This window comes from Asterias rubens, chromosome 18 (genome assembly GCF_902459465.1).
Source record: "Asterias rubens chromosome 18, eAstRub1.3, whole genome shotgun sequence".
Lineage (NCBI taxonomy): Eukaryota > Metazoa > Echinodermata > Asteroidea > Forcipulatida > Asteriidae > Asterias > Asterias rubens.
This window is the reverse complement of record NC_047079.1, coordinates 10,149,997-10,407,088: the sequence shown is the minus strand read 5'-3', so window position 1 is coordinate 10,407,088 and position 257,092 is coordinate 10,149,997. Positions and strand designations below refer to the sequence as shown.

At 39.5% G+C, this 257,092-nt stretch overlaps 14 protein-coding genes across 20 annotated transcripts in view; 10 read left to right on the top strand and 4 right to left on the bottom strand.

The window, feature by feature from the left end:
- The window catches only part of LOC117302496 (neuronal acetylcholine receptor subunit alpha-10-like), a 22,811-nt gene extending 9,483 nt beyond the window's left edge, over positions 1-13,328 (top strand). The window contains exons 2-5 of the mRNA XM_033786456.1: positions 8,944-8,988; positions 9,349-9,458; positions 10,990-11,537; positions 12,161-13,328. Of these exons, the coding sequence (XP_033642347.1) occupies positions 8,944-8,988; positions 9,349-9,458; positions 10,990-11,537; positions 12,161-12,825 (1,368 nt within the window). The 3' untranslated portion in view covers positions 12,826-13,328. The remainder of the gene's footprint in view (positions 1-8,943; positions 8,989-9,348; positions 9,459-10,989; positions 11,538-12,160) is intronic.
- Positions 13,329-19,505: 6,177 nt separating this feature from the next.
- Positions 19,506-25,217, top strand: LOC117302123 (mitochondrial division protein 1-like). The gene is made up of 10 exons (XM_033785923.1): positions 19,506-19,628; positions 20,379-20,946; positions 21,358-21,499; positions 21,670-21,791; positions 22,309-22,485; positions 23,044-23,132; positions 23,491-23,713; positions 24,048-24,170; positions 24,339-24,501; positions 24,894-25,217. The coding sequence occupies exons 1-10, from the start codon at positions 19,506-19,508 to the stop codon at positions 25,087-25,089; spliced, it is 1,926 nt and encodes a 641-aa protein (XP_033641814.1). The 3' UTR covers positions 25,090-25,217.
- A 1,225-nt stretch (positions 25,218-26,442) lies between these two features.
- Positions 26,443-32,812, bottom strand: LOC117302234 (COP9 signalosome complex subunit 7b-like). 2 transcript variants are annotated; one of them, XM_033786077.1, is made up of 8 exons: positions 32,745-32,811; positions 31,445-31,638; positions 31,086-31,161; positions 30,443-30,591; positions 29,757-29,899; positions 29,324-29,429; positions 28,443-28,576; positions 26,443-27,762 (listed from the first exon to the last, which is right to left on the bottom strand). In XM_033786077.1, exons 2-8 carry the CDS (start codon positions 31,622-31,624, stop codon positions 27,723-27,725), a joined length of 828 nt encoding a protein of 275 aa, XP_033641968.1. In that variant the 5' UTR covers positions 31,625-31,638; positions 32,745-32,811; the 3' UTR covers positions 26,443-27,722. The 2 variants fall into 2 exon arrangements, with proteins under 2 accessions (XP_033641968.1, XP_033641969.1); XM_033786078.1 differs by lacking the exon at positions 26,443-27,762 and having other exon boundaries at positions 28,490-28,576; positions 29,212-29,429; positions 32,745-32,812.
- A 577-nt stretch (positions 32,813-33,389) lies between these two features.
- LOC117302660 (lymphocyte-specific helicase-like) lies at positions 33,390-47,248 on the top strand. The gene is made up of 17 exons (XM_033786643.1): positions 33,390-33,459; positions 34,334-34,526; positions 34,941-35,221; positions 35,687-35,926; positions 36,543-36,630; positions 37,478-37,563; positions 38,335-38,493; positions 38,592-38,744; positions 39,553-39,735; positions 40,483-40,697; positions 41,391-41,516; positions 41,861-42,292; positions 43,187-43,415; positions 43,577-43,696; positions 44,218-44,334; positions 45,938-46,097; positions 46,588-47,248. Exons 2-17 carry the CDS (start codon positions 34,421-34,423, stop codon positions 46,881-46,883), a joined length of 2,991 nt encoding a protein of 996 aa, XP_033642534.1. The 5' UTR covers positions 33,390-33,459; positions 34,334-34,420; the 3' UTR covers positions 46,884-47,248.
- A 3,040-nt stretch (positions 47,249-50,288) lies between these two features.
- LOC117302764 (solute carrier family 25 member 35-like) lies at positions 50,289-53,889 on the bottom strand. Of its 2 annotated transcripts, none has more exons than XM_033786784.1 (4): positions 53,813-53,889; positions 52,847-53,307; positions 51,632-51,850; positions 50,289-50,717 (listed from the first exon to the last, which is right to left on the bottom strand). In XM_033786784.1, exons 2-4 carry the CDS (start codon positions 53,237-53,239, stop codon positions 50,403-50,405), a joined length of 927 nt encoding a protein of 308 aa, XP_033642675.1. In that variant the 5' UTR covers positions 53,240-53,307; positions 53,813-53,889; the 3' UTR covers positions 50,289-50,402. The 2 variants fall into 2 exon arrangements, with proteins under 2 accessions (XP_033642675.1, XP_033642676.1); XM_033786785.1 differs by lacking the exon at positions 53,813-53,889 and adding an exon at positions 53,731-53,799.
- A 5,845-nt stretch (positions 53,890-59,734) lies between these two features.
- On the top strand, positions 59,735-60,784 carry LOC117302659 (allatostatin-A receptor-like). The gene has a single exon (XM_033786642.1). The coding sequence runs from the start codon at positions 59,735-59,737 to the stop codon at positions 60,782-60,784; it is 1,050 nt and encodes a 349-aa protein (XP_033642533.1).
- Positions 60,785-67,979: 7,195 nt separating this feature from the next.
- On the top strand, positions 67,980-69,169 carry LOC117302658 (galanin receptor type 1-like). Its single transcript, XM_033786641.1, has one exon. It carries the CDS (start codon positions 67,980-67,982, stop codon positions 69,045-69,047), a length of 1,068 nt encoding a protein of 355 aa, XP_033642532.1. The 3' UTR covers positions 69,048-69,169.
- Positions 69,170-72,326: 3,157 nt separating this feature from the next.
- On the top strand, positions 72,327-76,728 carry LOC117302191. Its single transcript, XM_033786008.1, has 3 exons — positions 72,327-72,443; positions 73,169-75,196; positions 75,897-76,728. The coding sequence occupies exons 2-3, from the start codon at positions 73,175-73,177 to the stop codon at positions 75,933-75,935; spliced, it is 2,061 nt and encodes a 686-aa protein (XP_033641899.1). The 5' UTR covers positions 72,327-72,443; positions 73,169-73,174; the 3' UTR covers positions 75,936-76,728.
- A 1,095-nt stretch (positions 76,729-77,823) lies between these two features.
- LOC117302190 lies at positions 77,824-82,133 on the top strand. The gene is made up of 3 exons (XM_033786007.1): positions 77,824-78,157; positions 78,876-80,872; positions 81,967-82,133. Exons 1-3 carry the CDS (start codon positions 77,938-77,940, stop codon positions 81,973-81,975), a joined length of 2,226 nt encoding a protein of 741 aa, XP_033641898.1. The 5' UTR covers positions 77,824-77,937; the 3' UTR covers positions 81,976-82,133.
- Positions 82,134-84,037: 1,904 nt separating this feature from the next.
- LOC117302189 (mucin-17-like) lies at positions 84,038-94,654 on the top strand. Its single transcript, XM_033786006.1, has 3 exons — positions 84,038-84,300; positions 89,005-91,810; positions 92,578-94,654. Exons 2-3 carry the CDS (start codon positions 89,030-89,032, stop codon positions 93,196-93,198), a joined length of 3,402 nt encoding a protein of 1,133 aa, XP_033641897.1. The 5' UTR covers positions 84,038-84,300; positions 89,005-89,029; the 3' UTR covers positions 93,199-94,654.
- A 2,967-nt stretch (positions 94,655-97,621) lies between these two features.
- LOC117302276 (major facilitator superfamily domain-containing protein 8-like) lies at positions 97,622-108,545 on the bottom strand. 2 transcript variants are annotated; one of them, XM_033786140.1, is made up of 11 exons: positions 108,194-108,545; positions 105,877-106,062; positions 104,544-104,606; positions 104,012-104,211; positions 102,766-103,132; positions 101,341-101,414; positions 100,802-100,885; positions 100,575-100,707; positions 100,055-100,174; positions 98,813-98,943; positions 97,622-98,013 (listed from the first exon to the last, which is right to left on the bottom strand). In XM_033786140.1, exons 1-11 carry the CDS (start codon positions 108,270-108,272, stop codon positions 97,870-97,872), a joined length of 1,581 nt encoding a protein of 526 aa, XP_033642031.1. In that variant the 5' UTR covers positions 108,273-108,545; the 3' UTR covers positions 97,622-97,869. The 2 variants fall into 2 exon arrangements, with proteins under 2 accessions (XP_033642031.1, XP_033642032.1); XM_033786141.1 differs by having other exon boundaries at positions 102,982-103,132.
- Positions 108,546-108,734: 189 nt separating this feature from the next.
- Positions 108,735-114,517, top strand: LOC117302275 (tRNA pseudouridine synthase-like 1). The gene is made up of 7 exons (XM_033786139.1): positions 108,735-108,891; positions 109,567-109,636; positions 110,150-110,340; positions 111,248-111,394; positions 111,969-112,203; positions 112,856-113,018; positions 114,167-114,517. The coding sequence occupies exons 1-7, from the start codon at positions 108,845-108,847 to the stop codon at positions 114,229-114,231; spliced, it is 918 nt and encodes a 305-aa protein (XP_033642030.1). The 5' UTR covers positions 108,735-108,844; the 3' UTR covers positions 114,232-114,517.
- A 4-nt stretch (positions 114,518-114,521) lies between these two features.
- On the bottom strand, positions 114,522-117,911 carry LOC117302274 (kelch-like protein 13). The gene is made up of 2 exons (XM_033786138.1): positions 117,796-117,911; positions 114,522-116,972 (listed from the first exon to the last, which is right to left on the bottom strand). The coding sequence occupies exons 1-2, from the start codon at positions 117,796-117,798 to the stop codon at positions 115,002-115,004; spliced, it is 1,974 nt and encodes a 657-aa protein (XP_033642029.1). The 5' UTR covers positions 117,799-117,911; the 3' UTR covers positions 114,522-115,001.
- Positions 117,912-121,849: 3,938 nt separating this feature from the next.
- On the top strand, positions 121,850-244,040 carry LOC117302294 (basement membrane-specific heparan sulfate proteoglycan core protein-like). Of its 4 annotated transcripts, XM_033786170.1 has the most exons (74): positions 121,850-122,393; positions 150,668-150,938; positions 151,436-151,551; positions 152,183-152,241; positions 153,671-153,831; positions 161,355-161,651; positions 170,361-170,615; positions 175,982-176,239; positions 176,796-177,050; positions 185,579-185,743; positions 186,411-186,527; positions 186,855-186,992; positions 187,958-188,103; positions 190,066-190,207; positions 190,737-190,861; positions 191,228-191,431; positions 192,062-192,247; positions 192,856-192,983; positions 193,831-193,942; positions 194,242-194,477; positions 194,778-194,982; positions 195,431-195,571; positions 195,718-195,900; positions 196,493-196,588; positions 197,167-197,250; positions 197,665-197,783; positions 198,452-198,563; positions 199,217-199,330; positions 200,004-200,131; positions 201,457-201,543; positions 202,066-202,124; positions 202,430-202,500; positions 203,001-203,141; positions 204,131-204,319; positions 204,775-204,867; positions 205,229-205,309; positions 205,794-205,941; positions 206,529-206,611; positions 206,923-207,036; positions 207,784-207,911; positions 208,433-208,519; positions 208,774-208,838; positions 209,482-209,654; positions 210,052-210,148; positions 211,094-211,185; positions 214,435-214,609; positions 214,865-215,137; positions 215,473-215,748; positions 216,498-216,649; positions 217,172-217,289; positions 217,817-217,977; positions 218,507-218,624; positions 219,639-219,944; positions 221,025-221,126; positions 221,640-221,834; positions 222,367-222,479; positions 223,078-223,225; positions 223,589-223,751; positions 224,187-224,284; positions 224,784-225,050; positions 226,680-226,940; positions 227,453-227,566; positions 228,860-229,195; positions 229,616-229,831; positions 230,631-230,726; positions 232,103-232,162; positions 236,780-237,001; positions 237,446-237,690; positions 238,099-238,267; positions 239,258-239,395; positions 240,010-240,170; positions 240,955-241,025; positions 241,822-242,006; positions 243,399-244,040. In XM_033786170.1, the coding sequence occupies exons 1-74, from the start codon at positions 122,274-122,276 to the stop codon at positions 243,563-243,565; spliced, it is 11,487 nt and encodes a 3,828-aa protein (XP_033642061.1). In that variant the 5' UTR covers positions 121,850-122,273; the 3' UTR covers positions 243,566-244,040. The 4 variants fall into 4 exon arrangements, with proteins under 4 accessions (XP_033642061.1, XP_033642063.1, XP_033642062.1 ...); XM_033786172.1 differs by lacking the exon at positions 170,361-170,615; XM_033786171.1 differs by lacking the exon at positions 232,103-232,162.
- The last annotated feature ends 13,052 nt before the right edge of the window (positions 244,041-257,092 follow it).

Below are 257,092 nucleotides of genomic sequence, written 5' to 3'. Positions count from 1 at the left end.
CGTTTAGATGAGAGCCGCTGTTGGTGCATGACTCGAACAAACTCCAAAATGATATGTCGTTTCTAAAAAATATGTCCATTTATCAATGAGGAAAACGATGGCTGTTTTGACTTTTAAAACTTGATAAATTAATATCTTAATTAATCAGAGACTTATCACTAAGCTCATCGTAATACTTATTTGAAGAAACTAGAAAAAAATCCACCAAAAAGATATTCCGTAGAGTTGCTAACTCAGTATTATTTTATACCCTCTAAAATATCTTGCCATTTTCAATTTCTGCTCTTTGAGGAGCAACTCTTAAAATGCGATAAATTTAAAGAGGGAACTTAAAGAGGATTTTGAAGATGCAACCCTCCAAAGACGCTCTATCTTAAAGACTTTCAGCTGAGCCTCACACTTTAAGATGCCATAATGTATATAGGCGCCATAAATCAGCTTTCTTTAATTATCTATGTGCCCTCAGTATACGCACAAGATTTCATTTTAGACGATCCAGCCCCGAGGCAGAAATCCGAGTCTATAAACTTTATATACTCTCAAGGAATACACAAGAGATGATGACGCGGACACACAAACTATTATTGTAATACACACACAGGAGTTGATGACGTATACACTTCCATTTCATTTCCATGTAGGCCTACGAATCTTCAAGATACTGTCACAATGTGCACATGGTGACAGATAACACTCAGACAATATAGGTTGAGAATTAGGTTGAGAATTAGGTTGATTTAAAATAAGGAAAACTGTTTTTGCAGACAGTCACGATATGCTAGTGAGATTTATTTTACTTCCTGTGTATTCTTGCATTAAGAGGGATATCCGCCTTAAGCCTTGGCTTACCTGCCGGGCCCTGTAACACTGGATACCGATTGGAGACCCTCTTTCGTGTATCTTCTAACAATATTATATGAAAACCAATGCCGATGGTCCTCTTTAAATGAATCCAAATTTTGTGTTAGCCACCGTGATATCAAAATCATATTGATTTGATGAAATTATTACCATATTTAATATATAACAAGATTGGTTTCCTTGCGAGTACGTGTGTGGAGTCACCCTCCCATCCTTCCCCGCACCCCTTCCATCTCTAATACCACCATGTTGCGTTTCCATCTCATGTTTTCAAACCCATACATCCGTTTGAAGAAATACCTTAGCCGTACCCGTCTAGAAACTTAAAACCACAAAACAAGATTTCTTGGCAAATCCACGTGTCACGCATAGTGTCCTCCTGGGTTTGCAGTAACCCACTTTGCATCGTTTATCTTCGTCGTCTTATGTCTGTGAGGACACTCATTGACAACCGTCAGAGTGCTGAGTGTATCGAACTGTTCGCTCCTCAGACGTATCGTATTCTTTAAAGATACAGTACTGGATATGTAATGTCGGTAGATCGTATAACAAGCTTACTGTCGATGAATCAAGATAAGGCACAAACAATAATAACGCTGCTCTATTTTGGCGTCAAGACAATATACACAGGGCTAGCTCGTTGGTGCTCTAGCAATGCAATGGTCGTAGGTTCGAATCCCACCAGAGTAATATGCCTGTGATTTGTGTTTACAGACTCGTAAAAGTATTGAGTATACACATCGGTGTGAGTGTAAAACCATAATTTCTTTATCCCCGATGCAAATTTAACATCTTTTAAAAAGGATATGTAGTTTATATAGAACATAACTGTAGTTGAATCAAGATAAGGTACAAACAATAGTAACGCTGCTCTATTTTGCTGTCTCGTTGAACCAATTTGATAATTGTATAGGTTCAAATCCCACCTGAGTGATTTGCACGTTGAATTTTCAACACGTAACTTGGAAAAGTAATGAGTGTGTACGGTAAAATTTTGTATGTATGCTATACTTTCTTTCGTAACACAAACTATGCTATCTTTCTTGAGCAAGGTCTAAAATACGCAGTTTAATTTCTGCTTCTAAGTTTTAGCCCGTTTTCAACTATACACACTACACACAATAGTAAGAGCCATTTTTTTCAAAGATGACCAATGCAATGATATCTTTAAAGGAAATATATATTTTGGCGGGAAGATGAGTAGATCTAAGTCTGGCTTATTCGATAAAGTGGATAGAGTATCCAAATGATTTTAGAAAGCTGACCGCCAAACGTTGGAGTCATGTGTCTGTCTTAAAAGGGGTTTGGGTCTCTCTCGCCACAGGCCATCAATTTGAAAAAAATTTAAAAGCCGTGTTCGTCAATATAATTGGCTTAGCCGTTAATCCAGGATTTGTTGTAGTGACCAGATCGGACCGCTGGCCATTCCGCTGCCCTATAGTATACCGTTTCGGATCGAAGACATTGTCGGGCGCGACTGAAAGGCTGAAGGAAGTCTAGGGTGACAAAGTACAAACGTAACAGCTTAAAATGATGATACTTCTTATACACGGACGTTAGGTATCCTTTTTTCGCCTGTAATTATCGCTCCATGTTAGTTTTTTCCCTTTATGTTTTTGTTACTAGTGAACTTTTTTACCTTTTAGATCACAGGTTGGGAATAACCCTGATGGTTATTATATAACTTATGCAAAAATAGTTCATGACCTGATGTTTCCAGACCCTATATATTTATATAATTTAGTGGATCTGGTGACGGACTTATCTGGTATGTTTTGAATATAATATGGTGTATCTTTGCTCTAGAAGGCGTAGCAATCTGATTTGCAGAATAGCTACATAGTTAATTCATGGTCTTTTTGGTGATAACAATTTCACCCCCTTGTGATTATCTCTTAATAATATGACCGACGGTGTGTACAGATCATTTAAAGCTAGTTATACAGCCGTACAACATCCTCAACTGAAATGATATTTATATGAAGTACCTGGGGCTACCTGTTTACGTGCACTTGCTTTAATCGCTTCGGTCGTCTTTGAGTCCACGGCCCCTAGGGTTTCATATCCCAACCACGGTCTAAAACATCAACGGTTGGGAAACCTTGGGTGACCCCATCGTTGCTAATGACACTAAATTTAATTAATGGTTTAAGCTTGTATTAATTCATGAATTCAGACATTAACAGCAGATGACAGAGGCTAGACAGCTAGTTAATATGCTCTGGGAGGGGTGGTATACACGGGTCAAGGTTTCACTGTGTTTTGTGGAACAGTGAATAAATTTGTTGCCATGATATAAATACATTCATTGAATTTCTGCATAGTCACACTAATGCGCATGCTTTGTCTTGAGTCGCATCGAAATAAACAATGTGTGCATGAATAATTTTTCTGCACATTTTATAATGCATAAATAATTTCTCATGATAGTTGTTAGATGCATGCTTACAAAGATTTAAAATTGTTGCGTTTTTTTTCTTCTTCACTATTATTAGTTTATTAATGGATAACCTATAAACAACAAACCGCAATTATGCAGTTTTTTCATGGGAAAACCATATTATTCGGAAACGGTTGTTTGGGGTTAAACAAATTTTATATTTAAACAATTTTATCATAGAGAAGAGTGTCAAATAATGGTACATGCTTCATCTTAAGCAGATTCCCACGTTATTTTACAGTTATTATACTAAAAGTAATAAAGAAAGACCATTCTGATTTTGAATGGGCAGCTTTGATGTCATGTTTGTACGAAAAGAAAAACCCATCTAAGATTTAATTGCTTGCTGATTTGTTATTTCGTTTTGTCAAATCTTCTTCAATTCCATTTATAACGATTTTAATTGCACTTCCTTAAGTGTAATGCAAAACAATTTCATGGATATAATGCCATATGTCATTGATCATTTAGATATCAAAATAACTGATTCAATGCAATGTAGCCTTGGACTTCTATAAAAACATAAAGGTTATTAATAAAACCGTTTTAATGTCATGTATGTTTGCTTGCATCGTCTGTCCTTGAACAGATAACACAAATCATTTAAAGGCAGCCGGCACTTAAGAAATTATAATGTATGTCAAGCTAAGTGCATTTCTTTTTAAAGAACTATAATAGATGTGAATTAAAGTTAAGAAAGTAAAATTTTGGTCAACCTCAAATGCATTTATTTCCAATGAACTAATGGATTTGAATTAAAGAAACCTGACATACATTTCAGTATCGTAGGTCTGTTGTTCTCTTCTTTCAAATCATGACATAAATGTTGTTGCCTGCTGTTAGGGACATGTTTTTAGTAACCGAATAGAACAGTTGAATCACATTTGGATATTTCAAGTTTGTGATATTGAATATCAACCCAGTGGCTCGTTCAACTTCCTCTATATTTTTGTCTGCGCTCTTTTGCATTTTCGGAAACAAATGATTTTGTATGACTGAGTATTCGATGCCGATAGATGGCGCTGTTTTCAGTGCTAAACATTAATTTTTTGGGGGTTTTATTTCAGCAATAAAACGTGTGCGTATAAGAAATAAACGGCTATAGCTGTGGCTGCTGAGCGGTTGAAACGATCAACTTTTTCAGTAGTGGTTAGCCTCTATAGCCACAGCCGAAGCAATACCGATTGATTTTTGAAGCAATCTGAGACTGTCTTGAAATTAAGCAAAGTTGTCGCTATGGTTAATTGCGATCTCCTGCTTGAGTTTTTGTTTTGTCCCATAAATTATCTCGTTTTTGTCAGGAAGATGAAGTCATAAATCAAAACTCCTGTTACTTGAACTTCTGTCTAGAAATGAACCTTAGAATTTGACGTTCCTTGGAACAGCTGTTTGACAACAAATGTTCATCAAATTGTTTAGATATTCACTTTGTATAAACATAATATGAATGCGATGTTCAATATCCAATATCGATGTACGAATACATTCACGGTATAAACCTATAGTTATGACCAGTAACCAATATCGATGTACGAGGTCGACTTTCACTGACAGACCTAATTGAGTTACCAATATCGAAAAAAATCAACATTGACATTCGCTGTAAAATCGTATGTATGAGAGTGTACAATATCCATTGACTGTCACTGTTCAGTTAACTGTTCGTATAGGTTTTTGATGGGTGTCATGCGTCCAGATGTTCACAAGACAAGTCGTAAAGTATCCGTTTTCACATCAAAATGATACACAGGTCTGATGGAAATAGAAACTGTTTTATAATCACCAGCGCTGGTTTTGGATATCCCCAATTACACAATGGTTTAATTTCAAATAGAACTACATTTTCCAGACGTGGGACACTGGTTGCTTTAGATTACAGCCAATTTCCTGATATTCGGTAACTATACACTGTTTGTTCTTCATCACAGTAGGTCAAACTCATCCACTACGTTAAACCATGATGTATCAACAAAGATCCGCTGAAGATGTGTGTACCGAATACAAACAGTGCATACATCATTTTCTTGGGAACACAGTTGGAGAAATTGCGTAGAGATCTTGTTACCGTGGAGGGGGAAAAACGAAAACGGTTTGAATGGCCAGTCAACTCCGTTCAAATCAAGATAACTTTCTTATATTTGTAATTTTGCCTACGGTTTTATCTTTTTTCCAACGAAGGGTACGTTTATTCATTACAGAAGGGCAAGTTTCTTTTCTCTTCTTTTTTCCTATCGGTGGAAATGCCTCAAAAATTGTTTACACCGAGGTTAAGTATTTAGGGCATCCCTGTGTTGGAACAGGCACGACTAATGCGTTTCATTAATGTATAAGATATGTGACATTTAAAATAAAACTATGCCTGCCACTTTCGTTGTCCCAGGAGAAACATATCACCATACATTGAACGGAAAACACACACATTTATTACCATCGTGATGAGCTCATAACGGAAAAGTAATATGCCAACCTGGCTAAGGAAACATACAGGAAACCAACTACACGGCGGTTCAAATGAACAAACATCTTGCTTCGTCAGATTTTGTTTGAGTTGAAAAGGTGGTTTCTCTGTCTAACCGATCCCCTGCTCATAAGTTGTCACTTTAAAGGGAGGGTTTGGTAATGACTCCAAAAGATAATGACCACAATAGTACTTGGTGTGAGGCACGCGCTGTTCATAATGTGTTTTTTGTACAATTCCCTTCATAAAGCAATGTGTCTTTTTGACTGTGCCATCATAATAATAAAATGTTTATTTAATTGAATCTGATTTAATTCAAACACTTTTCAGTCTGAGAAGCGTTTCTCAGATATTCATAATACTTTACGGATTCTTCTTCCTGCGTGGACATGAATGCTCCAGATTTTCGGGGGGGAAAAAAGACAAATAAATATCACTATTTACAGGTTAGTTTTATTGTATTTTTATATGAATAAAACAATCGAACGGTTCCACAACCAAAGGATACTTTGCCTTTCAAAGCCATCTTTTGAATCCGTTTTACATAATGTGGCATGTCAGCTTCACCACACCACTTCAACCCCAGCTTTTGTTTAAAAGGACGGTGAACGACTATCCCGTTATAAACCCCTTGGTGATTGATATCCCGTATTGAATTAAACCAACGGTATCGCGAATTCCCCCTGCTTCGGCTCAGGCGACAAATTACTTTTTTCTTTCTGTAATATCATTTCACCCGTGGGTGCAGGGGTCTTTAGTGGCTCTGGAATTTCAGACGAAGGGATAAAATCAAAATTATAAATCCCGGGTGAGACGGGATTTTCGCATTGTGAGAATGATGCTGGAAAAACGAGCAGTGAACTTTGGATACCTTTTCTACCGCGGTTTTCCCTTGTTGCTTGGTGATTATGAAGCCTTATGTGAATTGGGAGGAAGTTACTACCTTTTCATGTTTTATAGTGTACCGAAGTACCTGCGCTCCTTCCGCGGAAGAAATCTTTTTTTCTCGACGAGATTTAAGTGCGCATTTTAGCTAAGCGAAACTTGCTCAAAACAGTTCAGGTTATTATGAAAATGGCTCAACGGGGAAAAGTTTTTTGTGGTCACAAAATAGTCTCATCTTTTGGTCTGTTTTCACACGGCTACATGTATGATTTCGCTTTTCCCCTACACACAGTAGCTGATGGGAATCAAGTCGATTATCGTTTGGGATAGTTGAATCTACTATTTTAGAATGATAGGATACAAAAATTATAGATGAGGCCTAGCCCTAAACACTACATTGTCAGTGTCAAATTTTATATATTACATAATGCTATAGAAACTATATCATCACAACGTAATTTTGGTTATAAAATAGGAATGGTGGCAGCTTGGACTAACTGCACGTCCTTGTTACATAATGCGTTATTTTGTTACTTTATGTTGATAAAAGCTAAGGCAGAACCTTCCCCTCTATAACTGTGCCATTCACTACAAAATGCCTAACTGATTCTTCACTATAGAAAACACATGATGCCATTATCGCTGTTTGCCGCAGTATCACTCATGTGTTTCCCCCGACGTATAGCATTGTAAAACGGCAACACTCGTCCTACTCCCTCTGGTCCAAACCTCAAGCAGTTTCGTCGGTGCCCAAGTGCCGAGCCTTGTTTTGTACAAGTGTCATCATCGATCGTGTATGGCGATCACTGAACATGTTCCTGTTTTTAGTCAAGTATCCATTATCAGATTCTAAAGGAGGTTGAAAGGCACCTGACTTTAGAGTTTGTAAAGAGCAAAATCTTCACATCTGTTTGTTTTCTGTTTTCCTATATTGACTTGTTTGCATCCCTCGCTGGCTGCAGCAAATCACTTTCCCGAAAACGGGGATTTCCAGATGACTGGAACTTCAGACGACTCCCCAATTTATGGGACATGTTGATAATGTAAACATGATATACAAATTACATGCTTTAAAGCAAAAGGTGCGTTTGTGCTCATCGAACGTCTGTACAAGTAAACCACAACCATGGTGTTACCCCAAGGACCTAATACTATCTTAATGGAGGGCTTGCTAAAACGCCCGTATACATTAGCTTTTAATACAGATCTGTCTGAAACACCTGATCCTCAAAAACGTATCGTTTACCTCCTCTCCTACAAGTCCGGGATGTAGCTGACCAATTCAAACGCATTTTACTTCTGTGGGTCCGTGCCTCCGGGCCTCTGACCCAAAGGATGCCAAATGAGAAAGTTCCCCTCCTCCACTTTGGGGTGTTCCTCCCATTATTTCTAAAACTTAACAAAAATATTGTTTGTCTTGTTTCCTATTCATCTTGTGAATCGCGCTTGCGCTGTTGAATGTGTATAATATAGGAAGCAGCTTATACGATAGAGTCATGGTCACTTGTGTAGCAGAGCATTTCAATGAGTTGTTGTTACATATTGAAAACCACTTGCTGTTAAAGCAGGTGCGTTGGCCATATGAATAGGGCACTACTCCATCAGCACTCCGGAATAAAGTCAATAATCCAATACTTAACCAACTTTAATCTGAGAATCCCATCCAGAACATCATGAATATTTATAACTCCCGAATCTTCCCAGTTCCTAAACATCCGTGACGTCAATTGCCTAATGAAATCCCACGCCTTTCGATTTACACACTGGTTCCAGTTATGGTTGCCACCTACGTTGGCTGGTAAGAGGAATAAAGCAGTTCAACGTCAAAAGCTTCCAGTATGTTTCGGTTAATATTGTATCTAGGGGCGGGGTGGGCAGTGTATAATGCCACCGGCTCTTTAAAATTGGTACATGTATTGCCGTAAGGCTGTGACCTAATCGTGTTTCATGGTCACTTGATGCTTGGTGCTGGTGGGGGGGGGGGGGGGTAATTGCCAGGCACAAGTGGAACATGGGTTTAAACCCTAGATGTAGAAAATGGTATCTTCATAGAAATAAAATGAGTCATGGTTTACGTTCTCCCCTGACCCACCTCAAACTATTGGTGGCGTTCTGCTTTAATTTGAGTCTCCCGACACTACAAGATGACCCAACTGGTTCTCAATCTTAACTGTTCCATGTAAGTTTAAGATGTTTACGCGGGATCGTCTCATTCAATACACAGCCAAAGCATGCAGTTTAACTAAATCATTTTTTGCGAATTTGTTTATTTACTCTTTACGTTTTGTGTGTTTTGCAGGATGAGCGAAATCAGATTCTGACGACCAACGTTTGGATAGAGCAGGTGAGTTCAATAACAAGTACAGAAGTTTCGTTTTCTCAGCGAAAATATCGCTTTTTTTTTTTACTGGAAACAAGCAATTGAGCAAGCACCTTTCGTCGAAAGAGTATCACAGAAAATGAGAAGTAAATCACAACAGTGATCATACAACAGCCTATCAAGTATTATCTGGAATCAACGAAGGGGCGTCCATGCCCCTGGTCATTGCCTTGGTGCCATTGAAATGTTCTAGTAGAAATTTACAAGTCCCCATAGGATGCCCTTTACCATAGGAGAACATGCCTTAGTGCCCTTGCTCTTTCAAAAAACAAGGCATACAGAGGCCTGTAACGGTGTGTGACTCTTTCTTGCTTATATTTACAGCATTGGTACGACGAGAAGATGAGTTGGGACCCAGACGATTATGGTGGAATCGAAATCATCAGAATACCTGCCACTGAGCTTTGGGTACCTGATATTACTCTCTATGACAAGTGAGTGTTCATGTAAATTATACTAGCTACTAGCTGACTATTGAAATGGCAATGAGGGGCTTTTGGAACGCTAGGTGGCAGCAAAATTACCAGATAAATCAATTGTTCTCAGAAAATAATTATGCGCATACTCATCTACGTTAACAATATCACCTGGTAAGTCTGCTGCCACCTATCGTTCTAAAGTCTCCAGGTACTCTAACCAGAAATTTTGTGTATGATAAGCGCCTAACAAATACTACAGGTTTTCAATGGGGGTACCGGTCACTTCGGCACCTTGCAAACTCGGCACCTGCAAACTCGGCACCTTGCAAACTCGGCACCTGCAAACTCGGCACCTTGCAAACTCGGCACCCACAACCTCGGCACCTTGCAAACTCGGCACCCACAACCTCGGCACCTTGCAAACTCGGCACCCACAACCTCGGCACCTTGCAAACTCGGCACCCACAACCTCGGCACCTTGCAAACTCGGCACCCACAACCTCGGCACATGTACAAATACAAACTCGGCACTCTGTTGAAAAAGTTCGATTTTCACACTGCGTGGTGTTTTATCACTATCAGTCCCACTATCATAGTCCCATAAAAAGCTTGATTCTGTTATAAAGTTATTAGTTAAAACATTGCAAATATTATTGGAATATGATTATCGTAAAAACAAACACACACAAATTGCACTGGAAGGAGTGTGCACACCACTAACGATCAGGTGTGTGCGTGCCGTCTATATCACGCACAAAACGGAGCCCTCGGGAAATTATCCGGCCAGTGCCTTTCGGCAAATCACGCTCTGTTGTTAAGAAGCAAAAATCCAATGAAAATTATTAACCTAACTAAAACAAATCCTAATTAAAAAATTTCAGAGCCAAAATCATAAGAAAATGGCACCGCACTTTCACCGACATGCAGCCTACTTGTTGACTAAACCATGCACGGCTTATGCGGGCCGGACGGTAAACTTCCGGGGCCCAAAAAATGTTCTCGAAAGTTCATCACCCATAGAATTAGTGATTTAACATAGTTTAAAAAGCTACTATTAAAACTACCAAACAATTTTTTATTATGTAAGTATACGCACGTTACTTTACTGGTAACCACTTGACTCTCGAGGTGATATTAATTTTTCGCTTGGTGCCGAGTTTGTTAGTCAAAAAAAGACCGGTGCCGAGTTTGTTTGGTGCCGACATTCTTGGTGCCGAGTGGGTGCCGAGTGGGTGCCGAGTGTGCAAGGTGCCGAGTTTGCAAGGTGCCGACTTTGCCGGTGCCGACTTTGCCGGTGCCGACTTTGCAAGGTGCCGAAGTGTCCGGTATTCTTAATTGTCTTTCATAGCCCATTAGCTTGGTAAGAGTTTAATGTAGCCCAATCATAACTTACAATCACACAAATGTTTACCTAAATCTTCCTGCATACATCCCTGAACGTAAACCGATTTGTCATACTCTTTAAAGCATAGAAGCATAAAGTGTTGGTTACGACGAATAATAATTGTTCCAATATACTTCTTTTGTTCTTGTTTTCCCCTTAAAGTGCCGATTCGAATGACTACGTATCAACTAGCAGAACCTCGAACGCTTTGGTCAACCACAACACACAAGTCGATCTCTGGTCGAAGCCTTGCCTCCTCAAAAGCACATGCAAGATAGATGTCAAATACTTCCCATTCGATTACCAGGAGTGTACCATGAAGTTTGGATCGTGGACATACAACAGCTTCCAGATGAGCTTGGACAAGGTCATCAGCGACGCAGACCTGTCTGGTTATATACCCAACGAACAGTGGAACTTGACATACGCCGTGGTGCGACGTCATCGTATTAAATACCCCTGCTGTCCAGAAGAGTACCATGACGTAACTTTCTATTTTGGACTGCAAAGAAAACCATTGTACTACATCTATAACCTTATCATGCCGTGTATATTACTGTCTTCGTTGGCCATGTTGGGATTTTTCATGCCGTATGACGTAGGAGTGGTGAAGGTATCGCTTAGCATAACACTCATCCTGTCTTTGACGGTGTTTCTTCTGCTTGTGGCTGAAATGATGCCGAGAACATCTGAGGAGGTTCCTCTTATTGGTAAGATTGCACAATCCACCCATTCCAATTCACCTATTCCAATCCACCCATTCCGATCCACCCATTCCGATCCACCCATTCCGATCCACCCATTCGATTCCAATCCACCCATTCCAATCCACCCATTCCAACCCACCCATTCCAGTAATGATCACAATGACATCAATTCACGTAGGGCAGGGGCAACAAGGGCATGCCTGAAACTTCACGGAGGCCACGAAGGCGATTGCCCCCATGCTCCCTGGTCATTGCATGCCTTGGTGGTGCCCTTCGAATTGCTCCAGCCAAAATTTACAATTCCTCATAGGGTGCCCTTTACCGAATAGAAAATGCCTTTGAGCCCTAGCTTTTTCAAATACGAGGCTTACAGGCCTACAAGGTGTACATTAGGAAACCACAATGTCACTCACTGGTTTTGTTTCTTCTTTATGTATTAATGTGTTTGAATAACGTGGCTGATGGCGAAGCCTTAGCAAAATGCACACACAAATTCGTAGTTTCGAGTGGACCCAATGATGGGTTTCTCACTCTAGTGTCGAAGATAATTCAATCAGGTTATCCGGAAAACTTATACCAAGCATCACCCTTTTAACCTTCTTAACAATTGTTTCTTTTCATTTCAGGCCAGTATTACGCCGCCACTATGTTTTTGATTTCAATATCAACTGCCATGAACGTTTTCGTTCTGAATGTGAACGAAAGAGGAGGTATGAACGGTCGGGAAGTACCTCGCCTCCTCCGCAGGATAACATTTGATTATCTGGCAGGGATTTGTCTAGTGGGGCCGTGCCCAAACAAAAAGAAGGCAAAGACTACTCAGGAGTCTCACGAGCTCAAGTATAAGATGGTGAACTCAGCCACGCATGGCTCCAATGTAGTAAACCATCAGCCGCCAAGTTCCAACGGCGGACGCAACGTCAGGTTCAGTGCCAACCTTCACACTTCCTACCCAGAGCACGAGATTCTCATGGATGAGTCGATGGATCAGCACGTGGGGCGTAGCGGCGAGTACGACGGCAGTGAAAGGCGGCTGTTGAAGCTCGAGCGGAGTGTTGACGCCATTTTAAAGCACATGAAGAACTTACAGAAGAGGAAGGAGAAACAGCAACAGCTGAAATCGGACTGGGCCAAGGTTGCCCAGGTCATGGACCGGGTCCTCCTCATTATCTTTGTCATGTGCACGACGGCCACTGCATTAATTCTTCTTTTACAAAGATCTCCAGATAAAGTGCCACCGCTTGACGAAAGCGAACTTAAAATGGGTGCTGAGGTAAATACTGAAGCGTGATCTGATGTCGACCGTTGAGGGCGGAAGACCACTCTTCCTCGTGTATGAGAACTTATAATTATCATCATCAAGGGAATTTTAACATACTTATTGTAGTGTGTGGTATTATATGGAAAGACGTAGACAAAATGAAATGGCCTGTTGGCCGTTGACAAAGACAGACTTGGAGGTTAACTAACAACAACCAATCACGGTGGTGCTCAGCGTATCTGACCATGTAATCACCCCATGTTTGTTAAACACCAGCTAAAAATCAGAAAATCAGAGCAATCGAATGCGACCAACTGACAAACTGGACTCTACGTATACAGTCTGTGACATTTTCACACGGCCGGACTCTGTGATAAAGCTGTTCAATTAGTGAAAGTGTGGAATGGTGTATTTTGTACATTAAAGAAAAAACGTACACGAGAAAATGACATAAATAACTATATAGACCTTATGCACATGACGTCATTTCAGTAGGGCGCCCTCACCTAGAGGTCAAAAGGAGGTTGTTCATTGGCCAATCCTGTGCGCCGCGCGTATAAATCTGTGCGATTCGATTGTTTCGTCACCGTTTTTCCACTAAGATGGCCGCTGGATGACGTCAATGCATAAGGTATATTATGGTGCGCTGATCATAAAGATGTTTAGGGTAATCTAATTATGCAAAACTCCCTGACAACTGGAGGCTACTTAATATGTGAATATGAATACTAATGTTGCTCCACTACACTCAAATATTCACTGTAACATCTGATGCTACAAAATAATGTTATTTCGTGTCAGTGAAAATTCACGGACTTGCTCGTTGTACGCATGTGCGCATACACGATACGCAAGGGCTAAAGCTTGCAGAACCTTTCAAAACAGTTATTTTTCAAACTAAACGGTTAAATTTAGGGTGATAAAGTTTGTGAAAGGTGATCAGGCTTTGGAAGATGATATCACTGCCTGTCGTTGTAATGCCGACGGAAAAGCCCGCAATACATTGGGAATATTGAGTTTGAAGAACTTCACTCACAATATTAGTACACTTTAGCAAAGCTATACTCAACACATCCACAGCGCGCACGCATGCAATCGTCGTTCGTCGTGGTAACGAACAGAGCGGGTCGCCTGTCAGAGTACACAGGGGTAATGCGTCCATTTTTACAATATTTCCCAACTGCCATCTTTGCTTGGATAACAATAAATCAAATCAATGTATCGATTCCAAAGTAAGGAACACATGGACATACTTCGTACACATACTAAGCTCATTTTGTGATGTTGGCATAGAGGGCAGTATCTCCTGCCTGCCACACCAAATGTCTTTACTGAGCATAATAGGTATTAACATAATGTTCCTGAACGGATTGTGCATTTTTTCTTACCATTTCCTCCCGAGTCCAATCCCAAAAAAGCATCGCACTGTATTAAGCTGCATGTTTCAACCTTTTTCCAGGGATGATATCTCCATGCCTTCTTCGTAATCCACTTAGTACAGGTGCAACAAAAGTCAGATCCATAGAAACCAGCACACATTGTAGACGACGTATCAACTCACTGTCATTTTGATATAGCGCCCTCTGTCTGTAATTTGTATCTGGTAATCATAATGGCGAAAAATAATGTCAACAAAAAGTATCAGTATACAATTAAACTTGTTTATGTTTGACGTAAGGAACACACAAGAAAAATGTGAAGGTTTAAATCGACCCCACGGCGGGTGAGGCTCGAAAAGAAGTTTGATTTGAGTACGGTATTGTGACAAAAGGGTCATGTGGAGGAATGGTTGATGGTCAATCCCGTATGGCACTTTGAGACACGCTGAAGGAAAATGAGCAATTTCTCTTTGAGAGAGACCTTCATAATCTGAAGAGAAATGCGCAATTTCATTCATACCACTGTAGTTAACTTAATCTAACACTATTTAATCAGGTCAATCTTTGCAAGTTACAAGGGATTAACATTTCTGAGAGTAATTGTTTGCTTGAAGTATATTAAAACTGTTTTAAAAAGTCTAGTACAAAGTAAATCGGTATTTTCTCGTGATGACTCAAAAAAACACTTTCAGTTTGTCTACTAACTGTTGAGTGAAACGGTGTTTCAATTAAAATTATGCAAGCGCTTTTTGTGTTTCATGTAATCTCACAATACAAATACTTAAAAGTCGATGACAACTTTAGTTTAATGTACAAAATATTACTTTAAAAATAAATAAAGGTGTGGCCAATTTTGTGTACTCATCACTACTCACTCGTCCATGAAAAGTGAAAATCTGTTTGAGAAGTTAACCAGAGATTTTTAAGTTTATCGATTAAAATGCAATTATTGAAAAACGGTATCTCTATATAGGTTTTTGCCTTGAAACTTGTTATGAATACACCACGCAGGAAACCAATTATTAAGTTTGATCACTATCTAGACCAGCATGCACCCCATTCAACAGTTTGCGCTTGCGCAATGGATATTTGCGACAAGGTCTGTGTCGTCAAAGTCCAAACAGCGCCCTCACCGAGGTCAAAGGAAGACAATCCAATTTTATTTGAAATGTGATCGAATGTTTTTTGGCCTCTGGCCAAAATTGCATGAATGGTTTATCAAACGTAGTTAAATTTACACATTAGTTTAACATGAGACTTTTAATTTTCCCACTTTATACTCGTCGTAAGGACTCTATCTATTGGAAAATGAGTGGATCACAAAACTTAATTTTGACTTTGGAGCCCCCTCTTCAAGTATCTATTGTAAGCATTGTGTTAGCGACATTCTCGTACGCTAAACTGATACAAGAACCAAAGTTTTGCTCCCGAAGACCAAGTTTACGTACCCTATGCACAGAGTAGAATTTATCTCAAGACTTGACTTTAAAAATAAAGAGACTAAAGTCAGATAAGCAACAAAAGAGAGGGTAGATATATATCGATAGGTATTACAATAATATTATGCAGTGCATTGAACCGAATCTAGAACTTCAATTGGAATAGCCATACAAGTAGTGTATCACCACCGTTTTTAATCAAGAACCATTTTAATAACTAAATACTGACGTGATTTGGTTTGCGGTAACACCATGTGTGTATCTACTTGCCAGGTAGAGTTGTTCTTAGGGAACTGTCTTGCTTTATTCTACTGCCGTGGAGTAGATAATCGGAGGTTCGGGAGACTTCTCAGTTCTGAAAAGAACTGTCCTGTTTTTTAACTATTACCAGGGCGGATGGTATAGAAATTAGACTGGACTACTACTTTAGCTTATAGGATCGTAATTAACTGTACTGCCGCGGAGTCAGTTTGAAATTGGTCTCAACGTTTCGACTAGCTTGCTCTAGTCATCGTCAGGAGACTCCTGACGTGTTTTAATATCGTTCATTGACGGGTGTAGGCCTTAAATGGCACAGAGAGTTTTAATAATGAAAATAAGACAGGACTGACAGAATGCGTTGCAAAATTATGCGTGTATGTTCTTTGTGTGCACGAAATGGTATAATTCAGTTTTATTAATCTACCTCCTCTATAAGCTGTAGAGTCACAGCATGCAGCATTAATTTTCTGGAAGTTACATACCAGATACCCCAATGTCCAAAATTAAGAGAACTGCAAATTTTATTTAAAAGCAGTGGACACTATTGGTAATTAGTCAAATTAATTATTAGCATAAAACCTTACTTGATAACGAGTATTATGGGGAGAGGTTGGTAGTATAAAACATTGTGAGAAACGGCTCCCTCTGAAGTGGAGCAGTTTTCGAGAAAGAAGTAATTTTTCACGAATTTGATTTCGAGACCTCAAGTTTAGAATTTGAGGTCCCGAAATCAAGCATCTGAAAGCACACAACTTCGTGTGACAAGGGTGTTTTGTTCTTTCATAGTTATCTCGCAACTCCGACGACCAATCAAGCTCAAATTTTCACAGGTTTCTCATTTTATGCAAATGTTGAGATACAGCAAGTGAGAAGCATGGTCTTTGACAACTACCAACAGTGTCCACTGGCTTTAACAATCAATGATAAGTCTATGGAGTATTGTACATCACATTTCGTTTTGATATAATTGAACTTTTGCATACTAAAAACAACTTCCATAAAAAGCAATGTAAAACCGTGTAAATTAAATTCATTGCATGTCAAAGGAAGGATGTAGACTAATATAATGTCAAAGTGTCTGAAACTTCGCCAATTAAATTACTCACAGTGGATTTCATTTGGGACACCGTACCTCGTTTCTGTTTCTCCTTTGAAAAAACGATTGGTACAGTTGGATTTACGTTATTAACATATAATCATAAAACTTAATTTATATCCATTTAATCAAGTAGATTATTAATTTGAGTTGCTTTTGTTTTCTTCTTTTGTATCTAGATCTACTAAAATTGGGATGAGCTAAACCATATTTACTGATAAACCTTGTTGATTGTGACATATGTATTGTATACAAGGCGTGCTCATTTCGCTATGCCATAAATTTATTATATTATTAAGAGCAATAAAAGTATTTCTTTTTGATAATAATCAATCGGTGTCCCTGCCTGTTTGTTTTCATATAGGATCTGTCCATACAAAATAGTGCATTTATCTCTTTGATGAAATTATATCAAGCATGGTTCATCTTTGGCCGATCATAACAAAGGAGAACTACGCCACTATTATGGTAGTACTGTAGTAGGTGGATGTTTAGCACGCACACTATCAAAATGAACAGTGCAAAACGGGAAGATAAGTCTATGCGACCACAAGAGGGCGCTAGACTGAACTGGCGCTGTAGTTTAAAAGTGAACATGAGATAGGGTTCAAACAAACGAACTGATAATAACAACTTCTTACAACAATCAAACCATTTTTAAAAGTATTCCCATTCCAAACTAGAAAAATTAGTTGGCAGCAATTGATAAATAGAAAATGCACCATTACTTCAAAAAATAGTTCCGGGGGGGGGGTAGAAAATGAATCAGAATCAGGAGTACTATTTTTAAAATTTTTACATATAAAAATACATGATTTTACCTTCTTAATTCGGATTTAAGTGCCTTCTGACCTAAGAATTTTATAAAGTTTGTAATTTCACTGCCTCGGAAAGTGTATCAAGACAACTGTAAAAATTACTAAAGGTTTGCAGTGTTTGAGTCAAGACCCCAGCAAAAGATTTTAAAAAAGTATGTGTAGCTGAAGGTGGACCTCAGCATAGTAAAAAGTGAATTAATTATCTAGTCACCATGTTCACTGTTTTAAATCATATACGTCGGCAATAGTTTGAGTCCCCCATGTGAAACTCGTGGCTAGAGAGCTAAAGGTATGGGCCCGATTTCATAATCATTATTTATAAAATCTAGACCTGATTAAGCCTCGGAGGTCTTTTCTTGGTGCCCTCCTCTTATCAACCTTTTGTACCTTTTGCTTGTACATTTCATGATTATTTATTGTGAAATTTGGAAATAAACAAACAAACCCTGAAAATGTACTAAGCACCAAACAATGCTTAGTGCAAAGTTATCAGAAAAATGTTGTATTGTATGACCTCGCCACTAATTCTGGCCAATTTGTTTTGTTGTTTACACCTATGAAAATAAGGATGTGTTTCCTCTCTCTTTTCTCTGGATGTTCCATGTATAATTATATTAATAGCGGTAACCCTTCTTCTCCGGTAAGAAAAAAAACAGTGGAATTTGAGTTAATTTAGGGCGGATAAATTGGTGGCGAGGTGCGGCGGCCCCCTGCCCTACCCCTTAGTCAAAAGACTACCTTGAGTTGAGTTTGACATTTGAAACGTCATTTATTTTCATAAAATAAATAAATTCTCATGTCTAGTAAATATTATCTTTCAGTTTTAGTTTCTCCTGTTCGGGAAAGTTCCAAAAATATGACAGCTTTAGCTTCTATAAATTGCAAGAGAGCTTCAGAGTTCACAGTTCAATTCCCCCATACTACCATTGCACACTCTGCGCACATGGTCAGGGAAGACGGTGGGTTTACGCACTGCACATTCAACATTGCTCGCGCCTGGCTCGCCCTCTGCTGGCTCAAAAAGTTCAACCACACAGAAATTAACAAAAACTTTCGTTTCAATGAAAACATATTTACACAAATACCCCCACCTCTGCTACTGGTTAATTCCCTAAACTTACCTTGATAATGTCTTCTTTGTATGAAAAATGTCCATAGATATTCACCTTTTCCAACACGTTTCACGATAAACTAGAGAGCGTTGTTTTGACACGTGTGTTCGCGCAGACGACGTTTTGTAAAAGTGTCAAAACAACAACAGAATCCAAGATGGCGTCTGCATTTGATGAAAATAAATGATTTATCTAGCTTTCTGTGACCAAAAGCGCTGTTATTTTTCAGCAAAAATTTGTATTAAACTGTACTTTACAAGCTTTTGATAATTTTATGTTCATTGGAATTAAACTTTTCCCGTAAAAAAATGAAAAGCAAAAATTATGGAGATTCATCGCGCATGCGTTGAAGGGTTTATGAATATTTATGAGGTTACGACACACAGAAAATTATTTGTCTTTGTTTTTTGTCAATTGTTAATGGAAAGAATAGTTATGAAAAGTTGTTTCCGGTTCCTTATTTTTAATAAAACTAATTTTAAATGTGATTCTGAGCTACTTTTCTGCGTTCTCAGTAAGTTCCAGAATTTAGGGACTTTGCATAAAAAACTTGAAAAGTTTTTGGAGAAGTGTGGACGTGTACACCAACAAACAACCAATTCAAGATGGCGTCCTCCATTGAAACGAAAGGTTTATCACTTGAAATCCGCAAACTAAGGAAGAAGTTACGACAGATTGACAATTTGAATCGCCTCGACCGACCACTACTAGAGGAAGAAGAAGATAAGGTAGTGTAATCCTGAAGAATATGTGCGAAACAATTGTTAAATTTGTCTTTTATTTACACTGCCGTCCGTTGGTTATTGATTGAGTTGACGTTGGTTGGAATTAGATTTGTTTGTTGGAATTGAATTGGCTTGCATGCCATTGCATGTATGGTCCTTGTATCTTGTTGGAACTTGGATGAATCATTGAGGAAGGTCTTCTCTTGGAACAATTATATAATCATGGCAGTGGTAATCCATCCATCCAAACAATGCATACATAATAATGTCAATCGAATCAGTTAATTCATAGTTTCTAACTAGCTAGAGTCGTATAAGTTAAACTTAATATAAGTAACATTTTTAACAATGCCAATGGACAATATGGATGGAGGGGAGAAAGTTTCCGTATCACTATATATAGGGGATTATTAGTTTATTATCCTCACGCCACCACTTTTTCATTTGATATGAAAATAGTATCAAATGAAATCATGGACAGGATCAAACAATTCAACTGTTGGAAGAACATGAAGAAATGAATGCCATTTTAGTTTTTAGTTTTTAGTACAGCAGTTAATTAAAACAAGCCTTTTTGTTAAAAAAGTTTCAGGTTTTTAATAGACTTGTTTAGTTAAAAAATCTTCTGAATCAGAGCACTCTCTAAAAACTATGTACCTGACTTCAGGCTTATTCAAACTACTGCTAGTTTAGGTTAGAAAATATACAAAATTTCTTTGATGAAAAATGTTTATTTTTATTATTTTACTTAAGATTTTAAAGACTCCCAGCATCCGCTCGCAACTGAAGAAAAAACTCAAGCAGCTTGCAGTCCTAGAGAAGCAGTTTGTTGACACACAAAGTCATAACGAAGCAGTGAGCGAGGTACCTCCAGAACAGAATCCCTATGGTGAGGACAGCCAGGAGAATTCAAATACCATCTACGATGTGAGCTACAAAGACTCCCTTGAGATGAAACGACCTTATGAGGAGGAGGGAGAGGTAAGGGAGGAGGAGGATTTTGCTGGAGGGGATTCGATATTTGAGAGCCGAGATGGACAAGAAGATGAGATAACACCTCCAAAGATTCCAAGACGGGAGTCGGAAGAGGAAGCTCTTCCTAAGCAGCAAGGAAAAGAAAAAGACAAGGGAACTTCTCAAGAGATTCCAGTGCAAGAGAGCATTAAAAGAACCACTCCAACCAAAGCTCCTGAAATTCCTCCCTCGAGAAAAGAAAGAGGTGATGAGGCGGCAGCTCCAAAGGTCTCGAGAAAAGAGAAAGATTCAGGAGAAGGCACACGGCAGGGGGCGACCACAAAGTCAAGTCAAGAAAAATCACAAGGTGCCAAACTGGGGTTAAAGGGTTTTCTAATGTAATTGCTATTTCAGCCATTTTTCTGTCACACACGTTTCTTATTGTTACTCATGTTGGAGGCATCTTGAAATTCAAAAATCTACTTTTTTCAATCTTATCTCAATTTTAGTCAGTGCTTTTCATACCATGTTATAAAATACCCATACACCGATGCATGCACCGACATGAGTAAAGCACTGCATACTCAGTACTTTCCAAAGTCTTGTGGGAAAATCTAGAGGCATAATTACTCGGATGAGATTCAAACCAACAACCTCTACCAGAGCAAATGTCTTACCTAAAATTTCAGCAGCAGGTATATACCCATAAACTTTATGTGTTACTACTCAAACTGCATGTGCACATTTTTCTAGCCTGTCTATTTTGTTTGTTTTACAGTAAAGACCAAAAGCAAAGCCAAACGACCTGCAGATGATGGTGATAGTTGGGCCAAAGCAAAGTTCACCGTCCTGGACCTGGAAGGCCACAATGACATTGTATGTGCTGTGTCATGCAGTGGTACCAGACTACTGACTGGAAGGTATGAGACTCCGTGGTGACACATTTTTTTCAAAAAAGATAACAATCTTAAAAGTACTTCATAAAACGAGCGGTATAGCTCTCAATATACCCCTCAATTTCTGGTCACTTTGAACCATTAAGTCTGTGTAACACACTCTTATGTTTGGTCGTATTTTTACATTTTATTAGCCGTGACACTATGGTGAAGTATTGGGATCTCAACACTGGCACAGAACTCCGAAGCTTAGGGGGTCATTCAGGGACTGTCACCTCGGTTATTTTACTGTCTTCCGATGAAAGTGCTGAATTAGGTGAGAATCTTAGAAAGAAGTATACACATTATTGACTCCTAATTCAAAATTGAACAAATTTCGTCAGAGGAGTGACAACTGTACATAAACAAGATGGATTTTCTCCTCGGGCTGCTTTAATCTGATTTCTGACTTTTTTTTACCTCAGAAAATCGGCAACATTTTTATTAAATAGTCAGAAAAGTGTGTAGGTAAGTCCTTCACCAGTTTTACCCTGTCAGCCCTTGTACTCAATAAAATGTTCCTACTTTTTCCCAAGGACCCAATATCTTCCATGCATAGATGAAACTTCTCTCATTCTGCAAATTTGTTCAATAAAAAGTAAAATATATATTTGGATTGCGGTAACACCATTTGTGTATCTGCTTGCCAGGTACACACATGGTGTTACCGCAAATCAAATATATATTGATACCTCACCATCGATGCCTCAAATCCTATATAACAAGTAAAATCAAATGTTCTATTATGAATTGGATACATTACATTTATTTCCTCCCTCTTTCTTATTTGATAGTTTCTGATTATGATCTATCAGTGGAGAATGACCGTATAGCCATTACCGGATCCAAGGATTGTACAATCAAGATATGGTCATTGGAGACTGGCCAAGCCGTACACTCCATCTATACCTACAACCCTGTGGAATGTCTTGGATATATTGCTGAGAGAGGTCTCGTAGTCTCTGGCTCAGGTGAGGACTCTTTCTTTAACCGTTCATCATCATTCCGCAAAGACTTGCGTCCCTGGCCGCCTCATCCTCAAATCGTAATGGGGGCGCACTCCTTGAGTCTCCGCCATCACCTGTTCTCTTTCAATCCCTGCTCTTCTCAGCTCTCCTACCCTTCTACTACTCCACTTTGTGACATTGTCTATCCTGCGCAGCTTAGTGCAGCCTCTGCCTTAAATTGTACCTGTAGGCAGACCATCTATAACTGCGCCGGGTAGGCCTCCCTGTCTCATCACGCTCTAACACCTCGTCACTTGTGAGACATCACCGTCCACGCTTGAGAAGTTTGGAAAGGTATATATTGAGTTTTACACATGCGATTGAAATGCAAAATCATTTGTGCAGACTGCCGACATAGGGCTAGATAGCTCAGTTGGTAAAGCGCCAGTACATTAATCCAGCGGTCGTTGGTTCAAGTTTGGCTCCAGCCACTTTTTCTTTGTTTAAACCAAAATTACATACAAAATAATAAAGAAAATAATTATCTAAGGATTTCTATGTACTGTCTTCTTTTGTTTTCAGATGGAGGAAAAGTAGAGTTGTGGGATATTAAGGAAGGAACCAATGTTTTTTCAACCATTGGTCATGATGACGCAATCACCTGTGTTCAGGTAAATTTGATTTTTTTTTTTTTACAGATTGTAAGCAGTTGAATTGAGATATTGCTGTGGGTATTAAGGAAATAACAATTGGAGATAAGTCACTTGCAAGTATTGGACGGATATTTTGCCAAAACATTTTGTCCTTGTTTTTACATAATAAACTTGTATTTAATGGATGTTATTAAACTTGAATTTGTTAGTGTGGTAGGTTATCAAAGTGTTCTTCTCTTAGCAAACACTAATACTAAATAGCAAAAGTGAGCTATAGGTGTTTCATTACAATATTGGATGATGTATTTGATGAATTGTCTTTTATTTAGTTTCCATTTTATTATCCAACGCTATTTATCCACATTCTCATCAACAGACTAGTAAGACCAATGTCTACACAAGTTCCAGTGATGGGATTATCAAGCTGTGGCAGCTTCGCGATAAATCACTTCATGCGACATTCGTATCCGAAAACATCTCCAGTAAATCCTCTACCCACCTGCTGATGAGGAGGCATATTCGATCCCTTGCAGTCTCTGGAGAGACTATCTACTATGGGGATGACGGTTTGAATGTCAAGGCATTGGATTGGAAGAGGGGTAAGCGTTGTTCCTCCTTAAAGTCACTGGACACCTTTGGTAATTGTCGACAAAGACCGGTCTTCTCACTTGGTGCATCTCAACATATGCATAAAATAACAAACCTGTGAAAATTTGAGCTCAATTGGTTATCGAAGCTGCGAGAGAATAATGGAAGAAAAAACACCCTTGCTCGCACAAGTTGTGTGTCTTCACATGCTTGATTTCAAAATATATGCAAACAATTTTTTGATCTTCTTATTGCACTAACACCCTACCAGGGCTACCATCTTCTAAGAAAGATGGAGACCCAATATTGTCGAATAACAATTTATTCATTGTCATGTTCTTAAAGGGTTAGTCCACAAGTTGAAGAACCATACTGGTGACTTTGGCAGCACAGACGCCATGTGTTCAACTAAAGATCTAATAGTCTGCGCTGGATATGATCTGGACGACGGATCTGGCTACCTTAATTGTAAGATTTCTTGATAAGTTTGTAAAAAAAAATTAAGTGAATGAGAGTCAACACTTTCAAATTTTTCCCAGCACAGTTGTATGCATCATTTATTTCCCTGATTGATACTTAATGTTTAAAAATTCCACAACCTTAACACTACATTGTACATACTCTTTGTCCTAATAGTTTGGAGTGTTCCAGATGAAGCATATCTCAGTACCCTTGGGGATCAAGAAACAAGCCGCATCATTGCCATCGACTGCACGCAGACTCGGGAGGGCGCTCTCCGTATTGTCACAGGGGGACAAGAGCTGAGGGTGTGGGACAGGGTTCCCAGAAAGCAATACAGGTAAAAATGCAGAGGTGTTTTCCCTCATAAGTAGAATACAAGTTCATGTGAAGCTCATGAAACGTCAAACATACAAACATAATGGTCAGATACAAGATGCACATTTGCTTGTTTTTACACAATGTAATCATAATTCATGAGGGTGTACGACAGAGCATGGAGGGCCTCCGTGGACAGACACAAAAGTTTTTGTTCAAGTTTTTGTGTTTACTTTGGAGTTCTTATCTAGGTCTAAAATGCCTTCCAAAATTTAAACGGGTGGTCGGCCATTTTCGTTTATCTGGAGTTTGTCTGCCTTTGAGTGTGCCTAAAGTAGCATAATCTCTTTGTTTTGTTTTAATGATCTGATCCGGAAGTATCAATATTTTTTTTTACTTTTCTTCTTTCATCAGTCCCCAGGACTCTGTACCTACAGAATACAATCGAGCCTTTGCCATCAAGGCGAATGATTCAGACTTTGACTCGGACATGGCAGATATGAGCGAGAGCGACGAGGCTGACGGACATCCAAGACAGAGGCGAAGGGTCTCCCAAAGTAGCGATACGTCAGCTAAATCCTCATGGTCGTCCTGGTGCTCCATAGTTTAGCAAACATAAAAAGGTATTCTTGTAGCTCCGTCCCTTTGACAATTTGAAAAATAGTATTAACCCATTTCACCTGACGTCATCATCAGAAAAATCTTGAATGCGCCATACTAGTGGGCAATTTCACTGTGCGTTTTCATATATAACTCTATGCATAGAGTATGCTGTGCGTTATGCAGTGAATTGCGCATTATAGGCGACGCAGCGTTTATACACGTAAACCTAACTGCCCACCAACATGGTGGCATCAGTCGTCGCGTGTGACGCGCGTGCAAGGGGTCAATAGCTGTTGCAAAGTGCTCACCAACTAAAAATACCTAAGGTATAAATGCAAAACATTTTGTTTTAGTGGCCTGACAGTTCAACCCTAGCAGAGTCTTTATCTTGGACAATTTCATGTACAGCCGACTCTGGTTAAAGGTCGATGAGACTGGCAGAATTTCCTCTTTATACATGAACATTGTTATAAGAGGACAGCAAAACCAAGAAACACAACGCAGAATTGAGTTTTGGAACTTCAGAATGTACTCTTTATATGAAGCATAACCTCTTTATAACAGTGCTTTTTATATAACATAGCTTGCCTGTAATTTTTATTTGATTGTTTAGTGGGGGGGGGTCTTCAATAAATTTCAATTTATGGAGGTAGCCCGTACCAGATTGTGTGGCAACCAAGCTCAGTTTAAGGACACATCCGTTCTAGATGGTTAGTGTCTAAATAAACATGTAATCAAATCAAATTACATGTGCGATGTATTTTATTGAACATAAATTTTGTAAAATTACATCAAATCAGCAACTCGAATGCCTTTATAAAGAACTCTTATGTAGAAATAGCAGTGCTTTGTAATTGATTGCTAAGACAAGAGCTTGAGAAACATGTTTCAAAGAAAATTCTGGATGGCTGGTATTTTTTACATGCAAATAAAGCATTGTAATTAGGTCAATCAAATACATGTAATAAACCACACGAGCAACTGACTGGGTGCTAGTTTGGGTGGAAAAGGGAAAAGTTTACTTAAGCTGCAAACTTGAACCTGCGTCCTAGGGATTAAAGACGGTGGACACGTTTGGTAATTGTCAAAAGCCAGTCTTCTCACTTCGTGTATCTCAACACATGCATAAAATAACAAACCTGTGAAAATTTTAGCTCGATTGGCGAGATAACTATGAAAGAAGAAAACACCCTTGTCACACGAAGTTGTGTACTTTTTGATGCTTGATTTCAAGACCTCAAATTCTAAACTAGAGGTCTCGAAATCAAATTCATGGAAAATTACTTCTTTCTCAAAAACTACGTCACTTCAGAGGGAGCCGTTTCTCACAATGTTTTATATTATCAACCTCTCCCCATTGCTCTTTTCCGAGTAAGGTTTTATGCTAATAATTATTTTGAGTAATTACCAATAGTGTCCACTGCCTTTAACCATGCCAGCGCTATACCACCTTCCAAGGTTGTATTGTAAACTTGAACTTGATCATTTAGGTATACAGCAGTTACAGGTTGAATGGCTTATGACTGGCACCTCCAAACAAAGATATTGACAAAATAGGGAGACCGCTTACATTAGGGCTAGATAGCTCAGTAGTTACATTTATCCGGAGGTGGCATGTTAAAGTTCAACTCTTAGTCTATTTTCTTTGTTCAACCCAAAATCAATTTACTTAATGTGTAATGATTTTTAATGTATATAAATGTAGTAAAATTAAATCAAATCAGCACCTCTAATGCCTTTATGAACAACTCTTGGTGAAACAGTGTTTTTTATTTGTAGACTGTGCAAGTCTCGCGCATATTCAACCCTTAGAGCGTGCAACTTTATTTCCTACACACTTTAAAACGATGTACTTGGACTAAAGTGGTCCAAAAGATATTTGATAATGCAAAGATTTTTTAATTGATGTGCAGAACCTGTCGTTTACTATACATCCACTCAACTGGTGATCATAAACTGGTACCCTGGCTGTTGGTTAAACATCAACGTCGAGGGAGTTGCCTAGCCATAGAACCCCATGTTATCTTTCGCCAGACAAAGTAGGATCATGTATTTACAATAACAATATGAGTACATCATGCACTTTCCACACTGAGACGTCAATTGGTTGTAATGGCCATTATAGTCTGAATAAAGTCTAGTGTCGGCCTCTCATCAAAACAGAAAATATCATTGTCTGAGCCACACAGTAATGCAGTGGCAGTTCAATCAAGGGCTGAATTTCTTTGCTGTCACCATCCACAAGAACAAATCTAATAGCCTGTAACACTCTCTTCACTGCAGTAGTGGTTGCGCCTCCTACCGGTACAGGCTAATAGCCTGTAACACTCTCTTCACTGCAGTAGTGGTTGCGCCTCCTACCGGTACAGGCTAATAGCCTGTAACACTCACTTCACTGCAGTAGTGGTTGCGCCTCCTACAGATACAGGCTAATAGCCTGTAACACTCTCTTCACTGCAGTAGTGGTTGCCCCTCCTACCGGTACAGGCTAATAGCCTGTGACACTCTCTTCACTGCAGTAGTGGTTGCGCCTCCTACCGGTACAGGCTATCTTGTACAACATGAAGGCATGCGTATTGACAGGCTGAGCTCAGGGATTTGGAGATACAGAGCTTCTGCCGTGAAATCGTTGTGCGATGATCAGTTTGATTTTGTCCACAGCTTTCCACTGCCCCTTAACCTGAATGAGAAGAAAGAGCAATTACAATTTTGTTTCCGTATCAGTGTTGAGTTAGACTCATGTGGTTTATAGTTGCAGCAAGTAGTGGCCGAACAGTCAAGTGCACTGGCCTCGAGCTCTGGGGTTTCTGATCAGCTAAGTGTAGATTCGAGTTTCGGTCTGGACACTTAAGTAAGACACTTAACCAATAATGCTTGGTCCCTTGGATGGGACGTAAAGCCTGTATGTAGGCCCTGTTCGTTGTGAAATGCATGTAAAGGAACCCCAGGGTGGGTTTCACAAAGAGTTAGGACTAGTCTTATCTCGAGTTAGGACCAGTTACTCGTCCTAACTTAGGACTATCCATGCAATTTGTATATCTTCTAGGACTAGTCCTAAGTTAGGACTAGTCCTAACTCGTTGTGAAATCGACCCCAGGGTAAATGAAACAGGAAAATATTTTCAAAATCTGCACAATTGTGTTTAACGACAGTAGAAAAAAAACCTTTCCCTGCTTCCACCTGTAGGACCTCGGGTTCGAATCCCACTGGGGGCACTATGTGTATTGGTTTTTCAGTCCCTTCCCGACTGCATGAAAATTCGCTAGAAAAAATTGCTGAGGTTTTTCTTCCACATCTAAAACTGAAACTTCCTGCCTTCACAACCAGAAAAGTAAACTAACTATAAACAGAAGACCCTACCCTTTAATCTTGGAAGACTTCTTGACGGGTTTGATGGCTTGTACCTCCATCTCCCTGGTATCTGCTTGCATGTGTTGGTCATCGATATCTTGTGATGATGAGGAAGCCTTAATGGCCTTCTTTATATTTAAAACCTGTAGCGGAGAGAGGACAAAAAGTATCGAATCTCAACTCATTTTAAGGGTACAGTAAATCATAGTTAAAGGTACTGGACACCTGGTAATTGTGAAGACTAGTCTTCTCACTTGGTGTACAAATTTGAACTCAATTGGTCGTCGAAATTGGGAGAAAATAATGGAAGAAAAAACACCCTTGTCGCACAAGTTGTGTGCTTTCAGATGCTTGAATTCGAGACCTCAGCTGAGGTCGCTCATTCAGTTCAAATATTTTAGTGAGAAATTACTTCTTTCTCAAAAACTAAGTTACTTCAGAGGGAGCCGTTTCTCACAATGTTTTATACTATCAATTTGTCTCCAATGCTCGTTACCAAGTAAGATTTTATGCTAACAATTATTTTGTCGTAATTACCAATAGTGTCCAGTGCCTTTAAGACCACTTTTCATACAGTTCCTGCAGGGGTTTTATCAGATATCTGTTTGTCTATTTGTCATTCTGCATGTTTGTATTGTGATGATTTGTTGTGCAAGACTTGTACTAATTGACTTGTTATAAAAGTTGTTTTTAAAATGCTGGTAAATGTTTTTTTGTCAGTCATTCTGTCTGGCTGTTTGCTTTTAATGTCTGTTGTTTTTTTTGTCGGCAAGATTACCTCTTATTTAATCTGTTGTTTCCCCTTGAAGCTGTGCTTGTTGGGATTTCAAAACCTTGTCTGTCCACCTGACTGTTTGTTTGTAGGTCTGTTGATCTGTCAGTAAGATTACCTCTTGTTCGATCTGTTGCTTTGTCTTGACGCAGTGTTCCTTGTGCTTGTTGGCTCTCACAATCTGGTCCTCGATGTTACTAAGTACGGCCTCGCATCCGTCACACCTGAAACCCAGGCAAATTATACAATAAATTGAACAATCTTTGAGAGGGCAAGGCCATTTGCATTTTGCAAAGTGCCCCCGGGGAAAACAATTTACGGGGTTACCCTAGTTAAATAAGTCTTCTTGTTTTCATTCTTTTAAATAAACACTTCCACTGCGGACTACACGTATATATGGGAAATTTTTGAAGGGGCACTAAGTCCAAGAACAGGGGCAAGAACAGGGGCAACAGACGTGTGCCATCCATGCAATTCCAGGCCAGTATTGCTTTCAGGAATTTGTTGACTTGAGAAACAAAAAATACTCAATAAAAATGCAGCGAACTAACCATTCTTGTAAGACGTTGACGATATCTGACACTACTTCTGGTTTTGTGTCTCTACCGATGGCATAGTCTACTTCCAACTCTTGGTTTTTCTGATCCAACTTGCCACGAATTACGTCCGCATAGATCGTCTCGATTATTAAGTCCTACGAAAGCAAACAGTTATAAGAGTATATTTAATATCACCAGTAATCTCTTGAAATAGTTGTTGGCTTCATATCACATCCTGTCATACCAACTTTCATCTGGCGAGGTTCATTTCAACATTACAGAATCTAATATTTTTGGTTTTTACCCATACACCGATGTGTGTTAGCACTGTATACTTGGTACTTTCCCCGAGTCCTGTGAATAAAAAAAGATTACAGAATCTACTTGTGCAAGGTTCTTTGATAACCACATCGGCCATTTTGTTCAGAAAATATTGAATTATTTCAACATCCTGCCTTAGAATTACAAAGACTACCACAAAACAAATTATATAAGGGCAGGAACTGTCCTATATCTCGGTGTTTTTCCCAGAGAAAAGGAAATCAAATCAGTTAAAAAAACTCAAAATGTATACTGCCAAATTTTGAAGGGGCACAAAGGCAAAGAAAAGGACAACATAAATCCCATTGGATTTTGGCGGGTCTAGTGTGGCAAGGGTCTAGGGTGGGGCGGGTCACAAATTTATATGTAAATCTTACCTCTAATTCTCGTAGGTTTTTCATGTGAAGTTCCTTGAGGAGCACTGAGTATGGGATGTGTTTGGACTTGGCTGCTAGCGTCACAACTGTCAGATGTCTCAGCTTAGTAAGAGCAACCTGAGAGAGGTCTGGGAAGTGTGAGATGTTTTCTGAAATAAGAAAAGAAGTGAAGTTGTTTCACTTTGTCCATACTTGTCCTTATGTTATGTATAGGTTTCCTTCCTGTAAAGTGCAGCCTCACATGCGAGGATAAGATGCACTGCAGGTTTGCGCATGCATCCAAGAAAAAAAAGTAGGACATGCTGTCGAGTGCGGAAATATGTACACATAGTGCAAGTAAAAAGTGATTTCTCAGTATTTTACATGATTTCAGAATTTTCAAAAAAATCGCCCTGAGCCATCAAATCTTCTTTAAAACGGTACAGCACGGGAGAGAGAAATAGTCCATGTTGTGTTCAAAGGTTTACCTTTGTTTTTTTGGTGATGCATTTGGAGTATGGGTTTTATTCTGTTTGTACAGCTGACACTAGTACCACAGACTGCCACAAAGTACCGTACCTTCCAGGCTAGCAAGTGGTGGCAAGAGCCAGTTGGGCAGGAGAGTGCACTGTAGTGTAAAGTAAAACCAAATTACTGAACTTACCTTCATATTCTTGATATGTTCCATACGCAAACAGGTTCAGTGCAGAAACATATGACTTATTGGGACCAGTAGAAAGCTGAAACAAAAATAAAGTCGTTTATCATTAAATTACAAAGATGAAAGTCAAGGCCTGCACTTTCTCTGTCATAAAAATCTATTGGAAATTAAACAAAAAAAACATCGGAAATCCAGTGCAAGTTTCCTAACTAGAGAAATCTGTCCCTCGTCCATCATTATGGGAAATCACCGCGAGCTGGAGAGGGATGATTCAAAAGAGGGCGCTATCAGAAGAAGTTTGTACAAAATCGGGGAACAGAATCTCCAGGGGAACAGAATCTCCTGCGACACAGGCAACTCACCTCTTGAACATTTGGCATTTCTAAGAGCTCTCCAAACACATAGACTCCAGGCGCTTCAATGACCTGTTTAATGAGTCCCACTACAGCAGCACCCTTCGTTGATTTAGCCAGCAGCAGGAATTGTTCCAGCGGCTGATGGGTCGCACTCACTTGAGTGGCGGCGGGGGTAGGGAGCTCCATTCTGTTTAAGTTTGCTGTTGAAAAAAACAAATTTATAAATAAGATGGTTAAAATAAATAAGTAGTTGTACTTTTGTAAATGTAATTCACTAATTATAATTGACAGTTCTGTAAGGGATAACTTTCCCTATGGCGCCACCACTTTTTCACTCATTTTTACAAAAAGGTATATCTCATTGAGGTCAATTAGATACTGTATTATTTCATATCGAATGAAAAAATGGTGGCGCCATATGGAAAACTTTTCCTCTGTAAGTAAGACTAAGCTAAGTGTATAATTCATTGATCGAGCTTACGATGTATGAGGTAGCCCTGGCTAGGACGACAGTCAGTGCCACTGCATGCAACGGAGGAGTCCAACCTGGGCTATATGTATATAAAACTTATAACTATGGGGCAACTTTCACCATGAGGGATTAGTACCGGAGATGACAAGCATTCTACAGTTACCATTGAGCTATAAAAAAAAAAGATAGCTCCATGGTATTACCATAAGCACACCCGACACATGACAAACCACACATTAACAAAATGGAATGAATTATTGATTGAAAATGAAATGAATGAACAAATAAAATATTATTTTGTTTTTAAATTAACTAAGTTTAATTCAATTAAATTGTTTAGAAAAAGTGCAATTGCAAATGTTTAGCTGAACTTGAGGATAACTTTCCGTATGGCGCCACCACTTTTTCACTAATTTTTACAAAAAGGGATATCTCATTTTGAGGTAAATTAGATACTATATTATTTCATTTCGAATGAAAAAGTGGTGGCGCCATACGGAAACTTTTCCGAACTTGAAATTACATCAGTAAAACTGTTAACAGAATCAAGTCGATGATAAATTATGATCACATGCCAAACTGCAAACAAACATGCCAAAACAAATTTATCATGAAATAGATGCAGTGTCAGCTATGCAGTAATTGTGTTGATTGCGTCTCCATTTTGCATTGTCACGCTTGCCTTTGTTGACCTTTTCGACACAAAAAACATTCTGCTTTAATAACACCGTGTAATTAAATGTTTGAACGATTCTTTAGATCACAATTTACTTCCTCAAGTTTAGTAAAAAATAACGATTGAACCTTCATTTTACCATAAACAAAACACCATACCTTTTTGAAGACCAAGGACGTTTCTGCCTTTTTGACCCTAAACACCCTGGCACTTAGTGATCTAATGAGGGCGCTATTCATGATTAGCGGTGAACAAAAAAAGTTTTGGTGTGGTGTTATAGGATCCAACCAACCCACTCCCCCCCCCCCCCCCCTCAAATTATTATTTTTTGTATAATTTTTGAAGACACAATGATTTGCCTCTTTCGTAATGAATAAACCTGACTTCAAAGTACTTCTTGAAAAATACTATGCACACACATTTATAGTATTTTCTTTCTAAAACAGGTCCTCACCTACTACCTCAGCAAACTTTAATGCATCATCTATCATGCATCAGCTGCTGCGATACAAATTTACTTAAAAATCATTATTTTGAAAGTCTGATATTTGAAAAAATACAAAGTGTTCATGAACTTATGCCAATTTTTAACAATCATACTAAAATTGTGGTAATTCTTAAGACTTTATCTCAAATAGTTACTACTCAATGCCCCTTGTTGTTTAGCTTGCCCTTTAAAAAATTAAATTACAGAATGCTAAAAATATAATAGTGTCTGGCCGCTGCCTCTTTTGAATGAGCTGTACCTATCGAGGAATTGATTGTGTACCAGACTCTCATATGCCAAGCACGAGGGTTGGTTATGAAACACATGAATGAAAATCCGCGCGAAACGCTGTCGTGCATTTTAATGTAGCTGGAAACATAGGCAAGGTAAGTGAGAAGGTTTTGTGGGAATATTTTTGCTAATTTAGCTGAAATTTAAACAAACTTTCTGGAATTTGTCATTGCTTATTAGTTTACTTTATAAAGTAAGTTTTTAAAGTGGAATGACATGTGATTTCTACTGTAAAATACAGCGTTTTAGGCCGACTAAAATCTTCTTGTGAACATGGCCAAGTGAAGTTGTGTGTTGTCGTCTGCGCTGCCAGAACTCGGCATGGTCAACATGGTCAATTATACTTATTTGTTTTGACATAAATTTAGTTTGCTACTAAAAGTTGCAGTAGTTAGCGACTAAAAGTAGACTGCCACTATTTTAAACTATTATCATGACAGAGGAAAAGAAAGTCCAATATAAAAAAAAAACAGATTTTTGAAATATAAAACTGTACTGAAAATTGCTTAATCTCTGGACTGCAGCCGTTTTTGTGGGAGACTATTTGTATTTCTAGCTACCTCCACTCCATTCCTATTTCTTCTTTGCATCTTCCACTATGATTGAAGGGGCACCAAGTCAAAGGTCAAGACCAGGGCAAAAGAGGTCACAGATTCCATGCCTGGTATGGTGGTCTGTTTTTACGTAAGAAAGTTATTTGTTTGTATTCAGGTCTTAAGATAAAAGCATGTTCTCTCTTTGAATTGTTGAAGCGGCACAGAACAGCAGTTTTTCCTCTTTATAATTAGTAGGAAAGCACTCCTACTAAAGGGGAAAATGTATTTAGTTTTTATTGTAATTTTGCAAAGCCAAAGGGCACAACAGCAAAAGCACAGGGCACTACGACATTTGCTGCAACAAGTGCCATGGGTTATTTCGAGCTGAAGTGAAATTAATAATGAGTGATTTGTTTAATTTTGTTTTTCACAGTTTGAGTATCGAGACTCAACTATTGCACCCTAGAATCCTAGCTGAGCACGGATCCTGCTACCTGACCAACCATACCTGACCAATCAGATGGCAGCAGTAGCGTTGCCTCCAACCGATGTCTCCCCAAACAAACCAATTCAAGAGGCAGACCATCCTGAAGACGTTGCCCTGGAACAGAGATCCAAAATAACAGGTCTTTATTCCATTCCTATTATTTGCCATCAACTTGCCAACAACATGTCCAACATGCAGATGGCAGGGAATTAGTCTTGACACAGACGTCAGCGATCAATTTACAAGAAGCACAGTACATTATACACTACACAGTGCCGATCATTGATGTCTTGGGCCAAGACTAAATTCCATATGCAGGAAAGCACCCTCTGTTGTCCATGTTGTTCAAGCTCTGTGAAAAAAGCAAGATGGTGGCCAACGGCTTTACTGCTGAGAGGTCACTTTGATAACCAAAATGTAACTTATAATTTATACAAATTCTCTTTTAGCTAAAACCTTACCTTTTTGTTATTGACTCCCTAAATTCAAAACAACTTACAGAGCTATGAAGAAAGTTGAATGAATCTGTGTATTATATTTTGGTACAATACAGATACAATTCCTCATAAATCGACCCCAAGCACCGACACTGAGATGGCAGCCACAGGCAGCGAGGGTGCTGGTCCCAGTAGCAGAGTCCCAGACAGTCCTAACATTACAGACAAAGCCGTCGACGGCAGAGCGCCAGATAGTCCTGACACTACAGACGAATCGGACACCGCTAACGATCTAGGCTGTGTGCCTCTTGATGGCTTGATTACTGAGAGCATGCTGGATGAAGAAAAGGAACTTAATCGCAAGAGCAAAGAGGATGAGAAGAGATTGCAAAAAGAGGTATGTGACGTGGAGGATAGGTTTGATATAGCCTCACTTACATGTAGGTGGGCAATTCCAAGCAAACATGAACTTGACACCGAATAATAACATTTTTTTCACAACTTTCTTTACTTTTAGAAGTTATAGCTTACATTGTAAATCAATTGGATTAAGTTGTTGACAAGGTATGAACCCAATTGGTGCCAAATATGACCTCAACTTGGGCTCCATGTAGGCTTGGCTTAATTGACAGGAAAAGCTGTACTGCGGCTGACCATGGTTTTGCCAAGTGCATACCTCAAAGTTCAAGTTGCTAGCCATGCAAAGTTTCTATTTCAGAAACAATTGGTGGCTATGAACCAATAGCAGTTAAGTGGTGAGTACAAAGGAGGGTCGGTGTGAAAGGATGGATTCTGGACAATAGATTTGATACTTTTTAAAGGAAGTTTAAATAATAATACGATGGTGTTTATGAACGGACAGGCGATCTCAGCATGGCAAAAGGAGCAAGACGAACACAGATACAGTCGGCTTCAGCATCTCCTTGAGAAGAGCAGCATCTACTCCCGCTTCCTCCTGAACAAGATGGAGGAACAGCAAATGAAAGAGAAACTGAGGCAGGAGAAGAGAACCAAAAAGAACAAACAGGAAACCGACGTCAAGAAAAAGAGCGGGTCTAGCGGCAAGAACAAGAAAGAAGAAAAGGAAAATAAAGAAACCAAGGTATGAAACCACGACTACCTATAAATTTAAATGCCATTTTGTTTGAAGCTAAACCCTCCATTGAAATTGGGCTGATGGTATGCGCGCAATTCTTGTTTTGCGTAGTATTGGTTAATAAGTGATGTTAAATGTCACGTTAAGTTATGTTAAGTGTCGTGGCCGAGCGGTTAAGAGCACCGAATTTAAACTCTGATGTTTCTGATTAGCAGAGTGTGGGTTCGAATCCCAAACCGCGACACTGTGTCCTTAAGCAAGACACTCAACCATTGCTTCGTCCTTCGGATGGGACGTAAAGCCGTTGGTCCTATGTGTTGTGTAAACACATGTAAAAGAACCCAGTGCACTTATCGTAAAGAGAAGGGGTTTGCCCCGGTGTTCCTGGCTGGATTGGCAGCATATTGCGCCACAGCACCTTGTAAACCATTACATGGTGCTAAGGATTAGGTCTTATATCTCAAACTTCGTCCCACTCCATGCAGTAATAATACCTGGTGCTTTGTGTCCTTTGGCAAAAGGAGCGTTATAAATGCGGTTATTACATTAAACTGGAGGTCGTTGATCGTTTCAGTAAATTTTTCTTGGTTAAACCCAAACTCATTAAATATTTGACTTACAGATGACATGTAGAAGTCCAGAGAGTGGACCAACAACTCGGAGAAGTGGCCGTCACAAGAAACAGGAGACAACAAGCCAAGAAGCGCCAGGTAGGAAAATAAATTTTGGGCTGACGAGCCTGATACTTCATGGAGGCAACGCAGGTGATTGCCTCCGTTGCCCCTAGTCATTGCCTCAGTGCCCTTCAAATGCTCCAGTAGAAGTTTACAATTTCCTCCGTAGGGTGTCCCTTACCAACAAGAAAATGCCTTGGTGCCCTTGAAATGCTCCAGTAGAAATTTAAAATTTTCTCATAGGGTGTCCTCTAACCGAGGAGAAAATGCCTTGGTGCCCTTGCTCTTTCAAAAACAAAGCATACAGGCCGCTGTATTTGACCAAGAAAACTTTAGAAAATGAAGGCCATTGTATTTGCAAAGACGGACTATTTTTTTTTTTTTTGAAGGAGTGTTAAGGTAAATCCATTCTTCCGCACTTCTTAAAGGAAACACATTGCCTCTAGATTGGGCCTTTGAAATGAAAATATATGGTTGGAAAGATGTTTTGAAGAAGGAGATATTGATCCACACCACCCTCAAAATTGTGTAGTTTTCCTTTTACTTCAGAGTGGTAGGGCAAGCAGGTCTAGGAGTCTCAATCCTGAGATGAAAAAATACACAAGAAGAGCCAATGCCTGGTTCAGGCTCTTCGGAATCAAAGCTGCAAGTCCCAGGCTGGTGATTTCAGTGTTGGACCAGTGGTCTTGAGTTTTTCAACTATATGATGACAAAAGCGATTGGCCTGTAGTGCTTTTTCAATTTATGGTCAAAACTGTGTAGAAATACTTTCTAGAATTCCGATCCAGTAGATATTTTGAGCTGCAACTTTTGTGGTGCTATGGATTTTCCCCCAAATTCAGGTCCTGAAAACTCATAGTTTGTAACTTTTTTTTCACTTTAGAAAATACTGAAGAGCAACCGAAAAGCAAAGGCCGCAAAAGAAGAAGGGAAGAAACCTACAGCATAGCGGACTACATCGACAAATCGGTAAGTGTAGAGTAGCACTCTGTTCTAATGCTTAAAAATACAAGCTCAGTAGCAGGATTTCAGCCAGCGTGTCGGAACTCATGCGTACATGTGTCCAAGCTTTGTGATTGCTCATGTGTACTGGATGATATTTTTGCATCAGGATTACAGAATATAATTTGTTTTAGCCCTAAAGCTGATATGTGTCAAAGGCAGTGGACACTATTGGTAATTACTCAAAATAATTATTAGCATAAAACCTTTCTTGGTGACGAGTAATGGGGAGAGGTTGATGGTATAAAAAATTGTGAGAAACGGCTCCCTCTGAAGTGCTATAGTTTTCGAGAAAGAATAATTTTCCACGAATTTGATTTCGAGACCTCAGATTTAGAACTTGAGGTCTTGAAATCAACCATCTAAACGCACTCAACTTCGTGTGACAAGGGTGTTTTTTTTCTTTCATTATTATCTCGCAAGTTCGATGACCGATTGAGCTCAAATTTTCACAGGTTTGTTATTTTATGCATATGTTGAGATACACAAACTGTGAAGGCTAGTCTTTGACAATTACCAATAGTGTACACTGCCTTTAAGCGCTGCATACTCGGTACTTTCCCGAGTTTACTGTAACCAAGGAATCAGCGCTTATGGAAGCGCTTAGCTACATACAATTTTAATCCGGTGACTTTCCCCTGCCTTGTTTAATAGTGAGTAAATGACATTATAAATGTTGAAGTTGCACATGTTAATGATGTCATTTATCGTTGACGTTCTATCACAACCACTTTTCAGACTTTGACTTCCAAGAAAGTTAAACAGGAACTGGAGGAAGTAGAAAAGAAGAAGAGCAAGGACGAGAGTTCATCCACGATGAAAGAGAAAAACTCTCAGGATTCGAGCAGCGAAGCATCTCAAGAAAGTTTGTCATCTGACGAGGGCAAACCACAAGAGGTGAGATGACGAGGCTGGTATTATTAAATTGTTATTATACAGTTCTGGTAAGGATGATGATGTTGTATGCTGATCTCGTTTTATCTTTGCATTGAAAGGCCGCCACCTTGCCATCAACAGCCAAAACAGAGGAGTTTATGGACACGTTCAGTCGAACCATTAATGGGGAGAAAATCTCTGATTTACAGCCGGATCTCTTCACTGGCGGCAGACTCAGGAAATACCAAGTGGAAGGTATTGAGTGGCTCAAGGTAAGGCACAATTTATTCTGTCTCAAATCTTTCTCAAAAACACCAGTGAAGAAGGGTATCAAAAATGATTGTATTTTTACATCAACAATTTCAGCAATGATCACTTGTTGTTTCTGTTCAGTATGTCTTTAAAGGCTTTCTGTTTCTGCTTCTTGTATTTGTCAGTTTTTATGGTTAATATTTTATTGTGAACTTTGTAAATGCTTTATGGTACCTAAGTTGCATTGTTTTGACAGTATTCTGGTGTTCATGCGCCTATTTTATCATAAAGCTTTGAGTTCTATTTTGCTTATTTTTTACTAGTGGACTTTTTCTTAAACTGTTTCTGTGTCATTTTTCTAATGCCATTTTTACTTCCCTCGGACAGGCTGGTTCTAGAGAGAGCACAATAGACCATGAGCGCCTGCATTGGCGGATACAGGCGCTATACAAGACTTTGTTGTTTATTATTATTATTATTATTATTATTATTATTATTATTATTATTATTATTATTATTATTATTATTATTATTATTATTATTATTATTATTATTATTATTATTATTATTATTATTATTATTATTATTATTATTATTATTATTATTATTATTATTATTATTATTATTATTATTATTATTATTATTTTCGCAAATAACATTGCGCACGCGCAAACTGTTGAATGAGGTGTATGTGGGATAGCTGTAGACAGAATTTGATCGCCAGCTAGACCACAATTTGCACCTAATTCCAAGCTTTACGCGCACGCCCGAGTATTTGCGAAAAGGTCTATAGATAAATTTGTATTATTTTTTTGTATATCCTGCCAGGTGTTGTATGAGAATGGCGTGAATGGTATCCTTGGTGATGAGATGGGTCTAGGGAAGACGGTTCAGTGTATCGGTCTGTTTGCCCACATCATCAAGATGGGGGTGCCTGGTCCGTTCCTCGTGGTTGCCCCACTCTCAACACTCTCCAACTGGATGTCAGAGTTTGAACGGTTTACACCATCGGTAAGGTGGGAAGCGCTGAAACTCAAGAGACCAAATAGATTTTACATCAGGGATATGTATATGTTGAAAACTCACTTGTTCAAATCTTTGTAGTTACCCCATTCTGTAGCTTAATATTTTCTGTTAATTGTGTTTATTTCTCATGTTTATTTCTGCTTTGTAATGCTTTTTTTTTTCTTTCTTAATTTTATTTTTATTTTTTACATGTATTTTTTTTTTTTTACATGTATGTATTTTTTTTTTTACTTTATATTTGGTGCTGTTGCCCTGGTTTATTATAGTCTTCACCAGGACACCAGCGCCATGCGCTTACAAACGCAGTATTAAGCGCAGTATAAATTTGTATTATTATTATTATTATTATTATTATTATTTAGGGTTTGGTTGTTGGTTTTTTGCCCTCCACTGATGTGTGTAAAGCACTTAAGACTCTGTTCCAATGTAAACTAAACATTGCTTGAAAGAAAGAGACATTTTTCATTATACTTATTGTGACAAACTCTACTGAGAGTGGGGTGTGCCATGAAGTTTTAATTAATTAATTGCGCATGTGATAGACTTTAAATTAAAAGGAAGGTCTCAATTATGTTTTTTTTTACTGTCCCCTGCGTTTAAACTGTAAGGAATTTGTAAAACACGATTTAAAAATTTGGTCAACATCCCAAATCTTTTCTTTTTTTTTGCGAGCAGGTAACCAAAGTTCACAACCTTGTTCTCATGCTGCAGTTTCACTTTTCCTTGTCACAGATTAAGGTGATTCTATACCATGGTCATCCCGATGAAAGAGAAAAGAAGCGACGCCAGATTCGGAAGCATTTTGGAGAATTCAAGACCCAGCCGGTAGTCGTGACGTCGTATGAGATCGTCATGATCGACAGAAAACATCTCGCCAATCATCTCTGGAAGTACATCATCGTTGATGAGGGACACAGGATTAAGAATCTCAATTGCAGACTCATCAGGTCTGTCCACAAAACCTTGTTTGAGTTAGGCGTGACATCCTTTTAGACCCGGTTCCCAAAGAAGCTTGATGTTTGTCCGATACGGAATTCCCCCAATTGTGTCCTTAAGTTGCTTCGGTCACTGACGCATACCGCTTATATAAGGCCAGTGGTTTCTGGCTCTGGGGTCACACAAAAGACAGCTTAAGCCCTGACTACTGTACAGTTTAGAAAACATTGTAAAGACCGATTTAGCAACCGGGCTTGAAAAAAGGGGTCCTAAAAGGATGTCACGCCTTAGGGACTTTTGGGAACCGGGTCTGAAATTAGTCCAGGACAACAAGCTGATAAGTACCGTCAAGGACAAAGGTTTTTCACCTGGGACTCGAACCCACACTTTGCCGTTATAATAATAATATAATAATATTCTGTTTTTATATAGTGCTTTATAGACCATGTCTCAAAGCGCTTCCAACATTATTACCCTGATCACTGGGCCATTTCATTCCTTAAACCATCTCAGCTCCCTGGGAGTATACAGCCTGTGCCGCCAAATATGTAGCGCACTAAGCTAAACCAACCACAGGAACCATCTCTGCCCTCACAGGTACCCATTTACCCCTCAGTGGAGAGAAGCAATTACAGTAAAGTGTCTTGCCCGGGATTCGAACCCACACTTTGTTCAATAAATTTCCTCTACTAACTATCTTGCAGAGAACTCAAGATGTACCACTCAGCAAACCGACTTCTACTCACAGGAACCCCACTACAGAACAATCTCGCTGAGCTGTGGTCGATGCTTAACTTCCTTCTTCCAGAGGTCTTTGATGATCTCAAGACGTAAGTTTTTATGTACTTACGTAGCCTTTTTAGAGTATATCATACAAAATGGCTTTTATTTTAGGGTTGAACAATAAAAACAAATTGACGAGAGCTGAACTTTAACCTGTGACCCGTGTACTGGTGCTCTACCCACTGAGCTATCTAGGTTGGCGGTCTCCCTATTTTGTCAACTTGCCAGTCAGAAACCATACAACCATTAACTGCCATCAACTTTCGTTACAAGATTGGTTTACTTTGTTGAGGATAAAGTTATCCTTTGAAATTAAGCTATCGATGCCAAAGATCGAGAACAGCACATCAAATTTCATTGTCTGTCTTGGATTTTTTCTTTCTCCATGCAGTTTTGAGTCGTGGTTTGATTTCTCAACGCTGGCCAAGGAAGGCGGAGACGAAGCCATCGTTGCCCAAGAACGAGAACAGCACATCGTCTCCATGCTCCACCAGATCCTCACCCCATTCCTCCTGCGTCGACTCAAATCGGACGTTGAGCTCAACATCCCTCCCAAGAAAGAAATCCTCGTCCAGGCTCCGTTGACGCCCCTCCAGGAGGAACTCTACAAATCCCTGGTGGATAAGACCATCTTGAAGAAGATGAAGGAGAAACACCAACAGGGGGAGGCTGAGAAAGAGGAGGAGGTTGGGACGAGCGGGAGGGTCGTAAGAAAGTCTCGAGGAGAGGTGAACTACGCCCTGATGGGAGAGGCTGGATCAGATGATAGTGATATTGAAGATTGGGTTCAGAAACTCTCTGATAACGCTGATCGCTGCCAAAAGTAAGCCACTCAACAAATATACTTTAAAGACACTGGACACTATTGGTAATTGTCAAAGACCAGTCTCCTCACTTGGTGTTACTCAACATGTGCATAAAATAACAAACCTGTGAAAATTTGAGCTCAACTGGTTGTTGAAGTTGCGAGATAACTATGAAAGAAAAAACACCCTTGTCACACGAAGTTGTGTGCTTTCAGATCAGTGGTGTTTCAGATGCTTGATTTCGAGATCTCAATATCTAATTCTGAGGTCTTGAAATCAAATTCATGGATAGATGGTTCTTTCTTGAAAACTACGTTACTTCAGAGGGAGCCGTTTCTCACAATGTTTTATACTATCGACATCTCTCCTTTACTCGTTACCAAGTTAGGTTTTTTGCTAATAATTATTTTGAGTAATTACCAAAAGTGTCCAGCAGCCGATTTCACAAAACGTTTGGATTAATCCTATCTCGAGTTGGGACGAGTTACTCGTCCTAACTTAGAATGGGTTCAATGCATCCTACGCCTTTGGACACGGAACTTAACTCGTTCTAAAGTCCTAAGATTAATCTCAAGTTAGGAAGAGTTTGGTGAACGCTCAAAGCAGTCGGATGACACTCACCACCACCCATTAGTCCATGCTCCAGCAAGGCCCCGACTGAAGTCCAGGAGAAATTTCTGCTCCCCCCAGCATGCCCCCCAGAGACACTGCAGTGACAACCAGGGCTACTCAGGGCTACCAAAGAGCTAAGACCCTGCTGAAGAAAATTTTTGAAGCAAGCATAAAATTGCAGATGCCTGGTTTCTGAGGGTGACCAAAGGTGTAACTATCTCAGCTCACAACGGCATTGCTCTCAAAGAAATGGCCGATAAATTAAGAGTATTAAAGTTATTTCCTCCTGTACATTGTAGAGCTGCAAAGAAAGCCCCAAAGGAGGCCCCCAAAGACGTCGAGCTGAACATCAAGATCGACAATATCATGAGTCAATTACGCAAATGCTGCAATCATCCGTACCTCTTGGAGTATCCACTGGACCCTGCGACCCAGGAGTTCCGTGTCGATGAAGAAGTAGTCTCCTCATCGGGGAAGTTCCTGGTCCTAGACAGGCTGCTACCCGCCCTGAAGAAACGGGGTCATAAGGTAAACCAAAATTTGATTCTGAAGTTTCTATAAAGGGGCTTCCATGTCAAATTCAGTTTTGTGATGCACTCATTTTCTAACCGATATAGTCCACAAGAAAAGGGGAAATTTTTACAAATCGCATTAAAATAGGCCTCTTTTTTTTCTTTTTTCTCCAAAAGGTCTTGCTGTTTTCACAGATGACTCGTATGTTAGACATTTTAGAAGATTATTGCTACCTACGCAGTTATAACTACTGCAGACTAGATGGCACAACAAAACTTACTGACAGACAAGAACAGGTGAGTGTTACACAAGGAATACTTTGACATTGTATATTTATGTCCTAGGAACAGTTTCTGAATGTTCCGTAATTTCTCAAAGAGAACATTTTGTTGTCTTTACGTTTAGTTGCGCCATTTCGTGGCCTAGCAGTCTTTAGTTTCCCTCAAGCTCAGAAGCAAAGTGTGGGTTCAGATCCTGGTCATGACGCTTGTGCCCTAGAGAAAGGCACTTACCCATAATTGCTTCATGAAAAATTGAAACGGTAGTGCATTCTGCCTTTTACAATAAAGGCTCCTGGTTGTACCCAAGCCTTCATCCTTACAGACTTTGAAGGGGTGACCAGTTTCAGCCCAAGGTCACAGTTGGTTTGGGTCGATAGCCCAAGTGGGCGTCTGTGGCCTTTTGACAGTGGGAAATCTCTCATAACAATTTTTTTTTTTTTTCAAAGTCGGGGGTGTCATCAGAATTTGTTAACACTTTCTTATTGATTTTAAAAACTAAATTGTGGACTGATTGATGTTATTTTGTGTTTCTGTAGATCGGTGAGTTCAACAAAAACGAAGATGTGTTTCTATTCTTGCTGAGTACAAGGGCTGGAGGCCTTGGCATCAATCTCACATCAGCCGACACTGTTATCATCTTTGACAGTGATTGGGTAAGTGTTAAGGATTGTATTGCTGCCACTTGATCCCTAACCATTGCAGTGACTTGACCTTATAGCCTGTATGCATGTCCAAAGGTGCAATAGGCGAGAAAGAACACATGTTTTTTTTTTCAAATTCTCTTTAATTTGTGGGGAGCGTGGCTCTTACCATGCTCCTAATAATAGCAATCTGGGGGGAAATTTTTAACAGAACCCCCTAGGAATATCATTTTGGTTATTACCACACCATTTTGTTTGAGAGATTTGACTTTTAGAGTTTATATGAATTGTTTTACTGTGATATGGATGTATAGTAGCGTAGAGCCAGACATTTTGACCTCTGACCTTCCAATTCTAATGTATTTTACTGTGCTGTGCTATTGTATTGTGTACTACTGTGTTTTAAGAAGTGACTTACTTGCAGAAGATGTATCTTTTATAGTCTTGTCTTATGTAAGCCGTCAACTTCATTGCACCTTCGTTGAATGACTTACCTATTCATATATTTGCCAAGCTGACTCTGTTATGATTTTCGGGTGAATTTTTATGCCTCACTTGTTTGGATGTACATTTTTGTAACAAAATACCTCATATATTTCATTGTTTTATGTTTTGTGTTGCACATAGAGGCTCCTGCATCCTGAACTATATAAATGTCTTGTTTGATTATTATTGTTATATATTTGAGAGTTGAGATATCACATTATAAATGCATGTTGTTGTGTTTTGGTGAGTGCTTGTCCTTTTACAGTTGAGGGCCTTTCCTCCCCACCTATGATTGGGGGGGGGGGGGGCAATGGCTTCATTGTTGTGACCAAAATGAAGTTTTGGAAGTCAGTTTTACTTGGTGTATGCTTTGACTGAAGGCATTGTTTCCAGGGATGAGATTGTTCAGACTTTTGGCTGAATTCAGACTTTTTATGTTGGCCTGGTTAAGAAAATTAGACAATATTTGTTTTGAGCAATCAAAGAAATCCTGCTCCTTGGTCTACTTCTCTAGTGCTTTGGATACTGTTTCCAAAAGCTCCTTGGAATCTGTAAACCCAGGGGTTACCAAACGGTAGAAATGCCATCATTTCAACATACCTTCGAATTTGTATCCAAGTTTCAGACTTTTTCGTTACTAACGACTCTCACCCCTGTGTTTCTCACATTGTTATTTGCAAACATTTGTGTTATTTACAAGGTAGTAATTTACATCTTAAAATACATGATGTTTAGTTAGCTTAGAAACGCAAGTAATAAGATAATATCTAAGCAAGGGGAATAGTCACCCTTATTCATATTTCTAATGACCTAAATACAATTTGAATATTGACCAGTTTGTTTGACATACCTGTGTAAACCTTTAAAAATATCTAAGCATGGCGGAATAGTCACCCTTATTCATATTTCTAAAGATCTAAATAGAATTTGTATATTGTAATTTTATATATGTATTTATACATAGTTTTATCTGTTTTTAATTATACCTGTAAATGGCGGCTATTCATTGTTGGATATCAATAAATAAATACAAAATAAAAATATTGACAAGTTTGTATGACGAACCTTTCAAAACAAAACAAAAAACTTTAAATAGCATTCTTTCAACTGGAATCCTCTCCACCTATAGAACCCTCAGAGTGACCTCCAAGCCCAGGACCGCTGTCATCGTATCGGTCAGACCAAGCCAGTGGTCATCTATCGCCTGGTCACCTCTAACACCATCGACCAGAAGATTGTGGAAAGGGCGGCCGCTAAACGTCGTCTGGAGAAGATGGTCATCCATCAAGGTTAGTCAAAGGACGAGAATTGTCAGACTATTATCGAAAATCAGACTTGTAATTTGTGTAAATTTGATGTAAAGGCCGAAATGAATTTCTCATCGGGGGAATAATAAAGTGAATTTGAATTGATTTTAATTAAATAGTGCTGAGGACACTGTTCCTCAAAGCTCTGTGAAATCTAAACCCCCAAGCTTGCCATCATTTCAACATACAGGTATCTCCTAAAGTTTAGATCCAAGTTTCAGACTCGACCCTGTTAAGCCCTATTCATGCTTCCTGCGAATGCTTTATGCTAAGCGAGTTTCCTTGCGTCACAATTGGAATAACAGCGTGTACCGGTTATTGCGTGACCAAGATTCGCTTAGCATTCGCAGGAAGTATGAACCGGGCTTTAGGCTGAAGTGGCCACTCATTGCATGGGTGTAGTTCAAACCCTGGAAACCGACGATCAGATATGAGATCCCAGATATTGATCAGGCCTTTTCTTCTCCCGCAGGAAAATTCAAAGGTGGCAAGATGAACTTAGCCAAAGATTCAAAGTCGCTTATCAACCCCAAAGAGCTCCTTGAGCTTCTACGTTCCTGCGATCACAGCGGCTTCGTCAAGAACTGCAACCAGGACGTCATCAGCGACAAGGATCTGAAGCTCTTACTAGACCGCAGTGAACTCCTGGCCAAGTTCCAGGGGAAGAAAGTACCGGCCAAGAAGGGAAGGAAGGAGGTTGCGGACTCGAGCGTCTTCAAAGTCTTGGAAGATGATGTCGATGATGACAAGAAGTTGAGGATACTTTGATGAGGGATGGGGCTAGATGCCAAATCATTGGACACTGTCAACAAAGATATTGACAAAATTGGGAGACCATAAACAGTAGGGCTTGATAGCTCAGTTGCTAGAGCGCCGGTACGTCAACCCAGAGGTTGTTCATTCAAGTCCCGCTCTAGTCAATTTGTCGTTTGTTCATAATCAAACTATGCAAAACTTACCAAATCAGTTTCCCTTGTGGTTTGTTTCTTGATTAATATTAAAAAGTTGCATCCCCTTACGGTGATCCCCTGGCACGCCTGAAATTTCACGGAGCCCGTGGCCTCTGTTGCCCTGGTCTTGGCCTTGGTGCCCCTTCAAAAGTTTCCCATAGACTTTAAGGTTTTCCAATGGAAGTGCCCTTTGCAAAATGAGAATGGCTTTGCCCTTTCAAAGATGGAATTCCCAGATTGTATCGTAAACTTGGGTGTAATCCCTGGCTACACGACAGTTAATTCTGACTGGCACTCTCAAATAAAGATATTGACTGACAACATAAAAGCTAGAAAGGATTCTGTGTAGTGTCGCTACCAAAGAGCACCACAGAAAAAATTATTCCTTCCCTAAACCCAAAATGTGCTTTCGATATTAAATGCTTCCTTTCTTACTACCTTAAAATAATATATAACAATGTTGTGCTAAAACAAATAAACAGTCAAACAACTTTGTATTTGCAAAATACATTTGCCAAAAACACAAGTTTGTGCTGTTTTTCCTTTTCGCTATTAACACAAAAAAAAAACTATTTAAAAAGAGTTACCTTTTTAGCCGAGTAGTTAGTCGTTGAAAGAAAAAACACTTGATTTATGCTTATTCGTTTATTTGTGTATTTATTTCCTTACAGATAGTATGTAAAGTATTATAAAAGATAAAGTTTATTACATTTTTTTTAAGGATGGGAGTGGAAAGTCAGATTTGAGTTGTATTCATTAACAAAATGTTAAAGGAACAGGTTCCCTTGGATCGGTCGAGTTGGTCTTTGAAAAGCATTTGAAATTGTTTGTTATAAAAAACATATGGGTAGAAAGATGCTGTAAAAGTAGAATACAATGATCCACACAAACATGCCTCGAAATTGCACGGTTTTCCTTTTACACGGTCAGTCATTTATGCGAGTCAAATTTTTTACCACCATAAATGGCTGACCGTATTAGTTCACAAAGGAAAACCACACAATTTCGAGGCAAACGTTGTATTCTACTTTTAAAACATCTTTCCAGCCATATGCATTTATAACAAACGGTTACAAACGCTTTTTATAGACCAACTCGTCCGATCCAAGGCAACATGTTCCTTTAACTTTGCATATGAGCTAATAAATATTGTTTAGTCTTACCCTTCCACTGATGTGTGATGCATATTCAGTACTTTAACTGAGGTCCTTTGAAAAATTCCACGGGCATGTTACTCAGGTTGCATTCAAATCCATAAGCCTTTTTGAGGTATGGCGGACGTGATACGCGCGCGTCACACGCCGCGACTGATGTCACGCTCACCATGTTGGTGGTCATTAGGTTTACGTGTAAACGCCGCGTCACCTAAAATGCGCACTTCACTGAATAACATACGTTCTATTTCTATGGTCAATACGCACACATTTATCACAACTTTACAGTTGTAGCATTGTGTCCGCCCTACCTCAAAAAGGCTTATGGCATTTGCCGTTTTTGTTTGTTCTTTTGCCAATCTGCAATGAATGTATTCTTACTCTATGCTGTAGACATAATAAGTATATTTATATGAACAAATTCCTGACCTATTGACATAAAGAGGCAACTTTGGAAGAAGATAAAAAATGTGGCCATCCACCTTGGGGGGAAAAAATAATAATAATATTAATTTTGGTTTTTACCCATACACCGATGTGTGTTAGCACTGTATACTCAGTACTTTCCCCGAGTCCTGTGAAAAAATATCGCAGGCATGTTACTCGGGTGGGATTCGAACCCACGACCCTTGCAATTCTAGAGCAGTGTCTTTCCAACTAGACTACCGAGGTTGCCCGGTAGCTAGAGGCAGTTCGAATCCTATGTTTTGGCAGCGGGTACCGCAACGATATAATAGATGTTAAATTTGCATCGGGGATAAAGAATATTAATTTTGGTTTTTACCCATACACCGATGTGTGTTAGCACTGTATACTCAGTACTTTCCCGAGTCCTGTGAAAAAATATCACAGGCATGTTACTCGGGTGGGATTCGAACCCACGACCCTTGCAATTCTATAACATCCCTGTCAATTTGTTAAACACTTTCAGGCTTGGACTACACTACACAGTGACCATAACCTCAATTGCCCTTGTCTTGGCCTTGGTGCCCCTCAAAAGTTGCCCCAATGTTTTCCCAATGGCCCTGCCCTCAAAAGAAAGAAAATCTAGACCTTTCCTATGCAAACACCTTTGAGGTCTACTTAAATGTCTGAGTAGTTTGTCTAAAATGTATTTATTCATCTTTTGTTAATATAATGTGTTATCTTTGGGGCAGCACTGCAAGTTCATTCCATCCATCTTTCCACATTTTTCTTAAAGTATATTTGTAATGTTAAATAAAGTGGTGTTTGATAACTTAACAGTTTGATAATTACTAAAGAGAAAACATTTGATTGGTTCTTGTGGTTTGAAAAGTTTTTCATTTGCTGTGTAATATTGCTTTAATTTAATCTTGCTTCGTTAAAACCTCAAAAATAGTTCAATGGCCAGTCATACTCCACATTTGCAACTTGGGAAATACTCGGTTATTTTTTTTCAAAAATGTAAATAATCAAACAAGGACAAATTCAAACTCAGAGTATAACAATAAAATGTTCTTTATTTTGTCTGCAGAAAAAGAAAAAAAAAACAATACATCAATGTTGATCATACATTTATACTTCAATGGACTACCTTCAAAAGTTGCAGACTTTATCAATTTAATGTTGGGAGAAAGAATACTTTGCATGCTGGGCACACACCATCAAACGTATTGTTGGTTTTTTATAACAACAATTTGTTGTTTCATTGGTGCTATCGTAAAGTTGATTGTACTCCCTGGCTACACAGTAGCTAATAGCTGTATGGCTTCTGACTGGCAGTCCGACAAACAGAAACATCAACAAATTAGGGAGGTGCCCAACATATGGGGTAGAAAGCTCAGTTGATAGAGCACCGGCATGTTAATCTGGTGGTCATTGGTTCAAATCCTGCTCTAGCTAACTTCTCATTCAACCCCAAATTATTTTTTTAAAATAACAATTGTAAACTGGACCCTTAGGCCTATATGGGAAAAAACAAGTGCGTGCGAGTCGACAGAAAACAGTTATATACATGGTGCCTCAGGCCTGTATGCTTTGTTTTTGAAAGGGCAAGGGCACCACGGCATTTTCTTCTAGGTAAAGGGCACCCTGTGAGGAAATTGTAAATTTCTACTCCAGCATTTTAAGGGCACCAAGGCAATGGCCAGGGGGCATGGAGGCAATCGCCTTTGTTGCCTCTTTGAAGAATCGGGCCTGATGTCTCTGCAAACCTGACTAGATCATTTAGCCCCTTTGAGTTTTTTATATAACTTTCTCCCCTCGTCCCAGAATAGAAGACTTAGAACGGTGTGAGGAGCTGTCCGGAACCAAGACGCCGACCACCCTTTATAAAAACCAAGCAGTCCTTCATTGCGTAGAATCTTCCATAGACAATCCATGAAGCCGCTATAGTACAGCCCTTTTCCATGTGGGTCGAGTCCCTGATTGTAGAGTCGTGTGCTGATGACGTCAAATGGCGTCATGATGCAGACCACTGCTACGCCGCTAACCATACTGGCACAGAATGGAATGGCAATGCTCTGTGGCTTGAAGAACTGTGAATGGGATACAAAATGAAACTGGTGTGAATAGTGTGCACATACAAAAGTGTGTTGGTCACTGTGGTCGAGTGGTTAGACTGCAGGACATGCAGTAACAAAGTTGTGGGTTCGAAGCTAACCGCTGATTTCACGATGAGTACAATAAATATTGTCGTTTAGTTGTTGAATCGCATTTCTTGTTGTGTGCAATTTATAGTAATAGACATTGAACCAACTTAAGTGTTTGAGACAGGTTGCCAACTTGGCGATTATGAGGAAGTTCGCGTGTGCACATTAATCCACCAGTGGTCGACCACAGACTAGCAACGCACATGCGCAGTGAAGTACTCACCCGAACGACTCGTTGGTAGTCTAGTCAACCTTCCACCTTTTCGCTAAAGTGTCACTGGTTCCCTTCTGCGCTTAACACATGTTAGAACGGAACATGCTGTTGGGACCAGTGAAGAAACCATGGTCTCGAGGCTGGTTCCAAATGGTCGACCACAGTAGTCAACCAATGGTCGACCAGCCTGGGTTCGAGTCAAAATGGTCAACCTTTAGTTAACCATTGTGCACACTCTAACTTGCTCATAATCCCCTTATGGGAGTTTGCAGGGCTCCCTTGACAGTAAGACCATCTAAACAAACAACACTGCAATCAGGGGGGGGGGGGGTACCTCCTATTGTCCTTCATTTGTCTGTACTAATCTTTTGGCATCAATTTGCACTACAGGTGTACAAGCTATCCATCTAGGGACCTCAATCAACCAGGCACCCTATTGTCCTCTTTTGTTATCTTCTTATAACTCATTAAAAAAAAAATCAAAAGCTTTCTTTAGAAGTAATTTTTTTTGCTGAAGAGCCTTGAGTATGGATACATGCACTGTAGACCCAAATACCCAAGTTTGCTATGATTACCATAAACTTACTTCAGTATTTATAACCATCTCCTTAGCTGTAGAGAATGTTGATAGTTGTGCTGCAGAGCCGAACGAAACCCGTACAACTGCCGCTGTGGCTCCCCTCCACAAACCAAAAAAGCCTCTTTCTCTGAAGGTCTGGCGTAGCGCCATTGTCATGCCGGTGTGCGTGTGTTGGTAACCGACAGCTATTACCTGATGTGATTGGGCTTGAAGATGAGTTTTTATCTGCGATCAAGCAACAGAAGACATCAATAAAACAATCTTATTGTGAAAGCAAAGTTGCACAGCCACAATCATATGTACACTTTCTTTATCCCCCGATGCAAATTTAACATCTATTAAATCGTTTGCAGTACCCGCTGCTGAAAACATAGGATTCGAACTGCCTCTAGCTACCGGGCAATCTCGGTGGTCTAGTTGGTATGACACTGCTCTAGAATTGCAAGGGTCGTGGGTTCCGAATCCCACCCGAGTAAAATGCCTGTGATTTTTTTCACAGGACTCTGGAAAGTACTGAGTGTACAATGCTATACACATCGGTGTATATGGGTAAAAACCAAAAATTAATACACCAAATGAACAACAGATACATCTTGAGTAACTTTTTGCAGATCTTGTTAGTTTTGTATTGTACAATAATTTATTGTGTAATAGTGGTGCACAGCTTGTGCAAGTGGACTTAAGTGCATGTTGCGTAAAGTTTTGTGAAATCTGTGGCCTATTCCATAAAACAGGATCACTGTAACACTAACTCATTTTGCAGTAAAACTACTATTAACTAGGGGAGTGCAGTCCTCAAACCATCAGACTCAAAATAAAAATATGCAGTTTGATTTTGAAGCTTTTTGAGACAATGGAGCGTTATTATAGACCATGTGAACTTCATTACAAATACAATAGTGTGACCTTGCGCATTCTGTGGGTATTCTGGCAGGCAAGATACTACACAGGTCCTACACAGGAATTTGGTGTCATAATTTCCACACGAATCCAAGATTTATGAAAGTAAAGAGTTGGGCAAGTTTTGAGATGTGCACCTTTTCATCATACATGTCATATCAAAAGTTGATAGGAATTGGACGGTGCAATCTCCATAAAATATAAGATTTTATGTTTTATTTCGTTAGGCTGTGTACAAATCGTGCCTGCAGGAAATCCAGGCTCTGTGGCTCTTTTGTAAACATGTGATGTCACAGGTCACATCGTCTATACTAGACTTACCATATAAAAGGGACTGCTTACTAAGGCACCAGTGGCCCCCGCTAATGCTCCTGCCGGTACGCTTCTCAGTACACTAACTTCACCCTTAGAATTCTTAGTCAATCCTAGATCAAAGAAACACTGATAGCTCCCTAAACGGCAACCGTTCATAAAAAGTTGGTACCACAAAGCGGGTCCGAGCCCCTTCTGTAATGCCAAGAGTCCGTCCACTCGGCCGATGGTGAAGAAAGCGTGGAAGACATTCCTGTAGTGTCTGTGATAGCTCCCTCGTGCTTTGAGTTCGCCTTGAAGTTGCATGCGCGTTTTAACCACTTCCAGGGGGTTGCTGAAAAGGCAAGCTCCGCAAGCAGCCACACCCCCCAGGAAGAATTCTGAGATGCTGACGTCTGGCATAGTTGATTTTAAACCATACTCAAGTTTTAGGGTTGAAGATGATGCTTGACATCCAGCACAGCCTACATCTATTTTATATAAAGAATAGAGAAAAAATTATACTTTTTAGTTAGTGTTCAATTTCACCAAGAGAAGAGGCAAGTTGGTGGTGCTGTCTTTACCCACCGTCCCAAAGTCACAAATATGTTGTAAAATGTATTGTTAAAATAATATCTGCTTCAGTATAACAAAATTGGCTGCTTATAATCTTAGTTAGACCATGGAGGATAGACCCAGTACTGGGGCTCTGCTCTGTAAACAAATAACACATTTTGCATATGCAAATAAATGGGGGGAAAAGAATTCAATTTAGTGCAGAGCCAATGCAGTTACTGCCTGTGTCTTCTTGTTTTTTAAAAACCTTTTTACAACCTTCCTTCAGTCACCCGCTAATCTTGCACTACAGACTAAATTTCGGTGTTGAAAATCATTGAAAAGAGTACTTTATTTACCTTACGTTGTTCTGTTCTTTTGTACAACAAAATTTACATTGAAAGATAGTATTTTCACCTAAAAACAACTAAGCAAACTTACTTTATTACAGTTTTGGGAGCCCTCTCTCTCTGCGGTGGTTTTAAAGAGCGCCCTCATTTTGGTCATATTAATTAGCGTCAAATGACCGTCAACACGAACGGTAACGTCATTCACCGTCAAAACCATCATTATTAAACACAAAAAAAAAAACTGTAAAGTGTATGGGCTTGCAGGTTACATTCATGTATAAAAATGTATAATATAAGCATGGTCAATGACCGCCATTACTATTTCACAGAGCTTGCTCTGTAACAACATGATCGACAGAGGGCGTTACCTTGCTGGTAAAGATTAGTCTTGAACCATGAACAGAGACGGCAAGATTTAAAAAGTGATTTATATCTTAATCTGTCTTTAGCTTCTTTAGGGGGCCACTTTTTGCTTCGTGGCTCCCGGGGCTGAATATTCAGCTTAAACTCTCTTGTGATATATTTTACCTGCACCGAAATTTGGTAAGTGGGTATTTTCGGTGCGACGTTGAAGTCATGGTTTGCAGAATTCGGACGTGAAATAAACGTTTTAAAGTAATTATTCACTTTATGCAAATCTTTACAAAAGTGACGTTCACTCAATATTTGCATGACGTGAATAATCAATTTAAAACGTTTATTTCACGTCCGACTTTTGCAAACCATGACTTCAACTACGTACCTAAAATACCACTTCACAAAATTTCGTAACTTCTTTACATTATAATTATATACCAACGCCCAAAATGAGAACCCCGGGAGCCATGAAGCATTAAGTGGCTCCCTAAAGAAGCTAAAGATAGGTGAAATGGCTCTGAAGTCAAAAACAAATTTCTTATTATACAATTCCAAGCAAGAAATAATCATTAAGTGAGTGCCGCCCTCTCACAGAATAATTACATATCACCCTCTATAGATGCATGCAATATTGATGCCCACTCTGTCACCCCGCTGAACGTGGATTGATTCGACGTTCATTATGAAAACGTCCATAAATCGCGATCAATAAGTCTGGGGTCCAAGATTCTAAAATCGTAGCGTTATTGGAAACAAAGCAACAAATAATTCAACAAAGCAAAGCTGTTTACTTCCTTCCTTTTCCAGTCGGATAAACTCTGATATTGGCTGAGACTATTCAAGCCTTTTTAGTCGGATATCTCCTCTGCTATTTAGTACCGATGATTATTGTTGAGGAGGATATTATACCAGCCCTGTTACGAGCCTTTGGTCGAGTAGCTCGGCGCGGCTATTGACGGTGACTATGGGTTTGTTCGTGGAGGTACCTGATTTGTTGAGAAGGGAACCACAATACCACTAATGCCAAATTCATCAGGTTATAAAAAAAAAATTGTCTGATTTGCTCTTTGACAAAGACCTCCTGATTGGTAGGCAATGTGGAGACACTATTATCCGCGAGCACGTGAATTATATGCGCTCAGTACAATACAATAAGTGTGCATAGCAGTGCGTTACTATTTTAGTCGACTAGGTAATTACCATTACATTCGGCTTAGCGGGGAAATACTTGTGCAGTTGGGTTAACAAAATTACTACAATAACAATAACAGAGCCGATTGAATTAAAACTATGCTCAAAAGTCGGGGACAAAATAATCCACATTGCGGATAATAAGTTTACTTTGTATTCATCCAGGATAGATTGACATGGTCTCATACGCCTCTTTATGTTTATTATCCTTTATATTATAATGTACTTCATATTTCAACCTTTAGCATAATAATATCCAAAAAGGTAAATACACAAATGAACAACTTTCTTGTGACAACCGATTACATCCTAACACTACCATTTTTCTTACACTAATCAACAATTTACAAAAAGAACGAAATGAAGAGACAACAAAAATAATTTTTAAAATAATATGGGCCTACAACACTACATCCACAACTAAACTTTAACATCGATACCAAGAAACATACATTATATCAATAATTCTCTCCCTTATGGGGAATTACCAAACTACACCAAAACATCAACAAACAAACAAGGAAATAGTTACACCTAAAAGAAGTTTAAAGGGCATGGACAAAAAGAAACAATTAATGGCAAAACACAGATATACAAAAAAAAGGAGACACAAATAAAAGGAGAAAAAAACCAAATAAAGACTCAAAGAAAAAACAATCCAAATAATAAAAGTATAGAATCTTATAAATGTTATGAATCTTTGGAGCTTAAGATCCTCATTCATTTTAAATACAATTCCCAATCCAACTATACAAAGTGACTATAACCTCTGTCTCTGTGCCCGTAAACGGAGCTATGGGCGCAGCCACTGCAAGTAGTGGCGGACGTGCGCCATAGCCGATCATTTTGGGGTAGAATTATAATGTCATGCATAAATATTAAGAGAGGCGTATGACACCCACATTACATTTCAAAACATTTGCTAGTATACCTTAAGCATTGACGTTCAGCCGCCATCTTAGAGGGTAGACGGTTTTTTTACCTCCAGGTGAGGACGCCCTATACTGATATGACATATCGTATATACAGGGTCTATTACATCTAAGAACAGAACAATCTGTCACCCTATCTTTAAGTAGATCAAATCTTCAGGAGCCTAACAACTAAAGTTCGGTGTTTGTTCATCACTTCAGATGAGTTGTTGAACCTTTTATTTCGTAACACGTTGTAATCCATTGAACTACAACTCCAGTTGAGTTTGCACTTCAAGTCAATTTATTGTGTTACAACAACCTTTATTGGAAATAATATGTCAATACTTTTTATTGGGGCACCCCACTCAATCAACTCCCATAGCATACATACAGTGCAGAATGATACATAACTCAAAAAAATACAATAACATTTATTTGAAGTCCGGCAGCTTTTTAAAGTAAAAGGAAAGTTATCCATTAACTCTTGAATTGTTACACTGTAAACAAATTGGGTAAAAAACGCCCAACTTTTTACCCAATTAAGGGCGAATAGTGAACTCCTCCAACTTTTGGGCAAAATATTACCCATCAAATTTAGGCACTCTGATTGCCAAATAATTGGGTAATATTTCCTCATCAATAGTTGGGTATATTTTGGTAACCAACGGTTGGGTAATTTTTTGTTTACCCATTTTCTGGTATTTAATCCATTATCAATAACCCACTAATCGGGCGATGATTTAATTAATGATTTAACCCTTTTCGGTGTTATCCAACAAATGGTGAATGTATTTAACCCTTTGATTTACAGTTTCTTCTGTGATACGTCATACAAGCAGGCGTAGAAAATATATTTTCCAAGATGGCAAACGGTGGTGAGCTGTGACCTTCCAAGGCCTTGGCATCTCTCTCAAAATCGAGAGGGTGCTCAAAGGAAACAAACTGTATTTTTAACTAGTGGTTCGTAGATGCTTTGGAGGGTTAGTTTTTAACTATAAAATACAGTTTGTTTCCTGTTCAGGTTGTTGTACACAGTCGTGACAGTTGCAGCGCAAGCACACGCATACATGCCACAACCGGCGTTGCACATAATGGCATGATAAAACTGAAACTAAAAACTGAAACTAATTCAACAGTAGTGTCACTTTGTTGCTCCCTCTGCAACTGTCACGACTATGTACGACTTAATAGAAAACACAACTTCATATTTAGTTAAAAATTAACCTTCAAATTTGATCTATATCTACTGGAAAACCCAGCTCGTCACAGCCACTCCTCCACTCGCCATGTTGGAAAATATCGTTATGTTTTTTCATACCTTGCCCAACTTTTGGGCAACTCTTTGATCGTAGTGCGCATGATCGGATGATTTTGACCAACTTATGTACATCATTTTAACCAACGATCGAAATTAACTAAAGTTACCAAAAAAGTTGCTCCAATAAATTCAATTCAATTCAATTCAATTCAATTTTTATTTGTCCCACCATGTAGGAAACTCTGTATGAATACATGCAATACAGAAAGAAAAACAAATAACACACAATCATAAATAAACTACTGGAAATATTAATTAATCAGAAAACTACATTACTAATAAACCACAAATTAATTATACTGAAAACTACATCTAAGCAGAAAGTAAACAAAGTAGTTAAACACGGTTGAGGAGACGGACGGAGTATGGGATGAAGGAGTTGAGGTACCTGTTTGTTTTGCACCTAAGTGACTGCCATCTCCTACCACTTCTAAGTTTGATGAAGAATTTGTTTAATGGATGGTTGGTGTTACATACAACAGCCTCTGCTTTAGCTAGAACCTTATTTTTGCAAGTTTCATCAAGATCGATGTCTATCCCTAGGATTTTTGATGCTTGTTTCACAACCCGTTTCATTTTACCAGTATCTTGTTTTCTTGCTCCATTGTACCAAACCACACAATCATGAGTAATAGCACTTTCAATAACAGATGAGTAAAACAGAATCATAATTTCCTTGTCTACATGAAAATAGTTCAATTTACGCAAAAAATACATTAACCGACAGCCCTTTGTGATGAGCGCTGAGCAATGGTTACTCCAATTCAATTGATTGTCGATTATTGTACCCAGGTATTTGTAATTTTGCACAATGTCAATATCCTGTCCAATGAGGGTAATACTATTTGCTGAAGGTTCACCTCTCTTAATATGCCTGAAATCAAACACAATCTCTTTTGTTTTTTGAGGATTCAGTATGAGAAAGTTATCATTACACCACTGGCTAAAGCTCTGTATCGCTTTCCTATATTCCCCCTCCTGCTGGTTGTTTATGAGTCCAAGAATCACTGTGTCATCGGCATATTTGAAAATTTTCACTGAACTGAGGTTGGATGTACATTCATTTGTACAAATAAACAAATAAACAAATAAACAAAAGTGTAACCAACAGTTATGATACATTCAGATTACGAATACTTTGCCCAACACTTGCCCAAATTTTGTTCCGCTTTTTAAACAAAAATTTGGCAAACAAAACGTTTGTCCAACACCAATTGGTTTTGTTGGGCAACTATCGACCAATAATTGTTGAAGTTACTTTGCCCAACAAATGATTTGATCAACGTTTTTGCAGTGACCCTCAGCTTAAGAGTCCCGAGCCCCAGTGAGTTGTATACAATTTAGCAACAAAACATCCCTACACCTTTTCTCGGCAAATAGGACACATTTTTAGGGTTCATGTCATCCACAAAATAAGTTGTAAAGTCAACTTTACACTGATGTATAGATTTTATGGGGCTCTTAAATCTTTAACTATAGAATATGAGGGCGTGCAAAACATTTTATTTTATTTTATTTTATTTTTGTTTATTTTAATTCTTCGGACAAAACACTAAAATAAGCACAGGCCGTCCAGGGAAGGGAAAAAGTCAAAAAACTTACATCAAAAAAGATGTGCCCTCCCAGACCTAGCTCATAAAAATTTCACATTTATATACTACAAGCAACGATGCCGACTCTCCTCCCTTTAAGATGAACTGGAGGTTCGATGTCCAAGAGCCTCTGAATAAGTATCCGTTGTATATTTCTTGCTCTGGATTTGATAGTTTGAGAGGGTCACGTGTGGTTGTTCAGACATGCGCTGTTTTGTAAAGAATACGGTAGTACAGAGGACACTCATGAAGATAGACTTGACTCAAGTCCCAATCCCGTGCCATCGCCAGAAAACTATTGTTTTGTGATGCTCTGCAATACCCAACCTGTTCCGCACGGGACCACCACATAATTGACGGCGAGCGCGCACTGCTAAACGAGTTGTTTGCTGGTGGTTGGCGCGATATGCGACCTCTCACACACATGAGAACGGGACTTGAACCAAGTCTACCACGTAAAGAGCCCACGCATATTGCAACCTTTGAGTAAAAAGTGAGGAGTGGGCTTTGTTTTTACATATCTGCCCCAGAACACGGTGGGTGGGTGTGATTTCCCCCCGAAGCGCTTTGACTGTAATCTTTGTACAATTGTGTTTCATCTATTGAAAATTAAAGTGCTACTAAAGCAAAACTCGAACACCATGATGGAAGGTTTTACAACATCTCCAAGTGATGTTGACACATTGGTTGCTGTGGCTCTCAGCTGGCAATGGTTTACCATCATTCAACTCGTCTTAGCACTCTTCGGTATCCTTGGTAACAGTCTAGTCATCATTGTGTACGTTAAGAAACTCCGTAATCGAAGCAACTCCAACAAACTCATCGTGATGTTAGCCGTTGCTGATCTCATCACATCCGTCGCTATAATCCCCATACCGTCTCTAACCTACGTACCCAACTCAGCAGTTGGTAGAGTCTATTGCATCTTTACATATTCTGCCGTCATAATGTGGATTTCTATCGTGGCTTCAATCTTCACTCTCACCTTATTGTCACTCGAGCGATACTTCGCTATTGTACGTCCCATCAAACACAGAACAGTCTTTAGCACCCACCGAACGAAGTACTACATTACAGCTATCTGGATCTCCGCACTTGGTGTTAACTCCATACACTTTCACATCACACGAGTCGATGACACGATGAACAAGTGCGTGCTCATTTGGCCCAGTCCTGCCTTACAGGTCTTCCACGGGGTGTGTATTTTCCTGGTGGAGTTTGCCGTCCCGGTTACTGTGATGGTGGTATCCCATTACTGCGCCATTAGAAAGTTACAAGAGCAGGCCACTGTACTTCTTAAGAGGAACGAATCGACTTCATCCCCTGCCTTCTCCTTGCTGCGATGCCGTGCTTACGTCATCCGAATGGTCCTCATGGTCGTCATAATATTCATCATCTGCTGGTCTCCCGATCAAGTCGCTTATTTCCTACTCAACCTAAACGCCCTACCGACTGGCTACTTTGGGAGTAAAGTGTACCGCTTGTTTGCAGTCCTAGCCTTCATAAACTCTTGCGTAAATCCTTTGATTTATATTTGTTTGAACAAGAACTTTAGAGTTGCTCTAATGCAGCTGGTGCCCTGCAAGTGGAAGATTGGGCTGGCAACGGGGAGTGAGTTAGATACCTTATCAAGACGTCTTGGTTCTGTACGTGAAACGAAAGTGAACCAACCAACCGTCCATTTCTGTTAAAAAGTTTCTTTGGCCTTTTCAAATCCACGGCTTCGGCTAGGCTCCATATTCGGCTCAGGCTAGCCTGGCCCCGCGGTTGCTTGAAAATATTGCGCATGCTTTGCGCACGTGTTGCACAGGGCTTCAGGCGAGAGGGGACAGAGCCTGAAGCCGAAGCCGTGGTTTCGAAAAGGGCATAAGACAACTCAACTTATCAGAAAGTGACGAACCTTAAACAAACGAAGAAGTAACTATAAATTTATGGAAACAACCAAGTGTAAATCTCTTTTTTTGGGGGGGGGGGGGGGTGCCACTGACTCACACACATACTAGGATCGAGGATTCCTAGAGTGACCTTTCCCAGTGTCTGATCAAGTTTATACGTCTGATAATCAACTAATAATCAACTTTAAGAGTCACTAATCAACAAATGCAACAATGTTTTCCCCAATAAATCCATCTATTTCACACTTTATACTACGTAGATTGCATGGTAGATTGTATGAATAGCTAAGTAATTCAGATGAATTCGTTTGGGCCTAATGTTCCGCTCCAGTGTGACATCGCACTTTGATTCAAAGATTCACACAGTTTCAATTTTGACGAGCTTTTCTCTAAAACGGACTTTAATCTTGAACATAAGAATCCATTATTCCAGAAGTTTTTCATTCGTCAATCATCTATAGAGAACTGTGTTCAAACCCTAGACCGTGAAATTGATCACAGCCTTTGATCATTAAATCTTGACAAAATACTTTCCGTGGTGTAAACAGTGTCTCTATATTTTTTTTATGATATCGAAAGCCATCCGGAAGATTTTAGTCTCACATAATTTCGTTAATAATTCTTTAGATAACACCGTTTGTTTTCGAAGGTAGTCATGGTAAACATTGCTAGTTTAAAAACACACGGATACACGACTTGATTAATCGACGGTAATTAAAATAATGTTATCGTTTACCAGCGTGGAGCCCATGTTTGTTCTCGTGTATTAAAGGCAGTGGACACTATTGGTAATTACTCAAAATAATTATTAGCATAAAACCTTATCCTGGTAACGAGTAATGGGAAGCTGTTGATAGTATAAAACATTGTGACAAACGGCTCTCTCTGAAGTAAAGTAGTTTTCGAGAAAGCAGTAATTTCCAATTTGAGGTCTCGAAATCAAGCATTTGAAAGCAAACAAGTTCGTGTGGCAATAGTGTTTTTTCTTTCATTATTATCTCGCAACTTCGACGACCAATCGAGCTCAAATTTTCACCGGTTTGTTATTTTGTGCATAATTATCTTGAGATACCTCAAGTGAGCAGACTGGTGTTTGACAATTACCAACAGTGTCCACTGTCTTTATAGGCATGGTATAGACAGAGATGTGAGATACACGGCTCTAGCTGGGTATGAGGTTATTCGCTCGACCCCTCGGGTCTCATCCAAGACCACTATAGCTAGTCTAGCCTGAACACTGACGTCAAACTTCGAGGCTAGTGAATAACGCCAGAGAGTGGTCTCGTAGCCTAAGTCAATCCACTTCCATCTTCACCTTTCACCTACATTCATATTCGGCTGCCAAACGTTACCTCGGACCAATCAAAACACAGATATAGAAAGCTTACGTCACGTACATTATTATCCAATGAAAATATTCGAATCAAATCACTGGTTCTAAAAAGTAAGTGCCTTGATAAAGACAGGGGACCAGTCTATACGCGGCATTTATCATGCTGCATCCATCTTGGTCATGTTCCTTGTATGGAATAACACTAATGAAGGCCATTAATCATTTTGCAAATAGAAACCAGACTATTTTGTTCTTCCAGTCTCGGTTTGATAACATTGGTACTAAGGGGAGAAATTCAAGTTGGCTGCACCATTATAAAGGTATATAGCTAGTCTTCATGGGCGATCCAGTGTTTGTATTAATCACTGGTAGTGGTAGAGGGCGTAGAACCAACGGAGCGACTTGAACAGGAGACCACGCGTTCTCCCGTTCCAGTCGCTTGTGATCGTGGATCCAGTAGCCATGGAGGTCTTGACAAACGGCTAGCCCAAATCGTGTATCCTCTTTCAAAAACTAATATCCATTGTTCGGTTTTGTAATAATTCACGAAAAAAATTAAACAGTCAGCAATCATTTCTCCAAGCGATTCGTTCGTGCTTTAATAACTTTTTACAGAAATTCCCCCTTAAGAGGGGAGCTCAAAGGTCTATGTTAAAAGTTACCCAAAGAGGGGTTATTAATATAAGTTACTTGCGTTTGTCACGAAATCAATAATAAGCACGAGTGTTTCATGACATTGGCGACAGTTGCAATTGACATTCTAATGGTTCATTAGTCACGCGTGAGAGATTGGCTAGCAGAGGTATAAGTTTAGATGGCTGTCGAGTAAAGTGGATTTAAACTGTCTTTTCAAAGCTCGGCAGAGTTGGACTTTTAGCTGTCGTTTCACTCCAGTAGAATTTGACCTTTAATCTGTAGATTTCTTGGCGAATAAAAGGCGCATTCAAAATTGGGTTGCATCTTTTGTTCAGCTGACATTCTTAAATTTCCCATTAAGAATTGCCAGGATTCAACAGATATAACAAGATCTTTACCTGTTGAAGACATTATACAGACGTCAGTACCGGTGTCAGATGCAATTGTGTCCGCCATGCAATACTGTCCGCTTCGGACACTTTGCATATGCAATCGTGTCCGGGGTTATGCAAAAACCGTCCGGCGGACAATCCCCATGTACATGACTGTACATGTATGTGCGCACGTAACCGAGCGTGCATGCACTGAACCTACGTATATGCAGCATGAATATTCAGGTATTTTATGATTGCAGGGAATACCCAACGGCCGAACATTTCCCATGTCATTCACGACATGCACTTAGCTTGTAAAAAATGGCGAACGTGTTCCGTCGACCAATGGCGTTTAATTTACTGCAAGGGCGGTTTCGGACCCAATTGCATTATGCAGCAGCGTCCGGGCGGACACAATTGCATATGCAAAACCGTCCGGCGGACATTATTGTATATGCAAAACCGTCCGGCGGACATTATTGCATATGCAATAATGTCCTCCGGATAGTATTGCATAGAGGACATAATTGCATGCGACAGTGTTTGGCCTCAAAACAGAATGATCATAAACGGGAAGCAACCAGCAGAGGACGCTAGCCATGCAACTCAGAGCAAAATTAATGATTACGTCATACAAAAAGAATTGTGTGGAGTTCGCATTGTATCTAGACGTGACATATAATAGCTGACTGTTCCCATTGGGTGCGTTTGTTTAGCTGCCCTGGGTCGACCCCGGTGTGTGGCGGTTTTGTTTTCCAGGACGAACGTGGGTAATTATCTGCACACGTTCGTCCTGGAAAGAAAAAACGCCACACGACGGGGTCGACCCAGGGAAGCTAAACGAACGCACCCACTGGTTGCAGAACCATTCTGAATTCTTGCATTTCCCGTTGTACTCGCCCCTATATTTCAGTTCCCACATTACAATTTTGTGACTGCCCCACTAAATTTTTGCTTAGCAAAGAAATTCATTTATCTAACAGTATTTTCTGCTTTAACAACTTTATGAAATCGGGCCCTATAATATGTGCAGCACGGAAGCCTCTTAGCGAACTTCAAGGTTGCAATAGCAGCCCCTGCTAATGGGTTCTCTCCCTCGAATTTAATTCTAAGTGGCAAAGTAGGGCTCTACATTGGAATAGAACAAAAATTAACCGCCATTGTTATTTATTATGTTCATTCTCAAAGATGTTTTTGAGAGTCCTGCATGGCGAACCTTTTAACAAAGACTCTCAATTAGCTTGTGTCATTTCTAAGTGGGTTCATTGCAGACTAAGAATGTACTTTGATCATGGACACGCGTTCAACACAAGAGATGCCGATTCTCTTGTTATTTATTGTTCTCCAAAAGCCTACTGTGTGGATTGATTTAAAGGCAAGTTTGGTGTAATCAAAATAATTGTTAGCATACACGAGCACTGGAGAGCTATTGATAGTATAAAACATTGTGAGAAACGGCTCCCTCTGTAGTTTTTGAGAAAGGGGTAATATTTCACTAAATTACCAAAAGACTGCAGGCTTTTATTAGGCATCTGAAAGCATATTCCTTTGCAACTTCGGTGACCATTGAGTCAAAATGTTTACAGATTTTGTATTATTATGTTGGGATAAACCAAGCGAGAATACTGGTCTTTGACAATCCAAAGGCGGGTGTCCAATGCCAATCTTTGAATCAGTCTGGTGCTGTTGTATTATTTACCATTCCGTCATTGTTTTTTAAAACAATGGTTTTAAAAACATAAATTGATGTTTTGTCACGATCCCTTCTTTCTACTTCGCGTTCACGTTCAGTATTTGTTGTGGAGTCCAGTCGATTGTGTTCCACAAAATGGCGGACCTCAAGAAGAAAGAAGAAAAACACACACAAAATTCGAGGGATGTTTGTGTGTATCATTTTTAAGTCTACTTTTAAAACATCTTTCCAACCATGTTCATTTAATACAAGCGCTTTGTATAGCCAAAAGCGCCCAATCCGAATGCAATGTGCCCCTTTAATCATTCTTTCATATTAATATTTACTTTAATCATGGAGGTATATAGAATGAAGTTTTAAATTACTGTATATTCGATTGTGTATAGCGCACTGGGATTTTACTTTGCCCCTCTTCAGCAATTTCGTTGTAGCTGTTTTGTGTTTGAGTTATTTGATATTGTATTATAAAATTGCTTCACCATTTGTCTCTCATAATTATTAAATTATAAAAAATATCATAAAACTACGGGCACAGGAAAATTCATTTTCCTGACTGAGAAATACAATAATAGCCGACTCATTGCTTTATAGTATGGAGTTTTTAAAATGGGTTTCGTTATTTAGAAAGATGACAAAATATCATGAAGCATATATAGAATCCTGTTGATCAATCCTGTTGAAATATAATTATTTTCCTCTCTTTGAAATAATGTTTTGTGATCGAGACTAATATTTAAGAACCCATTCCGCGGTAGTGCAGTTAAAGCCATTTGACCCTTTCGGTACAGAAAAAAAAAGTTCACAGATCTACAAATTACTTACAGGGTTTACAGAAGGTAGTGGTGAAATACTTCTCGTGAAATATTATTCCATGAAAGGCTTAAATTTTTGAGAAAACAGTAAAACAATATCAATTCTCGTTAACGAGAATTACGGATTTATTTTGAACACATGTCATGACACGGCGAAACGCGCGGATACAAGGGTGGGTTTTCCCGTTATTTTCTCCCGACTCCGATGACCGATTGAGCCTAAATTTTCACAGGTTTGTTATTTTATATAGAAGTTGTGATACACGAAGTGTGGGCCTTGGACAATACTGTTTACCGAAAAGGTCCAATGGCTTTAACAACGATCCTATGTAGGCTAAAGAAGTAGTCCCAGCCGATTTTCAATATCTTTCGTCTAGGTAGTAAATTTTAGTTAAAGACATGGACACTATTGGTAATTGTCAAACACCAGTTTTCTCACTTGGTGTATCTCAACATATGCATAAAATAACAAACCTGTGAAAATTTGAGCTCAATTGGTGATCGAAGTTGCGAGATAATAATGGAAGAAAAAGTACGCCCTTGTCACACCAAGTTGTGTGCTTTCAGATGCTTGTTTCGAGACCCCAAATTCTATAATCTGAGGTCTCGAAATCAAATTCGTGGAAAATTTCTTCTTTCTCGAAAACTACGTCACTTCAGAGGGAGCCGTTTCTTACAATGTTTCTCACAAATATCTCGTTCGTAACTGTTTACATCAGATACACGCAGTTTGTGATATTTCTTATTTGATATATAAGAAGAGAGTGCTCTCTTCTTATATATCAAATAAGAAATATCACAAACTGCGTGCACAATCGAATAAATTTCCCCTAGGTGACAAATACAATAATAGTTTTGCTCATTTTTTGAGTGTATGCGGAAAATTATTCAACCATACGTGGAGTAACTTCATTAGCTCTATACATAATACGTTCGAGTCTATAGTTCCAGTCTCTGGTAAACAACAAATGTAGGTCGAGTCTTTATACCGTTCGCTTACAATACAGCTGAAAAGTTCAATTGTTTCGTGAAATCAATAATAACGCATAGTGCACAGTTCCGATATTGGAGCAGTAATTAAATTAGCAAGACGCGTTCAATTTCTCTCAGGTGGTGGCTTGACTAAATATAATCTCGTTTCCAAAATCAGAAGTTATTTTAGATTGATTTTGAGTGGCTGTTTTGTGTTTAAAGTGTGTATTATTGGATTGGATACGAAAGTCATATTAATGGTGGGCTGGTCTGATGCTAAGAAAAGTTCAAATTTATGCTAGAATGGTTTCTTTAATTCATGAAATGCTATTTTACACAGATAATTATGTTTCAAAATTAATCTGCAAACTTACGTTTTCATACACTATAATTACTTCCCTAAAACAATCAATTACATTATTTCCAACGTTACATATAATAAATAAAAAATGCAAGTTAAAAACCCCGATTATTTTTATACAATGTTATTTTTGGCCTATTGTACAACTTTTTCATCCGTTACTTCATTGTTTACTTTTAATTTTGGGAAATATAAAATGGATCGAGGCTATATAAGTTTAGTCTTTCGTTGTCTGTATATACACAAGGCAGAACTAGCACAAAGTAAACATTGCATGACTTATACCCATCTTGCCTATCGGCTTCTACATTTACATACTAGAAAGGATTTCTGATTCGTCGAGATAGACTTCGGGGAGTAAACGCAAACAATATTTAGCATGGCTCGCCAACCTTCACTCCGAAGTATTGAAATTGCGTCCTTTGATTATCTCTTCGATGTCTCGTTTTACTCTGTTCGGGTGTTTGACTATAGGCCGTAAGCCAGGCATCGGATAATTGCATATCGACTGTTGGGGTCTCAGACAATATTTTTCACAAAGTTCGTACCCGAAGGCAGAGCTTTTAGCAAAGGCAGAGCTTTTAAAGGCAGTCGCCAATATTAATGCTGAGAGCAACCTATTTATTGACAATGCTAGTCAGTCACCAGATCATGCTTGTTTATTGTACGTGGTGTTACATACTTCGTCTGCGGTCTACAGAGTATCAATTTTTAGTATTTAGACTTTGAATCACTTGACTGTTCGATCGGATCTTATCAGCCTACCGTTCACTTCGCGGTATTTACGGCACTGATTTGTGGGATGCAGACATGACAAGTATGGATTTCGTTTTGAATGCCACCGATTGGGATCCTACTTCTACCACAAGGGATATCTACGGTGTCGCTTCTATAACTTGGGATTGGTTCTTCATTGTGCAGCTCATCCTGGCACTCTTCGGTATCTTTGGTAACATTCTAGTCATCGTTGTGTATGTTAAGAAACTCCGTAATCGAAGCAACTCCAACAAACTCATCGTGATGTTAGCCGTTGCTGATCTCATTACATCTGTAGCTATAATCCCCCTACCGTCTCTAACCTACGTACCCAACTCAGCAGTGGGTAGAGTCTACTGTATCTTTACATATTCTGCCGTCATAATGTGGATGTCAATCGTGGCTTCAATCTTCATCCTGACTTTGCTGTCTCTTGAACGCTATTTCGCTGTGGTACACCCTCTAAAGCACAAGCTCATATTCAGCAAGAACCGCATCAAGTGTTTTATTGCAGCAATTTGGACCGCTGCAATTGTTATGAACAGTGGAAGTTTTTTCGTCACCAGAGTTAGCGAGGGTAACAACTGCGAACTGACATGGCCGAGCAGTGCTTTCCAAATGGCCCACGGTTGTATGATATTCACTGTAGAGTTTGTCATTCCCGTTACTCTGATGGTGGTGTCTCACTTTCGCGCCATAAGAGAACTTCAGATGCAAGCGAGGTCCCTTCTGAAGCGGAACGAATCCACATCTTCACCAGCGTTTTCCTTACTCAGATGTCGACGTAGAGTGATTAAGATGGTCCTCATCGTGGTCCTCACCTTCATCATTTGCTGGCTACCAGACCAAATGGGGTTCTTATTGTTTAACTTCGGCGTACTGTCACCAGACTATTTCCGGAGCACCATCTACCGAGCATTTACAATCTTGGCGTTTATCAACTCTTGTGCAAATCCCATTATTTATGTCTGGCTGAACAAAAACTTCAGGGCGGCAGTGGCCCAACTCATACCTTTTATCCGACTGAACGTTAGGTCTAACTCTGCCGAAGAAGGGACGATGGCAATGTCAGTGGCTGAAGCTAGATACACCGGTCCGGTTGCGTTTACAAATAACGCATAGTGATTATTAACAGTGAAACCACACTGCACTTTAAACATTATTTGCAGATCAGAACTTGACCCGGATCCGAGTTTGATCCATTTCTAGATCAGTAGACCCGGAATCTGAGGCCCTTTTCGATTGTGTCCGCCCGGACACATTTGCATATGCAGTTGTGTCCGCCCCCGTGCAAAACCGTCTTTGCAGTAAATTAAACGCCCTTGGTCGACGGAACACGTTCGCCATTTTGTTTACAAGCTAAGTGCATGTCATAATTGACATGGGAAATGTTCGGCCGTTGGGTGTTCGCTGCAATCATAAAATACGTGAATATTCATGCTGCATCAGGTTCAGTGCTGGCACGCTCACTTACGCTCGCACATACATGTCCGCCGGACGGTTTTTGCATAGCCCCGGACACAATTGCATATGCAAAAGTGTCCAGAGCGGACAGTTATGCATGGCGGACACAATTGCATCTGACAAGGGCCCATAACAAATCCACTGAACTTTGTTATTTGAGTTAAGAACCCGTTGTTTAAGCACTCTTTTCTAGATGGTGGCAGGTGGAGCAAAGACACGGTATGGCGGTTTCAACTTTCCGCCGTGTTCAGTTTTCCGAATGACCAAATACGGTAACATTACGTCATGCGATGCCTGCGCACAGCAAGCAAAAGTAGTCAATTTTTAGTGCTGTATTGAGTCATCCGTGTTACTCTCCGGTAGCTGTCATGGCGGCGTCCACGAGTACAACGAGCGGCGAACGCGTGGATCGTATGAGAGAATTTGGTGTGGCACAAGCAGTGTGACCTGCTTACAGTTGTACGCATGAATACGTGTAAAGATGGGGCAAGAGAATGTGACTTAACAGAAAAGAATCGTAATAATAAACAATTTGGGGTCACTGAGAGAACTACAGTACTCGCCAGGGTACTCGCGGCTGTATTTTTGTCTGGCTACGTCACCCGGAAAACTGAACACGCCGGAAAGCTTAAACCGTTCCAACAACGTGGTGAAATGTCCGGCTACGTCACCCGGAAAACTGAACACGGCGGAAGACTGAAACCGCCACAACGGGACTATTTAATGTATACTCATCGTTTTAGTGTGTGCATTTTTGTTTCGATCTCTGTAGTGAATATTCAGGGGACAGGACTCTGATCGCCCCTATCCTTATCGAACGTACCGGGGGCAGATCGGGGGGTCGGCCCGGGGAAGCTAATCGAACGCACCCATTCTCTCAGTCGGTTTACAATATTATTGATAAACTCTAGACTGCTGCCATGTTTTGTGGGGAAAATGTGGGTCAAATGTTTTTCTTTACAAGCATTTCGACAGCATTTCCCCCAGGGTGGGGACATTACTTGGTCTTACTGCCCCACCCTCCCATTTTAAGTATACACAAATGTTATAGGCCTTGCCCTATATCTCAGAAGGGAACTGGTGACCCAATTCTTGCTTTCATCAAGAAGATACAAAAACATGAAACAAAAATTGCGCTATTATTTCAAAATACCAAAGGTCGGTTTTCAAAAGGGATTATACTATTATTTTGCAGGCAAATATCACTGACGTCTATGTGCATGCTTTGTAGTTTATTTCATGGTTGACAATATTACTCGTCGTTCACAAAATAGTAGCTTAGAAAGCACAAAGTAAACACATTTTATTCCTGCATCAGAATTCAGCGAAGGGCAAGACAACACTATGGTTACCATCTTTTTGACCATGATTAAAAATAACAGTCTCTGCCTTCGGGCAGATGGCCGAATCATTGTATCTTCGCACGACTCTGTCTGGCTTAGCATTGAGCGAAACATTGTATAGACAACTTTCTTTGGCTGTTATTATAAGAGGTCTACTTTACCTCGTCTTGGTGAATTGGGATCAATAAGTATTCTGTGCTATGCTCATGTGACATAGTAAACATTGTCCCTGTTTCATATTCAACGGGAATGCTCATCCAAACGCAATGTTTCTTGGGTTGTTGTGTGTATTTTTCGGTTTCCTTGAACCTTTTTTTTTGCGGCGGGGGCAATTCAACGGTAAAGGAGGGGAGTATTTTAAATCTAATTAGCAAACTGCGGTAAATCAAAAAAATACACACAAAAACAACCCACGTACAATAATAATTATTTCAATAATATTATTTTAATTCAATTTTAGTGAGTAGGTATGCGTTTTATTGGAAAGGGAAATGGCAAGTTGGAATACTCGTTTATTTAAGAAGAAGTATTTAATTTCGTCAATATTATTGTCAAAGTGTAAATAAATGTTGCTATGTTTCAGCTGTAAATAATTGCAACTAAAATGTGTCTGATTTGGAGAAAATGTAGCCTTGTCATATAAGGCTCTTTATGCAAGCACCGGCCCGCTCTGACTTCACGAAATGCATAGATGCTATACCGCACGGCACAAAACAGTACCTAATACCGCGGGGTCGAAGCATTTCGAAGTATCAACGAGGTTACAAAACGATGATCTGACCCGGTGTCGCATGCAATTATGTCCTCTATGCAATACTATGCGGAGGACATTATTGCGTATGCAATAATGTCCGCCGGACGGTTTTGCATAATTATGCAATCGTGTCTGCCCGGACGCTACTGCATAGTGCAATTGTGTCCGCCCAGACACATTTGCATATGCAGTAATGTGTCCGCGCCTCCGTCCTCGCAGTAAATTAAACGCCCTTGGTCGACGGAACACGTTCGCCATTTTTTACAAGCTAAGTGCATGTCGTGAATGACATGGGAAATGTTCGGCCGTTGGGTATTCGCTGCAATCATAAAATACCTGATGAATATTCATGCTGCATATAAATTATACGTCGTCACTTTAGTGCATGCACGCTCGCTTACGCGCGCACATACGTGTACATGTCCGCCGGACGGTTTTTGCATAGCCCCGGACACGATTGCACATGCAAAAGTGTCCGGAGTGGACATTATTGCATGGCGGACACAATTGCATCTGACACCGGCATCGTTTTGTAACCTCGTTGAGACCTCGAAAAGCCATGCTTCGACTCCGACTTAGAGGCAAGAGTGGCGCGCAAAGGTTGGGTTTTACTAGGGGAGGAGAAGCCCCCCCCCCCCCCAACATCATCTATGCATGTAGGTTTTTGTTTGTGGGAGTCAGAAAAGAAAACACCAGAACTTCCTCCCCGGGTTTAATTGCCCTTCTTTTATCGACTTGCTGGCTGTGGTGTCACTTCAATCTTTGGTACGGTATTAGAAAAGAAAAATAATAATGCCAGACGCGAGAGGGCGGTGTTCAGTGCCGAGCTGAGGTAAAAATATTCACGGCAGTCGAAGTTCGTCGTCGATCTACTAGTACTACGTCCGTATTTTTAGTTGAAAGAAACGTTTCGACGATGAATTGTAAAATGTTTTGACGATAATCTGTTATCAAGAGGTACGTTTCTTATTTCGTTATGAATTATTAGTGTAATTGCATGGTATTTGTTACTGTCCCATTCTTTTTTGGGGGCTGTATTTTTTTCACGAAACTGGTGAAGCATGTTGAGTTTTAGTTAGATAGGTCGGCAATGGAATGAGCAATGTACTGTCATGACTGTTGACTGTGTAGCCCTCTGTTCTGCTTGTAGTGGTAGGCCGTCAGTCAGTGCCACCGTGCACTGGGCTAGATAGCAGTGCAATTTGAAAAGTTTCCGTATGGCGCCACCACTTTTTCATTCAATATGAATGAAATATTTATATATTTATAAATAGTATCTGATTGAATCTAATTTAACCTTCCTTTTTTGTAGTTTGTTTGAATCTTGATGAGAAAAGAGATATCCCTTTTTCGATTTTTTTTAAATGAGTGAAAAAGTGGTGGCACATACGGAAAGTTATCCGTGTAAATCACACACAGCAAACTGACAATAAATTATGTACACATTGCTCTGTCATTCTGTAGCCTGAATGGAACAGTGAATGTCAAATTAATTCTGTGCATAGCGTTAGCATAGGCCCTATCGTCCGCACATAAAACATGAGTTAATTAACTAGACACAGACCCAGTGTGCAGTGTCACTGTCGGTGACTGCTGGGGCGTAATCATAATTACTGTAAATATTCAAATTAGTCTAAATACATGTAAATTAAATCTTACAAAAATCTCAATCCAATTTTCAGATCAAGATGGCAAGAAAAGCACAAAGTAATCAAAGAAAAGCCAGTCTCAAGTCTTCACGTCTGAAAACGAAGCAAAAGCAACCCACCCAGAAGGGTAGAGTCGTCAAAGCACGTGATAAAAGAAAGACCAAGTCAACAACAACATCAAGTAAAGCAGCAACTAATGAAGGCAGAAGGTTTAAACGAGAGGCAGATCAACAAATCAAGATCAAGATATCTAAGGAAGTCATTCATAAGAAGGGGAGAGGTCAGAAGCGTAAGAAGTACAAAAGCACGGATTATAAACGAGTCGGACTTGATCATCCAACGTCCTCCCCGGCCATTGCAAAAATGACTGAGAATGACCGAATCAAAGGCGCAATGAAAGACCTCGCCCTAGGGAAGTTTAAGTTTGTCTCGAAAGCAGCGGCATATTGGAGAGTTCACGCAGCAAAACTTTATCGACGTCACAACGGGGAGGTACCCCTTGATGCCAAGCGCGGACCCCGCAAAGTTTTACTTGAACAAGATGAGGAGGACCTGGTCAATTGGGTGGTAACGATGGGGAAAAGAGGCTTCCCAGTTGCACCTGGAATGGTGTGTGATGCCGTTAAGACATTCTTCAAGAAAGACGGTAACCCATTTACAAACGACAGACCGTCCCATACTTGGTATCATAAGTTCGTTCGACGCCATCCCAAACTTATGAAGGGACTGAAAATGTCCAAGATGACATCGATTTGTCGAGCAGAGCTGACAAATTCTGTGCTTGATGAATGGTTTAATGAGCTTCAGTGTTTTCTAACGGATTTGTGTGTTGCTGATAAACCCCGGCAAATCTGGAGTTACGGAGAAACTGGATTTGAGATGAACAAGAGGACAGAGAGAATCGTCATGAATGTCTTAAAGCCGAAAGGAAAAGCTCAAGATGATGAGCATCACCGTAGAGAAATCAAAATTTGCATCTGCGCAAATGCAGGAGGCGACCTCCTCCCGCCGTTCATCATCTGCAAAGGTTTGAAGAATTCTCACAAGGAGTTTGATTTCCTTAACGGTGCTCCAAAAGGTGCAGAAGAATTACTCCTAGAAAGATCCCATCCCAACCGAGACATCTTTGGGTACTGGATCAACAACTTCTTTGTTCACAAGGTGGAAGAGAATGTTCCAGTTGTTTTGCTTGTTGATTTAAACGAGAGCGACATCACCTACGGGGCCTATGCCATCGCCTCGGAACACAACATTCACTTCTTCAGAGTCCCGCCTAAAGCTGCCGCTCTTGTCCAACCGGTCAATATAGGGGAAGACGGACCTTTCAAATCTAACTGGCTAATGAAATGGGTGAAGAGCAACAGACATGTGTCTGTGAACGTCAGGAATGTTGGAAGTGTGGTCGGGGATGCTTGGCAGGAAGCGGAGCAAGGAGAACTCATCCGAGGCTGTTTCTTACAGGCGGGTGTGTATCCCTTAGATCGTGAAATGGTTGACGATGAACATCTCCCATCCGGGACACTGAAATTCCTCTCCACCGTCGACCAGTCCCAAGTCGACTTTGACAACGACCAAGCTTTAAATGATGACTCTGAGTCTGAGGTGGACATTCCCGAGAGTGATCAACCAATCGCTGCGTTGCTCCTCTTCCAGAAACTCGACGATACATTAGATAAATCGAAACGAGAACTCTATCGCACATGCATCGAGAATAATCTCGACATCGCAGACTCACCCCTCTTTCCAGTCTGGAGGAAACTCTACCTCGAAGCCTTCAAGAATGACCCCAACGTTCCCATGACGTCTGTAGAAGTCGTTGTGACAACCACAGACCAGGAAAAGTTGACCACTCAGGACGCGGAGGAACCGAGCCTTGAGGCCGCCGCTAGTGACGATAAGACGATCTGTCCAGTCTGCAGCGAGAAGTTTGGTGGAGATGAAGAAGAGTGGATTGGGTGTGACGGTGAATGCCAGCAGTGGTTTCACGTCAACTGTCTTCCTCCGGAGCTTGTCACGCCGGTCTTGCTGGAGGACAAGGAAATGTTCTGCCCACAGTGTACTGTAAGTTTAAAGGTTTTTGGGGGTTGAACAAAGAACAATTTACGAGAGTGGGTCTTGAAACATAAACCTCCAGATTAACGTGCCGGCACTCTTCCAACTGAGCTAACTAGCTCATGCTGGCGGTTTCCTTACTTTGTCAATATCTTTGTTCAGGGGTGCCAAGCTTTAAAGTGGCACGTTTATTTATTTTGTTTTAAGCGCGAAAAACTTTTCAAAGTCAATATAAACAAAGTGACATCATAGATAAATAGTTGGACGCTAATTTAAAGCCATTAGACACTTTTGGTAAACAGTATTGTTCAAGGCCCACACTTCGTGTATCACTCACAACTTATATATAAAATAACAAACCTGTGAAAATTTAGTCTCAATCAGTCATCGGAGTTGGGAGAAACTAGCGGGAAAACCCACCCTTGTTTACGCACGTTTCGCCGTGTCATGACATGTGTTTAAAATAAATCTCGATGTCGAGAATTGATATTGTTTTAATGTTTTCTCAAAAAGTGAAGCATTTCATGGAATAATATTTCAAGGGAAGTCTTTCACCATTACCTTCTGTAAACCCTGTAAGTTATTTGTAAATCATGTGAACTTTTATTATTTTTTCTGTTCCGAAAGGGTCCAATGGCTTTAAGTTCAGTATTTTTTTCTTGTGTCATTTATTTATTTTCCCCCTTCTCTCTTTTTCATTTTCTTCCAGAAATCAAGAAAACCTTCTGTGGATTCGATTCAGCATTAACTATTGCCTTGCTGTATATAGGGCACAGTCTCATAGAGCTGCTTAAACAGAAAATACTGCTTAACAAATAGGACACACAGACATGGTAGTTTGGCTAGTGGTAAGCACAATTTTGTTGTTCTTAACTACTTAAGCTGCTTAAGCACACAAAGTAGCTAAGCACAGCAATGTTATGATTACCAGAATGAGTTTACCAGCCAAACTGCCTTGCCACATGACACTTTGTGATTGGTGTCACCTCTTTGGTCCCTGGTTTCGAATCCAATTTAAAGGGACATGTTGCCTTGGATGGGTCGAGTTTGTCCATGAAACCGTTTGTTATAGTGAAAATATTATTAAAGAGGGGCTCCAAGGTTTCATGATGCACTCATTTTCTAACCGATAGAGTCCTTAAATATGAGAGAGATTTTTATTTCAACAACTTGGGAATTTGTGTAGCTTTCTTTATCAATGAGACAAAACAAACAATTCTTGACAGAAATACATACATATGTCTACACCTTTCAACAAAGACGGAATTGTGAGTTGTACATAGGTGTTTTTGTGATAATGTAAAAAAATACCTCTTTAAATAAAAGTTTCACAAAATAAAAAATAATAATTTGTATGGTCTCCTTTTCTGCTTGTTGGGTTCTGAAGTTTGGTCCGAGACTTTGGATTGCTAGGTGGCAGCAGACTTACCAAGTCTATTGTTTGTATAGTTCTAAGCATGCGCATATTCCTGAGAAAAACGGATTTACCTGGTAAGTCTGCTGCCACCTTGTGTTCCCAAAAGTCACCAATTGAAATGATTAAAGGGACACGCTGCCTTGGATTGGACGAGTTGGTTTTTTATAAAATGCATATGGTTAGAAAGATGTTTTAAAACTAGAATACAATGATCCACACAAATTTGCCTCGACATTGCGTGGTTTTCCTTTTACTTTGTAAACTAACACGGTCGGCCATTTATGGGAGTCAAAATTCGACTCCCATAAATGGCCGCCGTGTTAGTCGATGAGGTAAAAGGAAAACCGTGCAATTTTGAGGCAGTTTGTGTGGATCATTGTATTCTACTTTTACAACATCTTTCTACCCATATGCATTTTATAACAAACGGTTGCAAACACTTTTCAAAGACCATCTTGACCGGTCCTTGGCAACGTGTTCCTTTAAAGGTAAATCAAATGATAACCCATAAGGGAAATTGACTGGGTAATATTGGGGTTGAACAATGAAAAATTGGTTCTAGATGGACTTGAACCTGCAACCTCCATATTGATGTGCTGGTGGTGTACACACTAGGCTATCTAGCATGTGTTGGTGGTCTCCCTAGAGATTTATCTATATTAGTAGATCCAGTTAAAAAAAGTTGTATTTACCACTTGGGCTGATGTTGGGGCAGGAGTGATCTTGGAAAGTAAGAATGTATGAATTGACTAAGATTTTTGAACCTGTGGTAGTTTCATTTAAAAGTTCAACTTGTGAGTATACGTGCATCAACAGGTTATGTGAAGTAATAGACTAAGGTTAGATGGGGGAAAGTAATTATATATTTTGTTGATTTGTAACATACCCCCCCCCCCCCTTCTAGAAAATGACAAATTAAACAAATAAAGTAAATAAATAAAAGTCAATGCAATTACTAATAAACAAATAAAGTGGTTAAGCTTGACCAAATGATAGAGGAACAAATACTAATTTAGTTCTTTGAATACGATTTAAAGGGGCAGCAAACTTTTGGAGACCTCCCCATCCCTTACCACGCCCACACCCTAGCAAAAAAAAAATTGAATTTAACAGGTGGCGCTCTTTATGCTTTGACAGACTGGTCCCATAGTTGTGAATCGATTTCGCAAGTGAAAGGTTCGGGCAACACGGGGTACCACACACCAGTTTTTGGCCTGTATTATGCAGTAAACAAACCAAGCACTGTCAACTGTGCAGTTGTTTTTGCGTCTTTTCTAAGAGTAAACAAACCTTCTTTGTATTTATTAGGCATGCGTGACTATTATCTATAAACATGTCTGAGGTTTTTGAGATTTTTGAGCCAGGCCTAGTTGTCAAAATAGGTGAAAGAGAAGAAATCGTTCCGGAGTCCCAAGTCGAATTCGAAGTCGTCGAAATCGAAGAGGACATCACGGTGCCTCATCATCATCACCATGAGGAAAGGCCCACTGGTGATGGTGATGGTACAAATGAGATAATCATCATTGAAGAAACGGCGGCCGCATCAATAATTGGTAAGATTTCAAGTGGATTTCAATGGGTTACGTTATCCTTGGATAATTTTGTGTAGTAAACTAGTACGTATTTCAAATTCTACTGTACTATCTTGTGTTCTTTTTACTTCGGTTTATCTTAAAATCTTATTATTCTTCATTGGTTTCTTCTGTTGTTGTGTATATACTTTTGGCATGTTCTTGCTGTATTTTTATCCGAATAAATTCAATCAATCAATACTTAATCCCATACCTTAAACATGTAAACCCCTCCTCAATTATTTGTATTGATTGGATGAAGGGTGCTGGTTTTATTTAACACTATTTACTATAATTAGTTTGATTTGTCAAATGTCAATCATACCCTAGGTAGGTAGATACACGTACATCAGTGATCACAGGGTGTGATGATTGACACTCAAATTTGTTGCCTCAATTTTCCCCAGAGTTGGCACTTGTGACTTAATATACCATTGCCTTAGTTTGGAGAGTGGATCAAGAACCCAGAACATTGCGGAAGAACGGGGTTAAGTTAACCATGTTTACTGGTGTTTTTGGTTCACATGCACACATGTATACAGGTTTCATCAGGCTTGCGAGCCACAGTGATTAAGTTCACAGATGAGGTATCTGTGGTTTCATAAGATATTAAGCCTATTTGTTATGTATTTTTTTTATTTTTTTATACATTTTTATGCATACTAAATCTCACTTGGCGATTTTCACCTACTACTTCTAGATATTGAAACGACATCCGATTCAAGCCCAAGTCCAACACCAGAGAATCAAGAAGATTCCAAGCAGTTTTCAACAAAATCAAGACCAGCCAAACACAGAGGAGATAAGAGGGTAAAATCACGGACAAAGCAAATCAGAGCAGAAAATGTATCAAAAAGGAAAAGTAAAAGGACCAAGACAACCCCCTTGCCGGTTGTTAAGGAAAAAGTCACAAGGAAGATGCGCCAGTCAGCGAAAGCGAAACTAAAGAAGGAGAAAACTCGAAAAGCCAATTTGTACCTTCGTAAGGGTTTGGATAATCCCACTTCTGCACCTAGTGTTGCTGACATTCCAGAGGCACAAAGAATCAAGTGTGGACTTGAAGAATTCCAGTCGGGGAAGTTTAAGACGGTGACAGCCGCTGCAGCCTATTGGAGAGTCCATGCTGGTAAGCTGTATCGCCGTTCCAAAGCAGAGGTTCCCATGACTACTCAACATGGACCAGCCCCAGTCTTGACAGAAGAGGAAGAGCAAGACCTTGCTAACTGGGTCTTAACCATGTCCGAGGGAGGTTTCCAGGTCCCTGCAGTTTTGCTTCGAGATGCAGTGCAGAGCTTCTTCAAGCGAGACAATAGCCCTTTTATAAATGGCAGACCATCTTACCGCTGGTATTATAGTTTCTTACGGCGTCACCCTAAATTGAAAGAAATGAAAACCTCCAACTTAGCTCTGCTTTGCGATGCTGCTCCTACAAAGAGAGGTTTAGATGAGTGGTTCAGAGAACTGAAATCCCTCCTCATAAAACTTGACATAGTAGATAAACCTAGCCAAATTTTCAATTATGCGGAAACCACATTTGAGATTGACAAGAAAACAAGCAAAATTGTGGTGTTTGCAGAGCCGTTTGTGTGCCTTGCTGTCGGACGCAGAAGAGCAACAGTCGGGATGTGTGCGAGTGCAGACGGGCATCTTCTTCCACCCTTCATTATTTATCGCTATCGGGGAATGTGTCACAAGACCAACCAGTGGGATCCCCTTGATGGGGCATCCAAGGGATCGGGAGTGATCATTCTTGAGAGAGATGGAAAGAAGCAAGATGCATTCAGCTCGTGGTTAGAGTGGCACTTCGTTAAGAATCTCGGAAATGCACGCCCTGTTGTTCTTCTTCTGAGTTGCCAACACAATTCCATACCTTATGAGGCATACGTCACAGCGCGTAAAAATGATGTGTACTTGTTTCGAGTACCAACCAAAGCGATGTCACTAGTTCAACCCCTTGACATTGGAGAGGATGGCCCCTTCAGAATGGCATGGCTCACAAAATGGACAACGCAAAACCAGTGGTTACCCGTAAGAACTGACAATGTAGCTCATGTAATCAGCTCTGCATGGAAAGAGGCTGACAACTCAGAGGCCATCCGTAGTTGCTTCATTCAGTCAGGAGTTTATCCTCTCGATCGAGAGATGGTCGATGATGCTCATCTGCCAGATAAAATCCTAAACTCTCCGGAAAGAAACCCACCAAAGTATAAAGAACCCGTTCAGGGAGATGATGACCAGGAAAAACACCTCTCCACTTCTGCAACATCTTCAAATGTAGCTGAAATTGTCTTCAAGAAACTGGATGATAAACTCGACAAAACAACAAGAGAAACTTACAGAACTTGTATTGAAAGCGGGCTGGATCTTGAGGAGACACCATTGTTTTCAGTTTGGAAGAAACTCTATAAGGAAGCTTACCACACAGAATCGAAAAGCACCTGGAAGTTTTCCAAATCTGGGAAGAGTTCTAGGAGACGAGGGAGGAAGCAGTCACCACGACGAAGGAAAAGAAGCAGCAAGCACTCGAAGGATGAGGTTTACTGCCCAGTTTGTGAGGAAGAATATTGGGAAGATGGTGAGGACTGGATAGGTTGTGATGGACAGTGTCAGTCGTGGTACCACATCAACTGCCTTCCTCCTGAGGTGGTGACGCCTGCATTACTAGAAGACAAGGAAATGGTCTGCCCAAAATGTGTGGTGAGTCACTCCCCTTAGAACTAGTATGGGATGGGACGTAAAGCCGTTGGTCCCATGTGTTGTGTAACGCATGTAAAATAACCCAGTGCACTTGTCGAAAAAAGAAGGGGTTCGCCCCGGTGTTCCTGGTTGTGGCTGCTTAATGCGCCGTAGCACCTTGTAAACCCTTATAGGGTGCTAAATTATTGGGTCTCAGAATTCATCACTGCAATAACCTATCTTTCTGAATGTTTGTATATACTCAGCGCCTTGAGTACCTTGTTTGGTAGATACGTGCGCTATTAAGACTTCGATATTATTATTATTATTATTATCATTTGAAATAAAGCCAAGGGGGAACGAGGTTGGACCCCATAGGGATAGGCAGCTATTATGAGTTTCTTAAGCGCGAATGGAAAATGGAAGCAACGCATGTGACAATCAGCATTTTATGCAAGCGCGCCACTTTTGAATTAACATCAACTTCTTATAAGCTGTCTTTTTTGTGATCAGTTCAATTACTTTGTGCTGCATCAAGCAAATGGCGTCAAGCAACCATGTGACCAAAGACGACTGGTTCCTCTGTGTTGCAACTCTCTCAATACACATCCCTGGGAAAACCAAATAATATTCTTTAATCTCAATGCAAAATTAAAGGCACTGGACACCTTTTTGAAATTGTCAAAGATGAGTCTTCTCACTTAGTGTATCTCAACGTTATTATGCACAAAATAACAAACCTGTGAAAACTTTAACTCAATTGGTCGTCGAAGTTGCGAGAGAATAATGGAGAAAAAACATCCCTGTCATACGAAGTTGCATGCTTTCAGATGTTTGATTTTGAGACCTCGGGTGAGGTCTCGAAATCAATTTAAATATTTGAGTGAGAAATTACTTCTTTCTCAAAAAACTCCATATTATCTTCAGAGGGAGTAGTTTCTCACAATGTTTTACACTATCAACATCTCTCCATTGCTCGTTACCAAGTAAGGTGTTATGCTAACAGTTATTTTGAGTAATTACCAATAGTGTCCAGTGCCTTTAACATCTATTGCACATTGTTTTAAACTCGCATCAAAATCAACTTGTCAATATTCTTGTTTTATCTTCAACAGCATTCCTGAGGAGGCTTCTAGAGGTTGAAGGACTGTCTTCAAGTCTAGTATTTCTTAGCTGCTACTGATGAGCTGCTTCAGTGGCATTTGGGGTTTGCGTTTTTGTTAATGATAGTAGAAAGCTTACCTTAAAATGTTACTTGCTGAAGAGCTGTAGTTTTTGAGAAATGAGTAAAATGTGCTAAAATAGTTTTCTCACTGAGACGAAAATTATTTGTGTGACTTGTTTAACTCCTTTTCTCAAAAACTACAGCATCTCAGGAAGTAATATTTTAAGGGAAGCTTTTTACCATGAATATCTTCAAACAGCTTAAAGACAGTGGACACTATTGGTAATTGTCAAAGACCAGTCTTCTCACTTGGTGTATCTCAACATATGCATAAAACAATCAACCTGTGAAAATATGAGTTCGATTGGTCGTCGAAGTTGCGAGATAATTATGAAGAAAAAAAACACCCTTGTCACACGAAGTTGTGTGCTTTCAGATGGTTGATTTCGAGACCTCAAATTCTAAACTTGAGGTCTCGAAATCAAATTCATGGAAAATTACTTCTTTCTCACAATGTTTTATACTATCAACCTCTCCCCATCAAGTTGCTCCCCATTACTCGTTATAAAGTGAGGTTTTATGCTGATAATTTTTTCGAGTACTTACCAATAGTATCCACTGCCTTTAAGTTTAACTTAAATCTGTAAACATTGTGTTTTGTGTCGTATAAAAAGTACCCAGGCCCTTTAAATACAATTAATACATGTTTTGCATTCTTGCAATGGAGAAATTTTCATTCAACTCGCCCTCGCCTCAATGAAAGTAACAATTGGGAAAATATTATCACATTGCACGCATGCATCATTTTTCCCCGCTAAATATCAATGGAATTGGAAGCCAAACATAGGCTGGAAATACCATGTCCACAACTTGGCAGAGGGTACCCCCCCCCCCCCCCCAAATGTTCCTGTACTTTAACACACTATGTTCCTGGTTAGAAGTCCCCTCCCTAAAAAGACCTGTTAAGAATACTTGAGATTCCAATCACTACACAAAAAGGGGAGGCAGACAATGCCTTATTAAGCATTAAATCTGACAGGCTATTCCCTCCTCCATGCATTGGGAGAGTTAATGAGAGAGCCATAGTCAAAATGATCTTCATTCCCATAGCCATAATGTAAGCACATTCTTTGCTTGGTAGCTTGATATGTGGCATGGTATGTACCCCCCCCCCCCACTCTTTTTTGTCTTCATTGTGTTCAGGGAATCTCAGGAAGTCTTTAGTCCTCTTGTACAAAAAAACTCTATCACAGGTTTTTAGGGGAGGTACTTCTGATGAGCTTGGAGGTAGACACTGAGCAAGAGGTAATTTAGAGTGTCTTAAAGTATAGAAACATGTGTGAGATATGGGGTATGTTTGAGGGGGGGGGGGCACACCCTCCCCATTCCCAAACATATAGGGCATGGTGCACGTAGGTACTACCAGTAGCCTTTTGTTATATTTCTACAGATGGGTGACCATGTTGGGATCTGCGAACAAAATTTACTTGTAAAACGCCAGGCAAACTGTTTTTTTTTTCTTTATGGTATAAGTATTTGTGTGGCCATTGATTTAAGAAGAAAAAATACAAGCCATCAAAGTAAAGATGAAACTGTATTCGTGATGCAAGGAACTTGTCAGTTGAAAGTGCCTAATGTGATAAAACATTGTTTTACTTCACTCATTGTTACTCATGGTCACTTGCAAAAATTTTGTATGCAAAATACTATCGGGGTGGCAATAAACTGATAGTGATATTGTTATTCTTAAATGCTAAGTTTGTCTATGTTTGATTTTTTTCTTCTTCATTAACAACATTTTTGTTGTAACTGTTTTTTAATGTTCAATCTTTGGCAAGCGTTTCGATTAATATGGCCCCAAATAAATTGATATGATATGGACTCCACCCAACCTTTAAACTCAGAAAAGCCCCCCCCCCCAAACACTCCACAAAAAGCTACATTCTTTGCATTCCGTTCCCGATACTTAAGATTAAGACCACACTATAAAGCCTTGTATTGTTAAATCTTGAAGGAACTGATGAGGGTTTTTAAACAAAATGAAGGGGGCGGGGACATTTAAAAATCATAGGGGCTTGGTGATCCAAACCACGAGAGGGCGCTGTTTTGACAACTGTCACTAAATTACAACACGTGGGTAAAGTTTGGCATAGGCCGAAGATAAGAGCGCGCGCACCCACTAGCCAGTTGTGTACGTTTGCTGTAGCTAAAATACCAAGCACAAACTTCTGTTAGAATACACATTTCGTGAGTATTTGGCTTTTGTAAACTGGGAGATATTTAGGTAAGTTTATGTGGCGTTCAATTCAAGTAAAAATAGTTGTTATTTGGGACCCCAAAGACGAAAGAGTGGAGCGAAACAGGATGACTTTTGAAACTCGGTCCCTCTCCTTCCATGGTCCCAGGGTTCGTACGGTGACCGTGGTCTGTGCGGGTGGTAAAGTGGGCAAGCCACCGACGACCACTACGATTCGTGTACCCACTTTGACGGCGCTCGTAGTGGTGCTTAGAACATGGAATCAGTATGGAGGAAGGACGTTTCTTTCCTCCATGGAATCAGGAATTCTTGAGAGGAAGTTTTCTTGAACAACTTAGCCCCTTTTTAATTTAGCGCTCTTTCAGCACTCGAGACTGAGTGTAAAAACGAATGCATTGTCTGTGTGGAAAATAGGTTTAAAAACATAATAAAATTATTGACATTATCACATGCCTTTTTTAAATTGTAACTATTATAGCTAAAAATGCTAAATATAGGGTTGGATATGAATGAATGAGTATTTAATGCCAATGGAGGTAGAAACACAGGTTGTCATTATTTAATTATAAAAGTGAATTGAATTGAATGTTGTAAAACCATGACAGTTTTAATGTTTTTTCTATTGGTCTACAACATGATTAATGGGTGTTCTCCTATGTTTTATGAAAACTACCTAAAATATAACAACAAAAGTTTGACCATGATTGACGATGCTGTAAATGGACCCTTATAAAAAAAAAAACAGGAAAATTATATTTAGGCAACGAATTACACAAGAGAATCATAGTCAATTTGCATACATCACCCTACTTCTAGAAACTGTAAGGCTCCCCCATGACCTTATGACCCCATACAGAAATAAATTGAGAAATGTTAATTAAGCTTGGGCGATATCGATTTATTTTATTCACGATATATCGCAGACAATATATCGCGATATTCGATATAATCGCGATTAATGAAATTTGACATCATCAGTCTTAAAACTCCAAGTGAAAGTTGTAGAAGAGACAGTCCTAGTATATAATAAGAGAGGTGTTCTAATGACCTATTCTTCTGGCGATATATCGCGATATATCGATATTTCGATTAAAACCAAATCCATCCGATATCGAAATCGTGTCCAAATTAATATCGCGATATTCGATAATATCGTGATATCGCCCAAGCTTAATGTTAATAATGTAAAAAAAACTACATAAAATAGTTATTTGTTTTTCTATGTTACAATAAATCCAAAGTCACCCCTGTTCATAAAACAACAGTACTCCCTTTAAAGCTGATAACTATTCAGGGTCCCAAGAGAGACCATGAATATTTCCTTCTTCTTCCACTTCAGCCTTTACTGGTGGTTGGGACCAGTGACCTTGCAATGGGGGGGGGGGGGCTTGTGTAGCCAGTGAATTGGAGATTTGAAACTGATAGCCTTTAGACCATGCTGAGTTGAGCCATTGGGTGTTTATCTTGAGCCAACCAAACTGAAACTCCCAAGCTCAAAGAATTGAAATCCATTTTGGGAGACATATTTATGTATTTTATTGTTTTTCCCAATTGCATTGCCCAGAACAAGTTTATTGTCCATGGTATTGTAGACTAGACCGTTCCACATCAAAGGAAGGGGAGCCAGTTCCCATGTTTTGGGGGATGGGCTGGGGCAACACAACAACACCCATATTACAAAATCTTAGCATCTTAAACCTATCTTAGATCTACCCCTCTGATAAAGTGGAACCATTCCAGCCATCTTTTTATTGCATCAGGTGGTGTCAGTATGTCTGGCAGGTCTTTAAGCACCTCTGTGCCCCCCTATCCCTTAAATTAAAAGTTAAATCAGTTAAATTAAAAGATTAAAAGGATAACTCTACACAGATTGAATTCATCCATAGTTGTCTACTGTGTAGGGACAGACCATGACCATGTATCAGACCATATCAGACCATGGACAAAAGCCAGGTACAGGCCGGGCAAAGAGCTGGTAAAATTTCTCCCTTTTTTTATCAGTGGTCCGCTGACCAAATGACAGGACAAGTCAGAATTCTGCCCAACTAGTATTGCTTCCTATACAACTGTTAAGGACATGGCGTACCTGCTGTCTAGTGACTGAAAAAGTTGTAGTAATGTTTTTGTTTTATTTTATAAACGACTCTAGAGGGGAAAGCCCAGAGGGGTTATTGGGTATATGTGGGGTAATCACTCTTAAAACTAATAGCAACATGAGAGGTAGAATTATAAATAACAGCAGACTGATTGAGAAACCATTTCACTTTTAAAGGATATTCACTGGTCCCCCAAGTTACATCTCAACAGGTGGCCATACTCTCCCATTGCTCAGCACACATTCCTAGGCTCTGACCTCGACTGAGTTAACAGAAACTCCCCTGTTGACCATTGCCAAATAACCTTATTCTAGGAAATGATGTCACTACATGTTAGAGGGAAGGTACACCTTTGGTATTGTCAAAGACTAGTCTTCTCACTTGGTGTATCCCATCATGTGCATTAAATAACAAAAATGTGAAAATTTGGGCTCAATCGGTCAGTGAAGTTGCGAGAAAATGATGAAAGAAAAAACACCCTTGTTGGGCGAATTTGTGTGCTTTCAGATAGGAATTAAAGACTTCTAGCTAGAAGTCTTTTATTATTTTAGTCAGAAATTACCTCTTTTTCGAAAACTACATTACTTCAGAATCAGAGGGAGTCATTTCCCACAATGTTTTATACTATCAACAGCTCTCCAATGCTCGTTACCAAGTCAGTTTATAAGTTAATATTTGTTTTGAGTAATTAGCAAACGTGTACCTTCCCTTTAAATGATATTTCTCTTGTGACATCATTTCTAAGATTTCCCCCACTTTCCACAATTTTGCCTTTGGATTATTGTTCTTTTTGACGTGTCATCTAATGATTTGTGGGTCTGTACATGTGTATGAGACTTTTAGTTACTTTTTGTAACACAAAGCACAATTTCAAAATATTTACCAAAATAGTAATATTAGTTCTTGTTTGTAATGCATTAGAGCGAGACCTGGATGGGTACAGATGCCAATCCTAAAGGTTGGTGGGGGGGGGTCACACTTTCTTTTCTTCTTAGAAAACATTGATAGTTTGACCACTCATCCTTGAAGCACACCTTCTCAACACAATGTGAAGCTATAGAATTATTTCAAAGGTATATTTTACAATCTCTTTTATTACCCAGACGTTGAAAATCAAAGGACACTAAAAGGTGTTTTTTTTTTTTTACTATGGGGTGCCTTTTGGGGTTTCAAAAAAGTTGATGTTAAAGGCAGTGGACCCTATTGGTAATTGTCAAAGACTGGCATTCACAGTTGGTGTATCTCAACATATGCATAAAATATCAAACCTGTAAAAATATGAGCTCAATCAGTCATCGAAGTTGCAAGATAATAATGAAAGAAAAATAACCCTTGTCACACGAAGTTGTGTGCGTTAAGATGGTTGATTTTGAGACCTCAAGTTCTAAATCTGAGGTCTTAAAATCCAATTCGTGGAAAATTACTTCTTTCTCGAAAACTATGGCAGAGGGAGCCGTTTCTCACAATGTTTTATACCATCAACCTCTCCCCATTACTCGTCACCAAGAAAGGTTTTATGCCAATTATTATTTCGAGTAATTACCAATAGTGTCCACTGCCTTTAAATAAAAAATTGTGAATTGGTGAAAACTTGTTGTCAAAATTTGACCTTTATATTTTAAAATAAGTATACATGTGTAGGGCCTATAATTAGTAAACAAAAAGAAGAGAAGAAATAATACCCAAGATCATTCCTGACTAATCTACAAAGTCATTCAAATGTCTAAGCCAATGAAAATGACTGTTGGAGACGTTTGGTCTAAAATGTATGGTTGAGGCATTACTTTATTCTTCACAGTGTATAGACGATGTGACCTCTGACGTCACTCGAAAAACATAACATGATTCGCGCGCATACCGCCGGGCAAAACCTTTGTGTTTTGGCAGCCAGCTAGAAAAAGATGCAATGTTACCCTGACTGCGCATCTTTTTGCCCGGCAAAACGTGACCTGTACAGTGTTTTGTCAACAGAGGGCGGTTTGAACGTAGGTAACATCGTCTATAGAGTATTGGTAAATCTATTTTAAAATTGACTAAGTACTCTGAAAGTCCCTTTAAAGGGTCCAGGTGCATTTTGAAGGACACAAAACACAATGTCAACAGATTTAGATTAAAGTCGCACAGTGTGAAGATAGTGATGGTAGGTAGAAGGCTTCCCTTAAAATATTACTTGCTGAGGTGATGTAGTTTTCGTAAAATTAGTAAAACAAAAACTACAGCACCTGAGCAGGTAATATTTTAAGGGGTTTGCTTCCTACTCATTACATTCAAAGGGTGGTGTAATGTAAATCTGTGGACTTTGTGTTTCAAAAAGTACCTAAATCCTTTCAGCCTTATGATTACTTTTTTTGAGTTAATTATTTTTTGATGCCCAGTAGGTTTCTGTTGTGGTGATTTTCGAAGTACAATTCAAATGTACTGGTTGTGCGCAATCAACCAAAACACACTCAAGTTTCTCAATTTTTGTAGTTTTCTGTATGAGGCTTCGACTCAAAGGACCCTAAAAGGTGCTACCCAAGGTTCAGTGCTAAACTAGTTTTGGGAAAGGGATACAAGAAGATGACAATAAAATGTCCACTTAAGGTCAGTTACCATGTGTCCTAAGCTTTTGTTCTTTTTTTTTTCTTCAAAACAGATGTCAACTCAATTTATTTGCTGAAATGAGAAGCCATCCGGATGAAAAGGTTCCAAGGTTCTCAAGTGCAGGAGCACGTTTTCAGCACAGTGGCGGAAGTATCCAACTGCGAAAAAGACGCACAAGTATGACAGTGAGAGAGATGATGGCTTTAAACGAAGCCAACTGGGTGGACACTGCACTAAATATTCCTGTCACCTCAGTTCCTGGCACCCAAGTTCCTGTCACCCAAGTTCCTGTCACCCAAGTTCTTGTCACCCAAGTTCTTGTCACCCCGGTCCCTGTCACTGCAGTTCCTGTCACCCCAGTTCCTGTCACCGCAGTTTCTGTCACCGCAGTTTCTGTCACCCAAGCTCCTGTCACTCCAGTTCCTGTCAGTCTTTTTAGAGCCGATCCCACTCCTGCCACTATAACTGATGACTCAACAGTTTCTTCAGGGGACAACATTGATTCATCATTTTTCATGAAGTTACAACCGTGCATTCTTAGATGTACATCTGACTTTACTCAGGAAGCACTGACGTGGGAGTTGCAGGGAAGAGATCCCGTTCACGATGCTTTCTATTATCAAGCCTCAGAAATTGTGGCCGATGCAAAGTCGCTTGGGGCAGAAGTTGTCAGAGAGTCTCATATTCTGGGTCATGATGACGCACCTCTGCAAATGTCTTGCTCTACGATTCCATATGAAATGTCTGATGGAGCTACCTCGGACCTCTCTCAACCATCCAAGAAAACAGGTGCAACAATAGATCATTCAACCCAGGAATCACTTACTTTTGGTCTGACATCAAACTTAACTGAAGATGAAGCACTTTCACCCAATACACGTCAGAATATTGTCAACATGTCTGTTCAAAATGTGATAAAAGATTCCCTTGAAAAATCGTTTAAGGATGTCATCAAGACTAAAATACTAAAGAATCTGCTGAATGAAACAACACAGCAGGGCATCCCATCAGCACCACAGACCCGAACATTTCCTGATGAGTTACAGGTCCGAAGAGATATGACAGCTTATGATGGGAACCATCTCAAGGTTTCTGCCACTGATAGCGATGTTGACACACCTTTGATACAGGTTGTCAAACAAACAGCTCAGCAATCTATGTCTGAAAATGAGACAACTACCTCAGCTTCTAAAGAGGTATTCCCAGTATGGCAGACAAATGAGATTGTCACCATGTCTGTGGAAGATATGACAGAGTCCACAGAAACCACTGCAGAGTGTATTCAATCCGTGTCAGTGGAAACCTCGGAATCACCTGATGGGGAGGTCTCGAAGCAGTCAAACCCAGAGTCTGATCAAACCACAATGGTTATGGTCGCCCTACCTCTGGAGAAGTCATTGCATTGGCAAACACCGGAAACGATGGAGTGCATCTCGAAGGAAGTCGAAGAAGTTTTGCCAGTTCTCACAGCTTTTCATCCCAAGACCCTTTCCCCGACTCAAGAGACTCGTGTGCCTGAGGAGAATATAAACTCTTGCACTAATCAAGCTGTAGATATGCCAATTCTCACAGCTTATCCTCCCATGCCCCAGTTGCCAACTCCAGAGACTTGTTTGCCTAAGAAGAATGTGATCTCTTGCACCAACGAAGCTGTAATCAAGGAGGTGATTGCTGTATCACAAAGAGCTGGCTACCTCACACCTGAACTGCCCCATACTAAGTTCTCCCAAGAGCATTCCAGGTTCTCCCAAGAACCTACCTGGTCCTCCCAAGAAGCTATTTTGACTACCTCAATCTCCCCATCCCACCAGACTTGTTCTGAAACGTTCGTCTCAAAGGCAGCGTCTAATCCCTTCTTTACAGACAAAAGGAAACTCCTTGATAAAAACAACAACTTCGGAGAACCACCACCAAAACAGTTCCGCCTGAATAGCAGAGTAGCAGGCAGTTCACCAAGCCACCCTGTGTTGCTGCAGAAGTTGACTTCGCCCAAGCCACCACCGCTATTGCAAGGACAACCACAGGGTGCAACACCACCTATTTTACCTCAATTTGTCCAACAGGAGGACACTTTGCCAGTTTTGAGAAGCAAACTACAACCCGGGGACGGTTTTTCAAATACTGTTTCTAGCCCACCTAGTTACCATGCCGCCTGTGCATCGTGGTTAAACGCCTCCAATCCCAATATGAGTTTTCCTAGGGTGCCAATTTCACAATGTCAGCCTCCGGAAGCTTATCGTCCGTTATCAGACCGGCAAAGCCATCAAGTAAATAACTCTGCTTATACTTTGCCGAAGTACCCTTCCTGGACAAGACATACACCTATCATGTCTACTTATCCCCAGATCCCAGGAGAGTCTTCAGTATTCCCCGATCTTGCCAACAGAGCCGTGGGATCCCAGCCAGGCAATCCACAAGTCATGACAAACACTCAACGTTTGATCTCCACAGGTAGTTTACGCTACACAGATATGCATTTGCCACCTTACAACTTCAGTGTACCTTCGAATGTGTATCCTCAACAGAGGCCCACTTTACCTCCGCCTTCCTACTATTCGAGCTTGAGACCTCCCATCAAGGAGTTGCAATATCCTGCATCTAACAGCAGCAGCAATTACCACCCGGATAAGTTTGGGACTTCTGTCGATCGGGATGAAATTCTAAAGTGTATCCGTCGACCTCCTCCTTATCAAGCCAGACAAGTCCACCCTACTCGCAAAGATCCACACACCATCACAAACTTGCCCCGAAGAGCTCCAACTGACTTAGACCCCCGGAGGACAGACAGAGTTCAACAACTGTCACCCCATGCAGCCTTAATACCGGCACCTAACAGAGAAACTATTCTGGATAAGAGGGTAAGCTAATACTTTCTAAATTTGTATTTATTTTTTTTTTTTTAAAGAAGCTCAATACGGGACTTGAAGTGTTTTTTAACTTTACCTGTGTTCACATGTTTGCTTTCTTCAGTTTTCTTGAAGAGAAAACCCCCACAATTTCACAAAGCTATTCATCAGAAAAAAAACTTGCTAAACAAATTAGTTTTGTCTGGTTGTGCACGTGTGTCGTGGCTCAGCGGTTAAGAGCACTGGACACAAGATCTGGTGTTTCTAATAAATTAACCCAGTGTGTGATAGAGTCCCAGTCAAGTCACTAGTGTTCTAAAGCAAAATGTAAAAGAACCCATCCAGGAAGAGTAGGGGTCAACCCTAGTTTTTTTTCTTCTTCACATAATAAGTAAGCAAGCACCCTTGTTTACAGTTTTCCTCAGGTTTGCAAGCTTCAGTGATTACGTTCACTTATGAGGCATCTTTGGTTTAATAACCGGGCCTGTATTTGCTTCGTTTTTGAAAAGGCAAGGGCACCAAGGCATTTTCTCTCTGGTAAAAGGCACCCTATGAGGAAATTGTCAATTTCTACTGGAGCATTTCAAGGGCACCAAGGCAATGAGCAGGGGGCATGGAGGCAATTGCTTTTTCTAAGGAAGATTTCTGTTTATTTCTATTAAAGCCTATTTTGCATGCCTTTACTGAAAGAGATCACTCAGTGATAGTTTACATTGTGTGATGTTTTTATTTTTTTACACCATGTTATTATTACACTTTCATTTTCATTACCTTTTCAGCAAGCCAATTCGCTTGAAAACTACAAGAAAGTGAGCTGCCTCAACTGCGATGTAACTATTCCGCCCGATGACTGGAACCGCGTCTTGATGTCTGATGTTGTCGCTGTCATCGAGAATGCAATAGACTTGTCGCTGCCTCAGACTGCCGGGAAACCTCCCATCATCCTATGCAAGTTCTGCGAAAACGTCATGCATAAAATTTGTAGCAGTCGTCAAGCTTTATTTCGGGCCAAGACGAAATTCAGCAGTTACACAAGTCCCGAAGGCTTTCTCTACACAAAGAAGATGTGTTCCACAATCGAGCATTTCTTCTGTGTGAATTGCGTGAACTGCAACGTGCTGGTAACCGTCACGCCCAAGAAGAGGCTGCTTTTCAGTAAGAATAGCGAACAATGGGTCGTGGCAAACATCATCCAGGAGGAGTTTAACATTGCGTTGGCGCCTGACAAGCAAAACAGGAAGCTGTATCTGTGCCTTGGCTGTTATAAAAGGGTCAAGCAGGTTAGGTCCGCACAAGTGTCGATGGCCTTGGCCATGAAGGACTTCAATCTACGCATGTCGCCTACGAGTGACATGTTCAAGTTTAACCAGCGCTTTGAGAGAGCTGGTAGTTTGACTTAAGACCAAGTCACACTTAAGCCTGGTTCTTACTCTTATCTGCGAATGCTGATAAATATTTACGCCACAGCTCCGTTTTCGCTGCGAATATTTTGTTGAACACAGCTCATCTCTTCGAATTTGTGATGTCAAAATTTGTGTCGCATTCGCAGGAAGTATGAACGGGGCTTTATATGAGGTTCATTTGTTGCTTGATATGTAGCTTGGTGTAAGCCCCGACCCCCTGTTCTCAGTGTGTTCATTGTGTTCTGGAAATCTCAGGAATTCTTTGAAGAATTTTAAAATTAAGGTTGGGGTATTTCTTTTGTCAAAATTCGTATATAACACATTTGCAGGAAGTGTTAACCGGTCTTTACAAGGTACATTTGTTGTTTGATATGTGGCATGGTGCCCCCCCCCCCCCTTAACAAAAAAAGAAAGAAAACTCTGCAAACATTCTCATTACAAATAAGAACAGGTGGTGCATTTTCTCCATACAAGCAATCATGAAAATATCCAATTTGTTTTACACTCTGTAAAAGAATATATTTTATCAGAGCATATATCCATATTTAAAAATATATGTCTTTCATTTTGTTTTCTCTTCATCATCATGCAAAACAAAAAATATTTATTTTATTCATATGTTTATTCATGAGTTTATATTATTATCAGTACAAACCTTTCTTTGATTTGTAGTTTTTACACACACAAAATCAAGTGTGTGGAAAAAAAGAGTATTATCAGCGAGTTACAAAAATTATGGTGATAAATTCTGTTATATATTTAAACATTTTTATTTTAGTTACAAAGTTTTTTAATGTTGAGTATGCAGCAGCTCTATCCCACACACGTAGCCATTTTGGAAGTGGGCAAAAGGGAAGGCAAAGAATTTGAGTGAATGTAATTTCATGGTTATAAGATTTTAAAAAGATGATAAGCAATTAATTCCTTCTGTGCTCGCTTTTTGTCATCCTAAAACGCCCCAGCTTTTGGAGGCTTTCAAAATTCTGTTGAACAGATTAACAAATAAGTTTTTCTAAACAAACAAAAATGTATCTTGCTGATTGGTGTTCATTTCCTCACATGAACATTCACATGTACTTTTACTGTAGAAAAATTGTCAACTTATGTCGACCCCCCCATGGGCCCCCCAGTCTTAATGGTCTACTGCAGAAACATGGAGCGTATAGTCTGCAACCAGTGTGCTCATTCATATGAGAGCTACGTGTATTCATAAACTACTGGTTGACTATAATAGAAACCCGCCCTTGTGGTATGACCTAGAACTGTGCACCTATCCCATTTTGAGCTCAGTTGGTGGCATGGTGTTCCCCCCCCCCTCCCATTCTATGCAGGGTTTGTCCTTAATTTTTACAGTGACTAGCAAGCATGACCAGTTAGCTTTTCATTGTTAAGGCCAAGTCACACTGCAACGAAAACGATAACGACGCAAAGAGAACGCATTCAAATTGGTTGAATTGCTCCACGCAGAATACGCCCATGCTCATTCAACCATTTGAGGGCGTGCATTGTTAACATTATCGTTTTTGTTCTTGTTATCGAGGCCTGTGTGCCTGGGCCTTTAGACTGTTCAATTGTCCACCAGCTTTTACAGTATTCAATATTTAAGAAGCTCTATGAAATTTGGCCCAAGAGACGAGTGTGTTAAAGTATGGGAGCATAGGGGGGGGGGGCCACCCTCTGCCACTATCTCGCACGGTTGAACCTATCCCGTAGTGAATGGTTGGCTCTTGCTAGACATTTCGGTGCGAGTCATGACACTGGACTGATACCTCCCAAACAAGTTTGTATTTCTGACCTGTTCATATCAGACTTTCACCTCGTAAAGGTGCACTCGGGTTATAACTGACCCCTGTTTACCGTTGCATATCTTGAGATGGAGCAATGTACAATTGATAGTATCAATCTTTGGAAGTTGTTATCGATAATTATTCACAGTCTTCATTTTGTTGTTTTGATTTTCATTTTAAACGTAGGGTCATAGATTGCTTTTTTTGTCAGCGTAATTCTTGTTACTAGACAAAATCATAAGGAAAGATTCAATAAAAGTCACATGTGTCTCAGCTGAATACATGTGTCTCAGCTGAATACAGTGTCCACTTGCTGAGAAAAACAGCAACAAATTGTCACAGCATTTTTACACGAATCCATTCACATTTAGTGAAGTGACAGCGGTACAGTAGCCTTTCGCGAACAGACGCCATCCCTCAGAAATCTTAGAAACGATTACCAGATTTTAAAAAAAAAAAGTTGGGGGGGGGTGAAAAAATTATCAAAACCAAATATCTTTGAAGGGAATCTTTTCTCAAAATTTGTTATACTATCAACAGCTGCAGTTTTTATGGTCTTTAATTTGTGGAGTGTTTACCAATCTATGACCCTACCTTTAAATACTTAGTTTTACATTGTTTAAGTTTTGGTAGTTTATAGTTATTTATATTTTATAGTTTGTACCATCAAATGGAGAACATTAAAACAAATGATGTTGCCCGACTGCCATTTCAACAAAGTTACCAATTTATGCTTTAATTGCCAAAAAGTAGTTAATGAACCTACATTTTGACCCTTGTAGATTCTTTCCCAAAGGCTTTAAAAATATATAGCACATTTTACAACGTATATCAATGCGCTTTACATAAGTGCCCTGGTCGTTAGGCCAATAACCTTCCTGTAATTTCCCTGGGAAGTTTACAGCCCGGGCTGCCCCACTGGCTTTCTCATACACGCTACAAGCCTGGAATTACAGGCAGGCCACGGAGTTTATGCCCTCTGTTGCCCCTGGTCTTGGCCTTGGTGCCCCTTCAAAAGTTTCCCATTGACTTTAATATTTCCATTGGAAGTGGCCTTTGCAAAATAAAAATGGCCTTGCCCTTTCAAAGATGAAATTCCAGGCCTGACACTATCAACCTCTACCCTCGCAGGTACCCATTTATACCCTGGGCCGAAGAGAAGCAATTATAGCAGGCATCTTGCACAAGTGTCGCTGCTGGGATTCAAACCCACACCCGAAGACTTTATCGCCAAAACTTGAATTTGATGCTCTTAACCGCTCGGCCATGACACTCTACTCATTGTCACTCATCATCAAAAATAAGTCTAAGAAATTGGCATTACATAAAAATGTGTACTTCTTTATTATTGTTACTATAATCAGTTCCAACATTTGAAGATAGAATACTGTATCGTTAATGGATACAATCTGATACAAAATAAAGCAGTATTAAATTTGATAGCTTCAACTTTCACAAAATTAAATGTTCTTTGCTCGGTAGAGTCCAACATAGGACTGGTATGATTTGTACACTAAGCAATTCCAAAAAATGTACTGTTTTCAAAAAATATCTTGCATATTTAAAAAAATATTTATTTATCAAGTTTAAAACTTAGTTCACACAATAAACCTTATGCATTTGATGTCATTTTGGTACAGGGTCCTCAACCAGAGATCGAAAGGAGGTTGTTCATTGGTTAATCCTGTGCATTGCGCATTTAAATCTGCGTGTTTCTCTTGTTTCAGCATCGGTTTTACCTCTAAGATGGCAGCTGGATGACGTCAATGCATAAGGTCTATTTATTTATAATTTATAATAATAGAAAATAAGAACAATATTTTTATTGCACCATGTCTGTCATAAATGACACTGATGGGCTCGATTTCACAAAGATTTTATCTGAAAAGGTCTGGGTACTTTTTGTAGGACACAAAACTAATCCACAGATCTTGACACATTTCTTCCCGAGGTGCTGAAGTTTTTGAGAAATGAGTAAAACCATGTCACATAAATAATGTAAACGCATTTTTACATGCTAAAATAATGTTTTGCACACTACAATGTACCCGCCTTCAGCTCGTATATTCTTTCCACAAATCTACACTTTCTCGTCCATTCTCCTTTACTTAACACACGATTTCCCTGATTGCAAGATGCAAATATGGCAGCTTTGTGCTCCGATCAATCTAAGCTTTTAAGTGAAACTGGCTCGCTGGCTCCAAATCATCAAATCTGGTGCAGTAAAAATAATTTTGTGAGACGAAGCAGCCACTCCTTGAAATGGACACAAGGTGAATTGACAATTTAACCAAAATCATTTTAGGCGATTTGGTTTTCAGTAGATTTGTCCAGATGAAGAAACAAAATGTTGGATCCAAAACACAGAAGACAAAGTGTTTACAGAGAGGCTTTGATGTAAAATTCAGTTTTGTGACGCAATCTTTTCCAATTAAGTACAGTGAGTCCTCAAGAAGGTGGGAACAAATTACAATTCTCTAACCTCAAGTTAAAATGGTGTTGAAATGTCGTTTTATTTATTCCCCAAACACAAAATTACGTTGACCTTTGTAACAGTGTGGCCATCTTGATTTTACTCCATTCCAACTCATTGTAACCAAACTGAGGCTGGACGAAATAATAGTCTGGTGCCTTGTTTGCACAATGAATGTTAGCATTCCTTATTGTTATTAGACACATGGAACATGACCAAGATGGTGACAGCGTGGTTAATGTCAATTAAATCAGTTATTGATGGAAGTTTTCCAGCCATGTTATTCCTCAGAGGTTAGGACAAACTGACTACCCCTCATTTTTCATTTCACAAATTTCTCAAAACAACTGGCGTATCTTTTTTTCAGCAGAACGTACCCGCACAGCAAGTCTTGCACCCCACCTTCCATCAGGCGACCCCATAGTCTTTGACATCACCATTGAGCAATGGTTTGGTCTCTTCTTTCGAATCTTCTTTGCAGCTTGCTTGACTTGTCTCGGCTGCGACTTCTGAGTGTGGCCTAAGAAGTTTCCATGACATCAGCGACATCATCTGAAGAAGGTAATGTTGATTTTAGTTTGACGCAACATTGATGTATGACTAATGATTTGTTTGGTTCATGTGTAATTCTGTTCATGAAACCTAGGATGCCTCCTAAGTGAACTTGATCAGTGTAGCTCGCAAGCCTGAGAAAACCTGTAAACAAGGGTGCTTGCTGTGTGAACGAGAAACGCCAGGGTTCAATTTCATGGAGCTTCTTAGTCGAACAAATTGGTCAAGCACGAAAATAGCTTGCTTATTTTACACATGTTACTGGCCAAAATTTCATGCCGTTATACATTGCTTGTGACTGGTATTGAGCTATTGTTTACTTAGCATAACAATTGAGTGGAGTCTTAGCCCGTGTTCTGATTTGACTAAGCATGGATTATTTTGCTTTAACAGAATTTTGTGCTGAAGCAGCTCTTTGAAATTTGGCCCAGGGTTAACCACTACTCTTCCATGCTGAGTGTTCTGGGTTCTTTTACATGCATTACCAATCCAAGCACACAGGACCTATGGTTATTTTGTCTGAAGGACAAAGCAATGGGAGACTTTCTGGGACGATAGAGGGCAGCAGACTTACCGGGTAAATCCATTGTTCTCAGAATTATGCGCATGTTCAGAACTACGTAAACAATGGAAATTTACCCGGTATGTCTGCTGCCACCTAGCGTTGGAAAGTCTCCTATTATGGTAACGCGTCTCGTTCAAGGACACTGTAGTGCCATGGCTGATTAGAAACACCAGGAGCTTGAGTCAAACTCTCTTAACCGCTGGGCAACAACAAAACGGTTGATATTTAACTTACCCAAACTAGGAGGAAAAGGGCCATCATGATTGCTAAAGTCTCAAATGGTATATTCTGCATGCCGCCCGCCCATAAAGGACCCATGATGGTCCCGATTCCACCAACGGCTCGGCGAACACCTTGGGCAAAACCTGTGAAGTACAATTCAAACCCCATCATTAGGCCACATAAAAAAAAATTGTTGATCGTCCCGGCCTGACCGTTCAAAACCCCCCAACCCATTTTTTTTTTTTTTTTTTTTTTTTTTTTTTTTTAAGATGTTTAAAGAAGGTTTTTATTCATGTTGGCAAAGCAAGAACAATTCTTCAAATATTTACTTGGGCTACACTGTGCTTAGATGTTTGAAAAAGTTTACAGACAATGTCATCTAGGAGTTAAATTTGTTTGACAAAACTATTGAAAACATCAAAAACACACAAACCCTCTGTTTTATAGTGGTTGTGATGATTTCTTTATTCTTGATTTCATATTTGGCATGTCAAAAAAAAAAAAAAAAAATCCCTCCCTCCCCCATCCGCAAAAAAAAAGGACGATCAACAACTTTTTTTTTTATATGGCCTTATCAAGATTTGTAAGATTTGAAACTTTGTATGGTGGGAATGTTATTAGGCGAGGTTTGCGGTAGCACCATGTGTAAATCTCTTTTTGAGTAGTGTTGGTTTTAAAAAGAACAACTCAACTTTTTCGATCAGTATTCTCCTGAAGATGATCAGAGCATACCGAGTTGCCAACCCAAGGTTCTTTTCACAACCAACACTACTCCTTGGTACAACCGAAAAACTCATTGTTCTATTCTTACTGGTACCAAGAAATTGACCTGTGTCAAAAACCTCAAAATTTGGCAAATTGGTTTTTGTACAAATTATACTGATTACTATTGATGTTTCCAGCTAGTCCTGATTGGCGATTTTCATTTTGTAAACAAAAGTCACCGAATAACTGTCCGCAACATAAATTACTGGAGAAGAAATAGTATCAAACAAACAAATGGCTGAAAACAATCCAGGTTTCTAGACTTGCCCAGTCGCTCCGAGTCAGCATCCCAAACAGTTTATGTTGCGCCCTCTACTGGTGACTAATATAAAAAAAAACAGCATAGCCAATCGAGACTAAGCTCCAGCTGACCTGTTTATCCAGAGTTTATTTTCTTTACACTGTTTACAGACAAGTCACCAATTACAATGTGCATATACTTTCCATGTAGATTGAACTTTGACCTGAGGTCACAATCTTTGACCTTACCTTGCATTTCTGGAGGAGTGACCTTTGAGAAGAGTGATACGATGGAGATTAGCAGGAAGCCGAGCCCAGAAACCTGGATGATGAAAAGAATTGAAAACCACCACAGATTCTGGGACCTCCCTGCAAGGAAAAATCAGGTAGAATTCAAGTTTTTTTACATTTTATTTGAGAAAATAGAATGAGCTGTTGCAAACTGCTTACTAAACAAAAGGACCTATGGTACACATGCTAAAAAAATGCAAACGGAAACTACAATTGTAGTTGGGCAGAGTTGTCCTCTAGAAAGAAAAAAAAACGGTGCTTCCCTAAAATGTTACTCTAGCTTCGGCACTGACTGATGAAGGCTTCGGCACTGGCTTATGAAGATTATACAGAAAGGCAACACTTATGTTTGTTAAAGGAGGTGTCAGAAACACTGAAATGAGTGGAGTTCCTCGGAAATTCCTGGGAAATTCCTGAGTAATTGGTCTAGTGTGAAAGGGCCTCGTAATTTTCAAGTAATCATCAAACAATATTTTACCTGGTGTTGCATGTGGATAGAAAATCATCAGCATAATGTAAGGTACTAACTCAAGTGTCACTGAAGCAAATAACATCGTCCGGTCGGAGATAAATTTACTGATGCATTTGATGATGATGAAGCTAGCAAGAAGCTGAAAAAAAAAAAAATCATGACTTATCATTTTAGGGATCAAAACAGTTATGATAAGTCGAATGAGAATTAAAATGTATACTTTGATTTCTTACCTCAAACCCAGCTACAGCAAACAAGATGCTGTTTTCAATTCCTCCGAAATCCAGAAGGTTTTTTGTCATAACTGTGACTGCAGTCTGCGGGGTTACAATAAAAAAAAGGTTTTAAATACCTATTAGGATAGCTGTTCACTATAAAACCTAGAAAATATAAACATTGTGGTGTGTCATAACTGAGTAGTTAAGGGCACTGGTTAACTCAGAACAAAGCTTTGGTGTTTCTGATCAGCCGAGTGGGGTTTTCTTCTGTGTTTCTGGCAGAAATATAGGACTCCTATATTACATGTCTCATGTTTAGTGTAATGCACGTAAAAGATTCAAGTTACACTTATCACTAAGAGAAGGGGTTTTCTTCTGTGTTTCTAGCAGAAATATAGGACTCCTATATTACATTTTGATAAGTGTTCCACCAATCAAATGTAAATGCGATATTAATATCAAACTCTTCTTGCTATGGATCCATCGACCAATCAGAATTAGGGATACAAGTTTGCTTGAATAAATGAATAAATAACGTAGTGGGTCTACTTTACCTCTAAACATGTCTGATTGAACATGAAGACAAACTGCGCCGTCAACAAAACTAGCACCTCCTCTTTAAGAAAAACTGCCAATTAAAGGTAGCGAGAAAAATCCAGAAACATATTCCGTTGTTAATCAAAAAAATATCGACAGATGAAAGTAAGATGCCAGATTGTACAATCTAAAAAAAATTTGTTTAAACCTGGTAAGCTTAATTTTTGTTTTTTATCTTGACACACTATGTTGTCTGGAGAAATAGTTCACGCGTGAATCGTTTCTCAGATTCAAATGTTCTTTGGGTGACAAAAATTCGATTAGCTTCCTGGGTCGACCCCGATTTGCCCCGGTACGTTTAAATAGCTCTCCAGGGGCTCACCCGTGTCAGCTCCAAGTGCCCTGCTCGTGGAACGGGTCACTTTGAGCTAGCCTGTGGTGCATGACGTCACCACGAGAGGGTGAGCGATCGTTCGATTAGCTCGTCAGGGGCTCACCCGAATGAGCACCGCGGGGTCGACACAGGGAAGCTAAACAACCAACCCAGTATGGAAACCCTATTGCTTCAAAGGGAATCCTTTCTCAAAATGGTTTATACTATCCACAGCTTCATTGCTTTTCCTATGGTCATAATTGTTTTGGAGAGTTTTCCAATTTATTACCCATACCTTTAACAAGATGTTTATGGAAAAAAATGAGGAAAGAATAAACTAAAGGTATAATTCCCGGCATACCATGCAAGCATGAACTTATTTCAACAGAAGAATTGAAAAACAAAGTGAATGGTCCCAAGTTATAACTACTTTGGTATAACGTAATAGAGCTGCTTAAACATAAAAAGTAGCTAAGCACAACAGAATTAAGCCCAAAAGAATAAGATTAAGAGCTAAAGTACCAGGTCACATGAACAATCTGTGACTGGTATCCTGGTCATTTCTGCTAAGCTGAAACTTTTTAAGCGATGAAATTAAGCCCCTTTCGGCAGAAAAATTGCTTTAATAGAAAGATCGCTGTCTAGCCAAAGTGAAGTATGCAGAATGCATAGTCAAGCAGTTCTGCTAATGTAGAAGATGATTTTCCAGCCTTTTTTACCTTCCTTTTTCATGAAGCCTTGTGGCCCAATATCATTAATAAGATGTGTCACATTAATGGAAAGTAATAAAAAGAAAGTTTTATGAGCTTATGCTCCAAGCTAAAGAAATTTAAGCAGTCCTTTAAATTCATCCCGGTTTCTAAAGGCCGAGTCACACTGCAGCGATAACGAAAACGATAACTATCACGACGCAAAGAGAACGCATTCTATTGGTTGAATTGCTCCACGCAGAATTTGCACACGCTCATTCAACCAATAGGATGCGTTCTCTTTGCGTCGTGATCGTTTTTGTTATTGCTGCAGTGTGACTTGGCTTTAACAGTTTTATTAATAATGCTTTCACATGTACCATCAAGCAGTGAAATCTTGTGAATCTTGTCGTCGTTTCTTTCCTCGTAGCTGTCCTCGCTGCTGTCATTGTTGCACATGTCCCGCTGGTAGTCTTCCACACGTCCGCTATTCAAGTGCCGCAAGCCGTTAGTAGCCGAGCTGTTAGCATTATCTAGCAGGTCACTCATGCCATCCGCATTGATTGAATACAGACTTTTTTCAAGGCCATCCTTACCGTCAACGATTGCGACGTTTCCGCTCGGGGGAGAAAGTGCGGAATTCTCCTCTGCGGCAAGAATGATATCTTGCTTGTCGAGAGGTGGTATGTCATAGAATAGGAATAACACCACAAACTCGAGAACTACATACAAGATACACATAAGAATCTGTGGAGACATTCAAGATTTGTTGGTGAGTTATTAATAATAATAAATAGTTCTTATATCTGGATTTTATATAGCGCATTATCATTTTACAATATCGTATCAATCCGCTTTACATTTGTGCCCAGGGGTAGATTTCACGAAGAGCTAAGACTAGTCTTATCTCGAGTTAGTCCCAGGACTAGTCCTACATAATGTAAGTTAAGACTAGTCCTAACTCTTTAAGAAATCAACCCCTGGTCATTGGACCGATCACATTCCATTATCTTTCTCAGCTCCCCGACTGCAAGATGCAAATGTTGCTCTGTGAATCCCACCTCAGACTGGAGCCTTGCATGTTGTTTGGGTTTTCAGTCCATACCCAATAGACCAATCCATTAGGCTACGCCCACGACGCACGTGTGAGCAAGAACACGTGAGCCTCTCCAATGCCTTTCTGCACAACTGTGCCGCGCGCGCCAAGCATACGCGCACGCATGTCGGACCTTATTTGTCGGACCTTCATTGCGTTGTGATTGGTCAATACGCAAATGGGCAGAGCTTAATGGATCGGTCTATTGTGTTTGTTTCCCCTCTGTTGGGGTTTTCCCTTCCACATCTTAAATCTAACTAGGCCTGATACTTCACGGAGGCAACAGAGGCGATTGCCTACATGCCCCTGGTCAGTGCCTTGGTGCCAGTGTTGCTTGGTGCCCTTAAAAAGCTCCAGTAGAAGTTTACAATTTCCTCATAGGGTGCCTGCCCTTTCTCAAAGGTTGTCTAACCATTCTTGTTTCCTCTCCACCAGCCCATTATTGGCATTACTGCTGTTTGGTTGTGTAATAAAATGCTTTTTAAAAGATTCAAAACAAAACCAACAACAGGTGTCTCCCCTTGACTCACCCCTGGTCCGGAGAATTTGTTGACATGAAATGGCCCGATGTAGAAGTCCAAGCTGTTGAGGGGAAAATTAAGGGCGGGGCCAAGGAGGAGACCAATCTGCCTCGCCCCCGAGGCTGTAGAAAGGGCTGATGCCCGCCCTTTTTCAGTCGATGTTCTCGAAATTTGTGCAAAAATTGAGGAGCCGACACCAGCACCCACTCCTAAAAAGAAGAGATTTATTAACTGAAGTATTTGTTATATATGAATCTCTACAATCGTAGGTTTTTCATTCCGTCCTCCGATGATCAAGAAATACTTGCCCCCAGAAAGTTTTAGTAGCCAAGATATAGAACATGTATAGATGGATTGCAATACGAGTCATAAACGCCATCTTGGATGAAAAAGTGATGAAAAGTGCATGAGTGTACGTGGCCAATGATTAGCTCTTCACTTGTGCACAATTCATCAAAGGTGGCAGCCAATGATGTCTATTGCAATCCGTCTATTGTCATAAACGTATCTTTCTGATGTATTAATCGTAACAAGCAATTACCTGAAACTAGTCTACTTCCAAGCAGCATATATTTGGTGCCTCCAACAAAATACAGAAAGTTGCCTGTCAAGAAAAACAAACCAGAACACATTCAAAAATAAAGAAAAAAGCAACAATTTGTTCTTACTGCCTTGAAACTATTAAATAATCCTACTGTTTTTACCCATACACCGATGTGTGTTAGCACTGTATACTCAGTACTTTCCCGAGTCCTGTGAACAAATATCACAGGCATGTTATACGGGTGGGATTCGGACCCACGACCCTTGCAATTCTAGAGCAGTGTCTTACCAACTAGACTACCGAGACTGCCCAGTAGCTAGAGGCAGTTTGAATCCTATGTTTTCGCAGCGGGTACCGCAATGATATATTATAGGCCCTAGATGTTAAATTTGCATCGGGGATAAATAATCCGACTGTCAACCATGGTGAGAAGACCAGTGGTGCGTTCCACTCGCGCAAACGTTGCCAACAGTTGCGCACGTTCGCCAACAATTTCAAGTGGAACGAGTTGTTCGCTGCCACCGTTGGCGAACGTTGGCAACTTTAGGCGAACATACTTCGGAGGTGTTGGCGAGTGGTTTTTAAAATGGTGGACCAGCATACGGTATTATTTCTTTGTCACCAACATAATTACAGTGTTTTCGGTGGATGATAATGCAGATTTGGAATAACAAAGTTAATTAGTTGATGTGATGCTGTCAAAAAGAGGACTATTGCAGCAAAAACAAAGTTTTAAAAAAACTACGTATATGGTGCGCGCCATCTTCATTTCAGGGCGCCGACATGTTGACATCGCGTATACGCACCAATCGTTCAAAAGGTAAAAAACGTTTGCGTGAACAGTTGCGAGTCGTTTGCGCGAGTGGAACGCACCCCTGGCCTTCCACCAATGCAAGACACCAAAGGACTATCCTTGACATCACCAGCTTTGAGGTCACCCAAAGAACCAAGCCTGCCACTCGATACAACCTCCAAACTTGGGGTAGGTGCAGGGTGGGTCAATTTTGAAAAAAAAAATTCAAAATTTGTATACATTAATTTTTTTAAATTGCAGGCCCCATATTTCACAGAGGCAACAAAGGCAATTGCCTCCGTGGCCCCTGGTCCTGGCCTTGGTGCCCTTGAAATGCTCCAGTACAAATTTACAATTTCCTCACAGGGTGCCCTTTACCAAGTAGAACACGACTTGGTGCCCTTGCCCTTTAAAAATTGAAGCATACAGGCCTGGTAGTACAATAATTTTACACACAAGAAAAAAAGGCTATTTCTCCAGCTGAATACTAGCCATATCTCAACAAATTACCTTATTAGAAAAGCCTTCCAAACTTACCTGCAATTTCAAACAAGTTGGCAAATAAAATGAGAATTTTTGTCCGATGGAAGCGATCTTGAAAGAGGCCGTAGAGCGGGGATGTTAAGACACCGCTGAAGCTGAATGCAGCCATGACGATACCGAAAAAGGTAGCGTCCCCATCGAGAGAACCCAAGTACTCGTTGAGTGTCGGCAAAACAACAGCTGGGGGCAAAATAACAAATACTGTTTTTATATACACGTATGTGAAACTATTACAACAAATAAACAGGAGCAACTACCAAAGAAGGGAAGCCTTCCAATATCATTATCTTCAAACTGTGTAAGTTAAGTGTAAATCTGTGGACATTGTGTTTTGTGTTACAAAAAGTACCCCAATTTAAGAGGGACTCCATTCAGTTCTGTGATTCACTCATTTAAGTTTACCAATAGAAAGAGTCCTTATAAAATTAGGGGAAATTCAAAAATATATTTACAAGTTTCTAATCCTGGGTTAAAAAAAATGGTGCAAAAAAATAAACTGTTTGGAATGTACAGACTTATTTGATGTTTGATGATATCATGATTGTGCCAAATTTCACTCTCAAATTTCACACCATTTTAATGCGGGTTTTAGAGACCAGTAAATTTTTTCCACAATTTTGATGAGGTCTCACATCACACCAGACTCCCACTCCCCCACTTGACCAAAGATCTCTTGTTGCTCAAAACTTTTATTGGACCAGAATTTGTTTAAATACTTTTTACAATACTTGACCCAAAATCTTTTTCTATGTATTAGCCCTGGACCCACAGTTAAAATTTCTGTTCTCTTTTAAACAGTGCATGGGAGGAGTGGGATCTTTTGACACATGGGGAATTGTGATGTATGTCACCCCAACCCTCCTATCAGCCAATTTTGCACATATTTTAACAGACCTCCATTCGTGTAGAGTATCTCGTCATCTTTCAAAGGTCAATAGAAAAACAACCAATTGATCTGTTTTATCTTAAGGGTTTTACATAAATTGATGACACAACTGACCCGGACAGGACCATAAAGATGGCCATGGGATAGATAAATAGATCAAATTATTGACAGTACATTGATAACACTGTTCTACAGTTTAGAAATAGAATGATAAAAGGGAAGGTACACTATTGGTAATTGTAAAAGACCAGTGTTCTCACTTGCTGTACCTCAACAATGCATAAAATAACAAATCTGTGAAAATTTGAGCTCAATGGGTCATCTGAGTTGAGAGAAAATGATGAAAGGAAACACACCCTTGTTGGACGAATCTATGTGCTTTCAGACAGGAATGAAAGACTTCTAGTCTTCTTATTATTTTAGTGAGAAGTTACCTCTTTCTCAAAAACTACATTACTTCAGAGGGAGTCGTTTCCCACAATGTTGTATACTACCAACAGCTCTCCAATGCTAGTTACCAAGTCAGTTTTTAAGTTAATGTTTGTTTTGAGTAATTACCAAATGTGTACCTTCCCTTTAAATGATTTTGGATTTATTAAGACAATGAACTGGATTGAGGATTGGTAGTTTAAACACAAAAACTAAATAGTTTTAATCTGAAAGCTCAGTGTTACAATAATTTTCACACCAGTACTGCACCCAAGGGCTCTTCCCGGGATTTTCTAAATCTGTTGGGCATTCTGACCCGAGTACACTGAATTGAAACAAGGGCCCTGCAATATTTTTTTACTTGGTGTTTGTCTTTGAGTTTTATAAGCCCAACTGTGCAAACTGCAACAGGACAATTCTCCAGAAATGGTCTTATCTTTATAAAATCTTGTTTGTGTATCGGCCTGATACGCACCGTGCATGATGGCAAAAACTGCACTGGTACCCCATTTTCTATTTGATCAATCCCTTCAAATTGGAGTGGAAATATCTGAATGTCAAACACAAAGAGAGCTTTATTATAATATGATGGTTGGGTACACACAAAAAACAAAGACCAAGCAAGAACTTGGCCATTAATGGGCCGATTTCAGTGATTTTTCACTTGTAATAATTATGAAAGAAAGTTCAATTGAAAAAGTTTGCAATACTTGGTAAAGCAGTCAACACCACCTAACTTAGTAAAATTTAGCCCACCTTGTTGAGCTGTTAACTAATGGCTCCGCTTTTAACATCGGTCTCATTAACAGCTATGGTGACAGTGATGAGACCGATGTTAAAAGCGGAGCCATTAACAGCTCAACAAGGTGGGCTAGATCTAATTCTACCTCTCCATGCACTTACTAACTTCCCAGAGTGCCCGGTTTTCCGGATTTACGAATGTTACAATGTCGTTTACAACTTACATAAAAAAAACAATAAACTCCCTGTACATACCATATTCTATTCCACCGAGTAAAAAGAAGATTGCTTGAGCCACATTCGTCAGTCGTTTTTTAGTCTTTAACTTCATCATGGCAACTGCAAGCTGTACCACCCCGGCGGCGTCCGGGAGATCTCCACGCAAAGAGATCACGAAAGTGAAGTTCCGGCACCAACAAAACAAGCTAACTAAATACAGAGTGTTAGTAATTATATAAAAGTTTAAGTACGTCTAGTGGCTGGTGCTGTGCAGCAGCCGTATTTTGCATCAAGGTACATACAACCATAACTTCAGCAGAGCATGCAAAGAGACCTTGATTTAACAATCGTATGACACCCGTATGACATCCTTCTCCTGAGACCTGACGCCCGCCCCAGTCACTAAGCACACATCGTCCCATGTGTTTTTGGTGCTGCGTGTCGGTGTATCCCGTGATTTCAACGAATAGTCTGGTGCCATATACCTCGTTACGTGGCGACTTCAAATGGGCACGTCTGGGTCTTTTCGGTAAAATATTTAGCAAACCCAAGAGGGCGGTATACAACGTGGTGTGTGTCGAGAAAGGAAAAGACGTCTGCTCTCAAAACTCAACACAAAAATGTCTGTGGTGTTTGATTAACTACAGTTTTAAAGATTCTGACAATTCTAGGCAAAGCTAAAGAGGGATGGTTCGATACTTGATTTATTTCCAGTACATCGGAACAAAATATTGGTTGGTGTTTTATTTTACTCATTTTCAGCTGGGGAGTCGCTCATTTCATGTGCTCGCATTCGCAAGCGTGGTGTCGTGGTGGACAACAGGAATGTGTGTTATATTATGACTGGTGCCTACTTCTACTCTAGAAACTAGAAGGCTCCCCCGTGAGAATGAGGGAGCATTATAGTTTCTAGAAGTAACTGGTGCCTATGTATGGTGGGGGTGGTGATGGCCATGTTGTGTAGCTCTACTCTGCAGACTCGACCAATTTGGCCATGTTGTTGTATCAAAACTCAGATTTCGGCAAATAGGATGATAATCACTCCTTCCTGTACGTTGTAAGGCCCTCAACTAGGTTCCACCTCTATTGTGTTTTTTAATCTTTAAAAAATCATATTATTATATTAAACAACCATGTAAAAATAATAAATAAGCCAAATAATAAAGAATCCAGGTGATCGCCTCATCCCTTTTTTAATATTGGTCCTTTAAATTGCACTAACTGTACATCACTGTTTATACCATGTTTACTGTAGTGACACGCGACACAAGCAGCCGATTTCACGAAAATGCTAGGATTTATCCTATCTGTCTCAAGTTTGGACGAGTAACCCGTCCTAACGTCTACTAAATGGCAGGTCATTTCTCTTTCGACATGATTAACGTTGACTTGTTTTCCTTTTTTTAAAGTGGCGTTGTAAGAGCATCCAAGAAGACAACGGCAGAAACTGGTCTAGTTGGTGTTCAGGATGTCATCGAGGTACAATAAATAATTTCCAGAATTTGAAGACCATTAATAATTTATGTACTTATTTTAGAAAACCAGTACTTGATCCCCCCCAAAAACCAATGATATAACATTCCCTAAGTGATTTTCAATAGCTGGTATTTATTGTCTGCAGCGCTGGAATTTCCTCGAGGCAAGGCCACCATTTTGTAAAAGGCACGTCCATTGGGAAAACCTACGGGAAACTTTATAGGATAAGTCACCAAGGCCAAAAACCAGGGGAAAACGGAGGCAATGGTTTCAACCAAAGGCCTGGGTCTGGTTTCCCATAACATTGCTAAGTTTAGGTTTAGGTTTGAACAGTGAAAACATACTGGAGCAGGACTTGAACCAATGACCACAGAATTAGCAACTGACGCTCTACCTACTAAACTATCCAGCCGTATGTTGGTGGTCTCCCTATTACTTGTCATTGTCTTTGTTCGGGGTTGCCAATCAAAAGCCATATACTGTAACTACTTAAGTTTATTCTACTTTACTTCGTAGAATGCATTGGAAAAGTTGAACCCATATCAACCGCCGAAGATCTTTGTGTCTAGCCGAACTGACTCCGGGGTCCACGCTTTGTGCAATGCAGCACACTTTGATCTGGTTCGACCGCCAAAGAAGCCTCCAGTATTTAACCTTGATGGTCTGAGGTTAGGTATTAATTGCCACATTGGGAATGAGCCTGTCAGGTTAGTATGTTACCTGATGCCATTTTTGTCTTCATTTTTTGGCCCGAAAAACCTTGTCTCAAGTTATAATTATTGTGGTGATACTGCTCCTCAGAAATAAATCGTACGAATTACTCAATACAAAGACTCACGGAAGACGATTTGTTGTTAACTTCTTCTGCATGCAGTCTATTTATTTATACATATGGCTTTTAACATAGGAGTGCACCCTTTGGTCCCCAAGATAAGAATAACTCCTTTACTTTCCCCATCCCTCTTTTATTTCCCTTCAACTCCTTGAGGAGTGGTCATTCCTGGAATGAGGCAAGAACCACATCCTTGAGTCCAGGTAGGTCACTGACCACTGACCTCCACACCCACCTCAGTATTCTAGGAATACCCATTACTACCACAATGACCTTCTCACCACCAGGCTCTGGGTGAAAGTTCGGTCGTGACTAATAATGACATCACAATTATATTTTGATGTTAATTTGAACATTATTTGTATCACGTTAAAATTTAAAATCGTTCTGCTGAGAGTATTTATATTTTCAAGAAGTTTGTATTAAAAGAATTCATAGAAAACTATGGGCAGCCTGTTGTGTTGATACCTCTCTTGCTCGTCACTAGCCCCTGGTACAGAAGTGCTGGGGAAAAAACAATGCTGATTTGCTAAACAAAAGCAACTGCTCTTCGCACCACCTTTAAAAACTTTTGGGCGTTATGATCAAGCAAGGTATTCTTGGGGGAAAGTAACTGACGAGATAAGACACTCTTGTGGATAAGGTTGATTGTGTGAGGATTCCCTCTTGTGCGTGCCCTTGAGCACCTTATTTTGGTGGATTTTGGCACCTTACAAATCCTATATATTATTAGTGTCGTCCACAATGATAGCCGATTTTTACTCTTGTTCTTTTTTACATAGGATCATCAAGGCAGTGCAGGTACCAGAGGAGTTTCACTCCCAGCATCTAGCCGTCAGCAGAAGATACCTGTACAGAATAGCAACGGGTTGTTATCATCGATCGCTGCCGGTCACCGAGATGGACAGATGCTGGGCTGTCAAATATGAGTGAGTATTCACTGAAAGCTTGTCAGACCATCAGGGCGAAGAAACTTTCCTCTGGGAGGGGGGCACTTCTATGGGGAAATGTGAGCTTGTATTGGAACCAGAGGGCACCATGGCAGAAGCACAGGGCACCACGGCAAGTTTTGGGGGTTACTTTGAATCCTGTGGTCGATTTCACAAAGAGTTAGGGCTAGTCCTAGGAGATATTAATAACGTATGGCTAGTCCTAAGTCTAACTCGAGATAAGACTAGTCTTAACTCTTTGTGAAATCCCCCCCTGGACCATTATGTGACCAAACATCAGGCACCTACATCACTTACATGTAAGGGAAAGGCAAAGTGGCATAGCATGGATTGAAATGTACACTGAATTTACAGGCAAAATTATAAAGAAAGTGGAGTAATTACCAGTTTCTTTAATAAAAAAAATATTGAGTTGAAACCAACGGTTCTTTTCAGAACCACCCGAACTCATTTAGAGATTATCATTACATGGTGTTACCGCAAACCTTTCTATATCATCTTTCCACCATGCAAAGTAATCAAATTGTATAATTTCATTATGTTTATTTTTAAGGTTGAACGTGGAGGCAATGAGAGAAGCATCTCAAATCTTTCTTGGCACCCATGACTTCTCGGCGTTCAGGAGTAGCTCCAAAGAGAGCGTCGTCAAGTCACCAATCAAAACGATTGATAGTATCGAAATAGCGCCCTCACAGGGCTTCCTTAGTCATCATTATGGCTCGCAGTATTCGGAAGAGATCAAGTTCTTGGAGGTTGTGTTTCGGAGCCGTTCTTTCCTGTATAGACAGGTAAGAGAAACTCCTAACAACAACTTGAAAGGTTTTTGGGATAAGGTTATTCCGTGTCAGTTGCCCCCCCCCCCAACCCTAAAGCTGTTGGTCCTGTGTTTTGTGTAACCCAGTACAACTATTGTTTAGAGACTGGGTTCTCCCCTGTTATTTCAGGCTGCTGAGTACACCACAGCACCTTATAAACGCTTTTAAGGTGCTACATAAATTGATCTCATAAATCATAAAAACTTCACAACTTGTCTTTAAAAAAAAACAGTATCTGGCATTATTCACATGCCTTGAAGTGAGACGTCAGATGCTCTAGCTAGTACAGACCCTATCTTTTGAAACCTCCTCCGGAAAAACTAAAGCCATCAATGTTTTTCTTGCTAACTGGTATTTCGGGGGTTGAACAAAGAATTGACTAGAGTGGGAAAACCCCCGGATTAACGTGCCGGCGCTCTATAAACTGAGCTATTTTGCGTGTCCCTATTTTGTCAATATCTTTGTTCGAGGATTAGTTGGTAGAGCGCCGGGACGTTAATCCGGAGGTCGTTGGCTCGAAACCCACTCTAGTCAATTCTTTGTTCAACCCCCGAAATCATTTAACAGTCAATTCCCTTGTGGTTTATATTAATAACTGGTATTTCTTGATATTTTTCACAATTAGATTCGTCGAATGGTATCAGCCCTTGTCTCTGTTGGTCTTGGCCATACCTCAAAAGAGGACCTGCAAGAGGTTCTTGATTCACGTAATAATGATCACGTCAAAGCCAGAAACACAGCGCCACCAAGTGGCCTCTACCTTGTAGAAGTATCGTACAACGAAAGAGGTAAGTTCAAAGAATTGGAACTGAACTACATGTACAATAAGCCATTTTGAGATTATGTTGACACAATACTATGACACTACATGTACATGTACATGTATTGGGTTTGAGTAAATTGTCTGTATTAGGATTGGAATTTCACAAAAGCCGCAGACGCCTCTGTTGCCCCTGGTCTTAGCCATGGTGCCCCATTAAAAGTTTTGCATAGACTTTAAGAAAATGGCATTCTCAAGTTAACTCAAGGCCTGCTCTATACACCCAACGCTAACAGTGCACTCCAGATATTATATCTCAAAAAGGCTTACTGACTTCTCAACTCGTATCAAAATGATAATATGGTCCTATGTGCATGGCATTCAAACTTTAAATGGCCTTTCCCCAAAGTGCTGGAGAATTGGTTTCATTTTCAAACTTTGCAGTTGAAACAGTGAAGTCTTTAAGACAGAAAAAAAAGGTTTTAAGCAAGAATTGTCATGTCCTTTAAATATTTTATTGAAAGACAAGAACAGGGTCAGTAGTTGTAGATGAAACATTTTTAAAAACAATGAATTACATTCAATCTCAAAAGCTCACTAATACTAAAGTACCAATACCAATAAACCATATAATACTTTTGGTTAGTCTAAGGACACAAAATATTTTGTCCCAGTACAAAAACTGCAGTAACAGAAACTGCTTACTAACCCAAATGACATGAGCCCAATTTTATAAACCTGGTAAAAAAAAACAGAAAATACTGCTTGACAATTATGTCTTTGCTAAGCAAAAATTGAGTCGGGCACCAGCCACAACTCTGCAAACTCATGTAATTTGGGCTGGTAACCTGAATTTGCTTAGTAACCAATACTACATAGTATTCTGTGTAAAGTGAGATTTTGTGCTTACAGGCTTAATGAAATTGGGCCCAGTGGTATACTTGTATACATAAATACAAAACCCGTTTAGCAGAAATAGATTTCCAGCCTCCAAACTGTGTAATGAAGTGTTTGTGACTGGCTCTTTTCTTATTCTTGCTAAGCACCATTATAATGCATGCTTAATAACTTTATGCAACTGGGCACTGAGTCTTTGACTCCGTCAATAGCTTTCTCAAAGGGTAATTTCCCAGATTTTAAATTAAAGTTCAACTTTTTTTTTGTGGTGGTTTTCAGATTTGCATCTTCATCACTCGGACCAACTCCCAAGCAAGGAGGACAAGATCAATGAACCCAATTGACTGTATTTTGGACTGCGTGAGGGCGCTTTCATCACCGCATTTCCTTGCATCCAGTTTAGTTTCATCTTTTGTTTGAACTGCCTGTTGTTTTATTGTCTCAGTGGCACACAAAAATAAGAACAAAACCATGTGAATTTTTGCATCGGTTATCAAGAATATCACGCTGTTTTTTTACCTTTCGATGTGTATTAATCACTCTATGTATACTGAGTACTTTCCTGAGTCTTGTGAAAAAAATCCGCAGGAAAACAAATTGGGTGGGATTCGAACCCACAACCTTTGCACCTTCTCGAGTGATTTGCCTACTGATTTTTTTTTGTACAGAACTCAGGGGAAAAAAAACTTTGTTTTACTTGTTTTGCATCACGCAAATTTGGTTTACACTAGTAGCTTAGTTCACACATGTCCCACACTGTCTAAAATACTGCGGTTTTCTTTACACGAATCCGATACACAACACTACATTTATACAGATTAACTTTAGAAGGATGCTTTAATGTACATTCCTCTAACTTGATCCACAGTTTCAAAATTCTTAGAGCTGATTCACAAACACACTATCTGAGAGGTTTTTAACATGTATAATAAAAAACAAACCATGTTTTATAAAAAAATGTATACAATAGTTTCAAATAAAAAAAACAATATTAGTAAAAAAGACTTGTTATACTTCTGTTCGAATTGAGTCGTTAATGTCTACAGTTTAGTAAAAATGTTAGGAGCCTTATGTTATAATGTTTTTACATTTGATAAGAATCACACCTTAAAGTTCACGCCAAGAAACCATCACTACTTGATTCCGAGATTCCATCCGACAGTTGTCTCTGATTGGCTGATGGTCTTCCAGTATTGCCTTTGATTGGTTGAGACAGAGTGCACACGCTCAGACGCATCAAGGGCTCAGGGAGCTGTCCAATCCGGGTCCAGTGATCCTTTGTCGCGTCATAGCATTGGATGTCTCCATGTCGCAGAGCGTGATGCCCGTTATATCCACCAATGACATAAATACAATGACCAACCACAGCTGCCCCTGCTAGACAAACTGCCCTGGGCATTGGCTTTACATTCACCCATTGGTCAGTTTCAAAGTTGTAGCATTCGACAATTTCACAATCCACGCGTTTTCCTTTGGCATTTCTGGTGTTTCCACCCAGTACGTATAACTTATCGCCAACAGCACACATCGAATGCAAGGCGCGTTTTGTGTTCATTGGGCAACGGTAGCTCCAAATGTCCAAGGCGGGATCGTAACACTGTAGGGTGTTAGTAAAGTGTTTACCGATGACAACACCACCGGTGATGTAAAGCTTGCCATCTTGGACAGTGCTGGCATGCCCAAAAGTAGGTATACCCAGCGGTGAGGTGTACGCCCATTCGTTCAGACTGGGTTTGAAGCATTCCACACTTGCAAGAGACCCCTGGGCGTTTTTACCCCCGACCGCGTAAATCCGTTTCTCGATAGTGTCGAGAGTAAATAATGCGCGTCGTTTCAACATCGGATGCATCTGGCGCCAGGATTCGGTCTGTGGGTCAAAGCAGTGGACGGTACCAATACTGTCTGACGCACGTGAGTCGGATGAATACTGCCCTCCTGCGATGAATACCTGGCCATCCAATGGGGTGAGTGCAAGATCAAGACGGCGTATCGGCATGTCGTGGAAGGGCTCAACGCAGCCTGATAGTGGGTGGAGCTGATAAACGCGCTCAGACGGTAACCCTTGTTTATCCTCCCCACCAAACGCAAGAATCATCGGCTGAGTTGGATAAGTCCGGGTGACCCACGAATTTGAAATGTTATGCTCCGATTCTCCTTGAACTTTCACGGTAGATTTGTCATTCAAGTTGTCATTGTTACACGGTGACTCGATATTGTTCGTTGAATCAGAATTATGAGTGACGTCTCTCAGTACGATACGCATCGGTGTCTGTAGAACTTGACCTTTGACCTCTTGTGCATACTCCGTCCTCTGCGAATCATGATCCAGCCACTTTTGCGCTGCACTATGGAGAGCGATGCGACATTTCAATTTTAAGTTCTCACTGTTGACCAGCGCCAATAGATCCTCGACACGTAACTCCAGGAACCCGTTGCTGATCATCACTCGGGGAAAGTTCTCCATAATGAACACCTCCGCTGCTGATTTCAACTCGTCCAGTCCACCCTCCTTTGCTATCAGATAAACAGTGATACAGTTATCCATGTCCACATTTCCTCGAAGGAAATCCATACACGATCTAACCATACCGTCAATTTCCAATTCGCGACCGCTCTGGAAAACCTTTCTTAATAATCTCACTCCAACTTCTTCGGTGCAAACTGAACCAGTGTACATAAATCGGATAAGGATCTTCATAACATCTGCTTGGATCCCCTCTAAGGTGATCTCAGTGTGCTCGTCTTTCACGATGTTTAGTGAAGTTGGGGGTTGAGATTTGCTCTTTGCCAGTAGTTCCCAGAAGTATTTGCTAGATGCTGCCAAGACTGCTTGATGCACCTTGAAGCGACAATCGTCAACGACCAAAGTAGCATCGCAAAACAAGTCCTTAGTTTGTAGGCTTTCTAACCCTTGTAGAACTCGTGTGCTGTGGTTGATGTTTGACGTTATCTGGTTCACTGAGGCCTTGGTTGTTTTTCTGTGGTTTCTATTCTTAGTTATGAATGATTTGGGAAAGACCGGAGGTGGAACTTTGGGTCTGTTTGAGTTTTTGCTGCGTGGGGATAAGTTATTCATGCCGGGCTCCTGAAAAATAAAAAGGATTAAATAAAATTAATGTTGTATATTGTCTTTTTAAAACGAGTGTTTTAATTTCCAACAGAGTTTTTCATCAATAAATTTGTTTCTCAAGCTGACCAAAATTGTTTATTATTTAAACACTTTTTTAAAAATTGTTTGTTGGTTTTTTATCAACCTTTGGTGAAAAACTTTATGGAAAAATTGATGTAGTGTGATTAAACCAAGGAAAAGTTTCCGTATGGCGTCACCACTTTTTCATTCGATATGAAAATATATAGTGTCTAATTTACCTCAATGAGATCCCTTTTTGTAAAAATGAGTGAAAAAGTGGTGGCGCCATACGGAAAGTTATCCTTTCATTATCAATAAATCTTCCGCTGGTAGTACGAAATTAAGAAAATTAGGTTTTTTTTATAAGAATGGGCGGAGAATCCATTGTGAGAACAAAATGCAACAAATATTTCTTAATAAATTTCAATAAACGTTTATTCCATACTCTTGTTGAAAAAAAAACAATTGTAAGAATTAAACAGTACATAGAAATTTAACAAATCTAAAGTTTAGAAAATTACTTTGAATTGTCTAAATATGATACTTAAAACTGCCAACCAACTTAGCTCGTTGGGCTGTTATGACTCTCGACTCTCGATGTTTTAAAAAAAAAGAGCCACACTGCAGTTCAAGATACTTTAAATTTTAACTTTCAAAAAATAGTTTCGACCCTCGCACTTCGCAGAGTCTTCCTCGTCGGAGGCTTTCGTAAATGCATTCTTTATTTAAAGATAATGATATATTTTCTTTAAAAACCAGCATACATCCATACACTTACCATATTTAAATAACTTGTGTCCTTTTCCTATCACCTTTGTAGTAAATTCATGAAAAAAATGAGTTCAAAAAAGCTTCTGTCGAAATAACTTCCACCCAACGCATTCAGTATGTGTTGCCAGGCGCTTGTTTACAATTTAAATGCCCCACCACACTGCACCTTGTAAACAAGTTGATCGATATCTGATGCGTGATTGGTCAAACCGCTAAATGGCTCTCGCTCTGATTGGCCAGAATGAAGTAAACAACTTTCACCAGTTGGTGGCGCCCTTCGGTAGACGTGCGCTTGTCTTTATGTAGATGTACAGCAACTTGGACTCGATTTCAATCGCAGTAACTTTGAAAATAATTAGTAACTGACGCATGCTTTCGTCACCATTATTTTTGTCTAGATTTCGTTTAATTTTCATTTTGCTTCGACGTGGTTGATTTTTTTTATCAAAGAACTTGTTTCAGAAGGGAAACTTTATCTTGTTCTTGCCTCATGGTCTGCTAAGTTTCTTTGGATACTTTTCAAAGAAATACCTTCCCATCATTATTCTGGCTTTTAGTCATTTCCAAAAATGAGCATAAGAATTGACATTCAGCATACATGTATTTTCCTCAAGAAAAAATCAAAACAACAGTAGAAACAATAATTGCCGCTAACGTTGCAGTTGAAGTGTCATACCCCTGCGACCGAAACAGAAAACCAAAATCATGCTTTTAAAACAAACACTTTGATTTATCGACCACCAAGTGTCAGAACATTGAGTGGTAGTCAAAATTGGAACATTATTGAAATCCAATCCCCTGTAATCAATCGGTACTTGCAGGTGGCGTGGTCTGTGGTTTGGTATGTCCTTGCTCTCAGGTGGTCGATGAGTCACTGTGTGGTGATGACATAAGGTATTCCCCTTCTTACAAGATGGTACATAACTAATATGCAATTACAATGTCTTGTTCCTTTGTCCTCATATTCAACATGGATGGTGATACTCGTCATACAGAAAAGGTGCAGACTATCTCCCACTCCAAGCCTCGGTTTCGTTTCACTGATTTGAACGGGATCAGGGACTGACAAGGGTGATTGAATCATAAAAGTCTAGCGGTCCAATGACAGTTTGTTTTTCTGAAAGATAATTGAGTGGAAGTTGTAAACAAACCGCACGAAGCGAAACAAACATCATGCAAGTTTTGACGGATTAAGTGCAGCAGGGGTTTGCTGAGTCACCATTTGGGAATGGTTTACGGAAGTCTTTCATCATTCACACAAAATATTTTTTTTTTCAAGACAAGACCGCAATGCATGATATCATGTAGAAACAACGGCTGTGTTGTGTCTGAATGTGGTTTATTTTATCATGGAGGTAGGAAACCTCCATCGTTTTATTGACTGATTGACAACATCTTGTTTCTGTTTTGTTTGTCATTTTCTTTAAATGGTGGAATCACTGTTTGTTAGAAGTTTAGTGACTCCATCTAAGCCTATAATTATGACTGTTATGAAAAACCACAAAAGAATGGCAGATAAAATAAAACTAGAAGAGCAATGACCACAACGGACCCAAGGTTACGAGTGACAAACGGAAGCTGGACAAAACAGATAACTATGTATATTTGCAACAACTCGAAAACAATATTATTATTCTGAAAAAGATTTTGCAATTATGTCTTTAGGATAATTGTATGGACTACTCCGTTTTAAGGGGGGGGGGGGGGGGGTTGCATGACATCGATATTTAACTTTAAAATACAACAAAATACATCGAAAGTGAAACGTTCTTTTGTGGACGAAAGTATTTTAACCGATTTAATCCAACTCGAATTTTATTATTCAGTTGTTCTTATTAATCAGGGACGACAGGAAATAATGAAGAATCAAATAGTTTCTCCAATGACAGAAAAACATCGACTTTTTGCGACAGCTTTGTACAAAAATCCTTACATTACAACTTTTGCACTGGCTGTTGATGTAACTGAAACTTTTATCATCACACTTTTTATAACAAGAGAATGTTTTTTATTTTGAAATGTTGATAGGACGTCTCCAGTCAAATTTCTTTGTTCAGACCCAAAACTTGTTAAAATCTTACCCGTTGTCAGTTTCCCTTTATTATAAACAGATGATGATCTTGTTGAGCTTTTATTTGGTAATTATAAAAACGGTTTTTAGAAACAGGGACAGAAGGTTGAGAAGGGCAGACCTATTATGTTAGATAAATTAGACTTCATTATCGTAGAGAGTGGGTTTGGGACATTGTTAATTTTCACGGACATACTTATTCAAAAAAGCGATTCACTTAAACCAACATCCATTTCAAGCACCCCCCCTCCCGAAAAAGGGAACAATTATTTCAAATTTTTTTTGGCGTTACGGTAATGTGCTCACGAACCACAGCCAAGTTTTTCTCGACAATGGAAATGATAAATTTCCTTCCAAGTTTTTCCTAATAAGTCTTCCATCCGGCATGCTCGAACAAAGGATTGTAATTAGAAATAACTGGATGCTGCATTATCTTTTGTTTAATGCACACTGTCGATTTGTCTTTGTACTGATATTACTACAGCAATTTAACTGGGGTCCCTTGCCTAATTAGCATGGTTGTAAATTGTAGCAATGTTTGACAAGATTTTGCAAGAGAAATGGACATAGTAAAAAAAATTGTTATCATTTCACACGAGGTACATTTTGTGAAATTGTACAACCACGCTACAATTTAGCAAGGGGTCCTTGCTAAATTGCTCTCGTGTGAAAGGGGCTAAGCTCTGAAGTTGGAAGTTCGCAAGTCTCTCGTATCATGAGATTGAGAGGATACGCCCTTCATTCCAGACTGACTTTTCCTTACAGCCTCGGTTTGGTCACATTGGAAAGTTAATAATGGTGCCTTTAAAAAAAAAAGGGGGGGGGGTCTCAGCCGGTTCAATGTCCACAGTATTTCAGATGCTCTGGATTGGCTGAACTTTGAACTCTCCATTATAGGAAAAAACCTATCAAAATGTTGTTTTGGGTGTTACTTACCCTGTTTGCACACATACAAAAAAGAGGCGCACCACAAAAGTGCTGATGGTAGGGGCCTACCTCCCTGGGATACAACACTATGACAAGTTCTAACTAGGGTATTTATAATGCAAGGTAAACAACGGGTAAACATCAATTTACAGTGCTGCTATATAGCCTATAGGCCTACTTTCTTTGACTAGTAATCTCTTTATTCGACAACGGGCGCTTCTTCAGTGTCTCTTGTACTATTGTCCAAGTAAAGGGATTTAACACGGTCTAGCAACTTTGTCCTTTATTGCCCCGAACAATCTGGTCTGTTGGGTTTCCGTTATTCCATTCTGTTCGTCAAAATAAAAAAGGGTTTCTTAGTGTCTGGTTTTGTGGCTTAGCTTTCTCGCTTTATTACGCTAGTTCTTCTTCAGACCCTGTTATGTAAAACAGTTCCATCCCGATTTAAATAAGTAACATTTTTTTACAGTTATTTTATTATTCGAATTACTTGGGTATTATTGTTGGTTGATTTTTATTTGCAGCATGATCCAATAAAATGTCACCGGATTAAAAAAAACGTTATTGTTATTAAACGGGGTTTTCAAGAACATGTTTTAGAAGTTCGGCCATGATAACCAATGAAAACTTACATGATAGGCCTAATAAAGTGCATCGGGGATAAAGAATGTTTGTTTGAAAACTTGTTTATAAGTAAAATAAAAATGATAATCGAACCATCGACTAACTACTGCTCCATTTTGTTTTTAGGGAAGATACAATTATTGAGCACATGCAAAACAGAAAAAATATCAAAGAGGTTGATAAAATGGTATGAACAGTTGTATGATGTGATGTAAATATAGTTTTATTGCCATTTAAATTAATTTCAATGTATTCATTCTTCCATAAATACAATTTTATAGATAAATAGTTTTCTGAACTTAAGGACCCGCTTCACAGAAACAAATTAACCACCCCTGTTGTACTTTAATGGAACAATCCAACCAGTGCATTACTATACAATAGGCAAGGGAATTCTGTGTGTTACGTGTGTGTACTCTGCTTTTGCGAGCGAGAGAGGCCCGGCGAATTGGGTGCTGGCATTTCTGTAGGTCCATGATTTACCTGAATTTGCCCGAAATCTCAGCAAACTTTCAGCGATCGAGGTGGATCATTTGGTAACCAAGGACTTCCTCTACATTCCGGTGTCTACAGGAACAATCTACTTGAGCTAAACTCTAGTTTCCCATTAGGAAAGTTTGGTGAAGTTCCACACTTATTACTTCCAACCGGCTCATCACGCATGGTCGACGTTTAGTGCACACAACACATTGCAATGCCCATGTGTGTGTAGAAACTTTGCCTTCAAACTTGGATTAAAACACATTTTTCTACTCTTCCTTTGACCGATCAACACATCTCAAGTTGGTATTTTATTCCTCTGGTGTACCTAGGAAGCTGTCTAGTAAATTTCAGACTTTTGGGGGCAAGTTACGAGACCTGAAATGCCGTCAACGGGGAGGCTTAAGTTACCGGCACTGCCGTGGCTGATGGGTGCCGTCTGTGTGGTCTTTGCCCTGGCTGTGTTGGTGAGCGACGCCGCTGCTGACTTTGACACGGAGTTGGTGAGTGATAACGTGAAATCTGACCCGTTTTATTGCATTTGCAAAGAAATATTATTTTGTGGAGTGCTTCATTGAAAAACTTGACCTGTGGTTTGTGTTGGTTTCTAAAATAAACAAACTCGGGGTGTAAATTTTGTTGGTAGACTAAGCAGTTTTAGATCGAATGATGGTGGTGTGTGTGAATAGATGGGAGTCAAAATTGCACAGTACCATGCAGTACAAAGGTTTATGGAACAAACATCAATTCAAATTTATGGTACATCTTGTGTTACTAAACTATACCTAGGGCCAAGCCGACCTACTAACCTCCACCCACACCCCAATTTTGTCTGTTGCGTTAGTAACTTCTACTACTACAGTCTACAGTGAGATACTGATAAATATTTGTTTTGAAAAGTTTCAACACAGATTCTGTTTAGCCGTTTGGTGTTAAAAAGTTGAATGGTTCGCATAAATGCCATTCTTTGGCATCTTTGTAAACATGGCCTTGGAATAGATTTGATAAATATTGTTTACCTACCCGGTGATTGAACAAATAATTTTTTCATGGTAGAATTGTCAGATCAAACTCCCCCAATGTTGCATTGTGACTGTCGTACCCCTGTTGTATTTTGTCTTGCAAATTGCTTGTCCCGCTGGATGTACTTTGTGATGGGTTGCTCTCACAAATTGTTGTACAATTTTTTTTTACAAATATTAAAATATGTCAACACTCAGTTAATAATTCTTGTTCATCATGTTTTTATTTGAATGTGGTTTTAATTTAATCTCTGAAAATTCAGTCTGGCCTTGAAATAATCTGTGACACCCAAGGTGCCCTGTGCTTTTGCTGTGACCTGTGCATATTTGCAAAGTCCCAATACACATTCAAATTGTCCTCATTGAAGTGCCCTTTTACAGGAGGAAAATTTCTGTGCCCCTTCAAGAACAAAATTCAAGGCCAGGGGCCAATTTCATAGAGCTGCTTAAGCTTTTAAAAGCATGCAAATAGTTCGCTTGTTTTACACGTGTTACTGGCCAAAGTTTCATGCCATATACATTGCTTGTTACTGGTATTTAGCTGTTATTACTAAGCATAACAATTGAGTGGAGTCTTGGCCGGTAATCTAATTTTACTAAGCAAGGATTTGTTTGCTTAAGCAAAATTTTGTGCTTAAGCAGCTCTATGAAATTGGGCCCTGTTCATTTGATATCCAGGGGCAAGGCAACGAGGCAAATTGTGGTAATCGCCTCCTACAAGTACAGTAAACTTGTCCATATCTGATTCTTCCCATGGACCTTTGGACTTGATAGACTCTTCCAGAGTGTACACTGAGTCAGTTTGTATAATTAATATAATGACTTATTAGCCGTGTTTCCATTGGACTGCCACGGGGAAAGAGGTGACTGACTTTGGTGTAATTTCTGTCTGCCATGCGTTCCCACCTTGTACTTATGTTCTGCGACGTTTCCTTAGCGTTTTAAAGCGTGGTCGCGCTAGGTTTAAAACGCAGAGCTGCTCCCATTGTACTTTTAGCGCCCCTGTTCAGTTACCGTTGCTGTGCAGAAGTCGGCCTGGTCTATGGTCCTAGCTTTATGGTCTATGGTCTCAACTCAAACAATGATTTTGCAGACCAGAAGTGGGCAGCAGGCTCCCTACAGAACATGTATGCCACCTGTTTCAACTTCCACAGTTTAATCCCTGGGGAAACTGTCTTGGAGCTAATTGATAGGTGGAAATGGACACCAGATGCTGTGGTACATCATTGGTTCTAATGCACAGCCATGCTGTAGGTGTAGCGTAGCAGGGCCCAGTTTCATAGAGCTGCTAGGCACAACAATTTGCTTAGCATGAAATTTCTTCCTTGATAAAAACAGGATTACCAACCAAATTTCCATTTGATTTTGGGGATATAAGAAAACAACAGCTGAATACAAGTAGTAGGCAACATGCAACAAATGGGATTTGTTGGTAATCCTGTTTTTATCAAGCAAGGAAGAAATTTCATGCTAAGCAAGTCTGTGTGCTTAGCAGCTCTATGCAATTGGGCCCAGGTCTGCAAGGTTGGACCATGGTTGGACATCAATGGGTGACCAGGGATGGCACACGTAGGCATGGAGGTACATCGTGACATGTCTTGTTCACCCTGCCCATTCAAACTTAATTCAAACGTTAGGCCCCCAGATCTGGAGGCCGCCCCACCTCTTTATACTTTCCAGTTCACCACCCTGCTCAGTTCTTGCCAATATCACCCGGGACTCTTCATACCTTGTGTCATTTAAGAGCTCTTTTCTTGACCGCGATTTAAAGAGCTCACAATTTCTGTAGATGGAATTGTCATGAGTTTGTGTGGGCACTACATTCTTGACGGTTTGCAGGCTGAATATTTTATAAGAAAAATAATAAATGTGTAGGCACATTTACCAGCCTTTAACAACATCAGAGCGCTTTGTAGTACACCTAGAACTAGCACAAGCTCAAGCTCAACAGAAAAAGAAAAGAGGAAGGTTTGATATTTTTTTTTTTTTTTTTTAAATGTCTGAATTGAATGAGAGACTCTGATATGAACAGGGAGTTTGTTCCATTGCCTAGTGCTGGCTAAACCCTTGTTGCCTTTAATTACTACAAGAACTTATGTTGCCTGCACTAACGAGACCCGCCCCTAGAACTTCATATAGAAGGTGCCATTGTCTTTGTCTTGGCACCCATAACCCTCTAAAAATGCCCACTGTCACACGTGGTCGACCCAGAACAAACATTTCTAAAATCAAAACTCACAAGGGATTTTCATTTTAATCCATCCCTAGTTGACAGTTTTTCCCCCTCAATTCATCAACCCATATTTGGAGGTTTTAACAATGCTGGTTTTGTGAAGAATCAGCTTCGAAATTCCTGCTTTGAAACTAACTGTGGCCCCTGATGAAAGTCCGGAATAATAATAGCCTCGGCAGGATGGAGGTTAACGGTCAATTAACCTTTTCGTTGAGCTGGATTCGTTTCATCAGTCAGTAGTAATAGTAGTCAAGCCAGAGCAGGAACTATGGCTTACCCATTTCTGCCATCGTACACAATAGGTGCACCCCCTAAATTTGTCTTTTCTAGCCAGTTTGCTTTTGAGCAAGGCCCATCCAAAATGAAAACACCACTGAAAGATGAAACAGGCCAGACTCCATCTTGGAAAAATTACCATACACATAGCAAACTAGGGTCATTTAGAGTGCCATGTGTTCAGACTAAAAGTCAATGGGCTCAATATTGGACCATTTTTCAACAATGTATTAAAGAGCCATCCTTTAAATCTTTGTTTTGAAGAATAAGTTGTGGGGTTAAACATTTTATTAATAATTAGGCTAACGAGTTTCTCTCTATTTAGTGTGGTCATGTACCAAACTAACAATCCACACTAGGCCACATCAAAAAAACAAATTGTTGATCGTCCTTTTTTTTTGCGGATGGGGGAGGGAGGTTTTTTTTTGTTATATATTTTTTTATATAAAGTTTTGTTGACATGCCAAATATGAAATCAAGAATAAAGAAATCATCACAATCACTATAAAACAAAGGGTTTGTGTGTTTTTGATGTTTCAATAGTTTTGTCAAACAAATTTAACTCCTAGATGACATTTTCTGTAAACTTTTTCAAACAACTAAGCACAGTGGAGCCCAAGTAAATATTTGAAGAATTGTTGTTGCTTTGCCAACATCAACATGAATAAAAACCTTCTTTAAACATCTTTTCAAACCTCTATATTTTGAAAAAAAATATCAGCTGAAAAATCTGGGCAGTAAAAGTTTAAAGAGATATCCAGACATGAAAAAAGTTGTTTTTTATGATTAAAAAAAATAAAAATAAATAAAATGGTTTTGAACGGTCGGCCGGGAACGATCAACAATTTTTTTATTTATGTGGCCCCAATGGGTCTTTTAAATCCAAAACACTGTTGCCCTCAATTTATTTTTTCATTTACTAGCCAGCAGAAGCAGATAGATTGGTGCTGACGTGTTGAAAAGGGTCTGACAAAAAGAAAGTCAAAAATTTTAATCTGTATGAACATTTCATATGTACCATAGTTGTCAAAATATTATCAGTTGATGACAAATGAAATTTTGTGTTTAGCCCAAAATTTGAACTGCCTAAACCAACTATTACATTTAAAGCGATGTAACCTATGAACCATATTCAATTGTGACATTTTAAAAATGTGTTCCATTTCCTGAAACTCGAGCCTTGGGTAATCTTAGGAAAGTCATTGTCAACATTTCTTTGTGCATGGTAGTAGCTTTTCATGCTTTTTCACAGGGGGCACTTGAGTAAACAAACACATCAATCAATGTGAATAAATCAATGCCACAAAAGATTCACAGTTATCCAGGAGACTGGGCCACAATACAATAAAAACTTATGATGACAATATTGACAATAAAACTGATGTACATTATACCTCTCACTAGTGGTTCCCCCTGAAGTTCTTTGCTGCCCACACCTTGTAACAGTTGCCGCTCTGTATCTTGCCAATGTATTTAGGGATTTATTTAGTTTGGGGATTAGTGGCCTTTCCTGGGATAAACTTGTGGGGATAATCCAGTGGGGTGATAGGTTTGTTGTTTTTAAGTCTTTAATTATTTTTATTTGATCAGGAAGGGGTAGAGGTTAAAATGAGTTGGTAGGAAACAACCTCTGTATTTCAAACAGGTACATGTAGTTAGTCTACTGACGATGACTAGAGCAAGCTAGTCCAAACGTTGAGACCAATTTAAGAACGGACTCCGCGGTAGTACAGTTAATCACGATCCTATAAGCTGAAGTAGTAGTCCCAGCCTATTTTTCGCCCCGGTAATAGTTAAAAAGCAGGACAGTTCTTTTCAGAACTGAGAAGTCTCCCGAATCCCCGAACATCTATTCTGCGGTAGAAGACTAAAGCAAGACCGTTCTCTAAGAACAAACTCTACCTGACAAGTAGATACACACATGGTGTTACCGCAAACCAAATATATTGATACCTCACCATGCAATGCCTCAAACCCTATACATGTAGCTAGGGCCTACATGCTGAGCACTCACCCTTAAATGTGATCTGCTTGCCAAATGCCAGTTAAAACACCCGAGGATCAGTCAGAATTCTCTCCAAGTGGTCCTGATGGCTTGTTCAGTGTTAATTTTGGTTCAACCCTTGCACCGATGTGTGTTAGGACTGTATACTCAGCATTTTCCAGAGTTCTATGACAAAAATCATAGGCTTATTACTCGGGTGGGATTCAAACCCACGACCCTTGCAATTCTAGAGCAATGTCTTCCAAATTAGACCACCGAGATTCAAATCAGTTCAAATCCTATATTTTAGCAGCGAGTACTGCAACGATTTAATAGTCAATTTGCATCAGGGATAAAGATAGTTTGGAGCGTTGAATAGAATTTCTATTTCATTTGAAAAGATTAACTAGTGGAAAATCCAACAGACTAGCAAAATGACTTGGCTAACTGGTCCTGCTAGCCAGTCTAAAAAACAGTGAGGGCCAACCCTGCATATCTCCACCACAAATGCCACCCGTGGAAGTAAATAATCTGCAATGGTCAACAAGCTTTTGTAAACATGTAGGGGCCTACACTATTTTTGACCATACCTCCAGTCACAAATAGTAGATCGGTAACATTCCCAGAAATCACAAGTTGTTGCACTGACCCTAATTGTGAACTCCCTTTGTTCTTCTGACGATAAGAACTATAATATACTGTACTCATGACATGTGTAGGAAGTTTTCCAGACAGATTACTAAGGGGACGTATTCATCGCCACCAGTTGCCTGGATATATCCAAGCCTTTGGGTCAATTACTACAACAATGAAGGCCTGTATTTACACTCAGGGCTGTATGCTTTGTTTTTGAAAGGGCAAGGGCACCAAGGCAATTTCTCTTTGGCAAAGGGCACCATATGAGGAAATTGTAAATTTCTACTGGAGCATTTCAAGGGCACCAAGGCAATGACAAGGGGCAACGGAGGCAATCGCCTCCGTTGCCTCCGTGAAGTATCAGGCCTGTACACTGAGGCCACAGGGCATGCCACAGTGGCCTCTGTTGCCCCTGGTCTTGGCCTTGGTGCCCCTTCAAAGGTTTCCCGTAGACGGAAGGGATCATTCCGTGTCAAATCACATCCCAACAATGCAATTTTAAACCCTACCCTCTTCAAATTTGGTCCAAGGGGTGATTTTGGCTCAACAAGCTGAATTTTAAACTTTTGCTCCGTCCGATATTCTCACTATGGTGTGCGCCCTTTCTCGACGATATCAGTTACAATGAGCATGACTGCCAATATTCAAACATTCATAAATTTATTGAACCCCTGGGTCAAAATGGCAGTCACGCTCATTTTGAAATTGCAAGAAAAGACTTGGTATACAAACTTAGCGCCAATTTATTAAGGCAGAACAGTTGCTTCTCCTTCCTGAACTTTGGCACTGAGTAGTATGACATCATCTCTATTTATAGATTATAACACAGTCTTCTATGCAGAGGAATGTATCGTTTCCTTAAGGACTTCCACCCAAATATTTTCATGTCACATGAAATTGTATCTAACTGGAGGTCAGGGTTTCGGTCTCGGACTGTAAAAATGCTGTCACGGCAGAATCTGGTTTTCCAATATCCTCCAAGTCCTGTCTCACCCCACTTGAAACGTATTTAAAGGCACCTTGGACACCTTTGGTAATTGTCAAAGACCAGTATTCTCACTTGCTGTATCCCAACATGCATAAAATAAAAAATCTGTGAAAATGTTGACTCAATTGGTCGACGAAGTTGCAAGAGAATAGTGAAAGAAAAAAACACCCTTGTTGCCCAAATTTGTGTGCTTTTATTCAGATGCAATAATAAAAGGCTTCAGGCCTGAAATTGTAATTATTTGAGTAAGAAGTTACCTCTTTCTCAAAAATTACGTTACTTCAGAGACAACTGTTCTCACAATGTTTTATCATCCCTCCAATGCTCTTTACCAGGTAAGTTTGATGCTAACAACTATTTTGGGTAATTACCATTAGAGTCCAGTGCCTTTAAAGTCATTTGAGTTCCCCAAATAATTAGGTTCAGTAGTGGGGGGTAGTGCTCAACATTTCCTGTGAAAGAACAGCCATGTTTTTCCCCCCAACGATTCAGAAGAAATTACAACATTTTGGGGGATTATAGGATTCTGTTCATGGTGGCTAGTTCATGAAACGGTTTGACTGCCGAGTTGCAACCGCGGGATGTTATCCTAGGAAAATCTGTCCCTCGGAAATGTTGTCCCGGGAATTTAACATGGGCTGAAGGAGGTTGAATCAAAAGAGGGCGCTATCAAAAGAAGTTTGTACACAGTTCGCAGTATGGGGGGACGTTAGGGCACAGCATTTCTGGGGGACAGAATCTCCTGCCACACCGGTGTGGCGGTTTCAACTTTCCGCTGTGTTCAGTTTTCCCGAATGACCAAATACGGTAACATTATGTCATGCGACGCCTGCGCACAGCAAGCGAAAGTATTCCAGTAGTATACAGCTAGTTCGAGACCCTTTAAGTTTTAACAACATTCCTGATAATGAGTTGTTTTTGTGTTTAATAAGTCAAAAGTCATTTTATACACAAGTTTTCTCTCCCCGTAAAAAATAAAGTTAAACTCTTCCCTAAACAACTTTCCAGTTTCCAGCGTTTGCAACACGAGTAAAGTGAATAGGCCTTGGAAGTGAATAGAGTAAGCCTGCCTGTGTCAGAAAGTATGATGAATCAGTTGAGTTATCTCAAATTAGGGATTTACGTCGGATTTGTTAATGCACAGAATCCTTCTTTGTGGACGTCGGGACAAAGAAGTTGCCAACTTCATTTTAGCATCAAGGTTGAGAGGTGGAGAGTTTTATAATTGATTTCAGACGAGGGGGAGATTTCTTTGAACATCAATGTTGGGACTGAGTCCTGAGGTCTGAGGGTACGTTTTGACAAATCAGGTTTTTTCCTCTTTTTTTTCTGTTTTCCTTTATAGAAGGCCAGAAGATAATTAGGTCATCCGTGATTACTCACCTGTGGCATTGTGGGTAACGTCAATTATTGGATAGTTGCAAGGTCATTTTTAAAAACAAATTTTCAAGCAGGGTACAGAAATAAACCCTGTGTGTGTGTGTTTAGAAACACCATGCTTTGGGAATGCACTCTAAATATATTTATAAGCTGATTTGTTTTGCTTATTTAGAGCAAATTTGCACTACACTTCACCACGTAAAGGGACATTAATTCCCAAAATGGCGCAAACAGGATTAGTGCGTAGATGATGTTGAGTAAATTGTGTCAATATATCTTACTGTGAAGTTATTGACATTTAAAGTAAGAAATTCATTGCAAGCATAAGGACTCAATTTTGAGTTTGTATTATATCACCGTGAACGTGTTTGCTATGAGATCAGGGCTGTGAAGTGACCTATTCTACTGGCCGGTTTTACCAGGATTATACGTCCACACTGTACTTTTTAACTCTGCCTCAATAGTGGGTGTGTTCGATTAGCTTCCCCGGGTCGACCTGGTTTGCTCCTGGTACGTTCGAATAGCTCTGATTCCAGGGGCTCACCTGGGTCAGCCCCCAGTGCCCTGCTTGTGGAACGGGTCACTTGGGGCTGGCCCTAGAGGTGCATGACGTCACCACGAGAGGGGGAGTTATCGTTTGATTACATGTAGCTCCTGTCAGCGGCTCACCCGAGTGAGCACCGCGGGGTCGACCTAGGGAAGCTAATCTAACGCACCCAGTGTGATGGCCCGTTAAACAACCCAATGGGCTCAGTTAAGTTTCTGAGTGAAAATTTTTCTGGGCTGTTGAAAATTGAAGGCCATGTCCATATTGGCAGCTACAGCTTCGGCTATGGCTAGATTTCCGCCTCATCGTGCATTGAAGTATTGTTAGTCCTTAGCTACACCTTTAGCAACAGCCATAGCCAGAGCTACAGACACCAATATCAGATACGCCCTATCTTAGTGTACCTCCAACAAGCCGAATTTGAATAGCTTAGATTAGAAAGGTGATTGAGCTTTGGGGCACTTTCCTCAGTCAAAAGTGACTGTGAGACAACAAGTCAGTGACCCAAACTGTAAAACTCAATTATCCAGTAACATACATGTACTAACTGTACATTGGCCTGTAGCCATGGTGGTGGAGATAGGCCCGATAGTGATAGCAGCATCACAGCAGATATCATATTGTTTTCTAGTCCACTTTGAAGGCCAGTGATTATCAATGTACTATCTAGTATTAACAGTGACCTGGATTAGCTTTGCTGATAGATTAAATCATGTCAAGAGGAAAACAAACAAATACGGCTCCTTATTTACCTGAAAAGGTTGGTGGGTACAGCTTACTGGTGGAGTTTGCCCTTAACGTTCCCAGTGACTAGCTAACTGGTCCACTAGCCAACTGGACTTGTTAGCTTTTGATTGCACTGGTCCTGTGAGATTATTCACTACACTAGTCCATTTAATTCATATTAATTAGGAATGCTTTTTCGACGCTGAATTTAGGTAGTCAAATTTTGACTGGTCCTCTGGTGTTTTAACTGGTGTTTGGTCAGTGGACCAGTAAGGGAAAAGGCTGTATAAAATGAGACAGTCACGTTGTGTAGGAAGGCGACTCGAAAAGTGGGGCGGCCGCTTAGTTGCAAACCCTGTGAGCAGTGGTGCTCAGGTCTTGAATTATTTTCTGGTAAAGGTGCACTATTAGGAAAATGTAAGTTTGTGTTGCTGGAACCTGGAACTTTGCAGAGAGGGCACCTTAACAAAAGCACAGGGCACCGCGACATTTTTTCATCCTAGTTTCATCCTAGTTTTGGCATTGTTTTGAGAGAATGTTTTAAAAGTTAAATGCCAGTTTGTCAGAAACCATTCTTAGTTATTGATTTATCTACGTCTCACTGAACTTGTTTGTTGTTGATGAATTTGAATTTTGACGTCAGCAACAACTTGTTTCTTGGTTCAGGTCACCAGAACATGTCCCAGCTGTTTCCAACGTGGATTCTTTAAACAGCTACCTGAGCGGAATGTTTTCAACAGAAATGGTATTTGTACTTGTTTATAATGCACTTGTTCACCATTTTAATGTAATTTTGATATGTGTACACTTCTGAACTTTTCATAATTATCGAGTAAAAAATCAGGCCCCTACCTAAAGGTTTTTTGAAAAACTAAAAACACTTCTGCCGTTGAGAGCGGGCGTCAAAGGACAATGCCGCTGACGTCATTTGTGGGAGTTTGCTTTGTTATACATCCACGCTGCATCAAAGCGGCTTTATCTACTAATGACGTTTTGAGAGTGATCACGTAACGGGGCTTTTCGCAAATCTCGCAGAAAAGCTCTGGACAAGGGCATACAAAATGATTGTTTTTTTACACAATTGAAACCTATTTATAATCATATGACTCGATTTCCTTATTCATCGAAAAACATTTTAAGTGGAATTCAGCAAAGTTCACGACTTGACATTTTCGTTCAAGCAGGTCTTCAACATATGTACCACAAGATCACGGTGTGTGTGACCGAGTTGCTTCGAAGCAGAAGTTGCTTTAAAAGGTTCTTCTTAGCAGATATAAGCAGGATCCCAGTGTCTATGGTACAGTTTGTGACACTGGTGTTTTGGCTTAGCAGACAAATATTGCTTAACAACAGATGACACACATACTGTAATTGGTATGTTGGCTGGTATCCTTATTCTGGTTTTCAAGCATGTTTGTTGTGATAAGCAAGTTTTTTGTGAGCATCGTAATGAAAATGGTTGGTTTATAGTTTTTAGAATTCTATCTGTGCATTTCAAACTCTCTGGAGCACAATTTCATCCTAATTTTTCTTTAGACTTTGACCCATTAAACACAGTTACCTCACTTTATACTCATGGCTACACAGTCTACATGTAGCACTTGATGAAAGAAAATACAAAATACAAACAGTCCAACCTCACACAAATAGAAACTGACATACATTGCTTTTTATGGTGTTTTATCTGCAGTTATTCTTCGGCAAGGATTTGTTCTACTTGTTGTACACACCACATTTACTTCTCTTGCCTCGACAAAAATAATCTTTTGTGATGGTTTCGGTGTGAAAAGGTCATAGTCTGTTGTCCCCACAAGTTTTGATGGAAAGTCTTCTGACATGTTTGGTCACGGTCCTCCGGTTATATTCAAGAACTATACAGAAGTCCCACCGGAAAGGAATTCAACTAGAAAGCTATTTTGGTGGAAAATGTCACTTTGGACTGAACACTTTAAAGGCAGTGGACACTATTGGTAATTACTCAAAATAATTATTGGCATAAAACCTTTCTTGGTGACGAGTAATAGGGAGAGGTTGATGGTATAAAACATTGTGAGAAACGGCTCCCTCTGAAGTGCCATAGTTTTCGAGAAAGAATTAATTTTCCACGAATTTGATTTTGAGACCTCAGATTTAGAACTTGAGGTCTCGAAATCAACCATCTAAACGCACACAATTTCGTGTGTCAAGGGTTATTTTTTCTTTCATTATTATCTCGTAACTTTGATGACCGAATGAGCTCAAGTTTTCACAGGTTTGTTATTTTATGCATATGTTGAGATACACCAACTGTGGAGGCTAGTCTTTGACAATTACCAACAGTGTCCGCTGCCTTTAATTGCTTAGCCAAACTTTATGGAGAGCCAAGGAGGTATTTGGTTGCCTGCTTGTATATTTAGCAATATTTAATTCGCAACAGCTAGTTCTGTTGTCTCAATTAATAGTTTTTTATATTTTTGGGTCAGGAGCCATTTTATTGCTTAAATTACCTATTGGTCCGGGAACACGATGAGTCATATAAAAGGTGCTTGAAGTGCATAATGTCTTGAGAAATAGAAAAGTGTTTTTCCAGTGGACTGTCACTTTCTACACTAAACATTAGGAGTACACCCTAATGCTACAATGTATCTAGCCTGGGGCTGTCAGAAAATTGTCGGGATCACCCAGGTGTTGATGACATTCAGCAGGCATTGACCCAGCGTGTCAATCACAAACCACCTGATCAAACTTAATCATACTAGTGAATAAACACAATGTGTGTCTAGCTTCCGAAAGGTATTAAAGATTTGTGCTACAAGACCTTAAAGGGACAGTCGGGTGTCTACGGGTTTTGGACGTTAACGATAAATCAAGATGGTCCAGATTTCATGGTACAATCTAGAGCATTCTAAATGGTTGCATCATGATGATTTTGTGAAGTTGATCTGATTTTGTGAGGTAACAAAATATGCAGACAAATAATTTGTTGTGAATTGACCGTCGTTCGCGCTTATTGGCTTGCAATTATCGGCTTCCCGATATGCCAACTTGTGCATGGGGCCAACCCTGCGGAAAAGGAGCACCTTCGATTTTTGTAACTGTTATATTTTGTATGAAAAGTACAATATTGCACTTACTAATATTTCCAAACTGTTGACCTTCCCTTTAATATCTGCCCCCCCTCAAAACATAACAATGGTCTAATAAGAAGTTGCTGTCGAGTAAACAATGAGGTCTGGATCATAATCCCTTCTCTATGGACAAACCATAGTCTAGAGCAAGGACCAGACTAAGAGACTCTTGTCCTCTCCAGACCTGAGTGGCATCTTTTCAATATCTTGACAACAGAGTTATGCTGTGAGAGATTTGCGACTTTGTCTTGTGCGGGCTAATCCTCTGGGATTTGGAGGATTATGTGATTATTGTGGATGATCTGAAGAAACTAAAGAGGATTATTTTGTTATTATGGGAGCGGAATTATGGCCACTGTGATAATTTCTGCCATTCACAAATTCCGTCGTGCAGGATTTTTTAGGATGGGTCTAGATAAGTCACAAGATATTAACAGAGATGCTGACACTCTCTGATTCTGCTTTTAAAGTTCCCTGAGAATTAAAGATAATGATAGTAGAAAGCGTACCTTAAAATATTACCTGCTGAGGTGCTGTAGTTTTGGAGAAATGAGCAAAACAATGTGCCGAAAAAATATGTTTTACATGCTAAAATAATTTTCGTCTCGGGAGACAAATCATTTTTGTGACTTGTTTTACTAATCTCTCAAAAACTACAGCACCTCAGCAAATAATATTTACAGGGAAGCGTTCTACCATCATTATCTTCAAACTGTTTGAGCTTAAAGTAATTCTGTAGACATTGTGTTTTGTGTCCTACAAAAATACCCAGACTGTTTAACTTGAGTCTCATAATTTGTTTATAGACACTCATAGAATCTCATAAAAAGATTTTGATGACTTGAGGCTTTCTTTCACCCATCTACATAACTGTAACCCACAGCAGGTCAAGCAGTTTATTGCTAATTTAGAGCATGTCGTCATGCTGGAAGAATGTGAGTGGGTTTAGTCTGGTATCGCTCTGCAGGGAAGGTATGAGTAGTGGGCTAGACCACAGACCCTCTGCACAGGGTTAGTTTCCAGACCCCTCAACACTTTTATCCTACTTGCAGCACTGTTTGTGTGCACCCCATAGCACAGTTGGAGTTTTGTAGGTTAGGGTTAAAGGTAGTGTTAGAGTTTGGTAACGTCTATTAAAAGACAATGTCAGGCCTGTATGCTTCGTATTGAAAGGGCGAGGGCACCAAGGCATTTTCTCCTTAGTAAAGGGCACCCTATGAGGACATTGTAAATTTCTACTGCCAGGGCATTTCAAGGGCACCAAGGCAATAACCAGGGAGCACAGAGGCAATTGCCTTTGTTGCCTCCGTGAAGTATCTGACCTGTACCTTTAAGTTTGAACACCTCAGACAAAGCCTTAAGGTCGGTTAATAGTCGGTCGCGCGATAGAAATCTTGCACGTGATCCTAAGATTGAGGTCTAAAAACTGTGTCTTTTTATGATCGCGCGTCAAGATTTCCATCGCGCGACCGACTATAACTCGGCCTTGATTCTCTGTAAATTTTGACACTAAATTGGTACACATTATGGAGTCCTCAAGGCAGTTAACACGAATGGATGAAAATGTCAAATCGCAGCGTGCAGTGACACATAGTACAAAATGTTAGCCCTTAAGATACACACAGCACATGAGATCACCCTGAGGAAAAAAAAAACAGTACATTTCATATTTTTTTCCCAGACATATGAACAAATATTTCTAAATTCAATTTGTCTACTGAATTCAGAGTTCTGAAGGTCAGATTTTCTCTGCAATTGATATTAAATATTGGTATTTGTTACATATGTACCTGGGACAGTTTTTCCATTCTAGATAAAAAAAAAAAAAAACCCAAAGAGTAGTGACTCTGTCTTCAATTCAACCATCATTTAAAACCTTGCAGGGTCGTAGATGTTTAAGACCTTGTTGCCACTCTTTTATTCCATTTATTGATGAATTCTGAAGTAGTTCTGTAGTCTATGAACCTACCTGTAACAATAAACAAAATTCGGGGAAGTGTCAACTTTCATGACAGGGAGAGGAGAGCAGATAATCCAACCCGGGCACAATATTGCAGAGCTGCTTCAGCACAAAAAAGTAGCTAAGCACAACCAAATTATGCTTACCAGAATGAGGTTACCAGCCTAACAACCATGACACATGTACAAATTGTGACTATTATCGCGCTCATTTTTGCTTAGCCATTAGCAGGCACTTACTGACTAGCAGAAAATTGTCACAATATATTTTCTGCTTAATATAAGCAGTATTATGCAATTGGGCCCAGGTATTTTCTTTTTTAGAGCTGCCACCTTCTGGAGGTTCCACCACCACAGATCATGACACGGAATCAAAATTTAAAAACATAAAAGCAAAAATTCATGGAGGCTCCCATGGATGTACTTTCACTGAGAGAACAAAGTCTCTCCTTGCCGGGATTTTGTTTGGGGTGGGAGGGTTTGAGCTTGGACCCTCTGTGGGAGTTTGAGGACCTGACCCTAAGGCAGCTGTAAGATGTAACGTTTTCTCGCTCCGTTGTTGTAATGAATGAACACCACGGCCATCACCTGTGTAACCTTCTCCGAAGCTACAGGACTCTCGGTGACAGCAGTGGGTCACATATGGTATCACAATTCCTCACACAATCATAGCTTCCCAATCAAAGAATTATTGAGCTCGTGCTGCGCATTTACTGAATTGCAATCAAGGGTGAAATAGATTGTGGAGACTGTTAAAGGGACTTTAAAACTCGTGAGTCACAACCAAGTCTTGGATTGAGTCTTTTAAAAGCAGTGGGTCACATGGTATCATATCCACTCTTACATTGATAAAAGAATTATTGAACTCATGGTGCGCAGTTACAGAATTGCAATCAAGGGTGAAATTTAACTATATGTAGAGTTTAGATGTACTCTTGAGTTATGAGTCACAATCGAGTTTTGGATTGAGACTTTTTAAAGCATTTGGTCACATGGTATCATCATCCACCAATCAAAACTTCCCAATAAAAGAATCATGAACTTGTGCTGCGCAATGGCAGTATTTCAATCAAGGGTGCAATATATGCTAGACTTTAAACCATTGTTTCACATTAGAATGAAATTTTTGTTATGAACCTCTGCACGGTGTTATATTTCAGAAATTTTCAGAACTTTTGAAGCAATTTTTGTTGTGAGAATATCATAATTTAAAAATAAAAACCTAACGAAATACAACAAACCTTCTAAAAAAACGCACAGGTTTTCTTGTTCTCTTTTGAGAAATTATTGAATGCCTTGCTGTAAGAGTCCGGACCCTGGCCGTAAGCCATGGCTGATAACTCTGCATTTGGTACTCTGGAATCGTGGACTTGCCTGCCTTTATGCAAAATTCAGTGAAAGACAATGGTGGCAGCCTATTGATCTCTCTCATAATCCTCGTCTGGACTCTGGGATTACAGAGTAACCTCCTGAAAAGGGGATATTTTGAGCTTGATTTCCAGTACCCTTGGTCCCACTTTGTATCGGGGGGGGGGGGGGGGGGGAATGAAGCATTGAACTCTTAAGTTACATTGGCAGGAATGCAATCAGAATCTCACTTAAAAATGAACAGTTGGTTCATCAAGTACAAGTGCCAATATTTTTTTTAAGTAAAAAAACATTCTTCCCCTTAATTTCCTTTAATGCATGACGTCAGAAATCTCCCGCTGATTTTGAAATACTAGTGGCCAGAAATATGTACAGTGAATTGTAGTTGTACTTGGTCTGGCACAGGGGTTCTACATGGGGTCACTGTGGGGCTAGGTATTTTCATTTACCCGGCCGCCAAGTACCCAGTCGATTTCAATTTAGAAGCAGATGTCTGGATGGAACTGAATGTGGTGTGGGGACTTTCCTGAGTGCAACTATATAATTTCTTAAGATAGCCCGTAGTATTTACTTTTTAAAATTGAATGAAAAGTTAATGAGTGACAATTGCCTGAGAAATGTACTCTGTTGTAAATCATCACCGGTCATACGAAGCGACATTCATGTACCTGTCAAAAATTACACAATGTTTTTAATGGGTCAGAGATGTGGTTGATACATGTACTGTACCCGCTGTCGCCTCACCAAACATAGGATTTTAATTTTATACTGTGACAGTTTTTTCTGCTGTTCTCTTATCACTGTATTCAGCTGAAAGTTTCATAGCTGACTTATCGCATCTGTCTTTTGTCATTAAATCGGCATTTTATTACATGTATGTTCACAAAAAACAAATTATAACTCTACTTTTAATATGTGTTTCTTGACATTTATAGTTTGAATAATTCATGTTCTGAATTTATGTAACATTTCTAATATTGCTAAGGAAGAGAAAATAAAAATGAAACACACATTTAATTAATTGGTCCGGTCTATAATGCCTTCCTTTAAGTGTGCTGAAACTGCTTTGCTTCATTAAACGGACCAAACAAAGAAAGTCGCTTGTCAGGAAGGAAAGTTCGAATCTGTGACATAATTTCATTTCCCGTGTAACGCTCAAATGGGGGAAGTTAGTTAATGGGAGTTAGCTTTGAAGCAATAAATACATTGTGACAAAGATGTAACTTGATTAAAGAAGACGTTACAAGCATCAGTTCTTAAGTAAAGGTTATCTTAGGGCAGGTTCACAGTGTTATTACTTTGTTGGTTGAAGGGCAGGGTTTTTCTAAGTGGGTTTTGCTTTAAAAATGAACATTTATTTATAAGGGATATTTCAATTTGTACTGGAACATTTCAAGAGGCATCAAGGCAATGACCTTGGTGCATTTGCCCCTGCCTCCTATAGGAAATACCATGCATGCATGGGTACAATCTACAAAGTGCCCCAACGGGACTCGAACCAAGATCCTAGAGGTTGACGGCACGGAAAGAAACCTCGATGCCAACCCGAGCACCGTCAACCAGAATCACTGGGGTTAACCACTACTTTTCAACGATTTAGTGTTCTTTTACGAGCACTATACAAATCCTAGCAGTCCTGATACTTCAAGGAGGCAACAAAGGTGATTGCCTCCATGCCCCCTGGTCAATGCCTTGAAGCCCTTGAAACGCTCCTGTAAAAATTTGTAACTTCCTCATAGGGTGCCCTTAACCAAGGAGAAAATGCCTTGGTGCCCTTGCCCTTTCAAAAACGAAGCATACAGGCCTGTCCTAGTGCACAGAACCTACATGTACATATGTAGCACGTAATGTGCCATCTAACGGACAAAACAATTATGGTAAAGTATCTTCCTCAAGGACACAAGTGCCAGGAGGACGGGGACTCGAACCCACACTGCTGCGCAGAACACTCATGGAGCTTGAGTCTATTGCTCTTAACCCCTCAACCGGGGCCCAATTTCATGGCTCGGCTTGCCGTAAGAAGAGGAGAAACGGCGCTTATGGAAGCAGGGAATTCTGTGCTTACAGCAATTGTATTACACAATTAAGCGGCGAAATTTGGCTTGTGCGCGTACGTACTCCACATTACTAGGCATTATACGCATACACAACCAGCGGAGAATGGTGATCGTAAGCGCAGAATTTGCCGGTAAGCAGAGCCATGCTATTGGGCCAGAACATGCCACAAAAGCCCTTTTCACACTTCTTTATTCCCTGGGGGCAACCCTGGGGAACAACGACCAGTCCTTTCCAATTGGATCACTTCACCCCTGATCTCCCCCCAGCAAATGGCGTACCCTGCGGATCACTCCATCCCTGTTCTGAAGTAGGGATAAGTCCTAAAGCCTCTGGGAACCCCACAGCATAGGGACCTAGGCGGGGACAGTGTGAAAGTGCGTGAACACAGTTTGGAGGTCTTTATTGTGTTTTATGTCTGGCTATCTGCAGTGATGTTGAGTCTGTATCAACTCACTGGAACAACAACACCCACTACTCTGATCTTTATTTAGATTTCACACACAATTGAGTTGTCAGACTTGGTTTGGAGACTAAGAGGTCACCAGGGGTCACTGGGCTAATGTAGGTAGGGATTTCACACTGTTTGGCCAATAATTGGCTTCATGGTTGTAACATATTGATGTTAGTTTGTTCCTTGAAGGGGGGGGGGTAGGTCTGTGAGGGGGTATGTTCGTGCAAGCATTAATGGCTGTGTGCCAAGGAACTAGCGAACTAAATGCAAAAATGTGTTTAACTCGCTGTTTTTCTTTTTTAGGGGGGGGGGAAATGTTTTGTCTATTACACTTACAGTATCAATCTTGTGACTGTAATAACACTTTCACACCCAATTAGACAAACTCAGACTTGTTTTGGAGACTATTAGGGCATGTCTGGGGTCACTGGACTAATGTGTCAAGTGGCGGACTGGTGCCATGTTAAGCTGAACCAATGTTGATCTAGTTAATGTAATGTTGTAGTACAGTATGTTTGTGTAGAGGTAGGATGTCAGACTAATGTAATGAAGACATTGGCTTGATGCCAATTAAACTAATTATTGGAAAAATTTAGGGGGGGGGTGTTAACATGTTTAGAGATTTTGTTGAACTCACAACTTGTACAAATAAAATCTATAAATATGAAGTAAGAAATTACAATTCCTTGTTTAAAGTACATGACCGTTACAAGTTGCTTGTAGCGAACTCAATATACTTATTGTTCCATACAAAAATTTGCGTCTGTTAAACTAACTTTGCGCAAACTGTGGCTCTGAAAACATCAGACAACACAAATGAGCACTTTGTTTCAATATAAAAGAAGTAATAATGTCATCAACTTAAATAGCACCAAAGTTTGCCTTCAAAGGCGCAAAACAATTTAATGAAAAGGAATAAAATAAAAGACAATTAAAAACATGAACTGAAAAAAGAGAAGGCGACCCACCTCTCTCTGCGAACAATAGACCTTATGCACATGACGTCATTTCAGTACGGCGCCCCCGCATTGAGGTCAAAAGGAGATTGTTCATTGGTCAATCTATGTGCGTTTTGATTGTTTCGTCACCGTTTGACCTCAAAGATGGCGGCTGGATGACGTCAATGCATAAGGTCTATAGAGGATTGATAAAGGCACTGGACACTATTGGTAATTGCTCAAAATAACTGTTTGCATTAAAACTTACTTGGTAACGGGCAATGAAAACACATTGTGAGAAATGGTTCCCTCTGAGGTACATGTAAGGTAGTTTTTTGAGAAAGAAGTAATTTCTCACTAAAATACTTGAATTGAATTCGAGACTTCAGCTGAGGTATCAAATTTAAGCATCTGAAAGCACACAACTTGTGCGACAAGGTCTTTTTTTTCTTCCTATTATTCTCTCCCAACTTAAAGGACCAATTGAGTTCAAATTTTCACAGGTTTGTTATCTAATGTATGTTAAGATGCACCAAGTGAGAAGACTTGTCTTTGACAATTACCAAAGGAGTGCAGTGCCTTTAAACCCCCAGTAGTAAACCATAAACCTTGTTTCTTGCTCAGCAAACTGAGGGATGATGATTGGACATTTGCACCTAGCAAGCCTCCACACTCTCCTTCGGAAATGTTTGACTTCAAAATGACCCTCCGCTCCACTCCTCAAATTCTCCCTTCAGGGGTGGTAGACCACAGTTCAGCCTCTGAAACATTAAATATGCAACGGCGATAACAAACTCATGGCATACAGGTCCTAGCTCTGATGTAAGTCACTTTCAACTTTCAACGCAGTATTGACATGGATGAAGTAAAGAAGTGTTAAAGTGAATCTTTCTTCGTCTTGAATACATCTCAAGGAATCTTGCTCTTGCTCCAGGGGGAATAAGAGCCGATCCTCCGCCGGGAATTATCAAATTTATTTATGATTTTGATAAACTGTCTCTTGTTATGGAGGATTTACAGTGTGTATAAATCAAGGGGAGTCGTGGAGTCTTGGCTGCTCCCAAGGTCAAAATAAATCTTCCAAGTTGGTGGTGGGGGGGGGGGGGGGGCTCATGTCTTTGAGGTACTTTGTAAGAGGTTGAATGAAACATTAATACAAATCTCAGAATCTTAAAGTAACATTTATTGATAGGGAGACCTCCAACTTAGAGCTCAGTTGGTTGAGCGCTGGCACATTAATTCGGAGGTAACAGGTTCAAATTCCGCCCTAGAAATTATTTTCTTTGTTAACCAAGAATTATTTAAAATAATGCAGCCAGTTTCTCTTATGGTTTATTATATTGCTTGATTACTTTTTGGGGTTTTATTTATTTGGTTTTAAAGGCAGTGGACACTATTGGTAATTACTCAAAATAATTATCATCATAAAACCTTTCTTGATTACGAGTAATGGGGAGAGGTTGATAGTATAATTACATTGTGAGAAACAGCTCCCTCTGAAGTGACGTAGTTTTTGAGAAAGAAGTAATTTTCCACGAATTTGATTTCGAGACCTCAAGTTTAGAATGTGATGTCTCAAAATCAAGCATCAGAAAGCATTTCATTATTATCTCGCAACTTCGACAAGATTGAGCTCAAATTTTCACAGGTTTGTTACGTGTATTTTATGCATTTGAGATACACCAACTGTGAAGACTAGTCTTTTACAATTACCAATAGTGTCCAGTGTCTTTAAAACAAAGATCTAAACTTTTCTATGAATTTGTTTACATTTCAGATCAATAATCTTAAACTGTAGACAGGCTAAATTTACATGCATGTATGTTGGGTTAGATAGTGCCTGACATACATGTAGTTGTCCTTGAAAGTTATGTCTAAAGGTTGGGGCTCGTTTTATTAAGAGGAATGTAGGTTTGTAAACAGTAGAAATTTTTGTTTGAATAAGTCTTTTCCATGTTTCAGTTATTCCTTCTCTCCCTCCACTAAAATGTTTAATCTTTAGATTGGTATTATAACAAACATAAACAAAATAAAACCATTTGATTGTATTTGAAGTATAGCCAAGCAAGATTTAATAATTAAATTTCTGAAAATCCATAAGTTTTAGGCTCTAAGGCAAACGTCAACTTAAAAGTTTTAGGTAAAAAACAACAATATTTGATAAAATATGCAGACGGCCAATAATATGGAGCTAGCTCAGTTAGTTGAGCGCATGCACAGACCGGAGGTTGTTGGTTCAATTCCCGCTTAAGTCAACTTTTCTTTTTCAAACCCAAATATATCAAAAATTTACCCTTTTAATTTAATATTTTAATATAATTTTGTAAGAACCAGTTTTGTTACAGGCGTTACTTTAATTTCATGGGAAAAATTACTCCCATTGCCAGATAAAACAAGAAATTGTGACTTTCATAAGGTTGAGTCACGGCTTGTATTTGTATTTGAGAACAGAGAGGTAATAAAATTATTTTGTTTCCCCCTGAATTTTTACAAGTAAAAGGGTCAATGATTCCAGTCGACTGGGCGCCTGTCTCTGTCCATAACAATATCCTCATCACGCCTTGCTGGTTTCAGCAAAGATTTTACTCAAAACGTGACAACTTGTCTTCACCAGTTTTTTTCTAGATCCCGGGTCGTCTGGTGTCATACTTTACTAAATCAACTCCCAAAACTCACTCCACTCTCTTTAGACTGAACAAAGTAAACGGCCTAGACCAGTCGGTAACAACTCCATGTTTACCCTTGAAAAAATAGTATGTGTAGAGTTGTCAAAACTGGGACTTCACTTGACAGTTATGCATCAACGGTCGATACTGTTGAAATTTCAATTTCACGGACATCAAGCGAAGTATAGAAAAACACATTGAGTGGGACACAAATAACCTTTGTAATGCGAAGGTTGCCATGAGTGCACTCTAATGCATCAGTGCAGAGAAACTTTGCTTCCTGAATATTGACAATGAGATAGCAGCGGACAACGAAGTAAAGAGAAATGGCAAAATAATCAGCTGTCGACATAAACAAATAAAAACATTAATGAAGTCAGTGTAGTAGCATAAGATATCAAAATAAGAGCAAATTACAACAATGCCCCTAAGCTTTGAATAAACCTGAGACTTATTTCAGTTTAATCACAAAAAGTAGCTAAGCACAACATACATGTAGTTATGCTTACCAGAACAGGGTTACCAGCCAAACTGTCCTATTGTACCACATGTACCGGTACAATTTGTGACTGGTATCCTGCTCATTTCTGCTAGGCATAAAATTGTTAAGCATTTTCTGCTTTAACGGTCTGGGTACTTTTTTGTAGGACACAAAACATAATATCCACAGATTTACATTAAACTCACACAGTTTGAAGATAATGATGGTCGAAAGCTTCCCTTAAAATATTACTTGCTGAGGTGCTGTAGTAAAACAAGTTAAAATTATTTTAGCCTGTAAAACTTATTTTCGTGACATTGTATTACTCATTTCTCAAAAACTACAGCACCTCAGCGAATAATGTTTTAAGGTGAGCTTTCTACTATCAAGAAATCTCCATCAAGAAATCTTTGATCAAGTTCCATGCTTCTTCTCATTGAACCCAAGTCTCGACACTCATGGGGAGACAGGTCCTTTTCTTCAGCCGCGCTACGCATCTTGAACTCTCTACCACTTGACCTTAGATCTTGTCTTTGTACCACAACATTCAAATCTCTTCTCAAAACTTATCTTATGTCACAGATTTTCAAGGACTAATTTTGTTGTGTCTGCTTTTCTTTGTTTTGTTTTGTTTTGTTTGTTGTTGGGATTTACTGCGCCTTGAACACCCAGCAGGGTGGATACGTGCGCATTACAAGTCTTATTATTTATTATTATTATCATTGTATACAAAAGTTTATTGTAAATCTGTGGACATTGTGTTTTGTGTTACAAAAAGTACCCAAATCCTTTAAAGACACTGGACACTATTGGCAACTGCAAAGACCAGTCTTTTCGAAAACTATGTCACTTCAGAGGGAGTCGTTTCTCACAATGTTTTATACTATCAACCTCTCCCCATTACTCGTTACCAAGTGAGGTTTTATCATAATAATTATTTTGAGTAATTACCAATAGTGTCCACTGCCTTTAAAGGCAGTGGACACTATTGGTAATTGCGCACAATAATTATTGGCATAAAACCTTTCTTGGCGACGAGTAATAGGGAGAGGTTGATGGTATACAACATTGTGAGAAACGGCTCCCTCTGAAGTGCCATAGTTTTTGAGAAAGAAGTAATTTTCCACGAGTTTGATTTCGAGACCTCAAGTTCAGAACTTGAGGTCTCGAAATCAACCATCTAAATGCACACAACTTCGTGTGACAAGGGTATTTTCTTTTTTCATTATTATCTCGCAACTTTGATGACCGATTGAGCTCAAATATTCACAGGTTTGTTATTCTATGCATATGTTGAGATACACCAACTGTGAAGGCCAGTCTTGGACAATTACCAAGAGTGTCCACTGCCTTTAAGCAGCTCTATAAAATAGGGCCCCGGGGAGAACCCCGATCTGAACTGTTCCGATGACGATTGCGTTTTGTCTATTGTTATTTACATATGTACTTAATTGGGAGTTTAACTAAGGCTGGGTTAATCTGCTGGAAATCCTGTGGTTGTTTCTAACCGGCATTAACTTCCTGAATGCTATTTACTTAGAAGGGGTGAAAAGTTTCCCAGACGAGTCCGAAAACATAACCCAGTGTCTTTTCCATGGCGACCGTAGTGTTTCTTCTTATGAAAATAGTTGGGTAAGTGCAAGCAATCCAGGTTGGGTTACTGTGTCGGGCGGAGAGTGTCAACTCAAGTTCGTCTTACGAATCTAGACTGAAAGGGCAAACACATGGGCATTCCGTTTCAAATTCTGGCAATCACTATTAAGAAGTGAGCTCTCAGTTGTTTTTTTAACCCATCCTGCGAATGCTGGGCTTGGTAACGTGATTTGAGACTCTATCTCAAATAAAGGACCTGGGGTAGTTCGGCCTTGGTCTCCCCTTGGTCTACAGGATGAAGCTCCCTGAACCCCATTGGTTCTACAATTCAGCGGATTTACAGACTCTCTACATCACCCCTTGGTCTAGAGGATGAAGCCCCCTGAATTATCCTGGGTGTTCGATCTTAGAGGATTACAGACTCTCTACATCATTAATGACTGGGGTAGCGGTCCTGGGTCCACCCTTGGTCTAGAGGATGCAGACCCCTCAACCTCCTGGGTGTTACATTTCAGAGGATTTACAGACTCTACGTCACCATAAATACAGGACTAGGGACATGGGCACGGGTATCCCCTTGGTCTGGAGGATGAAGCCCCTTGTACATCACCATAAATACAGGACTAGGGACATGGGCCCGGGTATCCCCTTGGTCTGGAGGATGAAGTTCTTGAACCTCCTGGGTGTTTCATTTCAGAGGATTTACAGACTCTGTACATCACCATGAATAAAGGACTAGGGTAGTGGGCCTGGGTATCCCCTTGGTCCAGAGGATGAAGCCCCCTGAACCTCCTGGGTGTTTTAATTCAGAGGATTTTACAGAATCTCATCACCACAGAAAGAGAGAACCGGGTAGTGGGCCTGGGTATCCCCTTGGTCTAGAGGATGAAGCCCCCTGAACCTCCTGGGTGTTTTAATTCAGAGGATTTTACAGAATCTCATCACCACAGAAAGAGAATCGTGTAGCGGTCCTGGGTATCCCCTTGGTCCAGAGGATGAAGCCCCCTGAACCTCCTGGGTGTTTTAATTCAGAGGATTTTACAGAATCTCATCACCACAAAAAGAGAGAACCGGGTAGTGGGCCTGGGTATCCCCTTGGTCTAGAGGATGAAGCCCCCTGAACCTCCTGGGTGTTTTAATTCAGAGGATTTTACAGAATCTCATCACCACAAAAAGAGAGAACCGGGTAGTGGGCCTGGGTATCCCCTTGGTCTAGAGGATGAAGCCCCCTGAACCTCCTGGGTGTTTTAATTCAGAGGATTTTACAGAATCTCATCACAACAAAAAGAGAGAACCGGGTAGTGGGCCTGGGTCTCCCCTTGGTCTAGAGGATGAAGCCCCCTGAACCTCCTGGGTGTTTTAATTCAGAGGATTTTACAGAATCTCATCACCACAGAAAGAGAATCGTGTAGCGGTCCTGGGTCTTCCCTTGGTCTGGAGGATGACGCCCCTTGAACATCCAGGGTAGTTCATCTTAAAGGACTATGGCTGGATATACATACCTCACTATATCATTGGTTTAAAGAGCAGTCTGATTACAAAATTAATGTTCATGTATCAGTACTTCCGCTTTGAGACTTAATGCATATACCGGTAGTCCCTAGATAATACATGTAAGTCATCACATTTTCAAGGTGTAATCTAGCCACTGAAGTCATCAAAACATCTTCTGCTTTAACGAGTCAGAGACAAATCTTGGCCAGGGGAATGAAATTATTTTGATGACCATCTCAGACCCTTCAAACTTAACTGTAGCTGAAATAAAAATATATATGTAATAAAAAACATGTGTAAATGTCCTTGAGAAACTGGTTTTCAATTCCTAAAATTGCTTCTGCGGAATCGCTTTCATTTCGACAAAATGTACAAATGGAAAAGAAACCTGTTTCTATCGAGGCTTAATGGTTATAACATATTATGCGGACAGTCATGTCTATTTGGAAACCTTGTTTACTCCCCCGGGGATTGAATTTCAAGAAAGTTTCCATTTAGACAACATGTCTTGTAGTAAAAAATGTTGCCGCTCAGATCTTTTCCCACACCAGAAATATTTGTCTTTACTATTAATGGTGAACTGTTGAGGTCCGTAAATCTTGACAAGTAATATTATCTAAAAGTACGCGCTAATTCTCCAATCAGATTCGCAGAATGAGTGGTGGTAATAACCTTTATTGCACGGCTAATATCACTACCTGCGTCTTGTGTGTTCTATGTCACGCGCCAAGTTTGCTTGAAGATAAATACGTTATCACACGCGCGCTCGTGGAAATACGGAAAATATAGATAGTGTCCACTGTCTTTAACACTGGTCTACTATGCAAGTTAAAACACTCTGGGACCAGTCAAATTTCTGTCTAGCTATGTGGTCCTGCTGGTTACTTTTGTTTATTGCTGAAATTACATTCCTACATGTAAACTGCTTCATATTACTTCAAATTATAAGTCCCTGCTAAATGAAATAAATGAAACAATGTCATAAGAAAACATGGACCAGTGAAAGCTGGCGGACTAGTGGAATAACCAGCTAACAGGACCTTTTGGCCAGTCACTGAAAAAGTGAAGGCCACATCCTGGAAACCCTCCTCAATTTTGTGACAAGCCGAACAATTCCCCAAAGAGCTGTTGCCTCCGAGAAGTTTTCACTGTCTTTCAGAAGCTACTTGGTCTTGTACAATCTTATGGTAGGGTGTCTCATCTGCACACATGCCATGCCTCAACTAGTTTAACCTGACGCCATAGAACATGTGGAAGAGCACAGTGGGCGTCTTCATTTGATCTGATTCGCGTGGCATGGGACCGGGGCGTGTGTCTAGTGTGTGTGTCCGTGCAGTTGGGGTTAAACTCACATGACCTCTGAAAGATCTGTACTGATTTTATAATTAGGATGAGATGCATGGATGGCACACCTTGAGATGGGAAATGTTGGGGGGGGGGAGATAGGGGTGATTTCATCTTCACATATGCCTAGTTGTCTTGGGGACTGTTTGATACTCTCACTGTGTCAGTGAAATGTCTGTGGCTGCCGAAGTGCTCCTTCTGCATACAGTGCAGTTAGTTGCCTTAAAGTTGCCTGTAAAACTTTCCCTGCGTGACAAGGCCTTACAAAATTTGACAAGCATAATGTTCACGTTGTTTTTGCCTTGAAAAAAAAAATACCTGAGATAATAGTATAAAAATGTTCAACAGCTTTTTGTCAAACCCTCCCCACACATGTCATGGGCAAAATAAGACTACAGCTGATTAAACCTGGCTTAAAGTTCTCCGACACTAAATTCAACCTCTCACAATTGTATGAAAATTCCATCTGCGTACCATATGTGCCCCCTCAAAACGTTTCCACAAGAAAAGATTATTTTCCTAGCAGGAATAATTGGCCTTTTTTATTTGACTCTTTTGGTTGTGGTGATAAATAACTTTTTAATTGGCTTTTTGAGGTTCTCGGAGCAATTTGCAACTACCCAAAATATTTTGTGATGAACTATCGACTTGCGTTTTACTTGAAGGGAAGGGGGGGGGTAGTGGTTATGGTGTATGAGTATTTCATGGTGCCAAGATGTCAGATTATAGTTTTATGTTTTTAATATGATTATGATATAATATTTTTTATTATTTTTTAAACCAAACACCGCTGGGTTGTTTGCACTGTATCAGGTCTTGAACTTCACTCTTCAAGGGGCACAGCAATGGGAGACTTTCTGGGACGATAGAGGGCAGCAGACTTACCGGGTAAATCCATTGTTCTCAGAATTATGGGCATGTTCAGAACTACGTAAACAATGGAAATTTACCCGGTATGTCTGCTGCCGCCTAGCATTAGAAAGTCTCCTATTTGCCTCTGGTATAGACGATGTGACCTCTGACGTCACTCGAAAACCATAACATGATGCGCGCGCATACCGCCGGGCAAAACCTTTGTGTTTTGGCTGCCAGCTAGAAAGTGTACGCAATCTTACCATGACTATATGTAAGTGTCTTTTTTGCCCAGCGAAACATGACGTATACAGTGTTTTGTCAACAGAGGGCGGTTTGAATGTAAACATAGGTCACATCGTCTGAAGGGGTACTCTACATGTATGTGGAAAATGTAAAATTTGTTTCGGAACTTTGCCACTGGCACCACTACACAACAAAAGCACAGGGCACCACGGCAGTTGCTGTGGGTGACTTGGGTTATTTTGAGGCCTGCTGTACATTAAGTGCTTTCCAAAGTCAAGCAGGATAAAGAAATTCACTGTGGCTGGTGTATTTTGAACAATAGAGGGCAGTATTCTATCTGAGAAGTGCCCAGACAACTGCTTTCCAATTGCTTTTAAAACTTCAACTAAACTATTGCTTTCTTCTTTTCCTTTTTTTTCCCAACTCAGGATGAGGGATATTTACCATTTACAAAAAACAATGGACGCCAAAATCGGAAGGCAAAGCCGTCGAAACGTCATGTAGGAAAATTGTTTGAAACAGAAGAAATGGAAAGTTTACCAAAATTAGCCCTTGTGGAAGATCCGCACATTAGAGAAAGGAGACAAACGATAAACAGAGTTGGGTCGTCGACGCCACCCGGTATCTTCAACACTGGAGAAGATGAGGAAGGGTCAGGGTCAGATCAACCAGAGGGAAGTGGAACAGAACCTCCAACAGGTATGTTTAAGGTCAAATGTCAAAGGTCAAGCTTGCACCTACATTGTAGGTTAAGAGAAGCTATTATGGTGCCCTGCCTAGGGACAATGACCGGGATTCAAACCCACACTTTGACGATTCAGTCGTCAGGACCCAATTTTACAGAGCTGCTTGTTTAGGACAAAACATAGCTAAAGCACAGTAAAGTTTTTCTCACCGGACTAAGGTTACCAACCAAAATACCATTTTATGTCATGTACCATCTATGACTGAATATCCTGCTAGTTTTCCCATAGCAGAAACATTTTAAGCGATTTTGTTTTCTTTTTGAAAAGCAGCTCTGTGAAATCGGGCTGAGAACTCTAGCCAATACACTAAACTGCTCCCCCACAACATGGCAAGAGGATTTTAACAAGTTTGACTTTTTGAAGATTTGATTGGTCAACGCCATTGGGATTTCACTCTTTTGATTGGATAAGTGAACCACAAAATAATTTTGTTTTGTTTGTTATTTTCAGCTGCTGTTGCATATTATCGCATCGGTTTGGTCATAACCAATGTAAGATACACCTTGGATCATGGCAACAGAATGTCAAGTGCCTTCAGAACACTTTCTGAAAGTCTTACTACGAAGGTATGTATGGTCTATCAAAATCCACTTTGACATAAAGGCACTAGACACTATTGGTAATTACTCAAAATAATTGTTAGCATAAAAACTTACTTGGTAACAGGCAATGGAGAGCTCTGTTGTTAATATTATAAGTTATCACACAAGCGCGAGTGGAATACGGAAAAATATAGCGCTTCTGCGTCCCATATCCAACGAGGCCGAAGATATGGGACGCAGACGGGCTATATTTTCCGTATTTCCATGAGCGCGCGTGTGATAACATTATCTTCAAGCAAACTTGCCGTGTGACATAGAACACACAAGACGCAGGTAGTGATATTAGCCGTGCAATATAGGTTTTTATCACCACTCAATTCTGCGAATCTGATTGGAGGATGAGCGCTTACTTGAAGATAAAAAACATTGTGAGAAACGGCTCCCTCTGAAGTAACATAGCTTTTGAGAAAGAAGTAATTTATCACTAAATTATTGGAGTTTAATTCGAAACCTTGGCTGAGTTTTAATTTCCCTAGTGTGGGATATTACTTAAGTTCTTATCTTATCTTATCTTACTTATCACCATGCAAAGTTTCAAATCCTACATTAATTTCATAATACATGTATTCATAGTATTTGTTAATGTATATTTCAGGTCGAGGAAATTTATAGAGAAATCCCAGGAACACAGTTCGCAACTATACTTCAGTTTGTGTAAGTATCAACTGGTAATTGTTTCATGCTGTGTGGTAATAAAGAGTGCGGAAATAGTGGCACGTGTGTGAAGCGCTCGCCTCTCACCAAGGTGACCCCGGTTCGATTCCCGGTCGGGGCCATATGTGAGTTGAGTTGTGCGTTGGTTCTCTGCTGTGCCGCGAGGGTTTTCCAGACTATCCGGTTTTCCTCCCTCAGGAAAAAATCAAACACTTTCGATCTTGGCTGTGCTCCGTGGTCATAATGGGTTGATGAGGCTGGCAGCCAAAGGCGCCCTTGCATGCCTGCTTCACGAACATGTTGTAGCCGCGTCCTTCGCAATTCAGCTCTAGCTGCGAGTAAGGACGATTAGCCCCCCAAATTATTAAATAGTACTCAGCACTAACGACGTCACTTTTGCTCAAAATACCCTGCTGTCAGACTATTGTTCCACCACTCACACTATCCCGGCATCATTGATGAGGCAGTAAGAGTAGGCGTCAGTCGGTCGGCGAGTTAAAGCCATTGGACACTTTCGGTAAACAGTATTGTCCAAGTCCCACACTTCGTGTATCACAACTTCTATATAAAATAACAAACCTGTGAAAATGTAGGCTCAATCGGTCATCTGAGTCAGGAGAAAATAACGGGAAAGCCCACTCTTGTTTCAGCACGTTTCGCCGTGTCATCACATGTACAATAAATCCGTAATTCTTGCTATCGAGAATTGATATTGTTTCAATGTTTTCTCAAAAAGTAAGTTATTTCATGGGAAATATTTCAAGAGAAGTCTTTCGCCATTACCTTCTGTAAACCCTGTAAATTATTTGTAAATCTGTGAACTTTTTTTGTTTTCCGTACCGAAAGTGTCCAATGGCTTTAACATAGGGTATGGATATGATTTTTGTTTTGTGCACTGGAGATGGCAAATGGCAAATAAGGCATCATGGCAAAGCCTCTTGTCAAAGGGTTCACCTAGGTCACCGTAGTCCAGTGGCTAGACAGCAATCAAAAGGTTGTGGGCTCGAATCCTACCAAACTAACCACTGATTTCACAATGACCAGACTAAGTATTGTCGTCTAGTTACTGAATCACAATTTTTGAAGTGTGCAATTCATAATCTTAGATGTAAAACCCATGTTTGTATGAGAGAGATTGGCTGGTGCCAGCTCGGGTGTTTATATTCCCTTAGTGGGAGTTTGCTGAGTTGCCTTGGCAAGAAGATCATCTAAACCAAAGTTTGTTTGAGAGAGATTGGCAGGTTGCCAGCTTGGTGTTTATGGCCACTTGGTGGGAGTTTGCTGAGTTCCAGGAAGATCATTTAGACAATCTCTCTTTTACATTTTCTTGTTTTAAAGATTAAAGATATGTTTTCAATTCTGTCAAGCCTTGATGGAGTACAGTGGTTTCCTCATTTAAATAACGATAATAACCACTTTTATCCAACAGTCCCCGTGATAACGGATATATTGAAGCTCAGTTTGACCTTGGGTCAGAGGTCGTTTACAGTGAGTTTACGCTACGAAGAGCTCTGGAAAACAAGATTCAGCGAGGGATGCTTGGTAACTTCCAGGTGTCACCAGACCTTGTAGAATTCACGCCAATAAATGGTAAGACAATTATTTTTTTTTTCTCTCTTAAGATATTGTTGATTTTATTTATATGGTTTTGGTTTTGAAACAACAGAGGGAGCCCTTTAACCACACTTGTTATGTTTGTCTATGAAGGTTTCCACTTGGCCCTGCGGTCTCTGTCAAGACCCTGGGATGAGCTGATGACCCTAATAGTTCATGTGTCAATAGGGTGAATAATCGGCTGTTGCTCTAAATAGGGCATGTAGTAAAAATGTTTGCTGATCAACAGAGGGGGCTGTTGCAAATACAAAGTCTGCTCTGTGTAAACTTTATGATAATGACTAAAGTGTATAATGCAGTTTTGCTTACCTCAGAAATATCAATAGAGGGCATGCTTCAAATGGCTCCAAAACTGCAACCATGCCCAGTGATTTTTGTGTTCTTGTTCATTTGAACTTGTTCACTTGTTAGAAAAACTTCCACCCCAAAACCTCTGATGAAATTCATGAAACAAGTAGTTTTTTTCTTTAAATTGTTTTTGAGGTGATAATAGAGTTGGACTTCCAGAGGATAGACTTAATTATTTTTGAAGTGTTAGCTTTAAATGTTCTTCCTCTTGAGTATTCATGTATAATACTACACATAGGCAAGAAGGGCAACTGCCTTTGTGCCCCTTTAAAGTTCGAATTGACATTTACAATTTCCTCATGGAGGTGCCCTTAATCAAGGAGAAAACGCCTTGGTACCCTTGCCCTTTCAAAAGCGAAGCATTAGGTCTGAACACCAACCGTTAACAATCTGAGAAAAGATTCATACATGAATCGATTCTTAGGCTCAACATTTTTTGGGTGAAAAATTGTTTTTACATCTTTCTCAATATAGTTATTTTATAAATACACATGGTCCACAGCTGTAGTGCTTCTCGCCAAGTAAGTTGTTATGCCATTAACGTTTGGAGTATTTTCCAAAGTATGGCCCTACTTTAAAGGGTAAACTCCGGTCTGAACTACAAAGTGAACTATTCACTCCAATTTTCACTAAAATAACTTCCTTCTCATTTGGTTCAATTCAGTGACCCTTCACTGGTACCGAAATCATTGTTCCCAATCATTTCTCAATCAGTTGTACTGTCTGGTGTTGTTGTATTCGTCAATGATATATGACAAATCTTATTTCTGAAGTGCTGTATATCCCTGGGGTGTCTTTGTGCCCTCTATTGTAGTCAGGGCTATGTATGTTTAAGAAAGATTGATTGTTTCTTTATGGTTTAGAAAGTATAGAATTGGCTGGTTTCAGAAAAAGTCAATAATAGGCTGGGTAAATTTTGCACACTACAGTATACTTCAAAATATTGGGATCGGTTAAGAGTTTGTTTACCTCATGTACAGATACAGGGGACAAAAGTTTTCCCCAAAAGTTTGAGTGAGCCTTGCTACATTTTACTTTCTCAAGAATATGATATATCCTTGCTGTAAACTATGTCAAACTGAAATATTTGATAAAGAGAATGGGGCATACATAAAAGTCAATTTAGTTGGGACTGACTCGGTCCGCCGTCCAGAAAAGATAAAATATTATGTTAGACTGGCACAGTCTATTGCAAACTTATTACTCTTTTAAAACAGCTGAAAAAAAAAGTTGGTTGCAAAACTTTCCCTGAGTGACTCTTTAGTAAGTCTCACAATCAAGCTGGTAAATAGACTGCACCTTTCTATTGGGTATGACCTCTGACCTCGCATTTTGATTGCCCTTTGACCTCAGTTGAGTCACTCTTTATTTCCCTGGGCACATGATCAACCAAAAGTGAAACCTGTAACTCAACATAATTCATCTTGAGTGGACAAATTATCCATGAATTTTCCCTAAAGACAGTTAGGGCTCAGTGTCATACATACATGTAGTGTACATCCTTGACACTCAATTCTGCTTAGCAGATACAGGTTAGTAGTAGGTGATATGGGATCACACCTAACTTTACGATACAACCTGGGAATCTACAGCAGAGAGACCGCAAGATCATGATGTAACTTACAGCACTTGACACCAAATTGTGCGCACAGCGTACAAGTATAAATGGTCCTATAATGTTTTTAATTTGACACCAAATTATGTTGAAAATACATGTGCCATATTTTTACCACACAGAAAGCTAACCGAAAGTGAGCCCACTATTGCATGGATATCAGTGTAAATAACACCAAGCGTCTTAATTTCACTTAACACCGCGTGGTGAGCCATGATCGTATTAACTTCCATTAAAAAGCTGAACTTTGGCCCTCGTAGCAAACATCTGATCCATATACAAAACCAACTAGATATGGGTACCGGCTTTTCCCTGGGGAACCGTTCACAAAACCTCTCCTTGTTCTTGGGGTAATGGGCCGTTTTGGACTCCTTGTCTTTTTTTCTTGTCTTGGGTTTTCGTGGGACGTCTGGTTGGGTTTAATTGTGCCTTGAGGAGATGGAACTTTTGGTTTCGGTTGTCAGGTGTCAAGATTTTATCGGCCATTCCCAACACTTTTGGTTCTAAAATTCACACGTACAAAAACAGGGATAAGAAATGTCAGACTTTTTTCTGAATTCAGACTTTTTCCAGTCTGGCTGGTAAACAAAAGATGCTGTGTTTTTTCTCCAAATTAAGTTAGTCAGGCTTGCACGTACACAAACAGGGTTTGAGAAATTTCAGATTTTCGTCTGAATTTAAACAAAATGGTAAACAAAAAATGCTGTTATTTTCTCCAAATTAAAAAGTCATGCTCTTTGGTCTACTTTAATAGCACTGAGGATACTGTTTCCAAAAGCTCCTTGGAATCTATAACTCCAGGGGTCGATTTCACAAAGAATTAAGACAAGTCTGATCTTGAGTTGGGACGAGTTACTCTTCCTAAACTTAGAACTAGCCTTAAGTTTGTATTAACTCCTTAAAGACACAGGACACTATTGGTAATTGTCAAAGACCAGTCTTCTCACTTAGTGTATTTTAACATATGCATAAATAAAAAACCTGTGAAAATTTTAGCTTGATTGGTCGTCGGAGTTGCGAGATAAATATGAAAGAAAGAACACCCTTGTCAGGCGAAGTTGTGTGCTTTCAGATGCTTGATGTCGAGACCTCAAATTCTAAATCTGAGGTCTCGAAATCAAATTTGTGGAAAATTACTTCTTTCTCGAGAACTACGTCACTTCAGAGGGAGCCGTTTCTCACAATGTTTGATACTGCCAACCTCTCCCCAGTACTCATTACCAAGAAAGGTTTTATGCTAATAACTATTTTGAGTAGTTACCAATAGTGTCCACTGCCTTTAAGTTTTTAAAACCTCCTTAAGAGTCTCAGGACTAGTCTTAGGTGGAAATGCCATCGTTGTAGGTCTACCTCCTAAAATCTTGATACTCAGACTTTTTGTCAGCAGTGACTCTCAACCTGGACATAAAGTCTTCTCTCAAGTAGACCTTTTTCTCAAAATTAATTTTTGTGTGTGTGAATGATATGGTTCTCTGGGAAAGAGCTTGTCAGGATGATCGAGTGTTCAAAGCATCCACAATGATTTCTAAAGAGATATTACACCTCCCAAAAGACCCTTTGTACTGTTTCTTTGTAACGGCAGCCAGAGTATGTTTGCCCTTGTTAAATCAAATCAACAGATCAGCTTTGTGTCTGGACCCCTGAAAAAAACTACAAAGGCTAGCCTTGACTTTTTGAATCTGTCTTCCCCTAAAAACACCAAGCGCTTTTGTCAAAAAACAAAAAAAACTAACCAGCCAACTAGCAGAAAGTCTGGTGATTTATGGCTTTGTGCAACGCAGACAACTATTTTTTTAAACAGTTGCATACTTTTGTCAGAAACATTTTTAAAACGGGGCAGGAATGTTTTCAAATAATCACTAAGGCACACATGTGTTGAAGACCATCCGCATATATACTTACGGTAATTAGGGCCCCCCCAGTCTTTTGTAAAAATGGCAGCCATTTTATGACTTGACTCCACAAAATGGCGTGCCGTTTTAGTTCACGACATATAAGGAAAACCGTGCAATTATGTGGATTATTATATTCTGCTTTTAAAACATATTTCCAACCATGAATGATGCATGTTATAACAAACGCTTTCAAACACTTTTCATAGACCAACTCGACCGATCCAGGGCAATGTATCCTTTAATTCAGAGATCGAATGAAAGAAGATGAAAAGCAAATATCTTTCTCGTGACATACTCGGCCATGTATCATCAAAGGCACAAAATCCCCCAAAATATGTCCCCCTTCTATCTGTCCCACTAAATGTCCCCGAAAACAACCCATTAAAGTTCTATTAAACCTATTCGACCCCTTGCCAAGTCCTGGGAGTCCCAATAAAATATCTGACACATTACTGAACTTTTTTTGATGGGTTTGCTTCAAAAGAGCGGTACAAATTAACAATAAAACATAAATTTATGGTTATGGATGGATGAGAGACTTTATAGTCATTTGTGAACTAGGGGTTAAATATTTTGGAGGGCAAGCTTGTCGTTATGTTTGTGGACTCGTAACCTACATACAAATAGCTGTATGGAAAATTGAAGCATAATCTATAATGTTTCACAAATTTAAATATCTACAGCCTGGAGTCCAGTTATTTGAGTCAAGTATATTTTCCAAACACACAGTTTATGGGATTGATAAATACATTTTCAATCTCAAACCTAAAGTGCATTCCAACAAAATCTTGGAATTTTTTTTTTCCAGTTCCTTAAAATATTTCTGGTTCTACGACATTCTGAGCTTGAAAGGGAAGGTACACGTTTGGTAATTATTCAGAACAAATATTAACTTAAAAAGTGACTTGGTAAGGAGCATTGAAGAGCTGTTGATAGTATAAAACATTGCGGGAAACGGCTCCCTCTGAAGTACATAGATTTTGAGAAGAGGTAATTTCTCACTAAAATAAAATCTGAAAGCACACAAATTCGTCCAACAAGGGTGTTTTTTCTCTCATCATTTTCTCGCATCTTTGATGACCAATTTAGCTCAAATTTTCACAGGCTTTTTGGGATACACCAAGTGAGAAGACTAGTCTTTGACAGTTACCAAACGTGTATCTTCCCTTTAATACCTGTGTTTTATAGTTTTTTCCCTGAAAGTTGGATTGAACTACTTTGCTAGATGACACACAAAAGAAAATAACAACAGCAGTGAAATATTTTATGATGTTTAAAAACTATTTTCGGTTCCATAAAATAGCTTCGATTCGATGACAGTTCTGAGCTTCAATACCTGTGTTTTGGAGACTTTTCTGAAAGTTGGAAAAAACTACTTCTCACACCTACAAAATAATGTAATGAGGACATAGTTGCAATAATGAATCACTTTTTTTTTAAATATTTGTTTTGTCTGTCCTCTGTAGATGGCTACTTCATCTTGGTTAGACTCTCAGGTTTTGACACTTCTAAAATACAAAACAAAAGTGGAGCGTTGATTGGTGGTTAAGACCCCAACTGAGCCGGTCAGTGTCACCACTGATTGGGCATCATTCTTGAAACAGTTGGAGATTTGCAAATGGTCACGTCTTGACAGCCCTTAGGCCACAAAAAACTATTCCAAGGTGCTGGTTGGTGGGTCAGGGGAGATTTCAGGGCTTCCGGGTTTTAAGGGTTGCTTATTGTTTGTTTAGACGCTCAATTACAATTTTGGAATGCGACTATTAAAAAAAAAGTTGTTTTGAAATGGATGCTGGTTTCTGTCCTTCAATAAAAGGGCAGGCCTTGAACTTCGCTCTTAAAGGGGCACAGCAGTTTCTCTCTGGTAAAGGGGCACTTCTTTGAGGTAAATGTGAAGTTGTATTGGATCATTGCAGAGGGCACCACAGCAAAAGCATAAGGCACCGTGACCACGGTAATAGTTGTGGGTGCCATGGGATCTTTCGAGGCCTGAAAAGGTGTGTGCCTTAGTTCTTGGGTTTTCTTTACTATCTTTTCCCTCTTTTTAAAAACAAAGTTTGATGTTTAAATTTTGAAATTGTGTTACTTTGTCGACTTTTTACATTTTGCATTCTCTATATATTTCCTGTACCTCAAACCTGGGTGGCCATGGGAAGTTGGTTTTTCAAGAATAAACCACTAATGAATAAATGAATCCCTCAAAACCTTAAAAAAAAACTTCAAAAACAAAGTTGAGAAACAAGTTTTTGTGTTTATATTGTGATCAAAACATTTACAAGAACTTAATTTTTTAAAACAAATATGCACTGAGCTGAGATTAGAAGAATCTTGAGATCATAGTGTTTTCCAGAGGGGAGTCTGGGTGTCTTTTGAACACCCTGTTTTGAATTTAGACACACTGTTTGGGACACCAAATTTTTAAATGTAGTGGACACTATTGGTAATTACTCAAAATAATTATTAGCATAAAACCTCATTTGGTAACGAGTAATGGGGAGAGGTTGATAGTATAAAACATTGTGTGAAAAACGGCTCCCTTTGAATTTACATAGTTTTCGAGAAAGAAGTAATTTTCCATGAATTTGATTTTGAGACCTCAGATTTAGAATTTGAGGTCATGAAATCAAGCATCTGAAAGTACACAACTTCGTGTGACAAGGGTGTTTTTTCTTTCATTATTATCTCGCAACTTCGCTGACCAATTGAGCTCAAATTTTCACAGGTGTGTTACTTTATGCATATGTTGAGATACACCAAGTGAGAAGACTGGTCTTTGACAATTACCAATAGTGTCCAGTGTCTTTAAGTTTCCTGCAAAATTTGAGCGAGAGGGGTGTCTTTTAAATTAGAAACCCTGTTTGAAATTTGGACACCCTGTTTTACCTGTCAAATGTATTGTGAGTGAACTATTTGGACATCTGTTTTTTTAAAGTTTCAAATCAAGCAAATTTTGACACCTTTGTCTTTACCTAAACCTGGCCTAAAACCTTGGTTGAGATTTAGTTGTATGTACACTGGGGAGTCATTATTCCAGGCTATGTGGCTAAGGCTAAGTTTAGTGGAGGTCGTTGGGCAGCATTGTTCATCCTTGTGTGTGATTACTCCATGCCTGGTTTGTTCATATGCAGGTAAAGTACATGTACTCATGTGCATTTCTTCGACCCTGAGATAGTATTGTGTAGGATGATGATGTGTGTTTTGTGAACGTGCTTTGGTTGGAGTCGCAGAATCTGTCACTTCTCAGATTGCCTCCTGACAGCCAACGTGCCAGTGCACTCAGCCAGCTAGGTTGTAGAAACTTGGCAGCACCATAGCTTGCCGGCTGGTGTGGGGAGTTCATTCACTAGACTGGCACGGGGAACAAACAGTTCATCCTCCCTTGCATGTGGTAGCTAGCCCTATCCCCCGCTCATAAACTCAGGAATGTCAACGGACCTTTTTGCAAGGGAATTTCATTTTTGTTTGATGTGGCATTGTGCTCCTCCAGCTCTACTCAGGATTTGGAAATAAATTGACGACTTCACACTTGGTGTTTATTAACATCACCATGGAAAGCTTAGTGGCCTCGATGGGGAGTACTGTGAAATCCCAACAGAAATTATTCTTACTCTCCGTCAATTTCCTCCTGCTTTTTTTATCAGTTCCGGTGTCGACGCAACGGCCAGTTGAAACAACCGTACCGACGCTTCCGATTCCGACTTTTTGCAGAGGGGATAATGATTTCCGGTGTGACAGCGGGGAGTGTAAACCACAGTCGCTTCGCTGCAACAGTCGCTACGAGTGCTCTGACGGTTCTGATGAGCTGTCGTGTTTATCCCGTGCCCCCTGTAGCAGCCAACAGACTTACTGCGACGACGGACTCTGCGTTGATCAAAGACTCCTCTGCGATGGGATACCTCACTGCCGAGATCGGTCCGATGAGAAGCCATCACGATGTGGTAAGAATGATTTTTGTTTCTCTCTTTTGATTGATTGCTCGTTTTTCATTGTATTGTCACCTTGATAATTATTTTCTCTAAGGAATAGAAAAAAAGCAGATTTTAGGAGGACTTGTCTCTGTGCCGAGTTGCGGTGAAGTACGTATAGGTATTCACTAATACCCAACATAAGGATCATCATGGTGAGGCGCATAGTGCAGCTATAAACAAGAGGCGCCTAGTGATGCTATGCATCAAGAGGCGCATAGTGCAGCTTTGAAGCAAGAGGCGCAAAGTGAGGCTATGATACAAGAGGCGCATAGTGAGGCTAAGAAACAAGAGGCACAAAGTGAGGCTATGAAACAAGAGGCGCATAGTGAGGCTATGCATCAAGAGGCGCATAGTGAGGCTATGCATCAAGAGGCGCATAGTGAGGCTATGAAACAAGAGGCGCGTAGTGAAGCTATGATACAAGAGGCGCATAGTGAGGCTATGAAACAAGAGGTGCATAGTGAGGCTATGAAACAAGAGGCACATAGTGAGGCTATGAAACAAGAGGCGCAAAGTGCAGCTATGCATCAAGAGGCGCATAGTGAGGCTATGAAACAAGAGGCGCATAGTGAGGCTATGAAACAAGAGGCGCATAGTGAGGCTATGAAACAGAGGCGCAAAGTGCAGCTATGAAACAAGAGGCGCATAGTGAGGCTATGAAACAAGAGGCGCAAAGTGAGGCTATGAAACAAGAGGCGCATAGTGAGGCTATGCATCAAGAGGCGCATAGTGAGGCTATTCATCAAGAGGCGCATAGGAGGGCTATGAAACAAGAGGCGCATAGTGCAGCTATGAATCAAGAGGCACATAAGTGAGGCTATACTACAAGAGGTACATCTGTGGTGCTCTTGAAGAGTTATATGAACAACATTTTGTTTTTATTAACAAGAAATTTTTCTTACAAGTGTTTCCTTTTATATCTGCTGGAGGGCTGCTACCTGGGCCATCGCATTTCCTTGAATTTTTCTTTGAATTTATGACCACAGACCTCTGTAACCTTGATTTGAACACGTTTAACTCCTATCAAATCGATTTAAATTAATCACGAAGGAGAAATATTTGCACCGAAAGTAAATTTGACCTATTGGTAGCCTCATAGACTTTTGTTCAAACATTCCATCGTTTGGCAAAAGGATAAATAAATGTTCGTTTGGATGATCCATCATTGTTGAGTTTGGTCTATATCCTCACAGAGTTGTTTACCTAAGGGCCTGGGATGTAATCTCTCAAGGCTTGCAGGCTTTTATTTGAAAAGTTTTGTTGACGTCATGGAAGTTCCGTGGTGAGCATATTCTACACGTACACACAGGTCTATTATCAGACAGAAATTTTCAGATCACAGGTATCAGGAATGTGGTTTTCTGACAGATTTTTGTGTGAATTCATTCCTGATATTTATCTGTGATAAAATAAAGAACTATCAAGCAGACTTGAAATTATTATTATTATTATTATTATTATTATATGAATATCAAAGTTTTATAGCAAGAGTGAATGGGTGAGAAGAAGCAGAAAACCTGCTTTCATGCTCGTACACCCTGATATAGGAGATGGTCGGACACACTGGTGGCACATTTTCCAGGAAAATACCTGCCATCTTTGATCATTCGTTTTACAGATTCCGTTTTTACAGATTCCGTTTTTAAAGATGGTTGTAAAGATTTCAAAAGTGTCTTAGTTTCCGGTTGCATTGATTACTCGGACAATCACTTTTTAGTCTTAATATTTTTCCCCTGAAACTAGTATCTGCTCTTAAAGCTAGACTTTCCCACGTGCAGACTCATTTATTCTCCAGGCCATCTCACACCTTTGAGCCAATCCTAGAATCCCGAGCTCTTTGTCATTGCATGGTTTCTGTTATCTCAGAACCATTGTCAGGCTTCAGCGGTTGGTAGTTTTGTTTATTTTGGTAAGGAGCATCCTTGAGTGTGAAAGTTCTCCTCTTTGTTCGCTGGAAAGCAATAAAAATAGAAAGCTTTGCAGAGGTGTGCTGTTATTTGTAGACCTCTTGTTTTGTTTTGGCTGAGCCTGACTTTTGTAGGAGGTTGTCTGTGTTTTCTTTATTACTGGGTTTGGAATTAATGTCATGAATAAATGATGTCCGGCTTGTAACTTTTAGTTCATGTGAGATTGGTTGGGGTGGCAGGTGGGCTAACGGACAGCATGAAAGTGGGAGCAGGCGTCAACTTTAATTTCTTCTGACTTGGTTACTCATTTGCCATGTCAGATGTTAAAGGGCTGTGTTTAGTCTACCAATGGAGCTATACAGCTCTACTGTCTACCTAGGTTTTAAATTGATGGATAGTAGTCTTTGGAAAAACAAAAACAAAAAACAGATGGGTGGATCTTTCATAAGGTTTCACCAATGCAAACAAGCTTTAAGCTTTAAAGCTTTGTGGTGGACTAAAAACAGTTCACTCTCACCCACCAACCCCCACTCTCCCACTCAATAAGGGAAAGACAAAGAAAGAAAGAAAATTGACGAAACAGCTGAGCTTCCAACTCTTTCGGATTCTGCAAAAAGTTTCCACAATACAAACCAATCTTCCCATGTTCTGATGAACAAATTTTAAAATCTCTCAGATATGGAAAGTGTTTCCCTGCTATGTTAAATGTAGGCCTAATTCTAAATATTTCCCCCAAATGCAGCCCGGATGGTGATACTTCACATGAAAGTGATTGCTTCAATGTCCTATGGTCATTGCCTTGGTGCCCTTGAAATTCTCCATTTACAATTTCCTCAAGGTGTGCCCTTTACTAAGTAGAACATGCCTTGGCGCCCCTGCCCTTTCAAAAACGAAGCATACAGGCCTGCAAATGTATCACAAAATTTCCCTGAATGCAAGATGCAAATGTTGGCAGCTGGATCCAAGGCCAAATTTCATATAGCTGCTCAAACAGACAATACTACTTAAAACCTTTCTGCTAAGCAACAATTAGCAGGATACCAGCCACGAAAGGTACATATGATATGGTCTATCTGCTGGTAACCCAATTCTGCTAAGCAGCTCTATGAATTTGGGCCAAGAACACTGAGACTGTCATATCAAAACCAGAATCCATTTCATAAGAGGTCGACAGAAAAGTAGACTTTTTGAATTCCTTTTCCCATTAAGTATTTTGATATCTCTCGAACTTTCTGGCAAAGACATCACAGCCACATGCATGTTAAACATTCCCAGACCGGAAAAAAACAGCCAGCAACTCACACAGTTTAATGCAACTTGCGGACGCACGAATTATGTGCAGCCTAAAAAAAGAAAAAAAAAAAAAAAAAGTGTAATACGTGTAGTTATAGCTTGCTAGACAAGTTTCCTGTGCAACATTTGTTCAGCAACCTCCAAATCCCCTCTCATTCAAGTCTAGCTAAGGGATTTACTTTTAAAAGCCAGTCACTTTCACCCTAAAGTTCACCAAGGGCCCCAGGTTCAAACCTCCCCGAACAAGAAAGACCAAAAGAACCATTTGGAGGAATCTGGCGAGAAGCTATTTGACCCAGTTTTCTGTTATGATGAATAACCCCCAGGGACGTGGTGATATTTAGAAAATCCCAACCAAGGATTGTGGTGGGATTATAGGGAAGTTGAAGTTGATATTATTTGGTGTATGGGTTTTATTGTGTCTTTTTTTCTCTCTTTGATACAGATTTCATTCTTTTTTTTAGAATCCCATACGGGAAGTTTGAGTGGTAGATTTGTCCCCCATTGTCGTTACGGAAATGTTTTTTTTTGACAATCCTCTTATAAAAGTAGGATTTCAAACTTAACATTGTGAAGACCACAACCAAGTGAGTTTGTGGAAACACCATCTAATAAATCTCTTTTATAAGTGAGGTTAAACTAGTGTAAAACATTGCAACCAGTGCAAGTCTGACAAACTGCTTTACCACTATGAATTGTTTGTACATTGGTTGGTTTGGCCTGACATTTTTTGGCTTGGAACAGTTTGTGGAACAGTTTGTAACAGCCAATTTTATTTTATTTTTGTTGGTTTGTCAGATTTGTCATGAAATTTTCCACAACGAAAAAGAAAAAAAATGAAAAAAATGCAAGTACTCAGTAACTTTATATATTTTCAGATAACCCTCAGAAGTCTGAGAATCGACTCCTGCATAAATTCTTTCTTAGCTTCAAATGTATCAGGGTGAAAAATTATCCAAACTTCGAAGGGTATCCTTTCTCAAAATAGTTTATACTAATCAACAGCTTCAGTGCTTCTCATCATGTAAGACTTTATGGTAATCAGTGAACGATTTCGCTTGTATAGCAGAGCAAAATGCTACCCAAAATGTGTCACTTGCTATTCAAAAGTCATAATTTGCATCTAAATATCAGCATTCACTGTGCTCAAAATCCGTTCAGTCTTGGTATCATCTTCATGTAGATTGTCAAACTTACACACATAACACCAGATAAGTTAACTGGCAATCTGGAAAGTAAGATACTGTGGGGAGCCTACTTTTATCAAGCTGTTTAGTGGTGGAGTATTCACTGTGCACAAAATCCGTCCAGTCAAAATATTTTGCAATGCAAAAATTTCCAGATGAAAACGCTCCTTGGACTCGTTAACTTTGGTAGTATTTACCAATGTATGACCCTACCTTTGGAGGATATTCTGGGGATGTTTGTAGTGAACACAAACAGTATGTTTTTGTGTAAGTTTTAGGTAGAGACCTCCAACTGTACATGTGTTTACCCCCAAAGCACATGCCTCAATGTCTGACAGTGACCATAGCTTAACGACTGGTCAGTGCTTGAACTTCTCAAGGGGTTCTTGATTTATTGTCGGATTTAAAGTTGAAGGCCACATGCAGAGCAAACAATTTTTTTTAATTTTATAAAGTGTCGTAGGCTAACTTCTAAACATATCAAGAACAGTGCACTGTTTTTGATACCACTGCAGTGGAACATTTAAGTTATTTATATAATAAATATATTGTGTACCGTTCCGTTACCCGCTGCCAAAACAAAAGAATTCGAACTGCCTGTAGCTACCGGGCAATCTCGGTTGTCTAGTTGGTAAGACACTGCTCTAGAACTGCGAGGGTCGTGGGTTCGAATTCAACCCGAGATGCTTGCAATATTCTTTTACAGGACTTTGGACAGTGCTCACAACCAAAATGAAAATTGTAATATTACTTATAAAACCAGTATTTACAAAGCACTGTCATGCAGTCACTATGAATACAATAGAACAATGAAAATTTACTGGTTATAAGTTTAACAGGTACAAATGTAAACAAAATACTAACGAAAAACTTAACAAAAATGTAGGCCTATAAAATAAAATAAAATAAAATAAATAATTTTTTTTTTTTTTTTAAGTGACTCCAAGATCAATTTAAATGTTGAGTCCTGTTAAATAAAAAGATCCTCAGGCATTATAACTCGGATGGTATTCGAACCTCTGACCTTTGCCATTTTGGAGCAGATACCAACTAGACCACCGACGTTGCTTGGTAGCTAGAGGCAGTTCGAATCCTGTATATATTTTTTCACTGTACGGACACGGTGCTTTACACACACTCAGTGTAAGGGTTAAACCTAATAACATTTAGCACAAGTTCATTATTCCGAGAGGCCGCTCATAAAGAGAGACAAATGTAATAGCAGAAACTGGTGAAATTTGACCATGAAAGTCCAGACGACTACTGTAAAAGAAATTCCTCTTTGCTTTAAAGGCACTGGGCACTATTGGTAATACCAAAAAAACAAAAAACAATTAGCACAAAACCTTACTTAGTAATGAGAATTGCTGTCTGTTGATAGTAAAACACTTTGTGAGAAACGGCTCCCTCTGAAGTAACGTAGTTTTCGAGAAAGAAGTAATTTCTCACTTAAATATTTGAATTTGATTTCGAGACCTCAGAATTTGATTTTAAGGTCTTGGAATCAAGCATCTGAAAGCACACAACTTTTGCAACAAGGGCGTTTTTTTCCTTCCATTATTCTCTTGCAACTTTGACGACGTATTGAGCTCAAATTTTTCACAGGTTTGTTATTAAATGCAAATGGTTAGATATGGTGAGAATACTGGTCTTTGACAATTACCAATAGTGTCCAATGTCTTTAAAATACAGACACCCTTTTTACTGCGTTGCCTTGACCTGACAAGGTAAAACCTTCAGGCTGACCATACAGACTGGGGATTTACAAATGTCCAAGGGAATCTTTCTGAGACTAAACATACCTGTGAATGCCAATCTTTCACTGTTGGCAGACAGCCTCAATATTTCATGATTGGACTGGAGGAAGTCAAGATGGATTAAGTTGGGATTGAAGTCAGAAAGTTTGCACTTAGGAACCTAGGAAATGGAAACCATTCCATATTATTAAAGGGAAGGTACAGGTTCGGTTATCACTCTTAAAATTAATGGCAATAGTTACTTACTTGTTTTGAAGTAGTATAAAGCATGTAGAATAAATGGTTTTTACCCCCCCCACCCCCACACCCCTGATTTTGAGTTTGATAGAAAACTGTAGTTTCTGCTTGTAATTTTCTTGGACATGCCCATTTTCAGCGCTCTTGTTTTGGCAATAAGATAATCTGACAAACTATCAAGAAGTTCTCTCAATCCACTTCGCGAAAGTAGCAGTTCAGGCCGACTTCATCCCTTTCATAACTAGTTTTCTAAATTTATTCCGCAAACATGACAAGTTTTGGAGAAAAAGCTACACAGCAAAGTAGTTAGTACAAACATACATTGATACCTCATCTTGCATGCTTCAAAACCCATCTGGACAACTCGTACACAATGTGTGTACATTACACCATCCCTTAAAGGCAAAGTAGACCCTTAATTCGTTGTTTTAATTCTATGTAGATGTGTACAATAAAACTATTAAGCGTCATTTCATTTCAAAAGGTGGTCGCATTATTGGTCACATTACAATCTGATCTCTGTCTTTTTTCTATGCTGATAGTAAGGTTTCTCAGATTCAAATTTTGAGGCATAATAACCGATACACTTTTTCCTAACCACAATATTTCAAAGTTAAATGTTTCTCAAATTGTTTAAAGCTTCTGTAGGCTTCTATCTAACCAAGTCAGTTTTTATTGCCGTTAATTTTAAGAGTCATTACCAAACACCTCCCCTTTAAGAATTGGCATTTAAGAGGTTTTCCTGGTGGATTTATTGCCTGGCTCTGATCATGAGTGCAAACTTCAGTATGACTTGACAATTGGCCGCAGATGAACTCTACGCGCTAACATTCCGTGGAATACATTCATTCCACGTTGACGCTGGCTTGGGTTAGAGGATTACAGATATCTATTTCAACATTTGGGTTGGTGGAGAGCACACTCTATCAAACTGCTACTCCTAATTTGAATTTTGAAGAAATTATCGGTATTTTATAAAAGATGGCACCCAAATGCCCTCTCCTGCAATAAATTTACAGTTAAACGTACAATTTTGTGGGTCCAATATACGATTATGTTAAGTCTCAAAATTAAAGGGAGGGTGAAATAGCGTGAATTTTACTTAGGAATATACTTAGCAGTTTCCACTGCTAAACAGCTTGATAAAATTGGGCCCCCAGTATCTTATTTTCCACATTGCCAGTTAACTTATCTAGAGTTATGTTGTGAAACGTTCAAAACTTTCCAATCTACATGCAGATGATACCAAGAATCTGGCATAAAGATGACCTGTAATTCTACCGACGCAATCTACTCGCATCTTATATCTGTTCTCGGTTACTCACATCACATACCAGAACATATGGTGGTTATTTCTCAAAACTGTCCACAAAGAACAGAATGATTTATCACATAAACACACCTTTTGAATCCAAATATTTCTATCAGTCCAGTTCCCCATGTGTGGTTTCCGTCCTCACTCGGAGCTCCCCCCTATTTCTAACATGGTGAGACATCTCGCCTCATGTTTCTGTCTTTGGGGTACAGCTGTTAATAAGGTATGTCCAAGGAGACCAATTATGCCCTGAGCCTGGCATGGTGCCACAGAATGTTGGTTTTCTCGGGAGGCTAAAAATAATAACATGATGTTGTGGTCATGGAATGTTTCAACCACTTAAAAGAGTTTTCAAATTTTGATTTAAAAACCTGTTATTTAGAATCAGGATACTTATATTGTGAGAAAATAAAGTTGTTGAAAACTGCTTCTCCATAGAAAATGAAACTGGGATTCCACCAGGATCCAAACGGAATCCCGCCAGGTTATAGAAACCCCAGCAAAATCCCTGTTTAAATGCAAAATAAATAGTTAGTGGACTGACGTTTCGACACTAGCAGAGTCTTTCGGAAAGGCTAAATAAATGACAACACAATAAACACTAACAGGTATATCAATCTTGTGTACATATCTTGGACTTATTGGCTTCCTTTCTCCTCTCTAGATGTGTAATTAAACAATTACTCCTCTTAGTTTTTCAAATTTGTTGTTCTCTGAACCAGTTAACACCTGGGCAGAGGCATGATGCTTCACGGAGGCAACAACTGAGGCAATTGCCTCGAATGCCCCTGGTCTTTCATAGAGGTGCCCTTTACAAAGGAGAAAACAACTTTTTCCCCTTTGATGCGGTGCCACGATTTTTTAAGATGCACATCAATTCGGCCTAATGGATTTAAGGAACGCAGCAGCGCTATATTTTTACCGTATTCCATTCGCGATTGTGTGATAACTTATAATATCTGTAAGTGTTTTTTAAATTACAGGAATTGATGATATACCCCCGGTCATTCGTGGCTGTCCGTTCCGGGTCGGTGGAATGGCTGACCCCGGCAGAAACGAAGGTATCGCGTCATGGACTGAGCCTGATGCGAGTGACGATGACGGTCAGGCAGTGCGAGTTTCCCGAACTCACTCCCCGTCGAGTTATTTCCCAGTTGGGCAAACGAGGGTTTCATATTACTTTACTGATACAAGTGGAAACGAAGCCACTTGTTCATTTACAGTAACAATACAACCAGGTACTATTTAAGAGTTTGCTGTGATGGTACTGCGGACTAAAAACACTTTTGAGTTTCGTTTGACCGCTGCTCCGCTAATAGCCACCTTTTTGTTCTTCTACCTCGGTTGACCCAACTGCGTGAAGTTTTGATTTGTTTAACAGCTTTTAACAGACAGCTTGCAGGTGTGGTGTGACTTTATACTAACTCAATTTATGTTTGCCTCGCAGCTTCTTAAAACTTATTGGTAAGGGTTTTCCCCAAAGGTTTCAACTCTTCGAGGACGGTTGTACATCTTTGAAAGGGCGAGACCACTCTCATTTTTCAAATGGCACTTCCATTGGAATGCCTTTCAAAAATGTAGGTTGTCTTCTGGGAATTGCGGCGCACAGATCATATCGCGTGATCTGATTGGCTCTCATGCAAAGCAATGGTGCCCTCTGTTGCCCAGCAAAAGGAAACGAGAAGCAAACGTTGAATATTGTTGTGCTACATGGTGGTGTTACATGCTGTTAGTGTTACTTTCTAATCATCCAAAACATATTGACTCTCATTCATGCTGTCATTTTCTGCCTGTTTAGGAAGTTTACATTAATTATGCTTTTCAGTAAGTATAATTTGCTTCCATGTAAACTGTGTTGTGTGTCAAGGTTGTTTTTACATCAGGATTGTGATAGTTCTTCCCTTAACGGTTCCCGTGACTGGCCAGCAGGACCTTGTCATTCCACTAGTCTGTTAATTTTTTCACTTGTCCATATTTTATTAAATAGGGATGTTATTTTAACATTGGAATAGCCAGCCGGACCACTGGCATGACTGGGAAAGAATTTTATTGGTCCTTGAGTGTTGTAGCTGGTATTTGGCAAGTGGACCACCGTTCAGGGAGAATGCTACCGTGCTGGTTATAGGCCTATGTAATTTTGAATAACTGAATGTGTGTTGCAAAGTACATGTATTTTGGGATGTTGTGTTCTGTTGCTTGTCATGCAATGTAACCCAGTCAGTTTTCCATCATGGTCTGTGTTGCATCCTCTTAAGGTGATCCCTCTGCTGACGTTTCCCAGTTTGTATCATAAACTTGGGTGTGATCCCTGGCTACACAGAAGTTAACTAACGGTTCTACAGCGTCTAACTGCCACCCTGAACAAAGCCATTGACAAATTATGGAGACTGCCAACATCAGGGATAGATAACTCAGTTTGTAGAGTGCCAGCACGTTAATCCAGAGGTCGTTGGTTCAAATCCCACTGTAGTCATTTTGTCTTTGTTCAACTGAAAGTTTGTTTTTCATCATTACATAAAGTTGGTATGTTTTATTTGGTGTGTGGGCTCATATTTGGAGAGTTTACATGTACATTTCACATGTTGTTATTGTGCTTTGTATGTTTTACTGGAATTCATGTGACGTTGTCTTTCCACTTGTTGTGCGGGCTCATGCTCGTTGGTATCACAGTTTTGACCAATTGTTTCATGGTAGTAAACTTAACACGTAGATGGTGTCAGGATACATCTGGTGCACCCGGTGGCTGATACCTAATGCGTCTTAAACCAACATTTGGTAAAATTTTCAAACTGTTTTTGGAACAGATGAAAGTGACTTGACTCCCCCAGTAATAGCCAACTGTCCACCGAATATCATCGGCACGGTGAACCCGGTTACCAATGAAGGAGTCGCAACATGGACCGAGCCTTTCGCGCTGGATGATGACGGGGAAACGGTGCGAGTTTCACGAACACACCCTCCCTCGTCAATGTTTCCTCTCGGAACGACAGTTGTTCAGTATATCTTTACAGATTCCAGCAGGAACCAAGCAGAGTGTAGATTTATCGTTGAGATGGGTAGGAGAGCTTTCTAAGTAACTTGTGGTGTTTGTGATTAAGGAACAGAGATGAGAAATTTCAGATTTTTATCTGAATTCAGACTTTTTCAAGTCTGCCTGGTAGACAAATTTGTTTGTGTTTTTCTCCAGATAAAAAGTAAAAACCTTTGATCTACTTCTCTAGCACTGAGGATAATGTTCAAAGAAGCTCCTTGGAATCTTTATCTTCAGGGGATATGGATCCCAGTTTTGGACTTTTTGTCACTAATGATTTTACAGGGCTGTTTGAAAAAAGGGCAAAAAGCTTCTGCCAGCCTTTCATGCAGAATTTTGTTGAATACAGATATGAGTGGGGATTGGTCAACATTGATAGACACTACATGTAGTCTCCTGAAATCTTGAAACATAGTTTGAGTTTGATTTTTAATTCGGATGAGCAGCTACATACATGTACTGTGTTTAAGTGCTTTGATGTTAATGACTATTTGAGGGCTTAACATAGACCCTTGAGGAACCTTCGCCAATGAAAAGTATATCACTTATCTGTAACCTTTACATATAACTTTGCAGAAGTAGACGTTATGCCTCCTGTCATCACTGGTTGCCCATTTAGGGTCGCTGGAATGGCCGACATGGGCACCAGTGAAGGTCTTGCGAGCTGGGTAGAGCCCACAGCCGCAGATAACAGCGGAGAACTGATTCAAGTTGACCGAACTCACACACCCTCGACTCTGTTCCCAGTTGGTTCAACCACTGTCACCTATTATTTCACTGACCCTAGCGGTAACGAAGCAGTGTGTTCCTTTATGGTTACCATCGAGAAAGGTACTCTTTGCTGAATTTTGATTGATACGCTCTTTGGTGGTGGTCAAACGTGGGACGTTGAGAGGACTTATCTTTCGTTGCTTCTGTGAAACTCAGTTTGTCTCCACATTTGTTTTCACAATAATGGGGCTGTATTTACTCTTGAGGGTAAAAGTTGACAACAAATTGTAGACTGCCCTATCAGATGATAGCATGGTGGACTACTCTCCAAGTATATACTGATGTTCTAATTATTTTGAACAGTTTTTGTAAACATCACAGACAATTCACTGTTGACAAATAAGTTATTTAACACAAATTCCTCATTATATAATGTAGTTGTAGTATCAAAATAAAACTTGGCACGTATACTGTATCTTACCCGGTTCCAAATATCCTGGTTGAAAAAAAAAGGCAGAAATCTTGGCGACTAAACTGTATCATACCCGGTTCTAAATATCTCAACTGAAACTCTGTTTGAACCAATTTCTTGTTGACAGGAGAAGTGGATGTGACACCACCAGTAATAAGTGGTTGCCCACCAAGAAATATAAAAAAATTGTTCCTAAATCCAAGTGGATCTGAAGGATTTGTTTTATGGGATGAGCCAACTGCCACCGATGATGACGGCCAACCAGTTCAAGTTAGACGCACACACATGCCGGCAATTTTCCTTACAAGTGGACGGACTACTGTGCAGTATTTTTTCACCGATTCTAACGATAATGAGGCAGTGTGCACTTTTTTCATTGATATGGGATCAGGTAGGAACTTTGTGGTAGAGGGATTGTTAACAAAAAGTGTTTTTCTGAGATGATTTAAAAAAGAAATACACATGTACTTGAATGGTGACCCTTTTAGGGGCCAAGTATCGAACTCTGTGGAACCTCTGCACAGTAGCTTACAACAAATCTCATTTTTTTTTGGAGAATGGACAGGTTAAGAATCCTTATTCACTGATATGATCCATTAACTAATCTGACCAATTACTTTTGTGTTGACCTATTGAGGGCCAAGTGTTGTACCTTGAGGGACCTCATGTATAAAATTGTTTCCCTACATTGTACGTACAGTTGATGAAACGCCTCCTGTTATAACTGGTTGTCCGCTGAGGGTTGAGGGAGTGGCTTACCGAGGTACCAGTGAAGGCCTTGCATTCTGGGTAGAGCCCACAGCAGTAGATGGTGACGGCAAACCAGTTCGAGTTGGCCGAACTCACACACCATCCAGTTTGTTCCCTGTCGGCTCAACGGCTGTTACCTATTATTTCAACGACACGGCTGCGAATCAAGCTGTGTGTTCTTTTATGGTTTTTATACAAAGAGGTATATTTTTTGGTGAACTTGGGCCTTAGTTTGCTGTCGGTGTTGTGATGTTTGCTTCTGTGAGGTGGCGGCCATTGGCCATGTAGAAGTAACACATTAGAAAAAAGGTTACTGGTTTGCAAGTCTATGATTAAATAGAAAATAATGATAATAATACAGGTTGGACTATTACTCATGACCGAAACCTGGCTCAAGATTGTGGCCATTTTGAGAATGGGAATGTCGAGGCAGAGAAATTACGAGTGGTTTAGATTTTCAAACTGCCCCGGTTGTTGTTTCATTTTAGCATTTGTTGCGTTATCGGGAGACTCTGCACCCATTGTCTCAGGTGTTGTCTTAGTTTTTGTTGCTTTTTGGTTGCATAACATTTAATTTATACAAGAAACTTATTTTAAGTTTCTGTTGTACTAAGCTGAAACAGTACACAGTCGTTTTTGTTGTAGTAAACTTTTCGTTGTTTTCTATCGTAACATTGGTTCCATTGTTATCCATTGGTGTAATATTATTTTGCAGGTACAAATGTATTATTTCTTAGCGCTGTACGTTTACTCATATTAAGGCCTATATATAAAAAGATGTGTACATTGTGATGATTTTTTTTCTTATCTTTATAAATCATCTTAATCAGTATTGTCATCGTCATAACCAGCAGCAGAAGCCTCAGATCTGAATCTTTTCCATCATCATTTAATCATCATCATCAAGCCCATCATCATGGTCATTTTTCTTTCAGGGCGTATTCACCACAAACAAAAAATCATGCCTTCGGTGCTTTGCTGATTTCTTTTCTTTCTCATTTGCCTAAATTTTGATGTCAGTGAACGTTAGCATCGCTTCTCAAGCCAAACGTTTATTTGCATTTCTTTTTGCGTGGATATTTTTCTCTGCCTTTCTTTGCAGTAAAGCACTAACAAGGAAAGGAGTTTGAACATCGCAGAGTTTCTTCGCTGGCTTTAATTTTAAATACAAATCACTGCTATTTGAAAATTTTCCATACATTTTGGTTTATTTTCGGTTCATCTGCCACAAAACACCATACAGCTGTGTGTTGCATACACTCTGTGGACATTCCTTTGTTCTGTGCGCTCTAGAAAAAAACTTCTATTCAACACTGTCAAAAACACTGTTTTAACGCTACAAACGAATTGTGGACCTGAAAATGAAAGATTTCCACATTATTCAGGGACTTAAAACACTATGTGGACTTACCTTTGTCCATACAGTGTCTTTAACAGTGTTGAAGAATAGGATTTTCCTTTAGTGTACAGAACAAATGTCCACAGAGTGACTGCAACACAGAGCTGCATGTGTTGTGGACTCTTGTCTTGTCCACCCTTTTGTTATCAGGTCCACACTTCATATGTAACTTCTTAAACACTAACCTGGCCCGGCAACTCCTTTCAGAAAATCTTTAGCTTTGAGATTATTTTTGGTACAGAGGAAAGAGACACGACACCACCGATCATCTCTGGATGCCCGAGGGACATCGTCGGGAGAGCTGCCCTTGGTACGAATCAAGCGTACGTTACGTGGGAGGAGCCCACTGCGACTGACGACAGTGGTCAGTCGGTCACCATAGGGAAAACCCACGAACCAGATACGTATTTCATCGAGGGGTCGACGACCGTGCAGTATTTTTTCGTAGATACTAGTGGGAATGAGGCAATATGCAGCTTCGTCATTGATATAAGAAGAGGTAGGATATGGGAGTTATGTAATCCTGTGTCTTACAAAAGAAATTTTGCCTTTGAATAATTTTTTTTTAGATCTTTATTTGTTATTGTAGTATTTTTGTATTAGTGTGTTTGTACGTTTGTTTGTATAGTATACAGTCAATCTTTGTTATAGAGAGCACTGTTGTAAAGAGGTTCTGCTTACGGAGAGTATAATCTGAAGTCCCGAATCTCATTTCTGCTTTTTTTTCCTTTGTTTTGCTGTCCTATTATAACAAGGTTCCTGTTATAAAGAGGTAATTTATTTGGCCAGTCCCAGCAACCTTGTCATAATGACTGTATATGTAGGATGATAAAGAGGCAAAGCAATGAATACATATTAACTAAAATCAACAATTGGTATGCTTGTAAGACACAAAGCAAGTCTTTGTTCATTTTTAAATGCCCCTTTATTGTATGTAGTATGAAGTAATGTTTATCAAATTTGATTTATGAAGAGATTTATCATGTTTTAAAGACCAAGTTTAAACCTTTTGATGATTTGATTTTACCATCCCTTTAACAACACGTTACATGTAGATGTCGACAACACCCGACCAGTTATAACAGGCTGCCCGGACACTGTGCTTGGGTCTGCGAGGTTCGGTGACCAGCAGGGTATTGCAGTTTGGGACGAGCCGACAGCCACTGACGATAGCGGTCAGCCTGTGCGTGTCTCTCGTACGCACGCCCCCTTGTCCGCATTACCGCTTGGCTACACTAGAGTCGTGTACGAATTTACGGACACCAGCCAAAATGTGGCTGTCTGCATGTTTTTCGTGCTGATCCGAGAAGGTACTTGTGTGGTACTCTGTTTAAAAAAACTGATTTCATAAAAAAAACACTCATATAGGGTCGAGACAAAACTTTTTACTTGTATACAAATTTATTTTGCGCTAACATTAACTTTCTTGTCATTTCATTGGTTGAATCATAAGCTGATAATCATCATTTGTTTCATAATTCAGTATCAAAATTAACTGAACAGTCATCAAATTCTGTAACTTAAAAAACATCAGCATGAACAAAACTTCCATTCTTTGCTGAGCAGACTGTGCAAGTCATGGGTGTATTGAAAATGAGGAAACAATTCGAGTGTGGAACATATCTGCCAGGCTAAAAGCTTAAGGAGAGCGATAGACATTTTTTCAGTTGCAGCCCCCACTTAAAATTGCACTGTCTATTGGCCTTGCATAAAACTATTTAAGAGACGAAAATACCAAGTTCTTAAAGGTGAATTTAAATTACACCACAACCAAAATGCAGTAAGGCAGCTGAAAGCCTTGAACCAAAACAGTTCATACTTTCATAAAGGCCCGGTCCCACTGCAGCGATAACGAGAGCGATACCGATCACGACGCAAAGAGAACGCATTCCATTGGTTGAATGAGCGTGTGCGTATTCTGCGTGGAGCAATTCAACCAATAAAACACGTTCTCTTGGCGTCCTTATCGTTATCGTTCTCGTTAGCGCTGCAGTGGGACCGGGCCTTAAGAAAGGATCAGAAAAATGATAACCAGCTCCAAAATCTTGACCCTTATTAACTTGGACAGAGCGAGACACCACACCGCCAGTTATTCAGGGTTGCCCGTCGGATATACTAGAAACAGCCCCAGCCAACATGAATGACATTGACATTGTGTGGACAGAGCCCACCGCAATGGACAATGACGGGGCACCAGTGCGTGTATCAAGAACTCACACGCCAAATACGTCTTTCCAAATTGGAGAGTCGATGGTCAAGTACACTTTCACTGACAACAGTGGAAATAGCGCAACGTGCATGTTCCGCGTTGTTATCTCCAGAGGTAGGGACACTGTTGGAAACTCTCCTAAACTTGTGGTGGAACTACGTCTTCTATTAACAAAATGTTAGCACCCTGAATCCCCCCCTATCTTCTTCAGAATTTTGGCTCGCAATCTTTCAAAATCCAATAGAACCCTTTAGGGTTCTGATAACTGAAGCGCTCAAACCTTTGGAATGTGACGCAGTCCATCCTAAATCAAAGTTTAGAAGACTTAAGGGAAAGGATTTTGAAGAATTGCTCCAGCTGTAGGTTGGATTTGACACCAATTTTAAACTTGGATTTGGAATCACTAAAAGGTGAAGGTTTATGTAATAAAACAAAATTAACCAAAATATACCTTGGAATGATGCTCATAATAATATTTCAATCACAAGTCTATCGCAACAAAGACTATAACCGTGTCCCAATTCCATGGCTCGGCTTACCAGGGAATTATGCGCTTACAGATAATACAATTACGTGCTCTCCTGGGCACTGTAAATGCAGAATTCCTTGATAAACAGCACCATGAATTTGGGGCCCAATAACACATGTTTACTTACTCTTTAAATCAACTGGGATTTGTGTTATATTTTCTTTCTTTCGTTTTTTTTTTCTGGGCCTTGGTTTAAACCAGTTTCCTGCCTAACACTCCGCTGGATTTGTTTTTCAGTCTTCGCAAACTTACAGTTTTTTTTCCTCTGAAATCTTTAATATTTAATACTTCTTTGACTTCAACATCTGTCTCTGGCTCTCTCTTTCTCTGAAACTCATTCTCTGGAATAATCTACCTCAAAATATCATCAATAACAAATAATAAAAACAAAAACCAGATTATTTTTTTTTTAACATCAAAAGTAAATTTTAAACAAGTCACTTGATTGATGACATAACCAATGAAACTCAGGCCCCACTTCTGGCACGGTTTACAATAAGTTGCCAATGGAAGTTATAAAGACTTTAGGCTGGTAACCAGTACTTTCTTATATGGAAAGGTTTGCAGTACTTTCTTAGCATATTTCTGTGCTTACCAGTTTCGCTGAACCAGACTGAGTTTCCAAAAATCATTTGAACGAAATTTCAACCTTCACATTAAGTCCAGTTATTTTCTGCAGATGAGAGTAAAAAAAATAAAAAAATGGAAACAGCAAAAGACAGTTTTACATCAAAGATATTTTATATCTTGGCCAGCTTTACGGAGCAAATTTACTTCCATCAGACCAATTTCATATTGAATTATCTTAAAAGGTACCTTGCCTTTAAGAGGTCACAGTGTTGACCTTTTTTTATTGTCAAGAGGTCGCTACGATAATCTGTCTCCATAGAGAGGAACGTGACCAAATTATTTGAAGTGTTCGCTGGTGGAGACTCATTGGTTTTATTCTAGTTATTAGGTTATTCAACTGTCATTTAAACTGTGTCATCCCAGAGCAGAAAACTCCTTTGGGACCCCAAGGTACTCACATTATTTTGTGTCTGGTTCCCCATGTGAAACAGCAATATTGTGCTGTAGAATTGGTGGCTACAGCTACGACTGTTGCTCTTTAGTTCCTTGGTCATTGGCAATAGCCGTAGCCAAATTTATTGGATTCGGACATGGTATAATGATCAACCGTAGCTAACAAAAAGATGTTAAAACCTTAAGGGGTGAGCGTCATAATAAGAAGTCCAAATCAGGAATTGCATTCTTCCTACTCGAGTCTGATTTTTATTGAACCTGAAAAAGTTGTGATTAAATAATAATAATAGTAGGCTAATAACAACAAAGAATATTTATCCAACAAAAATTTAGGTGCGCAAGGCGCACAAGGCGCACAAGAGGGAATCAACATACAGTAAAGGAAATGTAGCTTTGCCCACGTACTCAATAAAAATCCATCTTTTTCCACGAACCAAATATCCTAAATCCTTTTCAACATATCTTTGTAAATTGTTATCATGCTCCACATTTATAAAGTCAAATGAAAAACATATGTCTTATAAACCTCTCTTTTTATTTACAAACATTGACTTCTATTTTGTGTAGGGAAATTGAGTATCTGGGTTGGCACAAATTCCACCTTTTTAATAAAGCATTTCAACTTTTGTTTTTTAAAGAAACATTATCTGTACTTTTTGTATTGGCTAGCCCAGTTGATTTATCTTAGATCCGGGTAATTTTATAGCGCTCGTATTCAATTATTGATTTATTTTATTTTACGGAAAGGTCGCTGTACGTTACAAACCAAGGTTCAGCAAATCTCACAACTTGTGGTTCTTGCAAAAGAATGTCTGTTCTGCTCCAAGACACGGGACACCAGACTTAATAACGAGGCACCAAATTCATTTCATCCAAACCAATGATGGAGAATTGCTCTCACCAGCTGCTCTGAATGATACCAAAGTTGTCCGATTTGGTTTTATGAAGAGTTAAGACTTTGGTGTTTAGGAAAAACGCTGAATAAACAGACTTTAAATTTAATAAGCATCAGAAGAAACACCTTTTGGGGGGAAATTTTACTAAAATCATTTAAAAAACAAATGTTGGCTGTGCTTTTGTAAATATATAAATTAGACATCAAAGCCTGTGCTTATTCTGTCCAGGGTTCGGCCAAAGATGAAAAGAATTTCAAGGCCTTCAGCTATGCAGGGTTGCTCCAGTTGAGGGCAGTTTAGCAAATGGTTGTCCCTGGTACCTCGTTTTTTTCTGTTGACAAAACTGCAATTACATTCTCGATGTCAGTACAAATATTTCCTGAGTTACGACACGGTACCCTGATATTTTTCAAGCAATGAAATTAATCCACGGGACTTAAAAAAACAAATTATTTTGGTTTGGACATACTGTATCAGTACATGAAGCAAATTTGAAGTTGAGTACCATCGTTCAATTTTCTGCGGGAAACAACATTTTTAATCTGCCTTAACATTCCCCCGCACAAGAAATTCCATGCCACATTTAAGATTAAACAGATTTAATTAATGTGAACATTTAGGACGAGAATTTCCAGATGGGGAAGATAACATTGTCATGAAAGGGAGTAAAAAAAGGTCTAGGTCATATGCTTTTTCCTTGCTGGATGTTAGCGATTAAACGCTCAAGAACGGTAGTTCAAACTGTCATCATGTTGTGCATTGTTCATAAATGTCATCGGACAATAAATGATCTCATTTATCGTCACAGGATGTTTCAATTAATGAGCCTAACATCACTCAAAGTCATGAAGGAGTGACTCCAAAGTCAAAGTCTGTTTCGTGATGCACCTGTTTACCAATAGAAAGAGTCATCATAAAAATGATAAAAAATAGTGTCAAGTCTCTGAACTCAAGGTAAAAATGGTATAAAACGCGACTGTTTTTGATACCCTTCAAGTGCAATTTTTTTCAAAATCCCAAAATATTTGATGACGTCACAATTCAAATTTACAGGGAATTGTTTAGTGTGTTCCTGAATTTTGATGATATTCAATCTAAAGGTTATTAGATTTGACCGTCTGACTGGTGCAAACAATTCCTCTTTGAAACGACAGATCAGTTCGTTTTTGCTGTCTGACATCGTGATTCAATTTTCGTCCTGAAACTATATCGATAATTTATACCATTTTAACGTGAGGTGAGAGACTTGTAACTTTCCCCCCACTTTCATGACAACTCTATCTATAGGAAAATGAGTGCATAAAAAAACTCAATTTGACCTGGGAGCCCCTCTTTAAACCAGAGCAAACAAATTGTTACTTTGTGATTTTGACTCAAAAGTTCTTCATGTACTCCACAAACATTCCCTTGTCATCCTTGAGCAAGATAGTTGAATGAAATGTTTGCTCTACAAGTTTTTGATGAATGATTTTTTTTAAATGGGCAGGTCATGACCTTTTATCGTTTCCTTGGTAACAAAAGATTCATGGAGGCTTTAAGTGTATAAAATTGTACACAAAGTGTCAGAAGTGTATTCTTAGCATTCATCCAGATAAAGCGTGGACCTATTTTGTTTTTATATTTTGAAGAGCTAAGAAATACAGCACCTCTCCCTTAACAGTAACGGTGACTTGCAAGTTAGCTTGTTGTTTCACTGTTCTGTCACTTTTTCGTCCCACTTTGTTCTGTCAACTTTTTTATTTAGAAGTCATATACAAAATTTGAGTTGGCAGTGGTTTACAAAGTTTGTTTAGATGATCTTCCCATAAAGGGAACTTGGCTTTCTACCACAAGGGGATATAAACATCAAGCTGGCAACAGCCAATATCTCTCGTAAAAGTTTAAGAGTTGCACAAATCAAGAAATTGTGATTCAGTAACTAGGCGACATTACTTATTCTAGTCATTGTGAAATTAGAGCCGTTAGCTTGGAGTTGGGAGCAATGAACTTACACTTGAACAAAAAAGTTCCAGTTGTCGGGGTCCTCGGGTCATTTTACTGTATTTGGATTTCTTGCAAATCAATCATTTTGAAATGTGACAATTGGAAGGAGGGAGATTGGGTAGGGATTGGGACTCTGGAATTTTTGGTGGAAAGAAAGCGCCGATAATAACTTTTTGCCACGTAACTCTTTAGAAGTATTGTCTTTCCAATCTCCTGCCACTGTACTAAGGTCATTTTGTAGAGAGGTGCAGTTTTTATTTTAGGATGCACTAATCGTCTGCTGAACAGGAAGTCTTAGACTAGACAATGTTTTGATAGACGAAAATGATTGTCAATTAGCAGACAAATAACTGTTATCAGTACGTCTATCGCTATCGGGGAAACTTCCTGGTGACTTTTGACAGAAATAGTGGTCGATATTCTAGAATTGGTGTGATCTCTCAGCCTCTACTGAACTTTTACCGGGACTTTTTTCCGCTGCACTAGGAAGCCCAGCAACAGTCTGAGGAAAAAGCTACAGAACAGGCACCTTTTTTGAGGGAAGGGTTGTCTGCCATTTGATCGAATGAACTTTCCAAATGTTCAAAATGCATCGCAGGATGTCGGGCTGGAGTTTGGGAAGGCAGATGGAAGGAGAAGAAGGTTGGCTCTTTCGGACAAGGCAGCATGAGACGGGGGAACTGTTCGAGGAGGAGAAGGCATGCCAACATGCAGATTCCCTGGCCCTGAAAATCTTGTGGTGTTAGCGTGTGAAATTCTCCTGAGGTTTCATAACGACATGCAGACCTGGACTTATGGAACTACAGTAGGTGTAGTGGATGATATCGTTTTTGTGCGGTCTTCCTGCGCCAAAAAGGGATGTGTCAAACATCAGGTTTTCACTTGGTCGTTTCCTGTGAATCAGCAAGGTTTTGGAACTACTTACAGACCAGTTCATCTTGATCATCAATAATCATTTGCAGTCGTAGCACAATCTTCCAAAAGTTTCTCACTTCCAGTGTAGCAAGATGGCTGCTCGCATGGCAACTGCCTATAGTTACCAACACAAGAGGGCGGTATAACATATAACGTAACACACGTCTTTTAAATCTAAAAGACAATCTTCTGATGCAAATTTAACATGTTGAGGTACATGCTTCTAAAATATAGGTTAAAACTGCCTCTATAAGCTACTGGGCAAACTCGGTGGTCGAGTGGTAAGACACCTGCTCTAGAATGTCAAAGGTCGTGGGTTCCAATTCCACCAGGGTAATGTGCCTGTGGATTTTTTTCACAGGACTTTCTTAAAGTATACAGTGTATAACATATAATGTATGGATAAAAGACAATAACAAACCGAAACTAGGCAAACATTTACAATAAAGAAACAAGCCAAAATATATAATTGTTCACCAATACACAAACTAGCATATTTGCTGCTTACTGGCAGATTTTAGGTTGGTATGCTAACCAAATGCCGACAGAGAAATAATGTGTTGAGCAATCTTTAAAATTAATATGATTTCTTAGCTGTATGTTTATTAATATTTGTTAATGTTAGGCATGGTAAGTTTAGTTTTCTTATAATTTTAATTGTCAGATACTCCTATACATAGTATTACTTGCCCCCGAAACGCTTCGTTTTAGAACAACCATTTAATGTGCCTTTTAAAATATTTGATTATATTTATGCATTTGTAAAAGTAATTTTTTGCATTCCTTTCTTCCGTCTACTCTTGATTGATTAATCAAAATAATTTCTCTGAAAATAACTTTCCAGTAACATGCGTGGTATTTGCATGATTCTTTGGGATTCATTTCTTGTTAACAAATAATTAATCACTTTCTTTTTAACTTTCACAGGTGACAAAGGAACATTCTTAATACGATTTAATCCGTTCTCTTTTCTTCCCATCTTAACCTGGCTTTCTTTGTTTTGAGTGAATCATATAACTATTAACTATGCATGTGTGTTGACCACAGGATAATTCTGTTGGTAAGTATAATGAAACTACGATGTAAGCCACGCTTACGCCAAATGTCTTGTAAACTGTCCAGCTGGCGATTAGCGGAAGCCATAGGAAATGCATTGCAGGATTAAAACTTTTCACTTGCCTGTCAGGGTAAAATTTCATGGCTCTGCTCTCCGCCGAATTCTGCGCTTGCGATCACCATTCTTCGCTTACAGAGCAACTGCTGAATCTATGGGCTAGCTGTGTAAGCGGAGAAGGCTTAGTAACGTGGTGTGGCACGTGCACAAGCCAGAAGTTAGGCGCAACTTTGGACGGGACGAGTCAAATGCGCGGCTTATGTGACATAATGACCTACCAACAGGATAAGCTATTTATAATGGATTTTTGGTCTTTTCGGTTTTCTTTGGGAATCCTTGTTTGTTCATGATTATTAACTTGATCTTATTTTTCTTTTCAACACCATTTTGTTTCAAATTAATTACTTACAGAAAACACCTACTGCTAGTGCTTTGACATGTGTGTTTATGTACCTTTTAAATCAAATGTGTTATTCATGATATTTGAGTATTTGTTCTTGCTTTGTTTAAGAAGAGAATGAACATGAAGATTAAATGCAATTTATTTTGGCCAGTATTTCATTCTGAAGTATTACATTACAATGCAGTTTTGCAGTGTTCCATTCTATCTGGGGGTTGGGGGGGGATGTCAGCTAGGTTGGCACAATGTTTTCATGTCTGGCCTTCCACCTCTACGACCTTGATTCGAATTCCTCCAAGGGAACTATGTGGATTGGGTTTCTCAGTCCCTACTTATCCCTTGAATAATTCTCTGGGGTTTTCCTCACACATCTATAAAACTGAAACGCCCTTCCTTGTTTTCTCTCCATTGGGTTCTTGGCTTGTATAGACCGTTATCATGGTGCAGCCATCTTTGAATTTCTCCCATTTATATCAGTGTTACCAAACCGAGGCTGGAAGAAAACAGTAGTCTGGTTTCTTTTAGCAAAACGATTATTAGCATTCGTTATTGTTACTCGATACGAGGCACATGACCAAGATGGAGGCAGTATGATAAAGGTATATAGTGATTCAGTTCGCTGGTCGGAGAGTCTGTGGCTTCACAACCAGAATAAACAAATAAAATGAAGCCATGTGAAGAATATTTTGCCTTCTAATAATACCAAAAGCTGGGGCCGTAAAACTATTTGCACTGTCATAATTCATTTATGGTTTTGTATGTTTTGTAGCTCTTCCCCCATCCCCAAGCACGGCACCAACTCGGACCACCACTCTGTCCCCCGGTCAATGCAACCAGAACCAAGCTACATGCAGGAGCGGTCAGTGTATACCGTTGTCGTATCGCTGTGATGGGGCACTGGACTGTGATGACGGATCAGATGAATCAAGCTGCTGTAAGTTATAACCTTATATTGCTTCCCTCCTTCTAGGAGCATATATGTTTTAGAGAGTTGTGTTTGAGGATCAGTTGAATCTAGCTGCTGTAAGTCGCTACTGCGTAACGAGCCGTAACCTTATATTGCTTCCCTCCGTCCAGGAGCATAAATGTTTTTGAGAGTTGAGTTTGAGGTTCAGATTATCTAGCTGCTGTAAGTTTATATTGCTTCCCTAGGTCCAGGAGCATAAATATTTTAGTGAGTTGAGTTTGAAGATCATCCCTGATTGCAAACGCAAATGTTGGCAGCTTTCGACCTCAAAACACCCTACATGGTCAGCAATACCCCTCTAACTGTTTTTTTGGGGGAAACTTTCCGTATCCTGCCACCACTTTTTCACCCATTTTTACCAAAAGGATATCTCATTGGAGTAAATTAGATACTAATTTATTTCATAATGAATGAAAAATTATTAATTTTGGTTTTTACCCATACACCGATGTGTGTTAGCACTGTATACTCAGTACTTTCCCGAGTCCTGTGAAAAAAAAATCACAGGCATGTTACTCGGGTGGGATTCGAACCTGGGATTCGAATGAAAAAGTGGTGGCAGGATATGGACAGTTCTCCGATTTTCTGGGTACTTTTCACCCCTAACCCATCCAACACCCATTCTCCTCCACAGCTACCGCTGGCTGTGAACCCAATGAGTACCAGTGTTCCAGTGGGTTCTGCATCCAGAAGATCTGGGTATGTGACGGTGACGATGACTGCGAAGACGGAAGCGAAGAACGCAACTGTCGTAAGTTTACCTTTTCGCAAAAATCTTCTTGTATACATTTTGTTCACAATTGACAAAGTAAAAAGCAAAGCAACTTGTTGAATTGCAATAAGCACATAGCTCAAGTTCATAGAGCTGTTTGTAAGCAGAACATTTTGCTTTATAGCTTCCTGCTTAGCTGAAATAGCAGGATACCAGTTAACAAATTGTACAGATGACATGGTATGTTGGCTGGTAACCTTACTCTGGTAAGCGAAATTGTATTGTGCTTAGCTACTTTTTGTGCCTAAGCAGCCCTAAGAAAATGGGCTCAAATCAGTGACATTCCTCCTTCTGGTTTATCAACAGCGGTCGCCTTGCCTGGTTCCCCGTGTGCCTCTACTGAGTTTCAGTGCTTGAACACAGTGACTACGCAGTGCATCCCTAAAGCTTACCAGTGTGACAAAGACTTTGACTGCAGTGATCGCTCCGATGAGATTGGATGTTGTAAGTTTACCCTCGGAAGGAATATAAGATTGAAGTTTCAATGTCTTAGACCACAGGAAATTATTGTTATTATTATCGAAAGGTTCTGGTGATGAAATCAAAGATGCCTCCTAAGTAAACTTAATCACTAAAGCGCGCAAGCCTGGCTGAAACCTGTAAACAAGGGTGCTTGCAATGTGAACCAGGAATACTGGGGTTAACCCCTACTCTTTCATGATAAGTGTTCAGCCGTCGATTTCACAAAGAGTAAGGACTCGTCTTTTCTCGAGTTTCTAACTTAGGATTAATCTTAAGGTCTGCATGCTACAGTGCAGGATTGGGACTCGTCCTAAGTCCTAAGATTGGTCTTAAGTTAAAATGTAGGAAGAGTTTTGTGAAATCGGCGGTTGGGTTCTTCACATGCACTGACAATCCTAGTATACAGAGAACCCACAGCTTAAAGGGACATGTCGCCTTGTATCGGGCGAGTTGGTCTTTGAAAAGCGTTTGAAGCATTATATTCTTCTTTTAAAACATCTTTCCAACCATATGCTTTTTATAGTAAACTATTTCAAACACTTTTCAAAGACCAACTCGCCAAATCCAAGGCAATTTTTTAATGTCCCATCTGAAGGACAGAGTAACTATGGTAGAGGACGTGTCCCACTCCAGGATACAAGTGCCATGACCTGTACTCAAACCCAACTTCTTCTGATGAGAAACACCAGGGTCCTGTGCCGCTTGACTGCTTGGCCACAACGAGCCATTCAATTACCGCCATGAAATACCGATTTTGTACACAAATGATGCCGTCATGTGCTGACATCGTCCCTGTAGAAAGGGCTCATACTAGTATTCAGATGTGTGCAAATAAATCCAGCTTTGTTTCATGACTAGTCCAACATTAAATTTATGAAACTGACTTCAACTGTCTTTTCAGACACGTGTTGCTCATTTTTGTTTGCATTTTTTTTCTTTCCCTGCAGCCAAACCTGAGGTGACTGTTTCGCCCGGTTCCCCGGTGACGGTGACCGTGGGTGCAACGGTAGTCATCACTTGCATTGCTCTGGGCAATCCGGTTCCCATCATTTCATGGCGTTTCAACTGGGGTCCATTGCCAGACCCGTCAAAGGTAAAAAATTAGAATTAGTCGTTTGATGGACAAGTTTCGACTGGTACTTTTTAAAGTGAGTGTCTAAAGTTGTAAACTTTTGCACATTCACTTAGGCGCCTTGTCAAAACGTCCCGGGCGTTCCTCCGCTGACAGTCTGCGGAATGGACAGCAAATACCGCCGTTGCTAAGGACCTCGGACAGTCCGCGGAAGAACGGCCATGTGCGTTGAAGCGCGGCGAAGTTAATGAGCTATCCATGCCGGGCGCTATTGTTGGTATAACAATAAGTCTCATGAATAAACAAGTTGTATTTTCAGGTCATGAATATCAGCGGCTTGGACGCGGACCGGCCGTGCTCTCCCAGAATGGTACATTTGCAACTAGTGAGTACCATCGTCCTGGAAGCGGACAGGCTGCACCGACAAGATCATTGTACCACGCACGTTGGTAGTGCCAGCCGACCATCCTGCTCACGTGATAATCGCCAGCTACATGTTTAGACATGATAGTCAACCAAATCGGCGACTTTGAACCTCAACATTCCAGAGGCATTCAACAGGCATTAAACAGGCATTCACGAGGCTTGTATTTTTGAAAAGGCACAATATGTTGAGTCCCGGCTAAACAACTCAAAATGTTAATCACTTTATGAGTACGTCATCACCAAATAAATCCCTTACTATAAAAAAAACAAGTTTGATTCGATGTAAAATATTTGCCACCCTAGTTAATAAAAGTTTAATTTTGTAAAAACAAGTTTGCACTGGCTGCCAATTCCGATCATTTTAATGGTTTATTTACAATAAAAGGTTTTCGCGGCCAGAGGCCGAATTAAAACATTAATTTGTGCATTACACACGTTGGACCATCATGTAATTGTTTGGTGTTTAAATTTTATTTAGGATGAACTGCAGTTTAGCGGTAGTTTTGCATAATACGTTGTGGATGGGTCATTGATACAGTGATCGATACATGGGTATGGGGGAGGCTACGATGCATTGTTTGGGAAGTCAGGTTTTCTATTCTAGCGAAACACTATGAAACGGCGTGGTAGTCACAGAGAAAGGACGTTTTGACCTTGCTCCAAAATATGGAAATTATTACTATTATTACTAAGATTATTTATTATTATTATTATTACTTATTCTGCCATTTCAACATTAGATTAAAATACAACAAATACTTCCAGATGGGCTAGGAGAAACAAAAGCAAAATAATTAATGTGGTCCATAGACCTGCCTAAACAAACCATTTCTACAATTCACATGTTTCGGTCATGTAACCAAGCCTTAAAAATCACTCGTACGAGAAAATGGCTTTACACACCCTTAGTTTGCTTTTGCCATGCAAAGGTAAAGCAATTGTTCACCACCTGGGTTCCTCCGCGGTTCCGCCGGCAGCCGGTCCGCGGAGCCGCCGTATGATCATGCTTATTGATATTTAAATAAGCTGGGCTTCACAATAGCCGACCGGTCGCTCCGCAGAGCCGCCGGAATATTCATGTTTATTGACATGTAAATGAGCCGTCGTGGCCGTGGACCTTCCCGGTTGCTACGGGTTCTTTTGTTACAAAAATCCGCGGACTCCCGCAGAATGCACGCGGAATGGAACAGCTTGGACGTTTTGACAAGGCGCCTAACATGTAACTCTGTTGAGGACATGAATTTCTGTATAGTAACCAACGACAAACATGGTATAGATGGGATTTGAGGCATTTTATGGTGAGGTATCGATATTTTGTTTGCGGTAAAACCGCATATATATCTACTTGCTTGGTAAATTATGTTCTTTTGAGAACTTGTCTTGCTATTTATTCTACTGCCGCCGCAGAGATTTCTGTGGAATTCGTGAGACTTCTCAGTTCTAAAAAGAACTGTTCTACATATTAACTTCTACCTTGGCGGTAGGTACTTTTTTGTGCCTTTGAGTTTGGGCTGTAGATTACTGCAATCTGTAAACAATGATTGTTTCTTTTTCAAGGCGAGAGCAGTGAGTGAGAACGGCCGTGGTATGCTGACTATTTACAACGTCCAGGAGAGCGACCAGGGAGCCTATACATGTGAAGCAATGAACAGCATCGGATATCTCTTTGCTATTCCTGACGCCATACTCATTGTTATCCGTAAGCTCACACCATTTCATCCTCCTCTTTAGATTGGTTGTTTGGGGAAGGACTGCAACGTTGTTTTATTATTTATATTAGGGAGACCTACAATATAGCTAGATATACATGTAGCTCAGTTGGTAGAGTGCTGGCATGTTAATTTGGAGGTCGTTGGTTCAAATCCCGCTTTTGTAAAAATATCTTTGTTCAACCCCAAACCATTATTTACGTTGTGAAGGTTTCTTTGCAAATTAGTTGACTCGGATAGATAGGGTCGTTTTGCCCCTGTCGTCTAAAAGGAATTTCCTATTTATCCCAACCCCACCCCCCAAAAAACAACAACAACAGTAGCGACACTTAAACTAAATAGTGAAATAGGTTTTGTGTTTCTTGAATCGAGACTTCCATTGAAGGAACCCATTTTTGTGATCTTAAAAAAAAAAATTCCCTACAGCCTTATCATCCTTTGAATGAAGCTCATGAATACTCATTTATTTAAATAACCTACAGCACCTCATGAATATTCATTTATCTAAATAACCTACAGCACCTGAGGGCATATGCACCGGTAATGTATTCAACAATGGAGCTCTGCTTCCTGAAGACTGCATTGAATGCTTCTGCTTTGACATCACATCAAGATGTACTGGGAGTGGCTACTACCGCACACAGGTACATGAATAATTCAGTGATTAATGACTTGAGTATGAATAATTCATTAGTTTACTACTTAAATTGAATGCTTCTGCTTTGACATCATCACATCAAGATGTACTGGGAGTGGTTGCTATCGCCCATAGGTACATGAATAATTCAGTGATTAATGATTTGATTATACAAAAAGACAAATAATAATTCATTAGTTAACCAGATCAAATCGAGTTAAATTGAAAGAAATCACAATGTTTTATACTACCAACAGTTCTCAAGTAAGTTTTTATGATCAACATTATTTTGAGTAACCACTAATAGTGTCCAGTGCCTTTATTCAGAGAAAGTCAAAGAATTTGTTTTCTTCTTTGAATTTTGTTTTTGTAGTTGGGACTTATCTATTCAAACGACGATACGCAAGGAACTCTTCTCGGATCCCGGTCTCGTTTGGACGGTTCGATCACCACTGTGGACGAGAGCCTCGTTCAGGTCAACCCCAGCACAGATGAAGTCACTGTGTTGGATATGAACCGCAGACTACCGAACGGAGAGTACTACTGGGTGCTACCTGATGCCCTGCTAGGAAATAGGGTACATTTGTTTGTTTGTTTGTTTAGATGGAGTTTGGCGTAGCACCCGTGTGCAAATCTCATTTGAGAAGTGTTGGCTCTCAAAAGAACAGTTGGTTCTTACATAAATCAAGAAATTGTGATTCTGAAACTAGGCGACAATACTTATTCTAGTCATTGTGAAACCAGCGGTTAGCTTGGTAGGATTCGAACCCACAACCTTGTGATTGCAAGTCCTGCAGTCCAACCACTTGACCACGTTGACATATTTCTTGTTTCTAGGGGTGGGTGTATTTGTAGTTACTTCTAAATAGCTCCCCCCCAAAAAAAAATAAAAAATTAAAAAAATAAAAAAATAATGAAAATTAAAACAAATAATACGATAAATAAATAAGTTATATTAATTTTGGTTAAATTTTAATATTCTTTATCCCCGATGCAAATTTAACATCTCTTAAATAAGTTATGATTAAAACCCTTAAACCAAACAAAGCCAACATTGTTTTGAAGGTTGGGATCATGCATTGGTTATTTGAATAAGGAGAAACGAGTCACAATATTATCAATTCCCCGTGCTTTCTCACCCCAAATAAAACAATTTCTGTCCACTGAAATAAATTTATTATCAATATATATTGGTCTCTCTCTGCAGCTGACCAGCTATGGAGGTGAATTGCAATATCGCGTTCGGTTCAACGCTGAATCCGGTGGCCGACCAATCGCGGCGGACCTGACCCCTGATGTCATCCTAGAGGGTAATGGGATGAGATTGAATTATGTAGTCGGACGGAGCATGGAAGAATCACGATTCAACGAAGTCAGCGTCAAAATTGTCGAGGTGATAAATCTTTAAAAAAGAAAGTGTGTTTCTAATAAAAATTGAATTAGCTGTTCGAACTGCATGCTACCAACGAAAAGGATCTATACATGTTATACATGTATGGTATAAATGTATAAAAATAGCTAATAGCCTGACGTATCGACTATAGCAGAATCTTTAATTCCTTTGAGAAAGACTGAGTGTGGGTCGAAATGTCAGTACTTTTTTGTTTAAATCAGCTATGCTCACATTTCAAAGTTTGGTCTTGAAATTTATGGAAAGCTGATAAGAAGTGCTAGGAGCTAGTTAATCCTTTGGGATTTGCGCACAAGGAAGCCTTTTTGTGTGCCCGAAAGAAAAAAAACCCAATTAAATCCAGACAAAATGTCCTTCTTCCTTGGTCTGATTTCTGATTTGTCTGCCATTGTAAAAATCAGAAAAAAACTGTCTTTAAATAGCCTGAGGTCTACTTAAACTTACCTCATGTTAAAACATGTATGTCAGCTCTTGTGCTCAACAATGTGTTCCTCCTTTTCACTACAAGGACCAAATATCATGCTTGTAAATAAAAGAATATTAAAAATGATGTTTTTCTATTGAAAATTTTGAATAAATGTTGTGTTTAGGATGGTTGGATCAGAGAGGAAGGAAGTCAAATGACTCCAGCAACAAGAATGGAAGTAATGATGGTGCTTCAAAACGTCGAGAAGTTCCTGATCAGAGCTTCGTATAACACCAACACTCGGGAGACAAGGTATTATGACAAAGCGGGCTAGAGTAAAATAAAAAAGAACTGTATTTAGTGCCTAACACCTTCAGAGGAAAGTCTGTAAGCGCTTAGGAGAACACAAAGAAAATAAGGTAGTCTTGAAATGTGAGACGGTGGTAGCTTGAAATAATGATGGCGCTTCAAAACGTCCAGAAATTCCTGATCAGAGCTTGGTATAACACTAACACTCGGGACACAAGGTATTATGACAAAGCTGGCTAGAGTAAAATATAAAAGAACTGTATTTATATAGTGCCATAACACCTTCAGCGGGCTAGAGTAAATTTAGAGTAAAACTAGGACCTGAATCTTTAAAGGCCTAATAAAACGCATTTTTGGAGTGTGTTAAAAAAGAAGAGCCACAATTGGAATGAAATCTCATAGGTTTGTTCAGCATGATATTTTCATTGAGAAATTATTTAGGGTTAAACATAAAAAAGTGAATAGAGTAGCATTTCAACCCGCGACCTCAAGATGAATGTGCTGGCACTCTACTACCTGTGCTATCTAACCGTACATGTTTATTGGCAATCTCCCTATTTTGTAAATATCTGTGTGTTTTTTTATTGTTTTTTTTTTTTTAAATTTGACTCCCAAAATGGCCGACCGTGTTAGTCGACGAGGTAAAAGTAAAACTGTTCAATTTCGAGGCATGTTTGTGTGGATCATTGTATTCTACTTTTACAACATCTTTCTACCCATATGCATTTTATAACAAACGGTAACAATCTTGCTCAAAGACCAACTAGACTGGTCCAAGGCAAAGTGTTCCTTTAAGGGATGCAATTTTCATTTTTGATTAACATTTGAAACAATTTGTCCCCTCTTTTAGTCTTTCCAATGTTTACCTTGATGGCGCTCAAGCAGAGAACAACGGGAGAGACGAAGCCTTCTCGTTGGAGAAGTGTGAGTGTCCTCTGGGTTACACAGGTCAATCTTGTGAGGTATGTAGATTTAAAATGTCGAGGGATGAGGTTTTCTCTAAAGGGTAAGGGTACTTTTTGTAGGACACAAAACTCAACTGTCCACATATTTACATTAAACTTACAAGTACACGATTTAAAGATAATAATGATAGAAACCTTACCTTAAAATATTACTTGCTGAGGTGCTGTAGTTTTTGAGAAGTGAGTAAAACATTTTCACACAAAAATTGTTCGTAGAGTTTCCTGAAAATATCCAAAGTACAAACGTCAAAACTTCACAATGACTCAATTTCCACTGTTTTTTTTTTTCCTACTAGTATTGTGACTCGGGTTACTACCGCGTCCGTGACAACCGTTACCTCGGTTCCTGCCAGCCGTGTGAGTGTAATGGTTACTCCGTCCAGTGTGACGCAGAGACGGGCGCCTGCCTGAACTGCCGTGCCAACACAGCGGGCAACAGATGTGACCAGTGCGCTGAGGGTTACTTTGGTGATCCGTTATCGTCCATCCCGTGCATGCCTTGCCCCTGCCCACTCACAATCGACCCAAACCAGTAAGTCTAAAGCTCTGTGTATCTTTTGTGTTTTTATCTATCAATTACCCTTACACTGACAAAAAAAAACAATCTGTATGACCCTTCCTGTAATAAGTTGTTTTCTTTATCACAAAAACAAGGAAATTTACTTATATTCTAAGGCGCACGTCTGCACGTATGTTCCACTTGTGTTTTCGTTCACTATGAAATGATGGGATTTCAGTATTCCTACAAACGAATAATTTTTTGAGAAAAATACCTAACTGACGAGTAGGAACATCAAGGTCTTTGAAATAACCTTTAAAATTTTCCGCCCAGATTTTCCCCTACTTGCTACCTTGACAATGATGGCTTGGTCACCTGCGACGCCTGCCCTCAAGGGTACGATGGTAGACAGTGCCAGACGTGCGCACCAACGTATACTGGAGACCCGATGAACTTCGGAAGCTCTTGTGTGCCGGACGACAAAAATTGCAACTCGGATGGAACAGTGGAGCTGGTTGGTGCAGAGTGTGCCTGCAAGGTAAACACTGACCCTTAGAACTTTCGTCTAGTTCCCTATCAGCCTTAATGCTACTTTAAATCCAATTGATAAGAGCGATCTGCCTATTTCCCAAGAAAAAATTCAGTATCCACAGATTGAAAAAGTGTATCCACACACATCCACAAATATCCACTAAACTTTTTTAGCTGATGAACTTGTTAAAGAGAGTGCGTCTGCATCCTAATGTCAAATCTCTTAATCCCAATTGCGAATGCGAAGTGAATTTTGAAATCACAGCCCTGTTTTCGCCGCGAATGTTTCGCAGGAGTTGAACACAAGTTAACTGGCGCGAATTTTCTTGTTGCGATCTTGTGACGTCAAAATTTGTATCGCATTCGCAGGAAGTATGAACCGGGCTTATCAGCTGTGGATACAGAGTAATATCCACAGCATCAACTAAACTTTAGTTCTGATTCCATTCCTGCAGGACAATGTACATGGCGAGGAATGCGACCGTTGTCAGCCGTTCACATTCCATCTTAACAGCAACACGCCCGATGGGTGTGTATCTTGCTTCTGCATGGGCGTCACCCGAGACTGTTCCAGCACCACCCAGTACAGATCACAGGTAGGGACGGATAAGATGTCATGGCAGAGCGGTTAAGGGCACTTGATTCAAACTCTGGTGTTTCTGATCAGCAGAGTGTGCAATCTAGCTAATGTCCTTTTTTTGTCAGTAATTGACAGGGTTCTTGATCCCATTTTTGTTGTCAGGTTTCAGCCGTGTTCACCCAGAACAACCAAGGTTTCGTCCTGTCTGATAGCCTAGGGACCACAGTCATCGACCAGGGACTGGCCGTCAGCCCTCTCTCAAGAGAGCTCACCTTCAGTAACTTCCGATCCTTCGAACCACAGACTTATTACTGGAGCCTACCTGAAACCTTCACTGGTGACAAAGTAAGTAACTAAGCATTCTACCCAATATAGGCCCCCTGACGATGACTAGTCGAAACGTTAAGACCAATTTAAGAACTCACTCTGTGGTAGTGCAGTAAATTACGATCCTATTAGCTTAAGTAGTAGTCCCAGCCAGTTTTCTATACCTCCCGCCCAGGTATAGTAATTCAAAAGCAGGACAGTTCTTTTCAGAGCCGCGAAGTCTCCCGAACAATCCGATAAATCTCCTCTGCGGTAGGAGACTATATAGCAAGACAGTTCTCTAAAGAACAAACCTGGCAAGTGGATACATACATGGTGTTACTGCAAACCAAATATATAATAGCATTCTACCCTTGCACAATGCGCAGCGCAGTAACACGCATCCTTGTCCGCCGTTTTGGGAGTAAAAATGTGCTCGAAGGATCTTACTCCCGAAATGATTGAAATGATGGACGACTATAGGATGAGATATCTCAGTTTATAGAGCAGGTTCAAATCCCGATCATGTCCCTTTTTCTTTGTTCAAGCCAGAATTTCTTAGAATTTACCCAATCAGTTTGACCCAATATTTGTACAATACATTAATAGGTTTCATTGAATGTATGTGCAGGTGTCTTCGTATGGTGGTAATCTTCGGTACACTATTACTTACCAACACGGCGCTGGAGCAACTTTCACCAACCAGGAACCGGATATCCTGCTGATTGTAAGTGTTTTTGTTACTAAACCTCTCACGAGGTTGCAATTTTTTTTTTCAGTGAGTTGACCGATCATTCCATATACATTCTATGCACAGTGTTTGACTTGGTTGGTGGTTGCTACCCCAGAATGCTATGCCAGGTGCTTGGTGTCGGGAGGGATGAACACATATACAACCTCAGATCTCGGTCTCGGGTTCCCCAGGCTTAAAGACAAAAACCGTGCAGAAAGACTAACATTTCCAGAACACTGTTATCGCAACCCGGCGCTTCTGGGAACTCAAGTCATGTCGAGCCTTCAGGAGGATGCCTCCAAATGTCTATATTTTGTACCAACTGACTCTCCCCTATTTATGCATCTTTTCCTCAGGTGCCCTCTTTGTTGTTTGTTTTCATATGGCATCCAGTGTTTGATTGCCAAGTTATCTGTTCTAAACCTCATGTGTTCTGCCCACCTCCATTTCCTCTATTTTACTGTTTCGAACATGTCAGGAACTTTGTTCCCTTATCAATTTGTTTGTTTTTTTAATAGATAACCTTATTATTATTTTTATGTTAATATACTTTTTGTTCTGCCTGCCAACAGGGTAATGGAATCACAGGTAAGATTGTTCATCAAGAGAGACCAATTGCCAGCAGCTACAAGACTTATTCTGTTCCAATCATCGAGGTACGTTTCACAAATACTTGCTTTCAAACTTATATGCTAAAAAAGAAATCTATGAGGAAATTGTAATTTTTTTTTATAGTGGAACGTTTCGATGGGCACATCATGTTTACCTGTGGAAATAATATTATAATTTCTTTTCTTTTCTTATAACAGAGCAACCAACTCTCCCTCGTCTTGAAATTGAACCAATCTTTCCTTTTGTTCTGATGAACAAATTTGCAAATCTCCCCATCTTTTTATTTTAGATTATTGATCTGCGTTAGACACATCATAGCGCTTTGCAATGGCTTGAAAAACTACTTTATAAATGCCAGTTATTATTATTATTGGTGATTGGTGATTATTATTATTGTTGATACAAATATTTGCAACTCTGCAAATAAATGTGTGTTTTACTGGGGTTTTTTTTTGCAGACTTACTGGACGAGATTGGACGATCAACCCCTGACCAGAGAGTTCCTGATGATGATGTTGGCCGACCTTGATCTGATTCTAATCAGAGCCGTGTATAGTTATCCAACCACCTACGCTGTGTAAGTTATATTGCGCCCTCAATGTTTGAATTCAATTCAATTCAATTCAAAGACACATTTATTTCCATACTTCCATAAAAAATATTGACAACTAAAATATCATAGACGTTAAATTTGCATCGAGATAAAGAATATTAATTTTTTTGTTTTGTTTACCCATAAGATACACAGATGTGTGTTAGCACTGTATACTCAGTACTTTCCTGAGTCCTGTAAAAAAATTCACAGGCATGTTACTCGGAAGGATTCGAACCCATGACCCCTGCAATTCTAGAGCAGTGTCTTACCAACTTACCTGTGGTATTTTGCTCACAAGACTCAGGAAAGCACTGAGTATACAGTGCTAACACACATCGGTGTATGGGTAAAAAAAACAATAAAAAACAAAATTAAAATTAATTTAACTAAAACATCATTAAGTAAAAGTAAACATAAATGTAATACATAGAGTATGGGGTCGTTTTGATGAGCAGAAGCTCGTAAAAAAACAAAATAAATTTATAAAATAAATTTGTGATCAGGGTCGCCAAAACACGCCCCAGTAGAACGCAAACAGAAACTAGAATCAAAAGTAGACTGGCAACTTAAGCAGTGAGGGTAAGTATTCATTAATATTCCAAAAAGGGAACTAGACGAAAGGATTAATCGGCTACTTTTCACTTTCGCAGGATTAAGGATGTGACCCTTGACATTGCTGAGCCGAGGAACACTGGTAGAGAGAGAGCGTATGCCGTCGAACAGTGCATATGCCCCGTGGGGTACACTGGGCTTTCATGTGAGGTGCGTTACCCAAGTTCTTACCTCCACGCCAAATTACTCTTCACTAAGGGATGTCGGGATTCTGGACCCAAATTTATCTCTGGAACTTTGTTAAAAAAATCGTATTTTGTTTTCACAAAATAAGGGTGTAATGTATAATTTACTAATGTTCTTACCTCCACATCAAATTACTCTTCAAATAGGGATGTGAGGGTTCTTTCTACAAAGCTCATTCTGGACCCAAATTTATCTCTAGAACTTTGTAACAAATTATATTTTGTTTTGAAAAAATAATTAAGGGTGGTCTATATAATTTACCCAAGTTCTTACCCCACAACATATTACTCTTCACATAGGGATGTCAGGGTTCTTTTTACAAAGCTGTGGTCATTCTGGACCCAAAATTATCTTTAGAATTTTGTAAAAAAAAAATATTTATGTACATTTTTGTATTTTAAATTTTTTGTTGCTTTTCTAATTCTAAATTATTTACACTAACTGGCATTCTCCCTACAGTGAAACTTTGCTTGCAAATTTTTTTTTCATCAGAAATTTTGGTGAGCTCTTCAGAAATTTTGCTGGAGAACAGTTTTTACTCTCTTGAAAACTCTCCTGTTTACTGATGAAGTGTTCTACTGTTTGTGAAAATGAAAGATGATTTCTTGTTTATGCAGGATTGCGATGTTGGCTTCACCCGCAGTGGGGGCGGCCTTTACCTCGGTGTGTGCGAGCAATGCCAGTGTAATCGTCACGCCACGGACTGTGATCCAGAAACGGGGGCTTGTAGGGTGAGTAGAAAATTGCGACGGGATGGAATTCTTTTGGGACCATAGCGGCAGCAAAAAGTTTCAAGTTCACATAAAACATGGTTGTAGTATGATTTTCATAATGAGTAAGCTTTCACACTAAAATTAAACATTGATTTTTTTTGTCCGTACCAATCCTGTATAAAACCTTTAAAGGCAGTAGACACTGCAGGTTTGTTACTTTTATGCATATGTTGAGATACACCAAATCAGAAGGCTAGTCTTTGACAATTACTAATAGTGTCCAGTGTCTTTAAACTTCCTACTCTGTTGACTTTTTAAATGAATTAACATTTCTCAAATTAATTTGTCTTTTTCCTGCTAAACATGCTTTCAAACAGTAGGACCCAAGGTAAAGTACATGTATAACCCTACTATTGATTTAATATCATTTTCATCAAAACCTAGTTTTATGTAACTCATACGTTGATCCTTGTGATTAGTGGAACAGTTGTCACATGTCATCCTTTATTTTGCCATGTATGTAATTTGTAGTTTGCAACAATGCATTCACATTTGTAATGCAAAAGTATATTATATGTTCCTTTTAAAACAGCATCACCTATCAAAGTTTGTTCACAGAACGAAATATTTTTTTTAATTTCAAAAAATCAGGTCATGAAATTGTAATATATTTAATTTGATTTTTTGCCAGGCATGTCAACACAATACCTATGGTGACCGATGTGACCAATGTTTACCTGGTTTCTATGGCAACGCATTAATTGGTACGCGTGACGACTGCAAGCCATGCCCATGTCCGCTAACGGCAGCACCCAACCAGTAAGTCTCTTTTCTCAATAGATCCTTTTTCGTTGTATGTATGTTTGACACCGCCTTCCAGTCAGCCCTACTACCAGGGATGAGATTGTTCAGACTTTTGGCTGAATTCAGACTTTTTATGTCGGCCTGGTGAAAAATCAGACTATATTTTTTTCCACAAATAAAGAAATCCTGCTCATTGGTCTACTTCTCTAGTGCTTTGGATACTTTTTCCAAAAGCTCCTTGGAATCTATAACTCCAGGGGAATACAAAACAGTAGAAATGCCATCATTTCAACATACCTTTGAATTTGTATCCAAGTTTCAGACTTTTTGGTTAGTAATGACTCTCATCCCTGCTCTACATATCCGTAGAGTGAATACCAGATTTGCATTTAAATCTGTGTGCTGGCAGGCAAATTGCTTAGGATTACACACACACAACAGCGCCCTCTGCTGTCCTACCCACAGCGCCCTGTGACATGCGTGCCATGCTAGTGTCTTTTTTTACCCCTTCACCACATGACAGGCGCACCATATTCAAGCTCCATGATTTGTCGTCTTTTGCTAGCTGATTGCTTTGAAAATTTCTCTAAGTTGAAAAATAAATAAAGTAAAGAACACAAAGAGTTGGGTTTGATAACTTTGATTAAAGTTTTGAAGTGAAGACTGAGTAATTCTCGTAAATTGGGAGGACTGGATCTTCCCCAGGGACACCTCGAGGCATCATAGTTCTGCGTAATTGAATTACAATGTCCTCGTACTAATACTAATAACAATAAGACTAAAGACATTTGTAAAGCGTAAAACAGAAAAACCTCTAAGCGCATAAAGAGAACAATACAATGCACAATGAGTGAAAGATACAATTACATAAGCAGATTACAAATAAGTAGCTTCAAACAATTGAGTTTTTAAAGGGAAGGTACACGTTTGGTAATTTGTCAAAGACCAGTCTTCTCACTTGGTGTATCCCATCATAACCACAAAATAACAAGCCTGTGAAAATTTGGGCTCAATTGGTCATCGAAGTTGCGAGGAAATGATGAAAGAAAAAACACCCTTGTTGGACGAATTTGTGTGCTGTCAGATAAGAAGAAAAGACTTCTAGCTAGAAGTCTTTTGTTATTTTAGTGAGAAAATACCTCTTTCTCAAAAACTAAGTTACTTCAGAGGGAGTCATTTCCCACAATGTTTTATACTATCAACAGCTCTCCAATGCTCGTTACCAAGTCAGTTTTTAAGTTAATATTCGTTTTGAGTAACTACAAAACGTGTACCTTCCCTTTAACAAAGACTTACAGTTCAAAGCACTAAGATGGTATTTATTTATTTTCTGTTCTCAGATTCTCCTCAACCTGTTACCTGAATAACGAAGGCTATGCAACATGTGACAACTGCCCGGTGGGTCACGTAGGAGACAACTGTGAACGGTAAGTTCATCAATCCGTTTGGGCATCGCAGGTTGGCTCAGTGGTTTCATTTCATTGCCAAAGGCAGTGGCGTGTCCTATATATCACCGCAATACTGGAGCGGTCATGCCCACCCAGGAAGAATTATCCTTACAAAATCAGATTTGTAATTTTTTTTAAATCCTTTTTTATTGTATATTTGGTTTGCGGTAACACCAGGTGTGTATCTACTTGCCAGGTAGATTTGTTTTTAGAGAACTGTCTTGCTTTATTCTACTGCCGCGGAGAAGATAATCGGAGGTTTGGGAGACTTCTCAGTACTGAAAAGAACTGTCCTGCTTTTTAACTATTACCAGGGCGGATGGTATAGAAAATAGACTGGACTACTACTTTAGCTTATAGGATTGTACATTGTAATTAACTGTACTGCCGCGGAGTCAGTTCTGAATTGGTCTCAAGGTATCGACTAGCTTGCTCTAAGCATCGTCAGGAGACGATTATTTATTATTTTATTATTATTATTTATTGAACTTGTTTCAACAGATGTGAGGCTCCCTATTTTGGAGATCCAACACGCCCTGGTGGAAGCTGCCAAATAAATGGTGAGTGATTTTATTACAATCATCCGGCTCTACAATCATCCTTGCTATTGATAACCAGCGATGTGTTCGTGCCCAGTAGGCTGGATTCAAATAGTCGACTTGTGTAGTCCAACTAAATCGACTAGACAGAGTTTGGGCTAACCTAGAGGAACTATGGTCATCGATAGCTGTTGCACGAAATTGCCCCATGGCTATGGCTACCGATCGTCTCCTCATTTTTTGTTACAACACCCTGAGTAACAGTCGTAGCCGAAGCCGCCAATTACGATACAGCCTAACCTCTGAAATATTGTCTTGACCCCCAGGTGCCTGTCAGTGTGACCCTAGAGGGATCAGGCAGCAAGGTTGTGATCAAAGAGGAGATTGCAGCTGCAAGGTAAGATAGCAGCGTCAAAAAAGATCCAAAGGTCTTGGGTTTGAATCCCACCCGAGTAATATGCCTGTGATTTTTGTTTTCACAGAACTCGGGTAAGTACTAAGTATACAGTTTTAACACACATCAGTGTATATGGGTAAAAACCAAAATGCATATTCTTTATCTCCGATGCAAATATAGCATCTTTAAAACAAGGTCCAATTCAATCTGCAATTTAACATTGTCTTAAAGATTGATACCCGAATAAAAGAAATGACAAATCAACCCTAAAGCGGCGGAGGGCTTTACCATTTCATAGCTGGAGGGGTGTTGTGTTGAAAGAAATCATTGAACAATTTGAATCGGTTTTCAACTAGTGGTTTAAACCCGCCGAGGCCTGGTTCTTGATAATTTACCTCGACTTCGTCTCGGTTAAAATTATCAAGAACCAGGCCTCGTTGGGATAAAACCACTAGTTGAGAACCTCTTCACCACACCTTGATTCCCTTATTTTCTAACAGGCCTACACAGAGGGTTCTCGTTGTAATGTCTGTAACTACGGTTACTTCAATCTGGAGGCCAGCAACTCTGACGGATGCACCAAATGCTTCTGCATGGGAATCACAGAGAGATGTGGCAGCTCTAATTACTATCGTCAACAGGTCAGTGCAAAAAAGCTTCTCTCCAACCCTTAAAGGCAGCGAACACTATTGGTAATTGTCAAAGACTAGCCTTCACAGTTGGTGTATCTCAACATATATGCATAAAATAACTAACCTGTGAAAATTTGAGCTCAATCGGTCATCGAACTTGCGAGATAATAATGAAAGAAAAAAACACCCTTGTCACACGAAGTTGTATGCGTTTAGATGGTTGATTTTGAGACCTCAAGTTCTAAATCTGAGGTCTCGAAATCAAATTCGTGGAAAATTACTTCTTTCTCGGAAACTATAGCACTTCAGAGGGAGCCGTTTCTTACAATGTTTTATACCATCAGCCTTTCCACATTACTCGTCACCAAGAAAGGTTTTATGCTAATAATTTTTTTGAGTAATTACCAATAGTGTCCACTGCCTTTAAGTGAGCGCTTGTAACTTAAAATTGTGGCACATTTTGTTTAAAGTTTTCCCTTGGGTCTCAAAGTCCTTGATACCCTAGATTGGACCATTCCACATATCTGAGAGGGGGGTTCAGGTCCCAGAGTTGTGTAGGTTTTTTTTGAGGGCTGAAAAAAATGTTCACTCTTACACTCTTGTTCTAAAGATTGTGCACCGTCCGACCAAGATCTAACCCATTGTTCTTTTTTGAGTAGGATGGATGTCTTGTTGACACCCTGTGCTTACCAGAATTAGGTCACCAGCCAAAGTACATGTACCATGCATTATTTACTATCTATGACTGGTATTCTGCAAATTTTTTGCTGAGCGATATTTTCTAGCTATGAAATTTTACAATAAATCGAGTAAGTGTCTAACTTCTCCTGAAGATGAGCAGAGTATACTGTTTGAAACATTGAGACCACACCGGTTCTTTTCAGAGCCAACACTCATTCAGAAGAGATTTTACCCGCAAGTTTCCTACTTATAACCAATTCTTATCTGATTCATAAATTGTTTGTCAATAACTGTTTGTTGTTGTTGTTTACCTGCAGTTGAGAGTTGAGTTTCTGTCTCCGACAGACTCCCGGAGTATGGTTCTCCGTAACCGCGGCGGCGACTCCCTCTACTCTAGCGGATTCAACATAAACGTTCCGACCAATGAGATCGCATTCAGAGACTTTGATCAGCTCCAGCGTCAAGCCTACTTCTGGAGTCTTCCACCGAAGTTCAGGGGAGATCAGGTAACCATCATTGAGGGGAAACAAATTATATCAAGTTGCACCTGGTCAGGTTGGTCCCACTACCTTTCCCTTTTCGTTCGCTACAGTTTAAACCTCAGAAATTCCATAATTGTTTTCTGTGTATTATTTGAGTGGGTTTATGTATTCTTCTACCCTTGTAACATACTTGGCTGAATGGAGTGGTGCATTTACGGTTTTTTTTCCTAAACGAGAATCTGGAACCAGCTGTTGCAAACTGCTTACCAACCAATGCGAAAAAACACTTTGGCCTAACGTTTTGACCCATAGCCTAAGCTTTTGAGAAAGACTCTGCTAGGGTCGAAACGTCAGACAATTTTTCCTTAATGGTTAGAAAGAAAATTTATTTCTGATATCAGACAAATAGAAAGTACTGACCTTTGACCTTCCACCATTGACCTTCCACCATTGACCTTCCATCTTTGACCTTTCACCAGGTAACAGCATACGGCGGTTTCCTTCGCTACACCATCAGTTACAGTGCAGCAAGCTTTGGTCAACAGTACAGCGAGAGTGACGTGGAAATATTTGTAAGTGAATGAAACAAAAAACATGGAACACTTAAACAGTTAAAGAAGTGGGCTGTGATTAATTTTTTATTTTGTCGATGCTAGAATCTGATAATCATCATTTGTGGATGAATCAGATGTCGATGACAGATGTAAACAAAAAAGAAGTGAAGTTTTGAAATTGAATCTTTTTTTTCCAGAAGACGATCAGAGCATACTGATCTGAAACGTTGAGTCGAAACCAATGGTTATTTGCAGAACCACCCAAACCCATTTAGGGTATTATCAAACCTTTACTACATGTACATGTATATTGGTTTTCCACCATGCAAAGTTTCAAATCCTAAATTTAATCTTATTGTTTTTTTATTTGATTATTTAGGGAAACAACATCCGTCTCATCTACCAGGATAGACCTCTACAGCCCGGAGAGACAAGAACTAACAGTATACAATTGATTGAGGTACGGTATAATAATGATAGATAGGCCATCCCATCATAGTCAGTGTGCAAGTACGATGACCAATTGGGGACCTTTGGACGCTAGGTGGCAGCAGACTTGCCAGGTAAATTTCCATTGTTTACGTATTTCTGACCAAGAACAATGGATTTTACCTGGTAAGTCTGCTGCCACCAAACAGCCCAAAAGTCTCCCATTGATGTTAAAATTTTCACAGGTTTGTTATTTTGTGCGTGTGTTGAGATACACCAAGTAAGAAGACTGGCTTTTGACAATTACCAAAGGTGTCCTGGGCTCGATTTCACAGAGCAATAAAACCCATCGTAAGACAAATTGTCAGATCACCATAGTGACTTGCATTGTGACACACTTTACTAAGCAACTCTGATTGATTTGCAAAATTTGTGAACTCGGCCCCAGTGCCTTTAAGTAACCCAAATTTAAATTATTATTGCAAAACATCTTTATTGACTTGTCTGAACCGTAGGATAACTTCAGGCGTCCTGATCAAGGCCCAATAACGAGGGAGTTCTTCTTAATGGCGCTTGCCGACGTAGAGTACATTTTCATCCGCGCCACGTACCACCAGGAAATGGCAAGCTCCAGGATTCGAGACATCTCTATGGATATAGCAGGTTAGTCTGTTTGTTTGTTTGTTTGTTTAGATGATCTTCCCATCGAGGGAACTCGTCAAACTCCCACTAAGGGGATATACATGCACCAGCCAATCTCTCTCATACAAACATTGCTTTAGCCTCTTTGATTATGAGTTGCACAAATCAAGAAATTGTGATTCAGTAACTAGACGACAATACTTATTCTAGTTATTGTGAAATCAGCGGCTTGGGGGTTTCGAACCCACGACCTTGTTGTTGCAATCCTGTTGTCTAACTACTGGACCACGATGGAGTCATTCAGCCCTACACCGTTGTGTGTTAAGGCCTGAGAACAAAGCATTAACAATGCACGCCCTCGATTGGTTGAATAATTGTGCGTGTATTCTACGCAGAGCAATTCAACCAATAGAATGCGTTTTGTTTGCGTTGCGATCGTTATCGTTTTTGTTATCGCTGCGGTGTGACTCGGTCTTTAGCACTGTACCACACATTGAAAACAAAAATTAATAATCTTTATCCCGAGGCAAATTTAATATCTATTACATTTCAACATTCCTTCATCAATTTTAGATTTTAGTTTCATATTTTGATGTGTTTGATTCCAGTTCCCCAGAACACCGGTCAACCGCAAGCCATGGCCGTTGAGGACTGTCAGTGCCCCAATGGGTACAGAGGATTGTCATGTGAGGTAAGTTGCTTGTGCATTTACGCTTATTTTCCTAAACGGTTAAACAGAATTTGTGCTTTCAGATGCTTTATTTTGAGACCTTAGCTGAGGTCTCAAATTCAATTCAAATATTTTAGTTAAAAATTACTTCTTTCTCAAAAACTATGTAACTTCAGAGGGAGCCGTTTCTCACAATGTTTTATACTACAATGTATCAACATCTCTCCATTGCTCATTACCAAGTAAGGTTTTATGCTAACAATTATTTTGAGTAATTACCAATAGTGTCCAGGGCCTTTAAATGATAATTTGTTATTTGGCCTGTTTTTCAGGACTGTGCTACTGGTTATTCTCGTATGGGTCAAGGTCTCTACCTTGGTGTCTGTATACCGTGTCAGTGTAATGGTCACGCTAGCTCCTGCAACTCCGAAACCGGTGTCTGTATCGTAAGTATTCGAGATATAATTTCTCATAGATATGATTCATTACATGTACTGGACATATTTGAAACAAAAAGTCGCATTCCCTTGAAGTGATCCCTCTGCTGCCGCTTCCCAGGTTGTATCGTAAACTTGGGTGTGATCCATGGCCCAATTTCATAGAACTGCTAAGCACAAAAAGTTTGCTAAGCATGACATTTTTTCCTTGATAAAAACAGGATTACCAACCCAATTTCCACGTGATTTTCAGGATAAGCAAACAACAGCTGAATACCAGTAACAAGCAATAGGCAACAAATTGAAATTTGGTTGGTAATCCTGTTTTTATCAAGGAAGAAATTTCATGCTAAGCAAATTTTTACGCTGAGCAGTCCTATGAAATTGGGCCCAGGTTGTATCGTAAGCTTGTGTGTGATCCCTGGCTACACGGGAGTAGGAGGTTGATGGCTTCTGACTGGCCCCCTAAACAAACTGGAGATCGCCATCTTGGTCATGTTCCTTGTATCGAATAACAATAACGAATGCTAATAATCATTTCGCAAAAAGGAACCAGACTATTTCTTCTTCCGGCTTTGGTTTGATTACATTGATTTGAAATGGAGAAAATGAAGACGGCTGCACCATGATGAAGGTCTATAGGGCTACATATCCCAGTTGGTAGAGCACTTGCGTATGAATCTGGAGGTCAGGGGTTCGAGCTCCTGTAAATTTGTCTTTTCTTCAGTCATCAGTTTAAGTGTTTTTTTATTACAGGACTGTCTTCACAACACGGTTGGTGAGCACTGCGAGACATGTGCTGATGGGTTCTTTGGTGACACAACGTCAGGCACCCCTGGTGACTGCCGACCCTGTGCATGTCCTCTGAGCAACCCTTCAAACCAGTAAGAACCTTCAGTTCCAACTTTGTTCCCCGGGATTAATCGATCTCGCCGTGCCATTTTATTCAGCATTCGCTGCTGGCTCTTAGCCCATGGTGTTAGTGAAATGCGCTAGTAGTGGCACATCGACTCTAAGTGCATGCTCAAGTTTGGTGGCCTGCAAAAGAGGCATCATTTCAAAGAGCAACTTGGGTCGATTTCACAAAGATAGTCCTATTGTAGAACTAGTCCTAGGACTCTTACAAACTAAAGGCTAGTCCTAACTTAGGATGAGTAACTTGTCGTAACTCGAGATAAGACTGGTCTAACTCCTTTTTTATTTTTTTTATTTTAATCCACCCCAGTTTCCCTCTCGTTCTTCTTTGATCTTGTGATAGGGCTTAGTCTATGCAGATTAGGTTGACTGTGTACAATCATGAGTACTTTTTTGTTAATTGCGTTAAATACAGTTTTATGTTAACCATGTTGGGGTGCATTCAATAGCCTTTGGCATATGTAACTATATGTATTTTTTTCTTCTCCAGGTTTTCGCCCACCTGCGTTCTTGATACAGATGGTCGGCCAACATGTAATGCCTGCCGACGAGGATACGTCGGTCGAGACTGTGGAACGTAAGTCACATCTTCTTGTCTCTGTGGATGCACATAATAATTGGTTGATATGCTGTTTTAAAAAAGTAAAAAAACACTGTGATTGGCCTCACGCCAACAAAACTGAATGACTGACCAAACCAAACTGAAAAAGTAGAAGGCAATTAGGAAAAGTTGTTAATCATTCAATTTTCAGCCCATGGGTGAATGGTCTGGAGGCGCCTTGTCCACAGTTTCTCCTTGTTTATTTTGTTGTCATATATTTTTTTCATCAGTTGCGCTCCAGGATTTGAGGGCAATCCAAGGGTTCCAGGAGGAAGCTGCAGTCCTTTGGGCCAACGTAAGTATTGACCAGTCAGAGGACGACTGTAGTCTGCTGCTTTCTGAACTTACTACTAAATAATAAAATAATAAATGTATAGTATACAAATATTGGCTAGTTATTCAACCTCTGGAAATAGGTCCCTCTTCTGGTCACTTTTAAACCTCATGCACTAGACTATATTGGTTCAGCCCACGTGACCGTGTTTCAGCCAACCAGAATACAGATCAAGCAAAAGGGTGTTATGATCTTATATAGCGCACCTATTTTCTATTAAAATAAAGTACTATATTAAAAAGCGCTTGAACGAAGAGAAACATTTTTAGACAGGTTTTAGAGTTTGTTGATCTATGAGAGTGATTTATGTAGCACTTTTCAAGGGTTTACGAGGTGCTTCTGAGCATTAAGCAGCCATTCCATAGGTTCTGCCAAACGTAAAGTTTTGCCTCAAAAATGTTTATGAAGCAAGAAATGTTGGCGTACCAGCTACAGTTGGCTGGTAACTTGATGTTTTTTAGTGAGATTTAATAGTGCTCGGCTGAGTTTCGAGTACCGGCCACACTTTCTGTTGGCTGGTTACTCGATTTTGTTTTGTTGGTCAGATTGTTTTCTTGGTCAGATTTTCCAGAGCTCAGCAGAATTTATGTTTTTCTAACTACAGAAGAGAGAGAGCCAATCATAACGATCTCTCCGTCGGAGGTGTCTGGTGTCCTGTCTTCAACCATATACATCAGAGTGTCTATCCAGAACTCCTTCTCATCTGGCTATTGGATCCGTGCTGATGGGCGCCCTCTACCACAAAATGCAGTCCAACTCTCCGACAACACGTTACAGGTACCACAAGGCTCTATTTTCAGTCCTAAATTATGGTTAATGGAGTCAATCTTCAAGCACCCTTGTATTGTCGAACACAAAATACAGTCCAACTTTTTGATAATACAGTACAAGTACCACAGGGCTCTATTCTTGGCCCTAATTCTGGATACTAGGCCCATTCTTCTAGCTCCCTTGTTTTGTCTTTTCAACACTGCACAAACTGCCACCACTGGGCTATAAACATGCAGATCGACCACCCTACCACTTAAAAGCAGCCCAACTGATTAACAAGAAAGCGCCAACAATATATATACATTTTAGTGTTCTACATGTACATGTCTTTGGCAGAAATGTTTATTTTCTTGGCAGTAATTTTCCAGAAATTCTTCATGATTCTTTTCTTTTTCTCCGTCAGATTACCAATCTCCAAGCCAGTGATGCAGGCATCTATATCTTTGTGGCCAGAAACCAATACGGTACCAGTCAGTCCCAAGTCACTATTACAGTCGTTGGTAAGTCAGAACTTTCTTTGTAATTTGCAAAAAAAAGCGAACTAACAGCAAAGAAGGCAAAAGCCACTCTTTGTAATGGTAAAGTCACTGGAGCGCCATAGCAGCTCAGGGTTTTATACTCCCCAGGGAGCTGAGAAAGATTTAATGAATGTTATTTGCCCAATGACCAGGGCAATGATGTAAAGCGCATTGAGATATTAATTGTGAAATGCGTTTTTTTAAGAACTAGTTATTATTATGATTATTAATGCGCTACAAGAAGAACACATTTAAGATGGAAATAACTCGGGGGAGCTGAAGGTAGGAATCGATATTCCTCTAATAAACCAGTCTAGATTGTAGGATGGAGGGAAACATGCACCAAGGAAGGAGTTCCAAAGAGATGCAGTCGTTGGAATAAAGCTGTTGGAACGCATTTTGTGCTACATCTCAGCGGCAAAGCAAGAGTGTACCTTGTATGTGTGAGAAGAAGCAGAAAGCCTGCCATCGATTTCACAAAACTCTTCCTATCTTAAGACTAGTCTTAGGACTTCGGACGAGTCCCAACCCAGCACTGTAGCATGCAGACCCTAAGATGAATACTAAGTTAGGGCGAGTCACTCGTCCTAACTTGAGATAAGACGAGTCCTAACTCTTTGTGAAATCGACGGCTGGTTTCTTATAAAAATATCCTGATAGGAGGAACTAGGTCAGAAAAACTGGCAACCATTTACCATTTACAATGAAAATATCCATAGAGAAAAAGAAAGACGGAGGCTATGCAGACCTACATGTATGATGGGAAACAAGTTGTAACGTTGATCTTGTGGCTATATTTTTATCGGTGGAAAATTTAATGCCCTCTTGTTTTATCCCCTCATGCGGGTATCGTTTAGCATACATAAGTGGCAATAAATTGACATAAATCATCTCGAAAATATTAATTACACGTTTATTTTTTTCCAGGGCCGAGCATGAGAGTAATCGTTGAGCAACCGGTTGATCTAGAAGTAGAATCTGGATCTACAGTTGAATTTATCTGTCGCGGAATCAGTCAGGTAAGCATTGCTTGATTATAATCACTGATGCACTGTCGCTGCATTCTATGTTTTTATCAAACAACATCATCAAAATTATATACCCTTTTCCCGTCCCCCCCCTTCATATTAAGCAATGCTTAAAAGGCCTAATGTTTTGCATAGACATAGTGTTACATGTAAAGATGCTATGTCAGATTTTTGGCCCCAAACATTGAAAAATAGATTTTTTTTAGTGAATGGTATTACAAAGAGTATCACCCACTCTAACGAAAAAAAGTTTAACTTTTATTTTTAATGGTCAGGAACCTTGACACAAAATTAAAAACCTTTCTTATCAAACACATAAGAATTGGTCACGTGATATATTGTCGGGATCCCGACAAAAACTAATTTTGAGCACTTTATTTCACTGCTACTAATAATTGGCGGACTTTTTCGAGTAATAGCTCAAATGAAAGCTTGTAACTTTTTGACCCCCATCAAAATACCTATTGATATTTAAATCAAATTTTTTTGGTCAAATGGGCCAAAAATCTGACATAATGTAACATCTTTAAAAAAGAGCCACAATTGAAATGAAATCTCATAGGTTTGTTCTCATAGGTTTGTTCAACGTGGCATTTTCATTTAGAAATGATCTTGGGTTGAACAAAGAAAAATTGACTAGAGCAGGATTTGAACCACTGACCTCCAGATTAACTCGGGTGTTTTCCAAGGCTATACGGTAGTTACAGTATGAATTGCTTCTGACTGGCACCCTACATGTAATCAAAAATATTGAAAAAAATAGGACAAGTGTAATGCCTCCTGCTGGCATTTAGAGAGAGAGAGGGACTCGGCTTGTATCATGAACTTTGGTAGTTTTAATCACGTTAACACTTGGCAGCCATGTTGATGGAAAGGTACATGAGTGAGGGTTAGACTCTAGAGGGCGCTAGTCCTGTATGTATGCATGTGTGAATATGACAACGAGTGCCAACATATGGCTAGATAGCTCAGTTGGTAGAGTGTCATTATGTTAATCTGGAGGTCACACAGGTCTAAGTCCCCCTACAGTAATTTTGTCTTTGTTCAATCCCCAAATTATTCCAATCTTGCCCAGTCAGTTTCCCTCGTGGTTTACTACTGAATGATAAAAAAAAAGAGAACATAGAATTAGCTGTTGCAAACTGCTTTTACCAACCAAAAGGACCCATGGTATAAATGCAACAAATAGTTAATGGCATGATGTTTGGACCCTAGCAGACAGAGTCTTTGTTAAAAAAAAAATCAAAAAGAAATATTATTTTGATTGTTTGATATCATTTTGCCGTCTTTACTGACAAACGTCGACAGTTTGGGGAGTGGCTCGATTCTTGCTCCGGAGAGTTCTGCTCCACCTTGTCCTTCTCTGGGAATGATTCATCACAGGTGATGCTCGCACTGCATGTCGGACCGTGGATGCGTTCTCCTCAATAAACATTTCTTTGCTTTTAATAAAAACGACAGCCAATCCTTCTCTCTAAAGTGTTGACTTTGAGTCGGCTGCCTAGCATTTTGGAATCTTTTTAGGAATGCTCTATTTACTTAACTTTCTTTATATATCGGAATTGGTGGGTCAGCTACGGCTATGGCTGTTGCTAGGGGTGTTGCTAAGGATGTCCTATACTTCAATGCATGATGATGGCGAGATCCAGCCATAGCCGCAGCTATAGCCGCAGCTGTAGCCGCCAATTCAGACACGGACTAAGTGTTGACCCAATTCACGTGATGCCATCTCTAAACAAATCCGGACAATTTGAGGTTCAGATTATCCTTGTATTTCTGTGCAGTGCGCAATTTAGGCGACACGCTTGCCTGTACATGCACACCATGCGTTTGGACTCCATGCTCATATGGTACATGTAGCTGCTTAGAGTCAATATGCATCTTAGTCATACGACAGAGTTCCTCAAGGGTCTACTATAAGCCCTGATTGTTGCGCACATCTTGCATTTGAACTCCAAAAATGGCCGACCATGCACATTTTGTAGCTGCGTGTGATGTCTCAGTGCTAAGGGTCAAAATGCATGTTAATCTTGCATCAGGGTTCCTCAAGGGTCTACTATAAGCCCTTATCATTTCTCTGTTTACACGTACAAACAGGATTTGTCAACAGCATCTTGGATTGAACTTGATTTTCTTATTCTTATTAGACTCAATAAACGCATGTATTTTGTTTAAGTGAGGTTCCACATGGCTTCGTCAGTGGGCCTGGATCTCATCCTGTATTATCCTTTTTAAACTGGCTGGTCAACAGTCTTTGAAAGCTTGTCAAAATTTATCACCTTTCTTTCTTTTTTCTTCCTACTTTTTTCTTTCCTTCCTTTATTTTTATTTCTCTTTGACTTCCTCCTTCCTCCTTTTACTTCTCCATCTTCCATGTACATGTAATTCTTTCTTTGCTGATAAGTTAATGTTTACTGATACCTGTCTTTCTTACTTTCTTAAACATCTTTCCTTTTTATCTTCTCATAATTGAATGCTACAGAGAGGTGCACGGTTTACATTATAAAAGGGTTTCACAAGGCTCCCTATTTGGCCCTCATCTTATTTTGATGATTGCAATGAAATAATAGCATCTTGGAATCTATTAAGATTTTTTGTTTAACTTTCCTAATTTTGAGAATGTTTGTTTTGTGTCCTCTGTGTGTTTTATTGTTACTAGCCATACAGTTTATTTAAAAGATGTTTAGATGGTGCCACACGGACTTGTTCTTGGCCCTTGTATATTTTGGTCAGGTGTTGTTTACGGAGACACCATGCAAATAGTTCTCTTTATTAGCTGTTTGGTTTGGAGAAGAAGGCACCAGTTCTTCTCATCTCAGAACCACCATGGCTAATAAAGAAAATTAAGAACCGGTCAACTTGGGAAATTACTTAGTGTACAGTGCTAAAAAGTAAGTGTACACCGATGTGTGTTAAACACACATCGTTGTATACTTACTTCATCAGCTGCTTAAGACTAGGTGTCCCTTGGCCTCCTTGGAAAACCGTCCCCATTCAGGTCTATTTATAGCTAAGTGCTCTGCCTCATGAAGTGGAGTGTTGGCATCGTCCTTGGGAGAGACGACTGGGTTCTATGCCCCCAGAATAAAAACACCTAGGCTGGGAACGGAAGGAAAACCTTTGGAAACCCACATAGAGGTCTGTCATCAACCTACATGTAACTTGATTGTATTCCTACCATGCGCTGCTTCAGTGCTTCAAATCCTACTTATACATTCAACCCTCTTTCTACCCTTGTAGGTTGCATACACACTAGCTTGGAACAGACAAGGTGGTAACCTCCCACCTAATGCAAGAGACATCATGGGCAAGCTCACTATTCCATTGGTGACTGAAGAGGACCAGGGAATTTACGTCTGTACTGGCTCAAACATGCATGACACAGACCAGGCCAACGCCAGACTTCGTGTGATTTGTAAGTCGATACTGTTCATTTTCATTCTTGCTAACTTTACACTTTGAAGATTGTTCGAATCCGATCTTGCTCAGATTCAGCCAGTAGCTTCAGCACATCCATGTTTCTTAGTACAGAACTAGTCTCAGCTCAACCTGAGCTCTTTGAATATTTTTCGTCTCTGATCACATTAAGATTCAACCTGTCACCACAAAATCCGGACAAAGGTGATAAAATGTTGAAAACCTTTTTTCAAATACTTGCACCCCTTTTAAGCTTCTTTCCGTTCACCCACCGTTCGCATCGAGCCACGGTTCATCGAGGCAGAAGAAGGAGACAGTATCGAGTTCTCCTGCATCGCCGACGGCAACCCCTCACCGGAATTGTCTTGGAGAGGTGGCACCGGTGGAATACTGAGCCCGAGGGCCTCCTTCACCGACGGGGTGTTCCGAATCGAAAATGTTGAACGCTCTGACGAGGCTGAGTATTTCTGTGAAGCTGTTAACTCTGAGGGCTCAGCGAGCTATCGCGTTGTTCTGTACGTCAGAGGTGAGTACAGTGTACATTTTGCAGTCTCACTTGAGCTTTTCACAAATTGACCAATTGATTTAGCTGTAAGAAAGACTCTTCTAGAGCCGAAAGATCAGGCCATTAACAATTGGTTATCCTGGACTTCTTTTGACATGGTTCCTAAAAAATAATCCCATGTACAGTAAGGCAGTGCCCAAATTGACTGACTAAAGCTCGCTACAGTTTATTTGCAAGATTGACATGAACATTTGTAATCAGTGAGTTCTAAGGCTGACATTATAACATTTGTTCCCTGAAGTATTTTCATTTGTCCTTTAAAAAAAATCACAACTCACTTCTGATTCTATTTTCAGCCTCTCGCCTTCCCAAAGTCAACATAGATACGCTGGAACAACAAGAGCTGACGGAGGGCGCCAGAGCCGTCCTGTACTGTACAGCATCCGGGGATCCACCACCAGTTGTGAGGTGGACCCGCCAGGGCGGCTTCCCCCTACCATCGCAGTCAAGGCAGGAGAATGGATACCTGATCATCCCAGATGTCCGATATGAGGACCAAGGGGTGTATATCTGCACTGCTACTAACCCCATCGGTTCACAGAGTGGAGAGATTGATATAAGGGTCAACCGAGGTGAGAATACCAGGCCCAATCTCATGGGTCTGCTTACTGTAAGCACAGAATCGGCGCTTAGCACAGAATTCCGTCCTTATATCAAGCGTATTTCACGAGTTAGCAGGGAATTTTGGCTTGTGTGCGTGCGTACTTCATGTTACTTGGCATTCTACTCATACACAGCTAACGCAGAAATTTGGCGCTTGCAGGTAAACGGCGAATGCGTGATCATAAGCGCGCAGTTCGGAGCCATGAAATTGGGCCCCTTGTCTTATGGCCATGCAACTTTTTAGCGGATCAGCGATGATTTGCTCTTTTGTATCTTCACTTTTTGTTTTGTGTCGTGGCCGAGTGGTTAGAGCACCAGATTAAACTCTGTGGTTTCTGATCAGCCGAGTGTGGGTTTGAGTCCCGGTCTAGACACTTTTAATCTGAAACAATACACTTAATAATCACTATTGCTTCGTCCTTCAGATGGGATGTAGAGCCTTAGGTCCTGTGTGTTGTGTAATGCAATGCATATAAAAGAACTGAGTGCACTCATTGTAAGAAAAGAGGTTCACCCCCGGTGTTCCTGGTTTGATTGGCTGCATATTGTACCACAGCATCTTGTAAACCAATATATGGTGCTAGTGTATGTAAAACTGCTCACTCTCTAACTGGTGAGTACCCACCCCCAAGTTTGTCATTGACAAACTCTGGTAGGATTTGAATGGATGATTTACGAAACGTTTGATACTACCTTTTCTCTTTTCATCGTTTCACAGACAATACAATTGCACCAACTGCCCGGATTGAACCTCAAGGTGCCATTATCCGGTACGGGACGACCCAGGTCCTACGTTGCATTGTCAGTGGTACCCCAGCACCGACTGTCACATGGTCTCGACGCGGGGGACCTCTCCGAGCAAACCATGTGGTATGTTGTAAACAATTGCTCCTTGTTATTGTAGAGTTTATCATCGAGCAAACTTGACGCGCAGCTTGAAATAGCGCAATATGCAAGTTCGAACACATTACATATGATGTGGATTGTGCAATACTAAAATGTTACACTGTTGTTGCCATTGATTGACCAATTAGAATCGTGGGTTCAAGATTTATTGAAGATGGTTTTTATTGCAAATGATTTTAATTGTCGCGACATGAAAATGCATAAAATCTTTAAAATTGGATGAATGTTTGTTGTGTTTTCACTAAATTAGACACATTTCTCACAGTTTTAGTTGTTTTCAATTTTGCTTTATTTCCCACTAGCTGAAAAGCTGATTTCCTTGTTTTTGTTATTTAAACTGTGCTACAAGTTGGTTTAAACACTCCTTACCGTGTTCGTATCGCATGTTTGAACATGACCACGTGATCTCCTCTTGACCAGTCAAAATAGTTTAACTGTAACGAATATTTGTGAATTTTTTTATCAATTATTATTTTTGGGGTTCAGGTATCTGGCAACATGTTGCAGATTCGCGACGCTTCTCAGTTGGACGCCGATTTTTACACCTGCCGTGCCGATAATGTCAGAGGCTACTTTGAGTACAGTGTTGAGATCATTATAGAACGTAAGTAGAGCTTCATCAACTATGGGGGTGGGGGGGGGGCGTTTGGCGTAGCGGTATCTTTCTTCGCCTTCACACCTCTAGAACCCTGGTTTGAATCCTACCAGGGACACTCTGTGGATTTGGTTTTACAGTCCCTACCAGCTTGCATGGGTTTTTTCTTGAATATTTCTTGGGGTGTTCTGCGCCCACCTCCTTGTTACACTAAGAAGGTAACCTGTCTGAAAATAAATAATGATGAAGGCTTTGAGACATTTTTAGATACAGTCATTATTGATGAAGTACCTTATATTGATTCAAATATGGTAATTAGGCTATTGTCCCGGCACATATTCCAGAACTACCAGAGAGCGCCCAATTTCATAGAGTAGCCAGCCAAAACACCATTACCACATGTACCATCTGCGACTGGTGTCCTGCTTCTTTTTGCTTAGCAGAAAATTGTCAAGCAATAGTTTTCTGTTAAAGCTATAAACAAGGGGCCCTTGTGGTTTATTTCTCTTGAGTAATTTTGAATGTTTTTATTGCAGGCCGTGAGTCACCAGTGATCCAGATATACCCTTCGTCTTCCTCCGTTATCAGCGAAGGCGACGGTATTCAGTTTCAGTGTCGTGCGACGGGTCTTCCTCCACCCAATGTCTACTGGAGCAGAGTCGGAAGTGAAGGCTTCACCGGCCAGACGTACTCTAATGTAAGTTGATTTGTGACTTGACCTAAGGAATGTAAGATTTGATTGTCGAATCTTAAAGGTAGAGTCATAGAATGGGAAATACTTCCCCAAAAAAAAAAAGAAAATCCATAAAAACTTATTTGTTGAGAAGCACTGCAGGTGTTGATAGTATAAACTATTTTGAAGAAGGATCCCCCACGGAAAGTTACTGACTGGCTTTAGTGTAATTCTACTGCGCAAAACCACGTGGACTTTTAGGCCTACATGTATTCCGCGAAGTTTGAATAGTGTTTTACAGCATGGTTAGGGTAGGTTGACTGCGGGGAAATCTTCCGTGACCTCATTTGGCCCTTTAGTTTTACATCATGGTTGCAATAAGTTGACAGGGAGGTCGGTTTACCATGCTTCCCGATTGGATTTTTTGTTGTCATTCTAAAGAAAAGTCGCGGTACTTTAATAAAAAAAAGTCCAATAGGACATAGCTTTAGACTTACATGTATAAAGTACATTTTCTAATGATTCAATTGTGTTGATCATATTCCTTCCACAGGATCTTCAGGGAACCCTTACATTCATATCTGCTACAACTCAAGAACAAGGTTCATACATCTGTACAGCTAACAGCACAGCTGGTTCAGTTCAGCAAACAGTCACCCTAACAGTCCATGGTAAGATCAAACAGGATAATAATAATATCAAAGATAATAATAATATAAGAACTTTTAATGCGCAACATAGCCGCCTAACAAGTAGGCGCTCAATGCGCGACAAAAAGGAACAATTGACTGAAAAACAAGACATAATTAAACTCTGTCGTTGTAGGCAATTAACATGAGGTGAGTTTTAAGAGAAGTTTTGAAGGAGTTGATGGTTGAAATAGAGTGAATGTTTTGAGGAAGGTTGTTCCAAAGACGAGGGACAGCATTAATGAAAGATCCGTCTCCCCAGGAGCGATAAGATCTCGGATCAGTCAGAAGATATTGACGAGGCTATAAGACAAGAATACTGGGTCCAGTTTCATATTAAGCATGTAAGCACAAAAACTTGTTTAGCACAAAAACATTTGCCTAGCAAAATTGGGTTACCAGCCTGAAAACCATACAGCTAGCACTGCTGCGAGTGGTACCTTAGTCATTTCTTGCTTAGTTTTCTGCTTAACAGCTTTATGAAATTGGGCCCAGATGTCGTAATAACGCTAACATGGTGCTATGAAAACCTAGGGTAGTCTATTCAAAAAATGAAGAACACTGGTAAGGCTCTGTTTTATCGCTGTAACAAAATTATAAATGGCTACTATTATTTGTTTAAAATATACTTTAGGCCAAGTAAAAAAAAAGAAACATGTTTAGCGTCCCTGCCCGCTTCCTTTTTACAGGCCGCCTCCTTTTTCTTTTTATTTTTTTTTTTTTGGTATTTATTTAAATAGGGTTATTTTAAATGATCTCAGCAAAAACAATCTGAATGTCTTGTCTGAATGCCTCGACTAAATTGTTTCAGTTATGTTTTGTGTATTTCAGCAGTAGAAAAAACAATGGATATTTTACATTTTAACAAAGAATGGCGGCCATCTTGAAATAAAAAATCTCCCTCTTCCTCCTTTTTTTGAAAAACCGGGACGTGAAACATGTTTTTTTTTTTACTGGGCCTTAAAAAAGATACAATTTTTTGTTCATGAACTACAGGACCACCTCGAGTTGATATTAGCCCGGCCAGCCCAGCGGAGTATCGAGTTGGGGAGACCGCCATCTTGGAATGTGTAGCCACAGGGCAACCCATGCCCTCTGTCCAATGGATGAAGATGGGCCCAACGAGAGTCTACGAGCCTGTAACACGCAACGAGCTTGCAGGCGACGGGCTTGAAATAGCGTCGGAGAATGAAGGAAGCGTCATCTATAGGATAAACGGTGTTGACATGGGCGATGCCGGGAGCTATATGTGCCGTGCTGAGAACGCCGTCGGGTTCCATGAGAAGGAACTGAGGGTGGACGGTAAGTTCTTGAAAAATATTCAGTGGCTTCACCTCCGTTTTAGTAGAATGATTTGCATCAGGGATAAAAAAAACATGGTGGCCTAGTTTGCTCTAGATTTTCAAAGGATGTGGGTTGGAATCCCACTTGAGTAATATGCCTGTGAATTTTGTTTGCACAGAACTCAGGAAAGTACTGAGTATACAGTACTAACACACATCGGCAGATGAAGGGTAAAACCAAAATTAATGAGCTTCAGCTCCTTTGAAAAAAAAAGAAAAAAAGAAGAAGTTTTTTCAAGTTTGTTAGTAAACTTTTTTCGGCCGCTACTTTGATGATAAACAATGGCAACGTGCATGTGTGTCTGTGCTCCGCACGACTCTCAGCCAATGATAGCCCTTCATTGACCCGAGAGAGGGGGGACTGTTTGACATTATATAAAGAGGTCTATTGGTTTGAGATACCAAGGACAGTGAGCAGGGCCCAATTTCATAGAGCTGCTTAAGCAAAATAATCCATGCTTAGTAAAATCAGAATACCGGCCAAGACTCCACTCAATTGTTGTGCTCAGTAAACAATAGCTAAATACAAGTCACAAGCAATGTATATGGCATGAAATTTTTGCCAGTAACATGTGTAAAATAATCAAGCTATTTTCGTGCTTAACCAAATGTTTTGCTTAAGCAGCTCTATGAAATTGGCTCCAAGGATTGGAAGTGAAAGGAGTTAAGATGACGCTCTTGGCGACGGTATGTGGTTGATGACTCGCTGCAGTACAACAGTGCACACAGGACAAAATTGGGGAGGTAGTGCTTTCTGCTCTACCGGCCAGGCTTCAGACTGATGATACCCAAGCCTACATTCGTATGGACTGTGAAAGGGGTAACCCTGTTTCAGCCCTAGGAGTAGGTGGCAATGGCCTCTGGAAACAAATAATTGTAGCCCACACCTTGAAGTGGCCTTCAGGCCTTGTGTGTCTCTGGCGACTTGCAAAAAAAAAAAAAAAAAAAAAGGCACTAATAGACATGAGTATTCATCTGGATGGAGAGAGGTCTCTGATTTATTTGTAAATGGTTAAATAATTTCCTCTTTGTTTTGCAGTTGTTGAAGGAAACGAGCCAGTAACTCCTCGAATTGAAGTATCTATCGATGAACTGGAAGTCGTCGAGGGTGAATCTGCTCAGTTCAGCTGCCGCGCAACAAGTAAGAATGTTTGCTCTTAAATATTAACCCTCCTCATATGGGAGGTTTAAAGACACTGGACACTATTGGTAATTGTCAAAGACCAGTCTTCTCACTTGGTGTATTTCAACATATGCATAAAATAACAAACCTGTGAAAATTTGAGCTCGCAATCGGTCATCGAAGTTGCGAAATAATAATGAAAGAAAAAATACCCTTGTAACATGGAGTTGTGTGCTTTCAGATGCCTGATTTCGAGACCTCAAGTTCTAAATCTGAAATCAAATTCGTGGAAAATTACTTTTTTTCTTGAAAACTGCTCCACTTCAGAGGGAGCTGTTTCTCACAATGTTTTATACTATCAACAGCTCCGCATTACTCGTTACCAAGTAAGGTTTTATGCTAATAATTATTTTGAGTAGTTACCAATAATGTCCACTGCCTTTAAGCACCTATCACATGAAGGGTCAAAAAGAGAATGTTAAAAAAAAAACTGGTTCTAGTACAATTGTTTTTGTTTTGTTTTCTCTTTAGATTTAGTGGAGGGTGCTTACACCATCACATGGCGTCGTCTGATCGGCATGATGCCACCGATGGTCAGAGTCAACAACGGCTTGCTCATCTTCCCCCAGACGCGAGAGGAATACTCTGGCCAATACTACTGCATCATCAGGACATCCTTCGGAGTGGAGTACGGAGTGCAGCAGGCAGTTACGCTAGTCGTTCTGGGTATGTTTCTTCACCTGGGGGCATAAATGGGTACCTGCGAGGGTAGAGGTTGATATTGGGTGCGTTCAATTCGCTTCCCTGGGTCGTCCCCGATCTACCCCCGGTACATTCAAATAGCTTTGACGTCATTCCAGGGGCTCACCCGGGTCAGCCCCAAGTGTCCTGCTTGTGGAGTGGGTGACTTTGGGGCTGGCCCCGGGTGCATGACGTCACCACGAAAGTGTGAGTGATCGTTGGATTAGCTCTAGTCAGGGGGGACTTGGGTGAGCATCGCGGGGACGACACGGGGAAGCTAATCGAACGCACCCAGTGTGTTTGAAAAAGTGTTTGCAGTGCCATGGTAGCCCGGGCTGTGTATATTCCCCAGGGAGCTGAGAAAGATGTTATTGGCCCAAAGACCAGGGCACAAATGTAAAGATGGAGAAATTTGGTGTTGGTATTGCCATTACCCACTTAAAGTTCCAGATGAAAACATTCATAATAATCTGGGGGGTCTAATCAGTAATTAAGTTGATGTGATTTCTTTCTGTAGTTCCACCAAGGCCAATGGTGTCACCGGCTTCCCAAACGGTCCGTGCTGGTGAAATGATTCGGATTCAGTGCATTGCTGAAGGAACACTCCCAATGACGTATGAATGGCAGAAGGTAAAATGCAATTAAGAATACAAAGCATTTATAAGGCACTATACAAAGGACAGAGCGCCGAACAAAGGGAGGGCAACGCAAGAACAAAAGCAAAACAAAAACAGACCCAACAACAAGCCAAGAGATAAAACAAAAAGAGGAGCAAATTAGGATGCTTCTGGGAACAAAACTACAAATTATTATTTATGTTATTTGATTGGGCTCCTCATTTACTCTCACTGAACTATTGTGTAATTTTTCCCATATTTGACATAATAATATGTCGTGGGTAACTCTAAACCATCCAGTACTGAAGCTTGATAACTTTTGATGAGACCCAGCATCCTGTTTTTAAAGAATACATAATCAGCTTAACCATTTATTTTTGTTTTTCTTTCTTTTCTCACTACCTGTTTGCTGTTTTTTTTTTTCAGGTCATGTTTAAAAAGATACACATTTTTCAGAGACTTTGAGATTTTTAATCTAAAATTTTAAATATACATATATGTCTTTTCCTTCTTATACAACCAGCTGAAGAGGAGAGCCTCTGGACAGAACTTTTAATTGTTCATTTTTTTTTTTTACATTAACAATGGTTTTGAATGTTTCTTCTCTTAAGGTTGGTGGTCCTCTTCCTCCCACTGCCTCGGATGCTCATGGGATGATTCAGATCACCTTGGCAACGGCGGCCGATGCTGGACAGTACGTCTGCTCAGCGTCCAACAGTGCCGGTTACAGACAGACCTCAGCTAACGTATATGTCCAAGGTAATGATCTACAGAACTACAATCCCACCGCAAAGCTCTAGTCCAACTTTTTCCTTAAAACTTGGAAGCTAACTCATCCCTTTTCCCAGTATCATGCCTAAGATGAGCAGCTAAGCTGCCTGGGGCAGTCAGCAGCCCTACTGGTGTGTGCATGATCCAATTAAGTCCAGTGTTTGGAAAAGGAGTTACATAAAGATAACAGGTGTTAGTTGTCAGAAGAAAAGGATGTTTTGTTCTAGCCTTTTTCTTCAATGGAGCTTTTCCATGACAAAAAATGCTAAGCCACTTGATAATGAACGTACCCCCTCCCTTTGAAATATAACTAATTTAAATTTTTATTTCTTTACTTTTTTATGATACCAGTTCCACCAACTGTTGTAGTCCACCCAGCTAGCGAAACCAGGGCTATTGGAGCATCGGTAGAGTTCATGTGTCAAGCAACTGGTAGTCCTCCACCGGTGATCATCTGGGAGAAAGAAGAAGGGTTCCTGCCAGTACAGCACAGCATACAGAGCGGACTTCTGAGGTATAAAGTTTTAGATTTTTTGAGGGTTTAGATTTTGCTTAATAGAATGTGATGTTTTCAATATGTCCTGAGAGAGATTGGAAGCTCCATCCCTCTTATAGCTGGCAGTGCTGCTCGATCTCTGGAACTCTTGCAGATTTGTTGCAGTGACTGCACTGGGTTCTTTAACATGTGTTACATGACGTACAGGACTTCACGCCCAATCCGAGGACGAAGCATAATGGTTAAGTGTCTTGCTTAAGGACACAGGTGTCAAGACTGGGATTCAAATCGACACTCAGCTGATCAGATACACCAAAGCTTGATTCTGATGCTCTTAACCACTTGGCAGCCTGTTCCAAACTTGTGTTGAAAGAAAATTAAAACTAGAATCAAAATCGTCAAAGAGACATGGATTGTTGATTGGTAATTTGTTTTTGACATCTTTGTTTCCAGCATCAAGAATTTACAGATTGGGGACGAGGGTCGCTACATCTGTACAGCCAACAGCACTGCTGGTTCCTCCAAAGCGTATACCAGACTATCTCTTCAAGGTAACTTAATGTTGTGGTCTAGAGTAAGGTCAAACGTATCTTCTGTCTTTTTTGTGCTCATAGATTTGACAGTTCTTCAGTATTTCTTCAGTAGAGTTTGTTCGTAGAGAAGTGTCTTGCTTTATTCTACTTTATTCTACTAATAAAGCAAGACAGTTCTCTAAGAACAAACTCTACCTGGCAAGTACATTTGTACACACATGGTGTTACCGCAATTTTATCCAATTTTATCGAGCTGCATAAAATTAGTACAATTTTTAATTTTTTTTTTATTAATTTCAATTATTCTATCAATTTCAAGTTTATTGAGCTGTTAGATATTTCTATGCAGAATTTACTAAAAGGTCTTTTGCTTTAGTCTGGGGATTATAATGTTTTAGTGAGCATTTTGCAGTAACTGGAGTCGGTGTTCCAGACTTTGCTTAGTTATAAACAGCATGGGTCGTTCGATCCATTTTAGCTAGCTAGTAGAAAGCTTACAAAACCTTTTTGCTTTTAGCCGCTCCTTCTGTCAAAATAAGCATCCACACGACAGTGCAGTTCATCGCCATCGGCGAGTCCGTCACGTTCGAGTGCAAAGCACGCGGCGATCCGGAACCCGTCATCCAATGGAGTCGGGAGAACGGAGAGCTGCCGATCACGGTGGTCGTTCAAGGAGGGATGATGACGATCCCTCAGGTGCAGCTTCAGGACGCGGGAACGTACTTGTGTACGGCCACGAATATTGTTGGGTCGCAGTCTTCTAAGGTGATTCTGTATGTACAAGGTCAGTTGGGTCGTTATTGAACCCCCTCCATCATCAAGCCCCTCCCCCACCCTGGAACCCCAGCCCACACCATCCTCATCTCTCAAAAAGAAAAGGTGAATGAAGCGAAAATTCCAGCCCAACCTCGCCCCACTTCTACCCTAACCCCCACCCTAACCCCCACCCTAACCCCCACCCTAACCTCTACCCTCGCCCTCACCCTACCCCTCACCCTAACCCTCGCCCTAACCCCCACTCTAACCTCTACCCTCGCCCTCACCCTACCCCTCACCCTAACCCTCGCCCTAACCCCTCACCCTCACCCCCACCCCCACCCAACCCCACACCCCCTAACCTAACCCCCACTCCCACCCTAACCCTCACCCCCAACCCTCGCCCTAACCCCTCCCCCCCACTATAACCCCTTTCCCTCCTCCAACTCTCACTCTAACCCTCACCCTAACCCCTCACCCCCTACCCTTGCCCCCACCCTAACCTTCTCCCCACACCTTTCTCATAATCCAACTCTGATCCTGCCTTCTTCTTCCCAAAGACATTAAGTAAAATATCAAGCCTTTAGGTACTTGCTTAGTTAGAATCAGTGAGTTGAATTCTTAGACAACTTTCGGTGGCTTAACAATGCGTAAATCAGTGTTTTCCCTGCTTAATGGACGGAGCAAAATTGTTCAAATTTGAAGTGATAGTAGAAGCAAATTTAACGGTCTACAAATTGAAAAAATTTAACACTCGCACAAATTCTATCTACATCCTAAATGTGAGTTGAAGCAAAAATCTTCCCCCACAAAATTTTTTTTAAGAAGCAATTTTTGAGTTGGATTTGAACAATGTCTGGTACAATGACTTTTTCCTTAGTCACGATTTACCACTTAAGTTTGAATTCATCGTACTTATGAGATATTTCAATGGGCAGGGGAAACACTGATTGAGAATTCAGAGTTGATTGCGCAATTCTATACTGTTAGGTAATTTGCAAATTTGGTAAGCGATTTGCATATACCCATTGTACATTTTTTTGTAGTAGAGTGGTAAACACTTGTAGTTGAAGTTGCAATTTAGTCATCTTTCTGATAGCGGGGGCTCAATTTCATAGAGCTGCTTAGGCATAAAAAGTTGCTAAGCACAACATAATTATGCTTACTAAAAGTGTACAAAGTTACTGGTATCCTGCTTAGTTTTGCTTAGCAGAAAAAGGTTAAGCAATCTGCTCTGTGAGATTGGGCCCAGCTGTCCTTTAAGTATTAGCAAACTTCATCTCAACAGCGACCTTTTTTTGTGGTCATAATCATTAACATTGATGCATAGGGGCAAGATTATGTTTGTTACCTCAAGCCTCACTTTCAACCCATGTGTATTGTTAGACCTTTACCACGCTGTGGCCATTTTGGTCATGTTCCCTGTATCCAATAACAGTACTGGATGATAATAATAATTGCACAAAAAGGAACCAGACTATTCTTCCTTCCAGCCTCGGTTTGGTTACATTGAGTTGAATGGGAAAAAATCAAGATGGCCGCACCATCATGGGGAAGATTGCTGCACAGGGTTTTGGGACTTACTTAGAGCAACTGTTTAGACAATGTGGCAGAGATAATTTAAAAATGTAAACGAAATATTCTTCGTAAATTTTAGCTAAGCCACAGATACTGGTCATCCCAGAGGAGCGCAACGCCCCGGTCGGTACCCTGGTTGAGTTCACATGCGTTGCGACCGGTTTCCCACCACCGCAGACCACATGGTACAAGCAGTCTGGTGAGCTGCCTCTACGCTACAGTATTGAGAATGGTAAACTGACGATCCCGTCGGTGACCGAGGATGACGAAGGGGTGTACATATGTAGCTCGACGAATCAACGTGGAACTTCGGAGTTCCCTGTTACACTCACAGTTGGAGGTATGACTTCTTCTTTCAATAGACTGAGTACTTTTCTTGAAAGTTATACCAAAATGAAATAAAAAGTATGTCAGGCCTTACTAAAGAACGCAGTTTAAGGCCTGTAGTACTCGTTGCCCCTCCATATCAAATGAACATGCCTTGAATTTTGTTCTTGAAGGGGCACAGCCATTTTCCTCCGGTAAGGGGCAGTTCTATGAGGAAAATGTAAATTTGTGTTGTAACTTTGCAAAGGGCACCACAGCAAAAGCACAGGGCACCACGGCAATTGCTGTGGTCGTTTTCACCAAAGTCTTCCTAACTTTGGATTTAACGAGTTAAATACTGTATCCAAAGACGTTAGGACGCATTGAACCCATCCTAAGTTAGGACGGGGTACATGTACTAGTCCTAAAACAAGATAGGATTAGTTCTAGCGTGTCTTGAAATCTGCGGCTGGTAGTACATGTAATTGTACTTGGTTATAATTGTGTGTGACAAGTATTTTTGATTTTGTGTTATTCTTCTTGCAGAGTTGATCCCGTATTTCACCCAGATGCCCGTGTCCTACATCTCTTTCCCTCCGCTCCACAACTCTTATCAGGAGTTTGACATCACCATATCCTTCAAACCAGAGAGCTCTCAAGGTTGGTCATTGTCATTTTGTGTCCCTCAGCAGGCAGAGACGGTTCTTGTGATTGAGTAGGGCATATTTGTTGCACAAGGCTGTATACTTTCCAGGGAGCTGAGATAGTTTTAAAAATGATTTAACGCCCATAGGGTGCTAAAGTTGGTTTAACTCATGGTTCAACTTGATCGAGTTCAACTCAGTGTGTCTGAACAGATCTAAAGTTAGTCCGAATTGAGTTCAACCCACAAAAGATAAACCGTCCAGGGAGGGGGTTTATCTTTAGATCGGGTTTATCTTTTAACACTGTGTGTGGACAGAATAAAAAAAAACCCATCCGGTTTAACTCACAACAGGTGACCCATTGACCTCCGTAATCATTACGTAAACACGCGGTGACCAATGAACAGGACAATAAACAGGATGTTAGAGTAACGGGTCCCGTTTTCTTTGACCTCTTAAAGCCAAAGATAAACCGGATCGGGTTTAACTCAGTGCTGTCTGCTTGTAAAAGTTAAACCGGTTCGGGTCTAACTTAGTACGCTGTCTGAACATACCCATTGACCAGGGGTAATATTTTGAAGCACTTTGGGACTCCCTTTGAAAAAGCGCTATATAAAAACTTAATATTATTATTTTTTATTATTATTATCTTGTTCAGTCCTTCAATTTGTCTGGTATTCTTTTACAAACGAAGCTGATTGTCAAAAACAAATGAGAACTTCCTTTTTTCTTTAAAATGTAAGCCCCAGACACTATCCATTGCTCAGTTTCATGGCTCTACTTACCTTAGCAAAGAGTCAGCAGTTACGAAAGCGGGGAATTCCGTGCTTTTACTTCTAGCGTGTTTCACAGGTTAGCAGGGATTTTTTGCTTGTGCGTGTTTGTACTCCTCATTACTAGGCATGAGTGTTTAACCTACAAAATGAATGTTTCCTTTTGCCAAACAAATACTTTGAAGACCACTCTTGCTCAAGAAACTCTGTTTACCAGGAGCTCAAATATATGCAAAAGCAGTTTTACAAACTCCATAACAAATCACACTAAGGACCTTATACAGTTCTGGGGTGGATTTCACAAAGGTAGTCCTAACTTAGGACTAGTCCTAGGCAATGCTAAGAGATAGGACCAGTCCTAAGTTAGGACCAGTAACTCCAGTAACTCATCCTAACTTAGGACTGGTCCAATCTCTTAGCACTGCCTAGGACTAGTCCTAAGTTAGGACTACCTTTGTGAAATCCACCCCTGCTGAGCAGACAATTAGTACTACATGTAATTCCCCATGCCCCTTGTCTCTCCATTCAACCAACAGGTTTGATTCTCTACAACGGTCAGACAATGGAGGGCGACATGGGAGACTACATCGCCTTTGGCATGCGCGATAACCTCGCAGAGTTCCAATACGAACTCGGCTCCGGCCCCGCAACCCTCACCAGTCAGGAACCGTTGGAGCTAGGTCAGTGGCACACGGTCCGTCTGTACCGCAGGAAACGCTTCGGCTCAATGCAGGTGGATGACCAGCCGGAGGTGACCGGTAACTCTAGCGGAGGGTTCCTTGGACTTGACCTCATCCAGAAGTTGTTCCTCGGTGGTGTGAGAGACTTCGATATGGTCCCGAAAGCAGTGCATTTTGAGAATGGATTTATTGGTAAGTGAAAGACCAGCGACACTCGTGATAATAAACAATACTCTTGGAGAAAGCCAAAACTTTTTTTTTTAGCAAAAAGTTTTTAAAATCCTGTTCATGAAGTTGTCGGATTGTTAAGGATTGAGGACTGAAGGCCCAATTGTCAATCACTTGTCACACTGCTTTGGGTCGGGCATAATAATAACAATAACAAACCCATCAAAGTGCTCATGCTAAACACATACATGTTGTACAAACAATAACATACACCTGTGTACATTAACCAAAGTTGAAACCTAAGCCTAAGCTAAGAACATGTGGTACAAAAATAACAAATTTTATCCAAGTGTGATGTTCTCCTCAATATCTAATGAGGCAGTTCCCCCCCTTCGTTATCACTTGGCCTTTTTTTTCATTTTCACATTGTTTTTAAAATCCCAGGATGCATCAGTCAGTTTATCATCAGCGGCCAGAAGGTTTACCTCGCCAGCGAGTTGGGGTCAAGGGTCGGCATCGATGCCTGTCCGACGTGCGACATCAACCCTTGCAGGAATGAGGGACTCTGCCAAGAAGCCAGTACAGAGTTTGGCTTCCAGTGCCAGTGCCGAGCTGGCTTCACGGGAATGCAGTGTGACTATGTGGAACGCTGTAGAGACGGTAAAACATTTTCTCTTTCAGTTTTTGAAATGTTCTGAGAAAGTTATCTTTTAATTTACAATTTTCTACAATTACTTTTATCAATCTGCTGACGATGACTAAAGCAAGCTAGACGAAACGTTGAGACCAATTCAAGAACTGACTCCGCGGCAGTGCAGTCAATTACGATCCTATAAGCTGAAGCAGTAGTCACGCCAATTTTCTATACCTTCTGACCGGGTAGTAGTTAAAAGCAGGGCAGTTCTTTTCAGAACTGAGAAGTCTCTCCAACACCTGAACAATCTACTCCGCAGTAGTAGAATTAAGCAAGACAGAAACAAACTCTACCTGGCAAGTAGATACCCACATGGCATTACCAAAACCAAATGTGTATACTTTTATTAAGTTATTACTATTTAAGACACTGGACACTATTGGTAATTGTCAAAGAGCAGTCTTATCACTTGGTGTATCTCAACATATGCATGAAGTTGTGAGTTAATAATGAAAGAAAAAACACCCTTGTCACATGAAATTGTGTGCTTTCAGATGCTTGATTTCGAGACCTCCAAATCTAATTTACTAAATTCTAAATTTGAGGTCTTGAAATCAAATTCGTGGAAAATTACTTCTTTCTCGAAAACTACTCCACTTCAGAGGGAGCCGTTTCTCACATTCTTTCATACTATAAGCCTCTCCCCATTACTGGTAATCAAGAAAGGTTTATATGCTGTTAATTATTTTGAGTAATCACCAATAGTGTCCACTGCCTTTAAAGCCCTGACTGTTACTGACTTTCATTTGTTTGGTTGGTACTCAGGTCTGTGCAACTTAGGTTACTGTGAGGAGGACCCTGGACCTGTTGGTTACCGGTGCATCTGTCCACCAGGACGAAGCGGGAACCACTGTGACTTAGGTAAGAAATAAAAATTTAAAAAACGACAATTTCATGAATCCTTGATAGAGATCAGATTTTTTTTTGGATTATCTGGACATACTTGCTTAATTCGACTATCATAAATTGTATTAAATTTGCAAATATGTTGACCTATTTGTAATTTTCATGTAAGTTATTTTAGTTTAAAGGGGTTGTGTGGCTATACATGGAGTTATAAACTCTCACCCATCTACAGCACATTCTAGATATGATGCAAGGGGAGTGACTTTGATCATGATGAGACAGCCCCTTTAAGTTAATTTAAAGGAAATGTTTTCAATTCACGCAGGAAAATGTCTTTAAACTTCGTTCAATTTCTTTGTTTGATTCAAATTTGCATCATGGTTTGTTATACACACAAACTTTCAGGCATGATAATCGACAAGTTTGCCTCATTTGCATATGAATGAATATTCAAATCAAAAATGCTTTGAAGGTTAATACCTTCCATAATTTAGCAATTTTTTGATCCTCAAATGCTGTTAAAAAGAAGACATTTCGGATATGAGCACTTTTGGGTGTGAGTTGAATTGATTGTTGGGCAATTCTTTTATTTAATATAGCATGCAGGAATGATTTACAAGATTTGTTGTTACACCATTCAGAATTGTTTGCCACACAAATTTGCATAAGTCATGAATATGTAACTGTCTTGCTCTATTTTATGTTCACAGGACTGCAATCGTTTGCATATTTGCCCAAATAGGGATAATTCATTTGCATATTTGCCCAAATGGGGATAATTCATTCAGTGAAATTGTTGATGACTGTTTTTTATTTGTTTGCATGGATCGTCATTCATTTTTTTTTTTTTTTTTTTTTTACAAAACTTCATTTTGTGCGAGCACAGTTTTATTAGTGTATCCACAAAGTTTAATTAACAAACATGTTCAGAAAGCTTGCTATGTGAACCAGAAACACCAGGGTTAATCCCTACTCTTCTATGATACATGTAAATGTTCTGGTTAGAGGCAGTTCAAATCCTATATTTGTTTATTCAACATTTTCTCCTGAAAATTAAGTTAATTAAAACAAAACAATACAAGCATTTCTCAACGCATGGTGAATGGAGATAATTATAAACAAATGACTGATCTTTAAGAGGTTTAATGAAATTTTTTCATACATTTCTAACTTAATTTGAAAATTTTCCCCAGGTTAACCGGTACTTCGTACAATGTACATGAAATATTAATTATCTTGTTGAAAGCCTGTGTCAACTTTGACCCAGACTTACCACCGTTGTGGGAGAGTCCATTCTTTGGGAGGGGTGAATTCTCTCCTCAACGTGTCAGTTGAATGTAATTTAACCAGCACTGATATTTAACTGGTACTTTGCATGCTATGTTTACCAGTTGACGATGACAGCGATATCAACATGGGTAGTGGTCAGCACGGAGCTCAGGGAGACAATGGTATTTTTTTATAAAATTATTCCCAAAACATTTTCAAATTTTTGTTTGCTGCGCAACAGTAATCCCCTAAAAGTCAAATGGAATAGTCCAGAAGTAATGACACAGTTGAGAATCAAACACTTCAAAGAAGGGTAGAGTTTGATAACTTTATATTTCTTTAACTAGATGAGAAACATTAAAAGAAATCAAGAACAAGTTTGAAAAGTTTTCCAATTTCCAATTTAAAAATCTGTACAAAAAAATACCTTAAACTTTTGAAGACAAAATGATCTTTGATTAACACATTTTGTTTTGATCAAAACGCTCTACCTTTTTAGCAAGGGTTTCTTCTTAACTGTACATTGATGCGGAACAGTCCATTAATGAGTTATAGGGATGGGTGGTTTTGGCTGATTAGAACTATGCTAACTTGTGTGCAGCTCTTTCAACCCCTTAAAAAGTTTTTCATTGTAAATCACCCCTTGACTTTTATACCATCTCCCAAGTGCATTCCAACTTATTATTTTTGAATCAGCATTGCCCAAAGTTTACATTGAAGCATTTTTGTTGTCGTCAAAAGTCATTTGCCACTAAAATCACATTGAAATCAAATTCAAATCATTAAGTTCAAACACATGCCTGACAAAAAACAAGTTTTCTCATTTTTGTTTGATTTGTTTTTACATTTATATAATCTATTAATAGTGTGTCTCTAATGAAAATTAACACTGATTAATTTTGGCAAATCTGTAACGTCTTTTCTAAAAACTAATTTTCTAAAACTCAGTCCTAAATTATGAATATTCGAGTGGCCATTATTTTTAGTAGTTTTTTTCTGCACAAAAAATGGCGGCCAAATGTTTTCAATCCTGTATACATGTAGTACATGTACATGTACCTTTCAGAAGTTGACGCTCATCCTAGCAGAAAAATATCGTGCAAGTCAGCACGTCTTCTAGAATCAAACACGATTGTTGCAAATCAGGCCACTTTTCACATGTTTCACTGCCAATCATAAATGAGGGGTTTCTTCACGCACTTTCACATCAAGATTATTTTTCCAGAAAGCTGATGTACGGCATGTGTGAAGCGTGAGAAAAATTAGCTATTGAGAACTGCACCAACCAAAAGGACACATGGTATATAGTGCAAAACATACTTACTCAAAGGCTAAAATGACAACACAAATGTGTAAATTATGTAGTCTACTGCTTCAGTTGAAAGCCAAGATTGTGAGAACATTGAAGAAGTTACAAGTAGTCTTATCTTTTAAAGGTGGTATAAGTGAGGGAGTTTTTGTATAAAGAAAAACTTCGCAGAAAACAAGGAGGGAAATTTCAGCTTTCAAAGTTTCAATATTTTGTTGTTGTCAGAAGTCATTTTATGCCGTACATTATCTTCAACAGTAGCACAGCTGAAATATTTGCCATGGCTTGTTTTTCCTTGTAAAAGGACAACAAAAAAGGCAATTTAGCAACATTTTGTTATTGTTTGGTGGATGGTGTTGGCATGTGTGTCATGCTATCTTAAGAAAGGACAATTTTTCCTCAGAAATGATCCCAACCAAGCTCTATAATAATGAAAACAATGGTTTACCTATTTTTCATAAATTTGTCAACCAAATGCCCCTCAAAATATTTCATTAGATGGTGGAGTTGAACAAAACCATTTTAAGATATTTTACCTGCTGTGAAATATTTGTCATCATTTGATGAAACTATTTCCTGTCACTCACTTTGCCAACAAGTTCTTTAAAAGCCCTTCATAGAAATGCATGCTATATGATTTATGCTTAAATAGACTAGAGATTTAGTGTTTTTTTCCTCTAGTAAACAATTTTATTTTCAAAGAAACTGCAAAACTATTTCGGCTTTTTCCCAAGCATTGAAGAAGTAGAATGTATGTAGTGGTTATGCTATAGAATTGTCCGCATGGGTGCGTGTGTGTGTGTGTGTGTGTGCAATATTGAATATGGACCTTATGAATTGATGTCATCCAGCCGCCATCTTAGAGGTAAAACGATGATGAAACAATCCAAACGTACAGATTTGTCTGCGCGGCGCACAGATTTGTCTGCGCGGCGCACAGGTTTGGCCAATATGAACGATCGTTTTTTTACCTCTAGGTGAGGGCGCCCAACTGATATGACATCATGTGCATAAGGTCTAAACAAATATTGACTGCTTCAAGTCCTATCTATATTTAAAACTACAACGCCCAAGGTGATCCTCTGCCCGTTCCGCCGAGGGAAAGTAGAAAGCGCCGAGGATCAACGGCAAAACGGGAGTCGTAGATTTAACCAAATCACGAGTAAAAGCAGTTACTATTTATTTCATACATGTAACACCCCAAAGATATACATGTACTGTGCCTAGCATCAAGGTAATGTACCAAGAAGCTGCTGTTACTATGGGAATACATGAAGTACTCTTGTTGCACCACGGGTATAGTTCTTTCGCGCGGCTTTCTAGTAAAACTAAGACATATCATGTGTTGCGCTCTAAACCAATCATATAGTCAAGATGTGACATGTGACGCATGCATCTTGTACCTCGACAGCCTTAAGTGCAATGGTTGTGTCTTGCGCCGCCCTCTTGCCTGGTAGTTTGCGCATATAGTGTTATTTTTCAGTTACTATCATCCAAGTATTGCCCGATTGCTCAGTACTTAACATTACATTCCAATAGCATTTCGCACTTATATCATCACTTTTGCTCAAAATGCCCGGTATTCCACGCTTCTGCAATCACCGCATCACCGACGCACCAAGTCGCACTTGCAGTATAGTCAGGACACGCGAGTAAACATAGGACACTTAGGCGTCAGTGAAATTTGATTCATTTGTTTGAGATCAGGGTACTTGGGTTCTAAAGTGCGGAGTGCTATTTGTATATTGTTAGTGATATAGATGGAAGAGTTGTTGAATTGCCTTGGGTGGTGGAGCCGGTAAAATATTTCATGTCGCTGCCCTTTGTTTTTTTAACATTTTGTTGCCAATCTAATTGCATTTGGACAAGAGAAATTTAGAGAGATCCTTGCCGAATTTCATGCGAACTGCTTACCACGGGAAGTCTGCGCTTAGTTAGAGCTTGTGACTTTGTTAAGAGGTATCAGTAGCCGCAGAATGTTGTGGTAAGCAGTTCCATGAAATTGGACCATGTGCCCAGTTTCATAGTGCAGCTTCTTAAACACAAGCAATTTGCTTAGCGGAAAATGTTAACCAGCCAAAATACCCTGCTATACTGTGTGACTGGTTCCCGCAACTTTTAATTCAGCAGAAAATGTTTTGGTTTTTAAAATTTTGCTTGAGCTGCGCTCCATGAAATTGGGAAATAATTTGTGCATAAAATGAAGTCTGGACTAGTAATGTGTCTCGGGGAAATAAGTAATCGTTGTTAAAGTGCATTTATATATTTGTTTATGACAAGAATAATTTCTGTACTCCTGACGCCAGAGTTTCATCTTGGAAGTAACTTTTAAAAAATTGTTCTTTATTTGGGCTCTTAATGTTTTCAATATCTAAACAAAATGTTGATTTAACGTTATAAGTACAGCATTGAGTACAGTGTCCTCCCATAACAGTGGTCCCCAGCCACTAAAATGACAGTGAAAATATCTGAGGACCAGTCAAAATGCTGTCCAACTATTCCAAACAAAGCTCTGAAGTTTATACTTCCATGAACGACCACAGGGCTATTATAATAGTAATACCCCAATAATAACCAGTTTTTATATCCCGCTTTTCACACCCGAAGGGCGTCTCAAAGCTCTTCCAACATTATTACCCCAGGTTACTGAGCCTTAAACCATCTCAGCTCCCTGGGGAGTACACAGCCGCTCTGCCCTCACAGGTACCCATTTACCCCTGGGTGTAGAGAAGCTAATGGTTAAGTGTCTTGCTCGGGGACACTGCCGAACCCACACTCTGCTGAACAGAATCACAAGAGCTTGAGTTTGGTGCTCTAATCCGCTCAGCCATGACACCCTATCATGACAACAGTACCCCTTATAAAAGACAACCAATGCTGTACTTATTCTAACTCGGTGGACTTTAGCTGCACCCTTATAACTTCTAAGTTGTTTCACCTTAATGCACGTTGGGGGATCTAACCGGTTTTGGCATGCACCACTTCTGCACGTCACAGCATGGTTTTTTTTTGCATGATAAATATATTAACAGCAAGGATGTAGTTTTTAAGGTGGGAGTGGCCTAGCTTTGTACAAGGCCAAAACACTGCATCCCATTGGCCAATTGATTACTGTCAATCAAAACATGTCATCCAATCAGGCGCAAGTATCAATCCAAAACAGGATTGTTTGTTTTAACAAAACAAAAAAAACATTCATTTATAACAAACATGGTTGAAGCATCGTTGTTTCCTAAATCATTTCACATTGATTCATTTGTTCATTTTCATGATCAGAATTCGGTGAAACATCTGGCATTTTATCAATTGGCCAATTAAAATAAAAGTCACTGCATGGTAACCCCATTCCCACCCTTGGTGAATCCTAATTATGCACATCCCATTGACCCCTTGACCTTTCCCCCCATGGTGATGGCTATTTGGTAACACCATTTCTTTCTTAATAAACAGATGATCGCTTAACGCTTTGAAAAATTGAAATCTCTCGTAGGTGCATCTGTTTATGAGCCGTCTTTCTCCGGTAACTCCTTCATCGCTTACCCCGGCCTTCAAGAGTCCCTTCGGAAAGTTCAGATTGCGATGATGTTCAAACCCACAACGACGGAAGACGGCATTCTTATGTTTAACGGACAGAATGCAAAGGGCAAAGGCGACTACATCACTTTGGTGGTCCGCAGCGGACGTGTGGTGTTCCAGTATGACAGCGGAACAGGTTCAGTCTTATAATATTGTGTCTTCTCCTTGTTTGTTTGTTTGTTTGGTTGTTTGTTCGGATATGTTTCTGTAAAGGTACTACACGATTGGTAGACAAATAGTCGCAGACAGTGTTCATGGTTTTTTTGATCGACCATAAACATTTGAGCTTTCAGACTAAAATGAAAAAATGCTGTTTTTAAACTTACCAACTCTGTAGAATTCAACAAATGTTATCAAGCTACAAGTACTACAAAGGTATTATGGTGGTAGATTTTCTTTAAGAGTTAATGTAACTTTATCACCCTTAATCAGGAGTGTGGGAATATTGCAAACCAAGGTTGCATGTCATGTACCACAAATACTGGAGTAAGATCTCCAAACTTAGGAAAATGTCTGTTTACCCCCAAATTGCTGTACATCTCAGAATTATTTTAAAGTTATTTTTTCAATTCTCCACCAGGACCTGCAATCATCGAGAGCACTAAGAACCTGACGGCCGGCCAATGGTACTCTCTCGTTGCTGAGCGTAACTCCAGAGAGGGCTCCCTCGTGATCGATTCTGGAGAGGCGGTGAAGGGTCGGTCTCCCGGATCGAGCCGCGGCTTGAACCTTAAGATGTTGATGTACCTTGGAGGGCTCGATCCCATGTACGAGGTGCCTGCCGACCTCGGAGTAGAAAAGGGCTTCAAGGGCTGTATTGCAGAGGTAAGAGTTGACCCTTAGTACTATCTTTGGCGTACTTGCCCGGACACTGGACACTGTTGGTAATTACTCAAAAATAATAATTAGCCTAAAACCTTACTTGGAAATGAGTAATGGAGAGCTGTTGATAGAATACATCATTGCGAGAAACGGCTCCCTCTGAAGTAACGTAGTTTTTGAGAAAGAAGTAATTTTCCACAAATTTGATTTCGAGACTTCAGAATCCAGAGATCGAAGGTTCAAATCCTGTTTCAATGTTTCTTTGTCCAACCCAACATTATTAAAAATTTAGTTTCCCTTTGATTTATTACTTGATATATATTTGTTTATGACCACTCCCACCAATTTGCCACTAACTTTATACTCTGGATAACTGATTTCATGATTTAATCTTTTTGTGATTTTTTTCAGATTGAGATTGACGGAGCTGGTATTGGCCTGATTAGTGACGCTAAGGAGAATATTAACGTAGAGCAATGCATCGAGGAACAACTCTGCTCTCGTAACCAGTGCAAGAATGGAGCCACGTGTACCACGTTGGACGATGAGTACTTATGCACGTGCCCACCGGAATACACAGGTATTTCCTTGTTTCACAACCTTCAGTGAGGCGCTTGTTAGGACAAGCTGCCATATTTTAATATTTCCATTGTCTAACCCGGAACCTGTCTCTCAGCTTATCAACTGGTCACCAAAACATGGAAGGAGAAACAGGGGAAGACAGAAGCTCAGCTATACAGATGTAGTTGCTCGGCACATCGGGGTGCTTCCAGCTAATCTTCCCAACCTAATGCGAGATAGACAGGGATGGGCGAACCTCGGTCAACTAGAGAGAGAGAGAGAGAGAGAGAGAGAGATTGTCTAACCCTTTGGTGCACAAGGCGGTCGCTAGTGACCTCGAAGAACACGTCAAATTTGATTTTTATAACCAGTCATAACTTAAAAACTACAACCCCCCATAAATATCGCTCTCATTCGGTTGTTTAGAGCAATTGTTGAGCTTTCGTTTGGTGTGATGTTCAACAGGGGGTGCTATTGAAACATTTTAAAGAAAAACAAGGTTGAACATGTTTTTGTTGTTGCTTTTTACAAAATTAATCTGTGCACTAAAGAAAGGGTTAACCACGTCCAACCCACTGGTCGGCTCATATGCCATGATATCCTAAGCGGGACCATACCACACACCCTAGAAGGGGTGTCAATCAACAGGGGTCAGTAATTTGGTTAGGAGGGGGAAGGACAAAACCCTGCCATCATTCTTTGTGGACAAAATCCTCAGAAAAAAATTGTTCCAGTATGAACTTCATAATCAGTCAGCTTTCAGACTGAAATTACACAATCATGTTTTTCATCCTAGCCAATGGGAGACTTTTAGACGGCCCTATTTCACAGTAGTGCGCAAGCTCAGACCTATTTACTCGCACAATACTGAGCATGCGCGCACATGCTCAGAGCCGCAAAAAAGGACCATTATATGCCGTCAGCGTCTCAAAAATCTCCTATTCTGTATAATACCTTTTAAGTCATGATGTCAACTTTAAAGTTCAATCTTTTTGTTACTTGTCCCAAGGTCGTCACTGCGAGACCGAAGTAGGACCATGTCACGTTGATCAGCCGTGTCAGAACGGAGGAAGCTGCGACCCCATGGGTGGGGACGAGTATCGCTGTCTCTGCCCTCAAGGATTCACTGGTGACCACTGTGAGATAGGTGAGTAAAATCGGGACAGTGTAAATAATAACAAATTCTTATAAAGCGCATTTCACAATAACCGTCTCAATGTGCTTTAGATTAGTGCTCAGCTGTCGGTTTCACCAAACTCTTCCTAACATTAGAATTAATCTTAGGGCTTACATGTAGGACGAGTTAAGTTCTGTATCCATAGACGTTAGGACGAATTGCGTCTTAACTCGAGATAGGATTAATCCTTGCAATTTTGTGAAATCAGCTGCTGGTCATTTGGCCAATAACATTCCTTAAATCTTTCTCAGCTCCATGGGGAGTTTACAACTCGGGCAACCTCTGCCCTCACAGGTACCCATTTATACCCCTTGGTGAAAAGAAGCAACTATAGTAAAGTAACTTGCTCAAGGACATAAGTATCACGAGTGGGACCCGAACCGTCAAACTCCGATGACTCAACAACCAGAACTTGAATTAGATGTTCTTAACCACTCGGCCATGACACCCTACAACACCCTTGTGTCACAAATGAGTTGAGAAACGTTGTTCATAAGTGAAAAGGTCAACATTATAGGGTCATACTGAGTAAAGTTCAGGGTTCATGGTCAATGATAACTCTCATGTATCTGTTTACACTACAGCCGAGACGTTTGACTACAGCGCAAGTTTCACCGGTAACAGCTACATCAAACTACCAGGCAGCATCATTCCAAGGGAACGAGGGAGCAGTACGTCAAAGGAGACGATTAACTTTGTTTTCTCCACCCTCTCATCAAATGGTATCCTCCTGTGGCAGGGAGTGGTAAGTTCCATTTCATCACGGGGAAGGTCGTTTTCTAACCATGATTTCGGTTTATGCTTTAATATCTCCCATTTAATGGGAGACTTTGGAACGCTAGTTGGCAGCAGACTTACCAGGTAAATTTTCTTTGTTTACGTAGTTCTGAACCTGCGCACATTACCGAGAACAATGGATTTTACCTGGTAAGTCTGCTGCCACCAAGAGTCCCAAAAGTCTTTTAATGTGCAAGCTCACGCATGTTACTGTTGGGCAAAATGAGGGAACGTACCGCTTTTCTAATGCAGCGGATGGTGGCATATGGCTTCCGCATTTGCCTGTCTGCCTAGTGCACAACTCTATGACATCTGCCAACAAGGGGTTTCTGTATGAATGCATGACTCTAATTAGAATCAAACATTTGCTTTTGGATAAGGTAAGAAAATGTTCCTTTGACGAAAAAAAAAAATAATAAATAAATAATATTTTGTATGCAACAAAATGTTTCATCATAGCCGACTTGGATTTTTTGGGGGAAAATGCGGCCCCCTTAAACAAAATTCCCGCCCAAACTTAAATATACATCCTACGATAAATTAATGCTTTATAATTCGGCAGTATCCGACTTAACGGCTACAGCTATGGCTACGACTGTTGCTAAGGGACATCCTATACTTCAATGCATGATGATGATGCAACGATCCAGCCGTAGCCGTAGCCGTCAATTCAGACACAGCCTTCCTGCTAGTAATACTTTTATATTTATAGTTAATATGTTTTGAAACACTGTTTTTTTTTCTGAATCCAGGGAGAAGGCCAGAGCGGAGCAATGCATGATTTCATCTCAGTTGGTCTGATAAACGGTACTCTAGTGTTTGGGTAAGTCGTTTCGGAAAAGTCCAGTATAATTTTTTTTAGATATGGGACATGGTTTGTAATGATTGACAAACAAATTATAATAATAGCTAGTGTGACACTCATGGTGCACAAACATTATTACCCAGCAGCCTGTTTCACGAAACACTAGGATTAATCCTATCTCGAGTTAGGACGAGCAACCTATCCTAACTAGGATGGGTTCAATGCGTCCTTTTATGTACCTCTATGGATACGGAACGGAACTTGTCTTAAGTCCTATTGAGTAATCCTAAGTTAGGAAGGGTCTGATGAAATTGACGGCTGGTCACTTGGCCATCTACATTATTTCATTCCTGAAACCTTGGGAGTATACAGCCTGTGCTGCCAAGTTTTTAGCGCACTAAGCTAAATCAGTCACAAGAACCATCTCTGCCCTCAAATGTACCCATTTACTCCGGGGTGAAGAGAAGCAATTATAATAGCCTTGCCTCGAGACAAAAGTGTCATGATGAAAAAGTTTCATGACTCCTCGAGGTTTGAACCCACACCCTGATGACCTACCCACCAGAACTTGAGTTTGGAAACCAGTCTAAAATCCTGCAACCCATTCGCAATGTTACAATAAACAATCCCTGTCCACTTTCCCTCTGACAATTAACATTCTCTCCCCCTCCCCCCCCCCCCTCAATGTTGATGGGATTTCAGCAGACCACGCAATGAGAGCCAACATTGAACAGGGGCCCAAGGAGTTATGGCTGGGATTGTAGCTTAAGTGTTGACAATAAAATGTTGTTATATTTTTGTCTATCATTAACAGATACCAACTGGGGAGTGGAGAGGCCAGCATCGGGTCAAAGGTCAAGGTCAATGATGGACTGAAGCATAACGTTACAGTTCACAGACGTGGACGTGAAGGAACCGTCATCGTAGACGATGATGAGATTAGCGGCCAGTCGGCTGGATTCCTGCAGATGCTGAACGTGAAAGGCAGTGTCTATCTAGGTAAGAATAATCTTTGAACTTTCCTCTTGAAGGGGCACAGCAATTTACCTCTTGAAGGGGCACAGTAATTTACCTCTTGAAGGGGCACAGTAATTTACCTCTTGAAGGGGCACAGCAATTTACCTCTTGAAGGGGCACAGTAATTTACCTCTTGAAGGGGCACAGTAATTTACCTCTTGAAGGGGCACAGCAAGTTTCCTCTTGAAGGGGCACAGTAAGTTTCCTCTTGAAGGGGCACAGTAATTTACCTCTTGAAGGGGCACAGTAATTTACCTCTTGAAGGGGCACAGTAATTTACCTCTTGAAGGGGCACAGCAATTTACCTCTTGAAGGGGCACAGCAATTTACCTCTTGAAGGGGCACAGCAATTTACCTCTTGAAGGGGCACAGCAATTTACCTCTTGAAGGGGCACATCAATTTACCTCTTGAAGGGGCACAGTAATTTACCTCTTGAAGGGGCACAGCAAGTTTCCTCTTGAAGGGGCACAGTAAGTTTCCTCTTGAAGGGGCACAGTAATTTACCTCTTGAAGGGGCACAGTAATTTACCTCTTGAAGGGGCACAGTAATTTACCTCTTGAAGGGGCACAGCAATTTACCTCTTGAAGGGGCACAGTAATTTACCTCTTGAAGGGGCACAGCAAGTTTCCTCTTGAAGGGGCACAGCAAGTTTCCTCTTGAAGGGGCACAGTAAGTTTCCTCTTGAAGGGGCACAGTAATTTACCTCTTGAAGGGGCACAGTAATTTACCTCTTGAAGGGGCACAGTAATTTACCTCTTGAAGGGGCACAGCAATTTACCTCTTGAAGGGGCACAGTAATTTACCTCTTGAAGGGGCACAGCAAGTTTCCTCTTGAAGGGGCACAGCAAGTTTCCTCTTGAAGGGGCACAGCAAGTTTCCTCTTGAAGGGGCACAGTAATTTACCTCTTGAAGGGGCACAGTAATTTACCTCTTGAAGGGGCACTTCTATGAGGAGAATGTAAATGTGTATTGAAACCTTGCAAAGGGCACCACTGCAAAAGCACTGGGCACTGGGCACCACAGCAATTGCTTGCTTACTCTTGTAATTGTGAAATCAGCGGTTAGCTTGGTAGGATTTGAACCCACAACCTTTTGATTACAAGTCCTGCAATCTAACCACCGCATGAGCATGAGGTCATATGTGGAGGTTGAGTTGTGTACATGTACACGCCATTCGTTGGATCAGAAGGCCCTCGGGCCATTCTTAACCCAAAAGACACTCACCTTGGGCTTTATGGTATACATCCAAGTGTGTATATATATGTAGCGTCTTTGGTACCTTGTTGGAAGATACGTGGGCTATATAAGACTATTATTACATAATAATCTCCCTAGGTTACAAAATTGTCAACTTTTTTTTTTGTTACAACAGGTGGCGCCCCAGATGCAATGAAACTCACTGGGAAGAAATTCTCCAATGGAATAGAGGGTTGCATTTCTGATCTACGAATCATCAAGGAAGGCTACGATGCCATCATGCACGTCAATCTCTGGGAGTCGTCGCTAGACGCAGTCAACGTTCTCAACTGTGTCAATTGATTTGTAGCCATTGTTCCTGTTTTGTAACCGTATGCTTTCTACTTTTAAAACTAGAAGAAGAAAACAAAACTGTTAGCGTTTTTGTTTGATGTACCAGTTTATGTCAGGATTTATTATCAGAGCAAAACAAATATAGATATGGAGTCAGTTTTTGTTTGAGTTAATTTCTGCAATTTTGTCTTCATTGACTTATACAGATGCATTGGTATTGGTGGTGTTTTAATTGGTCATTAATAACTTCATTCAAATGCAATAGCCATGACATGAGAAAATTTTTGAAATTAGTGTCAATCACTTGTTGGCGTTTGTTGCATAAAACGGCTGATGTCTGATGTCCCATCATGCATAATTGGTAAAAAAACGGCTTGAGAAGAGTCTAACTTTGATTATGCACAAAAGAGATAACAGTGAGACAGTAGAATGTAGTCTCCCTTCCAGCTTTCATTCAGTATGGTGCTATTTTTTAAAGTTAAAAGTTAAAACAGCTCATCACAAAGTTTTTTTTTTAAACTAAAGACGGGAACATCTTGCAAGGTACTAAATCGTTGGTTCATCTTTTTGTGAATCATGATGTGTGATTGGTCATTTTTGAATCAAACAATCAATTTGATTGGTTGATCTTGACTTTATATGTTAACTTATTTTATATCACTCCTGTACAGGGTGTTTTTTAATGGTTTGGGGTTAGATATTTTCTTTGTATTTTTTATCACAATAAACACTTAAAGAACTCTTGGATCTTATCGGGGAAGTGAAGATATGTAGAAGTGTCTGTGGAAATTCAGAAAGTATGGATGTCATAATTTACCCAATAATTTCTGTTGTGGTTTATTACTTGATATTTTCAGATGAAAAAGTTGCATCCCTTTTATAAAGGAACATGTTGCCTTGGATCGGTCGAGTTGGTTTTTTAAAAAGCATTTGTAATTGCTCCCGTAAATGGCCGACCGTGTTAGTTCGCAAAGTAAAAGGAAAACCACGCAATTTCCAGGCAAATTTGTGTGGATCATTGTATTCTACTTTTACAACATCTTTCTAACCATATGCATTTTATAAAATACGGTTACAAACGCTTTTTATGGACCAACTCGTCCGATCCAAGGCAACGTGTTCCTTTAAGGTGATCCCTCTGCTGCCTGATACCGGCTGTATCATAAACTTGGGTGTGATCCCTGGCTTTGATGGCAGTTACAGATCAAACAGCTTCTGACTGGCACCCCGGAACTAAGTTATTAACAAAATAGGGAGACCACCAACTTAATGGCTAGATAGCACAGTTGCTAGAGCACTGGCATGTTAACTTGGACGGTCTTTAGCCCAAGTCCTGCTCTAGTCAATATTCTTTGTTAAAACTAAAATAGTTTTATGGTTGATGAGTAGACTTGTTGCAAGTCCTTAGCCACACACACTAGGGGATTATTTTCCTAAACTTGCACGAAAATTATACCGTTGTTCTCTGTCTTTACTTTTCAACGATTAATCCAAGGGTTTCAATGTCTTAATTAAGTAACACATATTTTATATTCATTAAAGAGACGAGAGGAAAGTGTTAGCTGTTTGTAGTACCTATTAATTATGGTGGTAAAGGAAAAAAGTAGTTGCACCGTTTCAGCATATTGTGGGGGTCTGTAGGTGTTTAATTCTGCTGATTTTTGTAGCTGTGAAAACTTGTTTTTGTGAAAATGCATGTATGAATTTTTAAATGTCTCTGAAGATTTTTCAGTTAAGATTTTATCCTTGGAAGGATTTCACTGAAATTGCGAAAAATTTGTTTTTATTTTTCAATAGACCCACTTGCATTGGGCGACATTGCTGAGGCCAAACAAATGTGCACGCGCATTTACGCGTTGCGCACAACTTTCATCCAATGATAGGTCTTCTTTGACCTCTATGAGGGCGCTGTGTCAGGCTTGTGATGTCATTTGCAAGGGTTTACTCAAAATGGTGCTCAGTGACGTTTATTGTAAATTATAAAACTGGATTGAAATGGTTTTGCTGCATGTACGTATATATCATTTTAGACTAGTTGATTACGTCGTAATTAACCCCCATTTGTCAGAATGGAACCTTCTAGCTGCATACTAATCATACACACTGGTGCAGACTATTATATGTACAGAGGGGTGCCAACCTTGTCAGCTACCATCTGTAAAATGTATAACCGAGTGATAAAGTATAGCTAGAGAAGTTATTTTTTGAAGGTTTAAAAAAAAATATTTATACGGGATTTTTAAATGTGGGTTGTATGTAGCCCCTTCTCTAATGGTGCTGTGCACATAATTTTTTTTATGTAAACTTTTCCTATACAAAGGCGCCTAATATTTATGCCTGTAGTTTTTAGTTGTAATTATCAATAGTACTATCCTAATATGGCAGAGTATAATGAAGTAGACCATAAATAAAAAAACATCTAAGCTAATGCCTCCTTGCACCACTCTAAAATTGTAGCTTTATGCCCCATTGTTTTCCCCGCACAATCTCAAAAACATGAGCATTCGTTTGGCTTACAGTAAGCCTACAGAATGAGTAGACCAACGTGGTGCTGCCACCACCTTGGTCATGTTCCCTGTATACATTGACAGTATTGGATGATGATAATCCCTGTACAAAAAGGAACCGGACTATCTTTCCTTCCAGTCTCGGTTTGGGGAAATTCAAGATGGCCGCACCATGAAACTGGCTTCTACTCGGAAGACTTTTTAAATTGAAATAATTTTCTCATTATAGTTCAATATTTGTTTAATAATTATAGTTTTTTTTAGGCGATTCTGCACTATGTCTTAACACATTGTGAGTAACTGTAATTTTACTTGGGAGAAAAATACTAGAAAAAACAGTCATTAGGGAACGAAGACTTCAGGCTTCAACAAAGCCAATGATGAAATTGTGATATCGTGATTAGTATACTGTGAATGAGTAACATAAATAAATAAACTGCTATGATAAAGTAAAGTCAAAATCTGGAATGAATTGTCAACTGGCTTCGTTTGTTAAGTTCGCGGTCTGTTCATATCTTTCCATGACACCCTTTAATACTCTATAGTCCCTAAGACTTGTTTTCAAGAGAGACCTACATTCCGTTTCATTTTCTGGCGGCAATATTCTACAATGGTCATGAGTTATTCAATTAACAAGATACCAGCTGAAGAAGTTTAGAGATGTGCCCCTTTATTCATATATATTAAAAAAAAAAATTAAAAAAACCGGAAATGCAATCCCCCTGTTTACTGTTTTCATGGGTCTTGTAGTCTATGGGTGCGTTCGATTAGCTTCCCTGGGTCGAACCTGGTGTGCTCACCCGAGGAGCCCCTGACAAGAGCTAATCGAACGATCACACTCGCCCCCCTCGTGGTGACATTATGTACCACGGGCCAGCCCCAAGTGGGCTGTTCCACAAGCAGGGCACTGGGGGCTGTCCCGGGTGAGCCCCTGGAATGACGTCAAAGCTATTTGAACGCACCGGGGTCGACCCAGGGAAGCTAATCGAACGCATCCAGAGTCTGCTGCTGCTACAAAGAAGACGAAAGTGTCATGTAAAACAAAGTGGGATGCTAGGAAACGTCTGGTATTGCTTTTAAACATCCCACAGATGACTGCACTTTTACAAACGCCGTCAACGGCAGATAGCTAGAAAAAGCCCGAAAAAGCCTGCTAAGCACAGACCAATCTTACTTAGCGGAACCGGGTTTACCAGGGCAGGGCCCATAGTTTATGCTTGCTCGGCAACAAATAATTTGCTTTCCGTCTTTTATGGTAGATTCTCAAAAAAATTATTAGCATAAAACCTTACTTGGGAGAGAATGATAGTATAAAACATTGTAAGAAACGCCTCCCTCTGAAGTGAAGTTGTTTTCGAGAAAGAAGTATTTTTCAACGAATTTGATTTCGATACCTCAGATTTAGAATTTTGAGGTCTCGAAATCAAGCATCTGAACGCACACAACTTCGTGTGACAAGGGTATTTTTTCTTTCATTATTATCTCGCAAAGTCGACGACTGATTGAGCTCAAACTTTCACAGCTTTGTTATTTTATTCATGTTGAGATACACCAAGTAAGAAGACTGGTCATTGACAATTACCAATAGTGTCAAATGTCTTTAACAAAAAAAGTTCGAAGAGTTTTTTTAATTAAGTAACAATTTGTATTTGCGGCCAATAGATGTTTTTCCACCAGAAATTAAAGGCATGATGACTTGCCACAACATTTAGGCACAAAGAGAAGTTTCACATTGTGAAAAATATTATTATCTTATTTCAATCAATAAAGTTTCTTTCGCAGTTTTTTTTAATTAAGGCTCTAAGAAAGTAAACAAAAATGTTATTTAATTAATGTTCTAATAAAATTTAGGAAAATTACCATATTATTATTTGTTTAATAGACACTGTAAAAACCGTATTTATAATGCGTCTTTTTTCAAAAATGATAAAAAGCGCTAAGTATTTCCTGCAGGGTCATGATGTGTAGGTGAGTTGAACGAAGTTTTGTACGATCTGAATGAGGGACGTCTGAATAAGAGACTACCCTTTTTATGGAGTGCGCCCTCTGTAGTTCAGTTTTAAGTAGGTAGTGAAAGGGGGAATTTTGAACGTTGTCGAGTCGTTGGTCATCGTTGATATTTTCATCCGTAAACGTCAGGCAAAATGTCTCCTAAGCCCATCCATAGGCTTCGTATCAATGTAGCGGTTCGTCAGAGGATGACCGGAGATATCAAGGTATGTTTTAGAGTGATATATAAGGGAAAACGCATTTCCTGACACCGTATTATGTTTATGTTTGCGTCACCATGCTGCACTGTTTATAAAGATAATTCCCCCTTTCGGTATGACCATCATGGAGGAAGAAACTGACTATTATTTTCTTCATTCATGCCCCTCGATGAAATATTTTTGGATTACAACATTGCTAAATTCATAATAGAGCCTAGAGGGATAATAAAACTCTGTTTTCACGGGGTTCGCTCACGATAATTGAACAGCAACACCGTTCCATTCATTTTTCATAACTGGATTATTCTTGTTCTATTATAAGAATGGTTTTGATTGGTCTGTAGGAATAAGAGACTTTTTACGATCCAATTGTTGAGCTCCTTTCATATGAAGACGTGACCCTGTAGTATAGTCTGGTTCCAATGATTTTCCTTATGCAGGCAACGAACACGCTTGTTGTACTGGGAACTAGCTTGTATGCACAGGCATCGTATTTGTCAAATACGATGCATGTGATTCTACTAGCATGACTAGTCGACCAAAATAAGTAAAAACTGCTTGAATCTAAGATTGTTTTATAAAGTAACGAGATTTTATGAAAGGGGATATGTTCCGGTTCCTCTTATGATCACTGCCATAAGTGTAATCCATCTAGTACCCACTTTACAGGTTTGTAAATAACGTATTAATTTATTTTCTCTACAGGTTTGTAAATAACTTATTGACTTTTGTTTAATCTACAGATTTGTAACTAATTTATTGATTTTTTTCTTCTCTTCAGGTTTGAAAATAACTTACTGATTTTTGTTTTCTATACAGGTTTGTAAATAACTTATTTATTTCTGTTTTCTCTGCAGGTTTGTAAATAACTTACTGATTTTTATCTTCTCTACAGGTTTGTAAATAACTTATTGATTTTTGTTTTCTCTACATGTTTGTAAATAACTTATTGATTTTTATTTTTTCTACAGGTTTGTAAATAACTTATTGACTTTTATTTTCTCTACAGGTTTGTAAATAACTTTTTTATTTTTGTTTTCTCTACAGGTTTGGTAACTAACTTATTGATTTTTATTTTCTCTACAGGTTTGTAAATAACTTATTGATTTTTATCTTCTTTACAGGTTTGTAAATAACTTTTTAATTTTTATCTTCTCTACAGGTTTGTAAATAACTTTTTAATTTTTGTTTTCTCTACAGGTTTGTAACTAACTTATTGATTTTTATCTTCTCTACAGGTTTGTAAATAACTTATTGATTTTTATCTTCTCTACAGGTTTGTAATTAACTTATTACTTTTTGTTTTCTCTATAGGTTTGTAACTAACTTATTAGTTTTTGTTTTCTCTATAGGTTTGTAACTAACTTATTGATTTTTATTTTCTCTACAGGTTTGTAAACAACTTTTTAATTTTTGATTTCTCTACAGGTTTGTAAATAACTTATTGACTTTTGTTTTCTCTACAGGTTTGTAAATAACTTTTTAATTTTTGTTTTCTCTACAGGTTTGGTAACTAACTTATTGATTTTTATCTTCTCTATAGGTTTGTAAATAACTTATTGACTTTTGTTTTCTCTACAGGTTTGTAAATAACTTTTTAATTTTTGTTTTCTCTACAGGTTTGGTAACTAACTTATTGATTTTTATCTTCTCTATAGGTTTGTAAATAACTTATTGACTTTTGTTTTCTCTACAGGTTTGTAAATAACTTTTTAATTTTTGTTTTCTCTACAGGTTTGGTAACTAACTTACTGATTTTTATCTTCTCTACAGGTTTGTAAATAACTTATTACTTTTTGTTTTCTCTACAGGTTTGTAAATAACTTATTGATTTTTATTTTCTCTACAGGTTTGTAAATAATTTATTAATTTTTGTTTTCTTTACAGGTTTGTAAATAACTTATCAATTCTTGTTTTCTCTATAGGTTTGTAAATAACTTATTGATTTGTATCTTCTCTACAGGTTTGTAAATAACTTTTTAATTTTTATCTTCTCTACAGGTTTGTAAATAACTTTTTAATTTTTGTTTTCTCTACAGGTTTGTAACTAACTTATTGATTTTTATCTTCTCTACAGGTTTGTAAATAACTTATTGATTTTTATCTTCTCTACAGGTTTGTAATTAACTTATTACTTTTTGTTTTCTCTATAGGTTTGTAAATAACTTATTGACTTTTGTTTTCTCTACAGGTTTGTAAATAACTTATTGATTTTTATTGTTTCTACAGGTTTGTAAATAACTTATTGATTTTTATTTTCTCTACAGGTTTGTAAATAACTTTTTAACTTTTGTTTTCTCTACAGGTTTGTAAATAACTTATTGATTTTTATCTTCTCTACAGGTTTGTAAATAACTTATTGATTTTTATTTTCTCTACAGGTTTGTAAATAACTTATTACTTTTTGTTTTCTCTACAGGTTTGTAAATAACTTATTGATTTTTTTTTCTCTACAGATTTGTAACTAACTTATTGATTTTTATCTTCTCTACAGGTTTGTAAATAACTTAATACTTTTTGTTTTCTCTACAGGTTTGTAAATAACTTATTACTTTTTGTCTTCTCTACAGGTTTGTAAATAACTTATTACTTTTTGTTTTCTCTACAGGTTTGTAAATAACTTATTAATTTTTGTTTCTCTACAGATTTGTAACTAATTTATTGACTTTTTTCTTCTCTTTAGGTTTGTAAATAACTTATTGATTTTTATTTTCTCTACAGGTTTGTAATATTAACTTTTTAATTTTTGTTTTCTCTACAGGTTTGGTAACTAACTTATTGATTTTTATCTTCTCTACAGGTTTGTAAATAACTTATTACTTGTTGTTTTCTCTATAGGTTTGTAAATAACTTATTACTTTTTGTTTTCTCTACAGGTTTGTAAATAACTTATTGATTTTTATTTTCTCTAAAGGTTTGTAAATAACTTATTGATTTTTATTTTCTCTAAAGTTTTGTAAATAACTTATTGATTTTTATTTTCTCTACAGGTTTGTAAATAACTTATTACTTTTTGTTCTCTCTACAGGTTTGTAATTAACTTTGATTTTTTGTTTTCTCTACAGGTTTGTAATAATAACTTATGTGTCCCTGGGCAGATAACTTTTCATCGTGCCACCTGGGGTCAATGCCACAGAATTTCTGAAAAATTGCTCAATTAGTTTGGTCCTATAGGAAAATCGAATTTTATATTCTGGGTCATGAGGTTTTTGAGTAACACAAACAGGTCCTTGAACTTTTGACCTTGCATTTTTTCAGCTTTGAATATCGGACAAAGATTTTTTTTAACCCTTGATGTAAGAAATTAACTTAATAATTGTCAAATATTTTGTTTAAAAACAATTATTTTGAGAATTTGACCCGATGGTTTGACACCCCCCCCCCCAGTGGTGCATTTTTTTGTTATTCAAACACTTGGCAAAAAGAGGGCTTTAGGTGTTAACCACACCAATTATAAAAATGGGACCTCGTTTAGGCGGGACATTAGTTTGTATTATGTGGGTAGTAGGCCTGCAATGTTGATTGGGTTTTCAGTTTTTTAGTAAATCAACTCAGTGCTGTCTTCTCTCGTTTTTTCCTAGGTTGTTGAGGGACAGATCGAGGAACTGGTATTCAAGTTGGATCATTACCGTAGTCATGGAGACTTACTCTGACTCAAGTGGCATACGCAGTATTGACCTCTATGGACCTTTTATTGCGATGTCAAAGCAACAGTTTTTGCCAAACAAGTGGAAAGCCATAAATTCATAGCAAAAGCAGATAGTCATTGTTTGTACAAAATGTTACAAAAATATTGAAAAATAATGTTCAACTGTTTGGAAACAAACTCAAAAAGAGATTTTCAGCGCACGAATTTTTACAGAAAATGTTGAATTTGGTCACAACTATTTTAAACACAATTGATTGTGTAGTTAACATATTAATAGCTGGCCATGCCAGCGCCAACTGGTAGCGCACTTTGATCAACAATAGAAAGGTCTATAGACCCATTAAATATGACGTCACACTCTCAAGAAGAGCAACCCCTGAGTCCAAAAGGAGGCAGATGATTGAACTAGCTGTTCTTTGTGCGTTAAAACTATGTAAAAATAATTTGTGTAGATATGAGACTATTGTAATAAACAGCTATGCTGCAAAGTTAACTTATACATTGTATAATAATATTAAACGAGTATGAACAGAAGAGTAGACTACATTTTTTTAAAGTCTTACATTCTTTCGAATTTTTATTATAAAGATATTACTGATACTTTGTATTATGTAAACTGGCTATCATACCTTAAAATTTTCGAGAAAATACCATTCAAATATACAAAATAAACGCAGATAGTTATCTTTGCTGGAGAAGTGTTGGTTTTTAGAATAAAGTTTGAGATAGATTAGAGTCTTTACTCAACCAACATAATTCTTCTTAAAAGTGAGCCTTGGTTCAGACATTTGAAGCCAGTTTAAAATATCTTTCTCCATTTCAGGGGGGGGGGGGGGGGGTGCACAAAGGGGATCGTAATTTAATTAAAGTTTTTAGACTCAAATAGATAGATTATGTGTTTACATGCTTTTTAAATAAAAGGTTAGCGTCTTTTCTATTAAAATGTGCCTCTGGATTCAATTTTATTATTGGGGTCCTGTCAGATAATGAACAATAAAACCGTCTAATGACGATTGGCAGTTATGAAGAGAGCTTTGTTTTGTTGTATTATTAGTCTCCTGTAGCCTGGGCACACTTTCATAGAGCTGCTTAAGCACAAACAAAGTAAGTTTAGCACAACATGATTACCAGAATGGGGTTACCATCCAAAATAGCATTCCACATGTATAATATTTATGACTGGTATCCTTTTTGCTTAACTGAAAATATTGCTAAGCCAAATTCCCTGCTTCAGCAGCTATAAACAATTGGTCCCTGGGGTTGGCATGAACACATGGAAAGACACAAGTTGCTTCGGCCGGGCGGGCCAAACGCATTCTGAAATAAACCTTTAGGTTCAAAGAAGGGTATAATTATATACACTTCACTTTTTGTTTGATTTATTTTTCACCCAGATGTCGCCATTTTGCGCATCATTCTCTAAAATCTCTAATTAATTATCTTGAATAATAACACTTGTACCAGGCATACCAGTGTTCTCGGGTATTGGACCTTTCTTGGTCTCAGTTGTATCGGACTGGTTGCTTAATGAAGGATATTGCTTAAAGCCAATGGACCCTTTCGGTAAACAGTGTTGCCCAAGGCCCACACTTTGTGTACCACAACTTCTATATCAAATAACAAACCTGTGAAAATTTAGGCTCAATCGGTCATCGGAGTCGAGAGAAAACAACGGAAAAACCCATCCTTGTTTCCGCGCGTTTCGCCGTGTCATGACATGTGTTTAAAATAAATCCGTAATTCTCGTTAACGAGAATTTATATTGTTTTGCTGTTTTCTCAAAAAGTAAAGCATTTCATGGAATAATATTTCAAGAGAAGTCTTTCACCATTGCCTTCTGTAAACCCTGTAAGTTATTTGTAAATCTGTGAACTTTTATTTTTTTCTGAACCGAAAGGGTCCAATGGCTTTAAAGATGCTATGTCCGATTTTTACCGATTTGACCAAAAAATTTTGATTTAAAATTCAATAGGTATTTTGAGCGGGGTCGAGAAAGTTACAAGCTTTCATTTGAGCCATCCTCGAAAAAGTCCGCCAATTATTAGTAGCAGTGAAATAAAGTGCTCAAAATATTAGTTTTGGTCGGGATCCCGACTATAATTATCACGTGACCAATTCGTATGTGTTTTATAAGAAACGTTTTAAATTGTTGTCATTGTTCCTAACCATTAACAGTAAAAGTTAAACCTTTTTTCGTTAGAGCGGGTGATACTCTTTGAAATATTATTCACTAAAAAAAAATCCTTTTTTTAATGTTTGGGGCCAAAAATCTGCCATAGCATCTTTAACATTGCTCAGCAGAAATACTAGTCACAAATTAGTTTTACTTAAATTAATAGTGTGTCGCTGGAACATTATTCTGGTTAGCAATAATGTAATTGTGCTAAGCTACTTTTTGTGTTTAAGCAGCTGCATGAATCTGCTTAAGCAGGAAATAAGCAGGAATGCTCGTGATTCGTGTTAAAATTAGTTGTACATAATAACATGGTAGTTTGGCGCGTAAAGATTATTCGGGTAGGCAAATCAATGTTATTATGCTAGCTACTTTTTTTTAGCAGCTCTGCCTGAATCTCTACAACACTGACCCAAACAATAATTTGGTAAGCTTGGAGGGGTTTTCATGAAGCATTTAAGCACAACAAATCCTACTGAGCACAAACAGGACCGAACTTATATGCATACCAGAATATTTAATACTTGCAAATAATTATGTCATTAATTGTTGTTAGCAGAAGAATAATATTTGTTATGTATATTTTTTCGCTAAAGAGATCAGTTCTGTGAAATCTGGCCAAGGTAACACAACCAAAGTTTCATAAAGTTTACAGGCCTAGTGGTGCAACTCACGTTTTGCTCATTAAATTTGCTAAGCAGATTTTTGTTTTACTTAACAGCTTTTATGGAAACGAAGAAAAAAGGACAATGCTAGCTAATTAAATATTGTTATAAATCAAAGAAATTAGCCGTACAGTCTGTTTGTTACTTCAAAGTAACCACGATTTTCAATCATTGTTTTCGTTTCTGAAACTGCCCATAAATATTATTTACAAAAGTCTGAAAAAATATGGACTTGGGCCCTTTTCGAATCCATGGCTTCGGTTAAAGATTCGGCACTGATGGCTAGCTCGCCCCCACCCCCAGAAAACTAATTTTAATGTGCTTTGCGTGAAATTTCTTCTTGGATAAAAACACTGTAGGCCTACCAACCAAATTTCCATTAGTTTCATACTGCTTGTTACTGATAGTCAGCTGTTGTTTGCTTATCCTGAAAATCACGTGGAAATCTGTTTTTATCAAGGAAGAAATTTCATGCTAAGCAAACTAATTGTGTGCTGAGCAGCTAGAGCCATATATGAGACTGTGCCTAGCACCCTAGCCCTTCTTAATTTGTTTACGGAGTGCGCCCTCTGTAGCCCAGTTTTAGGCAGGTAGCAACGAGGGAATTTTTGACGTTGATCATGTTGTTATTTCTGTCATCTAAAAACTCAGGCAAAATGTCTCCTTCAAGACCGTCCATTGGATTCATGTAAACGTAGCTGTCCATCAGAGGCTGACCGGACCTACCAAGGTATGTTTTAGAGTGATATATTGAGAAACACGCATTTCCCGATACTTTTAAGTTTGTAGTTGGCATGTTTTGATTTTAACGAGAACACGATCCTTCTCACCGTACAGACTGGACCGGTGGTACCTGACCATTGTACGGCGGCAACCCTCTGGCCTGTTGTGGGTGATTGTACGTAGTTGTACGTGTGGGTGTACAGCTAGATACCGAAACATACATATGAATTGACTGAAAACTTGAACTAATTAGTTGGCTCTGCTTAAACTGTACAGTAGATTTTCAACATATTGATCGTTTATTATTTCAACCAAAGATTCCAACCAACCATAGACCAAACAGAGTGTGTTTTTTTTAAGGAGGTCCAACATGTATTGGTTTTTTTTTCGTGGGAAATTTTAAAAACTTTGAATTAAAAATTTTTTTTTATGCCAACTTAATTAGATTGCCGCTGGTCAAGATTGGGACATTATAAATGTTTTGACATTATTGTTTTGGTTTACTTTTTACAATAATTCAGTTTTTGCAATTAATCTAAAATTTTTGCATTTTAATTTTGAGAAACACAATTTTATTTAAGGCCATTTTGATGCCAAGTAAAATTATACATTTTTGGATGTGACTTAATAGTATTTCATTGTGATCTGATTATCAATACATGTTTCACACCATTACAAGGTTGGTTTTACAGTTTGCATAAACAAAACAAAAAATCCGAAATTTAAAAAAAGTTCTCTTTTTAATTTTTTGTTGTGACAGACAGAACTATAGTGGGGGCATTGATGCCAAATTGTTGGTCTTACCTCCATGAAGGTCTAATGTGTTTTTAAGTTTTCTCTTGGGTTTAAATTATTTACATATTAACGAGAAACACAATTTTTTGCCTCAAACATAAAACCTTTAAATTTGTGAGAATTAGTTTTTACAAATTTCTCATGTTTAAATTTGTTCACATAGTTTTAAGAAACACAATTTTCAGGTCATTTGATACCAAGTTAGAAAAATTGTTGGTCCTGCCCCAAACATTAGACCTTTAAATTTATGAGAATTAATTTAAAAATTTCTCTCTTAGGTTCAAATTTGTGGACATAATTTATGAGAAACGTGATTTTTTTCCCCCAGGTTATTTTGTGCCTTGAGATGAGTAGATCTCATAAATCAAACCTCAAACACAGTCCCACTTACCTTGCAGGAAAAACTGAATGTTGAAGTGCCTTGAGCGTCACTGGGTGACGGATATGCACGCTTTTTAAGAAGCCAATAATAGTTATAATAATAATTATTTATTACTATACCAAGCTGGAAAATTGCTGGTCTTGCCTAAAACATAAAGACGCTTAAATTTGTGAGAAAATTTCAAAAGTTCTCTCTTAGGTTTAAATTTTATGAGAAACACAATTTTTTTTCCGCGGTCATTATTTTTGTTTCGAAAAGTTCTTGCCATGCCCAATCAAACAATTTATTGGGACTGAATGTTATATTATTTTCTTTTTTAATTGCAGATCTCATGTGGATTTTGGAATCCAAATGCAGCATGGGTTTCAAACTTGTCAAGCAACAAAACTACCCAGATTGGAAGAATATACATTGTGAAAGGGATATCTGATT

Excerpts from the sequence above, each read along its gene's own strand:
- LOC117302123 (XM_033785923.1), top strand. The coding sequence starts at position 19,506 with ATGGCGTCCTCCATTGAAACGAAAGGTTTATCACTTGAAATCCGCAAA. Across the intron at positions 21,792-22,308 it reads CGATGAAAGTGCTGAATTAG|TTTCTGATTATGATCTATCA; the intron begins GTGAGAATCTTA and ends CTTATTTGATAG. Across the intron at positions 23,133-23,490 it reads ACGCAATCACCTGTGTTCAG|ACTAGTAAGACCAATGTCTA; the intron begins GTAAATTTGATT and ends TCTCATCAACAG.
- LOC117302234 (XM_033786077.1), bottom strand. The coding sequence starts at position 31,624 with ATGGAGCTCCCTACCCCCGCCGCCACTCAAGTGAGTGCGACCCATCAG. Across the intron at positions 31,162-31,444 it reads AAATGCCAAATGTTCAAGAG|CTTTCTACTGGTCCCAATAA; the intron begins GTGAGTTGCCTG and ends TTTTTGTTTCAG. Across the intron at positions 27,763-28,442 it reads AAGTCTTCCAAGATTAAAGG|GTTAAGGGGCAGTGGAAAGC; the intron begins GTAGGGTCTTCT and ends CTTCTCATTCAG.
- LOC117302660 (XM_033786643.1), top strand. The coding sequence starts at position 34,421 with ATGGCAGCAGTAGCGTTGCCTCCAACCGATGTCTCCCCAAACAAACCA. Across the intron at positions 37,564-38,334 it reads CGGACTACATCGACAAATCG|ACTTTGACTTCCAAGAAAGT; the intron begins GTAAGTGTAGAG and ends ACCACTTTTCAG. Across the intron at positions 40,698-41,390 it reads CTCAATTGCAGACTCATCAG|AGAACTCAAGATGTACCACT; the intron begins GTCTGTCCACAA and ends ACTATCTTGCAG.
- LOC117302764 (XM_033786784.1), bottom strand. The coding sequence starts at position 53,239 with ATGCCAGACGTCAGCATCTCAGAATTCTTCCTGGGGGGTGTGGCTGCT. Across the intron at positions 51,851-52,846 it reads TAAGCAGTCCCTTTTATATG|ATAAAAACTCATCTTCAAGC; the intron begins GTAAGTCTAGTA and ends GCTTGATCGCAG. Across the intron at positions 50,718-51,631 it reads AGATGGTTATAAATACTGAA|TTCTTCAAGCCACAGAGCAT; the intron begins GTAAGTTTATGG and ends TCCCATTCACAG.
- LOC117302659 (XM_033786642.1), top strand. The coding sequence starts at position 59,735 with ATGATGGAAGGTTTTACAACATCTCCAAGTGATGTTGACACATTGGTT.
- LOC117302658 (XM_033786641.1), top strand. The coding sequence starts at position 67,980 with ATGACAAGTATGGATTTCGTTTTGAATGCCACCGATTGGGATCCTACT.
- LOC117302191 (XM_033786008.1), top strand. The coding sequence starts at position 73,175 with ATGGCAAGAAAAGCACAAAGTAATCAAAGAAAAGCCAGTCTCAAGTCT. Across the intron at positions 75,197-75,896 it reads TGTTCTGCCCACAGTGTACT|AAATCAAGAAAACCTTCTGT; the intron begins GTAAGTTTAAAG and ends ATTTTCTTCCAG.
- LOC117302190 (XM_033786007.1), top strand. The coding sequence starts at position 77,938 with ATGTCTGAGGTTTTTGAGATTTTTGAGCCAGGCCTAGTTGTCAAAATA. Across the intron at positions 78,158-78,875 it reads GGCGGCCGCATCAATAATTG|ATATTGAAACGACATCCGAT; the intron begins GTAAGATTTCAA and ends TACTACTTCTAG.
- LOC117302189 (XM_033786006.1), top strand. The coding sequence starts at position 89,030 with ATGAGAAGCCATCCGGATGAAAAGGTTCCAAGGTTCTCAAGTGCAGGA. Across the intron at positions 91,811-92,577 it reads AAACTATTCTGGATAAGAGG|CAAGCCAATTCGCTTGAAAA; the intron begins GTAAGCTAATAC and ends TTACCTTTTCAG.
- LOC117302276 (XM_033786140.1), bottom strand. The coding sequence starts at position 108,272 with ATGATGAAGTTAAAGACTAAAAAACGACTGACGAATGTGGCTCAAGCA. Across the intron at positions 100,886-101,340 it reads TCAATCAGACATGTTTAGAG|ACTGCAGTCACAGTTATGAC; the intron begins GTAAAGTAGACC and ends GTAACCCCGCAG. Across the intron at positions 98,014-98,812 it reads CCCTTTTCCTCCTAGTTTGG|ATGATGTCGCTGATGTCATG; the intron begins GTAAGTTAAATA and ends TACCTTCTTCAG.
- LOC117302275 (XM_033786139.1), top strand. The coding sequence starts at position 108,845 with ATGGTTCGATACTTGATTTATTTCCAGTACATCGGAACAAAATATTG. Across the intron at positions 111,395-111,968 it reads TGCTGGGCTGTCAAATATGA|GTTGAACGTGGAGGCAATGA; the intron begins GTGAGTATTCAC and ends TTTATTTTTAAG. Across the intron at positions 112,204-112,855 it reads GTTCTTTCCTGTATAGACAG|ATTCGTCGAATGGTATCAGC; the intron begins GTAAGAGAAACT and ends TTTCACAATTAG.
- LOC117302294 (XM_033786170.1), top strand. The coding sequence starts at position 122,274 with ATGCCGTCAACGGGGAGGCTTAAGTTACCGGCACTGCCGTGGCTGATG. Across the intron at positions 208,839-209,481 it reads CTGCAGTCCTTTGGGCCAAC|AAGAGAGAGAGCCAATCATA; the intron begins GTAAGTATTGAC and ends TTCTAACTACAG. Across the intron at positions 214,610-214,864 it reads CGCCAGACTTCGTGTGATTT|CTTCTTTCCGTTCACCCACC; the intron begins GTAAGTCGATAC and ends ACCCCTTTTAAG.